The following is a 288,358-nucleotide window of genomic DNA, read 5'->3' on the forward strand; positions in this document are numbered from 1 at the left end:
GGGAAATTTAAAGGATGAAATACCCAAAGGATCGGAGAAGCATCTTAATATTCGGGAAGACGGAACCCGGTATAGGCCTGAAAGGATTTGGGTACCAAAATTTGGAGATATGAGAGAAATGGTACTTAGAGAAGCTCATAAAACCAGATACTCAATACATCCTAGAACGGGGAAGATGTACAAGGATCTCAAGAAACATTTTTGGTGGCCGGGTATGAAAGCCGATGTTGCTAAATACGTAGGAGATTGTTTGACGTGTTCTAAGGTCAAAGCTGAGCATCAAAAACCATCATGTCTACTTCAACAACCCGAAATCCCGGAATGGAAATGGGAAAACATTACCATGGATTTCATCACTAAATTGCCAAGGACTGCAAGTGGTTTTGATACTATTTGGGTAATAGTTGATCGTCTCACCAAATTAGCACACTTCCTGCCAATAAGAGAAGATGACAAGATGGAGAAGTTAACACGACTGTATTTGAAGGAAGTCGTCTCCAGAAATGGAATACCAATCTCTATTATCTCTGATAGGGATGGCAGATTTATTTCAAGATTCTGGCAGACATTAAAACAAGCATTAGGAACTCGTCTAGACATGAGTACTGCCTATCATCCACAAACTGATGGGCAGAGCGAAAGGACGATACAAATGCTTGAAGACATGCTACGAGCATGTGTTATTGATTTTGGAAACAGTTGGGATCGACATCTACCGTTAGCAGAATTTTCCTACAACAACAGCTACCATTCAAGCATTGAGATGGCGCCGTTTGAAGCACTTTATGGTAGAAAGTGCAGGTCTCCGATTTGTTGGAGTGAAGTGGGGGATAGACAGATTACGGGTCTGGAGATTATACAAGAAACTACCGAGAAGATCATCCAAATTCAACAACGATTGAAAACCGCCCAAAGTCGACAAAAGAGCTACGCTGACATTAAAAGAAAAGATATAGAATTTGAAATTGGAGAGATGGTCATGCTTAAAGTTGCACCTTGGAAAGGCGTTGTTCGATTTGGTAAACGAGGGAAATTAAATCCAAGGTATATTGGACCATTCAAGATTATTGATCGTGTCGGACCAGTAGCTTACCGACTTGAGTTACCTCAACAACTCGCGGCTGTACATAACACTTTTCACGTCTCGAATTTGAAGAAATGTTTTGCTAAAGAAGATCTCACTATTCCGTTAGATGAAATCCAAATCAATGAAAAACTTCAATTTATCGAAGAACCCGTCGAAATAATGGATCGTGAGGTTAAAAGACTTAAGCAAAACAAGATACCAATTGTTAAGGTTCGATGGAATGCTCGTAGAGGACCCGAGTTCACCTGGGAGCGTGAAGATCAGATGAAGAAGAAATACCCGCATCTATTTCCAGAAGATTCGTCAACACCTTCAACAGCTTAAAATTTCGGGACGAAATTTATTTAACGGGTAGGTACTGTAGTGACCCGAACTTTTCCATGTTTATATATATTAATTGAGATTGATATTTACATGATTAAATGTTTCCAACATGTTAAGCAATCAAACTTGTTAAGACTTGATTAATTGAAATATGTTTCATATAGACAATTGACCACCCAAGTTGACCGGTGATTCACGAACGTTAAAACTTGTAAAAACTATATAATGACATATATATGGATATATATATAGTTAACATGATACTATGATAAGTAAACATATCATTAAGTATATTAACAATGAACTACATATGTAAAAACAAGACTACTAACTTAATGATTTTTAAACGAGACATATATGTAACGATTATCGTTGTAAAGACATTAATGTATATATATCATATTAAGAGATATTTATACATGATAATATCATGATAATATAATAATTTAAAATCTCATTTGATATTATAAACATTGGGTTAACAACATTTAACAACACCGTTAACCTAAAGGTTTAAAAACAACACTTACATGTAACGACTAACGATGACTTAACGACTCAGTTAAAATGTATATACATGTAGTGTTTTAATATGTATTTATACACTTTTGAAAGACTTCAATACACTTATCAAAATACTTCTACTTAACAAAAATTCTTAAAATTACATCCTCGTTCAGTTTCATCAACAATTCTACTCGTATGCACCCGTATTCGTACTCGTACAATACACAGCTTTTAGATTTATGTACTATTGGTATATACACTCCAATGACCAGCTCTTAGCAGCCCATGTGAGTCACCTAACACATGTGGGAACCATCATTTGGCAACTAGCATGAAATATCTCATAAAATTACAAAAATATGAGTAATCATTCATGACTTATTTACATGAAAACAAAATTACATATCCTTTATATCTAATCCATACACCAACGACCAAAAACACCTACAAACACTTTCATTCTTCAATTTTATTCATCTAATTGATCTCTCTCAAGTTCTATCTTCAAGTTCTAAGTGTTCTTCATATATTCTACAAGTTCTAGTTACATAAAATCAAGAATACTTTCAAGTTTGCTAGCTCACTTCCAATCTTGTAAGGTGATCATCCAACCTCAAGAAATCTTTGTTTCTTACAGTAGGTTATCATTCTAATACAAGGTAATAATCATATTCAAACTTTGGTTCCATTTCTATAACGATAACAATCTTATTTCAAGTGATGATCTTACTTGAACTTGTTTTCGTGTCATGATTCTGCTTCAAGAACTTCGAGCCATCCAAGGATCCGTTGAAGCTAGATCCATTTTTCTCTTTTCCAGTAGGTTTATCCAAGGAACTTGACTCAACAAATTTGACTCAACAAATTTGGATTCGTCAGGAAGAATTGGAGTTTGAGAATTTGAAGAAAGTTTGAGTAGGAGATTCCAATCATAACTACATTTTTACATTTTTGAAATTGATTCGAAATTGATTTTTGGTCAAAAAGTTGAAGAACAGCAACGGCTCAATTCTATAGATTAATTCTGTTTTTTAAATTTATGGCATTTCAGTAGTAGTTATAGAATGTGAAGTTAAATTACTACTACAGCAACCAAGATTTGATCTAAATTGTTTCCTAGCTAAGATTTAGGCATTTGAGTCGACATGTTTGATTACCCAGTACACCAAGAAATATAAACAATTAAAAAGGAGAAAGAGATATGTAACTGAAATTGAAATCTAGTGATTAATGGGAATCCAAGTGTACTGCATTCAGACAAAAACATTTTTACATAAAGTTTGAAAACAATCGATGATATCTATATTGTATATATATATATATATATATTTTTGTTTTTATATGACTGTAAATATATATGTAATCTCTTTATATCATATATATCTGTACATCAATTTTATAAAGATAACAAAATAATGTTAATTATACATATATTAATTTTTAATATTAATCTTGTTAATAATAGTGAAACAAATAATAATAACAATAATAAGTAACAATGATAATAATGTAAATGATAATAATATATTTAATGATGATAATAATACTAATTATAATCATACAATATTGTTAATAATAATATTAGTAATAATAATACTACAATCATTCATATATAACAATTTCGTATCTATAGATTATATGTAATTCTAATAACATAACATTAGTATTAATATTAGTACTGAAAGTAATAACAATAGTATTATAATAGCTATTCTAATATGTTGTTAATTATATCATAATTTAATATTTATATATTTTATACATGTTACAATATATTAGTTATTAATAGAAATCTTTTATATATATATATATATATATTAATGTAGATTCATAATAATATTATATATCTATTTATATATATTCATGGTACTAATAACTTAATTATTGTGTTTGTTATTTTCTCATGTATACTTTATTAATTACAAACATTATATATGCATGCGTATTTGTTTACACACCACTGTTCGTGAATCATCGAAAATGGTCGAAGGTCAAATGAATATATGCAATTGGTTCAAAACCTTGAGATTCAATTAGATCGACTTTGCCTATCAGGGTGAAATCATATAAAGATTATGTTTAAATTTGGTCGGAAATTCTCGGGTCATCACAAACCCAATATTTTAAGAGACCTACCCGGAGACATGATTGATGAAATCTTGTCTAGAGTCGGTCAGAATTCTTTGGCACAACTATTTACGGCGAAATCAGATTGTAAGACATTCGAAAAACGTTCCAAGAATGTCTTGGTTTATAAGAGACTTTCATTTGAAAGATGGGGGATATCACAATGGGAAACCCATAAGTTACGATGTGTTTACTTTGACGCATATATTGCGGGGAACCCAAATGCTATTTTACGCAACGGGTTAAGAAATTATTTTGATTCAATGTATCCAAATATAGGACTTCATGATTTAGAAAAAGCGGCTAACATGCAACATAAAGAAGCATGCTATGCTTACGGGTTAGTAATGTTCGCTTCTCACCAAAGTGAGAAAAAGAACATCGGGCTACAACTATTAAACAAAACGTTCCCACAAGTGATGGAGTCGGTAATTGGGGTAAGAAATGAGGTTTTTAGGTTATTACGAGACTGTTGGTCATTATGTAACCCTCGTCCCTTTGACGACATTACAACACGCTGTCTTATCAAAGGCCATAACAGTTATGTTCCACAAGACCAAGGATGGGAAGTAGTCCTAGTAAAACTAGAATGCATGACTTGTTTCTGGACGTATGAATTACGTGTCTTTATTGCCTTTGCTGAACGACTTGTGTACTAGCTAGAATTATCTTCACAACTATCTTGTATCAAAGTTATTGTGTGCTATATTTCATGCTTTATGTAAAATAAGCGGTATTGTAAGTTTGTAAAATATTGTATAAAAGTTTGAACATGAAATATCATTATAATCAGTTTTTCATATAGAATTGTAGTAGTTGAATTGTATATTAGCTACTAAGTATGAACTTAACGCTAATATGAAGAAAAAGATTTTATAAATGAGTTCATATTATGCTACGAAATACTATTAACTACTCTTAATATTCTGTATGATTAACTTGTTCCATTTGACTATTTTGAAGGAAATGGCACCGACTACTCGACACACCGTGAATATGAATGAAGAGGAATTCCGTACTTTTCTAGCTTCAAACATAGCCGCAGTACAGGCTGCGCTGCATACCAACAATAACCTTGGATCTAGCAGTACAGGAAATCGTGTAGGATGCACCTACAAAGAATTCACTGCCTGCAAACCTTTGGAATTTGATGGAACCGAAGGACCGATCGGATTGAAATGGTGGACCGAGAAGGTCGAATCGGTGTTTTCCATAAGTAAGTGTACTGAAGAGGACAAAGTAAAGTATGCTATGCATACCTTCACAGGTTCTGCGTTAACATGGTGGAATACCTATCTAGAGCAAGTGGGACAAGATGATGCGTACGCACTACCGTGGTCAGCATTCAAGCATTTGATGAACGAGAAGTACCGTCCCAGAACCGAGGTCAGTAAGCTCAAGACAGAACTTAGAGGGTTACGAACCTAAGGATTTGATATTACCACGTACGAAAGACGATTAACAGAATTGTGCCTATTGTGTCCTGGAGATTTCGAAGATGAGGAAGAGAAGATCGACGCGTTTGTGAAAGGATTATCGGAAAGAATCCAAGAAGATATAAGTTCACACGAACCCGCCTCCATACAACAGGCATGTAGAATGGCTCACAAACTAGTGAACCAGATTGAGGAAAGAATTAAAGAACAGACGACTGAAGAGGCCAATGTGAAGCATGTCAAAAGAAAGTGGGAGGAAAACGGTGATAAGAATCACCAATACAACAACAACAGCAATTACAATAATAATCGCAACAATTATCCCAACAATCGCAACATCAATCGCAACTACAATAAACGGCCCAACAACAACAACAACAACAACAACAACAACAACAACAACAACAACAACATCAACAACAACAACAACAACAACAACAACAACAACAACAACAACAACAACAACAACAACTACAACAATCATCCCAACAACAATAACAACCGCAACAACAACAACAACAATCAGAAGCAGCTATGCCAAAGGTGTGAAAAGTATCACTCGGGGTTCTGCACCAAATTTTGAAACAAGTGTAAAAGAAATGGTCATAGCGCGGCGAAGTGTGAGGTCTACGGACCAGGGGTTAACAGAACGAAAGGAACAAATGGTGTCGGAACGAGTAATGGCGGAGCAAGTAGTGTCGGAGCAAGTTATGCCAATGTAGTTTGTTATAAATGTGGAAAACCGGGCCACATTATTAGAAATTGCCCGAACCAGGAGAACACAAATGGACAAGGCCGCGGAAGAGTTTTCAATATTAATGAGGAAGAGGCACAGGAAGACCCGGAGCTTGTTACGGGTACGTTTCTTATTGACAATAAATCTGCTTACATTTTATTTGATTCGGGTGCGGATAGAAGCTATATGAGTAGAGATTTTTGTTCTAAATTAAGTTGTCCATTGACGCCATTGGATAGTAAATTTTTACTCGAATTAGCAAACGGTAAATTAATTTCAGTAGATAATATATGCCGGAATCGAGAAATTAAACTGGATAGCGAAATATTTAAGATTGATTTGATACCAGTAGAGTTAGGGAGTTTTGATGTAATAGTTGGCATGGACTGGCTGAAGAAGGTGAAAGCAGAGATCGTATGTTATAAAAATGCAATTCGCATTGTACGAGAAGAAGGAGAACCCTTAATGGTGTACGGAGAAAAGGGCAACATGAAGCTACATCTTATTAGTAATTTGAAGGCATAAAAACTAATAAGAAAAGGTTGCTATGCTGTTCTAGCACACGTCGAGAAAGTATAAACTGAAGAAAAGAGCATCAATGATGTTCCCGTCGCAAAAGAATTTCCCGATGTATTTCCGAAATAATTACCGGGACTACCTCCACATCGATCTGTTGAATTTCAAATAGATCTTGTACCAGGAGCTGCACCAATAGCTCGTGCTCCTTATTGACTCGCACCCAGCGAGATGAAAGAACTGCAAAGCCAACTGCAAGAACTATTAGAATGTGGTTTCATTCGACCAAGCACATCACCATGGGGAGCTCCTGTTTTGTTTGTTAAGAAGAAGGATGGTACATTTAGGTTGTGTATTGACTACAGAGAGTTGAACAAACTTACCATCAAAAACCGTTATCCACTGCCGAGAATTGACGACTTATTTGATCAACTACAAGGCTCGTCAGTTTATTCGAAGATCGATTTACATTCTGGATATCATCAAATGCGAGTAAAGGAGGATGATATTCCAAAAACTGCTTTTAGGACGCGTTATGGTCATTACAAGTTTATGGTTATGCCGTTTGGATTGACTAACGCACCAGCTTTGTTCATGGACCTTATGAACCGAGTGTGTGGGCCATATCTTGACAAGTTTCTCATTGTTTTCATCGATGACATACTTATTTACTCAAAGAATGATCAAGAGCACGAAGAACATTTGAGAAAAGTGCTAGAAGTATTGAGGAAAGAAAAACTGTACGCTAAGTTTTCAAAGTGTGCATTTTGGTTGGAAGAAGTTCAATTCCTCGATCACATAGTGAACAAAGAAGGTATCCAGTGGACCCGGCAAAGATCAAAACCGTTGAAAAGTGGGAAACCCCAAAAACTCCGAAGCATATACGTCAATTTTTAGGATTGGCTGGTTACTACCGAAGATTCATCCAAGATTTCTCCAAAATAGCAAACCCCTTGACTGCATTAACGCATAAAGGGAAGAAATTTGAATGGAAGGATGAACAAGAAAAGGGGTTTCAATTATTGAAGAAAAAGCTAACTACGGCACCTATATTGTCATTGCCTGAAGGGAATGATGATTTTGTGATTTATTGTGACGCATCAAAGCAAGGTCTCGGTTGTGTATTAATGCAACGGACGAAGGTGATTGCTTATGCGTCTAGACAATTGAAGATTCACGAGCAAAATTATACGACGCATGATTTGGAATTAGGCGCGGTTCTTTTTGCATTATAGACTTGGAGGCACTACTTATATGGGGTCAAAAGTATTATATATACCGACCACAAAAGTCTTCAACACATATTTAATCAGAAACAACTGAATATGAGGCAGCGTAGGTGGATTGAATTGTTGAATGATTACGACTTTGAGATTCGTTACCACCAGGGGAAGGCAAATGTGGTAGCCGACGCCTTGAGCAGAAAGGACAGAGAACCCATTCGAGTAAAATCTATGAATATAATGATTCACACTAACCTTACTACTCAAATAAAGGAGGCGCAACAAGGAGTTTCAAAAGAGGGAAATTTAAAGGATGAAATACCCAAAGGATCGGAGAAGCATCTTAATATTCGGGAAGATGGAACCCGGTATAGGGCTGAAAGAATTTGGGTACCAAAATTTGGAGATATGAGAGAAATGGTACTTAGAGAAGCTCATAAAACCAGATACTCAATACATCCTGGAACGGGGAAGATGTACAAGCATCTTAAGAAACATTTTTGGTGGCCAGGTATGAAAGCCGATATTGCTAAATATGTAGGAGAATGTTTGACATGTTCTAAGGTCAAAGCTGAACATCAGAAACCATCAGGTCTACTACAACAACCTGAAATCCCGGAATGGAAATGGAAAAACATTACCATGGATTTCATTACTAAATTGCCAAGGACTGCAAGTGGTTATGATACTATTTGGGTAATAGTTGATCGTCTCACCAAGTCAGCACACTTCCTGCCAATAAGAGAAGATGACAAGATGGAGAAGTTAGCATGACTGTATTTGAAGGAAGTCATCTCCAGACATGGAATACCAATCTCTATTATCTCTGATAGGGATGGCAGATTTATTTCAAGATTCTGGCAGACATTACAGCAAGCATTGGGAACTCGTCTAGAAATGAGTACTGCCTATCATCCACAAACTGATGGGCAGAGCGAAAGGACGATACAAACGCTTGAAGACATGCTACGAGCTTGTGTTATTGATTTCGGAAACAGTTGGGATCGACATCTACCGTTAGCAGAATTTTCCTACAACAACAGCTACCATTAAAGCATTGAGATGGCGCCGTTTGAAGCACTTTATGGTAGAAAGTGCAGGTCTCTGATTTGTTGGAGTGAAGTGGGGGATAGACAGATTACGGGTCCGGAGATAATACAAGAAACTACCGAGAAAATCATCCAAATTCAACAAAGATTGAAAACCACCCAGAGTCGACAAAAGAGCTACGCGGACAGTAAAAGAAAAGATATAGAGTTTGAAATTGGAGAAATGGTCATGCTTAAGGTTTCACCTTGGAAAGGCGTTGTTCGATTTGGTAAACGGGGGAAACTAAATCCAAGGTACATTGGACCATTCAAGATTATAGATCGTGTCGGACCAGTAGCTTACCAACTGGAGCTACCTCAACAACTCGCGGCTGTACATAACACTTTTCACGTCTCAAATTTGAAGAAATGTTTGGCTAAAGAAGATCTCACTATTCCGTTGGACGAAATCCAAATCAATGAAAAACTTCAATTCATTGAAGAACCCGTCGAAATAATGGATCGTGAGGTTAAGAGACTTAAACAAAACAAGATACCGATTGTTAAGGTTAGATGGAATGCTCATAGAGGACCCGAGTTCACCTGGGAGCGTGAAGATCAGATGAAGAAGAAATACCCGCATTTATTTCCAGAAGATACGTCAACACCTTCAACTGCTTAAAATTTTGGGACGAAATTTATTTAACGGGTAGGTACTGTAGTGACCCGAACTTTTCCATGTTTATATATATATTAAATGAAATTGTTATTTACATGATTAAGTGTTTTCAACATGTTAAGCAATCAAACTTGTTAAGACTTGATTAATTGAAATAGGTTTCATATAGACAATTGACCACCCAAGTTGACCGGTGATTCACGAACGTTAAAACTTGTAAAAACTATACGATGACATATATATGGTTATATATATAGTTAACATGATTTTATTATAAGTATGTATCTCATTAGGTATTTTAACAATGAGTTATATACATAAAAATGAGACTATTAATTTAAGAAACTCGAAAACGATATATATAACGATTATCGTTATAACAACGTCTTACTAGGTACATATGAATCATATTAAGATATTGATACACTTGGTTAATTATGTTAAATGATAAGTAAATATATTATTAAGTGTATTAACAATGAAATACATATGTAAAAATAAGACTACTAACTTAATGATTTCAAAACGAGACATATATGTAACGATTATCGTTGTAACGGCATTTAACTGTATATATATCATACTAAGATATATTATATATCATAATATCATGATAATATAACAATTTAACATCTCATTTGTTATAATAAACAATGGGTTAACAACATTCAACAAGATCGTTAACCTAAAGGTTTCAAAACAACATTTACATGTAACGACTAACGATGACTTAACGACTCAGTTAAAATGTATATACATGTAGTGTTTTAATATGTATTCATACACTTTTTAAAGAATTCAAGACACTTATCAAAATACTTCTACTTAACAAAAACGCTTACAATTACATCCTCGTTCAGTTTCATCAATAATTCTACTCGTATGCACCCGTATTCGTACTCGTACAATACACAGCTTTTAGATGTATGTACTATTGGTATATACACTCCAATGATCAGCTCTTAGCAGCCCATGTGAGTCACCTAACATATGTGGGAACCATCATTTGGCAACTAGCATGAAATATCTCATAAAATTATAAAAATATGAGTAATCATTCATGACTTATTTACATGAAAACAAAATTACATATCCTTTATATCTAATCCATACACCAACGACCAAAAACACCTACAAACACTTTCATTCTTCAATTTTCTTCATCTAATTGATCTCTCTCAAGTTCTATCTTCAAGTTCTAAGTGTTCTTCATAAATTCCAAAAGTTCTAGTTTCATAAAATCAAGAATACTTCCAAGATTGCAAGTTTACTTCCAAGTTTTCTAAATCCATTCCAAGTAATCATCCAAGATCAAGAAACCTTTGTTACTTACAGTAGATTATCTTTCTAATACAAGGTAATAATCATATTCAAACTTTAATTCAATTTCTATAACTATAACAATCTTATTTCGAGTGGAAATCTTACTTGAAATTGTTTTCGTGTCATGATTCTGCTTCAAGAACTTTCAAGCCATTCAAGGATCCTTTGAAGCTAGATCTATTTTTCTCATTTCCAGTAGGTTTATCCAAGGGACTTGAGGTAGTAATGATGTTCATAACATCATTCGATTCATACATATAAAGCTATCTTATTCGAAGGTTTAAACTTGTAATCACTAGAACATAGTTTAGTTAATTCTAAACTTGTTCGCAAATAAAAGTTAATCCTTCTAACTTGACTTTTAAAATCAACTAAACACATATTCTATATCTATATGATATGCTAACTTAATGATTTAAAACCTGGAAACACGAAAAATACCGTAAAACCGGATTTACGCCGTCGTAGTAACACCGCGGGCTGTTTTGGGTTAGTTTATTAAAAACTATGATAAACTTTGATTTAAAAGTTGTTATTCTGGGAAAAATGATTTTTATTATGAACATGAAACTATATCCAAAAATTATGGTTAAACTCAAAGTGGAAGTATGTTTTCTAAAATGGTCATCTAGACGTCGTTCTTTCGACTGAAATGACTACCTTTACCAAAATTACTTGTAACTTATTTTTCCGACTATAAACCTATACTTTTTCTGTTTAGATTCATAAAATAGAGTTCAATATGAAACCATAACAATTTGATTCACTCAAAACAAATTTAAAATGAAGAAGTTATGGGTAAAACAAGATTGGATAATTTTTCTCATTTTAGCTACGTGAAAATTGGTAACAAATTTATTCCAACCATAACTTAATCAACTTGTATTGTATATTATGTAATCTTGAGATACCATATACACGTATACAATGTTTCGACCTATTATGTTGACACATCTATATATATTTCGGAACAACCATAGACACTCTATATGTGAATGTTGAAGTTAGCTATACAGGGTTGAGGTTGATTCCAAAATATATATAGTTTGAGTTGTGATCAATACTGAGATACGTATACACTGGGTCGTGGATTGATTCAAGATAATATTTATCGATTTATTTATGTACATCTAACTGTGGACAACTAGTTGTAGGTTACTAGCGAGGACAGCTGACTTAATAAACTTAAAACATCAAATTATATTAAAAGTGTTGTAAATATATTTTGAACATACTTTGATATATATGTATATATTGTTATAGGTTCGTGAATCAAACAGTGGCCAAGTCTTACTTCCCGACGAAGTAAAAATATGTGAAAGTGAGTTATAGTCCCACTTTTAAAATCTAATATTTTTGGGATGAGAATACATGCAGGTTTTATAAATGATTTACAAAATAGACACAAGTACGTGAAACTACATTCTATGGTTGAATTATCGAAATCGAATATGCCCCTTTTTATAAAGTCTGGTAATCTAAGAATTAGGGAACAGACACCCTAATTGACGCGAATCCTAAAGATAGATCTATTGGGCCTAACAAACCCCATCCAAAGTACCGGATGCTTTAGTACTTCGAAATTTATATCATATCCGAAGGGTGTCCCGGAATGATGGGGATATTCTTATATATATGAATCTTGTTAATGTCGTTCACCAGGTGTTCACCATATGAATGATTTTTATCTCTATGTATGGGATGTGTATTGAAATATGAAATCTTGTGGTCTATTGTTATGATTTGATATATATAGGTTAAACCTATAACTCACCAACATTTTTGTTGACGTTTAAAGCATGTTTATTCTCAGGTGAATACTAAGAGCTTCCGCTGTTGCATACTAAAATAAGGACAAAATTTGGAGTCCAAGTTTGTATGATATTGTGTAAAAACTGCATTCAAGAAACTGATTTCGATGTAACATATTTGTATTGTAAACCATTATGTAATGGTCGTGTGTAAACAAGATATTTTAGATTATCATTATTTGATAATCTACGTAAAGCTTTTTTAGACCTTTATTTATGAAATAAAGGTTATGGTTTGTTTTAAAAATGAATGCAGTCTTTGAAAAACGTCTCATATAGAGGTCAAAACCTCGCAACGAAATCAATTAATATGGAACGTTTTTAATCAATAAGAACAGGACATTTCAGTAATAATCATATTCAAACTTTGGTTCAATTTCTATAACTATAACAATCTTATTTCAAGTGATGATCTTACTTGAACTTGTTTTCGTGTCATGATTCTGCTTCAAGAACTTCGAGCCATCCAAGGATCCGTTGAAGCTAGATCCATTTTTCTCTTTTCCAGTAGGTTTATCCAAGGAACTTAAGGTAGTAATGATGTTCATAACATCATTCGATTCATACATAAAAAGCTATCATATTCGAAGTGGTAAACTAGTAATCACTAGAACATAGTTTAGTTAATTCTAAACTTGTTCGCAAATAAAGTTAATCCTTCTAACTACACTTTTAAAATTAACTATACACATGATCTATATCTATATGATATGCTAACTTAATAATTTAAAACCCGGAAACACGATAAACACCATAAAACCGGATTTACGCCGTCGTAGTTACAACCGGGGGCTGTTTTGGTTTGGATAAATAAAAACTATGAAAAACTTTGATTTAAAAGCTATACTTCTGGGAAAATGATTTTTCTTATGAGCATGAAACCATATCCAAAAATCATGGTTAAACTCAAAGTGAAAGTATGTTTTTCAAAACAGTCATCAAGATGTCGTTCTTTCGACGGAAATGACTACCTCTTTCAAAAACGACTTGTAACTTGTATTTTCTACTATAAACCTATACCTTTTCTGTTTAGTTTCATAAATTCAAGTTCAATACGAAATCGTGGCCACTTAAATCACTCAAAATGGATTAGAAACGAAGAAATGGCAAGCAAAACAAAATTGGTAAAAACTACTCATTTTAGCTACGTGAAAATTGGTAACAAATCTATTCCAACCATAACTTAATCAACTTGTATTGTATATTATGTAATCTTGAGATACCATAGACACGTATACTGTAATGATCCGGAATTTTCCGACCAAATTATACTTATGAGATTAATATTTACATAAATTAAACCATACCAACATGATAAGCAATCCAAATTGTTGAGACTTGTGTTTTTGAAAAGAGTTTTACACAACGTTTGACCGTCCAATATGACCGATGATATCACGAACTATATAACATACGATAATTATATGTTTGTGTATACATATGTATTTATATATATTTAACATGATCTAAGGATGGTTTAACATCTCATTGTGTACTAATGACAATGAGTTATAAGTATATTTTGAAACTATTAACTTAAGTTTTCAAAACGATAACTATACGTAACATTCTTTGATATATATACTTATAATCTATAATGCTTATACATGTATCGTATATATAATGTATTTAATCACTTTTTAAGGACTTAAATACATAAAACAATATAAGTATATTCACAAAAGATAGCTATATTTGAATTCTCGTTCCGTTTCCTCAAGATTTCTATACGTATATCTAGGGTATATGTACCCATATCATACCCAGCTTCTATACGTATTTACTATTGGTATATACACATCAAATTAACATCCTAATCAACATTATTACTGCCCTAGATATGAGGTAACTAGAATTTGTCAAGTAGTATGAATTATTAGTAAGAAAACAAAATTAGGAATCCTTTTCTTTCTTTATAAACTAAAAACGTTTTTATAAATGAACACCATTTCTTCACTCCATTTTCTCATACCTACACCCTCATTTCTCTCTCAAAATACTCCTAACTTCATACTTGATCATCTCCAAGCATTTTACCCATCATTTAGCTTCAATTACAAGCCTTAAACACCATAAGAAAACTCTTTCAAGAACATATCAAAATAACCACCCATTTGAAGAAGTTTACTTCCAACCTTTTGATCTAACTCCACCACTCTTTGATTCCAAGATTATTTCTTATCTTTTGCAGTAACTTTTTCCAAGTAACTTGAGGTAGTAACCTTGTTCATAATCTTATTCAATTCATATTCATATAGCTATCTTATTTTGTGGTATAAAATTTTAACAACAAGAACATAGTTTGAATGATTTCAAACTTGTTCACAAACTAAATAGATCCTTCTAACTTGACTTTTTAAATACTTCAAGACCTGTAATATATCATAATGATATGCTAACCTAACAAGATATAACTTGGTTTTACAAAGAACATCTTAAAAACTGAATCTACATCGTCGGAGTGCAACCGGGGGCTGTTTTGGGTTGGATAATTAAAAACCATCTTGAACTTTGAATTGGAAGTTCATGTTCTGGAAAAATGATATTTCTTATGAATATGTTAACACCTAAAAATTTCATGGTTTAACTCAAAGTGTAAGTATTTTTAGAAAAATGATCATTAAATGTTGTTTTTATGATTGAAAATGATCACTTTCATAAGTTTCACCAAAGTTTGACCTATAACCTATGATTTCGAATACAAACTAAGGTATTTTCAGTTCATATTCTTAAAATTTGACTCGATCCAAGGAAGTGTCAAGTTGAACCAACAAAAACGGAGTTGTAATAAAGAAACTACGACTAAAACAAGATTGGGTATCCGAAGCTAGTTTAGCTACGAAAATATTTGGAGAAAAAGTAAATTAATCATATCTTTTCTAATTAATATGATATTTTATATATAATTACTTATGATTTGATTTTATATATTTCAGGACCACCCGTAAACAACACGAGAAGATTAATCATAAGACCTCATGATTGTACGCAACACGTCATTTGACAACACAGTACTTTATGTACGCAACACGTCATTTGACAACATGGTACCATGGGTTGAGATTAACTCTGATCAATACGAATACGATGGGGTCTTTATTTATTTTATTTAAGCAACTAATTGTGGACCACTAACATCGGACTGCTAACTACGGACTAAGAAAATATTAAAAGTATTAAAAGTGTATATATATATATATATATATATATATATATATATATATATATATATAACGATTACTTAAAAAGAAAATATGTTGATATATTATATATATGGTTAGGTGTAGTGACCCGAACTTTTCCATGTTTATATATATTAATTGAGATTGATATTTACATGATTAAATGTTTCCAACATGTTAAGCAATCAAACTTGTTAAGACTTGATTAATTGAAATATGTTTCATATAGACAATTGACCACCCAAGTTGACCGGTGATTCACGAACGTTAAAACTTGTAAAAACTATATGATGACATATATATGGATATATATATAGTTAACATGATACTATGATAAGTAAACATATCATTAAGTATATTAATAATGAACTACATATGTAAAAACAAGACTACTAACTTAATGATTTTTAAACGAGACATATATGTAACGATTATCGTTGTAAAGACATTTAATGTATATATATCATATTAAGAGATATACATACATGATAATATCATGGTAAATTAATAATTTAAAATCTCATTTGATATTATAAACATTGGGTTAACAACATTTAACAAGATCGTTAACCTAAAGGTTTCAAAACAACACTTACATGTAACGACTAACGATGACTTAACGACTCAGTTAAAATGTATATACATGTAGTGTTTTAATATGTATTTATACACTTTTGAAACCCTTCAATACACTTATCAAAATACTTCTACTTAACAAAAATGCTTACAATTACATCCTCGTTCAGTTTCATCAACAATTCTACTCGTATGCACCCGTATTCGTACTCGTACAATACACAGCTTTTAGATGTATGTACTATTGGTATATACACTCCAATGATCAGCTCTTAGCAGCCCATGTGAGTCACCTAACACATTTGGGAACCATCATTTGGCAACTAGCATGAAATATCTCATAAAATTACAAAAATATGAGTAATCATTCATGACTTATTTACATGAAAACAAAATTACATATCCTTTATATCTAATCCATACACCAACGACCAAAAACACCTACAAACACTTTCATTCTTCAATTTTCTTCATCTAATTGATCTCTCTCAAGTTCTATCTTCAAGTTCTAAGTGTTCTTCATAAATTCTACAAGTTCTAGTTACATAAAATCAAGAATACTTTCAAGTTTGCTAGCTCACTTCCAATCTTGTAAGGTGATCATCCAACCTCAAGAAATCTTTGTTTCTTACAGTAGGTTATCATTCTAATACAAGGTAATAATCATATTCAAACTTTGGTTCAATTTCTATAACTATAACAATCTTATTTCAAGTGATGATCTTACTTGAACTTGTTTTCGTGTCATGATTCTGCTTCAAGAACTTCGAGCCATCCAAGGATCCGTTGAAGCTAGATCCATTTTTCTATTTTCCAGTAGGTTTATCCAAGGAACTTAAGGTAGTAATGATGTTCATAACATCATTCGATTCATACATATAAAGCTAACTTATTCGAAGGTTTAAACTTGTAATCACTAGAACATAGTTTAGTTAATTCTAAACTTGTTCGCAAATAAAAGTTAATCCTTCTAACTTGACTTTTAAAATCAACTAAACACATGTTCTATATCTATATGATATGCTAACTTAATGATTTAAAACCTGGAAACACGAAAAACACCGTAAAACCGGATTTACGCCGTCGTTGTAACACCGCGGGCTGTTTTGGGTTAGTTAATTAGAAACTATGATAAACTTTGATTTAAAAGTTGTTATTCTGAGAAAATGATTTTTATTATGAACATGAAACTATATCCAAAAATTATGGTTAAACTCAAAGTGGAAGTATGTTTTCTAAAATGGTCATCTAGACGTCGTTATTTCGACTGAAATGACTACCTTTACAAAAATGACTTGTAACTTATTTTTCCGACTATAAACCTATACTTTTTCTGTTTAGATTCATAAAATAGAGTTCAATATGAAACCATAGCAATTTTATTCACTCAAAACGGATTTAAAATGAAGAAGTTATGGGTAAAACAAGATTGGATAATTTTTCTCATTTTAGCTACGTGAAAATTGGTAACAAATCTATTCCAACCATAACTTAATCAACTTGTATTGTATATTATGTAATCTTGAGATACCATAGACACGTATACAATGTTTCGACCTATCATGTCGACACATCTATATATATTTCGAAACAACCATAGACACTCTATATGTGAATGTTGGAGTTAGCTATACAGGGTTGAGGTTGATTCCAAAATATATATAGTTTGAGTTGTGATCAATACTGAGATACGTATACACTGGGTCGTGGATTGATTCAAGATAATATTTATCGATTTATTTCTGTACATCTAACTGTGGACAACTAGTTGTAGGTTACTAACGAGGACAGCTGACTTAATAAACTTAAAACATTAAAATATATTAAAAGTGTTGTAAATATATTTTGAACATACTTTGATATATATGTATATATTGTTATAGGTTCGTGAATCAACCAGTGGCCAAGTCTTACTTCCCGACGAAGTAAAAATCTGTGAAAGTGAGTTATAGTCCCACTTTTAAAATCTAATATTTTTGGGATGAGAATACATGCAGGTTTTATAAATGATTTACAAAATAGACACAAGTACGTGAAACTACATTCTATGGTTGAATTATCAAAATCGAATATGCCCCTTTTTATTAAGTCTGGTAATCTAAGAATTAGGGAACAGACACCCTAATTGACGCGAATCCTAAAGATAGATCTATTGGGTCTAACAAACCCCATCCAAAGTACCGGATGCTTTAGTACTTCGAAATTTATATCATATCCGAAGGGTGTCCCGGAATGATGGGGATATTCTTATATATGAATCTTGTTAATGTCGGTTACCAGGTGTTCACCGTATGAATAATTTTTATCTCTATGTATGGGATGTGTATTGAAATATGAAATCTTGTGGTCTATTATTATGATTTGATATATATAGGTTAAACCTATAACTCACCAACATTTTTGTTGACGTTTTAAGCATGTTTATTCTCAGGTGATTATTAAGAGCTTCCGCTGTCGCATACTTAAATAAGGACGAGATTTGGAGTCCATGCTTGTATGATATTGTGTAAAAACTGCATTCAAGAAACTTATTTTGTTGTAACATATTTGTATTGTAAACCATTATGTAATGGTCGTGTGTAAACAGGATATTTTAGATTATCATTATTTGATAATCTACGTAAAGCTTTTTAAACTTTTATTGATGAAATAAAGGTTATGGTTTGTTTTAAAGATGAATGCAGTCTTTGAAAAACATCTCATATAGAGGTCAAAACCTCGCAACAAAATCAATTAATATGGAACGTTTTTAATCAATAAGAACGGGACATTTCAGTTGGTATCCGAGCGTTGGTGTTAGAGAACCAGAATTTTGCATTAGTGTGTCTTATCGAGTTTGTTAGGATGCATTAGTGAGTCTGGACTTCGACCGTGTTTACTTGAAAAATGATTGCTTAACAAATTTTGTTGGAAACTATATATTTTTAACATGTGAATATTATGTGATATATTAATCTCTTAACGCGTTTGATATTATGTGATAGATGTCTACCTCTAGAGCAAGTCCCATTGACTCACCTAATAATAATGAAGAGTCAAATGTAAATTGGAATGATTCGTGGACTGATTCACAAGTTCCCGAAGAGGAACCGGAAGAAGAGTCGGAACCGGAAGAAGAGTCGGAACCGGAAGAAGAATCGGAACCGGATGAAAAAATAGAACCGGTGGGGGAAATAATAAAACGGTTAAGTAAAAGAAAATCCTCAAACAACCGACCAAGGTTAATTATGGTCAATGGTGTTTCCGCCAAGGAAGCAAAATATTGGGAGGATTACCAATTCTCCGATGAATCGGATTCCGACGAGAATTCCGATGATGTTATAGAAATTACCCCAACTGAATTTAAAAAGGCAAAAGAAAATAATAAGGGAAAGGGCATAAAAATAGAGAAATCTAATTCCAACCCCGATGAACTTTATATGTATCGTCAACCCCCGAAGTCCTTAAGTTGTAACAATGACCCGGGAACCTCTAAACCACCAGGTTTTTCTAAACCAATGTGGAAAATTACGGCTCGTATTAGGGGAACATCATATATCCCTAGAAACTTGGCAAAACGAACCAAAACCGAAGAAGAAGAAACAAGCGATTCGGAATAAGATAGTTGTATTCGTGTGGTGTAATATATGTAATATAGTGTGCTTATGCTTTATGATATATGTAAAAATTGCTTGTATTAATAAGTATTTTTTTTATGAATCTAACTCTTGTCTATTTTACAGTATAAAAACACAAAATGGATAGACAACCCAATATTTTAAGAGACCTACCCGAAGACATGATTGATGAAATCTTGTCTAGAGTCGGTCAGAATTCTTCGGCACAACTATTTAAGGCGAGATCAGTTTGTAAGACATTCGAAGAACGTTCCAAGAATGCCTTGGTTTATAAAAGGCTTTCGTTCGAAAGATGGGGGATATCACATTGGGAAATCCATAAGTTACGATGTGTTTACTTTGACGCATATATTGCGGGGAACCCAAATGCTATTTTACGCAATGGGTTAAGAAATTATTTTGACTCAATATATCCGAATATTGGACTTCGTGATTTAGAAAAAGCGGCTAACATGCAACATAAAGAAGCATGTTATGCTTACGGATTAGTAATGTTCGCTTCTCACCAAAGTGAGAACAAGAACATCGGCCTACAACTATTAAACAAAACGTTCCCACAAGTGACGGAGTCAGTAATTGGGGTAAGAAATGAGGTTTTTAGATTGTTACGGGACTGTTGGACATTACGTAACCCTCGTCCCTTTGACGACGTTACAACACGCTGTCTTATCAACGGCCATAACGGTTATGTTCCACAAGACCAAGGATGGGAAGTAGTCCTAGTAAAACCAGAATGCATGACTTGTTCTGGACGTATGAATTACGTGTCTTTATTGCCTTTGCTGAACGACTTGTGTACTAGCTAGAATTATCTTCACAACTATCTTGTATCAAAGTTATTGTGTGCTATATTTCATGCTTTATGTAAAATAAGCGGTATTGTAAGTTTGTAAAATATTGTATAAAAGTTTGAACGCGAAATATTATTATAATCAGTTTTTCATATAGAATTGTAGTAGTTGAATTGTATATTAGCTACTAAGTATGAACTTAACGGGTAGGTACTACCTGAATTTAAACTTATAAAACACTAATATGAAGAAAAAGCTTTTATAAATGAGTTCATATTATGCTACGAAATACTATTAACTACTCTTAATATTCTGTATGATTAACTTGTTCCATTTAACTATTTTGAAGGAAATGGCACCGACTACTCGACACACCGTGAATATGAATGAAGAGGAATTCCGTACTTTTCAAGCTTCAAACATAGCCGCAGTACAGGCTGCGCTACATACCAACAATAACCTTGGATCTAGCAGTACAGGAAATCGTGTAGGATGCACCTACAAAGAATTCACTGCCTGCAAACCTTTGGAATTTGATGGAACCGAAGGACCAATCGGATTGAAACGGTGGACCGAGAAGGTCGAATCAGTGTTTGCCATAAGTAAGTGTACTGAAGAGGACAAAGTGAAGTATGCTACGCATACCTTCACAGGTTCTGCGTTAACATGGTGGAATACCTATCTAGAGCAAGTGGGACAAGACGATGCGTACGCACTACCGTGGTCAGCATTCAATCATTTGATGAACGAGAAGTACCGTCCCAGAACCGAGGTCAATAAGCTCAAGACAGAACTTAGAGGGTTACGAACCCAAGGATTTGATATTACCACGTACGAAAGACGATTCACAGAATTGTGCCTATTGTGTCCGGGAGCATTCGAAGATGAGGAAGAGAAGATCGACGCGTTTGTGAAAGGATTAGCGGAAAGAATCCAAGAAGATATAAGTTCACACGAGCCCGCCTCCATACAACAGGCATGTAGAATGGCTCACAAACTAGTGAACCAGATTGAAGAAAGAATTAAAGAACAAACTGCTGAAGAGGCCAATGTGAAGCAAGTCAAAAGAAAGTGGGAGGAAAACGGTGATAAGAATCACCAATACAACAACAACAGAAATTACAACAATAATCGCACCAATTATCCCAACAATCGCAACATCAATCGCAACTACAACAAACGGCCCAACAACAACAACAACAACAGCAACTACAACAATCATCCTAATAACAATAATAACCGCAACAACAACAACAATCAGACCCAGCTATGCCAAAGGTGTGAAAAGAATCACTCGGGGTTCTGCACCAAATTTTGCAACAAGTGTAAAAGAAATGGTCATAGCGCGGCGAAGTGTGAGGTCTACGGACCAGGGGTTAATAGAACGAAAGGAACAAATGGTGTCGGAACGAGTAATGGCGGAGCAAGTAGTGTCGGAGCCAGTTATGCCAATGTAGTTTGTTATAAATGTGGAAAACCGGGCCACATTATTAGAAATTGCCCGAACCAGGAGAACACGAATGGACAAGGCCGCGGAAGAGTTTTCAATATTAATGCGGCAGAGGCACAGGAAGACCCGGAGCTTGTTACGGGTACGTTTCTTATTAACAATAAATATGCTTACGTTTTATTTGATTCGGGTGCGGATAGAAGCTATATGAGTAGAGATTTTTGTGATAAATTAAGTTGTCCATTGACGCCTTTGGATAGTAAATTTTACTCGAATTAGCAAATGGTAAATTAATTTCAGCAGATAATATATGTCGGAATCGAGAAATTAAACTGGTTAGCGAAACATTTAAGATTGATTTGATACCAGTAGAGTTAGGGAGTTTTGATGTGATAATCGGTATTGACTGGTTGAAAGAAGTGAAAGCAGAGATCGTTTGTTACAAAAATGCAATTCGCATTATACGAGAAAAAGGAAAACCCTTAATGGTGTACGGAGAAAAGGGCAACACGAAGCTACATCTTATTAGTAATTTGAAGGCACAAAAACTAATAAGAAAAGGTTGCTATGCTGTTCTAGCACACGTCGAGAAAGTACAAACTGAAGAAAAGACCATCAATGATGTTCCCATTGCAAAAGAATTTCCCGATGTATTTCCGAAAGAATTACCGGGATTACCCCCACATCGATCCGTTGAATTTCAAATAGATCTTGTACCAGGAGCTGCACCAATAGCTCGTGCTCCTTATAGACTCGCACCCAGCGAGATGAAAGAACTGCAAAGCCAATTACAAGAATTTTTAGAGCGTGGTTTCATTCGACCAAGCACATCACCGTGGGGAGCTCCTGTTTTGTTTGTCAAGAAGAAAGATGGTACATTCAGGTTGTGTATCGACTACCGAGAGTTGAACAAACTTACCATCAAGAACCGCTACCCACTACCGAGAATCGACGACTTATTTGATCAACTACAAGGCTCGTCTGTTTATTCAAAGATTGACTTACGTTCCGGGTATCATCAAATGCGGGTGAAAGAAGATGATATTCCAAAGACTGCTTTCAGAACACGTTATGGTCATTACGAGTTTATGGTCATGCCATTTGGTTTAACTAATGCACCAGCTGTGTTCATGGACCTTATAAACCGAGTGTGTGGACCATACCTTGACAAGTTTGTCATTGTTTTCATTGATGACATACTTATTTACTCAAAGAATGACCAAGAACACGGTGAACATTTGAGAAAGGTGTTAGAAGTATTGAGGAAGGAAGAATTGTACGCTAAGTTTTCAAAGTGTGCATTTTGGTTGGAAGAAGTTCAATTCCTCGGTCACATAGTGAACAAAGAAGGTATTAAGGTGGATCCGGCAAAGATAGAAACTGTTGAAAAGTGGGAAACCCCGAAAACTCCGAAACACATACGCCAGTTTTTAGGACTAGCTGGTTACTACAGAAGGTTCATCCAAGACTTTTCCAGAATAGCAAAACCCTTGACTGCATTAACGCATAAAGGGAAGAAATTTGAATGGAATGATGAACAAGAGAAAGCGTTTCAGTTATTGAAGAAAAAGCTAACTACGGCACCTATATTGTCATTGCCTGAAGGGAATGATGATTTTGTGATTTATTGTGATGCATCAAAGCAAGGTCTCGGTTGTGTATTAATGCAACGAACGAAGGTGATTGCTTATGCGTCTAGATAATTGAAGATTCACGAACAAAATTATACGACGCATGATTTGGAATTAGGCGCGGTTGTTTTTGCATTAAAGACTTGGAGGCACTACTTATATGGGGTCAAAAGTATTATATATACCGACCACAAAAGTCTTCAACACATATTTAATCAGAAACAACTGAATATGAGGTAGCGTAGGTGGATTGAATTGTTGAATGATTACGACTTTGAGATTCGTTACCACCCGGGAAAGGCAAATGTGGTAGCCGATGCCTTGAGCAGGAAGGACAGAGAACCCATTCGAGTAAAATCTATGAATATAATGATTCATAATAACCTTACTACTCAAATAAAGGAGGCGCAACAAGGAGTTTTAAAAGAGGGAAATTTAAAGGATGAAATACCCAAAGGATCAGAGAAGCATCTTAATATTCGGGAAGACGGAACCCGGTATAGGGCTGAAAGGATTTGGGTACCAAAATTTGGAGATATGAGAGAAATGGTACTTAGAGAAACTCATAAAACCAGATACTCAATACATCCTGGAACGGGGAAGATGTACAAGGATCTCAAGAAACATTTTTGGTGGCCGGGTATGAAAGCCGATGTTGCTAAATATGTAGGAGAATGTTTGACGTGTTCTAAGGTCAAAGCTGAGCATCAGAAACCATCAGGTCTACTTCAACAACCCGAAATCCCGTAATGGAAATGGGAAAACATTACCATGGATTTCATCACTAAATTACCAAGGACTGCAAGTGGTTTTGATACTATTTGGGTAATAGTTGATCGTCTCACCAAATCAGCACACTTCCTGCCAATAAGAGAAGATGACAAGATGGAGAAGTTAGCACAACTGTATTTGAAGGAAGTCGTCTCCAGACATGGAATACCAATCTCTATTATCTCTGATAGGGATGGCAGATTTATTTCAAGATTCTGGCAGACATTACAGCAAGCATTAGGAACTCGTCTAGACATGAGTACTGCCTATCATCCACAAACTGATAGACAGAGCGAAAGGATGATACAAACGCTTGAAGACATGCTACGAGCATGTGTTATTGATTTCGGAAACAGTTGGGATCGACATCTACCGTTAGCAGAATTTTCCTACAACAACAGCTACCATTCAAGCATTGAGATGGCGCCGTTTGAAGCACTTTATGGTAGAAAGTGCAGGTCTCCGATTTGTTGGAGTGAAGTGGGGGATAGACAGATTACGGGTCCGGAGATTATACAAGAAACTACCGAGAAGATCATCCAAATTCAACAACGGTTGAAAACCGCCCAAAGTCGACAAAAGAGCTACGCTGACATTAAAAGAAAAGATATAGAATTTGAAATTGGAGAGATGGTCAGGCTTAAAGTTGCACCTTGGAAAGGCGTTGTTCGATTTGGTAAACGAGGGAAATTAAATCCAAGGTATATTGGACCATTCAAGATTATTGATCGTGTCGGACCAGTAGCTTACCGACTTGAGTTACCTCAACAACTCGCGGCTGTACATAACACTTTCCACTTCTCGAATTTGAAGAAATGTTTTGCTAAAGAAGATCTCACTATTCCGTTAGATGTAATCCAAATCAACGAAAAACTTCAATTCATCGAAGAACCCGTCGAAATAATGGATCGTGAGGTTAAAAGACTTAAGCAAAACAAGATACCAATTGTTAAGGTTCGATGGAATGCTCGTAGAGGACCCGAGTTCACCTGGGAGCATGAAGATCAGATGAACAAGAAATACTCGCATCTATTTCCAGAAGATTCGTCAACACCTTCAACAGCTTAAAATTTCGGGATGAAATTTATTTAACGGGTAGGTACTGTAGTGACCCGAACTTTTCCATGTTTATATATATTAATTGAGATTGATATTTACATGATTAAATGTTTCCAACATGTTAAGCAATCAAACTTGTTAAGACTTGATTAATTGAAATATGTTTCATATAGACAATTGACCACCCAAGTTGACCGGTGATTCACGAACGTTAAAACTTGTAAAAACTATATGATGACATATATATGGATATATATATATATAGTTAACATGATACTATGATAAGTAAACATATCATTAAGTATATTAACAATGAACTACATATGTAAAAACAAGACTACTAACTTAATGATTTTTAAACGAGACATATATGTAACGATTATCGTTGTAAAGACATTTAATGTATATATATATCATATTAAGAGATATTCATACATGATAATATCATGATAATATAATAATTTAAAATCTCATTTGATATTATAAACATTGGGTTAACAACATTTAACAAGATCGTTAACCTAAAGGTTTCAAAACAACACTTACATGTAACGACTAACGATGACTTAACGACTCAGTTAAAATGTATATACATGTAGTGTTTTAATATGTATTTATACACTTTTGAAACCCTTCAATACACTTATCAAAATACTTCTACTTAACAAAAATGCTTACAATTACATCCTCGTTCAGTTTCATCAACAATTCTACTCGTATGCACCCGTATTCGTACTCGTACAATACAAAGCTTTTAGATGTATGTACTATTGGTATATACACTCCAATGATCAGCTCTTAGCAGCCCATGTGAGTCACCTAACACATGTGGGAACCATCATTTGGCAACTAGCATGAAATATCTCATAAAATTACAAAAATATGAGTAATCATTCATGACTTATTTACATGAAAACAAAATTACATATCCTTTATATCTAATCCATACACCAACGACCAAAAACACATACAAACACTTTTATTCTTCAATTTTCTTCATCTAATTGATCTCTCTCAAGTTCTATCTTCAAGTTCTAAGTGTTCTTCATAAATTCTACAAGTTCTAGTTACATAAAATCAAGAATACTTTCAAGTTTGCTAGCTCACTTCCAATCTTGTAAGGTGATCATCCAACCTCAAGAAATCTTTGTTTCTTACAGTAGGTTATCATTCTAATACAAGGTAATAATAATATTCAAACTTTGGTTCAATTTCTATAACTATAACAATCTTATTTCAAGTGATGATCTTACTTGAACTTGTTTTCGTGTCATGATTCTGCTTCAAGAACTTCGAGCCATCCAAGGATCCGTTGAAGCTAGATCCATTTTTCTCTTTTCCAGTAGGTTTATCCAAGGAACTTAAGGTAGTAATGATGTTCATAACATCATTCGATTCATACATATAAAGCTATCTTATTCGAAGGTTTAAACTTGTAATTACTAGAACATAGTTTAGTTAATTCTAAACTTGTTCGCAAACAAAAGTTAATCCTTCTAACTTGACTTTTAAAATCAACTAAACACATGTTCTATATCTATATGATATGCTAACTTAATGATTTAAAACCTGGAAACACGAAAAACACCGTAAAACCGGATTTACGCCGTCGTTGTAACACCGCGGGCTGTTTTGGGTTAGTTAATTAAAAACTATGATAAACTTTGATTTAAAAGTTGTTATTCTGAGAAAATGATTTTTATTATGAACATGAAACTATATCCAAAAATTATGGTTAAACTCAATGTGGAAGTATGTTTTCTAAAATGGTCATCTAGACGTCGTTCTTTCGACTGAAATGACTACTTTTACAAAAACGACTTGTAACTTATTTTTCCGACTATAAACCTATACTTTTTCTGTTTAGATTCATAAAATAGAGTTCAATATGAAACCATAGCAATTTGATTCACTCAAAACGGATTTAAAATGAAGAAGTTATGGGTAAAACAAGATTGGATAATTTTTTCTCATTTTAGCTACGTGAAAATTGGTAACAAATCTATTCCAACCATAACTTAATCAACTTGTATTGTATATTATGTAATCTTGAGATACCATAGACACGTATACAATGTTTCGACCTATCATGTCGACACATCTATATATATTTCGGAACAACCATAGACACTCTATATGTGAATGTTGGAGTTAGCTATACAGGGTTGAGGTTGATTCCAAAATATATATAGTTTGAGTTGTGATCAATACTGAGATACGTATACACTGGGTCGTGGATTGATTCAAGATAATATTTATCGATTTATTTCTGTACATCTAACTGTGGACAACTAGTTGTAGGTTACTAACGAGGACAGCTGACTTAATAAACTTAAAACATCAAAATATATTAAAAGTGTTGTAAATATATTTTGAACATACTTTGATATATATGTATATATTGTTATAGGTTCGTGAATCAACCAGTGGCCAAGTCTTACTTCCCGACGAAGTAAAAATCTGTGAAAGTGAGTTATAGTCTCACTTTTAAAATCTAATATTTTTGGGATGAGAATACATGCAGGTTTTATAAATGATTTACAAAATAGACACAAGTACGTGAAACTACATTCTATGGTTGAATTATCGAAATCGAATATGCCCCTTTTTATTAAGTCTGGTAATCTAAAAATTAGGGAACAGACACCCTAATTGACGCGAATCCTAAAGATAGATCTATTGGGTCTAACAAACCCCAACCAAAGTACCGGATGCTTTAGTACTTCGAAATTTATATCATATCCGAAGGGTGTCCCGGAATGATGGGGATATTCTTATATATGCATCTTGTTAATGTCGGTTACCAGGTGTTCACCATATGAATGATTTTTATCTCTATGTATGGGATGTGTATTGAAATATGAAATCTTGTGGTCTATTATTATGATTTGATATATATAGGTTAAACCTATAACTCACCAACATTTTTGTTGACGTTTTAAGCATGTTTATTCTCAGGTGATTATTAAGAGCTTCCGCTGTCGTACACTTAAATAACGACGAGATTTGGAGTCCATGCTTGTATGATATTGTGTAAAAACTGCATTCAAGAAACTTATTTTGTTGTAACATATTTGTATTGTAAACCATTATGTAATGGTCGTGTGTAAACAGGATATTTTAGATTATCATTATTTGATAATCTACGTAAAGCTTTTTAAACTTTTATTGATGAAATAAAGGTTATGGTTTGTTTTAAAAATGAATGCAGTCTTTGAAAAACGTCTCATATAGAGGTCAAAACCTCGCAATGAAATCAATTAATATGGAACGTTTTTAATCAATAAGAACGGGACATTTCATTAGGTTCGTGATATCTATCGGAGATCAAGTCGAATTAAATACCTTCAAGGCAAAAGTGAGTTTCATTTGCTCCCTTTTTAATTGCTTTTGCAATATATATTTTTGGGCTGAGAATACATGCGCTGCTTTTATAAATGTTTACAAAATAGACACAAGTACTTAAAAATATATTCTACGTTGAGTTGTACCACTGGCATATTTCCCTGTAGCTTGGTAACTACTATTTACATGGGTATTGTAAACGCGAATCCTGTTGATAGATCTATCGGGCCTGACAACCCCAACCGGACTGGACGACCAGTATTCAACGGTTGCACAGTACTTCGTTTTGGTGACTACACTTGGTACGGTGTAGTGAGATTTCATAATAAAGGGAATATGCGACGTTGATTAAATGTTAAGTATGGTTACCAAGTGCTCAACCACTTAGAATGCTTTACATACACTTGCGAGTATATTATGTTTATGATTATGAAATCTTGTGGTCTGTTAACATATTGAAATGATTGTTAAGATAAACCTATGAACTCACCAACCTTTTGGTTGACACTTTAAAGTATGTTTATTCTCAGGTACGAATTAAGTCTTCCGCTGTGCATTTGCTCAATATAAGGACATTACTTGTAGCCGATCATCGCAATGGGACCAAATGTTGATGACTTCGTCCAGGTGGATTAGGACGGGTCCTTTCAGTTGGTATCAGAGCGGTGGTCGTAGCGAACCAGGTCTTGCGTTAGTGTGGCTAACTAGTAGTTGTTAGGATGCATTAATGAGTCTGGACTTCGACCGTGTCTACATGTCAAAAGTTTTGCTTATCATTTCTAGTCGGAAATCATCTGCTTATCATCCTTAGGAAATTACCTGCTTATCATTCATAAGTTTAGACACGTTTTACTGCATTTACTGCATTGATAGTGTATAGACGAATTCTTATCTTAGCATATCTGTTATTACGAACTTTGACTGATATCTTTTCAAAGATTCTCCGTAATTTACGGGATTTTGGTATTATATATACATATGTAAATTATGTATTGAAGAGTACCAAATCTAACTCCTATAATCTATTCCATATCAAAAATTCATTTCCCTATTATATAAGATGGATTCCGCATCTAGTTCGAATTCTTCAGATTCCGACAGTTATGCCGATATGGATTTCCATTCGGGCTACGAAAGCAACGTCACCGGAATGGATCAACGAATTTCCCATCATCTATTTTGGATGAATTGGGGATGGGTTCATAATATACTAAATCACTGGAGACAAGAAGAAGGTGATCCATTCCATCCACCAAATTGCCCTCTTGGCGATGAACCTGAAGCACTTACCGGCGAACCTATTCGAAACACCATTTTCTCTCTCATTTCTAGAGTATCTCGTCACGATTATATACTATCCCATATTACAAATCTTGTTCATTCGCTCGCTCCAACCGCCAATCATCCCGGTGTACTAGCAGAAGTTAACGAACTTCGTGCTCGCGTGACGGCTTTGGAGAACATGGTGCGAAGGTTGCAAACACCAGCAGCATAATCAGCACCACCATCAATAACATCAACAATACCATCATCACCACTAATAAACAACATCCGCATCACACGTCTCGACATCATAATCTGTCCCACAAACATCAACATCATACGCACCATAGATACCAAGGAGTACCAACAATAATGAACGATGAAGTATTGATCCATAACTTCATTGATATTCTGCGAAGAATATGTGGTTTCAAAAAGTTTTAGAGATTTCTTATTCTAGCTCAAACCGAAAAGCAAATGAGATTAATATCATATTAACTCATTAAATTCATGATTTCATCTGAAGAAAATATATATGTATATATGTTTTTATAAAGATTGTAATTAAAAGTTCTTTTGTACAAAATATTAATGGTGAAATTTTTTTTTAACGGGTAGGTAATACTCGAGGAATAATTAGATTTCATCTTAATAAGTTACATTGTACGTTCGTCGAAGCTGATTCAACAGTCATTTACTATCCTACTTACAACCACCAATATACGCATCCGTTCACCGCAGAATAACCATGTTCATTAAATTTCATATTTGGATTTTGACTTCCCAGAATCCAACAAGTGGCATATGAAGAAAACATATGACAAAATAAAATCTGTTAGAAACAAACAAATTAACTATGAAAAATTTTGTTAAGAATCCACGCTAACTATTCCAGCTAACTGTTCCTAGCTAACTGATTACATTTTATTTATCGCAATTTAATTATCGCACTTTTATTTATCGTCATTTAATTTCTGTAATTATTTTACGCACTTTAAATATCGGGACACGTATATAATGTTTTGACATATCATATTGACGCATCTATATATGTTATTTGGAATCACCATAGATGTAGTGACCCGTCCTAATCCATCTGGATGAAGTCTTCAACAGCTGGTCCCATTGCGAGGTTCTGACCTCTATATGCCATGAACGACTCCATGTAATATGAGCAAATGCACAGCGGAAGATTTCTTTCATACCTGAGAATAAACATGCTTTCAAGTGTCAACCAAAAGGTTGGTGAGTTCATAGATTTATCATAAAACAATAAAATTCATCATTTTGATAGACCACAAGATTTAAATACTGCATGGTACAAATGGGCCCGAATCCTATACCCACCTGTAATGTACATGCGATATCTTTTAAATATAGTACACCTTTCTCATGTACGAAATCATCTTTCATAAATCTTAGTAACCGTACACATATCTTGTGCACAAAAATAACATACACATAACCTGTGTATAAAATCATTCTCTGGATACATAACATTCACTTTTCATTGCTTTCATAGTTTGTCTTGATAACCGACCTTAACATATAATGCGCATAACAATATCCCCAAAACAGAACATCTCGTCTGTATAATAATCATATAAACTTTGAAGTACTAAACACCACGCCCACTAGCCTTTCCGTCTAGTGAACATTCTGGGTGGGGGTGTTAAACCCGGTAGCTACCTTTAGGATTCGCGTCAATTAGGCGTGCACTAATTCTAAAAAATAGTGATGTTCCCTAATTCTTAGGTTACCAAGCAATAATACTCAGGAGAAAAATATTCATATCAATTGTGGCAATTATCACGTCCACATAATTCAATGGTGGCAATTATCACGTCCACATAATTTATTCGAGGAATGTTTTGCTTGTGTCTATCTCGTCAAACATTTATAAAAGCATTTCATGCATTCGCAGTTCAAAAATATATTTCAAAAGCATTTAATAAAGCAGTTGTAAAAAGCAGCGCATGTATTCTCAGTCCCAAAAATGTAAAGAGTAAAAGGGAATCAAATGAACTCACTTATTGTATTTTCTAGTAAAAATACATATGACTATACTGAAAAATGCAGGGTTGGCCTCGGATTCACGAACCTATATCAATTATATATATTAACACATTGTAATCGAACATATTTATATATACTATTATTATTAATGATATATTTTTTATTTTAATGAATTATATCTTTCATTAATTAGTTAATTATATTTATTTTATAAATAATTAATATAAAATATCAATGTAGTTAGGTTATGTATTTTAACTATGTTTTTATAAAAATAGTATTTCCTCGATAAAATAATAATTATAGTAATACTACAATAATAATCATAATCATAATAATAATAACCATAGTAAAAATAAAAATAATTGAAAGACTACCTTTATGTAATAAGCCTAAAAAAATTAACGCCTTTGCCCGAGCTCGAACTCGCGACCTCCCGCTAACCCGATAACACACTCTCAAACCATTGAACCAACAGTCTATTCTTGTAACAATTCGCATAACTATTTACTTAACATATCTCAATCATAATCATCATCTAAGTTCATTATCCATCATCAACCTCAATAATCATTATCAACTATGTTCGTCTTCATCATTCGAAAGCACGTTACCAAGTTCATCATCGTTTATAGTCCAAGGAAATGGGTATCGGCCCAATCATAAAATATGAACAAATTCTTGGCCCAACGATTATATTAAGTCTCGACCCATATTCACTAATCTGACTTCTCGGCCCAACATAGCATGTATAAGCCCACGTAAAAATGTATACAAGTATTCGGCCCAAAGGATGATTATGTGAGGTGACCCAACAAAACTGCTGAATACGGCAGCCCAACAAAATACTGAATCAAGTCCACTTTAGTTTAACAGCCCAACAACAATTCCTAATATTAAATACTACGCCCGTAATGGTTTTTGGTTTGGTTATAAATTTGAAAACAGGTACTGAAAAAGTTGTTTGTGTTGGGTGAGGACCATGGTTTCGTCGGTCCCAAGATGAAACAGAATAAGGTGGCCAGCAAGTTGTTTATAAAAAAATAAATGTACATGGATGGCAATTTGTCAAATAAAGGTACGTAACAATTTGAGAAAAGGAAAAATATACAGTGTAGCAACTTTATTAAATTGGTCCACTAACAAGCCACTATCTTAAAGTATAAGCCTTTTGGTTTAATAATTGAGACAGGAAACGTACTAGTCGGCCAAAATAAAAATAAAAAATAAGGAAGGTTCAAATTATTGTCTTCTTCATTCGTTACATCACCATCAATTATCGCATGTACCTTCACCGTGTAACCTTCACTGTTGCGGGGTAACAGAAAAATATGGGGTGTTTGATTTCGGTTGGCAACAGTAACCGTAATAGAAGTGCATTAGCAGGTAAGTTGTGGATACAGTGGTAGATTACGATGGTTGAAGGTGGTTCACAGAGGCTACAACAGCAGGAGAAGGTGGCTGCAGTGATGGCATTTGAACAAGACGATGAACAGTAGCAATTGCAGGTTTTAAGTGAGGGTTTATCTTAAAGTGTTCGATGGTGAGGTTGTTTTTGGTTTCATGACTGTAAAAACAGAAAATCAGTAGTCGTAGGTGATCAAAGTGTGGTTATGGTAATTCATGATAGAGATTAGGAGTGAGAAAGGTGAGAGAGTGATATAGTGAGGGTGGCGATGTAATAATTGGTGGCGGATCATGGTGGTCGTGAAAGGTGGAGGATGGACGGTGAAGAGGGTTTCTTGATGGTGGTTCACTAGGGTAGCGTGGTGGTTTATGGTGGAAAAAAATGATGATGGTTAAGGTCTCGATGGTGGTGATTCTTCATGGTGGTGGCGGCTTTGATTGAAGAGGGTGATGATTTTTGTAGTGACCCGAACTTTTCCATGTTTATATATATTAATTGAGATTGATATTTACATGATTAAATGTTTCCAACATGTTAAGCAATCAAACTTGTTAAGACTTGATTAATTGAAATATGTTTCATATAGACAATTGACCACCCAAGTTGACCGGCGATTCACGAATGTTAAAACTTGTAAAAACGACATGACGATATATATATGGATATACATATGGTTAACATGAGATTATGATAAGAAAGTATCTCCGTAAGTATATTAACAATGAGTTATATACATATAAACAAGACTACTAACTTAAGGATTTCGAAACGAGACATATATGTAACGATTATCGTTGTAACGACATTTAAATGTATATATATCATATTAAGATATATTAATATATCATAATATCATGATAATATAATAATTTAACATCTCATTAGATATAATAAACAATGGGTTAACAACATTAATTGAGATCGTTAACTTAAAGGTTTCAAAACAACACTTACATGTAACGACTAACGATGACTTAACGACTTAGTTAAAATGTATATACATGTAGTGTATTTAGATGTATTAAAATACTTTTGGAAGACTTCACGACATATATCAAAACACTCATACTTAACGAAAATGGTTACAGTTACTTTTCCATTCTTTTCTTTCATCAAGAATTCTAGTCGTATTCTTACCCGTATTATACACAGCTTCAAAACGTACTTACTATGATTATATACCAATAGGAACTAGCATGGGATTCCACTCTTGATTATGTCATGTATGACTAATCAATTTTAACTTCTACCATGAGCTAGTCAACTAACTAGAACTCCTTTTAACCCCACTCACCACTCACCAATTACCACTCATCATTCACTCCATTTCACTTCCAATTCTCTTTCTAATTCTCTCTCAACACACACACACTATTATGAACGTATTTTTCCAGTAGTTAATCATCATCTTCATCAAAAATCACTTCAAGAATCAAGCTATAATCATCATAGGAAGAACACTTCAAGAACACTTCAAAAATCCCTTCAAGTTTACTAATTTACTTCCAAGATTTCTAATCCATTCCAAGTAATCATCTAAGATCAAGAAACCTTTGTTATATACAGTAGGTTATCTTTCTTATTCAAGGTAATATTCATATTCAAACTTTGATTCAATTTCTATAACTATAAACTATCTTAATTCGAGTAAAAATCTTACTTGAACTTGTTTTTGTGTCATGATCCTACTTCAAGAACTTTCAAGCCATCCAAGATCCTTTGAAGCTAGATCATTTCTTGTCACTTCCAGTAGGTTTACCTACTAAACTTGAGGTAGTAATGATGTTCATAACATCATTCGATTCATATATATAAAACTATCTTATTCGAAGGTTTAAACTTGTAATCACTAGAACATAGTTTAGTTAATTCTAAACTTGTTCGCAAATAAAAGTTAATCCTTCTAACTTGACTTTTAAAATCAACTAAACACATGTTCTATATCTATATGATATGCTAACTTAATGATTTAAAACCTGGAAACACGAAAAACACCGTAAAACCGAATTTACGCCGTCGTAGTAACACCGCGGGCTGTTTTGGGTTAGTTAATTAAAAACTATGATAAACTTTGATTTAAAAGTTGTTATTCTGGGAAAATTATTTTTATTATGAACATGAAACTATATCCAAAAATTATGGTTAAACTCAAAGTGGAAGTATGTTTTCTAAAATGGTCATCTAGACGTCGTTCATTCGACTGAAATGACTACCTTTACAAAAACGACTTGTAACTTATTTTTCCGACTATAAACCTATACTTTTCTGTTTAGATTCATAAAATAGAGTTCAATATGAAACCATAGCAATTTGATTCACTCAAAACGGATTTAAAATGAAGAAGTTATGGGTAAAACAAGATTGGATAATTTTTCTCATTTTAGCTACGTGAAAATTGGTAACAAATCTATTCCAACCATAACTTAATCAACTTGTATTGTATATTATGTAATCTTGAGATACCATAGACACGTATACAATGTTTCGACCTATCATGTTGACACATCTATATATATTTCGGAACAACCATAGACACTCTATATGTGAATGTTGGAGTTAGCTATACAGGGTTAAGGTTGATTCCAAAATATAAAAAGTTTGAGTTGTGATCAATACTGAGATACGTATACACTGGGTCGTGGATTGATTCAAGATAATATTTATCGATTTATTTCTGTACATCTAACTGTGGACAACTAGTTGTAGGTTACTAACGAGGACAGCTGACTTAATAAACTTAAAACATCAAAATATATTAAAAGTGTTGTAAATATATTTTAAACATACTTTGATATATATGTATATATTGTTATAGGTTCGTGAATCAACCAGTGGCCAAGTCTTAATTCCTGACGAAGTAAAAATCTGTGAAAGTGAGTTATAGTCCCACTTTTAATATCTAATATTTTTGGGATGAGAATACATGCAGGTTTTATAAATGATTTACAAAATAGACACAAGTACGTGAAACTACATTCTATGGTTGAATTATCGAAATCGAATATGCCCCTTTTTATTAAGTCTGGTAATCTAAGAATTAGGGAACAGACACCCTAATTGACGCGAATCCTAAAGATAGATCTATTGGGCCTAACAAACCCCATCCAAAGTACCGGATGCTTTAGTACTTCAAAATTTATATCATATCCGAAGGGTGTCCCGGAATGATGGGGATATTCTTATATATATGTATCTTGTTAATGTCGGTTACCAGGTGTTCACCATATGAATGATTTTTATCTCTATGTATGGGATGTGTATTGAAATATGAAATCTTGTGGTCTATTATTATGATTTGATATATATAGGTTAAACCTATAACTCACCAACATTTTTGTTGACGTTTTAAGCATGTTTATTCTCAGGTGATTATTAAGAGCTTCCGCTGTCGCATACTTAAATAAGGACGAGATTTGGAGTCCATGCTTGTATGATATTGTGTAAAAACTGCATTCAAGAAACTTATTTTGTTGTAACATATTTGTATTGTAAACCATTATGTAATGGTCGTGTGTAAACATGATATTTTAGATTATCATTATTTGATAATCTACGTAAAGCTTTTTAAACATTTATTGATGAAATAAAGGTTATGGTTTGTTTTAAAATGAATGCAGTCTTTGAAAAACGTCTCATATAGAGGTCAAAACCTCGCAACGAAATCAATTAATATGGAACGTTTTTAATCAATAAGAACGGGACATTTCAGTTGGTATCCTAGCGTTGGTCTTAGAGAACCAGAAAATTTGCATTAGTGTGTCTTATCGAGTTTGTTAGGATGCATTAGTGAGTCTGGACTTCGACCGTGTTTTCTTTAAAAATGATTTCTTAACATTTTTGTTGGAAACTATATATTTTTAACATATGAATATTATGTGATATATTAATCTCTTAACGTGTTTGATATTATGTGATAGATGTCTACCTCTAGAACAAGTCCCATTAACTCACCTAATAATAATGAAGAGTCAAATGTAAATTGGAATGATTCGTGGACTGATTCACAAGTTCCCGAAGAGGAACCGGAAGAAGAGTCGGAACCGGAAGAAGAATCGGAACCGGAAGAAGAATCGGAACCGGATGAAGAAATTGAACCGGTGGGGGAAATAATAAAACGGTTAAGTAAAAGAAAATCCTCAATCAACCGACCAAGGTTAATTATGGTCAATGGTGTTTCCGCCAAGGAAGCAAAATATTGGGAGGATTACCAATTCTCCGATAAATCGAATTCCGACGAGAATTCCGATGATGTTATAGAAATTACCCCAACTGAATTTAAAAAGGCAAAAGAAAATAATAAGGGAAAGGGCATAAAAAAGAGAAATCTAATTCCAACCCCGATGAACTTTATATGTATCGTCAACCCCCGAAGTCCTTAAGTTGTAACAATAACCCGGGAACCTCTAAACCACCAGGTTTTTCTAAACCAATGTGGACAACGACGGCTCGTATTAGGGGAACATCATATATCCCTAGAAACTTAGCAAAATGAACCAAAATCGAACAAGAAGAAACGAGCGAGTCGGAATAAGATAGTTGTATTCGTGTGGTGTAATATATGTAATATAGTGTGCTTATGCTTTATGATGTATGTAAAAATTGCTTGTATTAATAAGTATTTTTTTTTATGAATCTAACTCATGTCTATTTTACAGTATAAAAACACAAAATGGATAGACAACCCAATATTTTAAGAGACCTACCCGGAGACATGATTGATGAAATCTTGTCTAGAGTCGGTCCGAATTCCTCGGCACAACTATTTAAGGCGAGATCAGTTTGTAAGACATTCGAAGAACGTTCTAAGAATGCCTTGGTTTATAAAAGGCTTTCGTTCGAAAGATGGGGGATATCACATTGGGAAATCCATAAGTTACGATGTGTTTACTTTGACGCATATATTGCAGGGAACCCAAATGCTATTTTACGCAACGGGTTAAGAAATTATTTTGACTCAGTATATCCGAATATAGGACTTCGTGATTTAGAAAAAGCGGCTAACATGCAACATAAAGAAGCATGTTATGCTTACAGGTTAGTAATGTTCGCTTCTCACCAAAGTGAGAACAAGAACATCGGGCTACAACTATTAAACAAAACGTTCCCACAAGTGACGGAGTCGGTAATTGGGGTAAGAAATGAGGTTTTTAGGTTATTATGAGACTGTTGGTCATTACGTAACCCTCGTCCCTTTGACGACGTTACAACACGCTGTCTTATCAACGGCCATAATGGTTATGTTCCACAAGACCAAGGATGGGAAGTAGTCCTAGTAAAACCAGAATGCATGACTTGTTTCTGGACGTATGAATTACGTGTCTTTATTGCCTTTGCTGAACGACTTGTGTACTAGCTAGAATTATCTTCACAACTATCTTGTATCAAAGTTATTGTGTGCTATATTTCATGCTTTATGTAAAATAAGCGGTATTGTAAGTTTGTAAAATATTGTATAAAAGTTTGAACGCGAAATATTATTACAATCAGTTTTTCATATAGAATTTTAGTAGTTGAATTGTATATTAGCTACTAAGTATGAACTTAACGGGTAGGTACTACCCGAATTTAAACTTATAAAACGCTAATATGAAGAAAAAGCTTTTATAAATGAGTTCATATTATGCTACGAAATACTATTAACTACTCTTAATATTCTGTATGATTAACTTGTTCCATTTGACTATTTTGAAGGAAATGGCACCGACTACTCGACACACCGTGAATATGAATGAAGAGGAATTCCGTACTTTTCTAGCTTCAAACATAGCCGCAGTACAGGTTGCGCTACATACCAACAATAACCTTGGATCTGGCAGTACAGGAAATCGTGTAGGATGCACCTACAAAGAATTCACTGCCTGCAAACCTTTGGAATTTGATGGAACCGAAGGACCGATCGGATTGAAACGGTGGACCGAGAAGGTCGAATCAGTGTTTGCCATAAGTAAGTGTACTGGAGAGGACAAAGTGAAGTACGCTACACATACCTTCACAGGTTTTGCGTTAACATGGTGGAATACCTATCTAGAGCAAGTGGGACAAGATGATGCGTACGCACTACCGTGGTCAGCATTCAAGCACTTGATGAACGAGAAGTACCGTCCCAGAACCGAGGTCAATAAGCTCAAGACAGAACTTAGAGGGTTACGAACCCAAGGATTTGATATTACCACGTACGAAAGATGATTCACAGAATTGTACCTATTGTGTCCGGGAGCATTCGAAGATGAGGAAGAGAAGATCGACGTGTTTGTGAAAGGATTACCGGAAAGAATCCAAGAAGATATAAGTTCACACGAGCCCGCCTCCATACAACAGGCATGTAGAATGGCTCACAAACTAGTGAACCAGATTGAAGAAAGAATTAAAGAACAGACTGCTGAAGAGACCAATGTGAAGCAAGTCAAAAGAAAGTGGGAGGAAAACGGTGATAAGAATCACCAATACAACAACAACAGCAATTACAACAATAATCGCAACACTTATCCCAACAATCGCAACATCAATCGCAACTACAACAAACGGCCCAACAACAACAACAACAACAATAGCAACTACAACAATCATCCCAACAACAATAATAACCGCAACAAAAACAACAATCAGAAGCAGCTATGCCAAAGGTGTGAAAAGTATCACTCGGGGTTCTGCACCAAATTTTGCAACAAGTGTAAAAGAAATGGTCATAGCGCGGTGAAGTGTGAGGTCTACGGACCAGGGGTTAATAGAAAGAAAGGAACAAATGGTGTTAGAACGAGTAATGGCGGAGCAAGTAGTGTCGGAGCAAGTTATGCCAATGTAGTTTGTTATAAATGTGGAAAACCGGGCCACATTATTAGAAATTGCCCGAACCAGGAGAACACGAATGGACAAGGCCGCGGAAGAGTTTTCAATATTAATGCGGCAGAGGCACAGGAAGACCTGGAGCTTGTTACGGGTACGTTTCTTTTTGACAATAAATCTGCTTACCTTTTATTTGATTCGGGTGCGGATAGAAGCTATATGAGTAGAGATTTTTGTGCTAAATTAAGTTGTCCATTGACGCCTTTGGATAGTAAATGTTTACTCGAATTAGCAAATGGTAAATTAATTTCAGCAGATAATATATGTCGGAATCGAGAAATTAAACTGGTTAGCGAAACATTTAAGATTGATTTGATACCAGTAGAGTTAGGGAGTTTTGATGTGATAATCGGTATGGACTAGTTGAAAGAAGTGAAAGCAGAGATCGTTTGTTACAAAAATGCAATTCGCATTATACGAGAAAAAGGAAAACCCTTAATGGTGTACGGAGAAAAGGGCAACACGAAGCTACATATTATTAGTAATTTAAAGGCACAAAAACTAATAAGAAAAGGTTGCTATGCTGTTCTAGCACACGTCGAGAAAGTACAAACTGAAGAAAAGAGCATCAATGATGTTCCCATTGCAAAAGAATTTCCCGATGTATTTCCGAAATAATTACCGGGATTACCCCCACAGCTATCCGTTGAATTTCAAATAGATCTTGTACCAGGAGCTGCACCAATAGCTCATGCTCCTTACAGACTCGTGAAATGTCCCGTTATTATTGATTAAAAACGTTCCATATTAATTGATTTCGTTGCGAGGTTTTGACCTCTATATGAGACGTTTTTCAAAGACTGCATTCATTTTAAAACAAACCATAACCTTTATTTCATCAATAAAGGTTTAAAAAGCTTTACGTAGATTATCAAATAATGATAATCTAAAATATCCTGTTTACACACGACCATTACATAATGGTTTACAATACAAATATGTTACAACAAAATAAGTTTCTTGAATGCAGTTTTTACACAATATCATACAAGCATGGACTCCAAATCTCGTCCTTATTTAAGTATGCGACAGCGGAAGCTCTTAATAATCACCTGAAAATAAACATGCTTAAAACGTCAACAAAAATGTTGGTAAGTTATAGGTTTAACCTATATATATCAAATCATAATAATAGACCACAAGATTTCATATTTCAATACACATCCCATACATAGAGATAAAAATCATTCATATGGTGAACACCTGGTAACCGACATTAACAAGATGCATATATAAGAATATCCCCATCATTCCGGGACACCCTTCGGATATGATATAAATTTCGAAGTACTAAAGCATCCGGTACTTTGGATGGGGCTTGTTGGGCCCGATAGATCTATCTTTAGGATTCGCGTCAATTAGGGTGTCTGTTCCCTAATTCTTAGATTACCAGACTTAATAAAAAGGGGCATATTCGATTTCGATAATTCAACCATAGAATGTAGTTTCACGTACTTGTGTCTATTTTGTAAATCATTTATAAAACCTGCATGTATTCTCATCCCAAAAATATTAGATTTTAAAAGTGGGACTATAACTCACTTTCACGGATTTTTACTTCGTCGGGAAGTAAGACTTAGCCATTGGTTGATTCACGAACCTATAACAATATATACATATATATCAAAGTATGTTCAAAATATATTTACAACACTTTTAATATATTTTGATGTTTTAAGTTTATTAAGTCAGCTGTCCTCGTTAGTAACCTACAACTAGTTGTCCACAGTTAGATGTACAGAAATAAATCGATAAATATTATCTTGAATCAATCCACGACCCAGTGTATACGTATCTCAGTATTGATCACAACTCAAACTATATATATTTTCGAATCAACCTCAACCCTGTATAGCTAACTCCAACATTCACATATAGAGTGTCTATGGTTGTTCCGAAATATATATAGATGTGTCGACATGATAGGTCGAAACATTGTATACGTGTCTATGGTATCTCAAGATTACATAATATACAATACAAGTTGATTAAGTTATGGTTGGAATAGATTTGTTACCAATTTTCACGTAGCTAAAATGAGAAAAATTATCCAATCTTGTTTTACCCATAACTTCTTCATTTTAAATCCGTTTTGAGTGAATCAAATTGCTATGGTTTCATATTGAACTCTATTTTATGAGTCTAAACAGAAAAGTATAGGTTTATAGTCGGAAAAATAAGTTACAAGTCATTTTTTTAAAGGTAGTCATTTCAGTCGAAAGAACGACGTCTAGATGACCATTTTAGAAAACATACTTTCACTTTGAGTTTAACCATAATTTTTGGATATAGTTTCATGTTCATAATAAAAATCATTTTCTCAGAATAACAACTTTTAAATCAAAGTTTATCATAGTTTTTAATTAACTAACCCAAAACAGCCCGCGGTGTTACTACGACGGCGTAAATCCGGTTTTATGGTGTTTTTCGTGTTTCCAGGTTTTAAATCATTAAGTTAGCATATCATATAGATATAGAACATGTGTTTAGTTGATTTTAAAAGTCAAGTTAGAAGGATTAACTTTTGTTTGCGAACAAGTTTAGAATTAACTAAACTATGTTCTAGTGATTACAAGTTTAAACCTTCGAATAAGATAGCTTTATATGTATGAATCGAATGATGTTATGAACATCATTACTACCTTAAGTTCTTTGGATAAACCTACTGGAAAAGAGAAAAATGGATCTAGCTTCAATGGATCCTTGGATGGCTCGAACTTCTTGAAGCAAAATCATGACACGAAAACAAGTTCAAGTAAGATCATCCCTTGAAATAAGATTGTTATAGTTATAGAAATTGAAACAAAGTTTGAATATGATTATTACCTTGTATTAGAATGATAACCTACTGTAAGAAACAAAGATTTCTTGAGGTTGGATGATCACCTTACAAGATTGGAAGTGAGCTAGCAAACTTGAAAGTATTCTTGATTTTATGAAACTAGAACTTTTGGAATTTATGAAGAACACTTAGAACTTGAAGATAGAACTTGAGAGAGATCAATTAGATGAAGAAAATTCAAGAATGAAAGTGTTTGTAGGTGTTTTTGGTCGTTGGTGTATGGATTAGATATAAAGGATATGTAATTTTGTTTTCATGTAAATAAGTCATGAATGATTACTCATATTTTTGTAATTTTATGAGATATTTCATGCTAGTTGCCAAATGATGGTTCCCACATGTGTTAGGTGACTCACATGGGCTGCTAAGATCTGATCATTGGAGTGTATATACCAATAGTACATACATCTAAAAGCTGTGTATTGTACGAGTACGAATACGGGTGCATACGAGTAGAATTGTTGATGAAACTGAACGAGGATGTAATTGTAAGCATTTTTGTTAAGTAGAAGTATTTTGATAAGTGTATTGAAGTCTTTCAAAAGTGTATAAATACATATTAAAACACTACATGTATATACATTTTAACGGTGTCGTTAAGTCATCGTTAGTCGTTACATGTAAGTGTTGTTTTGAAACCTTTAGGTTAACGATCTTGTTAAATGTTGTTAACCCAATGTTTATAATATCAAATGAGATTTTAAATTATTATATTATCATGATATTATCATGTATGAATATCTCTTAATATGATATATATACATTAAATGTCTTTACAACGATAATCGTTACATATATGTCTCGTTTAAAAATCATTAAGTTAGTAGTCTTATTTTTACATATGTAGTTCATTGTTAATATACTTAATGATATGTTTACTTATCATAGTATCATGTTAACTATATATATCCATATATATGTCATCATATAGTTTTTACAAGTTTTAACGTTCGTGAAGCACCGGTCAACTTGGGTGGTCAATTGTCTATATGAAACCTATTTCAATTAATAAAGTCTTAACAAGTTTGATTGCTTAACATGTTGGAAACATTTAATCATGTAAATATCAATCTCAATTAATATATATAAACATGGAAAAGTTTGGGTCACTACAACTCGCACCCAGCGAGATGAAAGAACTGCAAAACCAATTACAAGAACTTTTAGAGCGTGGTTTCATTCGACCAAGCACATCACCGTGGGGAGCTCCTGTTTTGTTTGTCAAGAAGAAAGATGGTACATTCAGGTTGTGTATCGACTACCGAGAGTTGAACAAACTTACCATCAAGAACCGCTACCCACTACCGAGAATCGACGACTTATTTGATCAACTACAAGGCTCGTCTGTTTATTCAAAGATTGACTTACGTTCCGGTATCATCAAATGCGGGTGAAAGAAGATGATATTCCAAAGACTGCTTTCAGAACACGTTACGGTCATTATGAGTTTATGGTCATGCCGTTTGGTTTAACTAATGCACCAGCTGTGTTCATGGACCTTATGAACCGAGTGTGTGGACCATACCTTGACAAGTTTGTCATTGTTTTCATTGATGACTTACTTATTTACTCAAAGAATGACCAAGAACACGGTGAACATTTGAGAAAGGTGTTAGAAGTATTGAGGAAGGAAGAATTGTACGCTAAGTTTTCAAAGTGTGCATTTTGGTTGGAAGAAGTTCAATTTCTCGATCACATAGTGAACAAAGAAGGTATTAAGGTGGATCCGGCAAAGATAGAAACTGTTGAAAAGTGGGAAACCCCGAAAACTCCGAAACACATACGCCAGTTTTTAGGACTAGCTGGTTACTACAGAAGGTTCATCCAAGACTTTTCCAGAATAGCAAAACCCTTGACTGCATTAACGCATAAAGGGAAGAAATTTGAATGGAATGATGAACAAGAGAAAGCGTTTCAGTTATTGAAGAAAAAGCTAACTACGGCACCTATATTGTCATTGCCTGAAGGGAATGATGATTTTGTGATTTATTGTGACGCATCAAAGCAAGGTCTCGGTTGTGTATTAATGCAACGAACGAAGGTGATTGCTTATGCGTCTAGACAATTGAAGATTCACGAACAAAATTATACGACGCATGATTTGGAATTAGGCGCGGTTGTTTTTGCATTAAAGACTTGGAGGCACTACTTATATGGGGTCAAAAGTATTATATATACCGACCACAAAAGTCTTCAACACATATTTAATCAGAAACAACTGAATATGAGGCAGCGTAGGTGGATTGAATTATTGAATGATTACGACTTTGAGATTCGTTACCACCCAGGGAAGGCAAATGTGGTAGCCGATGCCTTGAGCAGGAAGGACAGAGAACCCATTCGAGTAAAATCTATGAATATAATGATTCATAATAACCTTACTACTCAAATAAAGGAGGCGCAACAAGGAGTTTTAAAAGAGGGAAATTTAAAGGATGAAATACCCAAAGGATCGGAGAAACATCTTAATATTCGGGAAGACGGAACCCGGTATAGGGCTGAAAGGATTTGGGTACCAAAATTTGGAGATATGAGAGAAATGGTACTTAGAGAAGCTCATAAAACCAGATACTCAATACATCCTGGAACGGGGAAGATGTACAAGGATCTCAGGAAATATTTTTGGTGGCCGGGTATGAAAGTCGATGTTGCTAAATACGTAGGAGAATGTTTGACGTGTTCTAAGGTCAAAGCTGAGCATCAGAAACCATCAGGTCTACTTCAACAACCCGAAATCCCGGAATGGAAATGGGAAAACATTACCATGGATTTCATCACTAAATTGCCAAGGACTGCAAGTGGTTTTGATGCTATTTGGGTAATAGTTGATCATCTCACCAAATCAGCACATTTCCTGCCAATAAGAGAAGATGACAAGATGGAGAAGTTAGCACGACTGTATTTGAAGGAAGTCATCTCCAGACATGGAACACCAATCTCTATTATCTCTGATAGGGATGGCAGATTTATTTCAAGATTCTGGCAGACATTACAGCAAGCATTAGGAACTCGTCTAGACATGAGTACTGCCTATCATCCACAAACTGATGGGCAGAGCGAAAGGACGATACAAACGCTTGAAGACATGCTACGAGCATGTGTTATTGATTTCGGAAACAGTTGGGATCGACATCTACCATTAGCAGAATTTTCCTACAACAACAGCTACCATTCAAGCATTGAGATGGCGCCGTTTGAAGCACTTTATGGTAGAAAGTGCAGGTCTTCGATTTGTTGGAGTGAAGTGGGGGATAGACAGATTACGGGTCCGGAGATTATACAAGAAACTACCGAGAAGATCATCCAAATTCAACAACGGTTGAAAACCGTCCAAAGTCGACAAAAGAGCTACGCTGACATTAAAAGAAAAGATATAGAATTTGAAATTGCAGAGATGGTCATGCTTAAAGTTGCACCTTGGAAAGGCGTTGTTCGATTTGGTAAACGAGGGAAATTAAATCCAAGGTATATTGGACCATTCAAGATTATTGATCATGTCGGACCAGTAGCTTACCGACTTGAGTTACCTCAACAACTCGCGGCTGTACATAACACTTTCCACGTCTCGAATTTGAAGAAATGTTTTGCTAAAGAAGATCTCTCTCTCTCTCTCTATATATATATATATATATATATATATATATATATATATATATATATATATATATATATATATATATACTATTCCGTTAGATGAAATCCAAATCAATGAAAAACTCCAATTCATCGAAGAACCCGTTGAAATAATGGATCGTGAGGTTAAAAGACTTAAGCAAAACAAGATACCAATTGTTAAGGTTCGATGGAATGCTCGTAGAGGACCCGAGTTCACCTGGGAGAGTGAAGATCAGATGAAGAAGAAATACCCGCATCTATTTCCAGAAGATTCATCAACACCTTCAACAGCTTAAAATTTCGGGACGAAATTTATTTAACGGGTAGGTACTGTAGTGACCCGAACTTTTCCATGTTTATATATATTAATTGAGATTGATATTTACATGATTAAATGTTTCCAACATGTTAAGCAATCAAACTTGTTAAGACTTGATTAATTGAAATATGTTTCATATAGACAATTGACCACCCAAGTTGACCGGCGATTCACGAACGTTAAAACTTGTAAAAACGACATGGCGATATATATATGGATATACATATGGTTAACATGAGATTATGATAAGTAATTATCTCCATAAGTATATTAACAATGAGTTATATACATATAAACAACACTACAAACTTAAGGATTTCGAAACGAGACATATATGTAACGATTATCGTTGTAATGACATTTAAATGTATATATATCATATTAAGATATATTAATATAACATAATATCATGATAATATAATATTTTAACATCTCATTAGATATAATAAACAATGGGTTAACAACATTAATTGAGATCGTTAACTTAAAGGTTTCAAAACAACACTTACATGTAACGACTAACAATGACTTAACGACTCAGTTAAAATGTATATACATGTAGTGTATTTAGATGTATTAAAATACTTTTGGAAGACTTCAAGACATATATCAAAACACTCATACTTAACGAAAATAGTTACAGTTACTTTTCCATTCTTTTCTTTCATCAAGAATTCTAGTCGTATTCTTACCCGTATTATACACAGCTTCAAAACGTACTTACTATGAGTATATACCAATAGGAACTAGCATGGGATTCCACTCTTGATTATGTCATGTATGACTAATCAATTTTAACTTCTACCATGAGCTAGTCAACTAACTAGAACTCCTTTTAACCCCACTCACCACTCGCCAATTACCACTCATCATTCACTCCATTTCACTTCCAAATCTCTTTCTAATTCTCTCTCAACACACACACACTATTATGAACGTATTTTTTCAGTAGTTAATCATCATCTTCATCAAAAATCACTTCAAGAATCAAGCTATAATCATCATAGGAAGAACACTTCAAGAACACTTCAAAAATCCCTTCAAGTTTACTAATTTACTTCCAAGCTTTCTAATCCATTCCAAGTAATCATCTAAGATCAAGAAACCTTTGTTATATACAGTAGGTTATCTTTCTTATTCAAGGTAATATTCATATTCAAACTTTGATTCAATTTCTATAACTATAAACTATCTTAATTCGAGTAAAAATCTTACTTGAACTTGTTTTTGTGTCATGATCCTACTTCAAGAACTTTCAAGCCATCCAAGATCCTTTGAAGCTAGATCATTTCTTGTCACTTCCAGTAGGTTTACCTACTAAACTTGAGGTAGTAATGATGTTCATAACATCATTCGATTCATATATATAAAACTATCTTATTCGAAGGTTTAAACTTGTAATCACTATAACATAGTTTAGTTAATTCTAAACTTGTTCGCAAATAAAAGTTAATTCTTCTAACTTGACTTTTAAAATCAACTAAACACATGTTCTATATCTATATGATATGCTAACTTAATTATTTAAAACTTGGAAACACGAAAACACCGTAAAACCGGATTTACGCCGTCGTAGTAACACCGCGGGCTGTTTTGGGTTAGTTAATTAAAAACTATGATAAACATTGATTTAAAAGTTGTTATTCTGGGAAAATTATTTTTATTATGATCATGAAACTATATCCAAAAATTATGGTTAAACTCAAAGTGGAAGTATGTTTTCCAAAATGGTCATCTAGACGTCGTTCTTTCGACTGAAATGACTACCTTTACAAAAACAACTTGTAACTTATTTTCCGACTATAAAATTATACTTTTCTGTTTAGATTCATAAAATAGAGTTCAATATGAAACCATAGCAATTTGATTCACTCAAAACGGATTTAAAATGAAGAAGTTATGTGTAAAACAAGATTGGATAATTTTTCTCATTTTAGCTACGTGAAAATTGGTAACAAATCTATTCCAACCATAACTTAATCAACTTGTATTGTATATTATGTAATCTTGAGATACCATAGACAGGTATACAATGTTTCGACCTATCATGTCGACACATCTATATATATTTCGGAACAACCATAGACACTCTATATGTGAATGTTGGAGTTAGCTATACAGGGTTGAGGTTGATTCCAAAATATATATAGTTTGAGTTGTGATCAATACTGAGATATGTATACACTGGGTCGTGGATTGATTCAAGATAATATTTATCAATTTATTTCTGTACATCTAACTGTGGACAACTAGTTGTAGGTTACTAACGAGGACAGCTGACTTAATAAACTTAAAACATCAAAATATATTAAAAGTGTTGTAAATATATTTTAAACATACTTTGATATATATGTATATATTGTTATAGGTTCGTGAATCAACCAGTGGCCAAGTCTTACTTCCCGACGAAGTAAAAATCTGTGAAAGTGAGTTATAGTCCCACTTTTAAAATCTAATATTTTTGGGATGAGAATACATGCAGGTTTTATAAATGATTTACAAAATAGACACAAGTACGTGAAACTACATTCTATGGTTGAATTATTGAAATCGAATATGCCCCTTTTTATTAAGTCTGGTAATCTAAGAATTAGGGAACAGACACCCTAATTGACGCGAATCCTAAAGATAGATCTATTGGGCCTAACAAACCCATCCAAAGTACCGGATGCTTTAGTACTTCGAAATTTATATCATATCCGAAGGGTGTCCCGGAATAATGGGGATATTCTTATATATATGCATCTTGTTAATGTCGGTTACCAGGTGTTCACCATATGAATGATTTTTATCTCTATGTATGGGATGTGTATTGAAATATGAAATCTTGTGGTCTATTATTATGATTTGATATATATAGGTTAAACCTATAACTCACCAACATTTTTGTTGACGTTTTAAGCATGTTTATTCTCAGGTGATTATTAATAGCTTCCGCTGTCGCATACTTAAATAAGAACGAGATTTGGAGTCCATGCTTGTATGATATTGTGTAAAAACTGCATTCAAGAAACTTATTTTGTTGTAACATATTTGTATTGCAAACCATTATGTAATGGTCGTGTGTAAACAGGATATTTTAGATTATCATTATTTGATAATCTACGTAAAGCTTTTTAAACCTTTATTGATGAAATAAAGGTTATGGTTTGTTTTAAAATGAATGCAGTCTTTGAAAAACGTCTCATATAGAGGTCAAAACCTCGCAACGAAATCAATTAATATGGAACGTTTTTAATCAATAAGAACGGGACATTTCAATTTTCATGAACCATTTGAACGGACACAAGCGATACAAATGAGTTCAAAGTGAAAAGGTTCTTAAAGTTAGGCGAGGGTAATATTTGCAGTGCAAATTCATTCCTCTTACAAGAGACATTTAAATACAATGTATCACCACCTAATATTGAATTAACAACCTATAATATAATATAATTAAGGAATATAGTAACATGCACTACAACAGTATTTTAGCGTCAACTCAAGTTTTCTTGCTTCATGACTAGATTCTAATTATATATGATTACATATGTGTAAAGTAGTAAAGTAGTACAAACACAGTAACTCACTTTCTTAATTTTAAATATCACGGGTGTATTAAACTATTACACCTGCCGACACTCTTGCTCGAACATTATCTCGTGTCCATTGCTAAACAGTTACGGATAAAAGTGTTCCAAAAAAATCCTAAATTTTTAGATTAAAAATATTTAATTATTTCACTCATTCACTATTTGATAGCTGATTAAAAAGTTTCGATAATTATTTATTTTCTGTTCCAATTTATATGTACGGAGTACTAATGTTTAAACTTAAAAAGGTAAAAATATTTTTAATAAATCTAGAATCTTCGTAATCAATTTACACTCTAACTTTTATTTTAACCCTTCATAAACTCATGTTAAATCTATATGAACGCTAATGAAATGTTAACCGAGTAATACAAACTTTGACAAATATTCTCGAAATTAATTATATTCAACATACTATACAAATACATTTTAAGATCAGGTTTATTATATAACTAAATATATTAAATATATATATAAATAGATCTAATATTTAATCTTATATATTTAAAATTTATATTCATGTATATATACATATAGATATCTATATATATTTGTATTTAATAAAATTTCTCATCACATCGTATTTTATTTCAAATTATGTTTCAAATTAAAATATAATTATATATATATATATATATATATATATATATATATATATATACATATTTAAATATATATGTATCTATTTACCAATAGTTGTTCGTGAATCGTCGGGAATAGTCGAAGGGTAATTGCATATATGAAAACAGTTCCAAAGTTTTCAAGACTCAACATTACACACTTTGCTTATCATGTCGAAATCATATGAAGATTAAGTTTAAATTTGGTTGAAAATTTCTGGGTCATCACAGTACCTACCCGTTAAAGAAATTTCGTCCCGAAATTTGAGTGAGGTCGTCATGGCTAACGATAAGAATGTTTTCATGACAAATATAAGTTGATAAATAGAGTTTTTCTCATCAATTAGTAATATGGATGAAATAATCCGTTTATGTGAAGAGTAGGAGTGAAGTTATCACAAAAGAGTGAAATGAGAAAGACAAGTTTCATCATAATTTTTAACTAGTCATGGTTGAATTTAGAAAATAAGGTGCGTCTTTAACTTTTGATGTTGTCTTGGTTGAATTCCGCAATTCAAGGGAAAAGATAGAATTTTCAGAAAAATATGTTCTTGATATGTTTGGAGATTAGATAGAATGTAAGAGTCGTGTAACATGGCACATGATGACGTTATAGTCTGTGAATCATCATGTTCCATTAGAAACTCAGCATGACTTACTGTAATATAATCACGTTGATCAAGTGTCGTTATATTATACTAACTCATGCATCAATTTCCAACATTACTTCAAAATCATTCATAATTTAAATTTAAAGGTTTGCAGAATATAGAACTAAACAATTTCCTTTATGGTGTAATACAGATAACGTGAAAAGATAACTGATTTCAGATGAGGATAGTTATGAAAATATCTTCAGAATTATTGAAGATATCTTCAGAATTATTGAAGATATTTATGACGATATTTTGGAATTTCTAAGATCGAAGGTTGATGAAGAAAATCCTTTCACAAGGATTTAGAATAACTAAGGAGCGAGATATTCGCTGAAGAGTTCATCAGATACAAAATCATCTAAATTCGTTAAGTACACGTTTAGCCCTTGTGATTTGTCCACAGTCTCCTTCATGGTTTGCTCAATTCATTTTTTTTAAGTATAAAAATCTTTGAGCTTTTCCAACACTCTATTCTTTATCATCAAACTTTTGACTGTTAAGGCAGTCTTCAGTTTTCACTACTTCATCAGCTTTTTCCCAAACTCAGGAATCTGATTCACAAGCTAAAGCGCTTTTCAAAAATTCAGAATTAAAATTCATAAATCCAGGAGATAGAAGTTATACTTATATATATATATATATATATATATATATATATATATATATATATATATATATATATATATATATATATATATATATATATATATATATATATATATATATATATATATATATATATATAATTATATATATAAAAATTGTTGTCGTAGAATCGCTGAGAATTTTGAGTTTATCGATTGATGCCTTCCAGTATTTGGTATGGTAATTATCGTTACGAGGTACCGATGAGTTCATGATAAGACTTCAATAGACAAATATATTGATTTGTCGTAGAGATTTTAAGCCAAGGAGCAACGAGGTTGTTGGTACGTCTGCTGGTAATTTAGTGGAATATAAAAGATTCCCCGATAACGATGATGAAAGGCAAACTTATATAGCAAGGTTATAATAAGGCTAATCCGAATGAAAGTCGAAATTGATTTGCTGGAGCTGTGACAAAATTGGCTACTTTGGAAAGGGATTGCATGATTATTTTTGGTAATAAATGCCAAAAGAATTTAACACAGATACGTGTTAAACGTTTACTCAGGTTCGGAGTGTTTTCAGGTGCATAACTATATGCATCAATCTTTTCTTTCGTAGATGAAGTGGGGTTGGTTCATCCTCTCGATTTGAGGTGTTTTCAAGAATTATGAAAGGTTTGAACGCAGATTGTAATCATCATGATACAAACGAGGTTTAAGATGAAATCAAGTGGCAAACTTGAAGAATTGTTTAGTTTCATATATTATAATCAATATTTTAATTCAATTTGATTGTACAATGTTCTTAGTCCACAGTCGATAGTCCACAGTAACAGTCCAATAATTCATATATAGTTTAATATATAATATTCGAATTAATTAATACGTATCGTGACCCGTGTACATGTCTCAGACTCGATCACAACTCAAAGTATATATATTATTGTAGAATCAACCTCAACCCTGTATAGAGAACTCGATCATTACTACATATAGAGTATCTATGGTTATTCTAAATAATATATATATTTGCGTCGATATGATATGTCAAAACCTTGTATACGTGTCCCGATATTTAAAGTGCGTAAAATAAATAGCAGGAATTAAATGATGATAAATAAAGTGCGTAAAGTAAATAACAGAAATTAAATCACAATAAATAAAATTGCGAGAATTAAATTGCGATAAAATAAATTGCGATAATTAATATGTAATAAGGAATTAGCAGTTAGCTAGGAACACTTAGCTAGAATTTTGTTAGCGTGGATTCTTAACAAAATTTCTCATAGTTAATTTGTTTGTTTCTAACAAATTTTATTTTGTCAAATGTTTTCTTCATTATGCCACTTGTTGGATTCTGAGTAGTCAAAATCCAAATATGAAATTGAATGAAAATGGTTATTTTGTGATGAACAGATTCGTATATCAGTGAATGTAAGTAGGATAGTAAATGACTGTTGTATCAGATTCGAAGAATGTATACAGATTCGTATATCAGTGAATGTAAGTAGGATAGTAAATGATTGTTGTATCAGATTCGAAGAATGTACAGTGTAACTTGTTAAAGTGAAATCTAAATATTCCTTAGGTATTACCTACCCGTTAAAATATTTTCACCGTTAACAGTTTGTACAAAAGAATTTTTAGTTACAATCTCTATGAAAACATATATACATATATATTTTCTTCAGATGTAATCATGGATTTAATGAGTCAATATAATATTAAACTCATTTGATTTACCGTTAGAACTAGAATACATAATCTCTAAAACATTAGAGATTACATAATCGCCATGTAGAACGAAGATTATGCTCGGGGTATAGATTGTGATGTTGAGGTATGTGATGTTGAGGCTACTGGTGTTGGTGGTACAGAATGAGATGTCAAAGCTGGTGATGTGGATGTTGTTGTTGGTGGTACTAGTCCTGCTGGTGATGTTACTGGTGTTGGTGATACTTCTGGTACTTGCAAATTGTGTACCGTGCTCTCTAAAGTTAACACTCGAGTTCGGAGTTCTTTAACTTCTTCTACTAACCCTGGTTGGTTATCAGTGTAAGGTAGAGGTCGGATATCTTCTCTAGTTCCGTTAATGGTAGTCTCAAGATGAAAAATTCTTGTAAAAAGGGTATAAACGATGTTGCGAACAGGTTCGCTGGTGAGCAGGTCGAGTACTCCAAGATTAGGTGGTAGATTCGGTTCATGATATGGAGTACCTTCTTCCCTTCTCCATAGGGTGAGTATGTCGCGAACCCACCCCCATTTTATCCAGTAATCATGGTAGTTGATTGGTTGGTGTGCTCCTGTCACGCTGTCTTCGGAGTCAGAGGAACGTGGTCGATTCGTAGAGGCCATCTTACGCGATCACATAAATATTTTTTTTTTGGTATGAAGAGTTTAGTGACAGCAATTGATAGTTGGATGTATTCTCAATGCATAATATGTATAGATATATATAGTACCAGGATCCCTTAAATTACGGAGAAATTTACGAGAGATATCAGGCAAGGTCTACAGTAACAGATACACTAAGATATGAATTGTCAGATACGCTAAGATATGAATTTTGTCTATACACTATTCATGCAATCAATGCAGTAAAACGTGTCTAGACTAAGAATTATGAGCAGGTAATTTCCTAAGAATGATAAGCAGATGATTTCCGACAAAAATGATAAGCAAAACTTTTGACATGCATACACGGTCGAAGTCCAGACTCACTAATGCATCCTAACGACTATCAGTTAGACGTACTAATGCAAGACCTGGTTCGCTAAGACCACCGCTCTGATACCACCTGTAGTGACCCGTCCTAATCCATCTGGACGAAGTCTTCAACAGCTGGTCCCATTGCGAGGTTCTGACCTCTATATGCCATGAACGACTCCATGTAATATGAGCAAATGCACAGCGGAAGATTTCTTTCATACCGGAGAATAAACATGCTTTCAAGTGTCAACCAAAAGGTTGGTGAGTTCATAGATTTATCATAAAACAATAAAATTCATCATTTTGATAGACCACAAGATTTAAATGCTGCATGGTACAAATGGGCCCGAATCCTATACCCACCTGTAATGTACATGCGATATCTTTTAAATATAGTACACCTTTCTCATGTATGAAATCATCTTTCATAAATCTTAGTAACCGTACACATATCTTGTGCACAAAAATAACATACACATAACCTGTGTATAAAATCATTCTCTCGATACATAACATTCACTTTTCATTGCTTTCATAGTTTGTCTTGGTAACCGACCTTAACATATAATGCGCATAATAATATCCCCAAAACAAAACATCTCGTCTGTATAATAATCATATAAACTTCAAAGTACTAAACACCACGCCCACTAGCCTTTCTGTCTAGTGAACATTCTGGGTGGGGGTGTTAAACCCGGTAGCTACCTTTAGGATTCGCGTCAATTAGGCGTGCACTAATTCTCAAAAATAGTGATGTTCCCTAATTCTTAGGTTACCAAGCAATAATACTCAGGGGAAAAATATTCATATCAATTGTGGCAATTATCACGTCCACATAATTCAATGGTGGCAATTATCACGTCCACATAATTTATTCGAGGAATATTTTGCTTGTGTCTATCTCGTCAAACATTTATAAAAGCATTTCATGCGTTCGCAGTTCAAAAATATATTTCAAAAGCATTTAATAAAGTAGTTGTAAAAGCAGCGCATGTATTCTCAGTCCCAAAAATGTAAAGAGTAAAAGGGAATCAAATGAACTCACTTATTGTATTTTGTAGTAAAAATACATATGACTATACTGAACAATGCAGGGTTGGCCTCGGATTCACGAACCTATATCAATTATATATATTAACACATTGTAATCGAACATATTTATATATACTATTATTATTAATGATATATTTTTTATTTTAATGAATTATATCTTTCATTAATTAGTTAATTATATTTATTTTATAAATAATTAATATAAAATATCAATGTAGTTAGGTTATGTATTTTAACTATGTTTTTATAAAAATAGTATTTCCTCGATAAAATAATAATTATAGTAATACTACAATAATAATCATAATCATAATAATAATAACCATAGTAAAAATAAAAATAATTGAAAGACTACCTTTATGTAATAAGCCTAAAAAAAATTAACGCCTTTGCCCGAGCTCGAACTCGCGACCTCCCGCTAACCCAATAACACACTCTCAAACCATTGAACCAATAGTCTATTCTTGTAACAATTCGCATAACTATTTACTTAACATATCTCAATCATAATCATCATCTAAGTTCATTATCCATCATCAACCTCAATAATCATTATCAACTATGTTCGTCTTCATCATTCGAAAGCACGTTACCAAGTTCATCATCGTTTACAGTCCAAGGAAATGGGTATCGGCCCAATCATAAAATATGAACAAATTCTTGGCCCAACGATTATATTAAGTCTCGACCCATATTCACTAATCTGACTTCTCGGCCCAACATAGCATGTATAAGCCCACGTAAAAATGTATACAAGTATTCGGCCCAAAGGATGTGAAATGTCCCGTTCTTATTGATTAAAAACGTTCCATATTAATTGATTTCGTTGCGAGGTTTTGACCTCTATATGAGACATTTTTCAAAGACTGCATTCATTTTTAAAACAAACCATAACCTTTATTTTATAAATGAAGGTTTAAAAAGCTTTACGTAGATTATCAAATAATGATAATCTAAAATATCCTGTTTACACACGACCATTACATAATGGTTTACAATACAAATATGTTACATCGAAATCAGTTTCTTGAATGCAGTTTTTACACAATATCATACAAACATGGACTCCAAATCTTGTCCTTATTTTAGTATGCAACAGCGGAAGCTCTTAATATTCACCTGAGAATAAACATGCTTTAAACGTCAACAAAAATGTTGGTGAGTTATAGGTTTAATCTATATATATCAAATCGTAACAATAGACCACAAGATTTCATATTTTGATACACATCCCATACATAGAGATAAAAATCATTCATATGGTGAACAACTGGTAACCGACATTAACAAGATGCATATATATAAGAATATCCCCATCATTCCGGGACACCCTTCGGATATGATATAAATTTCGAAGTACTAAAGCATCCGGTACTTTGGATGGGGTTTGTTAGGCCCAATAGATCTATCTTTAGGATTCGCGTCAATTAGGGTGTCTGTTCCCTAATTCTTAGATTACCAGACTTAATAAAAAGGGGCATATTCGATTTTGATAATTCAACCATAGAATGTAGTTTCACGTACTTGTGTCTATTTTGTAAATCATTTATAAAACCTGCATGTATTCTCATCCCAAAAATATTAGATTTTAAAAGTGGGACTATAACTCACTTTCACAGATTTTTACTTCGTCGGGAAGTAAGACTTGGCCACTGGTTGATTCACGAACCTATAACAATATATACATATATATCAAAGTATGTTTAAAATATATTTACAACACTTTTAATATATTTTGATGTTTTAAGTTTATTAAGTCAGCTGTCCTCGTTAGTAACCTACAACTAGTTGTCCACAGTTAGATGTACAGAAATAAATCGATAAATATTATCTTGAATCAATCCACGACCCAGTGTATACGTATCTCAGTATTGATCACAACTCAAACTATATATATTTTGGAATCAACCTCAGCCCTGTATAGCTAACTCCAACATTCACATATAGAGTGTCTATGGTTGTTCCGAAATATATATAGATGTGTCGACATGATAGGTCGAAACATTGTATGCGTGTCTATGGTATCTCAAGATTACATAATATACAATACAAGTTGATTAAGTTATGGTTGGAATAGATTTGTTACCAATTTTCACGTAGTTAAAATGAGAAAAATTATCCAATCTTGTTTTACCCATAACTTCTTCATTTTAAATCCGTTTTGAGTGAATCAATTTGCTATGATTTTATATTGAACTCTATTTTATGAATATAAACAGAAAAAGTATAGGTTTATAGTCGGAAAAATAAGTTACAAGTCATTTTTGTAAAGGTAGTCATTTAAGTCGAAAGAACGACGTCTAGATGACCATTTTAGAAAATATACTTCCACTTTGAGTTTAACCATAATTTTTGGATATAGTTTCATGTTCATAATAAAAATCATTTTCTCAGAATAACAACTTTTAAATCAAAATTTATCATAGTTTTTAATTAACTAACCTAAAACAGCCCGCGGTGTTACTACGACGGCGTAAATCCGGTTTTACGGTGTTTTTCGTGTTTCCAGGTTTTAAATCATTAAGTTAGCATATCATATAGATATAGAACATGTGTTTAGTTAATTTTAAATGTCAAGTTAGAAGGATTAACTTTTGTTTGCGAACAAGTTTAGAATTAACTAAACTCTTTCTAGTGATTACGAGTTTAAACCTTCGAATAAGATAGTTTTATATATATGAATCGAATGATGTTATGAATATCATTACTACCTCAAGTTTAGTAAGTAAACCTACTGGAAGTGACAAGAAATGATCTAGCTTCAAAGGATCTTGGATGGCTTGAAAGTTCTTGAAGTAGGATCATGACACAAAAACAAGTTCAAGTAAGATTTTTACTCGAATTAAGATAGTTTATAGTTATAGAAATTGAATCAAAGTTTGAATATGAATATTACCTTGAATAAGAAAGATAACCTACTGTATATAACAAAGGTTTCTTGATCTTAGATGATTACTTGGAATGGATTAGAAAGCTTGGAAGTAAATTAGTAAACTTGAAGGGATTTTTGAAGTGTTCTTGAAGTGTTCTTCCTATGATGATTATAGCTTGATTCTTGAAGTGATTTTTGATGAAGATAATGATTAACTACTGGAAAAATGCGTTCATAATAGTGTGTGTGTGTTGAGAGAGAATTAGAAAGAGAATTGGAAGTGAAATGGAGTGAATGATGAGTGGTAATTGGTGAGTGGTGAGTGGGGTTAAAAGGAGTTCTAGTTAGTTGACTAGCTCATGGTAGAAGTTAAAATTGATTAGTCATACATGACATAATCAAGAGTGGAATTCCATGCTAGTTCCTATTGGTATATATTCATAGTAAGTACGTTTTGAAGCTGTGTATAATACGGGTAAGAATACGACTAGAATTCTTGATGAAAGAAAAGAATGGAAAAGTAACTGTAACCATTTTTGTTAAGTATGAGTGTTTTGATATATGTCTTGAAGTCTTCCAAAAGTATTTTAATACATCTAAATACACTACTTGTATATACATTTTAACTGAGTCGTTAAGTCATCGTTAGTCGTTACATGTAAGTGTTGTTTTGAAACCTTTAAGTTAACGATCTCAATTAATGTTGTTAACCCATTGTTTATTATATCTAATGAGATGTTAAATTATTGTATTATAATGATATTATGGTATATTAATATATCTTAATATGATATATATACATTTAAATGTCGTTACAACGATAATCGTTACATATATGTCTCGTTTCGAAATCCTTAAGTTAGTAGTCTTGTTTATATGTATATAACTCATTGTTAATATACTTATGGAGATACTTACTTATCATAATCTCATGTTAACCATATGTATATCCATATATATATATCGTCATGTCGTTTTTACAAGTTTTAACGTTCGTGAATCGCCGGTCAACTTGGGTGGTCAATTGTCTATATGAAACATATTTCAATTAATCAAGTCTTAACAAGTTTGATTGCTTAACATGTTGGAAACATTTAATCATGTAAATATCAATCTCAATTAATATATATAAACATGGAAAAGTTCGGGTCACTACAGTACCTACCCGTTAAATAAATTTCGTCCCGAAATTTTAAGCTGTTGAAGGTGTTGACGAATCTTCTGGAAATAGATGCGGGTATTTCTTCTTCATCTGATCTTCACGCTCCCAGGTGAACTCGGGTCCTCTACGAGCATTCCATCGAACCTTAACAATTGGTATCTTGTTTTGCTTAAGTCTTTTAACCTCACGATCCATTATTTCGACGGGTTCTTCGATGAATTGAAGTTTTTCGTTGATTTGGATTTCATCTAACGGAATAGTGAGATCTTCTTTAGCAAAACATTTCTTCAAATTCGAGACGTGGGAAAGTGTTATGTACAGCCGCGAGTTGTTGAGTTAACTCAAGTCGGTAAGCTACTGGTCCGACACGATCAATAATCTTGAATGGTCCAATATACCTTGGATTTAATTTCCCTCGTTTACCAAATCGAACAACGCCTTTCCAAGGTGCAACTTTAAGCATGTCCATCTCTCCAATTTCAAATTCTATATCTTTTCTTTTAATGTCAGCGTAGCTCTTTTGTCGACTTTGGGCGGTTTTCAACCGTTGTTGAATTTGGATGATCTTCACGGTAGTTTCTTGTATAATCTCCGAATCCGTAATCTGTCTATCCCCCACTTCACTCCAACAAATCGGAGACCTGCACTTTCTACCATAAAGTGCTTCAAACGGCGCCATCTCAATGCTTGAATGGTAGCTGTTGTTGTAGGAAAATTCTGCTAACGGTAGATGTCGATCCCAACTATTTCCGAAATCAATAACACATGCTCGTAGCATGTCATCAAGCATTTGTATCGTCCTTTCGCTCTGCCCATCAGTTTGTGGATGATAAGCAGTACTCATGTCTAGACGAGTTCCTAATGCTTGCTGTAATGTCTACCAGAATCTTGAAATAAATCTGCCATCCCTATCAGAGATAATAGAGATTGGTATTCCATGTCTGGAGACGACTTCCTTCAAATACAGTCGTGCTAACTTCTCCATCTTGTCATCTTCTCTTATTGGCAGGAAGTGTGCTGATTTGGTGAGACGATCAACTATTACCCAAATAGTATCAAAACCACTTGCAGTCCTTGGCAATTTAGTGATGAAATCCATGGTAATGTTTTCCCATTTCCATTCTGGGATTTTGGGTTGTTGAAGTAGACCTGATGGTTTCTGATGCTCAGCTTTGACCTTAGAACACGTCAAACATTCTCCTACGTATTTAGCAACATCGGCTTTCATACCCGGCCACCAAAAATGTTTCTTGAGATCCTTGTACATCTTCCCCGTTCCAGGATGTATTGAGTATCTGGTTTTATGAGCTTCTCTAAGTACCATTTCTCTCATATCTCCAAATTTTGGTACCCAAATCCTTTCAGCCCTATACAGGGTTCCGTCTTCCCGAATATTAAGATGCTGCTCCGATCCTTTGGGTATTTCATCCTTTAAATTTCCCTCTTTTAAAACTCCTTGTTGCGCCTCCTTTATTTGAGTAGTAAGGTTATTATGAATCATTATATTCATAGATTTTACTCGAATGGGTTCTCTGTCCTTCCTGCTCAAGGCATCGGCTACCACATTTGCCTTCCCCGGGTGGTAACGAATCTCAAAGTTGTAATCATTCAATAATTCAATCCACCTACGCTGCCTCATATTCAGTTGTTTCTAATTAAATATGTGTTGAAGACTTTTGTGGTCGGTATATATAATACTTTTGACCCCATATAAGTAGTGCCTCCAAGTCTTTAATGCAAAAACAACCGCGCCTAATTCCAAATCATGCGTCGTATAATTTTGTTCGTGAATCTTCAATTGTCTAGACGCATAAGCAATCACATTCGTTCGTTGCATTAATACACAACCGAGACCTTGCTTTGATGCGTCACAATAAATCACAAAATCATCATTCCCTTCAGGCAATGACAATATAGGTGCCGTAGTTAGCTTTTTCTTCAATAACTGAAACGCTTTCTCTTGTTCATCATTCCATTCAAATTTCTTCCCTTTATGCGTTAATGCAGTCAAGGGTTTTGCTATTCTGGAAAAGTCTTGGATGAACCTTCTGTATTAACCAGCTAGTCCTAAAAACTGGCGTATATGCTTCGGAGTTTTTGGGGTTTCCCACTTTTCAACGGTTTCGATCTTTGCCGGGTCCACCTGGATACCTTCTTTGTTCACTATGTGACCGAGGAATTGAACTTCTTCCAACCAAAATACACACTTTGAAAACTTAGCGTACAATTCTTCCTTCCTCAATACTTCTAACACCTTTCTCAAATGTTCACCGTGTTCTTGGTCATTCTTTGAGTAAATAAGTATGTCATCAATGAAAACAATGACAAACTTGTCAAGGTATGGTCCACACACTTGGTTCATAAGGTCCATGAACACAGCTGGTGCATTAGTTAAACGAAACGGCATGACCATAAACTCGTAATGATCGTAACGTGTTCTGAAAGCAGTCTTTGGAATATCATCTTCTTTCACCAGCATTTGATGATACCCGGAACGTAAGTCAATCTTTGAATAAACAGACGAGCCTTGTAGTTGATCAAATAAGTCGTCGATTCTCGGTAGTGGGTAGCGGTTCTTGATGGTAAGTTTGTTCAACTCTCGGTAGTCGATACACAACCTTAATGTACCATCTTTCTTCTTGACAAACAAAACAGGAGCTCCCCACGGTGATGTGCTTGGTCGAATGAAACCACACTCTAAAAGTTCTTGTAATTGGCTTTGCAGTTCTTTCATCTCGCTGGGTGCGAGTCTGTAAGGAGCACGAGCTATTGGTGCGGCTCCTGGTACAAGATCTATTTGAAATTCAACGGATCGATGTGGGGGTAATCCCGATAATTCTTTCGGAAATACATCGGGAAATTCTTTTGCGACGGGAACATCATTGATGCTCTTTTCTTCAGTTTGTACTTCCTCGACGTGTGCTAGAACAGCATAGCAACCTTTTCTTATTAGTTTTTGTGCCTTCAAATTACTAATAAGATGTAGCTTCGTGTTGCCCTTTTCTCCATACACCATTAAGGGTTTTCCTTTTTCTAGTATAATGCGAATTGCATTTTTGTAACAAACGATCTCTGCTTTCACTTCTTTCAACCAGTCCATACCGATTATCACATCAAAACTCCCTAACTCTACTGGTATCAAATCAATCTTAAATGTTTCACTAACCAGTTTAATTTCTCGATTCCGACATATATTATCTGCTGAAATTAATTTACCATTTGCTAATTCGAGTAAAAATTTACTATCCAAAGGCATCAATGGACAACTTAATTTAGCACAAAAATCTCTACTCATATAGCTTCTATCCGCACCCGAATCAAATAAAACGTAAGCAGATTTATTGTCAATAAGAAACGTACTCGTAACAAGCTACGGGTCTTCCTGTACCTCTGCCGCCTTAATATTGAAAACTCTTCCGCGGCCTTGTCCATTCGTGTTCTCCTGGTTCGGGCAATTTCTAATAATGTGGCCCGGTTTTCCACATTTATAACAAACTACATTGGCATAACTTGCTCCGACACTACTTGCTCCGCCATTACTCGTTCCGACACCATTTATTCCTTTCGTTCTATTAACCCCTGGTCCGTAGACCTCACACTTCGCCGCGCTATGACCATTTCTTTTACACTTGTTGCAAAATTTGGTGCAGAACCCCGAGTGATACTTTTCACACCTTTGGCATAGCTGCTTCTGATTGTTGTTGTTGTTGCTGTTATTATTATTGTTGGGATGATTGTTGTAGTTGCTGTTGCTGTTGTTGTTGTTGTTGGGCCGTTTGTTGTAGTTGTGATTGATGTTGCGATTGTTGGGATAAGTGTTGCGATTATTGTTGTAATTGCTGTTGTTATTGTATTGGTGATTCTTATCACCGTTTTCCTCCCACTTTCTTTTGACTTGCTTCACATTGGCCTCTTCAGCAGTCTGTTCTTTAATTCTTTCTTCAATTTGGTTCACTAGTTTGTGAGCCATTCTACATGCCTGTTGTATGGAGGCAGGCTCGTGTGAACTTATATCTTCTTGGATTCTTTCCGGTAATCCTTTCACAAACGCGTCGATCTTCTCTTCCTCATCTTCGAATGCTCCCGGACACAATAGGCACAATTCTGTGAATCGTCTTTCGTACGTGGTAATATCAAATCCTTGGGTTCGTAACCCTCTAAGTTCTGTCTTGAGCTTATTGACCTCGGTTCTGGGACGGTACTTCTCGTTCATCAAGTGCTTGAATGCTGACCACGGTAGTGCGTACGCATCGTCTTGTCCCACTTGCTCTAGATAGGTATTCCACCATGTTAACGCAGAACCTGTGAAGGTATGCGTAGCGTACTTCACTTTGTCCTCTTCAGTACACTTACTTATGGAAAATACCGATTCGACCTTCTCGGTCCACCGTTTCAATCCGATCGGTCCTTCGGTTCCATCAAATTCCAAAGGTTTGCAAGCAGTGAATTCTTTGTAGGTACATCCTACACGATTTCCTGTACTGCTAGATCCAAGGTTATTGTTGGTATGTAGCGCAGCCTGTACTGCGGCTATGTTTGAAGCTAGAAAAGTACAAAATTCCTCTTCATTCATATTCACGGTGTGTCGAGTAGTCGGTGCCATTTCCTTCAAAATAGTCAAATGGAACAAGTTAATCATACAGAATATTAAGAGTAGTTAATAGTATTTCGTAGCATAATATGAACTCATTTATAAAAGCTTTTTCTTCATATTAGCGTTTTATAAGTTTAAATTCGGGTAGTACCTACCCGTTAAGTTCATACTTAGTAGCTAATATACAATTCAACTACTACAATTCTATATGAAAAACTGATTATAATAATATTTCGCGTTCAAACTTTTATACAATATTTTACAAACTTACAATACCGCTTATTTTACATAAAGCATGAAATATAGCACACAATAACTTTGATACAAGATAGTTGTGAAGATAATTCTAGCTAGTACACAAGTCGTTCAGCAAAGGCAATAAAGACACGTAATTCATACGTCCAGAAATAAGTCATGCATTCTGGTTTTACTAGGATTACTTCCCATCCTTGGTCTTGTGGAACATAACCGTTATGGCCGTTGATAAGACAGTGTGTTGTAACGTCGTCAAAGGGACGAGGGTTACGTAATGTCCAACAGTCCCGTAACAATCTAAAAACCTCATTTCTTACCCCAATTACCGACTCCGTCACTTGTGGGAACGTTTTGTTTAATAGTTGTAGCCCGATGTTCTTTTTCTCACTTTGGTGAGAAGCGAACATTACTAACCCGTAAGCATAGCATGCTTCTTTATGTTGCATGTTAGCCGCTTTTTCTAAATCATGAAGTCCTATATTCGGATATACTGAGTCAAAATAATTTCTTAACCCGTTGCGTAAAATAGCATTTGGGTTCCCCGCAATATATGCGTCAAAGTAAACACATCGTAACTTATGGATTTCACAATGTGATATCCCCCCTCTTTCGAACAAAAGCCTTTTATAAACCAAGGCATTCTTGGAACGTTCTTTGAATGTCTTACAAACTGATCTCGCCTTAAATAGTTGTGCCGAGGAATTCTGACCGACTCTAGACAAGATTTCATCAATCAAGTCTCCGGGTCGGTCTCTTAAAATATTGGGTTGTCTATCCATTTTGTGTTTTTATACTGTAAAATAGACAAGAGTTAGATTCATAAAAAAAATTACTTATTAATACAAGCAATTTTTACATATATCATAAAGCATAAGCACACTATATTACATATATTACACCACACGAATACAACTATCTTATTCCGACTCGCTCATTTCTTCTTGTTCGGTTTTGGTTCGTTTTGCCAAGTTTCTAGGGATATATGATGTTCCCCTATTACGAGCCATCGTTGTCCACATTGGTTTAGAAAAACCTGGTGGTTTAGAGGTTCCCGTGTCATTGTTACAACTTAAGGACTTCGGGGGTTGACGATACATATAAAGTTCATCGGGGTTGGAATTAGATTTCTCTATTTTTATGCCCTTTCCCTTATTATTTTCTTTTGCCTTTTTAAATTCAGTTGGGGTAATTTCTATAACATCATCGGAATTCTCGTCGGAATCCGATTCATCGGAGAATTGGTAATCCTCCTAATATTTTGCTTCCTTGGCGGAAACACCATTGACCATAATTAACTTTGGTCGGTTGGTTGAGGATTCTCTTTTACTTAACCGCTTTATTATTTCCCCCACCGGTTCTATTTCTTCTTCCAGTTCCGATTCTTCTTCCGGTTCTGACTCTTCTTCCGGTTCCTCTTCGGGAACTTGTGAATCAGTCCACGAATCATTCCAATTTACATTTGACTCTTCATTATTATTAGGTGAGTCAATGGGACTTGTTCTAGAGGTAGACATCTATCACATAATATCAAACACGTTAAGAGATTAATATATCACATAATATTCATATGTTAAAAATATATAGTTTCTAACAAAAATGTTAAGCAATCATTTTTATAGAAAACACGGTCGAAGTCCAGACTCACTAATGCATCCTAACAAACTCGATAAGACACACTAATGCAAATTTTCTGGTTCTCTAAGACCAACGCTCGGATACCAACTGAAATGTCCCGTTCTTATTGATTAAAAACGTTCCATATTAATTGATTTCGTTGCGAGGTTTTGACCTCTATATGAGACGTTTTTCAAAGACTGCATTCATTTTTAAAACAAACCATAACCTTTATTTTATAAATGAAGGTTTAAAAAGCTTTGCGTAGATTATCAAATAATGATAATCTAAAATATCCTGTTTACACACGACCATTACATAATGGTTTACAATACAAATATGTTACATCGAAATCAGTTTCTTGAATGCAGTTTTTACACAATATCTTACAAACATGGACTCCAAATCTTGTCCTTATTTTAGTATGCAACAGCGGAAGCTCTTAATATTCACCTGAGAATAAACATGCTTTAAACGTCAACAAAAATGTTGGTGAGTTATAGGTTTAACCTATATATATCAAATCGTAACAATAGACCACAAGATTTCATATTTCAATACACATCCCATACATAGAGATAAAAATCATTCATTTGGTGAACACCTGGTAACCGACATTAACAAGATGCATATATATAAGAATATCCCCATCATTCCGGGACACCCTTCGGATATGATATAAATTTCGAAGTACTAAAGCATCCGGTACTTTGGATAGGGTTTGTTAGGCCCATTAGATCTATCTTTAGGATTCGCATCAATTAGGGTGTCTGTTCCCTAATTCTTAGATTTCCAGACTTAATAAAAAGGGGCACATTCGATTTCGATAATTCAACCATAGAATGTAGTTTCACGTACTTGTGTCTATTTTGTAAATCATTTATAAAACCTGCATGTATTCTCATCCCAAAAATATTAGATTTTAAAAGTGGGACTATAACTCACTTTCACAGATTTTTACTTCGTCGGGAAGTAAGACTTGGCCACTGGTTGATTCACGAACCTATAACAATATATACATATATATCAAAGTATGTTTAAAATATATTTACAACACTTTTAATATATTTTGATGTTTTAAGTTTATTAAGTCAGCTGTCCTCGTTAGTAACCTACAACTAGTTGTCCACAGTTAGATGTACAGAAATAAATCGATAAATATTATCTTGAATCAATCCACGACCCAGTGTATACGTATCTCAGTATTGATCACAACTCAAACTATATATATTTTGGAATCAACCTCAACCCTGTATAGCTAACTCCAACATTCACATATAGAGTGTCTATGGTTGTTCCGAAATATATATAGATGTGTCGACATGATAGGTCGAAACATTGTATACGTGTCTATGGTATCTCAAGATTACATAATATATAATACAAGTTGATTAAGTTATGGTTGGAATAGATTTGTTACCAATTTTCACGTAGTTAAAATGAGAAAAATTATCCAATCTTGTTTTACCCATAACTTCTTCATTTTAAATCCGTTTTGAGTGAATCAAAATGATATGGTTTCATATTGAACTCTATTTTATGAATCTAAACAGAAAAAGTATAGGTTTATAGTCAGAAAAATAAGTTACAAGTCGTTTTTGTAAAGGTAGTCATTTCAGTCGAAAGAACGACGTCTAGATGACCATTTTAGAAAACATACTTCCACTTTGAGTTTAACCATAATTTTTGGATATAGTTTCATGTTCATAATAAAAATCATTTTCTCAGAATAATAACTTTTAAATCAAAGTTTATCATAGTTTTTAATTAACTAACCCAAAACAGCCCGCGGTGTTACTACGACGGCGTAAATCCGGTTTTACGGTGTTTTTCGTGTTTCCAGGTTTTAAATCATTAAGTTAGCATATCATATAGATATAGAACATGTGTTTAGTTAATTTTAAAAGTCAAGTTAGAAGGATTAACTTTTGTTTGCGAACAAGTTTAGAATTAACTAAACTATGTTCTAGTGATTACGAGTTTAAACCTTCGAATAAGATAGTTTTATATATATGAATCGAATGATGTTATGAACATCATTACTACCTCAAGTTTAGTAGGTAAACCTACTGGAAGTGACAAGAAATGATCTAGCTTCAAAGGTGAAATGTCCCGTTCTTATTGATTAAAAACGTTCCATATTAATTGATTTCGTTGCGAGGTTTTGACCTCTATATGAGACGTTTTTCAAAGACTGCATTCATTTTTAAAACAAACCATAACCTTTATTTCATAAATAAAGGTTTAAAAAGCTTAACGTAGATTATCAGATAATGATAATCTAAAATATCCTGTTTACACACGACCATTACATAATGGTTTACAATACAAATATGTTACATCGAAATCAGATTCTTGAATGCAGTTTTTACACAATATCATACAAACATGGACTCCAAATCTTGTCCTTATTTTAGTATGCAACAGCGGAAGCTCTTAATATTCACCTGAGAATAAACATGCTTTAAACGTCAACAAAAATGTTGGTGAGTTATAGGTTTAACCTATATATATCAAATCGTAACAATAGACCACAAGATTTCATATTTCAATACACATCCCATACATAGAGATAAAAATTCATTCATATGGTGAACACCTGGTAACCGACAATAACAAGATGCATATATAAGAATATCCCCATCATTCCGGGACACCCTTCGGATATGATATAAATTTCGAAGTACTAAAGCATCCGGTACTTTGGATGGGGTTTGTTAGGCCCAATAGATCTATCTTTAGGATTCGCGTCAATTAGGGTGTCTGTTCCCTAATTCTTAGATTACCAGACTTAATAAAAAGGGGCATATTTGAAAGGACCCGTTCATATACATTATAAACGATTCATAATAGTTGATTACATTGCGAGGTATTTGACCTATATATGATATATTTTACAAACATTGCATTCGTTTTTAAAAGACAATCTTTCTTTACATCAAAAATTGACAGGCATGCATACCATTTCATAATATCCACTATCCAACTATAAATTGATTTAATAATAATCTTTGATGAACTCAATGACTCGAATGCAACGTTCTTCGAAATATGCTATGAAAGACTCCAAGTAATATCTTTAAAATGAGCAAATGCACAGCGGAAGATTTCTTTAACACCTGAGAATAAACATGCTTTAAAGTGTCAACCAAAAGGTTGGTGAGTTCATTAGTTTATCATAATCATTTATTTCCATCATTTTAATAGACCACAAGAATTTCATTTCCAGTTCTCATAAATATACGTCCCATGCATAGAGACAAAAAATAATCATTCATATGGTGAACACCTGGTAACCGACATTAACTAGATACATATAAGAATATCCCCTATCATTCCGGGATCCTACTTCGGACATGATATAATTTCGAAGTACTAAAGCATCCGGTACTTTGGATGGGGTTTGTTAGGCCCAATAGATCTATCTTTAGGATTCGCGTCAATTAGGGTGTCTGTTCCCTAATTCTTAGATTACCAGACTTAATAAAAAGGGGCATATTCGATTTCGATAATTCAACCATATAATGTAGTTTCGATTACTTGTGTCTATTTCGAAAAAACATTTATAAAAATTGCGCATGTATTCTCAGCCCAAAAATATAAAGGGTAAAAAGGCAAATGAAACTCACCATACTGTATTTTGTAGTAAAAATACATATAACATCATTGAACAAGTGTAGGGTTGGCCTCAGATTCACGAACCTATATTAATTATATATATTTATATGTCGGTCAAAATTTGTCTAACAATTTAGGCCAAGTCATAGTGTACCACAATCCTAATGCTCGAGTCTGACTCAACAGTATAGTAACATGTTATATTACCCATGCTCAGTTAAAATTCTAGTAAAAGGTGACGTGTGAAACAACGTAACACAAATGGTTTCATAATCATAAAATAGTATTTTAGTATTTAGAGAAAGTCAACACGAAAAAATTAATTGAAAAGTTAACGGGAAAAGTCAAAGTTCAAGGTCAAAAGTCAAAGGTTAAAGTAAAAAGTCAAAGGTTAAAGTAAAAACGAGGTCGCATGCAAAAATACAATAACTTATACAACAAAATGATTTTTCGGTCAAACATGACTAAACGGCCACTTCAGCGATTTTTAGAAAAATTATCGGAACTCCGATTGATAAAAGGTCACAGCCTTCAAATTCTCGTTACCTCAAAGATATAACATGATTTTTGGCAAAAGTAAACACACATCAGGCCGACCATGACAACTGATACAAAACTGACATTTTTAATAAAAAAAAGTTTCAACTCTTTTTAGAATTTTAAAATGTGGCCAAACAGTCAACTTTGACGATTTTTAGAAAAATCGTCGAGACTCGAATTGACAAACGGCCAGAGTCGTTTGTTAGACCTTACAACAAAGAATTCAGTGGTATTTTTGTTTTAATCTGAAACAACGCAGATCAGCGAGAATTTCAGTTTCCGTATCGACGTTTCATCAAAATTTACAAAACTTCTTTTATCCATAACTTGACAACCGTTCAACGAAACGAGACGTGCTTTATATGAAAATTCATCTACTCGACGAGTAGAATCCAAATAACCACTTTTTATTACCCAGAAAATTAGTTTACTAATTATCATCAGCAATTTTAATTACGAAATTAATTATACAATTCGTTTATTTCATAACTTTCTAACCGTTCATCGAATCCATTTGATATCTAAATGAAAAGTTCTTAATTTTTCGCTAGCTTTCCAAGGACATGCATATTTTATACCTTATTTCATCCCTAGTATAACAACCTTTAAGATTCAACATAACTTATCTAAGGGCAATATCAAATATACAAGCATGCACAATCCTATATTCTCGAGCACTAGTCAGGGATACACTATTAGTATGTAAAAATTAAATTATGCGTACTCACGTATCAATATTGAGATTCAATATTGCAGGAAAGATACGTAGACGCAACAGAGACGATAATTACTAGATTGACCTCACGAGCATACCCATGAACCATACCCATCACCTCCATAACTATAACCCATAATTTCCTGAGCCCTATCCTACTCGCAAAAACTCATTTTTGAAATAATTCGCTCATGACCTCGTCGTAGTATTTTATGTATAAATACTAATAATAATATTTCTAATACTAATAATAATAATAATAACAATAATTAATATTAGTAATATTAATAATAATAATAATAATTAAAATTTATATATAGAGAGTGTAGTACGAGAGATAGGTAGATGAGAACTAAATCAAACGAAAATGAATTCAATCATTTTAAAGAGATTGAATCCAACCTACCCCACGTATGACCTTCCTTTTCATTTCCATTTTGTAGATAGTCCTTACCGACACTCATTCTCATTAGGTTATAAATAATATTAATTAATATATAATATATTTAATCTTTAGAATTAATTAAATATTATATTATATTTACGTGCGTAGTAAAAATATAATTTTTACAAAAATGACACGGTCGTGATCTCACGACTCATGTACCACTTTCAATTTTTCGTGCGCACTTTCGTACGTTTAGAAAACTAGCCTTTTATGTTACGTGACGTGTACCTTTTACAAAAATTTGACTTACATAACAATAAATTATCTTTATAAAAATATAACTTGTAAAGTTGAGCATTGTGGTCATTTCCTTCTATAAATTAAAGTCTCTTTGTTTTTCAAAATATTTTATTTTAAATTAAACATTTTGTGACACGTACCTTTATTAATAACTAGACTTAAATTAATTAAAAATAATAATCCACTCAAAGTGTAACTTAATCTTTTGAGTGTTTTGGTCATTTACTTTTATAATTCATAATCTTGTTATTTATCAAAGTATATTTATTAATATTAGTTTAATATCAAAACGTTTTATGACTAATTTAAATTAAAAGTTATAATCTTATACATATTTTTAAAATTTTTATCTAATAACATACTAGTTATCCTTTCAAGACTAATTATATAATTTAAGATCCTTTACAAAATCGAAAAATCCTATAACGTTTATGCTTTAAAACTTAATTTGATTTCATTCTTTTATGCGTAAATGTTTAGTTTAATTTCTTTAACTTTCTAAATAATATATCTTAATATAACATATCAAATGGGTTTATCTAGTCAACGAATCTTATCCCAATTATTCCTTCTATATGATAAATCGAGTATTATGAAATTCGATTCTCCATTAACTTTTGTCTAACTCCCAATAAGTGATACTTTGTTCTTACTTGTAAATCACTTTACCATTTATTCCGAATACCGTTAAAAAGTAAGGGTTTCCTAATTCAAAGTGGACCTCATAACAGAGACTCATAATCATAGTTCAATGTATCCGATAATTCAATCATTTGATATTATCTTTTAATCTCATCGATAAACTTACACCGAACAAATATGTTTATGTAACATATTATTCATTCAATACCTTGATAGCATTTCCAAGTTCAAAAAAAATAGATCTCATAGCTTATATTCATATTAACTAATCCGTTCAATGTTTTATTAATATATCTCAATTTAATAAGCACACATGTATATGCATATATATTTATTTACACATAATTGTTCGTGAATCGTTAGGCATGGTCAAAGGGTATTTGATTAAATGAATATAGTTTCAAAACTTTTGGGACTCAACATTACAGATTTTGCTTATCGTGTCGGATATATATAAAGATTAAAGTTTAAATTTGTTCGGAAATTTCCGGGTCATCACATTACCTACCCGTTAAAAGAAATTTCGTCCCGAAATTTGATAGAGATTGTCATGGCTAACAGTAAGAGTGTTTTCATGACGTATATGAACTGATAATTAGGGTTTTATCATCATTGATTAATATGGATAAAATGATTTGTTTTTGTGAAGAGCACGAATGAAGCTATCACTTAAGAGTGAAAATGAATAAAAGTAAGTTTGACTTAACCGGTGTCGTAGTCAAGATTGATTTCCGAAATTTAAGGAATTTAGAAGAAATCTTCATATTAAGATTTGATTATTCGGTAATTAAGGAGATTCAGATCTTCTTTGATTAAACGCGATAATCTGTTTCGATTGCTCTGTCGAAAATTTTCCTATAAATCCACCCTCTCCATTTCCTTACATCCCAAAAATATTAGATTTTAAAAGTGGGACTATAACTCACTTTCACAGATTTTTACTTCGTCGGGAAGTAAGACTTGACCACTGGTTGATTCACGAACCTATAACAATATATACATATATATCAAAGTATGTTCAAAATATATTTACAACACTTTTAATATATTTTGATGTTTTAAGTTTATTAAGTCAGCTGTCCTCGTTAGTAACCTACAACTAGTTGTCCACAGTTAGATGTACAGAAATAAATCGATAAATATTATCTTGAATTAATCCACGACCCAGTGTATACGTATCTCAGTATTGATCACAACTCAAACTATATATATTTTGGAATCAACCTCAACCCTGTATAGCTAACTCCAACATTCACATATAGAGTGTCTATGGTTGTTCCGAAATATATATAGATGTGTCGACATGATAGGTCGAAACATTGTATACGTGTCTATGGTATCTCAAGATTACATAATATACAATACAAGTTGATTAAGTTATGGTTGGAATAGATTTGTTACCAATTTTCACGTAGCTAAAATGAGAAAAATTATCCAATCTTGTTTTACCCATAACTTCTTCATTTTAAATCCGTTTTGAGTGAATCAAATTGCTATGGTTTCATATTGAACTCTATTTTATGAATCTAAACAGAAAAGTATAGGTTTATAGTCGGAAAAATAAGTTACAAGTCATTTTTGTAAAGATAGTCATTTCAGTCGAAAGAACGACGTCTAGATGACCATTTTAGATTACATACTTCCACTTTGAGTTTAACCATAATTTTTGGATATAGTTTCATGTTCATAATAAAAATCATTTTCTCAGAATAACAACTTTTAAATCAAAGTTTATCATAGTTTTTAATTAACTAATCCAAAACAGCCCGCGGTGTTACTACGACGGCGTAAATCCGGTTTTACGGTGTTTTTCGTGTTTCCAGGTTTTAAATCATTAAGTTAGCATATCATATAGATATAGAACATGTGTTTAGTTGATTTTAAAAGTCAAGTTAGAAGGATTAACTTTTGTTTGCGAACAAGTTTAGAATTAACTAAACTATGTTCTAGTGATTACAAGTTTAAACCTTCGAATAAGATAGCTTTATATGTATGAATCGAATGATGTTATGAACATCATTACTACCTTAAGTTCCTTGGATAAACCTACTGGAAAAGATAAAAATGGATCTAGCTTCAATGGATCCTTGGATGGCTCGAAGTTCTTGAAGCAAAATCATGACACGAAAACAAGTTCAAGTAAGATCATCACTTGAAATAAGATTGTTATAGTTATAGAAATTGAACCAAAGTTTGAATATGATTATTACCTTGTATTAGAATGATAACCTACTGTAAGAAACAAAGATTTCTTGAGGTTGGATGATCACCTTACAAGATTGGAAGTGAGCTAGCAAACTTGAAAGTATTCTTGATTTTATGTAACTAGAACTTGTAGAATATATGAAGAACACTTAGAACTTGAAGATAGAACTTGATAGAGATCAATTAGATGAAGAAAATTTAAGAATGAAAGTGTTTGTAGGTGTTTTTGGTCGTTGGTGTATGGATTAGATATAAAGGATATGTAATTTTGTTTTCATGTAAATAAGTCATGAATGATTACTCATATTTTTGTAATTTTATGAGATATTTCATGCTAGTTGCCAAATGATGGTTCCCACATGTGTTAGGTTACTCACATGGGCTGCTAAGAGCTGATCATTGGAGTGTATATACCAATAGTACATACATCTAAAAGCTGTGTATTGTACGAGTACGAATACGGGTGCATACGAGTAGAATTGTTGATGAAACTGAACGAGGATGTAATTGTAAGCATTTTTGTTAAGTAGAAGTATTTTGATAAGTGTATTGAAGTCTTTCAAAAGTGTATGAATACATATTAAAACACTACATGTATATACATTTTAACTGAGTCGTTAAGTCATCGTTAGTCGTTACATGTAAGTGTTGTTTTGAAACCTTTAGGTTAACGATCTTGTTGAATGTTGTTAACCCATTGTTTATTATAACAAATGAGATGTTAAATTGTTATATTATCATGATATTATGATATATAATATATCTCAGTATGATGTATATACAGTTAAATGTCGTTACAACGATAATCGTTACATATATGTCTCGTTTCGAAATCATTAAGTTAGTAGTCTTATTTTTACATATGTATTTCATTGTTAATACACTTAATAATATATTTACTTATCATTTAACATAATTAACCAAGTGTATCAATATCTTAATATGATTCATATGTACCTAGTAAGACGTTGTTATAACGATAATCGTTATATATATCGTTTTCGAGTTTCTTAAATTAATAGTCTCATTTTTATGTATATAACTCATTGTTAAAATACCTAATGAGTTACATACTTATAATAAAAACATGTTAACTATATATATAACCATATATATGTCATCGTATAGTTTTTACAAGTTTTAACGTTCGTGAATCACCGGTCAACTTGGGTGGTCAATTGTCTATATGAAACATATTTCAATTAATCAAGTCTTAACAAGTTTGATTGTTTAACATGTTGGAAACATTTAATCATATAAATATCAGTCTCAATTAATATATATAAACATGGAAAAGTTCAGGTCACTACAGTACCTACCCGTTAAATAAATTTCGTCCCGAAATTTTAAGCTGTTGAAGGTGTTGACGAATCTTCTGGAAATAGATGCGGGTATTTCTTCTTCATCTAATATTCACGCTCCCAGGTGAACTCGGGTCCTCTACGAGCATTCCATCGAACCTTAACAATTGGTATCTTGTTTTGCTTAAGTCTTTTAACCTCACGATCCATTATTTCGACGGGTTCTTCGATGAATTGAAGTTTTTCGTTGATTTGGATTTCATCTAATGGAATAGTGAGATCTTCTTTAGCAAAACATTTCTTCAAATTCGAGACGTGGAAAGTGTTATGTACAGCCGCGAGTTGTTGAGGTAACTCCAGTCGGTAAGCTACTGGTCCGACACGATCAATAATCTTGAATGGTCCAATATACCTTGGATTTAATTTCCCTCGTTTACCAAATCGAACAACGCCTTTCCAAGGTGCAACTTTAAGCATGACCATCTCTCCAATTTCAAATTCTATATCTTTTCTTTTAATGTCAGCGTAGCTCTTTTGTCGACTTTGGGAGGTTTTCAACTGTTGTTGAATTTGGATGATCTTCTCGGTAGTTTCTTGTATAATCTACGGACTCGTAATCTGTCTATCCCCCAATTCACTCCAACAAATCGGAGACCTGCACTTTCTACCATAAAGTGCTTCAAACGGCGCCATCTCAATGCTTGAATGGTAGCTGTTGTTGTAGTAAAATTCTGCTAACGGTAGATGTCGATCCCAACTGTTTCCGAAATCAATAACACATGCTCATAGCATGTATTCAAGCGTTTGTATCGTCCTTTCGCTCTGCCCATCAGTTTGTGGATGATAGGCAGTACTCATGTCTAGACGAGTTCCTAATGCTTGCTGTAATGTCTGCCAGAATCTTGAAATAAATCTGCCATCCCTATCAGAGATAATAGAGATTCGTATTCCATGTCTGGAGACGACTTCCTTCAAATACAGTCGTGCTAACTTCTCCATCTTGTCATCTTCTCTTATTGGCAGGAAGTGTGCTGATTTGGTAAGACGATCAACTATTACCCAAATAGTATCAAAACCACTTGCAGTCCTTGGCAATTTAGTGATGAAATCCATGGTAATGTTTTCCCATTTCCATTCTGGGATTTCGGGTTGTTGAAGTAGACCTGATGGTTTCTGATGCTCAGCTTTGACCTTAGAACAAGTCAAACCTTCTCCTACGTATTTAGCAACATCGGCTTTCATACCCGGCCACCAAAAATGTTTCTTGAGATCCTTGTACATCTTCCCCGTTCCAGGATGTATTGAGTATCTGGTTTTATGAGCTTCTCTAAGTACCATTTCTCTCATATCTCCAAATTTTGGTACCCAAATCCTTTCAGCCCTATACCGGGTTCCGTCTTCCCGAATATTAAGATGCTTTTCCGATCCTTTGGGTATTTCATCCTTTAAATTTCCCTCTTTTAAAACTCCTTGTTGTGCCTCCTTTATTTGAGTAGTAAGGTTATTATGAATCATTATATTCATAGATTTTACTCGAATGGGTTCTCTGTCCTTCCTGCTCAAGGCATCGGCTACCACATTTGCCTTCCCCGGGTGGTAACGAATCTCAAAGTCGTAATCATTCAACAATTCAATCCACCTACGCTGCCTCATATTCAGTTGTTTCTGATTAAATATGTGTTGAAGACTTTTGTAGTCGGTATATATAATACTTTTGACCCCATATAAGTAGTGCCTCCAAGTCTTTAATGCAAAAACAACCGCGCCTAATTCCAAATCATGCGTCGTATAATTTTGCTCGTGAATCTTCAATTGTCTAGAGGCATAAGAAATCACCTTCGTTCGTTGCATTAGTACACAACCGAGACCTTGCTTTGATGTGTCACAATAAATCACAAAATCATCATTCCCTTCAGGCAATGACAATATAGGTGTCGTAGTTAGCTTTTTCTTCAATAACTGAAACGCTTTCTCTTGTTCATCCTTCCATTCAAATTTCTTCCCTTTATGCGTTAATGCAGTCAAGGGTTTTGCTATTCTGGAAAAGTCTTGGATGAACCTTCTGTAGTAACCAGCTAGTCCTAAAAACTGGCGTATGTGTTTCGGAGTTTTCGGGGTTTCCCACTTTTCAACAGTTTCTATCTTTGCCGGATCCACCTTAATACCTTCTTTGTTCACTATGTGACCGAGGAATTGAACTTCTTCCAACCAAAATGCACACTTTGAAAACTTAGCGTACAATTCTTCCTTCCTCAATACTTCTAACACCTTTCTCAAATGTTCACCGTGTTCTTGGTCATTCTTTGAGTAAATAAGTATGTCATCAATGAAAACAATGACAAACTTGTCAAGGTATGGTCCACACACTCGGTTCATAAGGTCCATGAACACAGTTGGTGCATTAGTTAAACCAAACGGCATGACCATAAACTCGTAATGACCGTAACGTGTTCTGAAAGCAGTCTTTGGAATATCATCTTCTTTCACCCGCATTTGATGATACCCGGAACGTAAGTCAATCTTTGAATAAACAGACGAGCCTTGTAGTTGATCAAATAAGTCATCGATTCTCGGTAGTGGGTAGCAGTTCTTGATGGTAAGTTTGTTCAACTCTCGGTAGTTGATACACAACCTGAATGTACCATCTTTCTTCTTGACAAACAAAACAGGAGCTCCCCACGGTGATGTGCTTGGTCGAATGAAACCACGCTCTAAAAGTTCTTGTAATTGGCTTTGCAGTTCTTTCATCTCGCTGGGTGCGAGTCTGTAAGGAGCACGAGCTATTGGTGCAGCTCCTGGTACAAGATCTATTTGAAATTCAACGGATCGATGTGGGGGTAATCCTGGTAATTCTTTCGAAAATACATCGGGAAATTCTTTTGCAATGGGAACATCATTGATGCTCTTTTCTTCAGTTTGTACTTTCTCGACGTGTGCTAGAACAGCATAGCAACCTTTTCTTATTAGTTTTTGTGCCTTCAAATTACTAATAAGATGTAGCTTCGTGTTGCCCTTTTCTCCGTACACCATTAAGGGTTTTCCTTTTTCTCGTATAATGCGAATTGCATTTTTGTAACAAACGATCTCCGCTTTCACTTCTTTCAACCAGTCCATACCGATTATCACATCAAAACTCCCTAACTCTACTGGTATCAAATCAATCTTAAATGTTTCGCTAACCAGTTTAATTTCTCGATTCCGACATATATTATTTGCTGAAATTAATTTACCATTTGCTAATTCGAGTAAAAATTTACTATCCAAAGGCGTCAATGGACAACTTAATTTAGCACAAAAATCTCTACTCATATAGCTTCTATCCGCACCCGAATCAAATAAAACGTAAGCAGATTTATTGTCAATAAGAAACGTACCCGTAACAAGCTCTGGGTCTTCCTGTGCCTCTGCCGCATTAATATTGAAAACTCTTCCGCGGCCTTGTCCATTCGTGTTCTCCTGGTTCGGGCAATTTCTAATAATGTGGCCCAGTTTTCCACATTTATAACAAACTACATTGGCATAACTTGCTCCGACACTACTTGCTCCGCCATTACTCGTTCCGACACCATTTGTTCCTTTCGTTCTATTAACCCCTGGTCCGTAGACCTCACACTTCACCGCGCTATGACCATTTCTTTTACACTTGTTGCAAAATTTGGTGCAGAACCCCGAGTGATACTTTTCACACCTTTGGCATAGCTGCTTCTGATTGTTGTTGTTGTTGCGGTTATTATTGTTGTTGGGATGATTGTTGTAGTTGCTGTTGTTGTTGTTGTTGTTGTTGTTGTTGGGCCGTTTGTTGTAGTTGCGATTGATGTTGCGATTGTTGGGATAATTGTTGCGATTATTGTTGTAATTGCTGTTGTTGTTGTATTGGTGATTCTTATCACCGTTTTCCTCCCACTTTCTTTTGACTTGCTTCACATTGGCCTCTTCAGCAGTCTGTTCTTTAATTCTTTCTTCAATCTGGTTCACTAGTTTGTGAGCCATTCTACATGCCTGTTGTATGGAGGCGGGCTCGTGTGAACTTATATCTTCTTGGATTCTTTCCGGTAATCCTTTCACAAACGCGTCGATCTTCTCTTCCTCATCTTCGAATGCTCCCGGACACAATAGGCACAATTCTGTGAATCGTCTTTCGTACGTGGTAATATCAAATCCTTGGGTTCGTAACCCTCTAAGTTCTGTCTTGAGCTTATTGACCTCGGTTCTGGGACGGTACTTCTCGTTCATCAAGTGCTTGAATGCTGACCACGGTAGTGCGTACGCATCGTCTTGTCCCACTTGCTCTAGATAGGTATTCCACCATGTTAACGCAGAACCTGTGAAGGTATGCGTAGCGTACTTCACTTTGTCATCTTCAGTACACTTACTTATGGCAAACACCGATTCGACCTTCTCGATCCACCGTTTCAATCCGATCGGTCCTTCAGTTCCATCAAATTCCAAAGGTTTGCAGGCAGTGAATTCTTTGTAGGTGCATCCTACACGATTTCCTGTACTGCCAGATCCAAGGTTATTGTTGGTATGTAGCGCAGCCTGTACTGCGGCTATGTTTGAAGCTAGAAAAGTACGGAATTCCTCTTCATTCATATTCACGGTGTGTCGAGTAGTCGGTGCCATTTCCTTCAAAATAGTCAAATGGAACAAGTTAATCATACAGAATATTAAGAGTAGTTAATAGTATTTCGTAGCATAATATGAACTCATTTATAAAAGTTTTTTCTTCATATTAGCGTTTTATAAGTTTAAATTCGGGTAGTACCTACCCGTTAAGTTCATACTTAGTAGCTAATATACAATTCAACTACTACAATTCTATATGAAAAACTGATTATAATAATATTTCACGTTCAAACTTTTATACAATATTTTACAAACTTACAATACCGCTTATTTTTTACATAAAGCATGAAATATAGCACACAATAACTTTGATACAAGATAGTTGTGAAGATAATTCTAGCTAGTACACAAGTCGTTCAGCAAAGGCAATAAAGACACGTAATTCATACGTCCAGAAACAAGTCATGCATTCTGGTTTTACTAGAATTACTTCCCATCCTTGGTCTTGTGGAACATAACCGTTATGGCCGTTGATAAGACAGCGTGTTGTAACGTCGTCAAAAGGACGAGGGTTATGTAATGTCCAACAGTCCCGTAACAATCTAAAAACCTCATTTCTTACCCCAATTACCGACTCCGTCACTTGTGGAAACGTTTTGTTTAATAGTTGTAGCCCGATGTTCTTGTTCTCACTTTGGTGAGAAGCGAACATTACTAATCCGTAAGCATAACATGCTTCTTTATGTTGCATGTTAGCCGCTTTTTCTAAATCACGAACTCCAATATTCGGATATATTGAGTCAAAATAATTTCTTAACCCGTTGCGTAAAATAGCATTTGGGTTCCCCGCAATATATGCGTCAAAGTAAACACATCGTAACTTATGGGTTTCCCAATGTGATATCCCCCATCTTTCAAACGAAAGTCTCTTATAAACCAAGACATTCTTGGAACGTTCTTCGAATGTCTTACAAACTGATCTCGCCTTAAATAGTTGTGCAGAGGAATTCTGGCCGACTCTAGACAAGATTTCATCAATCATGTCTCCGGGTAGGTCTCTTAAAATATTGGGTTGTCTATCCATTTTGTGTTTTTAAACTGTAAAATAGACAAGAGTTAGATTCATAAAAAAAAATACTTATTAATACAAGCAATTTTTACATATATCATAAAGCATAAGAACACTATATTACATATATTACACCACACGAATACAACTATCTTATTCCGACTCGCTCGTTTCTTCTTCATCGGTTTTGGTTCGTTTTGACAAGTTTCTAGGGATATATGATGTTCCCCTAATACTAACTGTCGTTTTCCACAACGGTTTAGAAAAACCTGGTGGTTTAGAGGTTCCCGGGTCATTGTTACAACTTAAGGACTTCGGGGGTTGACGATACATATAAAGTTCATCGGGGTTGGAATTAGATTTCTCTATTTTTATGCCCTTTCCCTTATTATTTTCTTTTGCCTTTTTAAATTCAGTTGGGGTAATTTCTATAACATCATCGGAATTCTCGTCGGAATCCGATTCATCGGAGAATTGGTAATCCTCCCAATATTTTGCTTCCTTGGCGGAAACACCATTGACCATAATTAACCTTGGTCGGTTGGTTGAGGATTTTCTTTTACTTAACCATTTTATTATTTCCCCCACCGGTTCTACTTCTTCATCCGGTTCCGATTCTTTTTCCGGTTCCGATTCTTCTTCCGGTTCCGACTCTTCTTCCGGTTCCTCTTCGGGAACTTGTGAATCAGTCCATGAATCATTCCAATTTACATTTGACTCTTCATTATTATTAGGTGAGTCAATGGGACTTGTTCTAGAGGTAGACATCTATCACATAATATCAAACGCGTTAAGAGATTAATATATCACATAATATTCACATGTTAAAAATATATAGTTTCCAACAAAATTTGTTAAGCAATCATTTTTCAAGTAAACACGGTCGAAGTCTAGACTCACTAATGCATCCTAACAAACTCGATAAGACACACTAATGCAAAATTCTGGTTCTCTAAGACCAACGCTCGGATATCAACTGAAATGTCCCGTTCTTATTGATTAAAAACGTTCCATATTAATTGATTTCGTTGCGAGGTTTTGACCTCTATATGAGACGTTTTTCAAAGACTGCATTCATTTTTAAAACAAACCATAACCTTTATTTCATAAATAAAGGTTTAAAAAGCTTTACGTAGATTATCAGATAATGATAATCTAAAATATCCTGTTTACACACGACCATTACATAATGGTTTACAATACAAATATGTTACAATATATAACATAAGTTAGTAGTCTTGTTTATATGTATATAACTCATTGTTAATATACTTATGGAGATACTTGCTTATCATAATCTCATCTTAACCATATGTATATCCATATATATATCGTCATGTCGTTTTTACAAGTTTTAACGTTCGTGAATCGCCGGTCAACTTGGGTGGTCAATTGTCTATATGAAACATATTTCAATTAATCAAGTCTTAACAAGTTTGATTGCTTAACATGTTGGAAACATTTAATCATGTAAATATCAATCTCAATTAATATATATAAACATGGAAAAGTTCGGGTCACTACAGGATGATTATGTGAGGTGACCCAACAAAACTGCTGAATACGGCAGCCCAACAAAATACTGAATCAAGTCCACTTTAGTTTAACAGCCCAATAACAATTCCTAATATTAAATACTACGCCCGTAATGGTTTTTAGTTTGGTTATAAATTTGAAAACAGGTACTGAAAAAGTTGTTTGTGTTGGGTGAGGACCATGGTTTCGTCGGTCCCAAGATGAAACAGAATAAGGTGGCCAGCAAGTTGTTTATAAAAAAATAAATGTACATGGATGGCAATTTGTCAAATAAAGGTACGTAACAATTTGAGAAAAGGAAAAATATACAGTGTAGCAACTTTATTAAATTGGTCCACTAACAAGCCACTATCTTAAAGTATAAGCCTTTTGGTTTAATAATTGAGACAGGAAACGTACTAGTCGGCCAAAATAAAAATAAAAAATAAGGAAGGTTCAAATTATTGTCTTCTTCATTCATTACATCACCATCAATTATCGCATGTACCTTCACCGTGTAACCTTCACTGTTGCGGGGTAACAGAAAAATATGGGGTGTTTGATTTCGGTTAGCAACAGTAACCGTAATAGAAGTGCATTAGCAGGTAAGTTGTGGATACAGTGGTAGATTACGATGGTTGAAGGTGGTTCACGGAGGCTGCAACAGCAGGAGAAGGTGGCTGCAGTGATGGCGTTTGAACAAGACGATGAACAGTAGCAATTGCAGGTTTTAAATGAGGGTTTATCGTAAAGTGTTCGATGGTGAGGTTGTTTTTGGTTTCACGACTGTAAAAATAGAAAATCAGTAGTCGTAGGTGATCAAAGTGTGGTTATGGTAATTCATGATAGAGATTAGGAGTGAGAAAGGTGAGAGAGTGATATAGTGAGGGTGGCGATGTAATAATTGGTGGCGGATCATGGTGGTCGTGAAAGGTGGAGGATGGACGGTGAAGAGGGTTTCTTGATGGTGGTTCACTAGGGTAGCGTGGTGGTTTATGGTGGAAAAAAAATGATGATGGTTAAGGTCTCGGTGGTGGTGATTCTTCATGGTGGTGGCGGCTTTGATTGAAGAGGGTGATGATTTTCATGAACCATTTGAACGGACACAAGCGATACAAATGAGTTCAAAGTGAAAAGGTTCTTAAAGTTAGGCGAGGGTAATATTTGCAGTGCAAATTCATTCCTCTTACCAGAGACATTTAAATACAATGTATCACCACCTAATATTGAATTAACAACCTATAATATAATATAATTAAGGAATATAGTAACATGCACTACAACAGTATTTTAGCGTCAACTCAAGTTTTCTTGCTTCATGACTAGATTCTAATTATATATGATTACATATGTGTAAATTAGTAAAGTAGTACAAACACAGTAACTCACTTTCTTAATTTTAAATATCACGGGTGTATTAAACTATTACACCTGCCGACACTCTTGATCGGACATTATCTCGTGTCCATTGCTAAACAGTTACGGATAAAAGTGTTCCAAAAAAATCCCAAATTTTTAGATTAAAAATATTTAATTATTTCACTCATTCACTGTTTGATACCTGATTAAAAAGTTTCGATAATTATTTATTTTCTGTTCCAATTTATATGTACGGAGTACTAATGTTTAAACTTAAAAAGGTAAAAATATTTTTAATAAATCTAGAATCTTCGTAATCAATTTACACTCCAACTTTTATTTTAACCCTTCATAAACTCATGTTAAATCTATATGAACGCTAATGAAATGTTAACCGAGTAATACAAACTTTGACAAATTAATCTCAAAATTAATTATATTCAATATACTATACAAATACATTTTAAGATCAGGTTTATTATATAACTAAATATATTAAATATATATTTAAAATTTAATCTTATATATTATATATTAAATACATTCTAATATTTAATCTTATATATTTAAAATTTATATTCATGTATATATACATATAGATATCTATATATATTTGTATTTAATAAAATTTCTCATCACATCGTATTTTATTTCAAATTATGTTTCAAATTAAAATATATATTATATATATATATATATATATATATATATATATATATATATATATATATATATATATATATATATATATATATATATATATATATATATATATATATATATATATATATATTGTGACAACCCGGAAATTTCCAACCAAATTTAAACTTTATCTTTATATTATTCCAACACGATAAGCAAAGTTTATTAAGTTAAATCTCAAGAATTTTAAATTGTGTTCATGCATTCATTATAACCTCGACGAAATTCCAACGATTCACGAACCGTTATATATAAATAAATATGTATATATATGTATATATATTATAACTTGAGAATATTAATAAAGTATTAAACGTATAATACTTTACATGGACGTATTTGTTTCAATATGTTTATCGATGGAATTAGAAGATAATATCAAATGATTAATTTATCAGATACATTGTGATATGATTACGGGTCTATGTTATGAGGTCCACTGTGATTTAAGAAATCTATTCCTTTTTACAACATTCGGAAAATGGTAAAGTGATTTATAAGTAAGAACGTGAAGTGTAACTAACTTAGATGTTGGATATTGACAAGTAAGTAACTCGACATTTTTCATTAAGATGATTTCATACGTTTATTTAACCTTTGAACTTTATCCCATGCTTCACCAACAGACTGTAATTTAAAAACTTGAAACCTATTATGAATATATATGATTCTACTTTTCTAAAACGTTTTATGATATAACGATTTCCATTATTTTAACCTTTAAACAAAATGATTCTTAAAAATATATTTGGTTTTGGAAAAAAAAATTATTATATTTATTTGATTTAGTTTCAAACGTACAAAAACGTTTTCAGTTTAAAAAGAACTTTATTATTAAAACGTATATAACTTTTATAAATATCTAGAACCACTTTTGACAATTCATTACTTAACCAGTATGATAAAGATAACGATATTTATATTTTATTTTATTAAATATATATAACGATTTAAATTAATATTATATATATTTATACGCGTATTATACGTACATAGTTTTATACTTTTACTATACTTAAACTTTACCTTTACTTTATTTTTTACTTTACTTTGACTTTAATAATTCACTTTAATAATTCATACTTTAATAATTCACTTTAATAATTCATACTTTAATAATTCACTTTAATAATTCATACTTTAATAATTCACTTTAATAATTCATACTTTAATAATTCACTTTAATAATTCATACTTTAATAATTCACTTTAATAATTCAAAAATCTATTATAAATAGAATTCAATAGGTTTCATTATTTCATAGAAACTTGAAAATATTTTTCTCTAAACTCTCTCAATCGATTTACATATATATATTTACTCTGTATTATTTCAAGATATTATTAGTATACATAAAATATTACGTCGGAGTGCGGTCCGGGTGATTTCGAAATTGTTTTTCGAGTGGGATTGGATTAAGGAAATTATGGGTTATAGCTATGGAGGTGATTGGGTATGGTTCATGGGTATGCTCATGAGGTCAATATAGTGTTTATCATCTCCGTTGCGTCTACGTACCTTTCCTGCAATATTGAATCTCAATATTGATACATGAGTACTCATAATTTAACTTTTACATACTAATAGTGTATCACTGACTAGTGCTCGAGTATATAGGATTATGCATGTTTGTACTTTTGATATTGCCTTTAGTTAGATTATGTTGAATCTTGAATTAGTTATATATGCGACTGAGATAAGGTATAAGATATGCATGTCGTTGGAAAGCTAGCGAAAAATTAAGAACTTTTTATTTAGATATCAAATGATTTTGATGAACGGATTTGAAGTTATAGTCCATCAAATTTTTGTATTATTATTAAAAATGATTATTATTATCGTCGTTATTATCGTCGTTCTAGTTTTATCTTATTATTATTATTATTATTATTATTATCTTTATCAATAAAAGGATTTATCATTAAAAATTGTTTTTTTATTATTATTACTATCGTTATTATCATTAAAGTTATAATTAGTATTATTATTATTATTATTATCTAATTATTATTATTATTATCTAATTATTATTATTATTATTATTATTATCATTATTAATATATATATCATTATTTAAAAATGGTTATTGTTATTATTATTATTATTATATTATCATTATCGTTAATAATGTCATAGTAATTATCATTATTAGTATTATTGTAATTAAAACTAATATTAGTAACACCTAATTATTTTGATTACTATTATTATCATTATTATGAGCACGATATAAAAAACGATTAAAAGCTATTAAACGAAACGATTAGGAAATAATGAGTAAGAGTATCATGATGAAATTAAAATATTATAAGATATTGATTTAGATAAAATTATCGTTCTTATTATTTTTATCATTACTATTATTATTAAAAGTATCGTTAGTATCAAAACTATCATTTTAACAAAAATTATCATTTTAACAAAAATTATCATTTTAATAGAAATGTCATTGTTACTATAAAATATCATTTTTATTATCATTTTAAATAGAATTATTATTTTAAAGATAATATTAAAAATTATCGTAAATATTAAAGTTATCATAATTAGAATTATCGTTTTATCATAATATCACCTTAGTAATTATAAATATTGATATTTTTATAATAATAATTATTATTACAAAATAATACAACTTTTACTTACTAACATTATAGATATTATTTTATCAAATAAATATGTAATACAAACATATTTTACTACGTGTAATAAATTACTTTAATAATACCTATCATATTATCTTTATGATATTAAATGAACCCTATAAATTTTATTACTTAATATATATAAAAGTATATTTTATTATATAAATTTTAATATAAAATTTTATTTATTAATAAATGAATTATATTATTTACTCTAATAAATCTTTTAAAAATATTTAAAAATATAAAACGACAATATTTAAAATATATTATAATCATGTATAAATTTTGGAAATCATTTTGAGTCAAATTGACTTTTGTTGACTTTTGCATATTAGTCTCGAGCATTAGGATTGTGGTACACTATGACCTGACCTAATTGTTAGACAAATATTGACCAATATATAATTATATATAATTAATTTAGGTTCATGAATCCGAGGCCAACCTTGCACTAGTTCAATGACGTTATATGTATTTTCACCACGAAATACAGTATGGTGAGTTTCATTTGCCTTTTTACCCTTTATATTTTTGGGCTGAGAATACATGCGCAATTTTTATAAATGTTTTACGAAATAGACACAAGTAATCGAAACTACATTATATGGTTGAATTATCGAAATCGAATATGCCCCTTTTTATTAAGTCTGGTAATCTAAGAATTAGGGAACAGACACCCTAATTGACGCGAATTCTAAAGATAGATCTATTGGGCCCAACAAGCCCCATCCAATGTACCGGATGCTTTAGTAGTTCGAAATTTATATCATCTCCGAAGGAGGATCCCGGAATGATGGGGATATTCTTATATGCATATTGTAAATGTCGGTTACCAGGTGTTCAATCCATATGAATGATTTTTGTCTCTATGCATGGGACGTATATTTATGAGAACTAGAAATGAAATTCTTGTGGTCTATTAAAATGATGAAAATGAATGATTATGATAAACTAATGAACTCACCAACCTTTTGGTTGACACTTTAAAGCATGTTTATTCTCAGGTATTAAAGAAATCTTCCGCTGTGCATTTGCTAATTTTAAAGATATTAATTGGAGTCTTTCATGGCATATTTCGAAGAACGTTGCATTCAAGTCATTGAGTTCATTAAAGATTATTATTATTAAGTCAATTTATAGTTGAATAGTGGATATTATGAAATGGTATACATGCCTGTCAATTTTCGATGTAAAGAAAGTTTGTCTTTTAAAAACAAATGCAATGTTTGTAAAATGTATCATATAGAGGTCAAATACCTCGCGATGTAATCAACTATTGTGAATCGTTTATAATGTATATGAACGGGTCCTTTTAGTTGGTATCAGAGTGGTGGTCTTAGCGAACCAGGTCTGCATGAAACAACCCAACCCGTATTAAAACCGGCCCATAAAAATTTTTCCTTTTAATACGCGTTAAATAATACTTTAGGTCCCATTACACAATTTCCAAAACATATTTGTTACCAAAGTAAGTTCAACGAACTTAAAACATACATTAATAGTTTAAACTCCCTAATGCAATGGTTCATTAATTAAATCGTAAACCGGTTATAATCATTATGACCCGACTAGTTACGTTTACACTAAACCGAGCATGGTGATTTGGGACTACGCTACCCAAATCCTAATCTAGTCCAAAAGCAAGATCTTCTAAAGCAACCTAGCCAAGATCTCTAATTCCCAAGCTTACCCGAGCCGCCAAGCATGCAAACCTATAAAAAATATCAACAACGAGAGGGTAAGCTAATGCTTAGTGAGTGAGAATATACTACATACATATATATGCATAAAATGGACACGCCACACAAATAATCAAATACCGCATACCGGGGCATCCAAGTGTAAAGGCAAGCTAAGCTAGGCATACCATACGATCACTAAGCAACAAGTTAATAATATCAACAAATATAAGTTCACCCACGACAATGTGAACAACGCCAAGAAGCTACACCCGGAGGGTTAGCTACATCACGACAATACAACAATATATATATATATATATATATATATATATATATATATATATATATATATATATATATATATATATATATATATATATATATATATATATATATATATATATAACAATATATAAACGTCCAAGGTTAACCCCTTAACCCAATACCGAAACCCAATTTCCACAATGAAGATTGGCCGAACTACACGAGCCTTAGTAGATCCGCATACACACGAGACTACTATCTTCAACAACACAACATGGAGGTTGGCCGAACTACACGAGCCTTAGTAATCCGAAACCACACGAGATCACTACCTCAATAAGATGACCGGACTACACGCGTCATCGTAAATCCGAACTACACGAGATTCACTTTCATGATACAATAAGATGACCGAAACTACACGCGTCATCGTGAATCCGAAACCACACGCGACTCACTTCTTAACATCAAAACCCTTCGCCATTGGGGTTATATCATCCACATCACAATCACGTGTGATAATGTACACACAAAACGTGTACTTCGCCAAAGGTTGTCAACCAAAACGCACAACCGTGCCAATTGGACCTATACACAAGTCCATCAAATCCACCTACATGTGAAGTGAGCTCTATAGTCGAGAATCACTTCACCCGACCCGCACCCATCCTACACATACATATGCACATAGGATATTAACACTCACCTTAAACGCCTTGATGAATGCTTCCAAGTAATCCGCAACTCGTCAATGGAAAGTACCTATTCCATTAACACAAATACAACAACATAATTAGGGTGGATTTACAAATCGACCCAAATTGACAACTAGTGCAATTTCGACCCAAATTGCACTTCCAAGCTCAAACCGCGCCAAAACTAACCAACAATCACTAACACAAGTGAAAATGGTTCTAATATGCCAATTAAACCCAAGCATAAGCGATAAATACCACTCTTGCCCAATATGACACCTTAACCCTAATTTTGACCCATTTCAAAATTAGTTAACCAAAATACACCCAAAGTGGTTCCAACACTTCTATAATCACTAACACTAGTGATTACACACTACATTCAAGTCTTAAACATGGTTAAATCATTAACCAACCCAAAACCCACCAACATCAACAATAAAGTTACAATTACCCATTTCACCTCCTAAATGGGTTTTACAAAGCTCAAAACCCTAAACTTGAATATCAAATTACAAAGATGAAATTCGGAGTTGAGACTTACCAATACCGCCAAAATGATGCCGTTGACGAGTGGAACAACTTTAATACTTGAGGTTTGACCCGAAACAACTTTCTTCTTCTCCAAATGGAGCTCTCTCTCTCTCTCTAAATCTCTCCTCTCTCTAGGGTTTGAAGGTGAAAGTGTTTTTGAGTGAAAATGAGGATAATATGAGCCTTGAATCAGTCTTATAGCTCTAGAACCGGCCATAAGTGAATTTACCAAAACACCCTCAAAAGATTCCATTAAAATGGGTTAATAATGTCATTACAGCGACATTTGTCGCATTTCGCGACACCTTGTCGCGTTTCGTGACACCAATACGCGACACACAACACTCAAACGCGACAAAGTGGACAGAAATCACCATCAGAAGTTGTCTCGTTTCAAGCATGTTTGTCACGGAACGCGACGCACCAGAACGCGACAAACTGCACTCAAACTCGACAGTTTACCTGATGTACTCCAATTTCACTTTTAAAACATCCCAAAGTCAATCGTGGTCAATGCATTACATCCAAACTATTAAATAATCATTCTTGGACTACAAATGACGCCCCGAGCGTCATGTTTAGAAAAACGGGGTATTACAACTCTCCCCCACTTAGATTCGATCACGTCCTCGTGATCCTAATCACTTAATCAATCCAAACCGACACACTACGGTTCTCAACAAACGTTTCAATCTGACTTTCATCACATTACTCATTAACCCAAGGACTAATCCATTAACTAAGACACACAGTTGCACGCATTCTGAGCCGTGCAATACACGCAACAACCGAAGTTTACAACAATCACTTAGAATACAAGGAATCATCATGTATTCTTCTAACTCCTCTAGGTAATCCTTCTCAAAGAGTTACCCTTAACAACTAAATCGTCACCTGCGATTTATCAAGTCCACAATTCCGAGCACTAACACTAACTCAATCCTTCACATCGGGAAAAACTCAACCAATCTCGTACCGAGATATCAACTTCTAGCGTACTATGCCAAGTACATCGCTAGTAACAACCACAAGCCAAAATAAAGTCAACCATCAAACCGAAGAAGACCGAATAAAAGCGAATCCTTACGGATAACACTTACCACTTAACATCCCTTGTAGTGCGCAATACGACCAATACGCAACTACCGCACCATCATAAACAAACGGCTAGAACCGATAGCGCCCAAAACGACTATGGCAACGCTAATCCAAAGGTGAACAAGATCAACTATCGTCACACCCGTAACAACAAGTGAGCGAAACACGGCTATCGCATCACTAATCATACAACATGGTCCTCACGACCCCACCATCGGTGTATAAAACAACCGATAGTTCTCGCAACATGGTCCTTACGACCACACCATTGGTGTATAAAACAACCAATAGATCAAACGACATGGTCCTCACGACCCCACCATCGGTGTATAACACAACCGATAGATCACACAACATGAAGGCTGGACGAAAACCACACGCGCCTTAGTGAATCCGAACTACACGCGACTCACTACCTTCCTCGCAACAACAATCGGGATTGGCCGAACTACACGCACCTTAGTGAATCCGAACTACACGAGAGTCACTATCCCAAAAGAATGACCGCAACCACACGCGTCACTTGTGAATCCGAACTACACGAGACTCACTCCTCAATACAATGACCGAAACAACACGAGTCATTTGTGAATCCGAACTACACGCGACTCACTTACACAATACAATGACCGAACCCACACGAGTCATTTGTGAATCTGAACTACACGCGACTCACTTCCGCAATAAGATGACCGAAACCACACGCGTCATCGTGAATCCGCAAACACACGCGATCCACTTCCCAATCTCAACACCGGATGAAGTCAGCGGACCCCGAAGGTCATGCTTCACCGGTATTACACCACTCCCATGATGAAGTCAGCGGACCCCGAAGGTCATGCTTCACCAATCAATAATCCCATGATGAAGTCAGCGGACCCCGAAGGTCATGCTTCACCAATCACATACGCACTTTTGGCCTCAAACAACGAGTAGTGCAACATCGCGCTCTGCTACACTATAGTGAACCTTAACGGATACCACTAACCATCCACACAATCGAGCAAGAACCACCTATATCAAACATAGGCACAAAACAATAATTCTCTAAAAGAGAATCTACCACGCACATCCCTGAACTGAGGGATTTCACCTTGCTCGTCAACCACGTCCATTATCTCTCAACGAGATTACCACATTATCACCTCGGTGACAATTTACATCCAAAACCATAAGTACAATTTAACCGAAATTGTACTCTACCACAAATCGACCAAAACTAGGTCCCAATACAAGTTTCGGATCTACCATAAGCATTATCCGAATTCTCACCCTAAGGTCTCCTCGTGCGGGAGTGTAACTCCCCCACTTGGAACTACGCTCCATATCCACAACTCGTACAACCGTACAACGCTACCAAAGGCAGACTTTACCAATCAATTGGGCTCACACGACCCATCACCACATTTTGCTCCAACCTTGAGCACACGAAGGATTTTAACCAATACCTAAACACTTTAAACGAAGAGTTCATCACCACTACGCAAACTTTACTCTCGCAATCATCCAATTGCTAAAGTTTGTCAAATTCCACCCGTTCACTCATGTACCTAGGGGTTTCACTTCGGTACCCCAAGTACAATGTAACCGCAACACAATCGGAGTCGAACATCAAGCTAGTAGGTATAAAAGAGGCACTTAATGTCGCGTCACGTAGACTCCTTCACCAACATACATCGAGATCCAAAACACTCGATTTCAAGGGTTTCAATCCACCCGACGAACCTCATGGTTCATCAACTTTAACATGAGAGCGAACACGCTCTAACATCCTAACACCAAAGCCCACACACATGGTTTGGTAGAAACATTTCCCAATACTAAGGAATGCTTGGTTGCACCAAGTCTTACGCCCTTCGCCCATCAATCAAAACGTCACCTTAGGGTACTTCCATTAGGAACGTCACCCATATCAATAACACGCACAACACAATGCATTTAACCAAATCAAACTCAACGGCACATAATAAATAATCAAGGACATATTTATTAAAATGAAACGTACCTTAACATCTCCTTGCCGCACCCGTCCCCGCTAACTTGGGACATTCCGACTTACGATGTCCTTCTTCTTGGCAATTGAAGCACACCATGCCATCACCCTTTGGTACCGAACATTCCCAAGACTTGTGACCCCTCACGCCACAATTGTAACATCTAGCCGCACTAGAATCCGATACATTCGTCCGTGCACCACCCGTGCTCACACTCGGACCCTTAGTCCTCTTACTTGGAGCACCATACGAAACAACCCTTCTCTCACTTGAAGGTTCACCAACCTTCGATCGCGAATAAGACTCGAAACCTCTAGCCAAGGCGAATAACTCCGCAAATGATTTCGCTTGACCCCGACTAATTTTACTCTTCAAGTCATCATTCAAGGTCCGAAAGAAATCCCCCATCAACAAACGATCATTCCCCAAATACTCCGGGCAAAAACGAGCCTTCGCCATAAAGGTCGTCTTGAGAGTATTCAAATCCATAGATCCTTGTCGCAAATTTCGTAACTCATTACGCAACTCCCACAAATCGGCTGAAGTCCGGAACTCCTCGAAGAATTCCTCATTAAATTCGTCCCACGACAAAGCCATAAATGTTTCACCACCAACAAGGTCAATCTTACCATCCAACCAATCCCTCGCCCTACCCTGCAACAAACTAGTAGCGAGTCTCGTCTTTTTCTCGGGAGGGCATTCAATAGTACGAAAACACCTTTCGACATCCGAGATCCATGTGGTGCTTACCAAAGGATCCGGTTTCCCATCATACATCGGGGGTTTAGTCCTCATGAAGCTCTTAAGACAACGCTCCATTTCACTACTACCCCGAAATTCGGAATACTTCCTATCCATTTCTTCTCGAAACGCACTCATTTGCTCCGTAACGGCGGCCGCAACTCTAGAGTTAAACTCCTCGTCATTCGTCTCGATCTCGTTTCGCGTCATCATTCTAAAGAATGCAAAACGATTAGTCCACGAACGTATAAAGTAACACGCATAACACCGCCCCATCTTGCTCAACACTCGTCGTACATCACTTGTTAGACACTATTTGCACCCGTAATAAGGTTTGCAAGTCCTTATTACGCACACACGTCGTCTCAACTCGTTAGTACAACGACCGCCTCGCTCGATGATATAACCAACACAACGACAATTCCACGCGATATAAACACACGCAAGGGAATAGCATCACAACACAAGCCAAAAAAATCCTAGTTAGTCCACCTACAAACAAGGCACTAACTATAACACGTTCCGACCCGTTCACCTACAAGTCCCGCAACAAATAAGCACACACAAAAGTCTAAGTCTAGGCACCTATCTCAAGTCGCCTAAATCCCTTAGACCATGCTCTGATACCACTTGAAACAACCCAACCCGTATTAAAACCGGCCCATAAAAATTTTTCCTTTTAATACGCGTTAAATAATACTTTAGGTCCCATTACACAATTTCCAAAACATATTTGTTACCAAAGTAAGTTCAACGAACTTAAAACATACATTAATAGTTTAAACTCCCTAATGCAATGGTTCATTAATTAAATCGTAAACCGGTTATAATCATTATGACCCGACTAGTTACGTTTACACTAAACCGAGCATGGTGATTTGGGACTACGCTACCCAAATCCTAATCTAGTCCAAAAGCAAGATCTTCTAAAGCAACCTAGCCAAGATCTCTAATTCCCAAGCTTACCCGAGCCGCCAAGCATGCAAACCTATAAAAAATATCAACAACGAGAGGGTAAGCTAATGCTTAGTGAGTGAGAATATACTACATACATATATATGCATAAAATGGACACGCCACACAAATAATCAAATACCGCATACCGGAGCATCCAAGTGTAAAGGCAAGCTAAGCTAGGCATACCATACGATCACTAAGCAACAAGTTAATAATATCAACAAATATAAGTTCACCCACGACAATGTGAACAACGCCAAGAAGCTACACCCGGAGGGTTAGCTACATCACGACAATACAACAATATATATATATATATATATATATATATATATATATATATATATATATATATATATATATATATATATATATATATATATAACAATATATAAACGTCCAAGGTTAACCCCTTAACCCAATACCGAAACCCAATTTCCACAATGAAGATTGGCCGAACTACACGAGCCTTAGTAGATCCGCATACACACGAGACTACTATCTTCAACAACACAACATGGAGGTTGGCCGAACTACACGAGCCTTAGTAATCCGAAACCACACGAGATCACTACCTCAATAAGATGACCGGACTACACGCGTCATCGTAAATCCGAACTACACGAGATTCACTTTCATGATACAATAAGATGACCGAAACTACACGCGTCATCGTGAATCCGAAACCACACGCGACTCACTTCTTAACATCAAAACCCTTCGCCATTGGGGTTATATCATCCACATCACAATCACGTGTGATAATGTACACACAAAACGTGTACTTCGCCAAAGGTTGTCAACCAAAACGCACAACCGTGCCAATTGGACCTATACACAAGTCCATCAAATCCACCTACATGTGAAGTGAGCTGTATAGTCGAGAATCACTTCACCTGACCCGCACCCATCCTACACATACATATGCACATAGGATATTAACACTCACCTTAAACGCCTTGATGAATGCTTCCAAGTAATCTGCAACTCGTCAATGGAAAGTACCTATTCCATTAACACAAATACAACAACATAATTAGGGTGGATTTACAAATCGACCCAAATTGACAACTAGTGCAATTTCGACCCAAATTGCACTTCCAAGCTCAAACCGCGCCAAAACTAACCAACAATCACTAACACAAGTGAAAATGGTTCTAATATGCCAATTAAACCCAAGCATAAGCGATAAATACCACTCTTGCCCAATATGACACCTTAACCCTAATTTTGACCCATTTCAAAATTAGTTAACCAAAATACACCCAAAGTGGTTCCAACACTTCTATAATCACTAACACTAGTGATTACACACTACATTCAAGTCTTAAACATGGTTAAATCATTAACCAACCCAAAACCCACCAACATCAACAATAAAGTTACAATTACCCATTTCACCTCCTAAATGGGTTTTACAAAGCTCAAAACCCTAAACTTGAATATCAAATTACAAAGATGAAATTCGGAGTTGAGACTTACCAATACCGCCAAAATGATGCCGTTGACGAGTGGAACAACTTTAATACTTGAGGTTTGACCCGAAACAACTTTCTTCTTCTCCAAATGGAGCTCTCTCTCTCTCTCTAAATCTCTCCTCTCTCTAGGGTTTGAAGGTGAAAGTGTTTTTGAGTGAAAATGAGGATAATATGAGCCTTAAATCAGTCTTATAGCTCTAGAACCGGCCATAAGTGAATTTACCAAAACACCCTCAAAAGATTCCATTAAAATGGGTTAATAATGTCATTACAGCGACATTTGTCGCATTTCGCGACACCTTGTCGCGTTTCGTGACACCAATACGCGACACACAACACTCAAACGCGACAAAGTGGACAGAAATCACCATCAGAAGTTGTCTCGTTTCAAGCATGTTTGTCACGGAACGCGACGCACCAGAACGTGACAAACTGCACTCAAACTCGACAGTTTACCTGATGTACTCCAATTTCACTTTTAAAACATCCCAAAGTCAATCGTGGTCAATGCATTACATCCAAACTATTAAATAATCATTCTTGGACTACAAATGACGCCCCGAGCGTCATGTTTAGAAAAACGGGGTATTACACTGCATTAGTGTATCTAACTGATAAGTCGTTAGGATGCATTAGTGAGTCTGGACTTCGACCGTGTCTGCATGTCAAAAGTTTTGCTTATCATTTCTAGTCGGAAATCATATACTTATCATCCATATGAAATTACCTGCTTTTCATTATTAGTCTAGACACGTCTTGCTACATTAATTGCATGAGTAGTATATAGACAAAATTCATATCTTAACGTATCTGCTAAATCATATCTTATCGTATCTGTTACTTTAAACTTTGCCTGACATGTCCCGCAAATTCCTCTGTAATCTATGAAATCTTTTGATCTCTATATATAGATATCCTAGGTAAATAGAATACCACCCGATAGCCGAAAAATCATTTTATATCGAAAAATCCTTTATCCAATCGTACGAAATGGAATTTGTCATCAGTTCAAGTCACTCGGATTCCGAAATAGAATCTCACTCAAGCTCCAAAAGCATTGTGACCGGAATGGATCAACCAATCAGTCATCACCTATTCTGGATGAATCGGGGATGGGTTCGTAGCCTCCTCAATCATTGGAAACAAGAAGAAGGCGATCCTTTCAATCCACCACATTGCCCTCTTGGCGAAGAACCTGAAGCACTTACCGGAAAACCTGCTCGAGACACCAGTTTCTCTCTCATTTCCAGGGTATCTCGTCACGATTATATACTACATCAAATTCTAGATTTTATTTATCCGCTCGTTCCGACCGACAATCATCCTGGAATAATAGAAGAAGTCAACGAACTTCGCGCTCGGGTAGTGGCTTTGGAGAATATGGTTCAGAGATTACAAACACCAGCAGCAGCATCAGCAACATAACCAGTACCACCATCATCAACGCCAACAGTACCATTACCACCTCCAACCACAACCGCGTTGTAAACCTCAACTTCACAATATGTCCCACGAGTATCAACGTCATACGTACCATAGATACCAAGGAGTACCAACAACAATAACTGACGAAGTATTAATTCATAACTTCATTGGAGAAACATTCCGCGGCGATTATATAATCTCTAAAGTCTTAGAGATTATCTAATCTAGCCCTAACCATAAATCAGTTAAGCGAACCAAAATGATAGAAGGAAGAGTAGAAACCCTGACAAAAATGGCGTGTGATTAACAAGTTAAACTTGTCTTACCAATAGCATCAACAGTACCGTCAGTGTCACCAGCATCGTCAGTACAGTCAACATCAGAATCAACAACACCTATAACATCACAAACTCCGTCAGTTCAAGAATCACTGTTTACATCATTACGAATCAATAACGTGTATATTGTATCAACAAGTTATGAAGAATTAACTCATTCCCTCTGAAGAAATTATATATATACTATATATATATATATATATATTTTGAAATAAAAAAATAAATCTTTCCGTGTTAAAGCTATTGTGTGTGAATCTTAACTACTCGGTTAATTCATATTACAAATATGCAATAATGTACGTCCCTCACCTGCGACTTAACCATCGTTAACTACAATCTCTGTCTCAATTCAACAAATTGCAATTCCTAATAAATCAAGTATATATTTGATTTTACACTTCATCATTGATGTAACCGAAACTTTTCAGATAACATCATTTGTACTTTGCGAAGTTTACAAGAATTTAACAAAAACCAGCATCACATCTCAACAAATAACGAAGTATTGATTCATAATTTCAATATTATTGAAGAAATACTTATGTAACCTCTAAAGCCTTAAAGGAATTATTCAATTCTAGTTCCAACCGTAAATCGAATGAGTTTAATTTAGTATTAACTCATTAAAATCTATGTTACATCTGAGAAGAATATATACATATATATTTTCATAAAGACTGTAATAAAATTCTTATGTACAAAATATTAATTGTGAAATTATTTTTAACGGGTAGGTAATACCCGAGAGATATATATAATTTCACAATAATATACATTCTTTCATAGAAATCAAAACAACCATACTCATTCAAACCCAATTACATATTCTGATTTTAAAATCTCAGAATTCAATTTGAGATATAACCGGTACCATCACTTTTAGATTCCTACATCTTTCAAAGCTATACTTTGACTTCAAAAGTGTGTTAGAACATCAAATGTATACAAACGATTACAATCTGTGTTCAAACCCTTCGAAAATCTCTGAAGACACTTCAAATAATGAGCAATCGAGATGATGATCCAACCACATATTACCCACAGTTATATACTTAAAAAGCTCTCGAAACCAAAGTCATAATTCAACACATATCTGTGTCAGATCTTTTGGCATTTATTAGCAAAAATAACCTTGCAATTCCTTTGCAAAGTAGCAAATTATATCACAGCTCCAGCAAGACAACTTTGATTTTTTCATTCGGAGTAGCCTTATCATAATTTTGATATATGTGATTACCCTTTTGTTACCGGAGAACCTTTCATATTCCACCACATTAGCAATAAACTTACCAACAACTTCACTGATCTTGGGCATTCCGAAGAATCATTATATTTATCGAAACCTCATCATTTACTCATCTGCCTCTTGTAACGAGAATTGCCATATGAATCATTGGGAATTAGAAATCAGTATTTTGAAATCTCACAGCACGTTGACGCCAACAGTTATACATAACGTCTATTTCCAAGGCTTACATACTTCGAATGTGAAGTTTCTGAAAAACACTCTGAACCACGAACTAGTTCTCGAAATGCTGATGAAGTAACAAAAACTGTAAATGACCTTAGCAGTAAAAAGTTTGATGATAAAGATTAGTGTATTAGCAAAGCTCAGAAATAGAGAAGTTTTGGAACTGGAAAATGGATTGAGCAAATATGAAGGAGGCTGTGGACAAATCACAAAGACTGAACTTGCCTTCAAAGAATCCAAATGATTCAGTGTCTGTTGAAGTCATTAACGAATACCTTGCTCCTGACACTAAACCCTTACAGACAACATACTTCATCATCCTCTGATATTAGAAATTCTAAGATATCATCGTATCTTTCATTATAAATATCCTCCATATTTCTGAAGATATTTCCATAACTATTCTTATCTGGAATCATTTATCTCTTTGCGCTATCTATATTACATCAAAAAGGAAACTGTTTAGTTCCTATACTCTGTAAACCTTTGAGTTTAAAATATGAATATTTTTGAAGTAGTGTTGGAAACGGAAGCATGAGTTAGTATAATATAATGACACTTGATCAACGTGATTATATTACAGTAATTCATGCTGAGTTTCTAAATGGAACGTGATGATTCACAAATCATAACATCATCATTTGCCATGTTATACGACTCTTGTATTCTATTTAACCTCTAAAATATCAAGAAAATATTTCTTGATGATTCGGCTTTTTCTGAGGTATTCTGGTAATTTGACAAGTCAAGATCGTGCCATTACAATTTTCTTCTTAGAACATTAACAATGTTCATTCCAAAATTCACATCTGCAAATTCTGGACCATTACAAGCGGTGCTTAATCGCAAGAAGAAGAAACGAAAGGACAAAACTCCGAAATAGAAATTGGGGTATAAATTGCAGCAAATAAAAGAGAGCATTAACTGTGGATGACAATGATTATAGAAGATAGAAACAGAGACTTTGAAATATAAGGGAAGATATAAAGCCCAACAACAAACCAAAAGTTATAAACCATATATATCGATGCATATAGCAATATAAAGACACGGGAGAACTAGAAACACTATAAACCCAAGAGTATAGTAGAAGTAAATAGATTCTTCTGGCGGTAGATGAAAAAGAAGAATGACCGATATGAAAGTTAGAAGTATATCGAGAATCAGAACTGGATGGAGCATATTGATGAATACTTTAAAATATGACTTGAGGGGAAAAGAATAGAATGTGATGAAACATGACTAGGAACTTAGAAATCAACAGATTTAACTCACACAATGACGGAATAAGTGAATCAAACCCTCTAGTGAATAGGTTAAGCTTTTTGGGATTAATTTAGTCATACCACAACTAAATCAATTGTGATTAGATCAACACTTAGAGCTATTATTCACCACCTGGGTGATTTAGGTTGAGAGAGAATCGGAGGAGCTCACCAGATCTGAGTGTGTGTAACAAATGAGAGGCTTAACCTAAAATGAAGAACATAAGACTTTATATACCCCTGCTATTGACTCACCCGCACGATTCATCCATCACACATATGAGTTGGCTTCATCAGCCGTACGGGTGATCACTCACTCGTGTCTACTCATTTAGGTTGTAATTGTGACTTAGCTCAGCATCAACCGTGCGTATGAGCCTGTCAGCCGTATGAGTGAGGCTTCACTCGGACGTCTGACTAAGTCTAACATAGTCAAACATCCAAATCTCGTTCCTGCAGTTCCTGTAACCACATACAAACACGGATAGGATAATAACGAACGATCATGGTGGCCTGTAAACTGTTGTACCTGCAATGGACGTGGGGAGATGTCTAGGGACTTGCATAAAATGCATCAACAGAAGGTGTGAGTTGTAAGAAAACGAAGGAGGTGAATTTATAAGAAAATTTCTGACAGAACAATTAAAATGGACGATCGCATTTAAAGCGGATCCTAATTCCCTTTGTTACCGGAGAATCAAATCTTATTACAAAGATTTTCTTCAAATCCCATGAAATCTGGAAATCAATCATATCTACGTCAAATGATAAGATGAATCTACACTTACTCATTTCACTCTTCTATGTTAGCTTCATTCGTACTCTTCATATAAATGGATTGTTTATCCAAATTATTCGCTGATGATAAAACTCCAATTTTCAGCCTGTATGCATCATGAAAACATACTTATTATCATTCACGAACTTTCCACTCAAATTTCGGGACGAAATTTCTTTAACGGGTAGGTACTGTGACAACCCGAAAATTTCCAACCAAATTTAAACTTTATCTTTATATTATTCCAACACGATAAGCAAAGTTTGTTAAGTTAAATCTCAAGAATTTTAAATTATGTTCATGCATTCATTATAACCTCGACCAAATTCCAACGATTCACGAACCGTTATATATAAATAAATATGTATATATATGTATATATATTATAACTTGAGAATATTAATAAAGTATTAAACGTATAATACTTTACATGAACGTATTTGTTTCAATATGTTTATCGATGGAATTAGAAGATAATATCAAATGATTAATTTATCAGATACATTGTGATATGATTACGGGTCTATGTTATGAGGTCCACTGTGATTTAAGAAATCTATTCTTTTTTACAACATTCGGAAAATGGTAAAGTGATTTATAAGTAAGAACGTGAAGTGTAACTAACTTAGATGTTGGATATCGACAAGTAAGTAACTCGACATTTTTCATTAAGATGATTTCATACGTTTATTTAACCTTTGAACTTTATTCCATGCTTCACCAACAGACTGTAATTTAAAAACTTGAAACCTATTATGAATATATATGATTCTACTTTTCTAAAACGTTTTATGATATAACGATTTCCATTATTTTAACCTTTAAACAAAATGATTCTTAAAAATATATTTGGTCTTGGAAAACAAAATTATTATATTTATTTGATTTAGTTTCAAACGTACAAAAACGTTTTCAGTTTAAAAAGAACTTTATTATTAAAACGTATATAACTTTTATAAATATCTAGAACCACTTTTGACAACTCATTACTTAACCAGTATGATAAAGATAACGATATTTATATTTTATTTTATTAAATATATATAACGATTTAAATTAATATTATATATATTTATACGCGTATTATACGTACATAGTTTTATACTTTTACTATACTTAAGCTTTACCTTTACTTTATTTTTTACTTTACTTTGACTTTAATAATTCACTTTAATAATTCATACTTTAATAATTACCTTTAATAATTCATACTTTAATAATTCACTTTAATAATTCATACTTTAATAATTCACTTTAATAATTCATACTTTAATAATTCACTTTAATAATTCATACTTTAATAATTCACTTTAATAATTCAAAAATCTATTATAAATAGAATTCAATAGGTTTCATTATTTCATAGAAACTTGAAAATATTTTTCTCTAAACTCTCTCAATCGATTTACATATATATATTTACTCCGTATTATTTCAAGATATTATTAGTATACATAAAATATTACGTCGGGGTGCGGTCCGGGTGATTTCGAAATTGTTTTTCGAGTGGGATTGGATTAAGGAAATTATGGGTTATAGCTATGGAGGTGATTGGGTATGGTTCATGGGTATGCTCATGAGGTCAATATAGTGTTTATCATCTCCGTTGCGTCTACGTACCTTTCCTGCAATATTGAATCTCAATATTGATACGTGAGTACTCATAATTTAACTTTTACATACTAATAGTGTATCCCTGACTAGTGCTCGAGTATATAGGATTATGCATGTTTGTACTTTTGATATTGCCTTTAGTTAGATTATGTTGAATCCTGAATTAGTTATATATGCGACTGAGATAAGGTATAAGATATGCATGTCATTGGAAAGCTAGCGAAAAATTAAGAGCTTTTTATTTAGATATCGAATGATTTCGATGAACGGATTTGAAGTTATAGTCCATCGAATTTTTGTATTATTATTAAAAATGATTATTATTATCGTCGTTATTATCGTCGTTCTAGTTTTATCTTATTATTATTATTATTATTATTATTATTATTATTATCTTTATCAATAAAAGGATTTATCATTAAAAATTGTTTTTTTTTATTATTATTACTATCGTTATTATCATTAAAGTTATAATTAGTATTATTATTATTATCTAATTATTATTATTATTATCTAATTATTATTATTATTATTATTATTATTATTATTATTATTATTATTATTATTATTATTATTATTATTATCATTATTATTATTCTCATTATTAATATATATATCATTATTTAAAAATAGTTATTGTTATTATTATTATTATTATATTATCATTATCGTTAATAATGTCATAGTAATTATCATTATTAGTATTATTGTAATTAAAACTAATATTAGTAACACCTAATTATTTTGATTACTATTATTATCATTATTATGAGCACGATATAAAAGACGATTAAAAGCTATTAAACGAAACGATTAGGAAATAATGAGTAAGAGTATCATGATGAAATTAAAATATTATAAGATATTGATTTAGATAAAATTATCGTTCTTATTATTTTTATCATTACTATTATTATTAAAAGTATCGTTAGTATCAAAACTATCATTTTAACAAAAATTATCATTTTAACAAAAATTATCATTTTAATAGAAATGTCATTGTTACTATAAAATATCATTTTTATTATCATTTTAAATAGAAATATTATTTTAAAGATAATATTAAAAATTATCGTAAATATTAAAGTTATCATAATTAGAATTATCGTTTTATCATAATATCACCTTAGTAATTATAAATATTGATATTTTTATAATAATAATTATTATTACAAAATAATACAACTTTTACTTACTAACATTATAGATATTATTTTATCAAATAAATATGTAATACAAACATATTTTACTACGTGTAATAAATTACTTTAATAATACCTATCATATTATCTTTATGATATTAAATGAACCCTATAAATTTTATTACTTAATATATATAAAAGTATATTTTATTATATAAATTTTAATATAAAATTTTATTTATTAATAAATGAATTATATTATTTACTCTAATAAATCTTTTAAAAATATTTAAAAATATAAAACGACGATATTTAAAATATATTATAATCATGTATAAATTTTGGAAATCATTTTGAGTCAAATTGACTTTTGTTGACTTTTGTATATTAGTCTCGAGCATTAGGATTGTGGTACACTATGACCTGACCTAATTGTTAGACAAATATTGACCAACATATAATTATATATAATTAATTTAGGTTTGTGAATCTGAGGCCAACCTTGCACTAGTTCAATGATGTTATATGTATTTTCACCACGAAATACAGTATGGTGAGTTTCATTTGCCTTTTTACCCTTTATATTTTTGGGCTGAGTATACATGCGCAATTTTTATAATTGTTTTACGAAATAGACACAAGTAATCGAAACTACATTATATGGTTGAATTATCGAAATCGAATATGCCCCTTTTTATTAAGTCTGGTAATCTAAGAATTAGGGAACAGACACCCTAATTGACGCGAATCCTAAAGATAGATCTATTGGGCCCAACAAGCCCCATCCAAAGTACCGGATGCTTTAGTACTTCGAAATTTATATCATGTCCGAAGGAGGATCCCGGAATGATGGGGATATTCTTATATGCATATTGTGAATGTCGGTTACCAGGTGTTCAATCCATATGAATGATTTTTGTCTCTATGCATGGGACGTATATTTATGAGAACTGGAAATGAAATTCTTGTGGTCTATTAAAATGATGAAAATGAATGATTATGATAAACTAATGAACTCACCAACCTTTTGGTTGACACTTTAAAGCATGTTTATTCTCAGGTATTAAAGAAATCTTTCGCTGTGAATTTGCTCATTTTAAAGATATTAATTGGAGTCTTTCATGGCATATTTCGAAGAACGTTGCATTCAAGTCATTGAGTTCATTAAAGATTATTATTATTAAGTCAATTTATAGTTGAATAGTGGATATTATGAAATGGTATACATGCCTGTCAATTTTTGATGTAAAGAAAGTTTGTCTTTTAAAAACAAATGCAATGTTTGAAAAATGTATCATATAGAGGTCAAATACCTCGCGATGTAATCAACTATTGTGAATCGTTTATAATGTATATGAACGGGTCCTTTCATATATATATATATATATATATATATATATATATATATATATATATATATATATATATATATATATACATATTTAAATATATATGTATCTATTTACAAATAGTTGTTCGTGAATCGTCGGGAATAGTCGAAGGGTAATTGCATATATGAAAACAGTTCCAAAGTTTTCAAGACTCAACATTACACACTTTGCTTATCATGTCGAAATCATATGAAGATTAAGTTTAAATTTGGTTGAAAATTTTCGGGTCATCACAATAGACACTCTATATGCAGTAATGATCGAGTTCTCTATACAGGGTTGAGGTTGATTCTACAATAATATATATAGTTTGAGTTGTGATCGAGTCTGAGAGGTATACGGGTCACGACACGTATTAATTAATTCGTATATTATATATTAAACTATATATGAATTATTGGACTGTTACTGTGTACTATCGACTGTGGACTAATGACATTGGACAATTAAAATGAATTAAAATATTGATTATAACATATGAAACTAAACATTTCTTCAAGATTGCCACTTGATTTCATCTTAAACCTCATTGTATCACGACGATTACAATCAGCGTTCAAATCTATCATGATTCTTAAAAACACCTCAATCGAGAGGATAAACCAACCGCACTTCATCTATGGAAGAAAAGATTGATGCATATAGTTATGCACCTAAAAAACCCTCGAAAACTGAGTAAACGTTTGACACGTATCTGTTCTAGTTCCTTTGACATTGTTATTACCGAAGATCGTTTTGCAATCCCTTTCCAAAGTAGCTAATTTTGTCACAGCTCCAGCAAGTCAACTCCGACTTTTCATCCGAAACAACTTTATTATAACCGCGATATATATGCGTACTCTTTATTGTTACTGGGGAACCTTTTATATTCCACAATATTACCATCAGCGATTAATCATTCTAAAAACACAATTCTCCATAAACTACCTCGGTTTGATAACCGATGACCCAGATCAGTTAACTTTGAAAATGCTGACGAAGCAGCATGTTGTAGATGATCTTAATGGCCAAAAGTTTGATGATAAAGAAAGGAGTGTTAGGAAAGCTCGATAGAAAATTTAGTACCGAAAAGCGGATTATGTGAAACTATGAAGAAAGTCGTGGACAAATCACAAAGAAAAAGTTTGCCTTCAAAGAATCCAAATGATTATGTGCCTGCTGAAATCGTTAGCAAACATCTTATTTCTCATTCTAAACCTTCACAGACAAATCTTCTTCATCATCCATTGATATTAGAAATTCTAAGATATTCTCGTATGTTCTATTATAAATATCCTCCATATTTCTGGCGATATTTTCACAACTATTCTTATCTGAGATCATTTATCTCTCCGTAATATCCGCAACATAAAAGAAACTGTGTTAGTTTCTAAATTTTGAAACCTTCGAGTTTAAAATATGAATGTTTTGAAGTAGTGTTGGGAACTGAAGCATGGATTAGTATATTATAATGACACTTGATCAACGTCATTATATTACAGTAAGTCATGCTGAGTTTCTAATGAAGCATGATGATTCACAGTACCGTCATCATGTGCCATTTACACGACTCTTACATTCTATCTAATCTCTAAACATATCAAGAGAATATTTTTCTGGATGACTCGGTCTTCTCCAGGGTATTCTGGTAATTTAACAAATCAAAATCGTTCTATTACCATTTTCTTCTTAGAGCATTAGCTATGTTCATTCTGAATTTCATATCTACGAATTCCGGACCATTACTCGCTTGACTCGAAGTCGGGAAGAGAAAACGAAAGCATGAAGCTCCGAAAAATATTGAAGAATATAAACTTCGATAATAACCCCAAAATTAGAAACCGTGTATATCGATGTAGATAGCAATATAGAGACACGGGAGAATTAGAAACACTATAAACACAAGAGTATATTAGAAGTAAATAGATTCTTCTAGTGGTAAATGAAAAAGAAGAATGACAGATATAAAAGTTAGGAGTATATCAAGAATCAGGACTGGATGGAGCATATTGATGAATGCTTTAAAGTAAGAATCAAGGGAGAAAGAATAGAAGTGTGAGTCGTGGAAAATAAGGAAACGAAGGGGTGAATTTATAGTGAAATATCCGACAGAGCAATCGAAATAGATTATTGCATATAATCAAAGAAGATCCTGATTTCCTTAATCACCAAAGAACCAAATCTTATTACGTAAGATTCTCTTTAAATCCCTTAAATCCCGAAAATCAATCATAACTATGTCATCGGTTAAGACGAATATATTTTACTCATCTCACTCTTTTACGATAGTCTCATTTATATTCTTCGCATAATCGAATCGTTTTATCTACATTACTCAATGATGATAAAACTCCATTATCACCTTATATTTGTCATGAAAACCTTCTTATTATTATCCATAACAACCTCTATCAAATTTCGGGGATGAAATTTCTTTAACGGGTAGGTACTGTAATGACCCGGAATTTTCCGACCAAATTATACTTATGAGATTAATATTTACATAAATTAAACCATACCAACATGATAAGCAATCCAAATTGTTGAGACTTGTGTTTTTGAAAAGAGTTTTACACAACGTTTGACCGTCCAATATGACCGATGATATCACGAACTATATAACATACGATAATTATACGTTTGTGTATATATATGTATTTATATATATTTAACATGATCTAAGGATGGTTTAACATCTCATTGTGTACTAATGACAATGAGTTATAAGTATATTTTGAAACTACTAACTTAAGTTTCCAAAACGATAACTATACGTAACATTCTTTGATATATATACTTATAATCTATAATGCTTATACATGTATCGTATATATAATATATTTAATCACTTTTTAAGGACTTAAATACATAAAACAATATAAGTATATTCACAAAATATAGCTATATTTGAATTCTCGTTCCGTTTCCTCAAGATTTCTATACGTATATCTAGGGTATATGTACCCGTATCATACCCAGCTTCTATACGTATTTACTATTGGTATATACACATCAAATCAACATCCTAATCAACATTATTATTGCCCTAGATATGAGGTAACTAGAATTTGTCAAGTAGTATGAATTATTAGTAAGAAAACAAAATTAGGAATCCTTTTCTTTCTTTATAAACTAAAAACGTTTTTATAAATGAACACCATTTCTTCACTCCATTTTCTCATACCTACACCCTCATTTCTCTCTCAAAATACTCCTAACTTCATACTTGATCATCTCCAAGCATTTTACCCATCATTTAGATTCAATTACAAGCCTTAAACACCATAAGAAAACTCTTTCAAGAACATATCAAAATAACCACCCATTTGAAGAAGTTTACTTCCAACCTTTTGATCTAACTCCACCACTCTTTGATTCCAAGATTATTTCTTATCTTTTGCAGTAACTTTGTCCAAGTAACTTGAGGTAGTAACCTTGTTCATAATGTTATTCAATTCATATTCATATAGCTATCTTATTTTGTGGTATAAAATTTTAACAACAAGAACATAGTTTGAATGATTTCAAACTTGTTCGCAAACTAAATAGATCCTTCTAACTTGACTTTTAAAATACTTCAAGACCTGTAATATATCATAATGATAGGCTAACCTAACAAGATATAACTTGGTTTTACAAAGAACATCTTAAAAACTGAATCTACGTCGTTGGAGTGCAACCGGGGGCTGTTTTGGGTTGGATAATTAAAAACCATCTTGAACTTTGAATTGGAAGTTTATGTTATGGAAAAATGATATTTCTTATGAATATGTTAACACATAAAAATTTCATGGTTTAACTCAAAGTGTAAGTATTTTTAGAAAAATGATCATTAAATGTTGTTTTTATGATGGAAAATGATCACTTTCATAAGTTTCACCAAAGTTTGACCTATAACCTATGATTTTGAATACAAACTATGGTATTTTCAGTTCATATTCTTAAAATTTGACTCGATCCAAGGAAGTGGCAAGTTGAACCAACAAAAACGGAGTTGTAATGAAGAAACTACGACTAAAACAAGATTGGGTATCCGAAGCTAGTTTAGCTACGAAAATATTTGGAGAAAAAGTAAATTAATCATATCTTTTCTAATTAATATGATATTTTATATATAATTATTTATGATTTGATTTTATATATTTCAGGACCACCCGTAAACAACACGAGAAGATTAATCATAAGACCTCATGATTGTACGCAACACGTCATTTGACAACACGGTACTTTATGTACGCAACACGTCATTTGACAACATGGTACCATGGGTTGAGATTAATTCTGATCAATACGAATACGATGGGGTCTTTTTTTATTTTATTTAAGCAACTAATTGTGGACCACTAACATCGGACTGCTAACTACGGACTAAGAAAATATTAAAAGTATTAAATATATATATATATATATATATATATATATATATATATATATATATATATATATATATATATATATATGTAACGATTACTTAAAAAGAAAATATGTTGATATATTATATATATGGTTAGGTTCGTGATATCTATCGGAGACCAAGTCGAATTAAATACCTTCAAGACAAAAGTGAGTTTCATTTGCTCCCTTTTTAATTGCTTTTGCAATATATATTTTTGGGCTGAGAATACATGCGCTGCTTTTATAAATGTTTACAAAATAGACACAAGTACTTAAAAATATATTCTACATTGAGTTGTACCACTGGCATATTTTCCTGTAGCTTGGTAACTACTATTTACATGGGTATTGTAAACGCGAATCCTGTTGATAGATCTATCGGGCCTGACAACCCCAACCGGACTGGACGACCAGTATTCAACGGTTGCACAGTACTTCGTTTTGGTGACTACACTTGGTACGGTGTAGTGAGATTTTATAATAAAGGGAATATGCGACGTTGATTAAATGTTAAGTATGGTTACCAAGTGCTCAACCACTTAGAATGCTTTACATACACTTGCGAGTGTATTATGTTTATGATTATGAAATCTTGTGGTCTATTAACATATTGAAATGATTGTTATGATAAACCTATGAACTCACCAACCTTTTGGTTGACACTTTAAAGCATGTTTATTCTCAGGTACGAATTAAGTCTTCCGTTGTGCATTTGCTCAATATAAGGACATTACTTGGAGCCGATCATCGCAATGGGACCAAATGTTGATGACTTCGTCCAGGTGGATTAGGACGGGTCCTTTCATATACAATGTTTCGACCTATCATGTCGACACATCTATATATATTTCGGAACAACCATAGACACACTATATGTGAATGTTGGAGTTAGTTATACAGGGTTGAGGTTAATTCCAAAATATATATAGTTTGAGTTGTGATCAATACTGAGATATGTATACACTGGGTCGTGGATTGATTCAAGATAATATATATCGATTTATTTCTGTACATCTAACTGTGGACAACTAGTTGTAGGTTACTAACGAGGACAGCTGACTTAATAAACTTAAAACATCAAAATGTATTAAAATTGTTGTAAATATATTTTGAACATACTTTGATATATATGTACATATTTTTTATAGGTTCGTGAATCGACCAGTGGCCAAGTCTTACTTCCCAGCGAAGTAAAAAATCTGTGAAAGTGAGTTATAGTCCCACTTTTAAAATCTAATATTTTTGGGATGAGAATACATGCAGGTTTTATAAATGATTTACAAAATAGACACAAGTACGAGAAACTACATTCTATGGTTGAATTATCGAAAACGAATATGCCCCTTTTATTTAATTCTGGTAATCTAAGAATTAGGGAACAGACACCCTAATTGACGCGAATCCTAAAGATAGATCTATTGGGCCTAACAAACCCCATCCAAAGTACCGGATGCTTTAGTACTTCGAAATTTATATCATATCCGAAGGGTGTCCCGGAATGATGGGGATATTCTAATATATGCATCTTGTTAATGTCGGTTACCAGGTGTTCACTATATGAATGATTTTTATCTCTATGTATGGGATGTATATTGAAATATGAAATCTTGTGGTCTATTGTTACGATTTGATATATATAGGTTAAACCTATAACTCACCAACATTTTTTGTTGACGTTTTAAGCATGTTTATTGTCAGGTGATTATTAAGAGCTTCCGCTGTCGCATACTTAAATAAGGACAAGATTTTGAGTCCATGCTTGTATGATATTGTGTAAAAACTGCATTCAAGAAACTTATTTCGTTGTAACATATTTGTATTGTAAACCATTATGTAATGGTCGCGTGTAAACAGGATATTTTAGATTATCATTATTTGATAATCTACGTAAAGCTTTTTAAACCTTTATTGATGAAATAAAGGTTATGGTTTGTTTTAAAATAAATGCAGTCTTTGAAAAACGTCTCATATAGAGGTCAAAACCTCACAACGAAATCAATTAATATGGAACGTTTTTAATCAATAAGAATGGGACATTTCAGTTGGTATCCGAGCGTTGGTCTTAGAGAACCAGAATTTTGCATAGTGTGTCTTATCGAGTTTGTTAGGATGCATTAGTGAGTCTGGACTTCGACCGTGTTTACTTGAAAAATGATTGCTTAACAAATTTTGTTGGAAACTATATATTTTTAACATGTGAATATTATGTGATATATTAATCTCTTAACGTGTTTGATATTATGTGATAGATGTCTACCTCTAGAACAAGTTCCATTGACTCACCTAATAATAATGAAGAGTCAAATGTAAATTGGAATGATTCGTGGACTGATTCACAAGTTCCCGAAGAGAAACCGGAAGAAGAGTCGGAACCGGAACAAGAATCGGAACCGGAAGAAGAAATAGAACCAGTGGGGGAAATAATAAAACGGTTAAGTAGAAGAAAATCCTCAACTAACCGACCAAAGTTAATTATGGTCAATGGTGTTTACGCCAAGGAAGCAAAGTATTGGGAGGATTACCAATTCTCCGATGAATCGGATCCCGACAAGGATTCCGATGATATTATAGAAATTACCCCAACACAATTTAATAAGGAAAAAGAGAACAAAAAGAGAAAGGGCATAAAAATAGAGAAATTTGATTCCAAACCCGATGAGCTTTATATGTATCGTCAACACCCGTATTTCTTAAGTTGTGACAATAACCCGGGAACCTCTAAACCACCAGGTTTTTCTAAACCAATGTGGAAAACGACGGCTCGTATTAGGGGAACATCATATGTAATATATGTAATATAGTGTGCTTATGCTTTATGATATATGTAAAAATTGCTTGTATTAATAAGTATTTTTTTTATGAATCTAACTCTTGTCTATTTTACAGTATAAAAACACAAAATGGATAGACAACCCAATATTTTAAGAGACCTACTCGGAGACATGATTGATGAAATCTTGTCTAGAGTCGGTCAGAATTCCTCGGCACAACTATTTAAGGCGAGATCAGTTTATAAGACATTCGAAGAACGTTCCAAGAATGCCTTGGTTTATAAAAGGCTTTCGTTCGAAAGATGGGGGATATCACATTGGGAAATCCATAATTTACGATGTGTTTACTTTGACGCATATATTGCGGGGAACCCAAATGCTATTTTATGCAACGGGTTAAGAAAATATTTTGACTCAATATATCCGAATATAGGACTTCGTGATTTAGAAAAAGCGGCTAACATGCAACATAAAGAAGCATGTTATGCTTACGGGTTAGTAATGTTCGCTTCTCACCAAAGTGAGAACAAGAACATCGGGCTACAACTATTAAACAAAACGTTCCCACAAGTGACGGATTCGGTAATTGGGGTAAGAAATGAGGTTTTTAGATTGTTACAGGACTGTTGGACATTATGTAACCCTCGTCCCTTTGACGATGTTACAACACGTTGTCTTATCAACGGCCATAACGGTTATGTTCCACAAGACCAAGGATGGGAAGTAGTCCTAGTAAAACCAGAATGTATGACTTGTTTCTGGACGTATGAATTACGTGTCTTTATTGCCTTTGCTGAACGCCTTATTTATTAACTAGAATTATCTTCGAAACTACTTTGTATCAAAGTTGTATGTGCTATATTTCATGCTATATGTAAAAAAAAGTGATATTGTAAGTTTGCAAGTTATTGTATAAAGGTTTGAATATGATATATATATATATATATTTTTTTTTTTGTGATTAGTTTTTCATATAGAATTGTAGTAGTTGAAATGGTATATTAGCTACTAAGTATGAATTTAACGGGTAGGTACTACCCGAATTAAAGAGTATAGAACGCTAATATGAAGAAAGAGCTTTTATAAATAAGTTCATATTACGCTACGAAATACTATTGACTACTCTTGATATTCTATATGATTAACTCGTTTCATTTGACTATTTGGAAGGAAATGGCACCGACTACTCGTCACACCTTGAATATGAGCGAAGAGGAATTTCGTGCCTTTCTTGCTTCAAACATAGCCGCAGTACAGGCTGCGCTACATACCAACAATAACTCCGAATCAAGCAATGCAGCTAACGGCGCAAGAAATCGTGTAGGATGCACCTACAAAGAATTCACTGCCTGCAAACCTTTGGAATTTGATGGAACTGAAGGACCGATCGGATTGAAACGGTGGACCGAGAAGGTCGAATCGGTTTTTGCCATAAGTAAGTGCACTGAAGAGGACAAAGTGAAGTACGCTACGCATACCTTCACAGGTACTGCGTTAATATGGTGGAATACCTATCTAGAGCAAGTGGGACAAGATGATGCTTACGCACTACCGTGGTCAGCATTCAAGCACTTGATGAACGAGAAGTACCGTCCCAGAACCGAGGTCAATAAGCTCAAGACAGAACTTAGAGGGTTACGAACCCAAGGATTTGATATTACCACATACGAAAGACGATTCACAGAATTGTGCCTATTGTGTCCGAGAGCGTTCGAAGATGAGGAAGAGAAGATCGACGCGTTTGTGAAAGGATTACCGGAAAGAATCCAAGAAGATATAAGTTCACACGAGCCCGCCTCCATACAACAGGCATGTAGAATGGCTCACAAACTAGTGAACCAGATTGAGGAAAGAATTAAAGAACAGGCGGCTAAAGAGGCCAATGTGAAGCAAGTCAAAAGAAAGTGGGAGGAAAACGGTGATAAGAATCACCAATACAACAACAACAGCAATTACAACAATAATCGCAACAACTATCCCAACAATCGCAACATCAATCGTAACTACAACAAACGGCCCAACAAAAACAACAACAACAACAACAACAACAGCAACTACAACAATCATCCCAACAACAATAACAACAACAACAATAATCAGAAGCAGCTATGCCAAAGGTGTGAAAAGTATCACTCGGGGTTCTGCACCAAATTTTGCAACAAGTGTAAAAGAAATGGTCATAGCACGGCGAAGTGTGAGGTCTACGGACTAGGGGTTAACAGAATGAAAGGAACAAATGGTGTCGGAACGAGTAATGGTGGAGCAAGTAGTTGTGACGACCCGAAAATTTCTGACCAAATTAAAACTTAATCTTTATATGTTCCAACACAATAAGCAAAGCCTGTAATGTTGAGTCTCGAAATGTTTGAACTATTTATATAGATTCATTTAACCTGTGACTATTTCTGACGATTCACGAACAATTGTGTGTAAATAAATATGTAAATATATATACATATATAAATATAAGAGTGCATATTAAGTTGTATTAATAAAATACAAAATAATCATTTGAATTGAAAATGTAAAATAATGTACAAGATAATTAAGATTAAAATTTATTTATGATTTAAACGAATTCTTATTTTTATTTATTATCATTTTTATGATATTATTTAGTTATTTTATTAGAATTATTATTAATATTATTAGGGTATTTACTATTAATATTTATTAAAAATAAAAATAGGGAATCCCATTCTGTTAGAAGTAACTATCAATTTTTTTTTCTTTTTCTTCACATGAAAATAATTTACGTACTTCATGTCTCCAGTTTGTTACAAGTCTACTTCACAAATCAATTGGAAATCAATTTAACTGTTAAATCATGTACCTAATCACTCTATATAAGTTACAAACTGCAATTTGAGTTGAAAACAAAGAAAACCCAGAAAATAAGCTCGACACTCTGTACATTCATCTTTTTCACCATATTTTGATTTAGAACAAATTTTCAAAATGTAATAATGCAGTCATGTTAGGAATCGTCTATCTAAACTATCTGTAAGTTTTCAATCCTCAATTCTTTCTATTAATTTCTAATTTGAGAGTCAAAGTTTTGGTTTTCAAAGTCAACTAAGTGTTCTTGAATCAAATTCGAGTTTGTTTTGATATCTCCAGTTAATTTGATGATCCATAAAAATTATAGGAATGATTTGCAACACAATTCATGTTGTAATCATAACCTATAACACTCTTAATCTAAAAATCAATTTTTGAGTTCTTGAGTTCTTCACAGTGATATACACTAACGTGAATTCGAAACAAATTTCAAAAACTAAAAATGTAGAGTTGTTAGGAATCATTTACTTAAACTTCCTGCAAAATCTCAAGTTCCAATTCTTGATAACGAATTTGAATTTGCGAGTCAAAGTTAAATTGTCAAAAGTTAACTGTTTTATTCTTGGAGAAATTAGAGCTTGTTTTGATATTTTAAGTTCAATTGACGATTTCAATAGTTTTTAGGAATGATTTGAAACATGTTTCATGTTGTAAAGATTGTCCAAAACGAACTCAAAATTGAAAACAAAATTTTTTTTTTCTTGGCTACCAGCAAGCAGTAGGATTTTTTTTGTTTTTTTTTCTCATTTTTTTATATCATGAACACATTTTTATTTTTTGTTTCATGTTTGTTTAGAAGTCCTAAAACCATTTTGATGATTGACTATTAAGAATGAAGTTGTTTGATTGTTTAGATTTTGGTGAAGAAGATGAAGTGGGTTGAAACATGTAATAGATAAGTATTTGGGTTTGTATTATAAATCAGAAAAACTGAAATGGAGGAATGGTTAAGGGTGTTGATGAGTGAGCGAGAGGTCTCGGGTTCAAGCCCGGCTTGGTGCAATTTTTTTAAAACTGACTCCTAAGGTAGTTTTATACTTTTAAAAATTATTATTATTATTAATATTATTATTATTATCCTTAGGTATTTCTACAATTATTAATTTTACAAAACAAAAGATATATATGTAAATATATTATTACATAAAATATACTAATATTACATAAAATTATGTTTCAACTAATATTATTGATATAACATTAATTAAATATCAAATAAGTATCATAATATATTATAAGAATAATTAATACATAACAAATATATAAACTTAATTGATTTATACTATAATGTGTTAATACTTGATATAGGTTCGTGAATCCGAGGCTAACCCTGCATTATTCAATGTCGTCATATGTATTTTTACTACAAAATACAGTATTGTGAGTTTCATTTACCTTTTTACCCTTTATATTTTTGGGCTGAGAATACATGCGCAACTTTTATAACTGTTTTACGAAATAGACACAAGTAATCGAAATTACGTTCTATGGTTGAATGATCGAAACAGAATATGCCCCTTTTTATTAAGTCTGGTAATCTAAGAATTAGGGAACAGACACCCTAATTGACGCGAACTCTAAAGATAGATCTATCGGGCCCAACAAGCCCCATCCAAAGTATCGGATGCTTTAGTACTTCGAAATTTATATCATGTCCGAAGGAGGATCCCGAAATGATGGGGATATTCTTATATGCATATTGTGAATGTCGGTTACCAGGTGTTCAATCCATATGAATGATATTTTTGTCTCTATGCATGGGACGTATGATTATGAGAAATGGAAGTATGAAATCTTGTGGTCTATTAAAATTATGAAATGATTCTTTATGATAAACTAATGAACTCACCAACCTTTTGGTTGACACTTTAAAGCATGTTTATTCTCAGGTACGAAAGAAATCTTCCGCTGTGTATTTGCTCATATTAGAGATATTACTTGGAGTCATTCATGACATATTTCAAAAGATGTTGCATTCGAGTCGTTGAGTTCATCATGATTATTATTAAGTCAATTATATTTGGATATATTATGAAATGCTTTACATGCCTGTCAACTATCGATGTAACGAAAGTTTGTCTTTTAAAAACGAATGCAATGTTTGTAAAATTTATCATATAGAGGTCAATTACCTCGCGATGTAATCAACTATTGTGAATCGTTTGTAATCGATATGGACTTCGTCCAGATGGATTAGGACGGGTCTCTACAGTTGGTATCAGAGCGGTGGTCTTAGCGAACTAGGTCTTGCATTAGCGTGCCTAACTGATAGTCGTTAGGATGCATTAGTGAGTCTGGACTTCGACCGTATCTGCATGTCAAAAGTTTTGTTTATCATTTTTATCGGAAAACATCTGCTTATCATCCTTAGGAAATTACCTACTCATTATTCTTAGTCTAGACACATTTTACTGCATTGACTGCATGAATAGTGTATAGACAAAATTCATATCTTAGCGTATCTGACAATTCATATCTTAGTGTATCCGTTACTGTAGACCTTGCCTGATATCTCATAAATTTCTCTTTAATTTAAGGGATCCTGGTACTATATATATCTATGCAAATTATGCATTGAGAATACCATCTAACTATCAATTGATGCCACTAAACTCTTCATACCAAAAATCTTTCCTAAGATCGTTTAAGATGGCCTCTACGAATCGACCAAGTTCCTCTGACTCCGAAGACAGCGTGACAGGAGCACACCAACCAATCAACTACCGTGATTACTGGAGAAAATGGGGATGGGTTCGCGACATACTCACCCTATGGAGAAAGGAAGAAGGTACTCCATATCATGAATCAAATCTACCACCTAACCTTGGAGTACTTGACCCGCTCACCGGCGAACCCGTTCGCAATACCGTTTATACCCTATTTGCAAGAATTTTTTGTCTTGAAACTACCATTAATGGAACTAGAGAAGATATCCGACCTCTACCTCACATTGATAAACAACTCGGGTTAGTAGAAGAAGTTAGAGAACTCCGAGCTCGAGTATTAACTTTAGAGAGCACGGTATACAATTTGCAATCATCAACAGTATCACCAACACCAGTAACATCACCAGCCTTAGCACCAATGGCACCAGTACCACCAACAACCCAAGTTTCAACAATCTATGCCTCAACATCTCATTCTGTACCTCGAGTATAATTATCGTTCCACAAATCATTCTACATCATTTATATTCGTTCGACATGACGATTATGTAAACTCTAATGTTTTAGAGATTATGTATCATAGTTCTAATAGTAAATCTGATGAGTTTAATATCACATTGACTCATTAAATCCATAATTACATCTGAAGAAAATATATATGTAAATATATTTTCATAAAGATTGTGATTAAAAATTCTTTCGTACAAACTGTTAATGGTAAAAATATTTTAACGGGTAGGTAATACCCGAGAAATATTTAAGATTTCACATTAATAAGTTACATTGTACAGTCTTCGAATCTGATTCAACGGTCGATTACCATCCTACCTACATCTATCGATATACGAATCCGTTCACCACAGAATAACCATTTTCATTCAAATTCAATTTCATATTTGGATTTTTACTTACCAGAATCCAAAAAGTGGCATAATGAAGAAATAATGGACACAATAAAAATTGATTAGAAATAGACTAATTAACAATATGGAATTTTGTTAAGAAACCATGCTAACTGTTCCAGCTAACTGTTCCTAGCTAACTGATTACATTCTATTTATTGCATTTTATTTATTGCAATTTAATTATCGCAATTTACATTCCCACAATTTTATTTATTGTCATCTAATTTCTGTTATTTACTTTACGCACTTTAGTTATCGTTATTTAATTCCTGTTATTTATTTTATGCACTTTAAATATCGGGACACGTATACAAGGTTTTGACATATCATATTGATGCATCTATATATATTATTTGGAATCACCATAGACACTCTATATGCAGTAATGATCGAGTTCTCTATACAGGGTTGAGGTTGATTCTATAATAATATATATACTTTGAGTTGTGATCGAGTCTGAGACATGTACACGGGTCCCGATACGTATTAATTAATTCAGATATTATATATTAAGCTATATATGTATTATCGGACTGTTAATTGTGGACTATCAAATATGGACTGTCGACATTGGATAATTAAAATGAATTAAAATATTGATTATAACATATGAAACTAAACATATCTTCAAGTTTGCCACTTGATCTCATCTTAAACCTCATCTGTATCTTGACGATTACAATCTGCGTTCAAACCTTTCATGATTCTTGAAAACACCTCAATCAATAGGATGAATCAACCGCACTTCATCTACGGAAGGAAAGGTTTATGCATATAGTTATGCACCTGAGAAACTCTCGGCAACTGAGTAAAAGTTTAACACGTAGCCGCATCAGATCCTTTGGCATTTATTAGCAAAAATAACTTTGCGATCCCTTTTTAAAGTAGCCAATTTTGTCACAGCTCCAGCAAGTCAACTTCGACTTTTCATTCGAAGTAGCCTTACTATAATCCTGATATATACAATTACCCTTTTTATAACGGAGAATTCTTTTATATTCCACCATATTACCAGAAGACGTACCAGCAGCCTCGTTGTTTTTTTGGCTTAAATCTCTCTGACAAATCATTATATTTATTCATTGAAACCCTATCATATACTCATCCGCATCTTGTAACGAGAACTGCCATACCAATTACCGGGAATCAGCAAATTTGTATTTTGAGTCTCGCAACGTTTCCACATCAACAGTTATATGTATCCATATAACATTTATCTCTTAGAACTATGATCTTCCATTCTAAAATTCAGAAAAGCACCCAGTCTGTGAATTAATGCTCTAAATTTTGAAAAGTTGAATGAAGCAACAAAAACTATGGATGATTTTAACAGTCAAAAGTTTGATAAAAAAAAAAGATACGTTGGAAAAGCTCAAAAGGAAGTTTGGTACTGAAAAACGAATTGAGCAAACCATGAAGGAGACTCTGAGCAAATCACAAGGACTAAACTTGTACATAAAGAACCCTGATGATTCTGTTTCTGATGAAGTCTTTAGTGAATATCTTGCTCCTTATTTATTCTAAATCCTTGCGAAAGGATTTTCTTCATCAACATTCGATCTCAGAAATTCTGAAAATATCATCATAAATATCTTTGATATTTCCGAGAATATTTTCATAACAATTCTTATCTGAAATCATTAATCTCTTCGTGCTATCAGTGTTACATCATATAGAAACTGTTAGTTTCTATATTCTGTAAACTTTCGAGCTTGAAATATGAATGTTATTGAAGTAATGTTGGGAACTGTTGCATGAGTTAGTATAATATAATGACACTTGATCAACGTGATTATATTACAATAAGTCATGCTGAGTTTCTAATGGAACGTGATGATTCACAGATCATAACGTCATCATGTGCCATGTTACACGACTCTTACATTCTACCCAATCTCCAAGTATATCAAGAACATATATTCTTAATAGTTCTATCTTTTCAGATATTCTAGTAATTTGAAAAATCAAGATCGTGCCATTACGATTTCCTTCTAGAACATTAACTATGTTCATTTCAAAATCCATATCTACGAATTTCAGACCATTATTCGCTTGACTTGAAGTCGGGAAGAGGAGACGAAAGTATGGAACTCTTGAATATAAAGAAAATATAAAGCTCGACAACAACACATAAATTACAAACCGTGCATATCAATACGTATTGCCACGTAAAGGCACGAGAAAATTAAAAACACTATAACCCATGGATAATAGTAGAAGTAAATATAATCCTCCGGTGGTAGATGAAAGAGAAGAATGACAGATATGAAAGTTAAAAGTATATCAAGGATTAGAACTGGATGGAGCATATTAATGAATGCTTTAAAAATATGAATCAGGGGAGAAAGAATGGAAGGTGTGAGCTGTGAAAATAAGGAAACGAAGGGAGTGGATTTATAGTAAAATATCTGACAGAGCAATCAAAACAGATTATTGCATTTAATCAAAGAAGATCTGATTTCCTATATCGCCGAAGAACCAAATCTTATTACGAAGATTTTCTTTAAATCCCATGAATTCCGGAAATCAATCATAACTACGTCATCAGTTCCCTCTCTTGCGATAGCTTCGATTATACTCTTCGCGTAATCAAATTTTTTTTACCTATATTACTCACTGATTATAAAACTCTAATTTCTAGCTCGGATACGTCATGAAAACATACTTATTGTCAGCCATGACCATTCCACTCAAATTTCGGGACGAAATTTCTTTAACGGGTAGGTACTGTGACGACCCGGAAATTTCTGACCAAATTAAAACTAAATCTTTATATGTTCCAACACAATAAGCAAAGCCTGTAATGTTGAGTCTCGAAATGTTTGAACTATTTATATAGATTCATTTAACCTGTGACTATTTCCGACGATTCACGAACAATTGTGTGTAAATAAATATGTAAATATATATACATATATAAATATAAGAGTGCATATTAAGTTATATTAATAAAATACAAAATAATCATTTGAATTGAAAATGTAAAATAATGTACAAGATAATTAAGATTAAAATTTATTTATGATTTAAACGAATTCTTATTTTTATTTATTATCATTTTTATGATATTATTTAGTTATTTTATAGAATTATTATTAATATTATTAGGGTATTTACTATTAATATTTATTAAAAATAAAAATAGGGAATTCCATTCTGTTAGAAGTAACTATCAATTTTTTTTATTTTTCTTCACATGAAAATAATTTACGTACTTCATGTCTCCAGTTTGTTACAAGTCTACTTCACAAATCAATTGAAAATCAATTTAACTGTTAAATCATGTACCTAATCACTCTATATAAGTTACAAACTGCAATTTGAGTTAAAAATAAAGAAAACCCAGAAAATAAGCTCGACACTCTGTAAATTCATCTTTTTCACCATATTTTGATTTAGAATAAATTTTCAAAATGTAATAATGCAGTCATGTTAGGAATCGTCTCTCTAAACTATCTGTAAGTTTTCAATCCTCAATTCTTTCTATTAATTTCTAATTTGAGAGTCAAAGTTTTGGTTTTCAAAGTCAACTAAGTGTTCTTGAATCAAATTCGAGTTTGTTTTGATATCTCCAGTTAATTTGATGATCCATAAAGATTATAGGAATGATTTGCAACACAATTCATGTTGTAATCATAACCTATAACACTCTTAATCTAAAAATCAATTTTTGAGTTCTTGAGTTCTTCACAGTGATATACACTAACGTGAATTCGAAACAAATTTCAAAAACTAAAAATGTAGAGTTGTTAGGAATCATTTACTTAAACTTCCTGCAAAATCTCAAGTTCCAATTCTTGATAACGAATTCGAATTTGCGAGTCAAAGTTAAATTGTCAAAAGTCAACTGTTTTGTTCTTGGAGAAATTAGAGCTTGTTTTGATGTTTTAAGTTCAATTGACGATTTCAATAGTTTTTAGGAATGATTTGAAACATGTTTCATGTTGTAATGATTGTCCAAAACGAACTCAAAATTGAAAACAAAATTTTTTTTTCTTGGCTACCAGCAAGCAGTAGGATTTTTTTGTTTCTTTTTCTCATTTTTTTTATATCATGAACACATTTTTATTTTTTGTTTCATGTTTGTTTAGAAGTCCTAAAACCATTTTGATGATTGACTATTAAGAATGAAGTTGTTTGATTGTTTAGATTTTGGTGAAGAAGATGAAGTGGGTTGAAACATGTAATAGATAAGTATTTGGGTTTGTATTATAAATCAGAAAAACTAAAATGGAGGAATGGTTAATGAAATGTCCCGTTCTTATTGATTAAAAATGGTCCATATTAATTGATTTCGTTGCGAGGTTTTGACCTCTATATGAGACGTTTTTCAAAGACTGCATTCATTTTTAAAACAAACCATAACCTTTATTTCATAGATAAAGGTTTTAAAAAGCTTTACGTAGATTATCAAATAATGATAATCTAAAATATCATGTTTACACACGACCATTACATAATGGTTTACAATACAAATATGTTACAACAAAATAAGTTTCTTGAATGCAGTTTTTACACAATATCATACAAGCATGGACTCCAAATCTCATCCTTATTTAAGTATGCGACAGCGGAAGCTCTAAATAATCACCTGAGAATAAACATGCTTAAAACGTCAACAAAAATGTTGGTGAGTTATAGGTTTAACCTATATATATCAAATCATAATAATAGACCACAAGATTTCATATTTCAATACACATCCCATACATAGAGATAAAAATCATTCATATGGTGAACACCTGGCAACCAACATTAACAAGATGCATATATAAGAATATCCCCATCATTCCGGGACACCCTTCAGATATGATATAAATTTCGAAGTACTAAAGCATCCGGTACTTTGGATGGGGTTTGTTAGGCCCAATAGATCTATCTTTAGGATTCGCGTCAATTAGGGTGTCTGTTCCCTAATTCTTAGATTACCAGACTTAATAAAAAGGGGCATATTCGATTTCGATAATTCAACCATAGAATTTAGTTTCACGTACTTGTGTCTATTTTGTAAATCATTTATAAAACCTGCATGTATTCTCATCTCAAAAATATTAGATTTTAAAAGTGGGACTATAACTCACTTTCACAGATTTTTACTTCGTCGGGAAGTAAGACTTGGCCACTGGTTGATTCACGAACCTATAACAATATATACATATATATCAAAGTATGTTTAAAATATATTTACAACACTTTTAATATATTTTGATGTTTTAAGTTTATTAAGTCAGCTGTCCTCGTTAGTAACCTACAACTAGTTGTCCACAGTTAGATGTACAGAAATAAATCGATAAATATTATCTTGAATCAATCCACGACCCAGTGTATACGTATCTCAGTATTGATCACAACTCAAACTATATATATTTTGGAATCAACCTTTACCCTGTATAGCTAACTCCAACATTCACATATAGAGTGTCTATGGTTGTTCCGAAATATATATAGATGTGTCGACATGATAGGTCGAAATATTGTATACGTGTCTATGGTATCTCAAGATTACATAATATACAATACAAGTTGATTAAGTTATGGTTGGAATAGATTTGTTACCAATTTTCACGTAGCTAAAATGAGAAAAATTATCCAATCTTGTTTTACCCATAACTTCTTCATTTTAAATCCGTTTTGAGTGAATCAAATTGCTCTGGTTTCATATTGAACTCTATTTTATGAATCTAAACAGAAAAGTATAGGTTTATAGTTGGAAAAATAAGTTATAAGTCGTTTTTGTAAAGGTAGTCATTTCAGTCGAAATAACGACGTCTAGATGACCATTTTAGAAAACATACTTCCACTTAGAGTTTAACCATAATTTTTGGATATAGTTTCATGTTCATAATAAAAATCATTTTCTCAGAATAACAACTTTTAAATCAAAGTTTATAATAGTTTTTAATTAACTAACCCAAAACAGCCCGCGGTGTTACTACGACGGCGTAAATCCGGTTTTACGGTGTTTTTCGTGTTTCCAGGTTTTAAATCATTAAGTTAGCATATCATATAGATATAGAACATGTGTTTAGTTGATTTTAAAAGTCAAGTTAGAAGGATTAACTTTTGTTTGCGAACAAGTTTAGAATTAACTAAACTATGTTCTAGTGATTACAAGTTTAAACCTTCGAATAAGATAGTTTTATATATATGAATCGAATGATGTTATGAACATCATTACTATCTCAAGTTTAGTAGGCAAACCTACTGGAAGTGACAAGAAATGATCTAGCTTCAAAGGATCTTGGATGGCTTGAAAGTTCTTGAAGTAGGATCATGACACAAAAACAAGTTCAAGTAAGATTTTTACTCGAATTAAGATAGTTTATAGTTATAGAAATTGAATCAAAGTTTGAATATGAATATTACCTTGAATAAGAAAGATAACCTACTGTATATAACAAAGGTTTCTTGATCTTAGATGATTACTTGGAATGGATTAGAAAGCTTGGAAGTAAATTAGTAAACTTGAAGGGATTTTTGAAGTGTTCTTGAAGTGTTCTTGAAGTGTTCTTCCTATGATGATTATAGCTTGATTCTTGAAGTAATTTTTGATGAAGATGATGATTAACTACTGGAAAAATACATTCATAATAGTGTGTGTGTGTTGAGAGAATTAGAAAGAGAATTGGAAGTGAAATGGAGTGAATGATGAGTGGTAATTGGTGAGTGGTGAGTGGGGTTAAAAGGATTTCTAGTTAGTTGACTAGCTCATGGTAGAAGTTAAAATTGATTAGTCATACATGACATAATCAAGAGTGGAATCCCATGCTAGTTCCTATTGGTATATACCTATAGTAAGTACGTTTTGAAGCTGTGTATAATACGGGTAAGAATACGACTAGAATTCTTGATGAAAGAAAAGAATGGGAAAGTAACTGTAACCATTTTCGTTAAGTATGAGTGTTTGGATATATGTCTTGAAGTCTTCCAAAAGTATTTTAATACATCTAAATACACTACATGTATATACATTTTAACTGAGTCGTTAAGTCATCGTTAGTCGTTACATGTAAGTGTTGTTTTGAAACCTTTAAGTTAACGATCTCAATTAATGTTGTTAACCCATTCTTTATTATATCTAATGAGATGTTAAATTATTATATTATCATGATATTATGATATATTAATATATCTTAATATGATATATATACATTTAAATGTCGTTACAACGATAATCGTTACATATATGTCTCGTTTCGAAATGCTTAAGTTAGTAGTCTTGTTTATATGTATATAACTCATTGTTAATACACTTATGGAGATACTTACTTATCATAATCTCATGTTAACCATATGTATATCCATATATATATCGTCATGTCATTTTTACAAGTTTTAACGTTCGTGAATCGCCGGTCAACTTGGGTGGTCAATTGTCTATATGAAACATATTTCAATTAATCAAGTCTTAACAAGTTTGATTGCTTAACATGTTGGAAACATTTAATTATGTAAATATCAATCTCAATTAATATATATATAAATATGGAAAAGTTCGGGTCCCTACTGAAATGTCCCGTTCTTATTGATTAAAAACGTTCCATATTAATTGATTTCGTTGCGAGGTTTTGACCTCTATATGAGACGTTTTTCAAAGACTGCATTCATTTTTAAAACAAACCATAACCTTTATTTCATAAATAAAGGTTTAAAAAGCTTTACGTAGATTATCAAATAATGATAATCTAAAATATCCTGTTTACACACGACTATTACATAATGGTTTACAATACAAATATGTTACATCGAAATCAGTTTCTTGAATGCAGTTTTTACACAATATCATACAAACATGGACTCCAAATCTTTTCCTTATTTTAGTATGCAACAGCGGAAGCTCTTAATATTCACCTGAGAATAAACATGCTTTAAACGTCAACAAAAATGTTGGTGAGTTATAGGTTTAACCTATATATATCAAATCGTAACAATAGACCACAAGATTTCATATTTCAATACACATCCCATACATAGAGATAAAAATCATTCATATGGTGAACACCTGGTAACCGACAATAACAAGATGCATATATAAGAATATCCCCATCATTCCGGGACACCCTTCGGATATGATATAAATTTCGAAGTACTAAAGCATCCGGTACTTTGGATGGGGTTTGTTAGGCCCAATAGATCTATCTTTAGGATTCGCGTCAATTAGGGTGTCTGTTCCCTAATTCTTAGATTACCAGACTTAATAAAAAGGGACATATTCAATTTCGATAATTCAACCATAGAATGTAGTTTCACGTACTTGTGTCTATTTTGTAAATCATTTATAAAACCTGCATGTATTCTCATCCCAAAAATATTAGATTTTAAAAGTGGGACTATAACTCACTTTCACAGATTTTTACTTCGTCGGGAAGTAAGACTTGGCCACTGTTGATTCACGAACCTATAACAATATATACATATATATTAAAGTATGTTAATATATTTTGATGTTTTAAGTTTATTAAGTCAGCTGTCCTCGTTAGTAACCTATAACTAGTTGTCCACAGTTAGATGTACAGAAATAAATCGATAAATATTATCTTGAATCAATCCACGACCCAGTGTATACGTATCTCAGTATTGATCACAACTCAAACTATATATATTTTGGAATCAACCTCAACCCTGTATAGCTAACTCCAACATTCACATATAGAGTGTCTATGGTTGTTCCGAAATATATATAGATGTGTCGACATGATAGGTCGAAACATTGTATACGTGTCTATGGTATCTCAAGATTACATAATATACAATACAAGTTGATTAAGTTATGGTTGGAATAGATTTGTTACCAATTTTCACGTAGCTAAAATGAGAAAAATTATCCAATCTTGTTTTACCCATAACTTCTTCATTTTAAATCCGTTTTGAGTGAATCAAATTGCTATGGTTTCATATTGAACTCTATTTTATGAATCTAAACAGAAAAAGTATAGGTTTATAGTCGGAAAAATAAGTTACAAGTCGTTTTTGTAAAGGTAGTCATTTCAGTCGAAATAACGACGTCTAGATGACCATTTTAGAAAACATACTTCCACTTTGAGTTTAACCATAATTTTTGTATATAGTTTCATGTTCATAATAAAAATCATTTTCTCAGAATAACAACTTTTAAATCAAAGTTTATCATAGTTTTTAATTAACTAACCCAAAACAGCCCGCGGTGTTACTACGACGGCGTAAATCCGGTTTTACGGTGTTTTTCGTGTTTCCATGTTTTAAATCATTAAGTTAGCATATCATATAGATATAGAACATGTGTTTAGTTGATTTTAAAAGTCAAGTTAGAAGGATTAACTTTTGTTTGCGAACAAGTTTAGAATTAACTAAACTATGTTCTAGTGATTACAAGTTTAAACCTTCGAATAAGATAGCTTTATATGTATGAATCGAATGATGTTATGAACATCATTACTACCTTAATTTCCTTGGATAAACCTACTAGAAAAGAGAAAAATGGATCTAGCTTCAATGGATCCTTGGATGGCTCGAAGTTCTTGAAGCAGAATCATGACACGAAAACAAGTTCAAGTAAGATCATCACTTGAAATAAGATTGTTATAGTTATAGAAATTGAACAAAAGTTTGAATATGATTATTACCTTGTATTAGAATGATAACCTACTGTAAGAAACAAAGATTTCTTGAGGTTGGATGATCACCTTACAAGATTGGAAGTGAGCTAGCAAACTTGAAAGTATTCTTGATTTTATGAAACTAGAACTTTTGGAATTTATGAAGAACACTTAGAACTTGAAGATAGAACTTGAGAGAGATCAATTAGATGAAGAAAATTCAAGAATGAAAGTGTTTGTAGGTGTTTTTGGTCGTTGGTGTATGGATTAGATATAAAGGATATGTAATTTTGTTTTCATGTAAATAAGTCATGAATGATTACTCATATTTTTGTAATTTTATGAGATATTTCATGCTAGTTGCCAAATGATGGTTCCCACATGTGTTAGGTGACTCACATGGGCTGCTAAGAGCTGATCATTGGAGTGTATATACCAATAGTACATACATCTAAAAGCTGTGTATTGTACGAGTACGAATACGGGTGCATACGAGTAGAATTGTTGATGAAACTGAACGAGGATGTAATTGTAAGCATTTTTGTTAAGTAGAAGTATTTTGATAAGTGTATTGAAGTCTTTCAAAAGTGTATAAATACATATTAAAACACTACATGTATATACATTTTAACTGAGTCGTTAAGTCATCGTTAGTCGTTACATGTAAGTGTTGTTTTGAAACCTTTAGGTTAACGATCTTGTTAAATGTTGTTAACCCAATGTTTATAATATCAAATGAGATTTTAAATTATTATATTATCATGATATTATCATGTATGAATATCTCTTAATATGATATATATACATTAAATGTCTTTACAACGATAATCGTTACATATATGTCTCGTTTAAAAATCATTAAGTTAGTAGTCTTGTTTTTACATATGTAGTTCATTGTTAATATACTTTATGATATGTTTTCTTATCATAGTATCATGTTAACTATATATATATATATCCATATATATGTCATCATATAGTTTTTACAAGTTTTAACGTTCGTGAATCACCGATCAACTTGGGTGGTCAATTGTCTATATGAAACATATTTCAATTAATCAAGTCTTAACAAGTTTGATTGCTTAACATGTTGGAAACATTTAATCATGTAAATATCAATCTCAATTAATATATATAAACATGGAAAAGTTCGGGTCACTACAGTACCTACCCGTTAAATAAATTTCGTCCCGAAATTTTAAGCTGTTGAAGGTGTTGATGAATCTTCTGGAAATAGATGCGGGTATTTCTTCTTCATCTGATCTTCACGCTCCCAGGTGAACTCGGGTCCTCTACGAGCATTCCATCGAACCTTAACAATTGGTATCTTGTTTTGCTTAAGTCTTTTAACCTCACGATCCATTATTTCGACGGGTTCTTCGATGAATTGAAGTTTTTCGTTGATTTGGATTTCATCTAACGGAATAGTGAGATCTTCTTTAGCAAAACATTTCTTTAAATTCGAGACGTGGAAAGTGTTATGTACAGCCGCGAGTTGTTGAGGTAACTCTAGTCGGTAAGCTACTGGTCCGACACGATCAATAATCTTGAATGGTCCAATATACCTTGGATTTAATTTCCCTCGTTTACCAAATCGAACAACGCCTTTCCAAGGTGCAACTTTAAGCATGACCATCTCTCCAATTTCAAATTCTATATATTTTCTTTTAATGTCAGCGTAGCTCTTTTGTCGACTTTGGGCGGTTTTCAACCGTTGTTGAATTTGGATGATCTTCTCGGTAGTTTCTTGTATAATCTCCGGACCCGTAATCTGTCTATCCCCCACTTCACTCCAACAAATCGGAGACCTGCACTTTCTACCATAAAGTGCTTCAAACGGCGCCATCTCAATGCTTGAATGGTAGCTGTTGTTGTAGGAAAATTCTGCTAACGGTAGATGTCGATCCCAACTGTTTCCGAAATCAATAACACATGCTCGTAGCATGTCTTCAAGCGTTTGTATCGTCCTTTCGCTCTGCCCATCAGTTTGTGGATGATAGGCAGTACTCATGTCTAGACGAGTTCCTAATGCTTGCTGTAATGTCTGCCAGAATCTTGAAATAAATCTGCCATCCCTATCAGAGATAATAGAGATTGGTATTCCATGTCTGGAGACGACTTCCTTCAAATACAGTCGTGCTAACTTCTCCATCTTGTCATCTTCTCTTATTGGTAGGAAGTGTGCTGATTTGGTGAGACGATCAACTATTACCCAAATAGTATCAAAACCACTTGCAGTCCTTGGCAATTTAGTGATGAAATCCATGGTAATGTTTTCCCATTTCCATTCCGGGATTTCGGGTTGTTGAAGTAGACCTGATGGTTTCTGATGCTCAGCTTTGACCTTAGAACACGTCAAACATTCTCCTACGTATTTAGCAACATCGGCTTTCATACCCGGCCACCAAAAATGTTTCTTGAGATCCTTGTACATCTTCCCCGTTCCAGGATGTATTGAGTATCTGGTTTTATGAGCTTCTCTAAGTACCATTTCTCTCATATCTCCAAATTTTGGTACCCAAATCCTTTCAGCCCTATACCGGGTTCCGTCTTCCCGAATATTAAAATGCTTCTCCGATCCTTTGAGTATTTCATCCTTTAAATTTACCTCTTTAAAACTCCTTGTTGCGCCTCCTTTATTTGAGTAGTAATGTTATTATGAATCATTATATTCATAGATTTTACTCGAATGGGTTCTCTGTCCTTCCTGCTCAAGGCATCGGCTACCACATTTGCCTTCCCCGGGTGGTAACGAATCTCAAAGTCGTAATCATTCAATAATTCAATCCACCTACGCTGCCTCGTATTCAGTTATTTCTGATTAAATATGTGTTGAAGACTTTTGTGGTCGGTATATATAATACTTTTGACCCCATATAAGTAGTGCCTCCAAGTCTTTAATGCAAAAACAACCGCGCCTAATTCCAAATCATGCGTCGTATAATTTTGTTCGTGAATCTTCAATTGTCTAGACGCATAAGCAATCACCTTCGTTCGTTGCATTAATACACAACCGAGACCTTGCTTTGATGCATCACAATTGTAACGACCCGCACTTTTTCGATCATTCTATACTTATAAGATTAATATTTACATAGATTAAACCTTACCAACATGATAAGCAATCCAAATTGATGAGATTTATATTTCCGAAAAGAGTTCTACACAATGTTTGACCGTCTAGTTTGACCGACGATATCACGAACTATACAATATATGATAATTATACGTTTGTGTATATATATATGTATATATACATATTTAACATGATTAATGAATGTTTTAATACCTCATTTTATATTAATAACAATAAGTTACAAGTATATTTTGAAACTACTAACTTAAGTTTTCAAAACGATAACTATACGTAACGTTATTTGACATAAATACTTAAGACATATAATGTTTATACATATATTGTATAAGTAATGTATTTAATCACTTTTAAAGACTTAAATACATAAAACCATATAAGTGTATTCACAAAAGATAGCTATATTTGAATCCTCATTCCATTTTTCACAAAATTTCTATACGTATACCTAGAGTATTTATACTTGTATCATACCTAGCTTCTATACGTATTTACTAATAGTAAATACACATCAAATCACCACCAAACCTACTCTTGTTACTGCCCTTAGAGCTAGGTAATTGAACTTGGATGCAAATAAGGCTAGATACATGAAATCATAACTTGAAATTTTGTCCTTAACCCTTACATGGCCACGTTTTTTTTAGCTCTATATGTATCATCACTTTGTTTCACTTTTACTTCAATTATCTTAGCAAAAACACACACTCTTTCAAGAACTCTAAACTCCATAACACTACAGCAACTTATCAAGAAGATCTAGCTTCAAAAACCATACTAAAACACTATAAGAAAACCATACAAAAACACTTCAAGAAAACCTTCCAAGAACACCAACTTACTTCCAATCTTTCATCCACTTCCATCACCCTTTTGATTCTAGCTTCTTACTTCTCTTTTACAGCAACTTTATCCAAGGAACTTGAGGTAGAATCTATGTTCATAACCTTATTCAATTCATATATATATAGCTATCTTATTTTGTGGTACAAAAGTTTAACAACAAGAACATAGTTTGAATGTTTTCAAACTTGTTTGCAAACTAAGTAGATCCTTCTAACTTAACTTTTAAAATACTTCAAGACATGTAATATAACTTATTTATATGTTAATTTAACAAGGTAAAACTTGGTTTTTCAAAGTATAAGTATTTTTGGAAAAATGGTCATTAAATGATTTTGTTGTAACAAAATGTTTAACTTCATATGTTTCACTAAACTTTCACTTATGCCGTATGATTTTGAATACAAACCAAGGTATTTACAGTTCATAGTCTTAAAGAAGAACTCGATCCAAGAAGATGGCAATTTGAATCAACGAAAACGGACTTGTAACGAAGAAACTATGACCGAAACAAAATTGGCTATCCTAGACATTTTCAACTTCGGGATTCATTGGAAAAATTTACATAAAATCACATACTTCTAAGATAACATGATATTTTATATATATGTACTTATAATTCAATTTTATATGGTTCAGGATCACCCGTAAACAACACGAGAAGATTAATCATAAGATCCCATGATTGTACGCAACACGTCATTTGACAACACCGGTACTTTATGTACGCAACACGTCATTTGACAACACCGGTACCATGGGTCAAGATTAATCTCGACCAATACATATACGATGGGGTTTTATTTATTTCGTTGGGGGTTTTATTTATTTCATTGCGGGTATATTAAACATCTAAAAATGAACCATTAAAATTGAATTACTAACAACGAACTGCTAACTACGGACTAAGGAATTATTCAAAGTATTAAAAGTATAACAAGTATATATATGCGACGTTTGTTTAAAAAGAAAAGGTATTGATATATTATATATGGATAGGATCGTGATATCAACCGGAAGACCGAGTCAAAATATATATATCATCAAGACAAGAGTGAGTATATAGTCCCACTTTTAAACTCTAAATATTTCGGGATGAGAATACATGTATTTTATGTTTTACGATATGGACACAAGTAACTGAAAAATATGTTCTACGTTGAGTTGTACCACTGGCATACTTCCCTGTAGCTTGGTAACTAATATTTACAGCGGTATTGTAAACGCGAATCCTGTTGATAGATCTATCGGGCCTGACAACCCCAACCGGACTGGACGACCAGTATTCAACGGTTGCACAGTACTTCGTTTTGTGACTACACTTGGTACGGTGTAGTAAGATTTCATATTAAAGGGAATATGCGACGTGAAAATGTTAAGTATGGTTACCAAGTGCTCAACCACTTAGAATATTTTTATTAAACTGTTTATATACGAAATCTTGTGGTCTATATATATATTGCTGCCGGCATTAAACCTATATCTCACCAACTTTATGTTGACCTTTTTAAAACATGTCTATTCTCAGGTGATTTCTAAAGCTTCCGCTGCATCATGTTGGATCTAACCAGGATCTTGCGTACGCATGTTTGTGTCAAAAATAAAACTGCATATCCGAGATGTTGTATTGTAAAATATGCTAGAAACCGTGTTGTTGTCATCATTTGTAAAGTTTGTAAGTCGAAGATTATCGCTAAATGTTAATCTTCTTTTTATTGTCTTAAGCTTGTAACAAAAATAATGGTTATGGTTTGTAATGTATAATATATGCAGTTTTCTTTCAAAAATGTCTCATATAGAGGTCAATACCTCGCAATGAAATCATACGTTATCTAACGCGTTCTTATGGTTAAGGACGGGTTATGACATGTGGTATCAGAGCGTTGGTCTTAGCGAACCAGGTTTGCATTAGTGTGTCTAACTGAGAAGTCGTTAGGATACATTAGTAAAGTCTGGACTTTGACCGGGTCTGATTTTAAAAACCATTGCTTATCACTGTTGGTTAAAATTTATGTGTAAATATTATGTAAGTACTAATGGGTTAGTTGTTATGTGTTAGATGTCGGGCTCGAAACTTATTATCACATTCAGCGACTCCGAATCAGAACCTTCAGATTGTGTTTCAGTCATTAACATATCCGATGACGAAAGTGGTATTTTTGGGGAAGACTCACAATTTCCGGATGAACCAACTATTGAAATATCGGAAAGTGAACCCGAGGAGGAAAGTGAACCCGAAGAGGAAAGTGAACCCGAGGAGGAAAGTGAACCCGAGGAAGAAATACAGGAAATTACAAAAGAAGAGTTCGAACTAGGAAAGAAACGAAAGGCTAATGAATTAGAAAATCCAAATCCCGAGTTTAATGAGAATGATGTGGCACCAATTCCACTCAACACTACCACCCCTATCCCCGCTATTCCTATTAGTGCTATCCCCGCATCTAGTTCTTCGGCACCTCAGCCAAAACGTAGGGAGACAGCTAGGATTCGCGTTGGGGGATTCCTTGGACATAAATGTTTTGGAAAATAGACCAAATGATGCGCTACCGTATTAAACCATGGAATCACATAATGTTTTGTATAATATTATTAGTGTGGTTTGTTTAAAGTTTGATGTAAGCATATGTAAAATAGCGAAGTATGAAATGCAATAATTTTCCATGGTTAAGTATTATTTAGATTGTAGTAATTGATTCTGTACTAAGCTATTAAGTATGAACATTAACGGGTAGGTACTACCCAAGATATAATTATAAAACGCTAATAAGAAGAAAAGGCTTTTATAATAATACCTGGTTCATATTATTAACAAGCTATAAATGTACTATAAATACACACTACATCTATAATATTCCATGTGAATAATTATTTTCTTTCATTAGGAAATGGCGCGATTGAATCGAATGACGGAACAAGAACTCGAGGAACTCATCAACCAGCGAGTGAACGACAGAATGTTATGGGTTGAGGCTGCAAGAGCTGCTGCAGTTAATCCAAATCCTCGTGTAGGATGCTCCTACAAGACGTTCCAAGCTTGCAAGCCATCATCATTCAGTGGAACGGAAGGACCGATCGGTTTAACCCGATGGATAGAAAAGATGGAGACGGTGTTTAAAATCAGTGGTTGTGATGAAAAAGACATGACCAAGTTTGCATCGTGCACTTTACAAGATAGTGCACTCACATGGTGGAAGAATTATGTGAAGGCGGTAGGAGGAGATGTAGCTTATGATACTCCATGGGAAGAATTCAAAGCAATGATAATCACCGAGTATTGTCCAAGGAATGAGGTTATTAAGTTAGAAGATGAGTTACGAAGTTTGAAGGTGGTTGGTACTGAAATCACCAACTACAATCAGCGATTCATGGAATTGGTTTTACTATGTCCTGAATTGGTTCCAACCGAAGCACGGAAGATTGAAATGTACAAAGGTGGTTTGCCCAAAAAGGTCAAGGCAAACGTTACGGCATCGAAACCTAAAACAATTCATGAAGCTATAACCATGGCGAACGAGCTAATGGATCAGGTCATTTTGGACAAGAAAGCATTCAATACTGAGGTGAAGGTATTGGGGAACAAGAAAAAGTGGAATGGAGGTTATGATCGAGGTAACCAACAACAACCTTATAAGAAACAAGAAACCACGAAAGGTGCGGGTAGTGGTTCAGGCTTTGGTTACAAAGGACAAAGTCCTTTATGCAACCGTTGTCACAAACATCATTTTGGTTACTGTAGTGTGTTGTGCACTAAATGCAATAGACAGGGACATCTTGCTGAAGATTGTAAGGCTCTCGTTACAAATGCAAACGGTAACAAGACTCCTGCCACCAACGCAAATAGAACTGCTTTGGCTAACATTACTTGTTTTGGGTGTGGAAAACAAGGTCACTATAAGAGCCAGTGCCCGAATCAGAATAGCGGACCTGCACGTGGAAGAGCGTTTGTTATTAATGCTAGAGAGGCACGAGAAGACCCGGAACTTGTTACGGGTACGTTTACCATTAATAACTTATCAGCATCTATTTTATTTGATACTGGCGCTGATAGAAGTTACGTGTGTATAAATTTTTACACTAAATTGAATTGTTCATCAGTACCTCTAGATGCTAAGTACTTGATTGAGTTAGCTAATGGTAAACTAATTAAAGCTGATAAAATTTGTCGTGATTGTGAAATAAATCTAGCCGGAGAAATGTTTAAAATCGACTTAATACCCGTAGAATTAGGAGGTTTTGATGTAATAGTCGGCATGGACTGGATGTCCAAAATAGGAGCGGAAGTTGTTTGTGCCAAGAAGGCAATTCGTATTCCTGGTAAGGATAAAATACCGGTGATGATTTATGGAGAAAAGGGTAATTCAAAGCTAAAACTCATTAGCTGTTTGAAAGCCAAGAAGTGTTTAGAAAAGGGATGTTACGCTATTTTAGCACATGTTAATAAAGTCGAAAAGAAAGAAAAGTGCATCAACGACGTGCCTGTGGCAAGAGATTTTCCTGAAGTTTTTCCGGAAGAATTGCCGGGATTACCTCCATTTAGATCGGTAGAATTTCAAATAGATTTAGTACCAGGAGCTGCACCAGTGGCTCGTGCTCCATATAGACTTGCACCGTCCGAGTTAAAAGAACTACAAAGTCAGTTAAAAGAATTACTGGACCGTGGATTCATACGACCGAGTACTTCACCGTGGGGAGCTCCAATTTTGTTTGTTAAGAAGAAAGATGGATCTTTTAGGATGTGTATAGACTATCGTGAATTAAATAAGTTAACTATCAAGAATCGGTATCCACTACCGAGAATTGATGACTTATTTGATCAATTGCAAGGATCATGTGTTTATTCAAAAATCGACTTAAGATCGGGCTATCATCAACTACGCGTCAAAGAAGAGGACATTCCGAAAACTGCTTTTCGGACACGTTATGGTCATTACGAATTTTTGGTTATGCCGTTTGGATTGACGAATGCGCCAGCTGTATTCATGGACCTCATGAATCGAGTTTGTAGTCCGTATTTAGATAAGTTTTTTATCGTTTTCATTGATGATATTCTTATCTATTCCAAGAGTGAGCAAGAGCATGAAGAGCATTTAAGGTTGATACTGGAGTTGTTGAGAAAAGAACAACTTTATGCTAAATTTTCTAAGTGTGCTTTCTGGATGAAAGAAGTGCAATTTCTTGGTCACGTTGTTAATAGCGAAGGAATTCAGGTTGATCCAGCAAAAACTGAAGCTATTGAAAAATGGGAGACTCCTAAGACACCAACACAGATACGCCAATTTTTGGGTTTAGCCGGTTATTATAGAAGGTTTATTCAAGATTTTTCCCGAATAGCTAAGCCGTTGACAGCGTTAACGCAAAAAGGGAAGAAATATGAATGGACCTCGGAGCAGGAGAACGCATTTCAAATACTGAAGAAGAAGTTAACTACGGCGCCTATTTTATCGTTACCAGAAGGGAACGATGATTTTGAAATATATTGTGACGCTTCGCGACAAGGTTTTGGTTGTGTTCTTATGCAACGGAAGAAAGTTATTGCATTCGCATCCCGACAATTGAAGATTCACGAGCGAAATTATACGACGCATGATCTAGAATTGGGAGCAGTCGTGTTTGCATTGAAGATGTGGAGACACTACTTGTATGGGGTTAAATTCACTGTGTTTACTGATCATAAAAGCCTTCAACATATTTTTGATCAGAAACAATTGAACATGAGGCAACGTTGGTGGGTCGAGTTAATAAACGACTATGATTGTGAAATTCGTTATCATCCCGGGAAGGCAAACGTGGTGGCTGATGCTTTAAGCAGAAAAGAACGAGAACCAATTCGAGTTCGAGCAATGAACATAAAAATTCGTATGAATCTCAACTCACAAATCAAAGAAGTTCAACGAGAAGCACTCAATGAAGAAAACATAAAGAATGAAATAATGAAAAAGTACGAGAAACAACTTGTTGTACGGGAAGATGGAATTCGGTATTTTGCAAATCGTATTTGGGTACCGAAGTTGGGTGGATTAAGGAAGTTAATATTGAACGAGGCACATAAGACAAGATACTCGATACATCCTGGAGTTGGAAAGATGTATCAAGATCTTAAGACACGTTATTGGTGGCCTAATTTAAAAACAGACGTTGCAACATATGTTGGGGAGTGTTTAACTTGTTCCAAGGTTAAAGCAGAACACCAAAAGCCGTCAGGGTTACTTCAACAACCAGAAATCCCAGAATGGAAATGGGATGGTATTACCATGGATTTCATCACGAAGTTACCAAAGACTGCCTGGGGATACGACACCATTTGGGTGATTGTTGATCGTCTCACCAAGTCTGCACATTTCTTGCCTATAAAGGAAACGGATAGAATGGAGAAACTATTACGATAGTATATAAAGGAAGTTGTTTCAAGGCATGGGATACCTATTTCCATTATATCCGATCGTGATAGTAGATTTACCTCAAAGTTTTGGCAATCACTACAGGAGGCACTAGGAACTCATTTGGATATGAGTACCGCATATCATCCACAAACCGATGGACAGAGTGAGAGAACGATTCAGACTCTCGAAGACATGCTCAGGGCATGTGTGATCGATTTTGGAAACGGATGGGATAAATATCTACCGTTAGCAGAATTCTCGTATAATAATAGTTATCATGCGAGCATTGGAGCTGCGCCATTCGAAGCATTATACGGAAGGAAGTGTAGATCTCCTATCTGTTGGAATGAAGTAGGAGATCGACATTTAACTGGTCCCGAGATCATACACGAAACGACCGAGAAGATAGTACAAATCAAGGAGAGATGGAAAACAGCCCGTAGTCGCCAAAAGAGCTACGCCGATGTCCGAAGGAAACCATTAGAGTTTCAGGTCGGGGACATGGTTATGCTAAAGGTGTCACCTTGGAAAGGTGTGATACGTTTCGGCAAAAGGGGTAAACTAAACCCAAGGTACGTAGGCCCGTTCAAGATCATCGAACGCATTGGACCGGTAGCTTATCGACTCGAGTTACCGCAACAACTCGCCGGAGTACATAATACCTTTCACGTCTCAAACCTTAAGAAGTGTCTTGCAAAGGAAGACCTCACCATTCCTCTTGAAGAAATCCATGTCGACGAGAAACTACAATTCGTCGAAGAACCAATTGAAATCATGGACCGTGAAGTTAAACAGCTCAAACAGAGCAATATACCGATTGTTAAGGTTCGTTGGAATGCTAGAAGAGGTCCCGAGTTTACTTGGGAACGAGAGGATCAGATGAAACGAAAGTATCCGCATTTGTTCTCGATGACGCAAAATAGGTACAATTTTAAAATTTCGGGACGAAATTTATTTAACGGGGAGGTAATGTAACGACCCGCACTTTTTCGATCATTCTATACTTATAAGATTAATATTTACATAGATTAAACCTTACCAACATGATAAGCAATCCAAATTGATGAGATTTATATTTCCGAAAAGAGTTCTACACAATGTTTGACCGTCTAGTTTGACCGACGATATCACGAACTATACAATATATGATAATTATACGTTTGTGTATATATATATGTATATATACATATTTAACATGATTAATGAATGTTTTAATACCTCATTTTATATTAATAACAATAAGTTACAAGTATATTTTGAAACTACTAACTTAAGTTTTCAAAACGATAACTATACGTAACGTTATTTGACATAAATACTTAAGACATATAATGTTTATACATATATTGTATAAGTAATGTATTTAATCACTTTTAAAGACTTAAATACATAAAACCATATAAGTGTATTCACAAAAGATAGCTATATTTGAATCCTCATTCCATTTTTCACAAAATTTCTATACGTATACCTAGAGTATTTATACTTGTATCATACCTAGCTTCTATACGTATTTACTAATAGTAAATACACATCAAATCACCACCAAACCTACTCTTGTTACTGCCCTTAGAGCTAGGTAATTGAACTTGGATGCAAATAAGGCTAGATACATGAAATCATAACTTGAAATTTTGTCCTTAACCCTTACATGGCCACGTTTTTTTTAGCTCTATATGTATCATCACTTTGTTTCACTTTTACTTCAATTATCTTAGCAAAAACACACACTCTTTCAAGAACTCTAAACTCCATAACACTACAGCAACTTATCAAGAAGATCTAGCTTCAAAAACCATACTAAAACACTATAAGAAAACCATACAAAAACACTTCAAGAAAACCTTCCAAGAACACCAACTTACTTCCAATCTTTCATCCACTTCCATCACCCTTTTGATTCTAGCTTCTTACTTCTCTTTTACAGCAACTTTATCCAAGGAACTTGAGGTAGAATCTATGTTCATAACCTTATTCAATTCATATATATATAGCTATCTTATTTTGTGGTACAAAAGTTTAACAACAAGAACATAGTTTGAATGTTTTCAAACTTGTTTGCAAACTAAGTAGATCCTTCTAACTTAACTTTTAAAATACTTCAAGACATGTAATATAACTTATTTATATGTTAATTTAACAAGGTAAAACTTGGTTTTTCAAAGTATAAGTATTTTTGGAAAAATGGTCATTAAATGATTTTGTTGTAACAAAATGTTTAACTTCATATGTTTCACTAAACTTTCACTTATGCCGTATGATTTTGAATACAAACCAAGGTATTTACAGTTCATAGTCTTAAAGAAGAACTCGATCCAAGAAGATGGCAATTTGAATCAACGAAAACGGACTTGTAACGAAGAAACTATGACCGAAACAAAATTGGCTATCCTAGACATTTTCAACTTCGGGATTCATTGGAAAAATTTACATAAAATCACATACTTCTAAGATAACATGATATTTTATATATATGTACTTATAATTCAATTTTATATGGTTCAGGATCACCCGTAAACAACACGAGAAGATTAATCATAAGATCCCATGATTGTACGCAACACGTCATTTGACAATACCGGTACTTTATGTACGCAACACGTCATTTGACAACACCGGTACCATGGGTCAAGATTAATCTCGACCAATACATATACGATGGGGTTTTATTTATTTCGTTGGGGGTTTTATTTATTTCATTGCGGGTATATTAAACATCTAAAAATGAACCATTAAAATTGAATTACTAACAACGAACTGCTAACTACGGACTAAGGAATTATTCAAAGTATTAAAAGTATAACAAGTATATATATGCGACGTTTGTTTAAAAAGAAAAGGTATTGATATATTATATATGGATAGGATCGTGATATCAACCGGAAGACCGAGTCAAAATATATATATCATCAAGACAAGAGTGAGTATATAGTCCCACTTTTAAACTCTAACTATTTCGGGATGAGAATACATGTATTTTATGTTTTACGATATGGACACAAGTAACTAAAAAAAATATGTTCTACGTTGAGTTGTACCACTGGCATACTTCCCTGTAGCTTGGTAACTAATATTTACAGCGGTATTGTAAACGCGAATCCTGTTGATAGATCTATCGGGCCTGACAACCCCAACCGGACTGGACGACCAGTATTCAACGGTTGCACAGTACTTCGTTTTGTGACTACACTTGGTACGGTGTAGTAAGATTTCATATTAAAGGGAATATGCGACGTGAAAATGTTAAGTATGGTTACCAAGTGCTCAACCACTTAGAATATTTTTATTAAACTGTTTATATACGAAATCTTGTGGTCTATATATATATTGCTGCCGGCATTAAACCTATATCTCACCAACTTTATGTTGACCTTTTTAAAACATGTCTATTCTCAGGTGATTTCTAAAGCTTCCGCTGCATCATGTTGGATCTAACCAGGATCTTGCGTACGCATGTTTGTGTCAAAAATAAAACTGCATATCCGAGATGTTGTATTGTAAAATATGCTAGAAACCGTGTTGTTGTCATCATTTGTAAAGTTTGTAAGTCGAAGATTATCGCTAAACGTTAATCTTCTTTTTATTGTCTTAAGCTTGTAACAAAAATAATGGTTATGGTTTGTAATGTATAATATATGCAGTTTTCTTTCAAAAATGTCTCATATAGAGGTCAATACCTCGCAATGAAATCATACGTTATCTAACGCGTTCTTATGGTTAAGGACGGGTTATGACAACAATAAATCACAAAATCATCATTCCCTTCAGGCAATGACAATATAGGTGCCGTAGTTAGCTTTTTCTTCAATAACTGAAACGCTTTCTCTTGTTCATCATTCCATTCAAATTTCTTCCCTTTATGCGTTAATGCAGTCAAGGGTTTTGCTATTCTGGAAAAGTCTTGGATGAACCTTCTGTAGTAACCAGCTAGTCCTAAAAACTGGCGTATGTGTTTCGGAGTTTTCGGGGTTTCCCACTTTTCAACAGTTTCTATCTTTGCCGGATCCACCTTAATACCTTCTTTGTTCACTATGTGACCGAGGAATTGAACTTCTTCCAACAAAAATGCACACTTTGAAAACTTAACGTACAATTCTTCCTTCCTCAATACTTCTAACACCTTTCTCAAATGTTCACCGTGTTCTTGGTCATTCTTTGAGTAAATAAGTATGTCATCAATGAAAACAATGACAAACTTGTCAAGGTATAGTCCACACACACGGTTCATAAGGTCCATGAACACAGCTGGTGCATTAGTTAAACCAAACAGCATGACCATAAACTCGTAATGACCGTAACGTGTTCTGAAAGCAGTCTTTGGAATATCATCTTCTTTCACCCGCATTTGATGATACCCGGAACGTAAGTCAATCTTCGAATAAACAGACGAGCCTTGTAGTTGATCAAATAAGTCGTCGATTCTCGGTAGTGGGTAGCGGTTCTTGATGGTAAGTTTGTTCAACTCTCGGTAGTCGATACACAACCTGAATGTACCATCTTTCTTCTTGACAAACAAAACAGGAGCTCCCCACGGTGATGTGCTTGGTCGAATGAAACCACGCTCTAAAAGTTCTTGTAATTGGCTTTGCAGTTCTTTCATCTCGCTGGGTGCGAGTCTGTAAGGAGCACGAGCTATTGGTGCAGCTCCTGGTACAAGATCTATTTGAAATTCAACGGATCGATGTGGGGGTAATCCCGGTAATTCTTTCGGAAATACATCGGGAAATTCTTTTGCAATGGGAACATCATTGATGCTCTTTTCTTCAGTTTGTACTTTCTCGACGTGTGCTAGAACAGCATAGCAACCTTTTCTTATTAGTTTTTGTGCCTTCAAATTACTAATAAGATGTAGCTTCGTGTTGCCCTTTTCTCCGTACACCATTAAGGGTTTTCCTTTTTCTCGTATAATGCGAATTGCATTTTTGTAACAAACTATCTCCGCTTTCACTTCTTTCAACCAGTCCATACCGATTATCACATCAAAACTCCCTAACTCTACTGGTATCAAATCAATCTTAAATGTTTCGCTAACCAGTTTAATTTCTCGATTCCGACATATATTATCTGCTGAAATTAATTTACCATTTGCTAATTCGAGTAAAAATTTACTATCCAAAGGCGTCAATGGACAACTTAATTTAGCACAAAAATCTCTACTCATATAGCTTCTATCCGCACCCGAATCAAATAAAACGTAAGCAGATTTATTGTCAATAAGAAACGTACCCGTAACAAGCTCCGGGTCTTCCTGTGCCTCTACCGCATTAATACTGAAAACTCTTCCACGGCCTTGTCCATTCGTGTTCTCCTGGTTCGGGAAATTTCTAATAATGTGGCCTGGTTTTCCACATTTATAACAAACTACATTGGCATAACTTGCTCCGACACTACTTGCTCCGCCATTACTCGTTCCGACACCATTTGTTCCTTTCGTTCTATTAACCCCTGGTCCGTAGACCTCACACTTCGCCGCGCTATGACCATTTATTTTACACTTGTTGCAAAATTTGGTGCAGAACCCCGAGTGATTCTTTTCACACCTTTGGCATAGCTGCTTCTGATTGTTGTTGTTGTTGCGGTTATTATTGTTGTTGGGATGATTGTTGTAGTTGTTGTTGTTGTTGTTGTTGTTGTTGTTGGGCCGTTTGTTGTAGTTACGATTGATGTTGTGATTGTTGGGATAATTGTTGCGATTATTGTTGTAATTGCTGTTGTTGTTGTATTGGTGATTCTTATCACCGTTTTCCTCCCACTTTCTTTTGACTTGCTTCACATTGGCCTCTTCAGCAGTCTGTTCTTTAATTCTTTCTTCAATCTGGTTCACTAGTTTGTGAGCCATTCTACATGCCTGTTGTATGGAGGCGGGCTCGTGTGAACTTATATCTTCTTGGATTCTTTCCGGTAATCCTTTCACAAACGCGTCGATCTTCTCTTCCTCATCTTCGAATGCTCCCGGACACAATAGGCACAATTCTGTGAATCGTCTTTCGTACGTGGTAATATCAAATCCTTGGGTTCGTAACCCTCTAAGTTCTGTCTTGAGCTTATTGACCTCGGTTCTGGGACGGTACTTCTCGTTCATCAAGTGCTTGAATGCTGACCACGGTAGTGCGTACGCATCATCTTGTCCCACTTGCTCTAGATAGGTATTCCACCATGTTAACGCAGAACCTGTGAAGGTATGCGTAGCGTACTTCACTTTGTCCTCTTCAGTACACTTACTTATGGCAAACACCGATTCAACCTTCTCTGTCCACCGTTTCAATCCGATCGGTCCTTCGGTTCCATCAAATTCCAAAGGTTTGCAGGCAGTGAATTCTTTGTAGGTGCATCCTACACGATTTCCTGTACTGCTAGATCCAAGGTTATTGTTGGTATGTAGCGCAGCCTGTACTGCGGCTATGTTTGAAGCTAGAAAAGTACGGAATTCCTCTTCATTCATATTCACGGTGTGTCGAGTAGTCGGTGCCATTTCCTTCAAAATAGTTAAATGGAACAAGTTAATCATACAGAATATTAAGAGTAGTTAATAGTATTTCGTAGCATAATATGAACTCATTTATAAAAGCTTTTTCTTCATATTAGCGTTTTATAAGTTTAAATTCGGGTAGTACCTACCCGTTAAGTTCATACTTAGTAGCTAATATACAATTCAACTACTACAATTCTATATGAAAAACTGATTATAATAATATTTCGCGTTCAAACTTTTATACAATATTTTACAAACTTACAATACCGCTTATTTTACATAAAGCATGAAATATAGCACACAATAACTTTGATACAAGATAGTTGTGAAGACAATTCTAGCTAGTACACAAGTCGTTCAGCAAAGGCAATAAAGACACGTAATTCATACGTCCAGAAACAAGTCATGCATTCTGGTTTTACTAGGACTACTTCCCATCCTTGGTCTTGTGCAACATAACCGTTATGGCCGTTGATAAGACAGCGTGTTGTAACGTCATCAAAGGGACGAGGGTTACGTAATGTCCAACAGTCCCGTAATAATCTAAAAACCTCATTTCTTACCCCAATTACCGACTCCGTCACTTGTGGAAACGTTTTGTTTAATAGTTGTAGCCCGATGTTCTTGTTCTCACTTTGGTGAGAAGCGAACATTACTAATCCGTAAGCATAACATGCTTCTTTATGTTGCATGTTAGCCGCTTTTTCTAAATCACGAAGTCCAATATTCGGATATATTGAGTCAAAATAATTTCTTAACCCGTTGCGTAAAATAGCATTTGGGTTCCCCGCAATATATGCGTCAAAGTAAACACATCGTAACTTATGGGTTTCCTAATGTGATATCCCCCATCTTTCAAACGAAAGTCTCTTATAAACCAAGACATTCTTGGAACGTTCTTCGAATGTCTTACAAACTGATCTCGCCTTAAATAGTTGTGCCGAAGAATTCTGGCCGACTCTAGACAAGATTTCATCAATCATGTCTCCGGGTAGGTCTCTTAAAATATTGGGTTGTCTATCCATTTTGTGTTTTTAAACTGTAAAATAGACAAGAGTTAGATTCATAAAAAAATACTTATTAATACAAGCAATTTTTACATATATCATAAAGCATAAGAACACTATATTACATATATTACACCACACGAATACAACTATCTTATTCCGACTCGCTCGTTTCTTCTTCTTCAGTTTTGGTTCGTTTTGCCAAGTTTCTAGGGATATATGATGTTCCCCTAATACGAGCCGTCATTGTCCACATTGGTTTAGAAAAACCTGGTGGTTTAGAGGTTCCCGGGTCATTGTTACAACTTAAGGACTTCGGGGGTTGACGATACATATAAAGTTCATCGGGGTTGGAATTAGATTTCTCTATTTTTATGCCCTTTCCCTTATTATTTTCTTTTGCCTTTTTAAATTCAGTTGGGGTAATTTCTATAACATCATCGGAATTCTCGTCGGAATCCGATTCATCGGAGAATTGGTAATCCTCCCAATATTTTGCTTCCTTGGCGGAAACACCATTGACCATAATTAACTTTGGTCGGTTGGTTGAGGATTTTCTTTTACTTAACTGTTTTATTATTTCCCCCACCGGTTCTATTTCTTCATCCGGTTCCGATTCTTCTTCCGGTTCCGATTCTTCTTCCGGTTCCGACTCTTCTTCCGGTTCCTCTTCGGGAACTTGTGAATCAGTCCACAAATCATTCCAATTTACATTTGACTCTTCATTATTATTAGGTGAGTCAATGGGACTTGTTCTAGAGGTAGACATCTATCACATAATATCAAACACGTTAAGAGATTAATATATCACATAATATTCATATGTTAAAAATATATAGTTTCCAACAAAAATGTTAAGCAATCATTTTTAAAGAAAACACGGTCAAAGTCGTGACTCACTAATGCATCCTAACAAACTCGATAAGACACACTAATGCAAATTTTATGGTTCTCTAAGACCAACGCTCGGATACCAACTGAAATGTCCCGTTCTTATTGATTAAAAACGTTCCATATTAATTGATTTCGTTGCGAGGTTTTGACCTCTATATGAGACGTTTTTCAAAGACTGCATTCATTTTTAAAACAAACCATAACCTTTATTTCATAAATAAAGGTTTAAAAAGCTTTACGTAGATTATCAAATAATGATAATCTAAAATATCCTGTTTACACACGACCATTACATAATGGTTTACATTACAAATATGTTACATCGAAATCAGTTTCTTGAATGCAGTTTTTACACAATATCATACAAACATGGACTCCAAATCTTGTCCTTATTTTAGTATGCAACAGCGGAAGCTCTTAATATTCACCTGAGAATAAACATGCTTTAAACGTCAACAAAAATGTTGGTGAGTTATAGGTTTAACCTATATATATCAAATCGTAACAATAGACCACAAGATTTCATATTTCAATACACATCCCATACATAGAGATAAAAATCATTCATATGGTGAACACCTGGTAACCGACAATAACAAGATGCATATATAAGAATATCCCCATCATTCCGGGACACCCTTCGGATATGATATAAATTTCGAAGTACTAAAGCATCCGGTACTTTGGATGGGGTTTGTTAGGCCCAATAGATCTATCTTTAGGATTCGCGTCAATTAGGGTGTCTGTTCCCTAATTCTTAGATTACCAGACTTAATAAAAAGGGACATATTCGATTTCGATAATTCAACCATAGAATGTAGTTTCAAGTACTTGTGTCTATTTTGTAAATCATTTATAAAACCTGCATGTATTCTCATCCCAAAAATATTAGATTTTAAAAGTGGGACTATAACTCACTTTCACAGATTTTTACTTCGTCGGGAAGTAAGACTTGGCCACTGTTGATTCACGAACCTATAACAATATATACATATATATTTAAGTATGTTCAAAATATATTTACAACACTTTTAATATATTTTGATGTTTTAAGTTTATTAAGTCAGCTGTCCTCGTTAGTAACCTATAACTAGTTGTCCACAGTTAGATGTACAGAAATAAATCGATAAATATTATCTTGAATCAATCCACGACCCAGTGTATACGTATCTCAGTATTGATCACAACTCAAACTATATATATTTTGGAATCAACCTCAACCCTGTATAGCTAACTCCAACATTCACATATAGAGTGTCTATGGTTGTTCCGAAATATATATAGATGTGTCGACATGATAGGTCGAAACATTGTATACGTGTCTATGGTATCTCAAGATTACATAATATACAATACAAGTTGATTAAGTTATGGTTGGAATAGATTTGTTACCAATTTTCACGTAGCTAAAATGAGAAAAATTATCCAATCTTGTTTTACCCATAACTTCTTCATTTTAAATCCGTTTTGAGTGAATCAAATTGCTATGGTTTCATATTGAACTCTATTTTATGAATCTAAACAGAAAAAGTATAGGTTTATAGTCGGAAAAATAAGTTACAAGTCGTTTTTGTAAAGGTAGTCATTTCAGTCGAAAGAACGACGTCTAGATGACCATTTTAGAAAACATACTTCCACTTTGAGTTTAACCATAATTTTTGGATATAGTTTCATGTTCATAATAAAAATCATTTTCTCTGAATAACAACTTTTAAATCAAAGTTTATCATAGTTTTTAATTAACTAACCCAAAACAGCCCGCGGTGTTACTACGACGGCGTAAATCCGGTTTTACGGTGTTTTTCATGTTTCCAGGTTTTAAATCATTAAGTTAGCATATCATATAGATATAGAACATGTGTTTAGTTGATTTCAAAAGTCAAGTTAGAAGGATTAACTTTTGTTTGCGAACAAGTTTAGAATTAACTAAACTATGTTCTAGTGATTACAAGTTTAAACCTTCGAATAAGATAGCTTTATATGTATGAATCGAATGATGTTATGAACATCATTACTACCTTAATTTCCTTGGATAAACCTACTGGAAAAGAAAAAAATGGATCTAGCTTCAATGGATCCTTGGATGGCTCGAAGTTCTTGAAGCAGAATCATGACACGAAAACAAGTTCAAGTAAGATCATCACTTGAAATAAGATTGTTATAGTTATAGAAATTGAACCAAAGTTTGAATATGATTATTACCTTGTATTAGAATGATAACCTACTGTAATAAACAAAGATTTCTTGAGGTTGGATGATCACCTTACAAGATTGGAAGTGAGCTAGCAAACTTGAAAGTATTCTTGATTTTATGAAACTAGAACTTTTGGAATTTATGAAGAACACTTAGAACTTGAAGATAGAACTTGAGAGAGATCAATTAGATGAAGAAAATTGAAGAATGAAAGTGTTTGTAGGTGTTTTTGGTCGTTGGTGTATGGATTAGATATAAAGGATATGTAATTTTGTTTTCATGTAAATAAGTCATGAATGATTACTCATATTTTTGTAATTTTATGAGATATTTCATGCTAGTTGCCAAATGATGGTTCCCACATGTGTTAGGTGACTCACATGGGCTGCTAATAGCTGATCATTGGAGTGTATATACCAATAGTACATACATCTAAAAGCTGTGTATTGTACGAGTACGAATACGGGTGCATACGAGTAGAATTGTTGATGAAACTGAACGAGGATGTAATTGTAAGCATTTTTGTTAAGTAGAAGTATTTTGATAAGTGTATTGAAGTCTTTCAAAAGTGTATAAATACATATTAAAACACTACATGTATATACATTTTAACTGAGTCGTTAAGTCATCGTTAGTCGTTACATGTAAGTGTTGTTTTGAAACCTTTAGGTTAACGATCTTGTTAAATGTTGTTAACCCAATGTTTATAATATCAAATGAGATTTTAAATTATTATATTATCATGATATTATCATGTATGAATATCTCTTAATATGATATATATACATTAAATATCTTTACAACGATAATCGTTACATATATGTCTCGTTTAAAAATCATTAAGTTAGTAGTCTTGTTTTTACATATGTAGTTCATTGTTAATATACTTTATGATATGTTTTCTTATCATAGTATCATGTTAACTATATATATATATCCATATATATGTCATCATATAGTTTTTACAAGTTTTAACGTTCGTGAATCACCGATCAACTTGGGTGGTCAATTGTCTATATGAAACATATTTCAATTAATCAAGTCTTAACAAGTTTGATTGCTTAACATGTTGAAAACATTTAATCATGTAAATATCAATCTCAATTAATATATATAAACATGGAAAAGTTCGGGTCATTACAACTACAGTACCTACCCGTTAAATAAATTTCGTCCCGAAATTTTAAGCTGTTGAAGGTGTTGACGAATCTTCTGGAAATAGATGCGGGTATTTCTTCTTCATCTGATCTTCACGCTCCCAGGTGAACTCGGGTCCTTTACGAGCATTCCATCGAACCTTAACAATTGGTATCTTGTTTTGCTTAAGTCTTTTAACCTCACGATCCATTATTTCGACGGGTTCTTCGATGAATTGGAGTTTTTCGTTGATTTGGATTTCATCTAACGGAATAGTGAGATCTTCTTTAGAAAAACATTTCTTCAAATTCGAGACGTGGAAAGTGTTATGTACAGCCGCGAGTTGTTGAGGTAACTCAAGTCGGTAAGCTACTGGTCCGACACGATCAATAATCTTGAATGGTCCAATATACCTTGGATTTAATTTCCCTCGTTTACCAAATCGAATAACGCCTTTCCAAGGTGCAACTTTAAGCATGACCATCTCTCCAATTTCAAATTCTATATCTTTTCTTTTAATGTCAGCGTAGCTCTTTTGTAGACTTTGGGCGGTTTTCAACCGTTGTTGAATTTGGATGATCTTCTCGGTAGTTTCTTGTATAATCTCCGGACCCGTAATCTGTCTATCCCACACTTCACTCCAACAAATCGGACACCTGTACTTTCTACCATAAAGTGCTTCAAACGGCGCCATCTCAATGCTTGAATGGTAGCTGTTGTTGTAGGAAAATTCTGCTAACGGTAGATGTCGATCCCAACTGTTTCCGAAATCAATAACACATGCACGTAGCATGTCTTCAAACGTTTGTATCGTCCTTTCGCTCTGCCCATCAGTTTGTGGATGATAGGCAGTACTCATGTCTAGACGAGTTCCTAATGCTTGCTGTAATGTCTGCCAGAATTTTGAAATAAATCTGCCATCCCTATCAGAGATAATAGAGATTGGTATTCCATGTCTTCTGGAGACGACTTCCTTCAAATATAGTCGTGCTAACTTCTCCATCTTTTCATCTTCTCTTATTGGTAGGAAGTGTGCTGATTTGGTGAGACGATCAACTATTACCCAAATAGTATCAAAACCACTTGCAGTCCTTGGCAATTTAGTGATGAAATCCATGGTAATGTTTTCCCATTTCCATTCCGAGATTTCGGGTTGTTGAAGTAGACCTTATGGTTTCTGATGCTCAGCTTTGACCTTAGAACACGTCTGAAATGTCCCGTTCTTATTGATTAAAAACGTTCCATATTAATTGATTTCGTTGCGAGGTTTTGACCTCTATATGAGACGTTTTTCAAAGACTGCATTCATTTTTAAAACAAACCATAACCTTTATTTCATCAATAAAAGTTTAAAAAGCTTTACGTAGATTATCAAATAATGATAATCTAAAATATCCTGTTTACACACGACCATTACATAATGGTTTACAATACAAATATGTTACAACAAAATAAGTTTCTTGAATGCAGTTTTTACACAATATCATACAAGCATGGACTCCAAATCTCGTCCTTATTTAAGTATGCGACAGCGGAAGCTCTTAATAATCACCTGAGAATAAACATGCTTAAAACGTCAACAAAAATGTTGGTGAGTTATAGGTTTAACCTATATATATCAAATCATAATAATAGACCACAAGATTTCATATTTCAATACACATCCCATACATAGAGATAAAAATCATTTATATGGTGAACACCTGGTAACCGACATTAACAAGATGCATATATAAGAATATCCCCATCATTCCGGGACAACCTTCGGATATGATATAAATTTCGAAGTAGTAAAGCATCCGGTACTTTGGATGGGGTTTGTTAGAACCAATAGATCTATCTTTAGGATTCGCGTCAATTAGGGTGTCTGTTCCCTAATTCTTAGATTACCAGACTTAATAAAAAGGGGCATATTCGATTTCGATAATTCAACCATAGAATGTAGTTTCACGTACTTGTGTCTATTTTGTAAATCATTTATAAAACCTGCATGTATTCTCATCCCAAAAATATTAGATTTTAAAAGTTGGACTATAACTCACTTTCACAGATTTTTACTTCGTCGGGAAGTAAGACTTGGCCACTGGTTGATTCACGAACCTATAACAATATATACATATATATCAAAGTATGTTCAAAATATATTTACAACACTTTTAATATATTTTGATGTTTTAAGTTTATTAAGTCAGCTGTCCTCGTTAGTAACCTACAACTAGTTGTCCACAGTTAGATGTACAGAAATAAATCGATAAATATTATCTTGAATCAATCCACGACCCAGTGTATACGTATCTCAGTATTGATCACAACTCAAACTATATATATTTTGGAATCAACCTCAACCCTGTATAGCTAACTCCAACATTCACATATAGAGTGTCTATGGTTGTTCCGAAATATATATAGATGTGTCGACATGATAGGTCGAAACATTGTATACGTGTCTATGGTATCTCAAGATTACATAATATACAATACAAGTTGATTAAGTTATGGTTGGAATATATTTGTTACCAATTTTCACGTAGCTAAAATGAGAAAAATTATCCAATCTTGTTTTACCCATAACTTCTTCATTTTCAATCCGTTTTGAGTGAATCAAATTGCTATGGTTTCATATTGAACTCTATTTTATGAATCTAAACAGAAAAAGTATAGGTTTATAGTCAGAAAAATAAGTTACAAGTCGTTTTTGTAAAGGTAGTCATTTCAGTCGAAAGAACGACGTCTAGATGACCATTTTAGAAAACATACTTCCACTTTGAGTTTAACCATAATTTTTGGATATAGTTTCATGTTCATAATAAAAATCATTTTCTCAGAATAACAACTTTTAAATCAAAGTTTATCATAGTTTTTAATTAACTAACCCAAAACAGCCCGCGGTGTTACAACGACGGCGTAAATCCGGTTTTACGGTGTTTTTTGTGTTTCCAGGTTTTAAATCATTAAGTTAGCATATCATATAGATATAGAACATGTGTTTAGTTGATTTTAAAAGTCAAGTTAGAAGGATTAACTTTTGTTTGCGAACAAGTTTAGAATTAACTAAACTATGTTCTAGTGATTACAAGTTTAAACCTTCGAATAAGATAGCTTTATATGTATGAATCGAATGATGTTATGAACATCATTACTACCTTAAGTTCCTTGGATAAACCTACTGGAAAAGAAAAAAATGGATCTAGCTTCAATGGATCCTTGGATGGCTCGAAGTTCTTGAAGCAGAATCATGACACGAAAACAAGTTCAAGTAAGATCATCACTTGAAATAAGATTGTTATAGTTATAGAAATTGAACCAAAGTTTGAATATGATTATTACCTTGTATTAAAATGATAACCTACTGTAAGAAACAAAGATTTCTTGAGGTTGGATGATCACCTTACAAGATTGGAAGTGAGCTAGCAAACTTGAAAGTATTCTTGATTTTATGTAACTAGAACTTGTAGAATTTATGAAGAACACTTAGAACTTGAAGATAGAACTTGAGAGAGATCAATTAGATGAAGAAAATTGAAGAATGAAAGTGTTTATAGGTGTTTTTGGTCGTTGGTGTATGGATTAGATATAAAGGATATGTAATTTTGTTTTCATGTAAATAAGTCATGAATGATTACTCATATTTTTGTAATTTTATGAGATATTTCATGCTAGTTGCCAAATGATGGTTCCCACATGTGTTAGGTGACTCACATGGGCTGCTATGATCTGATCATTGGAGTGTATATACCAATAGTACATACATCTAAAAGCTGTGTATTGTACGAGTACGAATACGGGTGCATACGAGTAGAATTGTTGATGAAACTGAACGAGGATGTAATTGTAAGCATTTTTGTTAAGTAAAAGTATTTTGATAAGTGTATTTAAGGGTTTCAAAAGTGTATAAATACATATTAAAACACTACATGTATATACATTTTAACTGAGTCGTTAAGTCATCGTTAGTCGTTACATGTAAGTGTTGTTTTGAAACCTTTAGGTTAACGATCTTGTTAAATGTTGTTAACCCAATGTTTATAATATCAAATGAGATTTTAAATTATTAATTTACCATGATATTATCATGTATGTATATCTCTTAATATGATATATATACATTAAATGTCTTTACAACGATAATCGTTACATATATGTCTCGTTTAAAAATCATTAAGTTAGTAGTCTTGTTTTTACATATGTAGTTCATTGTTAATATACTTAATGATATGTTTACTTATCATAGTATCATGTTAACTATATATATATATCCATATATATGTCATCATATAGTTTTTACAAGTTTTAACGTTCGTGAATCACCGGTCAACTTGGGTGGTCAATTGTCTATATGAAACATATTTCAATTAATCAAGTCTTAACAAGTTTGATTGCTTAACATGTTGGAAACATTTAATCATGTAAATATCAATCTCAATTAATATATATAAACATGGAAAAGTTCGGGTCACTACAGTACCTACCCGTTAAATAAATTTCGTCCCGAAATTTTAAGCTGTTGAAGGTGTTGACGTATCTTCTGGAAATAGATGCGGGTATTTCTTATTCATCTGATCTTCACGCTCCCAGGTGAACTCGGGTCCTCTACGAGCATTCCATCGAACCTTAACAATTGGTATCTTGTTTTGCTTAAGTCTTTTATTTCGACGGGTTCTTCGATGAATTGGAGTTTTTCGTTGATTTGGATTTCATCTAACGGAATAGTGAGATCTTCTTTAGTAAAACATTTCTTCAAATTCGAGACGTAGAAAGTGTTATGTACAGCCGCGAGTTGTTGAGGTAACTCAAGTCGGTAAGCTACTGGTCCGACACGATCAATAATCTTGAATGGTCCAATATACCTTGGATTTAATTTCCCTCGTTTACCAAATCGAACAACGCCTTTCCAAGGTGCAACTTTAAGCATGACCATCTCTCCAATTTCAAATTCTATATCTTTTCTTTTAATGTCAGCGTAGCTCTTTTGTCGACTTTGGGCGGTTTTCAACCGTTGTTGAATTTGGATGATCTTCTCGGTAGTTTCTTGTATAATCTCCGAACCCGTAATCTGTCTATCCCCCACTTCACTCCAACAAATCGGAGACCTGCACTTTCTACCATAAAGTGCTTCAAACGGCGCCATCTCAATGCTTGAATGGTAGCTGTTGTTGTAGGAAAATTCTGCTAACGGTAGATGTCGATCCCAACTGTATCCGAAATCAATAACACATGCTCGTAGCATGTCTTCAAGCGTTTGTATCGTCCTTTCGCTCTGTCCATCAGTTTGTGGATGATAGGCAGTACTCATGTCTAGACGAGTTCCTAATGCTTGCTGTAATGTCTGCCAGAATCTTGAAATAAATCTGCCATCCCTATCAGAGATAATAGAGATTGGTATTCTATGTCTGGAGATGACTTCCTTCAAATACAGTCGTGCTAACTACTCCATCTTGTCATCTTCTCTTATTGGCAGGAAGTGTGCTGATTTGGTGAGACGATCAACTATTACCCAAATAGTATCAAAACCACTTGCAGTCCTTGGCAATTTAGTGATGAAATCCATGGTAATGTTTTCCCATTTCCATTCCAGGATTTCGGGTTGTTGAAGTAGACCTGATGGTTTCTGATGCTCAGCTTTGACCTTAGAACACATCAAACATTCTCCTACATATTTAGCAACATCGGCTTTCATACCCGGCCACCAAAAATGTTTCTTGAGATCCTTGTACATCTTCCCCGTTCCAGGATGTATTGAGTATCTGGTTTTATGAGTTTCTCTAAGTACCATTTCTCTCATATCTCCAAATTTTGGTACCCAAATCCTTTCAGCCCTATACCGGGTTCCGTCTTCACGAATATTAAGATGCTTCTCCGATCCTTTGGGTATTTCATCCTTTAAATTTCCCTCTTTTAAAACTCCTTGTTGCGCCTCCTTTATTTGAGTAGTAAGGTTATTATGAATCATTATATTCATAGATTTTACTCGAATGGGTTCTCTGTCCTTCCTGCTCAAGGCATCGGCTACCACATTTGCCTTTCCCGGGTGGTAACGAATCTCAAAGTCGTAATCATTCAACAATTCAATCCACCTACGCTGCCTCATATTCAGTTGTTTCTGATTAAATATGTGTTGAAGACTTTTGTGGTCGGTATATATAATACTTTTGACCCCATATAAGTAGTGCCTCCAAGTCTTTAATGCAAAAACAACCGCGCCTAATTCCAAATCATGCGTCGTATAATTTTGTTCATGAATCTTCAATTGTCTAGACGCATAAGCAATCACCTTCGTTCGTTGCATTAATACACAACCGAGACCTTACTTTGATGCGTCACAATAAATCACAAAATCATCATTCCCTTCAGGCAATGACAATATAGGTGCCGTAGTTAGCTTTTTCTTCAATAACTGAAACGCTTTCTCTTGTTCATCATTCCATTCAAATTTCTTCCCTTTATGCGTTAATGCAGTCAAGGGTTTTGCTATTCTGGAAAAGTCTTGGATGAACCTTCTGTAGTAACCAGCTAGTCCTAAAAACTGGCGTATGTGTTTCGGAGTTTTCGGGGTTTCCCACTTTTCAACAGTTTCTATCTTTGCCGGATCCACCTTAATACCTTCTTTGTTCACTATGTGACCGAGGAATTGAACTTCTTCCAACCAAAATGCACACTTTGAAAACTTAGCGTACAATTCTTCCTTCCTCAATACTTCTAACACCTTTCTCAAATGTTCACCGTGTTCTTGGTCATTCTTTGAGTAAATAAGTATGTCATCAATGAAAACAATGACAAACTTGTCAAGGTATGGTCCACACACTCGGTTCATAAGGTCCATGAACACAGCTGGTGCATTAGTTAAACCAAATGGCATGACCATAAACTCGTAATGACCATAACGTGTTCTAAAAGCAGTCTTTGGAATATCATCTTCTTTCACCCGCATTTGATGATACCCGGAACGTAAGTCAATCTTTGAATAAACAGACGAGCCTTGTAGTTGATCAAATAAGTCGTCGATTCTCGGTAGTGGGTAGCGGTTCTTGATGGTAAGTTTGTTCAACTCTCGGTAGTCGATACACAACCTGAATGTACCATCTTTCTTCTTGACAAACAAAACAGGAGCTCCCCACGGTGATGTGCTTGGTCGAATGAAACCACGCTCTAAAAGTTCTTGTAATTGGCTTTGCAGTTCTTTCATCTCGCTGGGTGCGAGTCTGTAAGGAGCACGAGCTATTGGTGCAGCTCCTGGTACAAGATCTATTTGAAATTCAACGGATCGATGTGGGGGTAATCCCGGTAATTCTTTCGGAAATACATCGGGAAATTCTTTTGCAATGGGAACATCATTGATGGTCTTTTCTTCAGTTTGTACTTTCTCGACGTGTGCTAGAACAGCATAGCAACCTTTTCTTATTAGTTTTTGTGCCTTCAAATTACTAATAAGATGTAGCTTCGTGTTGCCCTTTTCTCCGTACACCATTAAGGGTTTTCCTTTTTCTCGTATAATGCGAATTGCATTTTTGTAACAACCGATCTCTGCTTTCACTTCTTTCAACCAGTCCATACAGATTATCACATCAAAACTCCCTAACTCTACTGGTATCAAATCAATCTTAAATGTTTCGCTAACCAGTTTAATTTCTCGATTCCGACATATATTATCTGCTGAAATTAATTTACCATTTGCTAATTCGAGTAAAAATTTACTATCCAAAGGCGTCAATGGACAACTTAATTTATCACAAAAATCTCTACTCATATAGCTTCTATTCGAACCCGAATCAAATAAAACGTAAGCAGATTTATTGTCAATAAGAAACGTACCCGTAACAAGCTCCGGGTCTTCCTGTGCCTCTGCCGCATTAATATTGAAAACTCTTCCGCGGCCTTGTCCATTCGTGTTCTCCTGGTTCGGGCAATTTCTAATAATGTGGCCCGGTTTTCCACATTTATAACAAACTACATTGGCATAACTGGCTCCGACACTACTTGCTCCGTCATTACTCGTTCCGACACCATTTGTTCCTTTCGTTCTATTAACCCCTGGTCCGTAGACCTCACACTTCGCCGCGCTATGACCATTTCTTTTACACTTGTTGCAAAATTTGGTGCAGAACCCCGAGTGATTCTTTTCACACCTTTGGCATAGCTGCTTCTGATTGTTGTTGTTGTTGTTGTTGCGGTTATTATTGTTATTAGGATGATTGTTGTAGTTGCTGTTGTTGTTGTTGTTGTTGTTGTTGTTGTTGGGCCGTTTGTTGTAGATGCGATTGATGTTGCGATTGTTGGGATAATTGTTGCGATTATTGTTGTAATTGCTGTTGTTGTTGTATTGGTGATTCTTATCACTGTTTTCCTCCCACTTTCTTTTGACTTGCTTCACATTGGCCTCTTCAGCAGTCTGTTCTTTAATTCTTTCTTCAATCTGGTTCACTAGTTTGTGAGCCATTCTACATGCCTGTTGTATGGAGGCGGGCTCGTGTGAACTTATATCTTCTTGGATTCTTTCCGGTAATCCTTTCACAAACGCGTCGATCTTCTCTTCCTCATCTTCGAATGCTCCCGGACACAATAGGCACAATTCTGTGAATCGTCTTTCGTACGTGGTAATATCAAATCCTTGGGTTCGTAACCCTCTAAGTTCTGCCTTGAGCTTATTGACCTCGGTTCTGGGACGGTACTTCTCGTTCATCAAGTGCTTGAATGCTGACCACGGTAGTGCGTACGCATCGTCTTGTCCCACTTGCTCTAGATAGGTATTCCACCATGTTAACGCAGAACCTGTGAAGGTATGCATAGCGTACTTCACTTTTTCCTCTTCAGTACACTTACTTATGGCAAACACCGATTCGACCTTCTCGGTCCACCGTTTCAATCCGATCGGTCCTTCGGTTCCATCAAATTCCAAAGGTTTGCAGGCAGTGAATTCTTTGTAGGTGCATCCTACACGATTTCCTGTACTGCTAGATCCAAGGTTATTGGTGGTATGTAGCACAGCCTGTACTGCGGCTATGTTTGAAGCTAGAAAAGTACGGAATTCCTCTTCATTCATATTCACAGTGTGTCGAGTAGTCGGTGCCATTTCCTTCAAAATAGTCAAATGGAACAAGTTAACCATACAGAATATTAAGAGTAGTTAATAGTATTTCGTAGCATAATATGAACTCATTTATAAAAGCTTTTTCTTCATATTAGCGTTTTATAAGTTTAAATTCGGGTAGTACCTACCCGTTAAGTTCATACTTAGTAGCTAATATACAATTCAACTACTACAATTCTATATGAAAAACTGATTATAATAATATTTCGCGTTCAAACTTTTATACAATATTTTACAAACTTACAATACCGCTTATTTTACATAAAGCATGAAATATAGCACACAATAACTTTGATACAAGATAGTTGTGAAGATAATTCTAGCTAGTACACAAGTCGTTCAGCAAAGGCAATAAAGACACGTAATTCATACGTCCAGAAACAAGTCATGCATTCTGGTTTTACTAGGACTACTTCCCATCCTTGGTCTTGTGGAACATAACTGTTATGGCGGTTGATAAGACAGCGTGTTGTAACGTCGTCAAAGGGACGAGGGTTACGTAATGTCCAACAGTCCCGTAACAATCTAAAAACCTCATTTCTTACCCCAATTACTGACTCCGTCACTTGTGGGAACGTTTTGTTTAATAGTTGTAGGCCGATGTTCTTGTTCTCACTTTGGTGAGAAGCGAACATTACTAATCCGTAAGCATAACATGCTTCTTTATGTTGCATGTTAGCCGCTTTTTCTAAATCACGAAGTCCAATATTCGGATATATTGAGTCAAAATAATTTCTTACCCCATTGCGTAAAATAGCATTTGGGTTCCCCGCAATATATGCGTCAAAGTAAACACATCGTAACTTATGGATTTCCCAATGTGATATCCCCCATCTTTCGAACGAAAGCCTTTTATAAACCAAGGCATTCTTGGAACGTTCTTCGAATGTCTTACAAACTGATCTCGCCTTAAATAGTTGTGCCGAAGAATTCTGACCGACTCTAGACAAGATTTCATCAATCATGTCTTCGGGTAGGTCTCTTAAAATATTGGGTTGTCTATCCATTTTGTGTTTTTATACTGTAAAATAGACAAGAGTTAGATTCATAAAAAAAATACTTATTAATACAAGCAATTTTTACATATATCATAAAGCATAAGCACACTATATTACATATATTACACCACACGAATACAACTATCTTATTCCGACTCGCTTGTTTCTTCTTCTTCGCTTTTGGTTCGTTTTTCCAAGTTTCTAGGGATATATGATGTTCCCCTAATACGAGCCGTAATTTTCCACATTGGTTTAGAAAAACCTGGTGTAGTGACCCGAACTTTTCCATTTTTATATATATTAATTGAGATTGATATTTACATGATTAAATGTTTCCAACATGTTAAGCAATCAAACTTGTTAAGACTTGATTAATTGAAATATGTTTCATATAGACAATTGACCACCCAAGTTGATCGGTGATTCACGAACGTTAAAACTTGTAAAAACTATATGATGACATATATATGGATATATATATATAGTTAACATGATACTATGATAAGAAAACATATCATAAAGTATATTAACAATGAACTACATATGTAAAAACAAGACTACTAACTTAATGATTTTTAAACGAGACATATATGTAACGATTATCGTTGTAAAGACATTTAATGTATATATATCATATTAAGAGATATTCATACATGATAATATCATGATAATATAATAATTTAAAATCTCATTTGATATTATAAACATTGGGTTAACAACATTTAACAAGATCGTTAACCTAAAGGTTTCAAAACAACACTTACATGTAACGACTAACGATGACTTAACGACTCAGTTAAAATGTATATACATGTAGTGTTTTAATATGTATTTATACACTTTTGAAAGACTTCAATACACTTATCAAAATACTTCTACTTAACAAAAATGCTTACAATTACATCCTCGTTCAGTTTCATCAACAATTCTACTCGTATGCACCCGTATTCGTACTCGTACAATACACAGCTTTTAGATGTATGTACTATTTGTATATACACTCCAATGATCAGCTCTTAGCAGCCCATGTGAGTCACCTAACACATGTGGGAACCATCATTTGGCAACTAGCATGAAATATCTCATAAAATTACAAAAATATGAGTAATCATTCATGACTTATTTACATGAAAACAAAATTACATATCCTTTATATCTAATCCATACACCAACGACCAAAAACACCTACAAACACTTTCATTCTTCAATTTTCTTCATCTAATTGATCTCTCTCAAGTTCTATCTTCAAGTTCTAAGTGTTCTTCATAAATTCCAAAAGTTCTAGTTTCATAAAATCAAGAATACTTTCAAGTTTGCTAGCTCACTTCCAATCTTGTAAGGTGATCATCCAACCTCAAGAAATCTTTGTTTCTTACAGTAGGTTATCATTCTAATACAAGGTAATAATCATATTCAAACTTTGGTTCAATTTCTATAACTATAACAATCTTATTTCAAGTGATGATCTTACTTGAACTTGTTTTCGTGTCATGATTCTGCTTCAAGAACTTCGAGCCATCCAAGGATCCATTGAAGCTAGATCCATTTTTCTCTTTTCCAGTAGGTTTATCCAAGGAAATTAAGGTAGTAATGATGTTCATAACATCATTCGATTCATACATATAAAGCTATCTTATTCGAAGGTTTAAACTTGTAATCACTAGAACATAGTTTAGTTAATTCTAAACTTGTTCGCAAACAAAAGTTAATCCTTCTAACTTGACTTTTAAAATCAACTAAACACATGTTCTATATCTATATGATATGCTAACTTAATGATTTAAAACCTGGAAACACGAAAAACACCGTAAAACCGGATTTACGCCGTCGTAGTAACACCGCGGGCTGTTTTGGGTTAGTTAATTAAAAACTATGATAAACTTTGATTTAAAAGTTGTTATTCTGAGAAAATGATTTTTATTATGAACATGAAACTATATCCAAAAATTATGGTTAAACTCAAAGTGGAAGTATGTTTTCTAAAATGGTCATCTAGACGTCGTTCTTTCGACTGAAATGACTACCTTTACAAAAACGACTTGTAACTTATTTTTCCGACTATAAACATATACTTTTTCTGTTTAGATTCATAAAATAGAGTTCAATATGAAATCATAGCAATTTGATTCACTCAAAACGGATTTAAAATGAAGAAGTTATGGGTAAAACAAGATTGGATAATTTTTCTCATTTTAGCTACGTGAAAATTGCTAACAAATCTATTCCAACCATAACTTAATCAACTTGTATTGTATATTATGTAATCTTGAGATACCATAGACACGTATACAATGTTTCGACCTATCATGTCGACACATCTATATATATTTCGGAACAACCATAGACACTCTATATGTGAATGTTGGAGTTAGCTATACAGGGTTGAGGTTGATTCCAAAATATATATAGTTTGAGTTGTGATCAATACTGAGATACGTATACACTGGGTCGTGGATTGATTCAAGATAATATTTATCGATTTATTTCTGTACATCTAACTGTGGACAACTAGTTATAGGTTACTAACGAGGACAGCTGACTTAATAAACTTAAAACATCAAAATATATTAAAAGTGTTGTAAATATACTTTGAACATACTTTAATATATATGTATATATTGTTATAGGTTCGTGAATCAACAGTGGCCAAGTCTTACTTCCTGACGAAGTAAAAATCTGTGAAAGTGAGTTATAGTCCCACTTTTAAAATCTAATATTTTTGGGATGAGAATACATGCACGTTTTATAAATGATTTACAAAATAGACACAAGTACGTGAAACTACATTCTATGGTTGAATTATCGAAATCGAATATGCCCTTTTTATTAAGTCTGGTAATCTAAGAATTAGGGAACAGACACCCTAATTGACGCGAATCCTAAAGATAGATCTATTGGGCCTAACAAACCCCATCCAAAGTACCGGATGCTTTAGTACTTCGAAATTTATATCATATCCGAAGGGTGTCCCGGAATGATGGGGATATTCTTATATATGCATCTTGTTATTGTCGGTTACCAGGTGTTCACCATATGAATGATTTTTATCTCTATGTATGGGATGTGTATTGAAATATGAAATCTTGTGGTCTATTGTTACGATTTGATATATATAGGTTAAACCTATAACTCACCAACATTTTTGTTGACGTTTTAAGCATGTTTATTCTCAGGTGATTATTAAGAGCTTCCGCTGTCGCATACTTAAATAAGGACAAGATTTGGAGTCCATGCTTGTATGATATTGTTTAAAAACTGCATTCAAGAAACTTATTTTGTTGTAACATATTTGTATTGTAAACCATTATGTAATGGTCGTGTGTAAACAGGATATTTTAGATTATCATTATTTGATAATCTACGTAAAGCTTTTTAAACCTTTATTGATGAAATAAAGGTTATGGTTTGTTTAAAAATGAATGCAGTCTTTGAAAAACGTCTCATATAGAGGTCAAAACCTCGCAACGAAATCAATTAATATGGAACGTTTTTAATCAATAAGAACGGGACATTTCAGTTGGTATCCGAGCGTTGGTCTTAGAGAACCAGAAAATTTGCATTAGTGTGTCTTATCGAGTTTGTTAAGATGCATTAGTGAGTCTGGAATTCGACCGTGTTTTCTTTAAAAATGATTGCTTAACATTTTTTTTGGAAACTATATATTTTTAACATATGAATATTATGTGATATATTAATCTCTTAACGTGTTTGATATTATGTGATAGATGTCTACCTCTAGAACAAGTCCCATTGACTCACCTAATAATAATGAAGAGTCAAATGTAAATTGGAATGATTTGTGGACTGATTCACAAGTTCCCGAAGAGGAACCGGAAGAAGAGTCAGAACCGGAAGAAGAATCGGAACCGGAAGAAGAATCGGAACCGGATGAAGAAATAGAACCGGTGGGGGAAATAATAAAACGGTTAAGTAAAAGAAAATCCTCAACCAACCGACCAAAGTTAATTATGGTCAATGGTGTTTCCGCCAAGGAAGCAAAATATTGGGAGGATTACCAATTCTCCGATGAATCGGATTTCGACGAGAATTCCGATGATGTTATAGAAATTACCCCAACTGAATTTAAAAAGGCAAAAGAAAATAATAAGGGAAAGGGCATAAAAATAGAGAAATCTAATTCCAACCCCGATGAACTTTATATGTATCGTCAACCCCCGAAGTCCTTAAGTTGTAACAATGACCCGGGAACCTCTAAACCACCAGGTTTTTCTAAACCAATGTGGACAACGACGGCTCGTATTAGGGGAACATCATATATCCCTAGAAACTTGGCAAAACGAACCAAAACCGAAGAAGAAGAAACGAGCGAGTCGGAATAAGATAGTTGTATTCGTGTGGTGTAATATATGGAATATAGTGTTCTTATGCTTTATGATATATGTAAAAATTGCTTGTATTAATAAGTATTTTTTTTATGAATCTAACTCTTGTCTATTTTACAGTTTAAAAACACAAAATGGATAGACAACCCAATATTTTAAGAGACCTACCCGGAGACATGATTGATGAAATCTTGTCTAGAGTCGGCCAGAATTCTTCGGCACAACTATTTAAGGCGAGATCAGTTTGTAAGACATTCGAAGAACGTTCCAAGAATGTCTTGGTTTATAAGAGACTTTCGTTTGAAAGATGGGGGATATCACATTGGGAAACCCATAAGTTACGATGTGTTTACTTTGACGCATATATTGCGGGGAACCCAAATGCTATTTTACGCAACGGGTTAAGAAATTATTTTGACTCAATATATCCGAATATTGGACTTCGTGATTTAGAAAAAGCGGCTAACATGCAACATAAAGAAGCATGTTATGCTTACGGATTAGTAATGTTCGCTTCTCACCAAAGTGAGAACAAGAACATCGGGCTACAACTATTAAACAAAACGTTTCCACAAGTGACGGAGTCGGTAATTGGGGTAAGAAATGAGGTTTTTAGATTATTACGGGACTGTTGGACATTACGTAACCCTCGTCCCTTTGATGACGTTACAACACGCTGTCTTATCAACGGCCATAACGGTTATGTTGCACAAGACCAAGGATGGGAAGTAGTCCTAGTAAAACCAGAATGCATGACTTGTTTCTGGACGTATGAATTACGTGTCTTTATTGCCTTTGCTGAACGACTTGTGTACTAGCTAGAATTGTCTTCACAACTATCTTGTATCAAAGTTATTGTGTGCTATATTTCATGCTTTATGTAAAATAAGCGGTATTGTAAGTTTGTAAAATATTGTATAAAAGTTTGAACGCGAAATAGTATTACAATCAGTTTTTCATATAGAATTGTAGTAGTTGAATTGTATATTAGCTACTAAGTATGAACTTAACGGGTAGGTACTACCCGAATTTAAACTTATAAAACGCTAATATGAAGAAAAAGCTTTTATAAATGAGTTCATATTATGCTACGAAATACTATTAACTACTCTTAATATTCTGTATGATTAACTTGTTCCATTTAACTATTTTGAAGGAAATGGCACCGACTACTCGACACACCGTGAATATGAATGAAGAGGAATTCCGTACTTTTCTAGCTTCAAACATAGCCGCAGTACAGGCTGCGCTACATACCAACAATAACCTTGGATCTAGCAGTACAGGAAATCGTGTAGGATGCACCTACAAAGAATTCACTGCCTGCAAACCTTTGGAATTTGATGGAACCGAAGGACCGATCGGATTGAAACGGTGGACCGAGAAGGTTGAATCGGTGTTTGCCATAAGTAAGTGTACTGAAGAGGACAAAGTGAAGTACGCTACGCATACCTTCACAGGTTCTGCGTTAACATGGTGGAATACCTATCTAGAGCAAGTGGGACAAGATGATGCGTACGCACTACCGTGGTCAGCATTCAAGCACTTGATGAACGAGAAGTACCGTCCCAGAACCGAGGTCAATAAGCTCAAGACAGAACTTAGAGGGTTACGAACCCAAGGATTTGATATTACCACGTACGAAAGACGATTCACAGAATTGTGCCTATTGTGTCCGGGAGCATTCGAAGATGAGGAAGAGAAGATCGACGCGTTTGTGAAAGGATTACCGGAAAGAATCCAAGAAGATATAAGTTCACACGAGCCCGCCTCCATACAACAGGCATGTAGAATGGCTCACAAACTAGTGAACCAGATTGAAGAAAGAATTAAAGAACAGACTGCTGAAGAGGCCAATGTGAAGCAAGTCAAAAGAAAGTGGGAGGAAAACGGTGATAAGAATCACCAATACAACAACAACAGCAATTACAACAATAATCGCAACAATTATCCCAACAATCGCAACATCAATCGCAACTACAACAAACGGCCCAACAACAACAACAACAACAACAACAACAACAACAACAGCAACTACAACAATCATCCCAACAACAATAATAACCGCAACAACAACAACAATCAGAAGCAACTATGCCAAAGGTGTGAAAAGAATCACTCGGGGTTCTGCACCAAATTTTGCAACAAGTGTAAAAGAAATGGTCATAGCGCGGCGAAGTGTGAGGTCTACGGACCAGGGGTTAATAGAACGAAAGGAACAAATGGTGTCGGAACGAGTAATGGCGGAGAAAGTAGTGTCGGAGCAAGTTATGCCAATGTAGTTTGTTATAAATGTGGAAAACCAGGCCACATTATTAGAAATTGCCCGAACCAGGAGAACACGAATGGACAAGGCCGTGGAAGAGTTTTCAATATTAATGCGGTAGAGGCACAAGAAGACCCGGAGCTTGTTACGGGTACGTTTCTTATTGACAATAAATCTGCTTACGTTTTATTTGATTCGGGTGCGGATAGAAGCTATATGAGTAGAGATTTTTGTGCTAAATTAAGTTGTCCATTGACGCCTTTGGATAGTAAATTTTTACTCGAATTAGCAAATGGTAAATTAATTTCAGCAGATAATATATGTCGGAATCGAGAAATTAAACTGGTTAGCGAAACATTTAAGATTGATTTGATACCAGTAGAGTTAGGGAGTTTTGATGTGATAATCGGTATGGACTGGTTGAAAGAAGTGAAAGCGGAGATCGTTTGTTACAAAAATGCAATTCGCATTATACGAGAAAAAGGAAAACCCTTAATGGTGTACGGAGAAAAGGGCAACACGAAGCTACATCTTATTAGTAATTTGAAGGCACAAAAACTAATAAGAAAAGGTTGCTATGCTGTTCTAGCACACGTCGAGAAAGTACAAACTGAAGAAAAGAGCATCAATGATGTTCCCATTGCAAAAGAATTTCCCGATGTATTTCCGAAAGAATTACCGGGATTACCCCCACATCGATCCGTTGAATTTCAAATAGATCTTGTACCAGGAGCTGCACCAATAGCTCGTGCTCCTTACAGACTCGCACCCAGCGAGATGAAAGAACTGCAAAGCCAATTACAAGAACTTTTAGAGCGTGGTTTCATTCGACCAAGCACATCACCGTGGGGAGCTCCTGTTTTGTTTGTCAAGAAGAAAGATGGTACATTCAGGTTGTGTATCGACTACCGAGAGTTGAACAAACTTACCATCAAGAACCGCTACCCACTACTGAGAATCGACGACTTATTTGATCAACTACAAGGCTCGTCTGTTTATTCAAAGATTGACTTACGTTCCGGGTATCATCAAATGCGGGTGAAAGAAGATGATATCCCAAAGACTGCTTTCAGAACACGTTACGGTCATTACGAGTTTATGGTCATGCCGTTTGGTTTAACTAATGCACCAGCTGTGTTCATGGACCTTATGAACCGAGTGTGTGGACCATACCTTGACAAGTTTGTCATTGTTTTCATTGATGACATACTTATTTACTCAAAGAATGACCAAGAACACGGTGAACATTTGAGAAAGGTGTTAGAAGTATTGAGGAAGGAAGAATTGTACGCTAAGTTTTCAAAGTGTGCATTTTGGTTGGAAGAAGTTCAATTCCTCGGTCACATAGTGAACAAAGAAGGTATTAAGGTGGATCCGGCAAAGATAGAAACTGTTGAAAAGTGGGAAACCCCGAAAACTCCGAAACACATACGCCAGTTTTTAGGACTAGCTGGTTACTACAGAAGGTTCATCCAAGACTTTTCCAGAATAGCAAAACCCTTGACTGCATTGACGCATAAAGGGAAGAAATTTGAATGGAATGATGAACAAGAGAAAGCGTTTCAGTTATTGAAGAAAAAGCTAACTACGGCACCTATATTGTCATTGCCTGAAGGGAATGATGATTTTGTGATTTATTGTGACGCATCAAAGCAAGGTCTCGGTTGTGTATTAATGCAACGAACGAAGGTGATTGCTTATGCGTCTAGACAATTGAAGATTCACGAACAAAATTATACGACGCATGATTTGGAATTAGGCGCGGTTGTTTTTGCATTAAAGACTTGGAGGCACTACTTATATGGGGTCAAAAGTATTATATATACCGACCACAAAAGTCTTCAACACATATTTAATCAGAAACAACTGAATATGAGGCAGCGTAGGTGGATTGAATTATTGAATGATTACGATTTTGAGATTCGTTACCACCCGGGGAAGGCAAATGTGGTAGCCGATGCCTTGAGCAGGAAGGATAGAGAACCCATTCGAGTAAAATCTATGAATATAATGATTCATAATAACATTACTACTCAAATAAAGGAGGCGCAACAAGGAGTTTTAAAAGAGGGAAATTTAAAGGATGAAATACCCAAAGGATCGGAGAAGCATCTTAATATTCGGGAAGACGGAACCCGGTATAGGGCTGAAAGGATTTGGGTACCAAAATTTGGAGATATGAGAGAAATGGTACTTAGAGAAGCTCATAAAACCAGATACTCAATACATCCTGGAACGGGGAAGATGTACAAGGATCTCAAGAAACATTTTTGGTGGCCGGGTATGAAAGCCGATGTTGCTAAATACGTAGGAGAATGTTTGACGTGTTCTAAGGTTAAAGCTGAGCATCAGAAACCATCAGGTCTACTTCAACAACCCGAAATCCCGGAATGGAAATGGGAAAACATTACCATGGATTTCATTACTAAATTGCCAAGGACTGCAAGTGGTTTTGATACTATTTGGGTAATAGTTGATCGTCTCACCAAATCAGCACACTTCCTACCAATAAGAGAAGATGGCAAGATGGAGAAGTTAGCACGACTTTATTTGAAGGAAGTCGTCTCCAGACATGGAATACCAATCTCTATTATCTCTGATAGGGATGGCAGATTTATTTCAAGATTCTGGCAGACATTACAGCAAGCATTAGGAACTCGTCTAGACATGAGTACTGCCTATCATCCACAAACTGATGGGCAGAGCGAAAGGACGATACAACCGCTTGAAGACATGCTACGAGCATGTGTTATTGATTTCGGAAACAGTTGGGATCGACATCTACCGTTAGCAGAATTTTCCTACAACAACAGCTACCATTCAAGCATTGAGATGGCGCCGTTTGAAGCACTTTATGGTAGAAAGTGCAGGTCTCCGATTTGTTGGAGTGAAGTGGGGGATAGACAGATTACGGGTCCGGAGATTATACAAGAAACTACCGAGAAGATCATCCAAATTCAACAACGGTTGAAAACTGCCCAAAGTCGACAAAAGAGCTACGCTGACATTAAAAGAAAAGATATAGAATTTGAAATTGGAGAGATGGTCATGCTTAAAGTTGCACCTTGGAAAGGCGTTGTTCGATTTGGTAAACGAGGGAAATTAAATCCAAGGTATATTGGACCATTCAAGATTATTGATCGTGTCGGACCAGTAGCTTACCGACTAGAGTTACCTCAACAACTCGCGGCTGTACATAACACTTTCCACGTCTCGAATTTAAAGAAATGTTTTGCTAAAGAAGATCTCACTATTCCGTTAGATGAAATCCAAATCAATGAAAAACTTCAATTCATCGAAGAACCCGTCGAAATAATGGATCGTGAGGTTAAAAGACTTAAGCAAAACAAGATACCAATTGTTAAGGTTCGATGGAATGCTCGTAGAGGACCCGAGTTCACCTGGGAGCGTGAAGATCAGATGAAGAAGAAATACCCACATCTATTTCCAGAAGATTCGTCAACACCTTCAACAGCTTAAAATTTCGGGACAAAATTTATTTAACGGGTAGGTACTGTAGTGACCCGAACTTTTCCATTTTTATATATATTAATTGAGATTGATATTTACATGATTAAATGTTTCCAACATGTTAAGCAATCAAACTTGTTAAGACTTGATTAATTGAAATATGTTTCATATAGACAATTGACCACCCAAGTTGATCGGTGATTCACGAACGTTAAAACTTGTAAAAACTATATGATGACATATATATGGATATATATATATAGTTAACATGATACTATGATAAGAAAACATATCATAAAGTATATTAACAATGAACTACATATGTAAAAACAAGACTACTAACTTAATGATTTTTAAACGAGACATATATGTAACGATTATCGTTGTAAAGACATTTAATGTATATATATCATATTAAGAGATATTCATACATGATAATATCATGATAATATAATAATTTAAAATCTCATTTGATATTATAAACATTGGGTTAACAACATTTAACAAGATCGTTAACCTAAAGGTTTCAAAACAACACTTACATGTAACGACTAACGATGACTTAACGACTCAGTTAAAATGTATATACATGTAGTGTTTTAATATGTATTTATACACTTTTGAAAGACTTCAATACACTTATCAAAATACTTCTACTTAACAAAAATGCTTACAATTACATCCTCGTTCAGTTTCATCAACAATTCTACTCGTATGCACCCGTATTCGTACTCGTACAATACACAGCTTTTAGATGTATGTACTATTGGTATATACACTCCAATGATCAGCTCTTAGCAGCCCATGTGAGTCACCTAACACATGTGGGAACCATCATTTGGCAACTAGCATGAAATATCTCATAAAATTACAAAAATATGAGTAATCATTCATGACTTATTTACATGAAAACAAAATTACATATCCTTTATATCTAATCCATACACCAACGACCAAAAACACCTACAAACACTTTCATTCTTCAATTTTCTTCATCTAATTGATCTCTCTCAAGTTCTATCTTCAAGTTCTAAGTGTTCTTCATAAATTCCAAAAGTTCTAGTTTCATAAAATCAAGAATACTTTCAAGTTTGCTAGCTCACTTCCAATCTTGTAAGGTGATCATCCAACCTCAAGAAATCTTTGTTTCTTACAGTAGGTTATCATTCTAATACAAGGTAATAATCATATTCAAACTTTGGTTCAATTTCTATAACTATAACAATCTTATTTCAAGTGATGATCTTACTTGAACTTGTTTTCGTGTCATGATTCTGCTTCAAGAACTTCGAGCCATCCAAGGATCCATTGAAGCTAGATCCATTTTTCTCTTTTCCAGTAGGTTTATCCAAGGAAATTAAGGTAGTAATGATGTTCATAACATCATTCGATTCATACATATAAAGCTATCTTATTCGAAGGTTTAAACTTGTAATCACTAGAACATAGTTTAGTTAATTCTAAACTTGTTCGCAAACAAAAGTTAATCCTTCTAACTTGACTTTTAAAATCAACTAAACACATGTTCTATATCTATATGATATGCTAACTTAATGATTTAAAACCTGGAAACACGAAAAACACCGTAAAACCGGATTTACGCCGTCGTAGTAACACCGCGGGCTGTTTTGGGTTAGTTAATTAAAAACTATGATAAACTTTGATTTAAAAGTTGTTATTCTGAGAAAATGATTTTTATTATGAACATGAAACTATATCCAAAAATTATGGTTAAACTCAAAGTGGAAGTATGTTTTCTAAAATGGTCATCTAGACGTCGTTCTTTCGACTGAAATGACTACCTTTACAAAAACGACTTGTAACTTATTTTTCCGACTATAAACATATACTTTTTCTGTTTAGATTCATAAAATAGAGTTCAATATGAAATCATAGCAATTTGATTCACTCAAAACGGATTTAAAATGAAGAAGTTATGGGTAAAACAAGATTGGATAATTTTTCTCATTTTAGCTACGTGAAAATTGCTAACAAATCTATTCCAACCATAACTTAATCAACTTGTATTGTATATTATGTAATCTTGAGATACCATAGACACGTATACAATGTTTCGACCTATCATGTCGACACATCTATATATATTTCGGAACAACCATAGACACTCTATATGTGAATGTTGGAGTTAGCTATACAGGGTTGAGGTTGATTCCAAAATATATATAGTTTGAGTTGTGATCAATACTGAGATACGTATACACTGGGTCGTGGATTGATTCAAGATAATATTTATCGATTTATTTCTGTACATCTAACTGTGGACAACTAGTTATAGGTTACTAACGAGGACAGCTGACTTAATAAACTTAAAACATCAAAATATATTAAAAGTGTTGTAAATATACTTTGAACATACTTTAATATATATGTATATATTGTTATAGGTTCGTGAATCAACAGTGGCCAAGTCTTACTTCCTGACGAAGTAAAAATCTGTGAAAGTGAGTTATAGTCCCACTTTTAAAATCTAATATTTTTGGGATGAGAATACATGCACGTTTTATAAATGATTTACAAAATAGACACAAGTACGTGAAACTACATTCTATGGTTGAATTATCGAAATCGAATATGCCCTTTTTATTAAGTCTGGTAATCTAAGAATTAGGGAACAGACACCCTAATTGACGCGAATCCTAAAGATAGATCTATTGGGCCTAACAAACCCCATCCAAAGTACCGGATGCTTTAGTACTTCGAAATTTATATCATATCCGAAGGGTGTCCCGGAATGATGGGGATATTCTTATATATGCATCTTGTTATTGTCGGTTACCAGGTGTTCACCATATGAATGATTTTTATCTCTATGTATGGGATGTGTATTGAAATATGAAATCTTGTGGTCTATTGTTACGATTTGATATATATAGGTTAAACCTATAACTCACCAACATTTTTGTTGACGTTTTAAGCATGTTTATTCTCAGGTGATTATTAAGAGCTTCCGCTGTCGCATACTTAAATAAGGACAAGATTTGGAGTCCATGCTTGTATGATATTGTTTAAAAACTGCATTCAAGAAACTTATTTTGTTGTAACATATTTGTATTGTAAACCATTATGTAATGGTCGTGTGTAAACAGGATATTTTAGATTATCATTATTTGATAATCTACGTAAAGCTTTTTAAACCTTTATTGATGAAATAAAGGTTATGGTTTGTTTAAAAATGAATGCAGTCTTTGAAAAACGTCTCATATAGAGGTCAAAACCTCGCAACGAAATCAATTAATATGGAACGTTTTTAATCAATAAGAACGGGACATTTCACCTGGTGGTTTAGAGGTTCCCGGGTCATTGTTACAACTTAAGGACTTCGGGGGTTGACGATACATATAAAGTTCATCGGGGTTGGAATTAGATTTCTCTATTTTTATGCCCTTTCCCTTATTATTTTCTTTTGCCTTTTTAAATTCAGTTGGGGTAATTTCTATAACATCATCGGAATTCTCGTCGGAATCCGATTCATCGGAGAATTGGTAATCCTCCCAATATTTTGCTTCCTTGGCGGAAACACCATTGACCATAATTAACCTTGGTCGGTTGGTTGAGGATTTTCTTTTACTTAACCGTTTTTTTATTTCCCCCACCGGTTCTATTTCTTCATCCGGTTCCGATTCTTCTTCCGGTTCCGATTCTTCTTCCGGTTCCGACTCTTCTTCCGGTTCCTCTTCGGGAACTTGTGAATCAGTCCCCGAATCATTCCAATTTACATTTGACTCTTCATTATTATTAGGTGAGTCAATGGGACTTGCTCTAGAGGTAGACATCTATCACATAATATCAAACGCGTTAAGAGATTAATATATCACATAATATTCACATGTTAAAAATATATAGTTTCCAACAAAATTTGTTAAGCAATCATTTTTCAAGTAAACACGGTCGAAGTCCAGACTCACTAATGCATCCTAACAAACTCGATAAGACACACTAATGCAAAATTCTGGTTTTCTATGACCAACGCTCGGATACCAACTGAAATGTCCCGTTCTTATTGATTAAAAACGTTCCATATTAATTGATTTCGTCGCGAGGTTTTGACCTCTATATGAGACGTTTTTCAAAGACTGCATTCATTTTTAAAACAAACCATAACCTTTATTTCATCAATAAAAGTTTAAAAAGCTTTACGTAGATTATCAAATAATGATAATCTAAAATATCCTGTTTACACACGACCATTACATAATGGTTTACAATACAAATATGTTACAACAAAATAAGTTTCTTGAATGCAGTTTTTACACAATATCATACAAGCATGGACTCCAAATCTCGTCCTTATTTAAGTATGCGACAGCGGAAGCTCTTAATAATCACCTGAGAATAAACATGCTTAAAACGTCAACAAAAATGTTGGTGAGTTATAGGTTTAACCTATATATATCAAATCATAATAATAGACCACAAGATTTCATATTTCAATACACATCCCATACATAGAGATAAAAATCATTCATATGGTGAACACCTGGTAACCGACATTAACAAGATGCATATATAAGAATATCCCCATCATTCCGGGACACCCTTCGGATATGATATAAATTTCGAAGTACTAAAGCATCCGGTACTTTGGATGGGGTTTGTTAGACCCAATAGATCTATCTTTAGGATTCGCGTCAATTAGGGTGTCTGTTCCCTAATTCTTAGATTACCAGACTTAATAAAAAGGGGCATATTCGATTTCGATAATTCAACCATAGAATGTAGTTTCACGTACTTGTGTCTATTTTGTAAATCATTTATAAAACCTGCATGTATTCTCATCCCAAAAATATTAGATTTTAAAAGTGGGACTATAACTCACTTTCACAGATTTTTACTTCGTCGGGAAGTAAGACTTGGCCACTGGTTGATTCACGAACCTATAACAATATATACATATATATCAAAGTATGTTCAAAATATATTTACAACACTTTTAATATATTTTGATGTTTTAAGTTTATTAAGTCAGCTGTCCTCGTTAGTAACCTACAACTAGTTGTCCACAGTTAGATGTACAGAAATAAATCGATAAATATTATCTTGAATCAATCCACGACCCAGTGTATACGTATCTCAGTATTGATCACAACTCAAACTATATATATTTTGGAATCAACCTCAACCCTGTATAGCTAACTCCAACATTCACATATAGAGTGTCTATGGTTGTTCCGAAATATATATAGATGTGTCGACATGATAGGTCGAAACATTGTATACGTGTCTATGGTATCTCAAGATTACATAATATACAATACAAGTTGATTAAGTTATGGTTGGAATAGATTTGTTACCAATTTTCACGTAGCTAAAATGAGAAAAATTATCCAATCTTGTTTTACCCATAACTTCTTCATTTTAAATCCGTTTTGAGTGAATCAAATTGCTATGGTTTCATATTGAACTCTATTTTATGAATCTAAACAGAAAAAGTATAGGTTTATAGTCAGAAAAATAAGTTACCAGTCGTTTTTGTAAAGGTAGTCATTTCAGTCGAAAGAACGACGTCTAGATGACCATTTTAGAAAACATACTTCCACTTTGAGTTTAACCATAATTTTTGGATATAGTTTCATGTTCATAATAAAAATCATTTTCTCAGAATATCAACTTTTAAATCAAATTTTATCATAGTTTTTAATTAACTAACCCAAAACAGCCCGCGGTGTTACAACGACGGCGTAAATCCGGTTTTACGGCGTAAATCCGGTTTTACGGTGTTTTTCATATAGATATAGAACATGTGTTTAGTTGATTTTAAAAGTCAAGTTAGAAGGATTAACTTTTGTTTGCGAACAAGTTTAGAATTAACTAAACTATGTTCTAGTGATTACAAGTTTAAACCTTCGAATAAGATAGCTTTATATGTATGAATCGAATGATGTTATGAACATCATTACTACCTTAAGTTCCTTGGATAAACCTACTGGAAAAGAGAAAAATGGATCTAGCTTCAACGGATCCTTGGATGGCTCGAAGTTCTTGAAGCAGAATCATGACACGAAAACAAGTTCAAGTAAGATCATCACTTGAAATAAGATTGTTATAGTTATAGAAATTGAACCAAAGTTTGAATATGATTATTACCTTGTATTAGAATGATAACCTACTGTAAATAACAAAGATTTCTTGAGGTTGGATGATCACCTTACAAGATTGGAAGTGAGCTAGCAAACTTGAAAGTATTCTTGATTTTATGTAACTAGAACTTGTAGAATTTATGAAGAACACTTAGAACTTGAAGATAGAACTTGAGAGAGATCAATTAGATGAAGAAAATTGAAGAATGAAAGTGTTTGTAGGTGTTTTTGGTCGTTGGTGTATGGATTAGATATAAAGGATATGTAATTTTGTTTTCATGTAAATAAGTCATGAATGATTACTCATATTTTTGTAATTTTATGAGATATTTCATGCTAGTTGCCAAATGATGGTTCCCACATGTGTTAGGTGACTCACATGGGCTGCTAAGAGCTGATCATTGGAGTGTATATACCAATAGTACATACATCTAAAAGCTGTGTATTGTACGAGTACGAATACGGGTGCATACGAGTAGAATTGTTGATGAAACTGAACGAGGATGTAATTGTAAGCATTTTTGTTAAGTAGAAGTATTTTGATAAGTGTATTGAAGGGTTTCAAAAGTGTATAAATACATATTAAAACACTACATGTATATACATTTTAACTGAGTCGTTAAGTCATCGTTAGTCGTTACATGTAAGTGTTGTTTTGAAACCTTTAGGTTAACGATCTTGTTAAATGTTGTTAACCCAATGTTTATAATATCAAATGAGATTTTAAATTATTAATTTACCATGATATTATCATGTATGTATATCTCTTAATATGATATATATACATTAAATGTCTTTACAACGATAATCGTTACATATATGTCTCGTTTAAAAATCATTAAGTTAGTAGTCTTGTTTTTACATATGTAGTTCATTGTTAATATACTTAATGATATGTTTACTTATCATAGTATCATGTTAACTATATATATATCCATATATATGTCATCATATAGTTTTTACAAGTTTTAACGTTCGTGAATCACCGGTCAACTTGGGTGGTCAATTGTCTATATGAAACATATTTCAATTAATCAAGTCTTAACAAGTTTGATTGCTTAACATGTTGGAAACATTTAATCATGTAAATATCAATCTCAATTAATATATATAAACATGGAAAAGTTCGGGTCACTACAACGTCAATCATTCTCCTACGTATTTAGCAACATCGGCTTTCATACCCGGCCACCAAAAATGTTTCTTGAGATCCTTGTACATCTTCCCCGTTCCAGGATGTATTGAGTATCTGGTTTTATGAGCTTCTCTAAGTACCATTTCTCTCATATCTCCAAATTTTGGTACCCAAATCCATTCAGCCCTATACCGGGTTCCGTCTTCCCGAATATTAAGATGCTTCTCCGATCCTTTGGGTATTTCATCCTTTAAATTTCCCTCTTTTAAAACTCCTTGTTGTGCCTCCTTTATTTGAGTAGTAATGTTATTATGAATCATTATATTCATAGCTTTTACTCGAATGGGTTCTCTGTCCTTCCTGCTCAAGGCATCGGCTACCACATTTGCATTTCCCGGGTGGTAACGAATCTCAAAGTCGTAATCATTCAACAATTCAATCCACCTACGCTGCCTCATATTCAGTTGTTTCTGATTAAATATGTGTTGAAGACTTTTGTGGTCGGTATATATAATACTTTTGACCCCATATAAGTAGTGCCTCCAAGTCTTTAATGCAAAAACAACCGCGCCTAATTCCAAATCATGCGTCGTATAATTTTGTTCGTGAATCTTCAATTGTCTAGATGCATAAGCAATCACCTTCGTTCGTTGCATTAATACACAACCGAGACCTTGCTTTGATGCATCACAATAAATTACAAAATCATCATTCCCTTCAGGCAATGACAATATAGGTGCCGTAGTTAGCTTTTTTTTCAATAACTGAAACGCTTTCTCTTGTTCATCATTCCATTCAAATTTCTTCCCTTTATGCGTTAATGCAGTCAAGGGTTTGGCTATTCTGGAAAAGTCTTGGATGAACCTTCTGTAGTAACCAGCTAGTCCTAAAAACTGGCGTATGTGTTTTGGAGTTTTCGGGGTTTCCCACTTTTCAACAGTTTCTATCTTTGCCGGATCCACCTTAATACCTTCTTTGTTCACTATGTGACCGAGGAATTGAACTTCTTCCAACCAAAATGCACACTTTGAAAACTTAGCGTACAATTCTTCCTTCCTCAATACTTCTAACACCTTTCTCAAATGTTCGCCGTGTTCTTGGTCATTCTTTGAGTAAATAAGTATGTCATCAATGAAAACAATGACAAACTTGTCAAGGTATGGTCCACACACTCGGTTCATAAGGTCCATGAACACAGCTGGTGCATTAGTTAAACCAAACGGCATGACCATAAACTCATAATGACCGTAACGTGTTCTGAAAGCAGTCTTTGGAATATCATCTTCTTTCACCCGCATTTGATGATACCCGGAACGTAAGTCAATCTTTGAATAAACAGACGAGCCTTGTAGTTGATCAAATAAGTCGTCGATTCTCGGTAGTGGGTAGCGGTTCTTGATGGTAAGTTTGTTCAACTCTCGGTAGTCGATACACAACCTGAATGTACCATCTTTCTTCTTGACAAACAAAACAGGAGCTCCCCACGGTGATGTGCTTGGTCGAATGAAACCACGCTCTAAAAGTTCTTGTAATTGGCTTTACAGTTCTTTCATCTCGCTGGGTGCGAGTCTGTAAGGAGCACGAGCTATTGGTGCAGCTCCTGGTACAAGATCTATTTGAAATTCAACTGATCGCTGTGGGGGTAATCCCGGTAATTCTTTCGGAAATACATCGGGAAATTCTTTTGCAATGGGAACATCATTGATGCTCTTTTCTTCAGTTTGGGTACTTTCTCGACGTGTGCTAGAACAGTATAGCAACCTTTTCTTATTAGTTTTTGTGCCTTCAAATTACTAATAATATGTAGCTTCGTGTTTCCCTTTTCTCCGTACACCATTAAGGGTTTTCCTTTTTCTCGTATAATGCGAATTGCATTTTTGTAACAAACGATCTCTGCTTTCACTTCTTTCAACCAGTCCATACCGATTATCACATCAAAACTCCCTAACTCTACTGGTATCAAATCAATCTTAAATGTTTCGCTAACCAGTTTAATTTCTCGATTTCGACATATATTATCTACTGAAATTAATTTACCATTTGCTAATTCGAGTAAAAATTTACTATCCAAAGGCGTCAATGGATAACTTAATTTAGCACAAAAATCTCTACTCATATAGCTTCTATCCGCACCCGAATCAAATAAAACGTAAGCAGATTTATTGTCAAAAAGAAACGTACCCGTAACAAGCTCTGGGTCTTCCTGTGCCTCTGCCGCATTAATATTGAAAACTCTTTCGCGGCCTTGTCCATTCGTGTTCTCCTGGTTCGGGCAATTTCTAATAATGTGGCCCGGTTTTCCACATTTATAACAAACTACATTGGCATAACTTGCTCCGACACTACTTGCTCCGCCATTACTCGTTCCGACACCATTTGTTCCTTTCATTCTATTAACCCCTGGTCCGTAGACCTCACACTTCGCCGCGCTATGACCATTTCTTTTACACTTGTTGCAAAATTTGGTGCAGAACCCCGAGTGATACTTTTCACACCTTTGGCATAGCTGCTTCTGATTGTTGTTGTTGTTGCGGTTATTATTGTTGTTGGGATGATTGTTGTAATTGCTGTTGTTGTTGTTGTTGTTGTTGTTGTTGTTGTTGTTGTTGGGCCGTTTGTTGTAGTTGCGATTGATGTTGCGATTGTTGGGATAATTGTTGCGATTATTGTTGTAATTGCTGCTGTTGTTGTATTGGTGATTCTTATCACCGTTTTCCTCCCACTTTCTTTTGACTTGCTTCACATTGGCCTCTTCAGCAGTCTGTTCTTTAATTCTTTCTTCAATCTGGTTCACTAGTTTATGAGCCATTCTACATGCCTGTTGTATGGAGGCGGGCTCGTGTGAACTTATATCTTCTTGGATTCTTTCCGGTAATCCTTTCACAAACGCGTCGATCTTCTCTTTCTCATCTTCGAATGCTCCCGGACACAATAGGCACAATTCTGTGAATCGTCTTTCGTACGTGGTAATATCAAATCCTTGGGTTCGTAACCCTCTAAGTTCTGTCTTGAGCTTATTGACCTCGGTTCTGGGACGGTACTTCTCGTTCATCAAGTGCTTGAATGCTGACCACGGTAGTGCGTACGCATCATCTTGTCCCACTTGCTCTAGATAGGTATTCCACCATGTTAACGCAGAACCTGTGAAGGTATGCGTAGCGTACTTCACTTTGTCCTCTTCAGTACACTTACTTATGGCAAACACCGATTTGACCTTCTCGGTCCACCATTTCAATCCGATCGGTCCTTCAGTTCCATTAAATTTCAAAGGTTTGCAGGCAGTGAATTCTTTGTAGGTGCATCCTACACGATTTCCTGTACTGCCAGATCCAAGGTTATTGTTGGTATGTCGCGCAGCCTGTACTGCGGCTATGTTTGAAGCTAGAAAAGTACGGAATTCCTCTTCATTTATACTGTAAAATAGACAAGAGTTAGATTCATAAAAAAAATACTTATTAATACAAGCAATTTTTACATATATCATAAAGCATAAGCACACTATATTACATATATTACACCACACGAATACAACTATCTTATTCCGACTCGCTCGTTTCTTCTTCTTCGGTTTTGGTTCGTTTTGCCAAGTTTCTAGGGATATATGATGTCCCCCTAATACTAACTGTCGTTTTCCACAACGGTTTAGAAAAACCTGGTGGTTTAGAGGTTCCCGGGTCATTGTTACAACTTAAGGACTTCGGGGGTTGACGATACATATAAAGTTCATCGGGGTTGGAATTAGATTTCTCTATTTTTATGCCCTTTCCCTTATTATTTTCTTTTGCCTTTTTAAATTCAGTTGGGGTAATTTCTATAACATCATCGGAATTCTCGTCGGAATCCGAATCATCGGAGAATTGGTAATCCTCCCAATATTTTGCTTCCTTGGCGGAAACACCATTGACCATAATTAACCTTGGTCGTTTGGTTGAGGATTTTCATTTACTTAACCGTTTTATTATTTCCCCCACCGGTTCTATTTCTTCATCCGGTTCCGATTCTTCTTCCGGTTCCGATTCTTCTTCCGGTTCCGACTCTTCTTCCGGTTCCTCTTCGGGAACTTGTGAATCAGTCCACGAATCATTCCAATTTACATTTGACTCTTCATTATTATTAGGTGAGTCAATGGGACTTGTTCTAGAGGTAGACATCTATCACATAATATCAAACACGTTAAGAGATTAATATATCACATAATATTCATATGTTAAAAATATATAGTTTCCAACAAAAATTTGTTAAGCAATCATTTTTCAAGTAAACACGGTCGAAGTCCAGACTCACTAATGCATCCTAACAAACTCGATAAGACACACTAATGCAAAATTCTGGTTCTCTAAGACCAACGCTCGGATACCAACTGAAATGTCCCGTTCTTATTGATTAAAAACGTTCCATATTAATTGATTTCGTTGCGAGGTTTTGACCTCTATATGAGACGTTTTTCAAAGACTGCATTCATTTTTAAAACAAACCATAACCTTTATTTCATAGATAAAGGTTTTAAAAAGCTTTACGTAGATTATCAAATAATGATAATCTAAAATATCCTGTTTACACACGACCATTACATAATGGTTTACAATACAAATATGTTACAACAAAATAAGTTTCTTGAATGCAGTTTTTACACAATATCATACAAGCATGGACTCCAAATCTCATCCTTATTTAAGTATACGACAGCGGAAGCTCTTAATAATCACCTGAGAATAAACATGCTTAAAACGTCAACAAAAATGTTGGAGAGTTATAGGTTTAACCTATATATATCAAATCATAATAATAGACCACAAGATTTCATATTTCAATACACATCCCATACATAGAGATAAAAATCATTCATATGGTGAACACCTGGCAACCGACATTAACAAGATGAATATATAAGAATATCCCCATCATTTCGGGACACCTTTCAGATATGATATAAATTTCGAAGTACTAAAGCATCAGGTACTTTGGATGGGGTTTGTTAGGCCCAATAGATCTATCTTTAGGATTCGCGTCAATTAGAGTGTCTGTTCCCTAATTCTTAGATTACCAGACTTGATAAAAAGGGACATATTCGATTTCGATAATTCAACCATAGAATGTAGTTTCACGTACTTGTGTCTATTATAAATCATTTATAAAACCTGCATGTATTCTCATCTCAAAAATATTAGATTTTAAAAGTGGGACTATAACTCACTTTCACAGATTTTTACTTCGTCGGGAAGTAAGACTTGGCCACTGGTTGATTCACGAACCTATAACAATATATACATATATATCAAAGTATGTTTAAAATATATTTACAACACTTTTAATATATTTTGATGTTTTAAGTTTATTAAGTCAGATGTCCTCGTTAGTAACCTACAACTAGTTGTCCACAGTTAGATGTACAGAAATAAATCGATAAATATTATCTTGAATCAATCCACGACCCAGTGTATACGTATCTCAGTATTGATCACAACTCAAACTATATATATTTTGGAATCAACCTCAACCCTGTATAGCTAACTACAACATTCACATATAGAGTGCCTATGGTTGTTCCGAAATATATATAGATGTGTCGACATGATTGGTCGAAACATTGTATACGTGTCTATGGTATCTCAAGATTACATAATATACAATACAAGTTGATTAAGTTATGGTTGGAATAGATTTGTTACCAATTTTCACGTAGCTAAAATGAGAAAAATTATCCAATCTTGTTTTACCCATAACTTCTTCATTTTAAATCCGTTTTGAGTGAATCAAATTGCTATGGTTTCATATTGAACTATATTTTATGAATCTAAACAGAAAAGTATAGTTTTATAGTCGGAAAAATAAGTTATAAGTCGTTTTTGTAAAGGTAGTCATTTCAGTCGAAAGAACGATGTCTAGATGACCATTTTAGAAAACATACTTCCACTTTGAGTTTAACCATAATTTTTGGATATAGTTTCATGTTCATAATAAAAATCATTTTCTCAGAATAACAACTTTTAAATCAAAGTTTATAATAGTTTTTAATTAACTAACCCAAAACAGCCCGCGGTGTTACTACGACGGCGTAAATCCGGTTTTACGGTGTTTTTCGTGTTTCCAGGTTTTAAATCATTAAGTTAGCATATCATATAGATATAGAACATGTGTTTAGTTGATTTTAAAAGTCAAGTTAGAAGGATTAACTTTTGTTTGCGAACAAGTTTAGAATTAACTAAACTATGTTCTAGTAATTACAAGTTTAAACCTTCGGATAAGATAGTTTTATATATATGAATCGAATGATGTTATGAACATCATTACTACCTCAAGTTTAGTAGTTAAACCTACTGGAAGTGACAAGAAATGATCTAGCTTCAAAGGATCTTGGATGGCTTGAAAGTTCTTGAAGTAGGATCATGACACAAAAACAAGTTCAAGTAAGATTTTTACTCGAATTAAGATAGTTTATAGTTATAGAAATTGAATCAAAGTTTGAATATGAATATTACCTTGAATAAGAAAGATAACCTACTGTATATAACAAAGGTTTCTTGATCTTAGATGATTACTTGGAATGGATTAGAAAGCTTGGAAGTAAATTAGTAAACTTGAAGGGATTTTTGAAGTGTTCTTGAAGTGTTCTTCCTATGATGATTATAGCTTGATTCTTGAAGTGATTTTTGATGAAGATGATGATTAACTACTGGAAAAATACGTTCATAATAGTGTGTGTGTGTTGAGAGAATTAGAAAGAGAATTGGAAGTGAAATGGAGTGAATGATGAGTGGTAATTGGTGAGTGGTGAGTGTGGTTAAAAGGAGTTCTAGTTAGTTGACTAGCTCATGGTAGAAGTTAAAATTGATTAGTCATACATGACATAATCAAGAGTGGAATCCCATGCTAGTTCCTATTGGTATATACCCATAGTAAGTACGTTTTGAAGCTGTGTATAATATGGGTAAGAATACGACTAGAATTCTTGATGAAAGAAAAGAATGGGAAAGTAACTGTAACCATTTTCGTTAAGTATGAGTGTTTTGATATATGTCTTGAAGTCTTCCAAAAGTATTTTAATACATCTAAATACACTACATGTATATACATTTTAACTGAGTCGTTAAGTCATCGTTAGTCGTTACATGTAAGTGTTGTTTTGAAACCTTTAAGTTAACGATCTCAATTAATGTTGTTAACCCATTGTTTATTATATCTAATGAGATGTTAAATTATTATATTATCATGATATTATGATATATTAATATATCTTAATATGATATATATATACATTTAAATGTCGTTACAACGATAATCGTTACATATATGTCTCGTTTCGAAATCCTTAAGTTAGTAGTCTTGTTTATATGTATATAACTCATTGTTAATACACTTATGGAGATACTTACTTATCATAATCTCATGTTAACCATATGTATATCCATATATATATCGTCATGTCATTTTTACAAGTTTTAACGTTCGTGAATCGCCGATCAACTTGGGTGGTCAATTGTCTATATGAAACATATTTCAATTAATCAAGTCTTAACAAGTTTGATTGCTTAACATGTTGGAAACATTTAATCATGTAAATATCAATCTCAATTAATATATATAAATATGGAAAAGTTCGGGTCACTACAGTTAAGGGTGTTGATGAGTGAGCGAGAGGTCTCGGGTTCGAGCCCGGCTTGGTGCAATTTTTTTAAAACTGACTCCTAAGCTAGTTTTATACTTTTAAAAATTATTATTATTATTAATATTATTATTATTATCCTTAGGTATTTCTACAATTATTAATTTTACAAAACAAAAGATATATATGTAAATATATTATTACATAAAATATACTAATATTACATAAAATTATGTTTCAACTAATATTATTGATATAACATTAATTAAATATCAAATAAGTATCATAATATATTATAAGAATAATTAATACATAACAAATATATAAACTTAATTGATTTATACTATAATGTGTTAATACTTGATATAGGTTCGTGAATTCGAGGCCAACCCTGCATTGTTCAATGTCGTCATATGTATTTTTACTACAAAATACAGTATTGTGAGTTTCATTTACCTTTTTACCCTTTATATTTTTGGGCTGAGAATACATGCGCAACTTTTATAACTATTTTACGAAATAGACACAAGTAATCGAAATTACGTTCTATGGTTGAATGATCGAAACTGAATATGCCCCTTTTTATTAAGTCTGGTAATCTAAGAATTAGAGAATAGACACCCTAATTGACGCGAACTCTAAAGATAGATCTATCGGGCCCAACAAGCCCCATCCAAAGTACCGGATGCTTTAGTACTTCGAAATTTATATCATGTCCGAAGGAGGATCCCGGAATGATGGGGGATATTCTTATATGCATATTGTGAATGTCGGTTACCAGGTGTTCAATCCATATGAATGATATTTTTGTCTCTATGCATGGGACGTATGATTATGAGAAATGGAAGTATGAAATCTTGTGGTCTTTTAAAATTATGAAATGATTCTTTATGATAAACTAATGAACTCACCAACCTTTTAGTTGACACTTTAAAGCATGTTTATTCTCAGATACGAAAGAAATCTTCCGCTGTGCATTTGCTCATATTAGAGATATTACTTGGAGTCATTCAAGACATATTTCAAAAGATGTTGCATTCGAGTCGTTGAGTTCATCAAGATTATTATTAAGTCAATTATATTTGGATATATTATGAAATGCTTTACATGCCTATCAACTGTCGATGTAACGAAAGTTTGTCTTTTAAAAACGAATGCAATGTTTGTAAAATTTATCATATAGAGGTCAATTACCTCACGATATAATCAACTGTTGTGAATCGTTTGTAATCGATATAGACTTCGTCCGGATGGATTAGGACGGGTCTCTACAGTAGTGTCAGAGCAAGTTATGCCAATGTAGTTTGTTATAAATGTGGAAAACCGGGCCACATTATTAGAAATTTCCCGAACCAGGAGAACACGAATGGACAAGGCCGCGGAATAGTTTTCAATATTAATGCGGCAGAGGCACAGGAAGACCCGGAGCTTGTTACGGGTACGTTTCTTATTGACAATAAATCTGCTTACGTTTTATTTAATTCGGGTGCGGATAGAAGCTATATGAGTAGAGATTTTTGTGCTAAATTAAGTTGTCCATTGACGCCGTTGGATAGTAAATTTTTACTCGAATTAGAAAACGGTAAATTAATTTCAGCAGATTATATATGCCGGAATCGAGAAATTAAACTGGGTAGCGAAATATTTAAGATTAATTTGATACCAGTAGAGTTAGGGAGTTTTGATGTAATAGTTGGCATGGACTGGCTGAAGAAGGTGAAAGCAGAGATCGTATGTTATAAAAATATAATTCGCATTGTACGAGAAGAAGGAGAACCCTTAATGGTGTACGGAGAAAAGGGCAACACGAAGCTACATCTTATTAGTAATTTGAAGGCACAAAAACTAATAAGAAAAGGTTGCTATGCTGTTCTAGCACATGTCGAGAAAGTACAAACTGAAGAAAAGAGCATCAATGATATTTTTGTCGCAAAAGAATTTCCCGATGTATTTCCGAAAGAATTACCGGGACTACCTCCACATCGATCTGTTGAATTTCAAATAGATCTTGTACCAGGAGCTGCACCAATAGCTCGTGCTCCTTACAGACTCGCACCCAGCGAGATGAAAGAACTGCAAAGCCAACTGCAAGAACTATTAGAATGTGGTTTCATTCGACCAAGCACATCACCATGGGGAGCTCCTGTTTTGTTTGTCAAGAAGAAAGATGGTACATTTAGGTTGTGTATTGACTACAGAGAGTTGAACAAACTTACCATCAAAAACCGTTATCCACTGCCGAGAATTGACAACTTATTTTATCAACTACAAGGCTCGTCAGTTTATTCGAAGATCGATTTATGTTTTGGATATCATCAAATGCGAGTAAAGGAGGATGATATTCCAAAAACTGCTTTTAGGACGCATTATGGTCATTACGAGTTTATGGTTATGCCGTTTGGATTGACTAACGCACCAGCTGTGTTCATGGACCTTATGAACCGAGTGTGTGGGCCATATCTTGACAAGTTTGTCATTTTTTTCATTGATGACATACTTATTTACTCAAAGAATGATCAAGAGCACGAAGAACATTTGAGAAAAGTGCTAGAAGTATTGAGGAAAGAAAAACTGTACGCTAAGTTTTCAAAGTGTGCATTTTGGTTGGAACAAGTTCAATTCCTCGGTCACATAGTGAACAAAGAAGGTATCCAGGTGGACCCGGCAAAGATCGAAACCGTTGAAAAGTGGGAAACCCCAAAAACTCTTAAGCATATACGTCAATTTTTAGGATTGGCTGGTTACTACAGAAGATTCATCCAAGATTTCTCCAAAATAGCAAAACCCTTGACTGCATTAACGCATAAAGGGAAGAAATTTGAATGGAAGGATGAACAAGAGAAGGCGTTTCAGTTATTGAAAAAAAGCTAACTACGGCACCTATATTGTCATTGCCTAAAGGGAATGATGATTTTGTGATATATTGTGACGCCTCAACGCAAGGTCTCGGTTGTGTATTAATGCAACGAACAAAGGTAATTGCTTATGCGTCTAGACAATTGAAGATTCACGAGCAAAATTATACGACGCATGATTTCGAATTAGGCGCGGTTGTTTTTGCATTAAAGACTTGGAGACACTACTTATATGGTGTCAAAAGTATTATATATACCGACCACAAAAGTCTTCAACACATATTTAATCAGAAACAACTGAACATGAGGCAGCGTAGGTGGATTGAATTGTTGAATGATTTCGACTTTGAGATTCGTTAACACCCGGGGAAGGCAAATGTGGTAGCCGATGCCTTGAGTAGAATGGACAGAGAACCCATTTGTTAACACCTATTTCCTTATGAGGTAAGACTTAGTATGTCAACAAGAGACTAGAAGTGATCTAGCTTTTAGGAGGGCGGAGTGTTGCCGATTGATTTTTACCCTCGGGAAATAATCCCTGCAGACCCGGTACACAAGTGTAGAAACTTGTGGGGTGGCTTAATCAATCTGTCGTCCGTAGAGCGTAAGTGTGCTAGCCGGATGACTTCTAGTGAGAGAAAGTAGAGAGAGAAAGAGAGAAGTGAAGTCTCAGCTCTCAAAGTTGTCAGAATATCTGAACCTGTGTAAAATGACGACCCAAGGGGTCTATTTATAGTGTCAGATCTACCAGATTTGTTTGGGGACACGTGTCAAATGATGATACGTTCTTTTACATGTGCTCCGAAATTTATGCTAAATGCGGCGCTCTCCGGCCAGGGCTTATGCGCTAGGCGGCCTTCAGGGCTTACGCATGACGGAGCAGCCTGTACAGCGGAGAACGCTGGACGGACAATCTCCACAAAACTGTTGTTTCCAGCCTTCCTGATGCTACTTTTATGCAACCATTATGCCTTTTATGTGTGTATACGATAGGATACACCATTAAGTCCCCCCAGTTTAAGGACTTAAGCATTTGAAAAATGATTAAGTTGTTAAACTTTTGATAACGCATGCCAAACTAGCCTGTTCATTGCCCACTTGCATCGGGGAAAACATTTTAGGCATTAAATGCAGACGAATTTTACTGATACTGTTATGATTAATTTTTTACGGCTAAGATCATCCACGCGCCTCCAGCTGTAAAAAGTGTTATCTTGCACCCTTCGTTTAAACTCACCCATACACGTGTCTCAATCATGACCATAAAAATTGCACCGATGAACCCTTATAAAAACCGTCATAACCCTGTTACCATCACTTTTTTACCTTTGCCAAGATCCAAAAAGCATATTTCTCCCAAATCTTCATCGCCTTCTTCAATCTTCAACTTTTTAAGGTTTACCGTCTTCCAAGGTCAGTACACTTCATCTTACTGCTATTTTCTTCTTGTTGATATCTGTTACTATATTATCATGGCTTCTTCACGGAGTACTGGCCAAGAACACGCCAAGCCTTCTTCATCAAATACTGCTGACATTCCAGAAGTTAGCACGATGGCTTCATCATTGACTAGTGAATATTTAGATGGATTAAAGATTGCCTTTTGCCATCTCAATCAATAAAACCCTGTTCTTCCCACCATCGGACAAACTGCTGACAACCCTCCTGAGGGGAAAATTACTTTATACGCTTTACAAATTACCCACGGCAACCTCCGTCTTCCCCTTACTAACTTTCTTCTTCACCTTCTTAGATATTACGGGCCTGTCTTAGTTAGATACATCCCCATGGTCTTCAAAAAATCATCCTTTTTGAAATGTACTGCAATGCTATTAATATAAAAGCCTCGCATTAATGTTTTTATCTCTTTGTTTAGAATCCGCACGATTAGCGATTGCTGGCTTACTATTGATAGTAAGAAAAATAATCATTTTGTTGGTCTAAATAGAGTTTCAAACTTGAAGGACTGGAAAAGTCCATTTTTCTTTGCTGATGAAACTGTTATTCCGGAAGAATACTCCGTTGTCCGGGAGTGGGGTGCTATTGATGCTGGCATAGGAAAGGGTGTTAAAATTTCTCCCGCAGAACAGCGGATAGTAAATAGCTTGAAAGGACTCCGTATTCCACCCAGATCATACGAAAGGTATGAAGGAATCCTTGTGATGTGCAAAGTGAGCCAAGAATGGCCAAGCAATTCTGTGCCAGTACTTCGTGAGAAAAAACAGGGTAGGATGTGATATGATCATCCTATTATATATATAGATTTTTGTCTACTGTTTGTCATGTGTACTTATATTGCTATTAATATGTAATCTTTGCAGGCAACTCCGTGATGCAGGTCCGCTCTGCTCTTTTATCCCCTGATCTTGATGATGATGTGGAGGTCACTGCTCGTGAAAAAACTGTTGAAGAGCTTGAGGCGGAGAGAGTTGCAGCTGAAGCTAAAGCTGCTGCTGATGCTGAAAAGGGGAAAGAAATTGCTGTGAGCAGCTCAGACAGCGAATCTGGGTCTGATCATACAGACACTGAGCGGACAACGGATGACACCACCACCGCCGATCAGCAAACATCGGCATCAATTGACATCACGGGTGAAACCAACCCTACTCCTCCTCCAACCCAAATGACAAGAAAGAAGAGCATAGGCTCTAAAAGGGTGAAGAGTACTGAGGAGGGCAAAAAGCAAAAACGCAGGAGAAGTATGTCCATTCTGCTCTCTTTTGAAAATGCACATGTTTTTGCTTATAACTGTTATGTTTGTTCATAATACTAATTTGTTTTTGTTAGTAATTTTAGTAGAGTCGGATGATAGCCAAGGGAAGGCTACGGAGGGCGGTGACCGGAGGCCGGAGAGGAATCTTGAAAGTGAAGGAGAGAAGGGCCTGAAAATGCCTGACCCAAACTTTGACCCCTTCGATGAATCTGAATTTCATGAAGATAGGCCTGAAGGCAACTCTACTTATGATTCTCCTCTTCCTAATATCACTAATCCTGCTGTCACCTCCTCCAATGTTCAAGAGCCAACTCTTCCTGCTCATGTGAGGGCTTTGCAAGCCATCATTGCAAACCCCGCCACTAAAGATAAAGAATTTGCAACTCTTATTCAGGTATGAACGATAAGACCCTCTGCATATATATATGCTTGTAATTTATTGATGTGAGGTGTTTGAAATAACTCATAAAATTTTATTGCTGTACAGGGTTGTGTTATCCCTGAGCTGAAACCCCAATTCTCTGCTCTTCATTCTCATCAACTCAGGGAATCAACTATGGCAGCTCATGTACTGCTAACCAACCACCTGGACTCTGTGCTGCAACTGCAGGAACATCAAGAGTCTATTCTTGCCTTTGCTCGTAAAGACATAGCTGAAAGTGCAAATGCTCGTAAAAGAGCTGCTGATGCTGAACGTGCCTTAAATGATGCGCAGAAAATAATAAAGGCTAAAGAAGTTGAGTTATAAAGTGCTCAAGATGTTGCTACTGTTCTGCAAGGGGAAAAGGATGCTGAGCAGGTGAAAGTGGGTGAGCTGGAGAAACAGCTGAGTGCAGAGAGAGAGAAGTCTGCTGAGCTACTCCGGAGGGTGGAGAAAGGCGAGGGCAATTTTGCTGAGCTTAAGAAAGGTGTGCCAGGTCTGATAGCTAAAGTGCTTGGATCCAGTCTTGTAGGGAATCCCTACAATGATTATGTTGATGCTGCCTGCGCCCATGCTATTGCTGATGTGACCGGCAAGCTGTTCAAACGTCTTGCTCCCAACCAAACTCCTTCTGCTACCATTGCCAAACTTATACCTCCTGGTACTCAAGAAAAAGTTGATGAGGTCAAGAACAAATTGATAAACCTGAAGATAAATGTTTATGACGAAGTATGCAGCAAAGAAGACTCTTCTGCTCAAGATGTGCCAGTTTAATTGATCTTTGTAAAAATTTCAAACAATGTTTTGTAATAAATTTCTTACTGACTTTAACATTATATATATATACTGACTTTATTGTGATGACTATGTGTGCTTATATGCTTGTTGCAAATATTTTTATGCTTAACGCTTTAAAACCAATCAATTATGCACCTGAGCATAAAATTTCTATACACAATTGTACAATGTATAATTTGAACAAATCATTTTGAAAAGTGCATAAGGTAACTTATATGTAGATGCCTTGCAGTATCAAGAATACGATGTCTGATTACGCCTTCCGTCATAAAATTAATGAGGAAGAGTTATGAAGTGTTTTAGAAGAATGACTATAAATCAATAAACTCTCCGTCATACGCCTTCCATCATAAAGTATATGAGAAAGAATTGCTAATTATTTTTCCTTCGTAAAATATATAACTTCGTTCTGTGAAGTAATTTTTTATAATGTTTGTCATGACAAGTATCTGAGTTTTGTATCATGCCTCGGTGCGTTCTAGTAAAACTTAAACGTTTTCTAGCCGATCCCTTGTGCCTTTACTGGCCGGCACAAAAGCTTCCGCCATCGGAGGTATTTAAAAATACGATCCTTCTGTAGGCAGGTTATAAATGTAATGTTTTACATTTGTCACGGGCAGCACTTTGTTTAAGAAAAATATAAAATTATTGTTCAGTACTGTGTAGTACATAAACGATTGATGACGACTTTTAGGTGGATCAAGCCTAATTAGTACGTCATGAATGTTTAATGTATGCAATTGCTAATGTATGCACTGCAAAATAACCACAATGGTTCACAGTAAGTTTGATAAACGCTGCTTCATCATATAATTCGAAATGTGTTCTTCAAATGCCAAACAGGCATGAGTACAACGATTGTAAAAGACTGCTTTTATTGAAATGCTAAATGAAACTGCTCTTTATTGAAAAGATAAACACTGTTCTTGATAACTTGTTGACAAATTGCTTCTTCATATGCCGAGCGCCCAGCACTGTCCGGCCTTCACACTTGCTTACGGAATGAAAAACTCCTGAACTTCTTCCTCGCTGAATAACCTATCACGCCTTCTCTGATTCATTCTGCCTTCTGGCCCATTTGCAAACGTTGATCTTTCCCTTGTTGGCTGCACATACTGTGAATGTATGGCTGCGACTCCATTTGGAGTGGGGAATCTGACCTCTGCATGGGCCGTCGATGTTATTGCTCCAAACTTAGCCAAAGCTGTTCTTCCAAAAAGGACATTAAAACGAGAATTGCCATCTATGATTGTGAAATCAATTGTTTCCGTTCTCAACAATGGGAATGTGCCCATAACAACTTCCAAACGAATCTGCCCCATGGCATTTATCAGTGCTCCTGTTAGTCCAGAAACTTTCAACCTCGTTTGCCTAGCTCTGCTCTGCACATGCCTTGGAAAAGTTCTCAAACAATGCCAGTAGATGATGTCAGCTTCACTTCCTGTATCTGTGTAGATACAATTGACAAACTTATTTGCTATCTCTGCTGAAATGATGACTGGTTGGACGGACAACCCCCAATTCTGAATTGGCTGAAAGATAATTGGGGCATATCTCCAGATGTCCAAATTGCTGTTTGATGATTCACCTTCTTCATAATGACCATCATTAATACAAACCATCCTGATTACAACTTCTGGAGTTGTCTCACGCTCTGTGATCCATTCTCCGTACTGTGGTTGGCTCCGATTATCTCTTCCGCCATGCTGCTCTCTTCTGTTCTCTCTACGGCGTCCTCTGCTACCATCATTCCTTTGCCACGCAAATTTCCTGCGAGGATCATTCCTCCTGTACTGTTTGCCAGGCAACAAATGATTCAGTTCTCCTGCCTTGATTTTCGCTATAATTTCTCTCATCAAAGATTTACAATTGTCCGTATCATGGCCCCAAGCCTCATGGAAATCACACCACAACTCACTCTTTGGACCCTCCCTCTCTTCCATAGGTGCTGGAGCATTGAAAGTGGTCCGAATTGGTTCAGTGAAAAGGATCTCTTTCGGCGTTTTAGTAAGCGCCATTATCAACGGGTGCCTTTCGATTGGCTTTCTGTTGTGGTGGAAATCATTAGGGTGATTGTTTCCTCTCCATCCTCCATTTGAATTATTATTCCGTCTCTGATTTCTGTCAAAATACCGTGCTCCGTTGTGTGGCTTGCTACTGCCGCCAGTTTCAAACTTGTTTAACCCACGCTCACCAGCTCGAACATGCCTCTGTGCTACCTCCAATGCCTGATGCAATGTTTTTGGCAAGTCATACCGTAACGCATGAACAAGTGCACTAAACCGTCACTGGTCCAGACAAAAAATGAAGCCAGATACAAGCTGTGATTCTGGACAATCAGGGATCTTCTGTGCTTTAAGTGTATAACGTTTCATAAAATTGCTCAAAGATTCATTATGATGCATTGTGATCTCGTGTGCATCAAGATGAGTCAGAGTACAGCTCCGAAGATTTTGGTATTGCATCACAAATTTTGCTCTCAAATCGAGAAAACTAGTAATACTCCTTGGCGGCAAACTAGCAAACCATTCGCGTGCCATTTTCTGCAGTACCATAGGAAACATATGGCACGCAGTTTCATCTTCCCAATGCTGCAACCTCATAACGCCTTCAAACATTGTCAAAAAGTCCTCCGGATCCGTTGTGCCATCATAAACTCCAATTGTTGGTATAGCAAGATTTCTGGGCAATGGATAATTTGCAATTCGATCAATGAAACACTGCGTAGATTCTGCCATGGCTGGTGGCTTGGTGGCTTGTTCTCCAGTAATGAGGGCAAAGAAATTGTCCACAGCCACATCGTGGACGGCGGGCGGCGCTAAGCGTTGCTTGTACTTTGCCGGAGCTGACTGCTTAAGAATGTCATTTAAAAGCAACACTGCCTGCTTCTCTGACATGAACTCATCTTTGTCAATTTCATCATCAGAGTCATTATAATCACAGCTCAAGTCGTTATCATCCCCAGAGTCATCAATAAGACTGCCCAGCTTGTCAAGTAGCCTGGATAACTTGTACTTTGATATAGATTGCCTTTTCATTATCTGCTTGTCTTTGCCATCCGCCATCCGCCAAAAAGGTATAAATGACGGACATCGCCGTGGTTGCATCAATGGTCGTTGCTCTGGATTAGTAACAAAATTTGGAAGTCTTTCTGCACTTTTAGCTGTCGCTTCTTCGATTACTGGCCTTTTCTCCGAATTAATTGCCAAATGTTTAAGCCTCTCTGTAGTTTCAGCAACTGTTTCTTCAATCGTACCATCTAGTGGTGAAAAAGGTACATCTTCAACAGTGACCATGTCGTCAGTTGATGGATGATTGACTGCTTCAAGTACAAATGGAGCTTCAGCTGCTTTCGTTCCTTTTCCGTTTCGTGTGTTCTTTGCATTAGTAGATGGCGCCATTGTTAACACCTATTTCCTTATGAGGTAAGGCTTAGTATGTCAACAAGAGACTAGAAGTGATCTAGCTTTTAGGAGGGCGGAGTGTTGCCGATTGATTTTTACCCTCGGGAAATAATCCCTGCAGACCCGGTACACAAGTGTAGAAACTTGTGGGGTGGCTTAATCAATCTGTCGTTCGTAGAGCATAAGAGTGCTAGCCGAATGACTTCTAGTGAGAGAAAGTAGAGAGAGAAAGAGAGAAGTGAAGTCTCAGCTCTCAAAGTTGTCAGAATATCTGAACCTGTGTAAAATGACGACCCAAGGGGTCTATTTATAGTGTCAGATCTACCAGATTTGTTTGGGGACACGTGTCAAATGATGATACATTCTTTTACATGTGCTCCGAAATTTATGCTAAATGCGGCGCTCTCCGGCCAGGGCTTATGCGCTAGGCAGCCTTCAGGGCTTACGCATGACGGAGCAGCCTGTACAGCGGAGAACGCTGGACGGACAATCTCCACAAAACTGTTGTTTCCAGCCTTCCTGATGCTACTTTTATGCAACCATTATGCCTTTTATGTGTGTATACGATAGGATACACCATTACCATTCGAGTAAAATCTATGAATATAATGATTCACAATAACCTTACTACTCAAATAAAGGAGGCGCAACAAAGAGTTTTAAAAGAGGGAAATTTAAAGAATGAAATACCCAAAGGATCGGAGAAGCATCTTAATATTCGGGAAGATGGAACCCGGTATAGGGCTGAAAGGATTTGGGTACCAAAATTTGGAGATATGAGAGAAATGGTACTTAGAGAAGCTCATAAAACCAGATACTCAATACATCCTGGAACGGGGAAGATGTACAAGGATCTCAAGAAACATTTTTGGTGGCCAGGTATGAAAGACGATGTGGCTAAATACGTAGGGGAATGTTTGACGTGTTCTAAGTTTAAAGCGGAGCTTCAGAAACCATCAGGTCTACTTCAACAACCCGAAATCCCGGAATGGAAATGGGAAAACATTACCATGGATTTCATCACTAAATTGCCAAGGACTGCAAGTGGTTTTGATACTATTTGGGTAATAGTTGATCGTCTCACCAAATCAGCACACTTCCTGCCAATATGAGAAGATGACAAGATGGAGAAGTTAGCACGACTGTATTTGAAGGAAGTCGTCTCCAGACATGGAATACCAATCTCTATTATCTCTGATAAGGATGGCAGATTTATTTCAAGATTCTGGCAGACATTACAGCAAGCATTAGAAACTCATCTAGACATGAGTACTGCCTATCATCCACAAACTGATGGGCAGAGTGAAAGGACGATACAAACGCTTGAAGACATGCTACGAGCATGTGTTATTGATTTCGGAAACAGTTGAGATCGACAATCTATCGTTAGCAGAATTTTCCTACAACAATAGCTACCATTCAAGCATTGAGATGGCTCCGTTTGAAGCACTTTATGGTAGAATGTGCAGGTCTCCGATTTGTTGGAGTGAAGTGGGGGATAGACAGATTACGGGTCCGGAGATAATACAAGAAACTACTGAGAAGATCATCCAAATTCATCAACGGTTGAAAACCGCCCAAAGTCGACAAAAGAGCTACGCCGACATTAAAAGAAAAGATATAGAATTTGAAATTGGAGAGATGGTCATGCTTAAGGTTGCACCTTGGAAAGGTGTTGTTCGATTTGGTAAACGAGGGAAATTAAATCCAAGGTATATTGGACCATTCAAGATTATTGATCGTGTCGGACCAGTAGCTTACCGACTTGAGTTACCTCAATAACTCGCGGCTGTACATAACACTTTCCATGTCTCGAATTTGAAGAAATGTTTTGCTAAAGAAGATCTCACTATTTCGTTGGACGAAATCCAAATCAATGAAAAACTTCAATTCATTGAAGAACCCGTTGAAATAATGGATCGTGAGGTTAAGAGACTTAAACAAAACAAGATACCGATTGTTAAGGTTCGATGGAATGCTCGTAGAGGACACGAGTTCACCTGGGAACGAGAAGATCAGATGAAGAAGAAGTACCCGCACTTATTTCCAGAAGATGAGCCAACACCTCCAATCGCTTAAAATTTCGGGACGAAATTTATTTAACGGGTAGGTACTGTAGTGACCCGAACTTTTCCAAACCTTTCTATGATTATATGTTTAATGAAAACTATATTTACATGATTAAATGTTTCCAACATGTTAAGCAATCAAACTTGTTAAGACTTGGTTAATTGAAACAGAAATTTTGTAAACGTCTGATTACCCAGTTTGACCAATGATTCACGAACGCTATAAGTTGTATATGACATGATGATACATAAATGAATAAATATATATGTTTAACATGATATAATGATCATCAAGTATCTCATTAAAAATAGTAACAATAAGTTATATACTTAAAAAGGAGACTATTGACGTATGAAACTCGAAACGATACATATAACGATTATCGTTATAACCACGTCTTACTAAATATATATATGAAGCATATTAATACATTGTTATATTATATATAACATGATAATATGATAATTAAATATATCATTAAGTGTATTAACAATGAACTACATAAGTAAAAACAAGACTACTAACTTAAGGATTTCGAAACGAGACATATATGTAACGATTATCGTTGTAACGACATTTAAATGTATATATCATATTAAGATATATTAATATATCATAATATCATGATAATATAATAAATTAAAATCTCATTTGATATTATAAACTTTGGGTTCACAAGATCGTTAACCTAAAGGTCTCAAAACAACACTTACATGTAACGACTAACGATGAATTAACGACTCAGTTAAAATGCATATACATGTAGTGTTTTAATATGTATTCATACACTTTTGAAAGACTTCAAGACACTTATCAAAATACTTCTACTTAACAAAAATGCTTACAATTACATCCTCGTTCAGTTTCATCAACAATTCTACTCGTATGCACCCGTATTCGTACTCGTACAATACACAGCTTTTAGATGTATGTACTATTGGTATATACACTACAATTATCAGCTCTTAGCAGCCCATGTGAGCCACCTAACACATGTGGGAACCATCATTTGGCAACTAGCATGAAATATCTCATAAAATTACAAAAATATGAGTAATCATTCATGACTTATTTACATGAAAACAAAATTACATATCCTTTATATCCAATCCATACACCAACGACCAAAAACACCTACAAACACTTTCATTCTTCAATTTTTTTCATCTAATTGATCTCTCTCAAGTTCTAACTTCAAGTTCTAAGTGTTCTTCATAAATTCTACAAGTTCTAGTTACATAAAATCAAGAATACTTTCAAGTTTGCTAGTTCACTTCTAATCTTGTAAGGTGATCATCCAACATCAAGAAATCTTTGTTTCTTACAGTAGGTTATCATTCTAATACAAGGTAATAATCATATTCAAACTTTGGTTCAATTTCTATAACTATAACAATCTTATTTCAAGTGATGATCTTACTTGAACTTGTTTTCGTGTCATGATTCTGCTTCAAGAACTTTGAGCCATCCAAGGATCCGTTGAAGCTAGATCCATTTTTCTCTTTTCCAGTAGGTTTATCCAAGGAACTTAAGGTAGTAATGATGTTCATAACATCATTCGATTCATACATAAAAAGCTATCATATTCGAAGTGGTAAACTAGTAATAACTAGAACATAGTTTAGTTAATTCTAAACTTGTTCGCAAATAAAGTTATTCCTTCTAACTACACTTTTAAAATCAACTATACACATGATCTATATCTATATGATATGCTAACTTAATGATTTAAAACCCGAAAACACGATAAACACCATAAAACCTGATTTACGCCGTCGTAGTTACAACCGGTGGCTGTTTTGGTTTGGATAATTAAAAACTATGAAAAACTTTGATTTAAAAGCTATACTTCTGGGAAAATGATTTTTCTTATGAACATGAAACCATATCCAAAAATCATGGTTAAACTCAAAGTGAAAGTATGTTTTTCAAAACAGTCATCAAGATGTCGTTCTTTCGACGAAAATGACTACCTCTTTTAAAAACGACTTGTAACTTGTATTTCCGACTATAAACCTATACCTTTTCTGTTTAGTTTCAAAAATTCAAGTTCAATACGAAACCGTGGCCACTTAAATCACTCAAAACGGATTAGAAACGAAGAAATGGCGAGCAAAACAAAATTGGTAAAAGAGACTAGAAGTGGCGAGCAAAACAAAACCGTGGCCACTTTTTAATCAATTAAACGTCTCATATAGATTCGGAAGTGTTAACACCTATTTGCTTATGAGGTAAGGCTTAGTATTTCAACAAGAGACTAGAAGTGATCTAGCTTTTAGGAGGGCGGAGTGTTGCCGATTGATTTTTACCCTCGGGAAATATTCCCTGCAGACCCGGTACACAAGTGTAGAAACTTGTGGGGTGGCTTAATCAATCTGTCATCCGCAGAGCGTAAGAGTGCTAGCCGGATGACTTCTAGTGAGAGAAGATAGAGAGAGAAAGAGAAGTGAAGTCTCAGCTCTCAAAGTTGTTAGAATATCTGAACTTGTGTAAAATGAGGACCCAAGGGGTCTATTTATAGTGTCAGATCTACCAGATTTGTTTGGGGACACGTGTCGAATGATGATACGTTCTGTTACATGTGCTCCGAAATTTATGCTAAATGCGGCGCTCTCCGGCCAGGGCTTATGAACTGTCCCGTTCTTATTGATTAAAAACGTTCCATATTAATTGATTTCGTTGCGAGGTTTGACCTCTATATGAGAAGTTTTTCAAAGATTGCATTCATTTTAAAACAAACCATAACCTTTATTTCATCAATAAAGTTTTAAAAAGCTTTATGTAGATTATCAAATAATGATAATCTAAAATATCTTGTTTACACACGACCATTACATAATGGTTTACAATACAAATATGTTACAACAAAATAAGTTTCTTGAATGCAGTTTTTACACAATATCATACAAGCATGGACTCCAAATCTCGTCCTTATTTAAGTATGCGACAGCGGAAGCTCTTAATAATCACCTGAGAATAAACATGCTTAAAACGTCAACAAAAATGTTGGTGAGTTATAGGTTTAACCTATATATATCAAATCATAATAATAGACCACAATATTTCATATTTCAATACACATCCCATACATAGAGATAAAAATCATTCATATGGTGAACACCTGGTAACCGACATTAACAAGATGCATATATAAGAATATCCCCATCATTCCGGGACACCCTTCGGATATGATATAAATTTTGAAGTATTAAAGCATCCGGTACTTTGGATGGGGTTTGTTAGGCCCAATAGATCTATCTTTAGGATTCGCGTCAATTAGGGTGTCTGTTCCCTAATTCTTAGATTACCAGACTTAATAAAAAGGGGCATATTCAATTTCGATAATTCAACCATAGAATGTAGTTTCACGTACTTGTGTCTATTTTGTAAATCATTTATAAAACCTGCATGTATTCTCATCCCAGAAATATTAGATTTTAAAAGTGGGACTATAACTCACTTTCACAGATTTTTACTTCGTCGGGAAGTAAGACTTGGCCACTGGTTGATTCACGAACCTATAACAATATATACATATATATCAAAGTATGTTCAAATTATATTTACAACACTTTTAATATATTTTGATGTTTTAAGTTTATTAAGTCAGCTGTCCTCGTTAGTAACCTACAACTAGTTGTCCACAGTTAGATGTACAGAAATAAATCGATAAATATTATCTTGAATCAATCCACGACCCAGTGTATACGTATCTCAGTATTGATCACAACTCAAACTATATATATTTTGGAATCAACCTCAACCCTGTATAGCTAACTCCAACATTCACATATAGAGTGTCTATGGTTGTTCCGAAATATATATAGATATGTCGACATGATAGGTCGAAACATTGTATACGTGTCTATGGTATCTCAAGATTACATAATATACAATACAAGTTGATTAAGTTATGGTTGGAATAGATTTGTTACCAATTTTCACGTAGCTAAAATGAGAAAAATTATCCAATCTTGTTTTACCCATAACTTCTTCATTTTAAATCCGTTTTGAGTGAATCAAATTGCTATGGTTTCATATTGAACTCTATTTTATGAATCTAAACAGAAAAAGTATAGGTTTATAGTCGGAAAAATAAGTTACAAGTCATTTTTGTAAAGGTAGTCATTTCAGTCGAAAGAACGACGTCTAGATGACCATTTTAGAAAACATACTTCCACTTTGAGTTTAACCATAAATTTTGGATATAGTTTCATGTTCATAATAAAAATCATTTTCTCAGAATAACAACTTTTAAATTAAAGTTTATCATAGTTTTTAATTAACTAACCCAAAACAGCCCGCGGTGTTACTACGACGGCGTAAATCCGGTTTTACGATGTTTTTCGTGTTTCCAGGTTTTAAATCATTAAGTTAGCATATCATATAGATATAGAACATGTGTTTAGTTGATTTTAAAAGTCAAGTTAGAAGGATTAACTTTTGTTTGCGAACAAGTTTAGAATTAACTAAACTATGTTCTAGTGATTACAAGTTTAAACCTTCGAATAAGATAGCTTTATATGTATGAATTGAATGATGTTATGAACATCATTACTACCTTAAGTTCCTTGGATAAACCTACTGGAAAAGAGAAAAATGGATCTAGCTTCAACGGATCCTTGGATGGCTCGAAGTTCTTGAAGCAGAATCATGACACGAAAACAAGTTCAAGTAAGATTATCACTTGAAATAAGATTATTATAGTTATAGAAATTGAACCAAAGTTTGAATATGATTATTACCTAGTATTATAATGATAACCTACTGTAAGAAACAAAGATTTCTTGAGGTTGGATGATCACCTTACAAGATTGGAAGTGAGCTAGCAAACTTGAAAGTATTCTTGATTTTATGTAACTAGAACTTGTAGAATATATGAAGAACACTTAGAACTTGAATATAGAACTTGAGAGAGATCAATTAGATGAAGAAAATTGAAGAATTAAAGTGTTTGTAGGTGTTTTTAGTCGTTGGTGTATGGATTAGATATGAAGGATATGTAATTTTGTTTTCATGTAAATAAGTCATGAATGATTACTCATATTTTTGTAATTTTATGAGATATTTCATGCTAGTTGCCAAATGATGGTTCCCACATGTGTTATGTGACTCACATGGGCTGCTAAGAGCTGATAATTGGAGTGTATATACCAATAGTACATACATCTAAAAGCTGTGTATTGTACGAGTACGAATACGGGTGCATACGAGTAGAATTGTTGATGAAACTGAACGAGGATGTAATTGTACGCATTTTTGTTAAGTAGAAGTATTTTGATAAGTGTATTGAAGTCTTTCAAAAGTGTATAAATACATATTAAAACACTACATGTATATACATTTTAACGGAGTCGTTAAGTCATCGTTAGTCGTTACATGTAAGTGTTGTTTTGAAACCTTTAGGTTAACGATCTTGTTAAATGTTGTTAACCCAATGTTTATAATATCAAATGAGATTTTAAATTATTATATTATCATGATATTATCATGTATGAATATCTCTTAATATGATATATATACATTAAATGTCTTTACAACGATAATCGTTACATATATGTCTCGTTTAAAAATCATTAAGTTAGTAGTCTTGTTTTTACATATGTAGTTCATTGTTAATATAATTAATGATATGTTTACTTATCATAGTATCATGTTAACTATATATATATCCATATATATGTCATCATATAGTTTTTAAAAGTTTTAACGTTCGTGAATCACCGGTCAACTTGGGTGGTCAATTGTCTATATGAAACATATTTCAATTAATCAAGTCTTAACAAGTTTGATTGCTTAACATGTTGGAAACATTTAATCATGTAAATATCAATCTCAATTAATATATATAAACTTGGAAAAGTTCGGGTCACTACAGTACCTACCCGTTAAATAAATTTCGTCCCGAAATTTTAAGCTGTTGAAGGTGTTGACGAATCTTTTGGAAATAGATGCGGGTATTTCTTCTTCATCTGATCTTCACACTCCCAGGTGAACTCGGGTCCTCTACGAGCATTCCATCGAACCTTAACAATTGGTATCTTGTTTTGCTTAAGTCTTTTAACCTCACGATCCATTATTTCGACGGGTTCTTCGATGAATTGAAGTTTTTCGTTGATTTGGATTTCATCTAACGGAATAGTGAGATCTTCTTTAGCAAAACATTTCTTCAAATTCGAGACGTGGAAAGTGTTATGTACAGTCGCGAGTTGTTGAGGTAACTCAAGTCGGTAAGCTACTGGTCCGACACGATCAATAATCTTGAATGGTCCAATATAACTTGGATTTAATTTCCCTCGGATTTAATTTCCCTCGTTTACCAAATCGAACAACGCCTTTCCAAGGTGCAACTTTAAGCATGACCATCTCTCCAATTTCAAATTCTATATCTTTTCTTTTAATGTCAGCGTAGCTCTTTTGTCGACTTTGGGCGGTTTTCAACCGTTGTTGAATTTGGATGATCTTCTCGGTAGTTTCTTGTATAATCTCCGGACCTGTAATCTATCTATCCCCCACTTCACTCCAACAAATCGGAGACCTGCACTTTCTACCATAAAGTGCTTCAAACGGCGCCATCTCATTGCTTGAATGGTAGCTGTTGTTGTAGGAAAATTCTGCTAACGGTAGATGTCAATCCCAACTGTTTCCGAAATCAATAACACATGCTCGTAGCATGTCTTCAAGCGTTTGTATCGTCCTTTCGCTCTGCCCATCAGTTTGTGGATGATAGGCAGTACTCATGTCTAGACGAGTTCCTAATGCTTGCTGTAATGTCTGCCAGAATCTTGAAATAAATCTGTCATCCCTATCAGAGATAATAGAGATTGGTATTCCATGTCTGGACACAACTTCCTTCAAATACAGTCGTGCTAACTTCTCCATCTTGTCATCTTCTCTTATTGGCAGGAAGTGTGCTGATTTGGTGAGACGATCAACTATTACCTAAATAGTATCAAAACCACTTGCAGTCCTTGGCAATTTAGTGATGAAATCCATGGTAATGTTTTCCCATTTCCATTCCAGGATTTCGGGTTGTTGAAGTAGACCTGATGGTTTCTGATGCTCAGCTTTGACCTTAGAACACGTCAAACATTCTCCTACGTATTTAGCAACATCGGCTTTCATACCCGGCCACCAAAAATGTTTCTTGAGATCCTTGTACATCTTCCCCGTTCCCGGATGTATTGAGTATCTGGTTTTATGAGCTTCTCTAAGTACCATTTCTCTCATATCTCTAAATTTTGGTACCCAAATCCTTTCAGCCCTATACCGGGTTCCGTCTTCCCGAATATTAAGATGCTTCTCCGATCCTTTGGGTATTTCATCTTTTAAATTTCCCTCTTTTAAAACTCCTTGTTGCGCCTCCTTTATTTGAGTAGTAAGGTTATTATGAATCATTGTATTCATAGATTTTACTCGAATGGGTTCTCTGTCCTTCCTGCTCAAGGTATCAGCTACCACATTTGCCTTCCCCGGGTAGTAACGAATCTCAAAGTCGTAATCATTCAATAATTCAATCCACCTACGCTGCCTCATATTCAGTTGTTTCTGATTAAATATGTGTTGAAGACTTTTGTGGTCGGTATATATAATACTTTTGACCCCATATAAGTAGTGCCTCCAAGTCTTTAATGCAAAAACAACCGCACCTAATTCCAAATCATGCGTCGTATAATTTTGTTCGTGAATCTTCAATTGTCTAGACGCATAAGCAATCACCTTCGTTCGTTGCATTAATACACAACCGAGACCTTGCTTTGATGCGTCACAATAAATTACAAAATCATCATTCCCTTCAGGCAATGACAATATAGGTGCGGTAGTTAGCTTTTTCTTCAATAACTGAAACGCTTTCTCTTGTTCATCATTCCATACAAATTTCTTCCCTTTATGCGTTAATGCAGTCAAGGGTTTTGCTATTCTGGAAAAGTCTTGGATGAACCTTCTGTAGTAACCAGCTAGTCCTAAAAACTGGCGTATGTGTTTCGGAGTTTTCGGGGTTTCCCACTTTTCAACAGTTTCTATCTTTGCCGGATCCACCTTAATACCTTCTTTGTTCACTATGTGACCGAAGAATTGAACTTCTTCCAACCAAAATGCACACTTTGAAAACTTAGCATACAATTCTTCCTTCCTCAATACTTTTTACACCTTTCTCAAATGTTCACCGTGTTCTTGGTCATTCTTTGAGTAAATAAGTTTGTCATCAATGAAAACAATGACAAACTTGTCAAGGTATGGTCCACACACTTGGTTCATAAGGTCCATGAACACAGCTGGTGCATTAGTTAAACCAAACGGCATGACCATAAACTCGTAATGACCGTAATGTGTTTTGAAAGCAGTCTTTGGAATATCATCTTCTTTCACCCGCATTTGATGATACCCGAAACGTAAGTCAATCTTTGAATAAACAGACGAGCCTTGTAGTTGATCAAATAAGTCGTCGATTCTCGGAAGTGGGTAGCGGTTCTTGATGGTAAGTTTGTTCAACTCTCGGTAGTCGATACACAACCTGAATATCCCATCTTTCTTCTTGACAAACAAAACAGGAGCTCCCCAAGGTGATGTGCTTGGTCGAATGAAACCACGCTCTAAAAGTTCTTGTAATTGGCGTTGCAGTTCTTTCATCTCGCTGGGTGCGAGTCTGTAAGGAGCACGAGCTATTGGTGCAGCTCCTGGTACAAGATCTATTTGAAATTCAACGGATCGATGTAGGGGTAATCCCGGTAATTCTTTCGAAAATACATCGGGAAATTCTTTTGCAATGGGAACATCATTGATGCTCTTTTCTTCAGTTTGTACTTTCTCGACGTGTGCTAGAATAGCATAGCAACCTTTTCTTATTAGTTTTTGTGCCTTCAAATTACTAATAAAATGTAGCTTCGTGTTGCCCTTTTCTCCGTACACCATTAAGGGTTTTCCTTTTTCTCGTATAATGCAAATTGCATTTTTGTAACAAACGATCTCTGCTTTCACTTCTTTCAACCTGTAGTGACCCGGGAATTTTTGATCAAATTTAAACTTTAATCTTTATATACTTCCGACACGATAAGTAAAGTCTGTAATATTGAGTCTTAAAATCTTTGAACTGTTTACATAGAATCATTTGACCTTTGACCATTCTCGATGATTCACGAACAACTATATATAAATAGATACATATACATTAACTTGAAAATATTACTTGCAATAATATATGATTTAATTGTTGAAAATAAATATGAAAAATAATATGCGATGTAATCAACTGTTATGAATCGTTTATAATCGATATAGACTTCGTCCGGATGGATTAGGACGGGTCTTCACAGTTGGTATCAGAGCGGTGGTCTTAGCGAACCAGGTCTTGCATTAGTGTGTCTAACTGATAGTCATTAGGATGCATTATTGGGTCTGGACTTCGACCGTGTCTACATACCAAAAGTTTTGCTTATCATTTTGTGTCGAAAATTACCTGCTTATCATTCTTAGGGAATCATTTGCTTATCATCTTAAAGTCTAGACATGTCTTACTTCCTCTAATGCATAGACAATGTATAGATAAATTCATATCTTAGCGTATCTATTATTGTTACCTTTGCCTGACAGTTTCCGTAGATTCCTCTGTAAATTATGGAATTTTAGTATTATATATGCATATGTAAATTATGTATTGCAGGGTACTAATCTACATCCTATAATCTATTTCTTATCTAAAATCCTTCATCTGATCGTACGAGATGAATCCCTCAACTAGATCGAGTCCCTCGGATTCCGACAACTATTCCGATAGTTATCCCGACAGTTATTCAGAATGGATAGTCATCTAAGCTCCGAAAGCAACGTCACTAGAATGAAACAACCAATCATCCATCCCCAATTCATCTGATGGATTCATAGTCGACTTAATTAATGGAAACACGCAGAAGGCAATCCCTTCCACCAACCGAATTCACCTCTTGACAATGAACCTGAAGCGTTTACCCGCGAACCTGTTCGAGACACCATTTTCAGTCTCATTTCCAGGGTAACTCGATAAGATTATATTCTGTCCACAATTCTGAATCTTATTCATCTGCTCGTTCCGACCGACAATCATCCTGGAGTAATAAGTCAACGAACTTCGTGCTCGAATAATCAATTCGGAGAACATGGTGCAAAATGTACCAGCTTCAGCAACATCACCGGCACCAACAGTACAATCAATAACAGCACCAGTACCATCAACAATCCATGCTTCAATATCATCATCTGTACTTTGAGTATGATCTTCGTTCTAAGTATCGTTCTACCTCACTTATCTTCGTTCGACATGGCGAATATGTAATCTCTCAAGTTTTAGAGATTATTTATTCTAGTTCCAACCGAAAAGCAAATGAGTTTAATATCATATTAACTCATTAAATCCATGAATACATTTGAAGAAAATATATATGTATATATGTTTTCATAGAAATTGTAATTAAAAATTCTCTTGTACAAACTGTTAATGGTGAAAATATTTTAACGGGTAGGTAATACCCGAGGACTATTTAAATTTCACATTAATAAGTTACATTGTACGTTCTTCGAATCTGTTTCAACAGTCATATACTATCCTACTTACATCCACCGATATACAAATCCGTTCACCACAGAGTAACCATATTCATCCAATTACATATTTGGATTTTGACCTATCAGAATCCAACAAGTGACATAACGAAGAAATAATGGACACAATAAAAATTGATTAGAAACAGATTAATTAACAATATAAAATTCTATTAAGAATCCACGCTAACAAAATCCTAGCTAACTGTTCCAAGCTAACTGTTATTTCCGTATTACCATTTAATTATCGCAATTTATTTATCGTAATTTATTTTATCGCAATTTAATTATTGCAATTTTAATTATCGTCATTTAAATTCTGTTATTTACTTTATGCATTTTATTTATCGTCATTTAATTCCTGTATTTATTTTACGCACTTTAAATATCGGGACACGTATACAAGGTTTTGACATATCATATCGACGCATCTATATATATTATTTAGAATCACCATAGACACTCTATATGCAGTAATGATCGAGTTCTCTATACAGGGTTGAGGTTGATTCTCAAATAATATATATACTTTGAGTTGTGATCGAGTCTGAGACGTATACGGGTCACGATACGTATTAATTAATTCGAATATTATATAGTAACTTATATATGAATTATTATTTGTACACTGCTAACTGTGGGCTATCAACATTGGACAATTAAAATGAATTAAAATATTAATTATAACATATGAAACTAAATAATTCTTCAAGTTTGCCACTTGATTTTGTGACGACTCGGAAATTTTCGACCAAATTTAAACTTAATCTTTATATGTTTGTTACACGATAAGCAGAGTCTGTAATGTTGAAATCTTAAAAACTTTGAACCGTGTTTAATATATTCATTTGACATTCGACTGCTCTCGACGATTCATGAACAATTAATCGTAAATAGATATGTGTGTATGTATAAATAAATAAATGTAATTAAATGTAAAAATTTAGAATTTTTAGGAACACTTTTATATTTTAATTGATTAGCAAAGGAACATGAAATAATACCTGAATAATTTGATGTCAATAATAATAATCCAAAAAGATGGCGGCTATCTAAATATACTTACAATACATCACTATGCTTGATTGTTTAATTGTTGAATCATGACTTTAGTATTATTATTGATTATAAATTAAAGTTAAATATTAATTGTTATATGCACTTGAAAACACTCGGAACCTGAGTAAACGTTTAACACGTATCTGTACTATTTCCTTTGGCGTTGTTATTTTCGAAAATAACTTTACAATCCCTCTTCAAAGTAGCTAATTTTGTCACAGATTTAGCAAATCAACTTCGAATTTCATTCGGATTAGCCTATTTTGTCACCGCTCCAACAAGTCAACTTCGATTTTTCGTTCGAAACCACCTTATTATAACTTGATACATACGTTTGCTCTTCATCATCGTTACCGGAGAACCGTTTATGTTCCATCACATTAGCAGTGACCTTACCAGCAACTTCACTAATCTTTGGCTTCCTGAAAAATTATTATATTCACTGAAACTCTATCATCTACTCATTTGCATCTAACAACGAAAATTGCCGTACCAAATACTGAGAAATCAGCAATTAGTATTTTGAAATCGCGCAGCATGCCTAAGTCAACAATTATATGTATATATATAACATCTATCTCCTAGAATTACGATCTTCAATTCTAAAATTTTGAAAAGCACCCAGCCTACGAATCAATACAGTGAACTTTGAAAAAGCTGAATGAAGCAGCAGAAACTGTAGGTAACCGTAAACGACCTTAATCGCCGGAAGTTGATGATAAAGAATAGTATGTTGGAAAAGCTTAGAAAAGTTGGAACTGAAAAACGGATTGAGCTAACCACGAAGGAGACCAAGGACAAATACGAGGACCATACCCTATATTCAAAGAATCCAGGTAATTCTGGATCCGTTGAAATATTTAGAGAATATCTTGCTCCGAAGTCATGTTAAACTCTTGCGAAAAATTTTTCTTGAACAACCTTCGAACTTAGAAATTCCAAAATATCTTCATAAATATCTTCGATATTTTTGAGGATATTTTCATAAATATTCTTTTCCGAAATTAACTATCTCTTCGTGTTTTCTGTACTCCATTATATTGGAAAATCCTGTAAAATTTAAGTATAAATTATGAATGAATTGTGGAGAAGTGTTGGGAACTGAAGCATGGGTTAGTATAATATAATTACGCTTGGCCAACGTGATTATATTACAGTAAGTCATGATGAGTTTCTAATGGAATGTGATAATGATTCACAGTAGATCATACCACTATCATGTGCCATGTTACATAACTCTTTCATTCTACTTAACTCCTGAACATATCAAGAAAATGTATTCTTGATGGTTCTATCTTCCATGATGTTGATAAATTTAAAAATCAAATCGTGTTATCACGTTCCTTCCTACTTAGAACATTATAATTATTCGAAACTCCATACTTATGAATTCTGGACCATAACTCGCTTTATTAGAGGTCGAGAAGAAATTAAAAAGACAAAGAGCTCCGAAACAAAAGGGAAGATATAAAACTCGACAACAACACAGGAATTATAAACCATGAATATTAATACGAATAGCGATATAAAGACACGATATAATTAAGAATAGTATCACCCAAGGTAATAGTAGAAGTAAATAGATTTTTCCGGTGGAAGAGAAGGATGACAGAATTGATAATTAGAAAAATATCAAGAATTAGAACGGGATTAAGCATTTTCGCAATCTTTTGGATGTATGAATTAAGAAAGAAAGTATAGGAATGGTGAAAATAATGGAACGGAGGAGTTTAAATTTATAATGAAAATATCAGACGTAGCAATCGAAGCAGATTATCTCATTTAATTAAAGAGACCCTAATTTCCTTAAATCTCGAAGGATCAGATCTTATACAGACTACGAAGATTTTCTTCAAATCCCTTGAATTCCGGAATTCAACTCTGACTACGTCAAAAGTCAAGAAGAATCTTATTTTCCTCAGTTCACTATTTAGTGATAGCTTCACTCGTACATTTCGAGTAATCGAATTATTTTATCCGTATTACTCAGTAGTAATAAGACTCTATTTATCAGCTCATATGCATCAGGAAAACATTCTTATTGTTAGCCATGATGATCCCACTCAAATTTCGGGACGAAATTTCTTTAACGGGTGAAATGTCCCGTTCTTATTGATTAAAAACGTTCCATATTAATTGATTTCGTTGCGAGGTTTTGACCTCTATATGAGACGTTTTTCAAAGACTGCATTCCTTTTTAAAACAAACCATAACCTTTATTTCATAAATAAAGGTTTAAAAAGCTTTACGTAGATTATCAAATAATGATAATCTAAAATATCCTGTTTACACACGACCATAACATAATGGTTTACAATACAAATATGTTACATCGAAATCAGTTTCTTGAATGCAGTTTTTACACAATATCGTACAAACATGGACTCCAAATCTTGTCCTTATTTTAGTATGCAACAGCGGAAGCTCTTAATAATCACCTGAGAATAAACATGCTTAAAACGTCAACAAAAATGTTGGTGAGTTATAGGTTTAACCTATATATATCAAATCATAATAATAGACCACAAGATTTCATATTTCAATACACATCCCATACATAGAGATAAAAATCATTCATATGGTGAACACCTGGTAACCAACATTAACAAGATGCATATTTAAGAATATCCCCATCATTCCGGGACACCCTTCGGATATGATATAAATTTCGAAGTACTAAAGCATCCGGTACTTTGGATGGGGTTTGTTAGGCCCAATAGATCTATCTTTAGGATTCGCGTCAATTAGGGTGTCTGTTCCCTAATTCTTAGATTACCAGACTTAATAAAAAGGGGCATATTCGATTTCGATAATTCAACCATAGAATGTAGTTTCACGTACTTGTGTCTATTTTGTAAATCATTTATAAAACCTGCATATATTCTCATCCCAAAAATATTAGATTTTAAAAGTGGGACTATAACTCACTTTCACAGATTTTTACTTCGTCGGGAAGTAAGACTTGGCCACTGGTTGATTCACGAACCTATAACAATATATACATATATATCAAGGTATGTTCAAAATATATTTACAACACTTTTAATATATTTTGATGTTTTAAGTTTATTAAGTCAGCTGTCATCGTTAGTAACCTACAACTAGTTGTCCACAGTTAGATGTATAGAAATAAATCGATAAATATTATCTTGAATCAATCCACGACCCAGTGTATACGTATCTCAGTATTGATCACAACTCAAATTATATATATTTTGGAATCAACCTCAACCCTGTATAGCTAACTCCAACATTCACATATAGAGAGTCTATGGTTGTTCCGAAATATATATAGATGTGTCGACATGATAGGTCGAAACATTGTATACGTGTCTATGGTATCTCAAGATTACATAATATACAATACAAGTTGATTAAGTTTTGGTTGGAATAGATTTGTTACCAATTTTCACGTAGCTAAAATGAGAAAAATTATCCAATCTTGTTTTACCCATAACTCCTTCATTTTAAATCCGTTTTGAGTGAATCAAATTGCTATGGTTTCATATTGAACTCTATTTTATGAATCTAAACAGAAAAAGTATAGGTTTATAGTCAGAAAAATAAGTTACAAGTCGTTTTTGTAAAGGTAGTCATTTCAGTCGAAAGAACGACGTCTAGATGACCATTTTAGAAAACATACTTCCACTTTGAGTTTAACCATAATTTTTGGATATAGTTTCATGTTCATAATAAAAATCATTTTCTCAGAATAGCAACTTTTAAATCAAAGTTTATCATAGTTTTTAATTAACTAACCCAAAACAGCCCGCGGTGTTACTACGACGGCGTAAATCCGGTTTTACGGTGTTTTTCGTGTTTCCAGGTTTTAAATCATTAAGTTAGCATATCATATAGATATAGAACATGTGTGTAGTTAATTTTAAAAGTCAAGTTAGAAGGATTAACTTTTGTTTGCGAACAAGTTTAGAATTAACTAAACTATGTTCTAGTGATTACGAGTTTAAACCTTCGAATAAGATAGCTTTATATGTATGAATCGAATGATGTTATGAACATCATTACTAACTTAAGTTCCTTGGATAAACCTACTGGAAAAGAGAAAAATGGATCTAGCTTCAATGGATCCTTGGATGGCTCGAAGTTCTTGAAGCAGAATCATGACACGAAAACAAGTTCAAGTAAGATCATCACTTGAAATAAGATTGTTATAGTTATAGAAATTGAACCAAAGTTTGAATATGATTATTACCTTGTATTAGAATGATAACCTACTGTAAGAAATAAAGATTTCTTGAGGTTGGATGATCACCTTACAAGATTGGAAGTGAGCTAGCAAACTTGAAAGTATTCTTGATTTTATGAAACTAGAACTTTTGGAATTTATGAAGAACACTTAGAACTTGAAGATAGAACTTGAGAGAGATCAATTAGATGAAGAAAATTGAAGAATGAAAGTGTTTGTAGGTGTTTTTGGTCGTTGGTGTATGGATTAGATATAAAGGATATGTAATTTTGTTTTCATGTAAATAAGTCATGAATGATTACTCATATTTTTGTAATTTTATGAGATATTTCATGCTAGTTGCCAAATGATGGTTCCCAAATGTGTTAGGTGACTCACATGGGCTGCTAAGAGCTGATCATTGGAGTGTATATACCAATAGTACATACATCTAAAAGCTGTGTATTGTACGAGTACGAATACGGGTGCATACGAGTAGAATTGTTGATGAAACTGAACGAGGATGTAATTGTAAGCATTTTTGTTAAGTAAAAGTATTTTGATAAGTGTATTGAAGTCTTTCAAAAGTGTATAAATACATATTAAAACACTACATGTATATACATTTTAACTGAGTCGTTAAGTCATCGTTAGTCGTTACATGTAAGTGTTGTTTTGAAACCTTTAGGTTAACGATCTTGTTAAATGTTGTTAACCCAATGTTTATAATATCAAATGAGATTTTAAATTATTATATTATCATGATATTATCATGTATGAATATCTCTTAATATGATATATATACATTAAATGTCTTTACAACGATAATCGTTACATATGTGTCTCGTTTAAAAATCATTAAGTTAGTAGTCTTGTTTTTACATATGTAGTTCATTGTTAATATACTTAATGATATATTTAATTATCATAGTATCATGTTAACTATATATATATCCATATATATGTCATCATATAGTTTTTACAAGTTTTAACGTTCGTGAATCACCGGTCAACTTGGGTGGTCAATTGTCTATATGAAACATATTTCAATTAATCAAGTCTTAACAAGTTTGATTTCTTAACATGTTGGAAACATTTAATCATGTAAATATCAATCTCAATTAATATATAATAACATGGAAAAGTTCGGGTCACTACAGTACCTACCCGTTAAATAAATTTCGTCCCGAAATTTTAAGCTGTTGAAGGTGTTGACGAATCTTCTGGAAATAGATGCGGGTATTTCTTCTTCATCTGATCTTCACGCTCCCAGGTGAACTCGGGTCCTCTACGAGCATTCCATCGAACCTTAACAATTGGTATCTTGTTTTGCTTAAGTCTTTTAACCTCACGATCCATTATTTCGACGGGTTCTTCGATGAATTGAAGTTTTTCGTTGATTTGGATTTCATCTAACGGAATAGTGAGATCTTCTTTAGCAAAACATTTCTTCAAATTCGAGACGTGGAAAGTGTTATGTACAGCCGCGAGTTGTTGAGGTAACTCAAGTCGGTAAGCTACTGGTCCGACACGATCAATAATCTTGAATGGTCCAATATACCTTGGATTTAATTTCCCTCGTTTACCAAATCGAACAACGCCTTTCCAAGGTGCAACTTTAAGCATGTCCATCTCTCCAATTTCAAATTCTATATCTTTTCTTTTAATGTCAGCGTAGCTCTTTTGTCGACTTTGGGCGGTTTTCAACCGTTGTTGAATTTGGATGATCTTCTCGGTAGTTTCTTGTATAATCTCCGGACCCGTAATCTGTCTATCCCCCACTTCACTCCAACAAATCGGAGACCTGCACTTTCTACCATAAAGTGCTTCAAACGGCGCCATCTCAATGCTTGAATGGTAGCTATTGTTGTAGGAAAATTCTGCTAACGGTAGATGTCGATCCCAACTGTTTCCGAAATCAATAACACATGCTCGTAGCATGTCTTCAAGCATTTGTATCGTCCTTTCGCTCTGCCCATCAGTTTGTGGATGATAGGCAGTACTCATGTCTAGACGAGTTCCTAATGCTTGCTGTAATGTCTGCCAGAATCTTGAAATAAATCTACCATCCCTATCAGAGATAATAGAGATTGGTATTCCATGTCTGGAGATGACTTCCTTCAAATACAGTCGTGCTAACTTCTCCATCTTGTCATCTTCTCTTATTGGCAGGAAGTGTGCTGATTTGGTGAGACGATCAACTATTACCCAAATAGTATCAAAACCACTTGCAGTCCTTGGCAATTTAGTGATGAAATCCATGGTAATGTTTTCCCATTTCCATTCCAGGATTTCGGGTTGTTGAAGTAGACCTGATGGTTTCTGATGCTCAGCTTTGACCTTAGAACACGTCAAACATTCTTCTACGTATTTAGCAACATCGGCTTTCATACCCGGCCACCAAAAATGTTTCTTGAGATCCTTGTACATCTTCCCCGTTCCCGGATGTATTGAGTATCTGGTTTTATGAGCTTCTCTGAGTACCATTTCTCTCATATCTCCAAATTTTGGTACCCAAATCCTTTCAGCCCTGTACCGGGTTCCGTCTTCCCGAATATTAAGATGCTTCTCCGATCCTTTGGGTATTTCATCCTTTAAATTTCCCTCTTTTAAAACTCCTTGTTGCGCCTCCTTTATTTGAGTAGTAAGGTTATTATGAATCATTATATTCATAGATTTTACTCGAATGGGTTCTCTGTCCTTCCTGCTCAAGGCATCGGCTACCACATTTGCCTTCCCCGAGTGGTAACGAATCTCAAAGTCGTAATCATTCAATAATTCAATCCACCTACGCTGCCTCATATTCAGTTGTTTCTGATTAAATATGTGTTGAAGACTTTTGTGGTCGGTATATATAATACTTTTGACCCCATATAAGTAGTGCCTCCAAGTCTTTAATGCAAAAACAACCGCGCATAATTCCAAATCATGCGTCGTATAATTTTGTTCGTGAATCTTCAATTGTCTAGACGCATAAGCAATCACCTTCGTTCGTTGCATTAATACACAACCGAGACCTTGCTTTGATGCGTCACAATAAATCACAAAATCATCATTCCCTTCAGGCAATGACAATATAGGTGCCGTAGTTAGCTTTTTCTTCAATAACTGAAACGCTTTCTCTTGTTCATCATTCCATTCAAATTTCATCCCTTTATGCGTTAATGCAGTCAAGGGTTTTGCTATTCTGGAAAAGTCTTGGATGAACCTTCTGTACTAACCAGCTAGTCCTAAAAACTGGCGTATGTGTTTCGGAGTTTTCGGGGTTTCCCACTTTTCAACAGTTTCTATCTTTGCCGGATCCACCTTAATACCTTCTTTGTTCACTATGTGACCGAGGAATTGAACTTCTTCCAACTAAAATGCACACTTTGAAAACTTAGCGTACAATTCTTCCTTCCTCAATACTTCTAACACCTTTCTCAAATGTTCACCGTGTTCTTGGTCATTCTTTGAGTAAATAAGTATGTCATCAATGAAAACAATGACAAACTTGTCAAGGTATGGTCCACACACTCGGTTCATAAGGTCCATGAACACAGCTGGTGCATTAGTTAAACCAAACGGCATGACCATAAACTCGTAATGACCGTAACGTGTTCTGAAAGCAGTCTTTGGAATATCATCTTCTTTCACCCGCATTTGATGATACCCGGAACGTAAGTCAATCTTTGAATAAACAGACGAGCCTTGTAGTTGATCAAATAAGTCATCGATTCTCGGTAGTGGGTAGCGGTTCTTGATGGTAAGTTTGTTCAACTCTCGGTAGTCGATACACAACCTGAATGTACCATCTTTCTTCTTGACAAACAAAACAGGAGCTCCCCACGGTGATGTGCTTGGTCGAATGAAACCACGCTCTAAAAGTTCTTGTAATTGGCTTTGCAGTTCTTTCATCTCACTGGGTGCGAGTCTGTAAGGAGCACGAGTTATTGGTGCAGCTCCTGGTACAAGATCTATTTGAAATTCAACGGATCGATGTGGGGGTAATCCCGGTAATTCTTTCGGAAATACATCGGGAAATTCTTTTGCAATGGGAACATCATTGATGCTCTTTTCTTCAGTTTGTACTTTCTCGACGTGTGCTAGAACAGCATAGCAACCTTTTCTTATTAGTTTTTGTGCCTTCAAATTACTAATAAGATGTAGCTTCGTGTTGCCCTTTTCTCCGTACACCATTAAGGGTTTTCCTTTTTCTCGTATAATGCGAATTGCATTTTTGTAACAAACGATCTCTGCTTTCACTTCTTTCAACCAGTCCATACCGATTATCACATCAAAACTCCCTAACTCTACTGGTATCAAATCAATCTTAAATGTTTCGCTAACCAGTTTAATTTCTCGATTTCGACATATATTATCTGCTGAAATTAATTTACCATTTGCTAATTCAAGTAAAAATTTACTATCCAAAGGCGTCAATGGACAACTTAATTTAGCACAAAAATCTCTACTCATATAGCTTCTATCCGCACCCGAATCAAATAAAACGTAAGCAGATTTATTGTCAATAAGAAACGTACCCGTAACAAGCTCCGGGTCTTCCTGTGCCTCTGCCGCATTAATATTGAAAACTCTTCCGCGGCCTTGTCCATTCGTGTTCTCCTGGTTCGGGCAATTTCTAATAATGTGGCCCGGTTTTCCACATTTATAACAAACTACATTGGCATAACTTGCTCCGACACTACTTGCTCCGCCATTACTCGTTCCGACACCATTTTTTCCTTTCGTTCTATTAACCCCTGGTCCGTAGACCTCACACTTTGCCGCGCTATGACCATTTCTTTTACACTTGTTGCAAAATTTGGTGCAGAACCCCGAGTGATACTTTTCACACCTTTGGCATAGCTGCTTCTGATTGTTGTTGTTGTTGCGGTTATTATTGTTGTTGGGATGATTGTTGTAGTTGCTGTTGTTGTTGTTGTTGTTGTTGTTGTTGTTGTTGTTGTTGTTGTTGTTGTTGGGCCGTTTGTTGAAGTTGCGATTGATGTTGCGATTGTTGGGATAATTGTTGCGATTATTGTTGTTGTTGTTGTATTGGTGATTCTTATCACCGTTTTCCTCCCACTTTCTTTTGACTTGCTTCACATTGGCCTCTTCAGCAGTCTGTTCTTTAATTCTTTCTTCAATCTGGTTCACTAGTTTGTGAGCCATTCTACATGCCTGTTGTATGGAGACGGGCTCGTGTGAACTTATATCTTCTTGGATTCTTTCCGGTAATCCTTTCACAAACGCGTCGATCTTCTCTTCCTCATCTTCGAACACTCCCGGACACAATAGGCACAATTCTGTGAATCGTCTTTCGTACGTGGTAATATCAAATCCTTGGGTTCGTAACCCTCTAAGTTCTGTCTTGAGCTTATTGACCTCGGTTCTGGGACGGTACTTCTCGTTCATCAAGTGCTTGAATGCTGACCACGGTAGTGCGTACGCATCGTCTTGTCCCACTTGCTCTAGATAGGTATTCCACCATGTTAACGCAGAACCTGTGAAGGTATGCGTAGCGTACTTCACTTTGTCCCCTTCAGTACACTTACTTATGGCAAACACCGATTCGACCTTCTCGGTCCACCGTTTCAATCCGATCGGTCCTTCGGTTCCATAAAATTCCAAAGGTTTGCAGGCAGTGAATTCTTTGTAGGTGCATCCTACACGATTTCCTGTACTGCTAGATCCAAGGTTATTGTTGGTATGTAACGCAGCCTGTACTACGGCTATGTTTGAAGCTAGAAAAGTACGGAATTCCTCTTCATTCATATTCACGGTGTGTCGAGTAGTCGGTGCCATTTCCTTCAAAATAGTCAAATGGAACAAGTTAATCATACAGAATATTAAGAGTAGTTAATAGTATTTCGTAGCATAATATGAACTCATTTATAAAAGCTTTTTCTTCATATTAGCGTTTTATAAGTTTAAATTCGGGTAGTACCTACCCGTTAAGTTCATACTTAGTAGCTAATATACAATTCAACTACTACAATTCTAAATGAAAAACTGATTGTAATAATATTTCGCGTTCAAACTTTTATACAATATTTTACAAACTTACAATACCGCTTATTTTACATAAAGCATGAAATATAGCACACAATAACTTTGATACAAGATAGGTGTGAAGATAATTCTAGCTAGTACACAAGTCGTTCAGCAAAGGCAATAAAGACACGTAATTCATACGTCCAGAAACAAGTCATACATTCTGGTTTTACTAGGACTACTTCCCATCCTTGGTCTTGTGGAACATAACCATTATGGCCGTTGATAAGACAGCGTGTTGTAACGTCGTCAAAGGGACGAGGGTTACGTAATGTCCAACAGTCCCGTAACAATCTAAAAACCTCATTTCTTACCCCAATTACCGACTCCGTCACTTGTGGAAATGTTTTGTTTAATAGTTGTAGCCCGATGTTCTTGTTCTCACTTTGGTGAGAAGCGAACATTACTAATCCATAAGCATAACATGCTTCTTTATGTTGCATGTTAGCCGCTTTTTCTAAATCACGAAGTCCAATATTCGGATATATTGAGTCAAAATAATTTCTTAACCCGTTGCGTAAAATAGCATTTGGGTTCCCTGCAATATATGCGTCAAAGTAAACACATCGTAACTTATGGGTTTCCCAATGTGATATCCCCCATCTTTCAAACGAAAGTCTCTTATAAACCAAGACATTCTTGGAACGTTCTTCGAATGTCTTACAAACTGATCTCGCCTTAAATAGTTGTGCCGAAGAATTCTGACCGACTCTAGACAAGATTTCATCAATCATGTCTCCGGGTAGGTCTCTTAAAATATTGGGTTGTCTATCCATTTTGTGTTTTTATACTGTAAAATAGACAAGAGTTAGATTCATAAAAAAATACTTATTAATACAAGCAATTTTTACATATATCATAAAGCATAAGCACACTATATTACATATATTACACCACATGAATACAACTATCTTATTCCGACTCGCTTGTTTCTTCTTCTTCGGTTTTGGTTCGTTTTGCCAAGTTTCTAGGGATATATGATGTTCCCCTAATACGAGCCGTAATTTTCCACATTGGTTTAGAAAAACCTGGTGGTTTAGAGGTTCCCGGGTCATTGTTACAACTTAAGGACTTCGGGGGTTGACGATACATATAAAGTTCATCGGGGTTGGAATTAGATTTCTCTGTTTTTATGCCCTTTCCCTTATTATTTTCTTTTGCCTTTTTAAATTCAGTTGGGGTAATTTCTATAACATCATCGGAATTCTCGTCGGAATCCGATTCATCGGAGAATTGGTAATCCTCCCAATATTTTGCTTCCTTGGCGGAAACACCATTGACCATAATTAACCTTGGTCGGTTGGTTGAGGATTTTCTTTTACTTAACCGTTTTATTATTTCCCCCACCGGTTCTATTTCTTCATCCGGTTCCGATTCTTCTTCCGGTTCCGACTCTTCTTCCGATTCCTCTTCGGGAACTTGTGAATCAGTCCACGAATCATTCCAATTTACATTTGACTCTTCATTATTATTAGGTGAGTCAATGGGACTTGTTCTAGAGGTAGACATCTATCACATAATATCAAACGCGTTAAGAGATTAATATATCACATAATATTCACATGTTAAAAATATATAGTTTCCAACAAAATTTGTTAAGCAATCATTTTTCAAGTAAACACGGTCGAAGTCCAGACTTACTAATGCATCCTAACAAACTCGATAAGACACACTAATGCAAAATTCTGGTTCTCTAAGACCAACGCTCTGATACCAACTGAAATGTCCCGTTCTTATTGATTAAAAACGTTCCATATTAATTGATTTCGTTGCGAGGTTTTGACCTCTATATGAGACGTTTTTCAAAGACTGCATTCCTTTTTAAAACAAACCATAACCTTTATTTCATAAATAAAGGTTTAAAAAGCTTTACATAGATTATCAAATAATGATAATCTAAAATATCCTGTTTACACACGACCATTACATAATGGTTTACAATACAAATATGTTACATCGAAATCAGTTTCTTGAATGCAGTTTTTACATAATATCGTACAAACATGGACTCCAAATCTTGTCCTTATTTTAGTATGCAACAGCGGAAGCTCTTAATAATCACCTGAGAATAAACATGCTTAAAACGTCAACAAAAATGTTGGTGAGTTATAGGTTTAACCTATATATATCAAATCATAATAATAGACCACAAGATTTCATATTTCAATACACATCCCATACATAGAGATAAAAATCATTCATATGGTGAACACCTGGTAACCAACATTAACAAGATGCATATTTAAGAATATCCCCATCATTCCGGGACACCCTTCGGATATGATATAAATTTCGAAGTACTAAAGCATCCGGTACTTTGGATGGGGTTTGTTAGGCCCAATAGATCTATCTTTAGGATTCGCGTCAATTAGGGTGTCTGTTCCCTAATTCTTAGATTACCAGACTTAATAAAAAGGGGCATATTCAATTTCGATAATTCAACCATAGAATGTAGTTTCACGTACTTGTGTCTATTTTGTAAATCATTTATAAAACCTGCATGTATTCTCATCCCAAAAATATTAGATTTTAAAAGTGGGACTATAACTCACTTTCACAGATTTTTACTTCGTCGGGAAGTAAGACTTGGCCACTGGTTGATTCACGAACCTATAACAATATATACATATATATCAAGGTATGTTCAAAATATATTTACAACACTTTTAATATATTTTGATGTTTTAAGTTTATTAAGTCAGCTGTCATCGTTAGTAACCTACAACTAGTTGTCCACAGTTAGATGTACAGAAATAAATCGATAAATATTATCTTGAATCAATCCACGACCCAGTGTATACGTATCTCAGTATTGATCACAACTCAAATTATATATATTTTGGAATCTACCTCAACCCTGTATAGCTAACTCCAACATTCACATATAGAGTGTCTATGGTTGTTCCGAAATATATATAGATGTGTCGACATGATAGGTCGAAACATTGTATACGTGTCTATGGTATCTCAAGATTACATAATATACAATACAAGTTGATTAAGTTTTGGTTGGAATAGATTTGTTACCAATTTTCACGTAGCTAAAATGAGAAAAATTATCCAATCTTGTTTTACCCATAACTCCTTCATTTTAAATCCGTTTTGAGTGAATCAAATTGATATGGTTTCATATTGAACTCTATTTAATGAATCTAAACAGAAAAAGTATAGGTTTATAGTCAGAAAAATAAGTTACAAGTCGTTTTTGTAAAGGTAGTCATTTCAGTCGAAAGAACGACGTCTAGATGACCATTTTAGAAAACATACTTCCACTTTGAGTTTAACCATAATTTTTGGATATAGTTTCATGTTCATAATAAAAATCATTTTCTCAGAATAGCAACTTTTAAATCAAAGTTTATCATAGTTTTTAATTAACTAACCCAAAACAGCCCGCGGTGTTACTACGACGGCGTAAATCCGGTTTTACGGTGTTTTTCGTGTTTCCAGGTTTTAAATCATTAAGTTAGCATATCATATAGATATAGAACATGTGTGTAGTTAATTTTAAAAGTCAAGTTAGAAGGATTTGATGGAATTCAACATAACAACATGTTTATAATGTCAACATAATCACAAATCCATTTTATGATAGTAAAGTAAGCGGAAGCATGATGATTAATAAAACAAGTTTATGTGTTAAACCATTTTAATTGAATTCCATATAGTAATCAAGTTATGAAATAATGCTTACATATAACAAAGAAGGAAGAAGATTATACCTCCTCCAAGATGAGTTAGGAGCTGAATTTGGACAGCAATATGGATGATAAAGATGATGGAATAAAGCCTCTAACTTGAAGCCTCAAGCAAGTAATACCCCAAGCTTTCAATCACCAACACCTTCCTTTATGTGGTTAGGATTTTTGGACACTTAATTAGCAAGATACCAAGCAAGAAACCCTCTCTATTTGCTCTCTAAATTTCGGCCAGAATCTGTCCCAAATGAATGCAAGAGTGTTTTGAACTTGTAAGTCTTGAGAATGAGTCAAATGCTTGGTATATGAACTCACATGCAACCTATGGAAGTGTGTTATTAAAAGTAACAAGATTCTAGCATGGAATGGACTTCTTGGAGCCCTCAAAAACGTCCTCCCATGTTTAGTATATAATAAGTTTTGTATTTTATAAAACTTGTTATATAATTCCATGTATTTGTTAAGTTACTTGCATTTTATAAACCATTTTATAAAATATAACACAACATAATTATTTAAATCTATAAATAATTAAATCCATATCATATATAAATTATCCAAATAATTTATCTCAAGTGATTATAATTTAGAAAACCCATTTTCTAAAATCTAAGTGTCACGTACTTATTTAACGATCCATTCGTTAAGTTTAAATACATATAAGGTGTCGGTAAGCTTGTTATTGGGTATGACCCGACTTGGATCACAACACATTAGCCACATTAATTTAATATGTCTCTCGGGCATAAGAAAACCTTCAATCTCCCACTTGCACGAGAAACATAAGAAATTAATGCAAGTGACGGATACCACCTAACGACCGTCCATCACCCCCAATATGTTATGACTTTGTGCCATTCAATAACATCATCCTTTTCGAGTTCCCATCTCGAATATGATTAGGTGAATCTTTCATTTTATCCTTTCATCCTAGATGTCATGTTAAATCCAAGAGATACAGAGTGATCACTCTCTTTTAGATTTAACTTTATCAGGCCTTAGACATCTGACTCTCAACGAATAAGAGGGACAAATTCCATCTTGACTACATACGTCCTAGATACACACTTTTGTATTATACCTGAGCTCTTCCTTATGTACTACCATATTTCAAAATAGCGAAGGAAAGAATCAAGGCATAATACTCGGTGAATATTAGGACCCAATATGTATCTCAGGTCAGAGGATACGATGATATTCGCCTTTACTCAAGATTACATGTGATCAACCACAAAGGCTCCATACAGTAAGTCTTGAGAGCGGGTCTTCCAATATTTGTATCCCACAAATATCTATGAACCTTGATAGCAACCTTGCCCCACATTCAGTCCGTGAATGTTTACCAATCCAAGTTCATAATAGTCTAAACCTCATACTTGTTCCCACAAATATGATCAACTACGGGATTTAGAATAAATATTTATTCATGGATTAAATATGCAAAATAGGAACATAACTCAAAATTGAATTAATACCATAATTATATTAATGAGTTTGAACTAATTCGTTCCGTTACCATACAGAAAATAGATCATTTCCAATCACTAGAATATCGAAGCCCTAATGCACAAACATGTCCCTCATGTTTTGGCCCATGTAAAAGCTTCGTGAGTGGATCCGCAACATTATGATCTGTGTGAACTTTGTGAATACATATCTTTCCCTTTTCAACCTCATCCCTGATGTAGTTGAATCTCCGCTCAATGTGACGAGTCTTTTGATGAGCACGAGGTTCCTTGATTTGAGCAATCGCACCCTCGTTGTCACAAAAGATCTCAAGAGGGTCCTGAATGGAAGGGACCACTCCTAAGTCGTCGATGAATTTCTTCATCCATGCAGCTTCCTGAGCTGCCAGTGAGGCGGCAATGTACTCCGACTCTGTAGTGGATAACGCAACAACTTCCTGTTTTGAGCTCTTCCAAGAGACTGCACCACCATTTAACATGAATACATAACCGGATTGTGATCGAGAGTCATCTCGATCAGTTTGGAAACTCGCGTCCACGTAACCTTTTACAGCGAGTTCCTCCTCACCAGACCCATATATTAGAAACATATCCTTAGTTCTCCTAAGGTATTTCAATATACTTTTAACAGCAATCCAATGACTGTTTCCTGGGTTGTTCTGGTATCTACTTGTCAAGCTTAGAGCGCATGACACATCCGGTCTAGTACATATCATTGCATACATGATAGACCCAATAGCAGATGCGTATGGGACTTTCATCATTCTCTCTTGTTCATCTTTCGTGGTAGGACACTGAGATGAACTGAGAACAGTTCCTCTTTGAATAGGTACCAAACCTTTCTTAGAGTTTTCCATCTTGAACCTTTTCAAGATTTTATCAATGTATGTACTTTGACTTAAACCTATAAATCTCTTGGATCTATTCCTATAGATCCCTATCCCCAATATGTATTGTGCTTCTCCAAGATCCTTAATGGAGAAGCAACTCTTTAGCCAAGTTTTGACTTCTTGCATTGTGGTAATATCATTCCCAAATAATAATATATCATCCACATACAGCACAAGGAACATTATAGAGCTCCCACTAGCCTTCTTGTATACACAAGCTTCATCACCATTTTTAATGAAGCCAAATTTCTTTGCCTCTTCATTAAAACGATGATTCCACATTCTAGATGCTTGTTTCAATCCGTAGATTGATTTCTTTAACTTGCATACCTTTTTAGGATTTTTCGGATCAACAAAACCTTCGGGCTGTACCATATAGACATCTTCCTCAAGATATCCATTTAGGAAAGCGGTTTTGACATCCATTTGCCATATTTGATAGTCATAATGAGCAGCTATGGCAAATAATATCCTAATAGACTTTAGCATTGCCACTGGTGAGAAGGTTTCATCATAATCAACCCCTTGAGTTTGAGTGAAACCTTTTGCTACAAGTCTAGCTTTATATGTATCCAAGTTTCCATGTATGTCGGTTTTCATCTTGAAAAGCCATTTACAATCAACTAGCCTTGAGCCAGTAGGTTGTTCAACAAGTTCCCAAACTTGGTTGTCATACATAGATTGCATCTCAGCGTTCATGGCTTCCTGCCATTTATCCTTATCAATCCTTGATAAAGCATCTTGGTAGTTTGTTGGTTCATCCAAATCAACCACATAGCAACCATCCATGAGAAACCCATATCTCTCAGGAGGATTACTAATCCTACCAGATCTGCGAACGTCTTGTGTATTTTGATCATCCATTTGATCACTCTCAACATTTTCATGTTGAGTGCTAGTGTCAACCAATTGTGTATCATCTACTTGATCTTGAACCTCTTCAAGATCTATCTTCCTTTCACTATTTCCTTCCATTAGGAACTTAGTTTCAAGGAATTCAGCCTTTCGAGCAACAAATACATTTTGCTCGGATGGATCATAGAAATAATATCCCATATCATCCTTGGGATATCCTATGAAGATACACTTCGTGGATCGAGCATTCAACTTATTAGGGACGTAACGCTTAGGATAAGCTTCACATCCCCATACCTTTAAGTATGATAGAGATGGAGGTTTTCCAAACCACATCTCATGAGGAGTTCGTTCCACTTTCTTGGTTGGGGCCATATTTAAAATACGGGCCGCGGAGCATAGACAATAACCCCAAAATGATAGAGGTAACGTGCTTCTAGCCATCATAGATCGAACCATATCCATTAGGGTTCGGTTCCTCCTTTCGGAAACTCCATTAAGTTGGGGTGTTCCAGGTGGAGTAAGTTGTGAGATAATCCCACAACTCCTAAGATGATCTTGGAAAGCATCGCTTAGGTATTCACCTCCTCTATCGGTACGAAGTACCTTGATTGTCTTATTGAGTTGATTTTGTACTTCGCTTTGATATTCTTTGAATGCTTCAAAAGTTTCGTCCTTATGTCTTAACAAGTAGACATATCCAAAACGACTGAAGTCATCAATGAAAGTAACGAAGTATCTTTCACCATTCCTAGCTATGGGCTTAAAGGGTCCACATACATCCGAATGTATTAATCCCAATAAGTCCTTAGCCCTTTCATAGGTCCCTTTGAAAGGTGCTTTAGTCATTTTGCCTTGTAAACAAGATTCACACACATCAAACGAGTCCATCTCATTTGATTTCAAGAGTCCATTCTTTTGAAGTGTATGCATTCGGTTCTTGTTTATGTGACCAAGGCGACAATGCCATAAGTAGGAATCACTCAAATCCCTTTTGAGTTTCTTGGTGCTAGTATGGTATATAGAGCTCGATGATGTGTCATCATGAACCAATTCATAAATTCCATTTGAAGACGAAGCCTTGAAATAGAATACATTATCTTTAGAAACATGAATATCATCATCAATAAAATTAACAACGTAACCACATTGTCTTAAGCAAGAAATAGAAATAATGTTTCTACACAAATCCGGAGCATACAAAACATTTTCTAAAATAAGTTCCAATCCGCTTGGAAGCTTCAAAATAAAATCTCCTTGAGCTTTAACATGCACCTTTGCACCATTGCCCATATAGAGACTTGATGTTCCCGCCTTATGATCACTTCTTTTGAACCCCTGCAAAGAATTGCAAATATGAGTTCCACATCCCGTGTCTAATACCCATGTATTAGAAGAAGTAATACTAAGCTCTATATATACCATATATATATTACCTGAGGTTTGCCCTGCATCCCTCTTGTCCTTCAACTCCTTAAGATAGACCGGACAGTTTCGTTTCCAATGACCCATCTCACCGCAACCGAAACATGGGTCTTCTTTGGGGTTTGCCTTCTCGGCTACCTTTTGCTTCTTAGCCTTGTTGATGGTTGGGGTAACCATCTTCCCTTTCCCTTTGCCTTGATGGGCGGGTCCTTTTCTCTTGGCCACCTTTGGCTTAGAGGTGTTACCTTTTGACCCACCTTGATCGATTGCTAACACGGGTAAAGCCCTTTTACCCATGCTAGTTTCCGCCGTTCTAAGCATACCGTGAAGCTCACCTATGCTCTTATCCATCCCATTCATATTGTAATTAATTACAAATTGATCAAACCTTTTTGATAGGGAGTTAAGGATAAGATCGGTGGCTAACTCATTTGATATGTTTAGGTTAAGACGGTTAGCACGATCAATAAGGCTTTTCATCTTAAGGACATAAGATGAAACCGATTGGGTATCGTCCATACGACAAGCATGTAGCGCCCGAACGGTCTCGAAGCGCTCGACACGCGCTTGTTGAAGGAACATCTCCTTCAATTGCGTTATCATGTCGTATGCACTATGATGCTCGAAATCCTTTTGGAGTTCGGGAATCATAGTCCCAAGCATTAGGCATGAGACTTGAAGGGAGTCGTGGCAATACTTGTCGTAAAAGGCCATTGCCTCCTCATCATCCTCATCCGGTTGATCGGGAATGGGGTCCTCAAGTACATACGCTTTATCCTCTTGTTTGAGGACAATCCGAAGATTGCGGAACCAATCCATAAAGTTGGTATGGTTGAGTTTATCTTTCTCTAAGAGAGACCTTAATGATAGGTTGTTAAGGTTAAGTGGTGCGTTTTGCATGTTGTTGTTGTTATTGGCGGCCATCTACAAAATTTAACAAAGTTCATTTAAGTATTGAATTTAAATTTAATAAACAATACCCTTTTAATTTGTTTTATTAAATATTAGAATCCAACGGTAAATCAAATTTCGGTTAGGTGACCTTTATCCCGTCATTTGATTTAGCTAGGTAGTCATAATGACAATTGCAATCCTTTTGCAACTTCTAATTTATGGGATCATGCAATCCTTTTGCATGGCATATTAATCCCATCAACGCTTATTTGTTCATCATGCTTCGGTGACCCTAAGTTCATGATTTCCAAATCAAGTCATCCTACTTGTATAGACATGTAAACTTAGCATACAAGTGGTTAGGTGACCTTTATCCCACAAGTGTGCGAAATTTACCTTAATCATATTAGTTTGCTCATAACGGTTAGGTGACCTTTATCCCATTATAAGTTCCCTAATATTTTTAAGTGTCATACAATAGGATGGCGTTTAAACTTGTTGACCTAGTGTAAAGGGTTTTAAGTTTTCTTTAATTCTAGTTTGAGAAAACATTTATGCCATACACCAACATGCATTTAGTGTATGGTTTAATTGAAATCCATTTTCAAGTCTAGTAATTTTAACCAATTACTTGATATAAACCATTTTATATATATGATCCTTATCATGTTCTTAATAACCGTTTATTAATGTCCTTTTAGCCATTTCAATTTAACCATTTAAATTGTCGTTTTGCATGTCGTTAATAACGTCTAATTTAACCAATTAAATTTCATTTTAGCTTGTTGTTAACTTGTGTGATTAATTTTTAGCAACCAAACATACAAACCATAATCAAACAACACAACTATGCATGCAAAACAATTTTGTTCACAATCAAGCCTTTTGGTAAGCATTTTGTTTAGCCGAAAACAAAATGCCACCGGGTAATGGGTCATAACACAAAATAGGAGATTTTACCACTCCCACTTATTCTTGCATCCAAGTAGATTCTTCTTGTGTTCTTCCTTTGACTCCATCCTTTCATCTTCATTTTTACAAAAAATATATCCTAATACATTTTTTCTAAAAAATGAAAATACAACCTAATCTATTTTACATACCAAATATAAAATAAATTACATAACTAAAATTAATATTACATACCAAAGGAATAATTAATTTTACAAACCAAATGAATGAATATTACAACCATATCAATTGAATAATAAATCAACCAAACAAGCATTCATTCAAACACATGGTCATGGCTATGATTGTGAACAATAATTTATCAACAAATATGAACCAAAAGGCAAGTCCAAAACCACCTTTGGAGCCCTCTAAATTCGGCCAAAAACATGAACCCACCCAAAACCATCAATTTTGCATTCTACTTTCATGCATGTTAATAAAATGCAAAGTTGGTGGGTTTTAAAGACCATATATAAGAAGCATATTTCATAGACTTCGGCTCTGATACCATTGATGGAATTCAACATAACAACATGTTTATAATGTCAACATAATCACAAATCCATTTTATGATAGTAAAGTAAGCGGAAGCATGATGATTAATAAAACAAGTTTATGTGTTAAACCATTTTAATTGAATTCCATATAGTAATCAAGTTATGAAATAATGCTTACATATAATAAAGAAGGAAGAAGATTATACCTCCTCCAAGATGAGTTAGGAGCTAAATTTGGACAGCAATATGGATGATAAAGATGATGGAATAAAGACTCTAACTTGAAGCCTCAAGCAAGTAATACCCCAAGCTTTCAATCACCAACACCTTCCTTTATGTGGTTAGGATTTTTGGACACTTAATTAGCAAGATACCAAGCAAGAAACCCTCTCTATTTGCTCTCTAAATTTCGGCCAGAATCTGTCCCAAATGAATGCAAGAGTGTTTTGAACTTGTAAGTCTTGAGAATGAGTCAAATGCTTGGTATATGAACTCACATGCAACCTATGGAAGTGTGTTATTAAAAGTAACAAGATTCTAGCATGGAATGGACTTCTTGGAGCCCTCAAAAACGTCCTCCCATGTTTAGTATATAATAAGTTTTGTATTTTATAAAACTTGTTATATAATTCCATGTATTTGTTAAGTTACTTGCATTTTATAAACCATTTTATAAAATATAACACAACATAATTATTTAAATCTATAAATAATTAAATCCATATCATATATAAATTATCCAAATAATTTATCTCAAGTGATTATAATTTAGAAAACCCATTTTCTAAAATCTAAGTGTCGCGTACTTATTTAACGATCCATTCGTTAAGTTTAAATACATATAAGGTGTCGGTAAGCTTGTTATTGGGTATGACCCGACTTGGATCACAACACATTAGCCACATTAATTTAATATGTCTCTCGGGCATAAGAAAACCTTCAGGATTAACTTTTGTTTGCGAACAAGTTTAGAATTAACTAAACTATGTTCTAGTGATTACGAGTTTAAACCTTCGAATAAGATAGCTTTATATGTATGAATCGAATGATGTTATGAACATCATTACTACCTTAAGTTCCTTGGATAAACCTACTGGAAAAGAGAAAAATGGATCTAGCTTCAATGGATCCTTGGATGGCTCGAAGTTCTTGAAGCAGAATCATGACACGAAAACAAGTTCAAGTAAGATCATCACTTGAAATAAGATTGTTATAGTTATAGAAATTGAACCAAAGTTTGAATATGATTATTACCTTGTATTAGAATGATAACCTACTGTAAGAAACAAAGATTTCTTGAGGTTGGATGATCACCTTACAAGATTGGAAGTGAGCTAGCAAACTTGAAAGTATTCTTGATTTTATGAAACTAGAACTTTTGGAATTTATGAAGAACACTTAGAACTTGAAGATAGAACTTGAGAGAGATCAATTAGATGAAGAAAATTGAAGAATGAAAGTGTTTGTAGGTGTTTTTGGTCGTTGGTGTAAGGATTAGATATAAAGGATATGTAATTTTGTTTTCATGTAAATAAATCATGAATGATTACTCATATTTTTGTAATTTTATGAGATATTTCATGCTAGTTGCCAAATGATGGTTCCCACATGTGTTAGGTGACTCACATGGGCTGCTAAGAGCTGATCATTGGAGTGTATATACCAATAGTACATACATCTAAAAGCTGTGTATTGTACGAGTACGAATACGGGTGCATACGAGTAGAATTGTTGATGAAACTGAACGAGGATGTAATTGTAAGCATTTTTGTTAAGTAAAAGTATTTTGATAAGTGTATTGAAGTCTTTAAAAAGTGTATAAATACATATTAAAACACTACATGTATATACATTTTAACTGAGTCGTTAAGTCATCGTTAGTCGTTACATGTAAGTGTTGTTTTGAAACCTTTAGGTTAACGATCTTGTTAAATGTTGTTAACCCAATGTTTATAATATCAAATGAGATTTTAAATTATTATATTATCATGATATTATCATGTATGAATATCTCTTAATATGATATATATACATTAAATGTCTTTACAACGATAATCGTTACATATGTGTCTCGTTTAAAAATCATTAAGTTAGTAGTCTTGTTTTTACATATGTAGTTCATTGTTAATATACTTAATGATATATTTACTTATCATAGTATCATGTTAACTATATATATATCCATATATATGTCATCATATAGTTTTTACCAGTTTTAACGTTCGTGAATCACCGGTCAACTTGGGTGGTCAATTGTCTATATGAAACATATTTCAATTAATCAAGTCTTAACAAGTTTGATTGCTTAACATGTTGGAAACATTTAATCATGTAAATATCAATCTCAATTAATATATAATAACATGGAAAAGTTCGGGTCACTACAACGGGTAGGTACTGTGACGACCCGGAAATTTTCGACCAAATTTAAACTTAATCTTTATATGTTTGTTACACGATAAGCAGAGTCTGTAATGTTGAAATCTTAAAAACTTTGAACCGTGTTTAATATATTCATTTGACATTCGACTGCTCTCGACGATTCACGAACAATTAATCGTAAATAGATATGTGTGTATGTATAAATAAATAAATGTAATTAAATGTAAAAATTTAGAATTTTTAGGAACACTTTTATATTTTAATTGATTAGCAAAGGAACATGAAATAATACCTGAATAATTTGATGTCAATAATAATAATCCAAAAAGATGGCGGATATCTAAATATACTTACTATACATCACTATGCTTGATTGTTTAATTGTTGAATCATGACTTTAGTATTATTATTGATTATAAATTAAAGTTAAATATTAGTTATATATATATATATATATATGTATATATATGAGGTACACTTATATGATCATATGAATTCAATTCTACACCACTTGATTACAAATTCCGTTTCATGTCTAAATCACCATACAATTATTTAGTCCATAAATTAAAAAGAATCAATGACATTAGCATACAGACAACTAGTAGTGGTTTCATTAATACAAATTGATAATCAATTATTTTACTATTGACTTTTCCAATCATGCACAAGAATATCTATTATTGAACTTTATACATACCCATACATCACACATAACTTTTACACATACAATAACAAACATAAGTTTCATGGATTATAATAGGATTACTGTAATTAATTGATTAGGTATTGGAATATTACTGTGTTTGATTTTTTATTCAACATATGAGAATCCAATTCATTCGACTAGTGACATGTTCCCTTTCTGTTTTTCTTTCATTTCATCACTACACTTGATATTTTAAAATATATATATATATATATATATATATATATATATATATATATATATATATGTATATATATATATATATATATATATATATATATATATATAAGTTTTACATATACTTATCATATGGAGGTTAACACTAACACAGACACAAGACCCATCACCATTCTTAATTCTTGTATATATATATATATATAAATCGTTACATGTACATACATATTGAAAACAAGAACCCCACCTCCACCACTATTCTATTGGTTCCTTCTAATCCATTTACACACACAAAAAAAAAATCTAATTATGATACTGTACATCCGTGTAGTTAATTATTAAAGTAACTCAACTATTCTTGTTTTCTACCTATATGTGAATCTAAATATTATATTAATGAATTACACTTTTGTTTGCTACTATAATAAAATAAGCTAATATTATTTGCTTTCTGTGTTTGATGGAACATCACCACCTTATACAAATCATCAAACTTGCATATTTTTTCTTCTCATTCAATCAATATCCACAACACAACTCATCCTTCTACTTTTGGTTCTATGTCCAGAAACTAAGTAACAAACCCACCATCAACCACGAGAGCCACCTTCAACTTTAATCAAACCACCATCTTGATTCCCCAACACCACCATGATCATCTCCACCGCAACACCTTCTTTTCACTTTTACTCTCGTACAGGAAACCACCACGATCAAACATAACCAATGTAAACGAATAACTGCCATTGCAATTGATTTCTGTTTGAGACTACAACTGGGTCACAGCTGCCACTGTTACACGTTTTCTATTAACAAGCTCGAAGTTATCATCATCAATAACCATAAGACCTGCAAACTCTATAGAACTAATACTAGTTCTATGTCTCCTGTTCCTACTACTGCACATCGAAGAGCAACTACCACTCTATCTCTGTTTTGGTTCACAATCAACACCACAACCCACTTGTTATCCACCCCTGTCATCTTGATACTACACGTGTTGTAACCCAAACTAAACACCCTTATTGGCGTGAGCTGTTTCTGGCTGAGCACTACTGTAAATCCACAACAAATCAATTCATGATCACTACTACACAGGTACTTCAACACAACCCTATTATCATCAAGCCACAACCATAAAAAACCATCTTCAACTATTAGCAAATTATCTAAACACCCCAACATCATCATACTGTGTTACTAAGTAATCATTGCTCCTGCTACCCTATTTACTGTTTCTGTTTCTTTTCTTGATCAAACAACCATCAAATAAATAAATAAATAAATAAATAAAAGAAAAGAAATCGAACCTGGTTACTAATCCCTCCTGTATCCAATTATTTGTTGCTATTGTTGTACTCTTGAATTCTGTTGGAATCAAGAACCACAACGAACACCACTTCTGCTAATTAATGAAGATCATCGAGTTACCTGAATGATTACTTAATGAATTCTGTTTCTGGTTTCTACATCTGACTTGTTCCGATTATCAATAACCATCACCAAACCTGCAATTGATTCTTATTTCATTCGTGAACCATCAAGAACACCATAAATGGTTGCTTTAATTCGATCAAGTAAAGGTACATGATATATAAAAGATTTAAGAAATTAGTAGAGTATAGAGGAATCGATTACTTACTTGATCTAGTGATGAACCGATGACTTACTTGATCGATTGGTGTATTGACCTATTCGATCAATTGATGGTTACTGCATCTATCCACTTATCGATTTCAAATGTTAATCAAATCCTGATTCCTGCTACTGTCGACGATTAGAACCCCAAAAACTGAAACCATGATTGATTCTTGCTGTGAATTATTGATAAACACACCACTAGTGTTACGATTGAAAACCAGTGGATGCTATGGAATTGTGATTGTTCAATCTGTTTTTTTTTATTTAGGGTAATAACATACACCGTACGGGATTGCTCTGTAAACGGACCAAATTTGATTTTGGACTACATCACTTGAATGGGCCTTATTGATATGGCAATTTGGACTAGTCCACCATCATGGTATATCATTACTCTTATTATTATTATTATTAGTATTAGTATTAGTATTAGTATTATTATTATTATTATTATTATTATTATTATTATTATTATTATTATTATTATTATTAAAATTATGATATAAAAAAAATAATAATGATTAATATTATGGAATATAATATAATGAATGTAAATATGATTATGAGGTAATTTAAAAATAATTATTATCATTACAACTATTAATATTATTATCATAATAACAATTATTATTGTTATTGTAAAATAAAACAACTTTTTATTTATTATCATTATCAATATTATTTTATCAAATAACTATTTGTTATATAAAACTATACTTAATACATATTACATAACTATATTAATAGTACATATAACAATTATTGATTTTTTTTTGATATAATAATAATTACAAATATATATATATATATATATATATATATATATATATATATATATATATATATATATATATATATATATATATATATATATATATATATATATATATATATATATATATATATATATATATAAATATAACTATATGTATAAATATTAATTAGTTTACAAAATAAATATATATATAGCATATAACTGAAAATAAAATATATAAATTTATTCGATTCCAATTATATGTGTTAATATACATATAAATGATATAGGTTCGTGAATCTGAGGCCAATCCTACTTTTGATCAATGTCGTTATATGTATTTTTACTACAAAATACATTAGGTGAGCTTCATTACTCCCCTTTTAAATGCTTTTGCAATATATATTTTTGGGACTGAGAATACATGCGCTGTTTTTATAACTGTTTTACGAAATAGACACAAGTAATTGAAACTACATTATATGGTTGAATGATCGAAATCGAATATGCCCCTTTTTATTAAGTCTGGTAATCTAGGAATTAGGGAACAGACACCCTAATTGACGCGAACTCTAAAGATAGATCTATCGGGCCCAACAAGCCCCATCCAAAGTACCGAATGCTTTAGTACTTCGAAATTTATATCATGTCTGAAGGAGGATCCCGGAATGATGGGGATATTCTTATATGCATATTGTGAATGTCGGTTACCAGGTGTTCAATCCATATGAATGATATTTTTGTCTCTATGCATGGGACATTTATTTATGAGAAATGAAAATCTTGTGGCCTATTAAAATGATGAAAATGATTATTTATGTTAAACTAATGAACTCACCAACCTTTTGGTTGACACTTTAAAGCATGTTTATTCTCAGGTATGAAAGAAATCTTCCGCTGTGCATTAGCTCATTCTAGAGATATTACTTGAAGTCATTCATGGCATATTTCAAAAGACGTTGCATTCGAGTCGTTGAGTTCATCAAGATTATTAATAAGTCAATTATAGTTGGATATATTATGAAATGGTATGTCTGTCGTCAACTTCCGATGTAATAAAAGATTGTCTTTTTAAAAACGAATGCAATGTTTGTAAAATGTATCATATAGAGGTCAAGTACCTCGCGATGTAATCAATTGTTGTGATCCGTTTATAATCGAGATGGACTTCGTCCGGATGGATTAGGATGGGGCATTTCAGTTGGTATCAGAGCGGTGGTCGTAGCGAACCAGGTCTTGCATTAGTGTGTCTAACTAGTAGTTGTTAGGATGCATTAGTGAGTCTGGACTTCGACCTAGTAGTTGTTAGGTTATATTAATGAGTCTGGACTTGAACCTGGTCCGCATGTCAAAAGTTTTGCTTATCATTCGTGTCAAAAATTATCTGCTTATCATCTTTAGTCTAGACACATCTTACTGCATTGATTGCATGAATAGTGTATAGACAAAACTCATATCTTAGCGTATCTGCTAATTCATATCTTGGCGTATCTGTTACTGTAAACTTTGCCTTACATCTTCCGTAGATTCCTCAGTAACTTATGGGATTTTAGTATTATATATGCATATGTAAATTATGTATTGCAGGGTGCTAATCTACATCCTATAATCTATTCCTTATCGAAAATCCTTCATCCGATCGTACGAGATGAATATCTCAACTAGTTCGAGTCCCTCAGATTCCGATAGTTATTCCGACAGCTATTCCGACATGGATATTTATCTAAGCTCCGAAAGCAGTGTAAACAAAATGGATCAACCAACTAGTCATCTTCAATTCATTTGATGGGTTCGTAGTTTACTTAATCATTGGAGACAAGAAGAAGCGATCCCTTCCATCCGCCATATTGTCCGCTGGGCGGAGAACCTGAAACATTCACCGGCGAACCAATCTGAAACACCATTTTCACTCTCATTTCACGAACATCTCGCCACGATTATATTCTATTCAGAATTCTAAACCTTATTCATCCGCTCGTTCTAATCGACAATCATCCCGGAATAATAGAAGAAGTCAACTAATTTCGCACTCGAGTAATCAATTTGGAGAATATGGTGCAAAACTTACCAGCTTCAGCAACATCACCGGCATCAGCAGTACCATCAGTAACAGCACCAGTACCAACAACAACATCATCACACGTCTCAACCTCACAATCTATACCTCAAGCATAATCATCGTTCTACGAATCGTACTACATAAACTATCTTCGTTCTTCATGGCGATTATATAATCTCTAATGTTTTAGGGATTATGTACTCTAGTTCTAGCCGAAAATCTGATGAGTTTAATATCACATTGACTCATTAAATCCATGATTATATCTGAAGAAAATATATATGTAAATATATTTTCATAAAGATTGTAATTAAAAAATTCTTTTGGTACAAACTGTTAATGGTGAAAATATTTTAACGGGTAGGTAATACCCGAGGAATATTTAGATTTCAGATTAATAAGTTACACTGTACATTCTTCCCATCTGAGTCAACAGTCATTTACTATTCTACCTACATCTACAGATATACGAATCCGTTCACCACGGAATAACTATTTTCATCCAATTTCATATTTGGATTTTTATTTATCAGAATCCAACAAGTGGCATAATCAAGAAAACATTGGACAAAAAAAAAAAATTTGTTGGAAACAAACAACTTAATTATGAGAAATTTTGTTAAGAATCCACGCTAACTGTTCCTAGCTAACTGTTAATTCCGTATTACATTTTATTTATCACAAATTAATTATCACAATTTATTCATCGCAATTTAAATTCTCGCAATTTTATTTATCGTCATTTAATTTCTGTTATTTATTTTACGCACTTTAAATATCGGGACACGTATACAAGGTTTTGACATATCATATCGACGCATCTATATATATTATTTGGAATAACCATAGACACTCTATTTGCTGTAATGATCGAGTTCGCTATACAGGGTTGAGGTTAATTCTACAATAATACATATACTTTGAGTTGTGATCGAGTCTGAGACATGTACACGGGTCACGATACATATTAATTAATTCGAATATTATATATTAAATTATATATGAATTATTGAATTGCTAATTGTGGACTATCAACTGTGGACTATCAATAATGGACGATTAAAATGAATTAAAATATTGATTATAACATATGAAACTAAACAATTCTTCAAGTTTGCCACTTAATTTCATCTTAAACCTCATTTGTATCTTGACGATTACAATCTGCGTTCAAACCTTTCATAATTCTTGAAAACACCTCAATCGAGAGGATGAACCAACCGCACTTCATCTACGGAAGAAAAGATTGATGCATATAGTTATACACTTGAAAACACTCGGAACCTGAGTAAACGTTTAACACGTATCTGTACTATTTCCTTTGGCGTTGTTATTTCCGAAAATAACTTTACAATCCCTCTTCAAAGTAGCTAATTTTGTCACAGATTTAGCAAATCAACTTCGAATTTCATTCGGATTAGCCTATTTTGTCACCGCTCCAACAAGTCAACTTCGATTTTTCGTTCGAAACCACCTTATTATAACTTGATACATACGTTTGCTCTTCATCATCGTTACCGGAGAACCGTTTATGTTCCATCACATTAGCAGTGACCTTACCAGCAACTTCACTAATCTTTGGCTTCCTGAAAAATTATTATATTCACTGAAATGCTATCATCTACTCATTTGCATCTAACAACGAAAATTGCCGTACCAAATACCGAGAAATCAGCAATTAGTATTTTGAAATCGCGCAGCATGCCTAAGTCAACAATTATATGTATATATATAACATCTATCTCCTAGAATTACGATCTTCAATTCTAAAATTTTGAAAAGCACCCAGCCTACGAATCAATACAGTGAACTTTGAAAAAGCTGAATGAAGCAGCAGAAACTGTAGGTAACCGTAAACGACCTTAATCGCCGGAAGTTGATGATAAAGAATAGTATGTTGGAAAAGCTTAGAAAAGTTAGAACTGAAAAACGGATTGAGCTAACCACGAAGGAGACCAAGGAAAATACGAGGACCATACCCTATATTCAAAGAATCCAGGTAATTCTGGATCCGTTGAAATATTTAGAGAATATCTTGCTCCGAAGTCATGTTAAACTCTTGCGGAAAATTTTTCTTGAACAACCTTCGAACTTAGAAATTCCAAAATATCTTCATAAATATCTTCGATATTTTTGAGGATATTTTCATAAATATTCTTTTCCGAAATTAACTATCTCTTCGTGTTTTCTGTACTCCATTATATTGGAAAATCCTGTAAAATTTAAGTATAAATTATGAATGAATTGTGGAGAAGTGTTGGGAACTGAAGCATGTGTTAGTATAATATAATTACGCTTGGCCAACGTGATTATATTACAGTAAGTCATGATGAGTTTCTAATGGAACGTGATAATGATTCACAGTAGATCATACCACTATCATGTGCCATGTTACATAACTCTTTCATTCTACTTAACTCCTGAACATATCAAGAAAATGTATTCTTGATGGTTCTATCTTCCGTGATGTTGATAAATTTAAAAATCAAATCGTGTTATCACGTTCCTTCCTACTTACAACATTATAATCATTCGAAACTCCATACTTATGAATTCTGGACCATAACTCGCTTTATTAGAGGTCGAGAAGAAATTAAAAAGACAAAGAGCTCCGAAACAAAAGGGAAGATATAAAACTCGACAACAACACAGGAATTATAAACCATGAATATTAATACGAATAGCGATATAAAGACACGGTATAATTAAGAATAGTATCACCCAAGGTAATAGTAGAAGTAAATAGATTTTTCCAGTGGAAGAGAAGGATGACAGAATTGATAATTAGAAAAATATCAAGAATTAGAACGGGATTAAGCATTTTCGCAATCTTTTGGATGTATGAACTAAGAAAGAAAGTATAGGAATGGTGAAAATAATGGAACGGAGGAGTTTAAATTTATAATGAAAATATCAGACGTAGCAATCGAAGCAGATTATCTCATTTAATTAAAGAGACCCTAATTTCCTTAAATCTCGAAGGATCAGATCTTATACAGACTACGAAGATTTTCTTCAAATCCCTTGAATTCCGGAATTCAACTCTGACTACGTCAAAAGTCAAGAAGAATCTTATTTTTCTCAGTTCACTATTTAGTGATAGCTTCACTCGTACATTTCGAGTAATCAAATTATTTTATCCGTATTACTCAGTAGTAATAAGACTCTATTTATCAGCTCATATGCGTCAGGAAAACATTCTTATTGTTAGCCATGATGATCCCACTTAAATTTCGGGACAAAATTTCTTTAACGGGTAGGTACTGTGACGACCCGGAAATTTTCGACCAAATTTAAACTTAATCTTTATATGTTTGTTACACGATAAGCAGAGTCTGTAATGTTGAAATCTTAAAAACTTTGAACCGTGTTTAATATATTCATTTGACATTCGACTGCTCTCGACGATTCACGAATAATTAATCGTAAATAGATATGTGTGTATGTATAAATAAATAAATGTAATTAAATGTAAAAATTTAGAATTTTTAGGAACACTTTTATATTTTAATTGATTAGCAAAGGAACATGAAATAATACCTGAATAATTTGATGTCAATAATAATAATCCAAAAAGATGGCGGCTATCTAAATATACTTACTATACATCACTATGCTTGATTGTTTAATTGTTGAATCATGACTTTAGTATTATTATTGATTATAAATTAAAGTTAAATATTAGTTTTATATATATATATATATATATATATATATATATATATATATATATATATATATATATATATGTATGTATATATATATATATGAGGTACACTTATATGATCATATGAATTCAATTCTACACCACTTGATTACAAATTCCGTTTCATGTCTAAATCACCATACAATTATGTAGTCCATAAATTAAAAAGAATCAATGACATTAGCATACAGACAACTAGTAGTGGTTTCATTAATACAAATTGATAATCAATTATTTTACTATTGACTTTTCCAATCATGCACAAGAATATCTATTATTGAACTTTATACATACCCATACATCACACATAACTTTTACACAAACAACAACAAACATAAGTTTCATGGATTATAATAGGATTACTGTAATTAATTGATTAGGTATTGGAATATTACTGTGTTTGATTTTTTATTCAACATATGAGAATCCAATTCATTCGACTAGTGACATGTTCCCTTTCTGTTTTTCTTTCATTTCATCACTACACTTGATATTTTAAAATATATATATATATATATATATATATATATATATATATATATATATATATATATATATATATATATATATATATATATATATATAAGTTTTACATGTACTTATCATATGGAGGTTAACACTAACACAGACACAAGACCCATCACCATTCTTAATTCTTGTATATATATATATATATATATATATATATATATATATATATATATATATATATATATATATATATATAAGTTTTACATGTACTTATCATATGGAGGTTAACACTAACACAGACACAAGACCCATCACCATTCTTAATTCTTGTATATATATATATAAATCGTTACATGTACATACATATTGAAAACAAGAACCCCACTGATGTGTGCAGCGGGGTGTACGAAATAGTATTAATTTTTACTACAAAATGCGACGAAATATTACACAAGTTTTATTTATTTATTTATCGAGTGGATATACCTAAACCTTGCTACAACACTTATAGGCAGTGTACCTAATCGTAGAGTAGTGTAGTTTTTAGTAAGTCCGATTCGTTCCACAGGGAGCTGGTGAAGTTAACGCTATATTATTAAGTTTATTTGTAAAAATATATATATAAATAAGTAGTAGTATTATTATAAAATGGGGGTTTTACCGTTTAATGACCGGTTTGTCGATTTTAAGCGTAAAAATAAATGACAAAAATTAAAGTGCGTAAAATAAATTGCGATAAATAAAATGACAGAAAATAAAATGACAGAAAATAAAAGTGCGATGAAAAATACAATAAAACAATTATGCTTATTTAAACTTCCGTAATCATGATGTTTAACGTTTTGATTTTAATTAATTGTTACTCGGGTTAATTGTCCTTTGTCATGGTTTATTTGATACCTATCTGGTTTTTATCCATAATAGTCCATCGGTCATAAATATAAAGTGCGAGTGTCCTCGTCAAATTACCCTTATACCCGAAGTCAAATATTCCAACTAATTAAGGATTTAAACTGTGACGCAGTTATCACTTCTGTCAACAATTACACCAGTTATCACTGTATGTAATCTACCCCTGTTTTGATTAGATATGAATATTAATTTACTCACTTGATCAGTTTGAATAATCAATTACCCAACCCGAATAATTAATTAAATGATTATAATAGATTCCATATGAACGACACTAAATAGGACAACCATAATCATTATTAATTATTAGGATAATTAATTTGAAGATAGGTTCGACAGACTCCAATGAGTTGTCACTCAATTAGACAATACCCCCCATCTATTAATAGTCAATAGTCCAATTTCCACAAGTGTCGGTCTTTTGCCCAAACCTTAATTATGGTACAAAATCCAATAACCCCGTCTTAATATTTAGTCAAACATCACGATTACTTCGGCTTAAATAAGCATAATAATAACTTAGTTACGAGAAATTAATTTAAAAAAAAAAAAGAACATAACTTACAGTGATTATTAATCGCGTAGCGTTACACGGACAGAGTTCCTACTTTAAAACCCGTAAAACATTTCTCACAATAACCCAATTATTATTAATCTTAAATTAAACTTAATATTATAAATATAAATATAAATTACATAAGAAAGAAAGAAGATTGGAAAAAGGTGTATCTAAATCATCGATTTAGATGGCCTTTTATAGGCAAATGATAAATTGAAATTTTCACTTATGACCCCTGAACTATGCTCAATTAACAACTTTTTATTATTTAATATTATTCTTATTATGAATTATTTAAATATTATATTATATTCTTGTGCATAGTTGACTTGTACTTTCAGCTCCGTTACGTCGAGCTTTGAAAGTTGGTTCATGCCTCGGGCGTTGATAGTTGACTCATGTCCCGGTTCCGATTTTCGAACGTCCTTGCGTACAATTTAATATCTTGTACTTTGCATTTTGTAACTTGTACTCTTGTCATTTTGAGACGTTTCTCATCAATAAATTGAACCTTTTGAATTGTATTTTGTACATTTGAGCTTTTAGGACATTTGTGTCTTCAAATCTTCATTTTCGCCTTTTGTCTTCGCACTTATTTATTTAAACAATTACAATGAAAATATAATACAATTACATATGAAAACCTATTATTTAGGAGGGATATTGCTATAAAATATATGTTCCTTTTTAGCCTTATCAAATATCCCCACACTTGAGCGTTGCTTGTCCTCAAGCAATACAGAACTTGAAATAAAAACATACATGAATCACTTTTTTATTCATCACACTTTGTACATTAGTGATTTTGATATAGTGGTATAAACAATGATAGTAACGATAGAACCATGGTTAAAGGTGGGTGTGTCATCCACAGTTGCCTTGGGTTTAGGTCAACGACACTTGCAATCAAATAGCCGATTTACTTTCGGTTTCCAAAGCAAAGTGCACATTTGAAAGGCGGTTTACAGTCCCACATGACTATGAAAATTTAGATCCTTTAGGAAATTGGATCTTTATGAAAACATTTGATCTTTTGAAAATTCAATCTTGCTTTTACCCTAGACAAGTTTTCCGGAATAACCCTTCACCGGTGTTTGCAAAATATTTTTGTGGGTTGTGTGGGTTTCAGATTTGAAAATTTTAGCTCAACACTTGTGGTTTTGTGTTACCCACTTGCTAACCTTGTATTAGGAAAGCAACACGTCCAGTTTACTTGTCCCGTATATTACCTTTCGGCAAACTACCGTCCGGTTGTAAAGGAAAGCGATGAACAAGAAACTGTTAAGGCAATGTCCCGTGACATGCTTTTAATTATGGTCCAAAAACGTGTCGGATGCTTTTACTATCCTTTGTAGGAGCAATAGTAAAGCTCACCCTTATAATTTTTCGGTCTGGCACAAGGTCCTGTCTCCGACCATGCTATGCAACCACCGTTCTTACGGTTGACACCCGATTTGGTTCAGGTGACCTAATGAATTCTGATGAATTCTCAGGATTTTACGTTCAATGGTAATGAACGCATTGAAAATGGATTTTCAGAAAACAAATCGGTTTTAATTTTGATCAAAATATTTTCTCGTTCAAGCTCGAGTTTAGATATCATTGAATTCCATGAGTTTGAATTCTCAATCTTTAAGGTCAATCTCTAGGATTGAGTAATATCAGTCTTAAAAGCTGATTTTTAATCTTTAAGGAGATTATCCTTTCTGGGGATCTGATTCATTAGTCTTATCAAGCTAATTTGCACGGTGCCCCCCCATTGTACGAGATAAATCCTTCTCATGGTTAGGATAAATCTGACCACATGGCGACCCTGTTTGATGCTGAGGTCCGTGGATTTCCAGCCGATTTTAGTGATGACTTTTCTAGATTTTTCGTCAACCTACAGCTGGTCTGGACGACACTTCTTGACCTAAATCAAGAAGCGTGTGTCTTTTTCGGAAGACTTTACTTCCTTCAAATGATGGAATTGATTCATCGTGTAGATCCATCTTTCTTTCAAAAGTATTATAGTAAATCGGGTAAAACTGATTAGTATTATCCAAAACAAAAGTACCTGCAATAATCTTGTACAAAAATATGTGATAGATAGTTTTTAATTGAATAACTTGGTACATTCTCCCCACACTTAGTTTCTTTCTTTGCCTTTTTATTCTCCTTTATTCCATTTTAAATGAATTCAAGCGTTTTAAGTTGTTTCTCAATTTATGTCCTTTTCGAGGTAACGATAATTTCGGTATTAACACCTAGTTTTCATCGTTCATAAATATGTATAAACATGATTTTGAGTTCATTTAGTTGAAAATTTTTCAAATTTTCACAAAATTTGGCAAATAAACCAAGTATAATCCTGAGAGAATTTATAACCCTTCCCCACACTTAAGATCATGCAATGCCCTCATTTGCATGAAATCAGACTATAATTTAAATTCATGAGGGTGATTAGCGTAGAAAAGTGATTAAAAATACCGAGTTTGCAAACATATTGTTATTTCACATTTGATTTTTTGCGTCTTGTCAAAATCAGTAGCTTTTGCTGAACTTCATGACAGTCTTTGAAAGTGCGCTGTTTTACCCTATTGCGTACATAACATAAAATACAAACATATATATATACATATTTTTGAAGTTTGGTACATAACCCCACGTTCAAAAATTTATAATATATAATATTTTTGGCATGCTTTAGATCAATAAAATTAAAAATAATGATAACAAAATTTGTCGCCCCGCCCTCGGGTAAAGCAATTTCGGTTCAATGACCTAGTGTTCAACTTACGACGAATTTTAAAAATCATATTTTTAACTTAAAGAAATAAAGTAAATTTTGTTTTTTAAAATCACAATAAAACATAAATTAAAATGCATATTAATTTCAAATAAAACCTAAAAAAAATAAAAATTCAGAATGGAGGGAGAAAACTAGTTCTTTAGTGTCTGCTAGCGGAAAAGACCAATCGAATTCCATTCTCGGAACTACACGAGAACAGAACAACTAACTCCAAACAGCATTTTCTTTTTAGAATATTTGAATCTCCTCACACTTAGGTAGATGTGGTGTCAAAATTGTGATTAACTTCATCGTCAATTTCTCTTGGACCATAATCAACTTGCATATCTGTGACTTTTGCTTTAAGCCAGTGACCAGCTTTTTCCGTAATATCCACAAATTCAACTAGCTTCGCCTTTTTTTAGGCGACAGATTGGATACTAACCGGTTACATAACTTAAAGTTCCCCTTACTTTTAGCATCAATAACCCGTTTAAAAAGTTTCTTCATTGAACTGTTAATAACGGGGTTATTTAATTTCGTATCAACTATGGGGTTCTTTATTATCAAGTCATCATTAGGTGTTACTTCATTTTTCCCACACTTAGGCGTTTCATTATTGCTAAGCACTGCCGTTGGAGTTGGTAAAACAACATGGTTCTTACCAATCGTTTTTATTGGTTCAACGGTTTTGGTTGGTGGAGGTTTAGATTTTCGAATCATAAAGGTGATCGATTTGTCACCACTTTTAAGTGTCATTCTTCCATTTCCTACATCAAATAACGCCTTGGTGGACGCTAAGAATGGTCGACCTAAAATTAGAGGAATGTTTGGGTCCTCTTCTATGTCAATGACAATGAATTCGACTAGAAAGGTTAAATTACCTACTTGAATGGGTAGGTTGTCAGCAATTCCAACTGGGTGCTTAATGGTTTGATCAAAGAGTCGAACACTCATATCCGTTGGACTTAACTTACCTACACCTAATCTCTTATATAAGGAAATAGGCATAACACTTACACTTGCACCTAAATCTGCTAGTGCATCATACATGACACAATCACTAAGTAGACAAGGAACAATAAATTCACCCGGATCACCTACCCTAGGTGGAGGTTTTGGTGGAACTGTATTCACCGGGTTTACTTCTACGGCTTTTGTTTCTTGTACTTTCTTATTCTTTTTCTTATTCTTCTTTCCAGAAGTATCACAATCTTTATTACTTATTACTTGCTCATACTCAACTCCTTTTCTTGGAAACGGGATGGGTGGTTTGTATGGTGCCACCACTGGCTTTACATACTCTGGTGGTGGTGGTGTAACTTCTTCATTTTTATTCTCATCTAAAACCTTCCCATCTTCCGGAGCTGGTTTTTCAGAATTTGTTGAAACCATGTTAACATTCTCATTCCAAGGATTTGCTTCAGTATTACTCGGTAGCTTTCCTTGTTCCCTCTCACTCATTAAGCTAGCAAGAGTACCTACGTGTTTTTCTAGATTCAAAATGGAAGCTTGTTGAGTTCTTAATGACTGATCAAACCTCTCATTTGTTTGGGTTTGAGTTTCAATAAATTGTGTTTGAGATTCAACTAGCTTGAATACCACGTCTTCCATATTTGACTTTTTCTCTTCGGTTTGTTGTGGTGGTTTATACAAGCCAGGTCTTTGTTGATTGAAAGTGTTGTTTTGAGTTGGTTGGTTATTCGGACCTTGTTGGTTATACCAGTTATTTTCGGGTCCTTTTGGATTGTAAAGAATGTTTTGATTTCGATTGAAGTTTAGCTTTGGCGGTTGATAATTATTTTGATAATTATTTCCCGGCCTTTGGTTCATATAGAAAACATTCTCTCGTTGTTCCATGGTTGGTTCAATGTGACAATCTTTCAATAAGTGTGGTCCACCGCATAGCTCACAACTGATTCGTATTGCGTGAATATCTTTATTCATCTTTTCCATTCGTCTTTCGAAAGCATCTATTTTTGCGGAAACGGAATCAAAGTCATGGCTAGAATCGGCTCTAGCCGCTTTAGATGATCGAAAGATATCTTTTTCTCCGTGCCACTCATGAGAGTGGGAGGCTGTATTATCAATAATTTTGTAAGCTTCAGTTGCGGTTTTCTTCATGATGGAACCACCGGCTGTTATGTCGATGTCTTTTCGTGTAGCAACGTTGACACCTTGGTAGAATATTTGTACTATTTGGTAAGTGTCTAAACCGTGTTGAGGACATCCTCTCAACATCCTTCCGAATCTTGTCCACGCCTCATATAATGTTTCATTTGGCTTTTGCGCGAACGTAACAATTTCTCCTTGAAGTCTCACGGCTTTGGATGCCGGAAAGAATCTTTTAAGAAATTTCTCAACTAAAACATCCCATGTGTCAATCGCCCCTTCAGGTAACGATTCTAACCAATCTTTGGCTTCTCCCTTTAAAGTCCAGGGAAACAACATGAGATAGATCTGTTCATCCTCAACTTCTCGGATTTTGAATAGTGTACAGATCCTATTAAACGTACGAAGATGTTCGTTTGGATCTTCCTTCGGCGCACCACTATATTGGCACTGATTAGTTACCATGTGTAGGATTTGTCCTTTGATTTCATAATCTGGCGCATTAATGTCTAGCTTAATAATGGCGTGACCTTGGCCCGTGCGTGTGGCTCTCATTCGGTCTTCCATACTTAGAGGTTCTAGATTTTCCATGATTGGAAGTGTTGTATCCGGATCACTAGAGGTTTCTAATTTAATGGTTTCTTCCTCAACAATCTCTGTTTGAATGATTGGTGGTTCTGGAGGAATAATTAGTGGATCAGGGTCTCGGAATTGTCCCTGAGTATTCTCCGGATTCTCAATTGTGAGGTTTGTTTCAAAAACTGGGTTATCGGAAATTTGAACTGAAGTACTTGGTCGACTGGATGACGATTCTAAAGAAAAATCAACGGCGGTTATATTTGCTAAATGTCTTGATCTAGTTACAGGTGATGAACGTACAAAAGGTGGTGAACGTCTTGCTCGGTGCATTCACTGAATATCCTATTAGTTTTTAAAAGGAAAGAAAAATTATAATAAGTTATCCAATCAATAGACTTTTCTGATTTTGCCCACGTTTCGAATAGCCAAAAGATGCAGCAGAGGGGCAGGATTCGTTTGGTCTCAATATAATTGAGTACTGTTTGGCTCCAATAACCCGGTCCACGTACAAATCCAACTATTACTACGAACCAGAAAATTTTGATGTCTATCAATTTAACCACTTAAAATAAATTTTCGTAATTTTAAGAAATTTAGAGAAGAAGTAGAAAAAATTCTAAGTCCTAAAAACTAGAATGGCGAGAAATAAGAGAGAAAAAGATTGCGCGTCGAAAAATGTCGAAAAATAAAAGGTCGAAAAATAGGCGTCGAAAAATAAAAATAAGAAAGTAGCGCGAAAAACGGCGTCGCAAAATTCTAAAGCACATAAATCTTAGTCTAAGGAATAAGCACTTAAGGGATTTTACGGCAAACCTAAAAATTCTAGAAATAAAAATAACTATGGCAAAACTAAACTTAATACTAAAAATTGTAACTAGAGTCTAAAAATCTAAAGGTAATAAAAAAAAAAAAACTTTTTTTTTTAATTTTTAATTTTTTTTTATTTCGTTTTTTAAGGATTTTAAAAAAAATTTTTTTTAAAATTTTTTTTTTTATATAATTTTTTTTTTTAAACTTTTTTTTTAAGATTTTTTTAAAAAAAAAACGATTTTTTTTACAATTTTTTTTTTAACGATTTTTTTTTACACAAATTTTTTTTTTTTTTTTTAAAAAAACGAAATTTTTTTTTCTTAAAAAAAACGATTTTTTTTTTACACAAATTTTTTTTTTTTTTAATTTTTTTTTTTAAAACGAATTTTTTTTTTTTTAAAAACGTTTTTTTTTTTTTTTTTTAAAACGAATATTTTTTTTATTATAATATTATTTTTTTTCAAAACTTTTTTTTTAATTCATTTACTATTCATGAATAGTAAATGAAAATAAATTAATTAATTTACTATTCACATGAAAGCGACATGATAGAAATTATTAATTATAAGTTACATAATATACCCCTGAAGTATTTAATAAATACGACTTTTTAAAACTTTTACGTATCAAATTTGATTCTAAAATATTATTATATTATTATATTTTATTTCAATATTATTATATTATTATATTCTATTTCAATATTATTATATTATTATATTTTATTTCAATATTATTATAATTAAAAATATAGCGTTTTAGCGTCCCCGGCAGCGGCGCCAAAAACTTGATGTGTGCAGCGGGGTGTACGAAATAGTATTAATTTTTACTACAAAATGCGACGAAATATTACACAAGTTTTATTTATTTATTTATCGAGTGGATATACCTAAACCTTGCTACAACACTTATAGGCAGTGTACCTAATCGTAGAGTAGTGTAGTTTTTAGTAAGTCCGATTCGTTCCACAGGGAGCTGGTGAAGTTAACGCTATATTATTAAGTTTATTTGTAAAAATATATATATAAATAAGTAGTAGTATTATTATAAAATGGGGGTTTTACCGTTTAATGACCGGTTTGTCGATTTTAAGCGTAAAAATAAATGACAAAAATTAAAGTGCGTAAAATAAATTGCGATAAATAAAATGACAGAAAATAAAATGACAGAAAATAAAAGTGCGATGAAAAATACAATAAAACAATTATGCTTATTTAAACTTCCGTAATCATGATGTTTAACGTTTTGATTTTAATTAATTGTTACTCGGGTTAATTGTCCTTTGTCATGGTTTATTTGATACCTATCTGGTTTTTATCCATAATAGTCCATCGGTCATAAATATAAAGTGCGAGTGTCCTCGTCAAATTACCCTTATACCCAAAGTCAAATATTCCAACTAATTAAGGATTTAAACTGTGACGCAGTTATCACTTCTGTCAACAATTACACCAGTTATCACTGTATGTAATCTACCCCTATTTTGATTAGATATGAATATTAATTTACTCACTTGATCAGTTTGAATAATCAATTACCCAACCCGAATAATTAATTAAATGATTATAATAGATTCCATATGAACGTCACTAAATAGGACAACCATAATCATTATTAATTATTAGGATAATTAATTTGAAGATAGGTTCGACAGACTCCAATGAGTTGTCACTCAATTAGACAATACCCCCCATCTATTAATAGTCAATAGTCCAATTTCCACAAGTGTCGGTCTTTTGCCCAAACCTTAATTATGGTACAAAATCCAATAACCCCGTCTTAATATTTAGTCAAACATCACGATTACTTCGGCTTAAATAAGCATAATAATAACTTAGTTACGAGACATTAATTTAAAAAAAAAAGAACATAACTTACAGTGATTATTAATCGCGTAGCGTTACACGGACAGAGTTCCTACTTTAAAACCCGTAAAACATTTCTTACAATAACCCAATTATTATTAATCTTAAATTAAACTTAATATTATAAATATAAATATAAATTACATAAGAAAGAAAGAAGATTGGAAAAAGGTGTATCTAAATCATCGATTTAGATGGCCTTTTATAGGCAAATGATAAATTGAAATTTTCACTTATGACCCCTGAACTATGCTCAATTAACAACTTTTTATTATTTAATATTATTCTTATTATGAATTATTTAAATATTATATTATATTCTTGTGCATAGTTGACTTGTACTTTCAGCTCCGTTACGTCGAGCTTTGAAAGTTGGTTCATGCCTCGGGCGTTGATAGTTGACTCATGTCCCGGTTCCGGATTTTCGAACGTCCTTGCGTACAATTTAATATCTTGTACTTTGCATTTTGTAACTTGTACTCTTGTCATTTTGAGACGTTTCTCATCAATAAATTGAACCTTTTGAATTGTATTTTGTACATTTGAGCTTTTTGGACATTTGTGTCTTCAAATCTTCATTTTCGCCTTTTGTCTTCGCACTTATTTATTTAAACAATTACAATGAAAATATAATACAATTACATATGAAAACCTATTATTTAGGAGGGATATTGCTATAAAATATATGTTCCTTTTTAGCCTTATCACCCACATCCACCACTATTCTATTGGTTCCTTCTAATCCATTTACACAAAAAAAAAAAATCTAATTATGATACTGCACATCCGTGTAGTTAATTATTAAAGTAACTCAACTATTCTTGTTTTCTACCTATATGTGAATCTAAATATTATATTAATGAATTACACTTTTGTTTGCTACTATAATAAAATAAGCTAATATTATTTGCTTTCTGTGTTTGATGGAACATCACCACCTTATACAAATCATCACACTTGCATTTTTTTTCTTCTCATTCAATCAATATCCACAACACAACTCATCCTTCTACTTTTGGTTCTATGTCCAGAAACTAAGTAACAAACCCACCATCAACCACGAGAGCCACCTGCAACTTTAATCAAACCACCATCTTGATTCCCCAACACCACCATGATCATCTCCACCGCAACACCTTCTTTTCACTTTTACCCTCGTACAGGAAACCACCACGATCAAACATAACCAATGTAAACGAATAACTGCCATTGCAATTGATTTCTGTTTGAGACTACAACTGGGTCACAGCTGCCACTGTTACACATTTTCTATTAACAAGCTCGAAGTTATCATCATCAATAACCATAAGACCTGCAAACTCTATAGAACTAATACTAGTTCTATGTCTCATGTTCCTACTACTGCACATCGAAGAGCAACTACCACTCTATCTCTGTTTTGGTTCACAATCAACACCACAACCCACTTGTTATCCACCCCTGTCATCTTGATACTACACATGTTGTAACCCAAACTAAACACCCTTATTGGCGTGAGCTGTTTCTGGCTGAGCACTACTGTAAATCCACAACAAATCAATTCATGATCACTACTACACAGGTACTTCAACACAACCCTATTATCATCAAGCCACAACCATAAGAAACCATCTTCAACTATTAGCAAATTATCTAAACACCCCAACATCATCATACTGTGTTACTAAGTAATCATTGCTCCTGCTACCCTATTTACTATTTCTGTTTCTTTTCTTGATCAAACAACCATCAAATAAATAAATAAATAAATGAATAAAAGAAAAGAAATCGAACCTGGTTACTAATCCCTCCTGTATCTGACTATTTGTTGCTATTGTTGTACTCTTGAATTCTGTTGGAATCAAGAACCACAACGAACACCACTTCTGCTAATTAATGAAGATCATCGAGTTACCTGAATGATTACTTAATGAATTCTGTTTCTGGTTTCTACATCTGACTTGTTCCGATTATCAATAACCATCACTAAACCTGCAATTGATTCTTATTTCATTCGTGAACCATCAAGAACACCATAAATGGTTGCTTTAATTCGATCAAGTAAAGGTACATGATATATAAAAGATTTAAGAAATTAGTAGAGTATAGAGGAATCGATTACTTACTTGATCTAGTGATGAACCGATGACTTACTTGATCGATTGGTGTATTGACCTATTCGATCAATTGATGGTTACTGCATCTATCCACTTATCGATTTCAAATGTTAATCAAATCCTGATTCCTGCTACTGTCGACGATTAGAACCCCAAAAACTGAAACCATGGTTGATTCTTGCTGTGAATTATTGATAAACACACCACTAGTGTTACGATTGAAAATCGGTGGATGCTATGGAACTGTGATTGTTCAATCCGTTTTTTTTTTATTTAGGGTAATAACATATACCGTACGGGATTGCTCTGTAAACGGACCAAATTTGATTTTGGACTACATCACTTGAATGGGCCTTATTGATATGGCAATTTGGACTAGTCCACCATCATGGTATATCATTACTTTTATTATTATTATTATTATTATTATTAGTATTAGTATTATTATTATTATTATTATTATTATTATTATTATTATTATTAAAATTATGATATAAAAAAAATAATAATGATTAATATTATGGAATATAATATAATGAATGTAAATATGATTATGAGGTAATTTAAAAATAATTATTATCATTACAACTATTAATATTATTATCATAATAACAATTATTATTGTTATTGTAAAATAAAACAACTTTTTATTTATTATCATTATCAATATTATTTTATCAAATAACTATTTGTTATATAAAACTATACTTAATACATATTACATAACTATATTAATATTACATATAACAATTATTGATTTTTTTTTGATATAATACCAATTACAAATATATATATATATATATATATATATATATATATATATATATATATATATATATATATATATATATATATATATATATATATATATATATATATATATATATATATAAATATTAATTAGTTTACAAAATAAATATATATATAGCATATAACTGAAAATAAAATATATAAATTTATTCGATTCCAATTATATGTGTTAATATACATATAAATGATATAGGTTCGTGAATCTGAGGCCAATCCTACTTTTGATCAATGTCGTTATATGTATTTTTACTACAAAATACATTAGGTGAGCTTCATTACTCCCCTTTTAAATGCTTTTGCAATATAGATTTTTGGGACTGAGAATACATGCGCTGTTTTTATAACTGTTTTACGAAATAGACACAAGTAATTGAAACTACATTATATGGTTGAATGATCGAAATCGAATATGCCCCTTTTTATTAAGTCTGGTAATCTAGGAATTAGGGAACAGACACCTTAATTGACGCGAACTCTAAAGATAGATCTATCGGGCCCAACAAGCCCCATCCAAAGTACCGGATGCTTTAGTACTTCGAAATTTATATCATGTCCGAAGGAGGATCCCGGAATGATGTGGATATTCTTATATGCATATTGTGAATGTCGGTTACCAGGTGTTCAATCCATATGAATGATATTTTTGTCTCTATGAATGGGACGTTTATTTATGAGAAATGAAAATCTTGTGGTCTATTAAAATGATAAAAATGATTATTTATGTTAAACTAATGAGCTCACCTACCTTTTGGTTGACACTTTAAAGCATGTTTATTCTCAAGTATGAAAGAAATCTTCCGCTGTGCATTAGCTCATTCTAGAGATATTACTTGAAGTCATTCATGGCATATTTCAAAAGACGTTGCATTCGAGTCGTTGAGTTCATCAAGATTATTAATAAGTCAATTATAGTTGGATATATTATGAAATGGTATGCCTGTCGTCAACTTCCGATGTAATGAAAGATTGTCTTTTTAAAAACGAATGCAATGTTTGTAAAATGTATCATATAGAGGTCAAGTACCTCGCGATGTAATCAATTGTTGTGATCCGTTTATAATCGAGATGGACTTCGTCCGGATGGATTAGGACGGGGCATTTCAGATTTCATCTTAAACCTCATTTGTATCTTAACAATTCTAATCTGGGTTCAAACCTTTCATGATTCTTGAAAACACCTCAATCGATAGGATGAATCAACCGCACTTCATCTACAGAAGGAAAGAGTGATGCATATAGTTATACACCTGAAAACACTCGGAACCTGAGTAAACGTTTAACTCGTAGCTATGCTAATTCCTTTAGCGTTATTATTACCGAAAATAACTTTGCATCTGCTGTTCGAGATAGCCAGTTTTGTCACAGCTCCAGCAAGACAACTTTGACTTTTCGTACGAAACAACCTTATTATAACGTTGATATATACGCGTGCTCTTTTATTGTTACCAGGGAACTTTTCATATTCCGCCATATTAACATCAGCGTTTAATCATCTAAAAACACAATTTTCCTGAAACCACCTCGGATTAATAACCGATGATCCAGATAAACAGAAAAATGGTAGATGGTCTAAACGACCAAAAGTTTGATGATAAATAAAGGAGTGTTAGGAACGCTCGATAGAAAATTGGGTATTGAAAAATAGATTGAGCTACCCATGAAGGAGACCAAGGACAAATACAAGGACCAAACCCTATATTCAAAGGATTCAGGTAATTCTGGATCCGTTGAAATCTTTAGAGAATATCTTGCTCTGAAGTCATGTTAAAATCTTACGGAAAATCTTTAGAGAATATCTTGCTCTGAAGTCATGTTAAAATCTTACGGAAAATATCATCATCAATATCTTCGATATTTCAGAGGATATTTTCATAAATATTCTCGTCCGAAATTATATACTTCCTCGTGCTTCCTGTGTATCATTATATTGGAAACATTCAATAGAAAAATTTAGTACCAAAAAGCGGATTATGCTAAACTATGAAGGAAGCCGTGGACAAATCACAAAGAATAAGTTTGACTTCAAAGAATCCAAATGATTCTGTTTCTGATGAAATCTTTAGTAAATACCTTGCTTCCGAATCTAAACCCTTACGGATAAATCTTCTTCATCACCCATCGATATTAGAAATTCCAAGATATCATCGTATCTTTCATTATAAATATCCTCCATATTTCTGGAGATATTTTTATAACTATTCTTATCTGAAATCATTAATCTCTTCGTGCTATAAGTATTACATCATATAGAAACTGTTAGTTTCTATATTCTGTAAACTTTCGAGCTTAAAATATGAATGTTATTGAAGTAATGTTGGGAATTAATGCATGAGTTAGTATAATATAATGACACTTGATCAACGTGATTATATTACAGTAAGTCATGCTGAGTTTCTAATGGGACGTGATGATTCACAGATCATAACGTCATCATGCACCATGTTACATAACTCTGTCATTCTGCTTAACTTCTGAACATATCAAGAAAGTATATTCTTGATAGTTCTATTCTCAGTGAATCTGGTAATTTTACAAATCAAATTGTGCTATTACGTTCCTTCTTATTTAGAACATTAAAAATGTTCATTCTGAAACTTATATCTGTGAATTCTGGACCATTACAAGAGATGCCAAATTACCAGAAGAAGAAACGAAGGGACAAAGCTCTGAAATAGAAATTGGAGTATAAATTGCAGCAAATAGGAGGGAGTATTAACTGTGGATGACAATGATTATAGGAAACAGAAAGGGAGACATTGAAATATAAGGAGAGATATAAAGCCCGATAACAACGCATAAATTACAAACTGTGTATATCAATGTTTATAGCAATATAAAGACATGGGAGGATTAAAAATACAATAATCCCTAGAGCATAATAGAAATAAACAGATTCCTCGGGTGGAAGTTGGAAAAAGAGAATGATTGTTACGATAGAAAGGATAAGGACAAGGATTAGAACTGGATTAAACATTTCCACAATCTTTTGGATGTATGAACTAAGGAAGAGAGTATGGGAATGGTAAGAATAATGGAACGGAAGAGCTTAATTTATAATGGAAATATCAGACAGAGAAATCGAGACAGATCACCGTATTTAATTATAGATATCTTAAATTCCTAATTCGCCGAAGAATCAAATCTTTTAGATTTCGAAGATTTTCTTTAAATCCCTTGGATTTTGAAATTCAACCAAGACAATTTCAAAAGTTAAGGCGAACCTTATTTTCTAAATTCAACCCCGACTCTGTCAAAAGTTAAGACAAATCTTTATCCTGTCATTTCACTATTTGTGATAGCTTCATTCGTACTCCTCGAATAATCGAATAGTTTTATCCACATTACTCAATGATGATAAAACTTTATTTATCAACTCATATTCGTCATGAAAACATTTTTATTATTAACCATGACGACCTCACTCAAATTTCGGGACGAAATTTCTTTAACGGGTAGGTACTGTAGTGACCCGGGAATTTTTGATCAAATTTAAACTTTAATCTTTATATATTTCCGACACGATAAGCAAAGTCTGTAATATTGAGTCTTAAAATCTTTGAACTGTTTACATAGAATCATTTGACCTTTGACCATTCTCGACGATTCACGAACAACTATATATAAATAGATACATATACATTAACTTGAAAATATTACTTGCAATAATATATGATTTAATTGTTGAAAATAAATATGAAAAATAATATGCGATGTAATCAACTATTATGAATCATTTATAATCGATATAGACTTCGTACGGATGGATTAGGACGGGTCTTCACACAACCAGTCCATACCGATTATCACATCAAAACTCCCTAACTCTACTGGTATCAAATCAATCTTAAATGTTTCGCTAACCAGTTTAATTTCTCGATTCCGACATATATTATCTGCTGAAATTAATTTACCATTTGCTAATTCGAGTAAAAATTTACTATCCAAAGGCGTCAATGGACAACTTAATTTAGCACAAAAATCTCTACTCATATAGCTTCTATCCTTACCCGAATCAAATAAAACGTAAGCAAATTTATTGTCAATAGGAAACGTACCCATAACAAGCTCCGAGTCTTCCTGTGCCTCTGCCGCATTAATATTGAAAACTCTTCCACGGCCTTGTCCATTCGTGTTCTCCTGGTTCGGGCAATTTCTAATAATGTGGCCCGGTTTTCCACATTTATAACAAATTACATTGGCATAACTTGCTCCGACACTACTTGCTCCGCCATTACTCATTCCGACACCATTTGTTCCTTTCGTTCTATTAACCCCTGGTCCGTAGACCTCACACTTCGCCGCGCTATGACCATTTCTTTTACACTTGTTGCAAAATTTGGTGCAGAACCCCGAGTGATACTTTTCACACCTTTGGCATAGCTGCTTCTGATTGTTGTTGTTGTTGTTGTTGTTGCGGTTATTATTGTTGTTGGGATGATTGTTGTAGTTGCTGTTGTTGTTGTTGTTGTTGTTGTTGGGCCATTTGTTGTAGTTGCGATTGATGTTGCGATTGTTGGGATAATTGTTGCGATTATTGTTGTAATTGCTGTTGTTGTTGTATTGGTGATTCTTATCACCGTTTTCCTCCCACTTTCTTTTGACTTGCTTTACATTGGCCTCTTCAGCAGTCTGTTCTTTAATTCTTTCTTCAATCTGGTTCACTAGTTTGTGAGCCATTCTACATGCCTGTTGTATGGAGGCGGGCTCGTGTGAACTTATATCTTCTTGGATTCTTTTCGGTAATCCTTTCACAAACGCGTCGATCTTCTCTTCCTTATCTTAGAATGCTCCCGGACACAATAGGCACAATTCTGTTAATCGTCTTTTGTACGTGGTAATATCAAATCCTTGGGTTCGTAACCCTCTAAGTTCTGTCTTGAGCTTATTGACCTCGGTTCTGGGACGGTACTTCTCGTTCATCAAGTGCTTGAATGCTGACCATGGTAGTGCGTACGCATCATCTTGTCCCACTTGCTCTAGATAGGTATTCCACCATGTTAACGCAGAACCTGTGAAGGTATGTGTAGCGTAATTCACTTTGTCCTCTTCAGTACACATACTTATGGCAAACACCGATTCGACCTTCTCGGTCCACCATTTCAATCCGATCGGTCCTTCGGTTCCATCAAATTCCAAAGGTTTGCAGGCAGTGAATTCTTTGTAGGTGCATCCTACATGATTTCTTGTACTGCTAGATCTAAGGTTATTGTTGGTATGTAGCGCAGCCTGTATTGCGGCTATGTTTGAAGCTAGAAAAGTACAGAATTCCTCTTCATTCATATTCACGGTGTGTCGAGTAGTCGGTGCCATTTCCTTCAAAATAGTCAAATGGAACAAGTTAATCATACAGAATATTAAGAGTAGTTAATAGTATTTCGTAGCATAATATGAACTCATTTATAAAAGCTTTTTCTTCATATTAGCGTTTTATAAGTTTAAATTCGGGTAGTACCTACCCGTTAAGTTCATACTTAGTAGCTAATATACAATTCAACTACTACAATTCTATATGAAAAACTAATTATAATAATATTTCGCATTCAAACTTTTACACAATATTTTACAAACTTACAATACCGCTTATTTTACATATAGCATGAAATATAGCACACAATAAATTTGATACAAGATGGTTGTGAAGATAATTCTAGCTAGTACACAAGTTGTTCAGCAAAGGCAATAAAGACACGTAATTCATACGTCCAGAAACAAGTCATGCATTCTGGTTTTACTAGGATTACTTCCCATCCTTGGTCTTGTGGAACATAACCGTTATGGCCGTTGATAAGACAGCGTGTTGTAACGTCGTCAAAGGGACGAGGGTTACGTAATGTCCAACAGTCCCGTAACAATCTAAAAACCTCATTTCTTACCCCAATTACCGACTCCGTCACTTGTGGGAACGTTTTGTTTAATAGTTGTAGCCCAATGTTCTTGTTCTCACTTTGGTGAGAAGCGAACATTACTAATCCGTAAGCATAACATGCTTCTTTATGTTGCATGTTAGCCGCTTTTTCTAAATCACGAAGTCCAATATTCGGATATATTGAGTCAAAATAATTTCTTAACCCATTGCGTAAAATAGCATTTGGGTTCCCCGCAATATATGCGTCAAAGTAAACACATCGTAACTTATGGATTTCCCAATGTGATATCCCCCATCTTTCGAACGAAAGTCTTTTATAAACCAAGGCATTCTTGGAACGTTCTTCGAATGTCTTACAAACTGATCTCTCCTTAAATAGTTGTGCCGAAGAATTCTGACTGACTCTAGACAAGATTTCATCAATCATGTCTCCGGGTAGGTCTCTTAAAATATTGGGTTGTCTATCCATTTTGTGTTTTTATACTGTAAAATAGACAAGAGTTAGATTCATAAAAAAAAAATACTTATTAATACAAGCAATTTTTACATATATCATAAAGCATAAGCACACTATATTACATATATTACACCACACGAATACAACTATCTTATTCCGACTCGCTTGTTTCTTCTTCTTCGGTTTTGGTTCGTTTTGCCAAGTTTCTAGGGATATATGATGTTCCCCTAATACGAGCCGTCGTTTTCCACATTGGTGTAGAAAAACCTGGTGGTTTAGAGATTCCCGGGTCGTTGTTACAACTTAAGGACTTCGGGGGTTGACGATACATATAAAGTTCATCGGGGTTGGAATTAGATTTCTCTATTTTTATGCCCTTTCCCTTATTATTTTCTTTTGCCTTTTTAAATTCAGTTGGGGTAATTTCTATAACATCATCGGAATTCTCGTCGGAATCCGATTCATCAGAGAATTGGTAATCCTCCCAATATTTTGCTTCCTTGGCGAAAACACCATTGACCATAATTAACCTTGGTCGGTTGGTTGAGGATTTTCTTTTATTTAACCGTTTTATTATTTCCCCCACCGGTTCTATTTCTTCATCCGGTTCCGATTCTTCTTCCGGTTTCGACTCTTCTTCCGTTTCCTCTTCGGGAACTTGTGAATCAGTCCACGAATCATTCCAATTTACATTTGACTCTTTATTATTATTAGGTGAGTCAATGGGACTTGTTCTAGAGGTAGACATCTATCACATAATATCAAACGCGTTAAGAGATTAATATATCACATAATATTCACATGTTAAAAATATATAGTTTCCAACAAAATTTGTTAAGCAATCATTTTTCAAGTAAACACGGTCGAAGTCCAGACTCACTAATGCATCCTAACAAACTCGATAAGAGACACTAATGCAAAATTCTGGTTCTCTAAGACCAACGCTCGGATACCAACTGAAATGTCCCGTTCTTATTGATTAAAAACGTTCCATATTAATTGATTTCGTTGTGAGGTTTTGACCTCTATATGAGACGTTTTTCAAAGACTGCATTCATTTTAAAACAAACCATAACCTTTATTTCATCAATAAAGGTTTAAAAAGCTTTATGTAGATTATCAAATAATGATAATCTAAAATATCCTGTTTACACGCGACCATTACATAATGGTTTACAATACAAATATGTTACAACGAAATAAGTTTCTTGAATGCAGTTTTTACACAATATCATACAAGCATGGACTCTAAATCTTGTTCTTATTTAAGTATGCGACAGCGGAAGCTCTTAATAATCACCTGAGAATAAACATGCTTAAAACGTCAACAAAAATGTTGGTGAGTTATAGGTTTAACCTACATATATCAAATCATAATAATAGACCACAAGATTTCATATTTCAATACACATCCCATACATAGAGATAAAAATCATTCATATGGTGAACACCTGGTAACCAACATTAACAAGATGCATATATAACAATATCCCCATCATTCCGGGACACCCTTCGGATATGATATAAATTTCGAAGTACTTAAGCATCCGGTACTTTGGATGGGGTTTGTTAGGCCCAATAGATCTATCTTTAGGATTCGCATCAATTAGGGTGTCTGTTCCCTAATTCTTAGATTACCAGACTTAATAAAAAGGGGCATATTCGATTTCGATAATTCAACCATAGAATGTAGTTTCACGTACTTGTGTCTATTTTGTAAATCATTTATAAAACATGCATGTATTCTCATCCCAGAAATATTAGATTTTAAAAGTGGGACTATAACTCACTTTCACAGATTTTTACTTCGTCGGGAAGTAAGACTTGGCCACTGGTTGATTCACGAACCTATAACAATATATACATATATATCAAAGTATGTTCAAATTATATTTACAACACTTTTAATATATTTTGATGTTTTAAGTTTATTAAGTCAGCTGTCCTCGTTATTAACCTACAACTAGTTGTCCACAGTTAGATGTACAGAAATAAATCGATAAATATTATCTTGAATCAATCCACGACCCAGTGTATACGTATCTCAGTATTGATCACAACTCAAACTATATATATTTTGGAATCAACCTCAACCCTGTATAGCTAACTCCAACATTCACATATAGAGTGTCTATGATTATTCCGAAATATATATATATGTGTCGACATGATAGGTCGAAACATTTTATACGTGTCTATGGTATCTTAAGATTACATAATATACAATACAAGTTGATTAAGTTATGGTTGGAATAGATTTGTTACCAATTTTCACGTAGCTAAAATGAGAAAAATTATCCAATCTTGTTTTACCCATAACTTCTTCATTTTAAATCCGTTTTGAGTGAATCAAATTGCTATGGTTTCATATTGAACTCTATTTTATGAATCTAAACAGAAAAAGTATAGGTTTATAGTCGGAAAAATAAGTTACAAGTCGTTTTTGTAAAGGTAGTCATTTCAGTCGAAAGAAGGACGTCTAGATGACCATTTTAGAAAACATACTTCCACTTTGAGTTTAACCATAATTTTTGGATATAGTTTCATGTTCATAATAAAAATCATTTTTTCAGAATAACAACTTTTAAATCAAAGTTTATCATAGTTTTTAATTAACTAACCCAAAACAGCCCGCGGTGTTACTACGACGGCGTAAATCCGGTTTTACGGTGTTTTTCGTGTTTCCAGGTTTTAAATCATTAAGTTAGCATATCATATAGATATAGAACATGTGTTTAGTTGATTTTAAAATTCAAGTTAGAAGGATTAACTTTTGTTTGCGAACAAGTTTAGAATTAACTAAACTATGTTCTAGTGATTACAAGTTTAAACCTTCGAATAAGATAGCTTTATATGTATGAATCGAATGATGTTATGAACATCATTACTACCTTAAGTTCCTTGGATAAACCTACTGGAAAAGAGAAAAATGGATCTAGCTTCAACGGATCCTTGGATGGCTCGAAGTTCTTGAAGCAGAATCATGACATGAAAACAAGTTCAAGTAAGATCATCACTTGAAATAAGATTATTATAGTTATAGAAATTGAACCAAAGTTTGAATATGATTATTACCTTGTATTATAATGATAACCTACTGTAAGAAACAAAGATTTCTTGAGGTTGGATGATCACCTTACAAAGTTGGAAGTGAGCTAGCAACCTTGAAAGTATTCTTGATTTTATGTAACTAGAACTTGTAGAATATATGAAGAACACTTAGAACTTGAAGATAGAACTTGAGAGAGATCAATTAGATGAAGAAAATTGAAGAATGAAAGTGTTTATAGGTGTTTTTGGTCGTTGGTGTATGGATTAGATATAAAGGATATGTAATTTTGTTTTCATGTAAATAAGTCATGAATGATTACTCATATTTTTGTAATTTTATGAGATATTTCATGCTAGTTGACAAATGATGGTTCCCACATGTGTTAGGTGACTCACATGGGCTGCTAAGAGCTGATCGTTGGAGTGTATATACCAATAGTACATACATCTAAAAGCTGTGTATTGTACGAGTACGAATACGGGTGCATACGAGTAGAATTGTTGATGAAACTGAACGAGGATGTAATTGTAAGCATTTTTGTTAAGTTGAAGTATTTTGATAAGTGTATTGAAGTCTTTAAAAAGTGTATAAATACATATTAAAACACTACATGTATATACATTTTAACTGAGTCGTTAAGTCATCGTTAGTCGTTACATGTAAGTGTTGTTTTGAAACCTTTAGGTTAACGATCTTGTTAAATGTTGTTAACCCAATGTTTATAATATCAAATGAGATTTTAAATTATTATATTATCATGTATGAATATCTCTTAATATGGTATATATACATTAAATGTATTTACAAAGATAATCGTTACATATATGTCTCGTTTAAAAATCATTAAGTTAGTAGTCTTGTTTTTACATATGTAGTTCATTGTTAATATACTTAATGATATGTTTACTTATCATAGTATCATGTTAACTATATATATGTCCATATATATGTCATCATATAGTTTTTACAAGTTTTAACGTTCGTGAATCTCCGGTCAACTTGGGTGGTCTATTGTCTATATGAAACATATTTCAATTAATCAAGTCTTAACAAGTTTGATTGCTTAACATGTTGGAAACATTTAATCATGTAAATATCAATCTCAATTAATATATATAAACTTGGAAAAGTTCGGGTCACTACAGCTTATGCGCTAGGCGACCTTCAGGGCTTACGCATGACGGAGCAGCCTGTACAGCGGAGAACGCTGGACGGAAAACTTCACAGAACTGTTGTTTCCAGCCTTCCTGATGCTACTTTTATGTAACCATCATGCCTTTTATGCGTGTATACGATAGGATACACCATTAAGTCCCCCCAGTTTAATGACTTAAGCATTTGAAGAATGATTAAGTCGTTAAACTTTTGAAAACGCATGCCAAACCAGCCTGTTCATTGCCCACTTGCATCGGGGAAAACATTTTAGGCATTAAATGCAGACGAATTTTACTGACACTGTTATGATTAATTTTTTACGGCTAAGATCATCCACGCGCCTCCAGCTGTAAAAAGTGTTATCTTGCACCCTTCGTTTAAACTCACCCATACACGTGTCTCAATCATGACCATAAAAATTGCACCGATGAACCCTTATAAAAACCGTCATAACCCTGTTACCATCACTTTTTTACCTTTGCCAAGATCTAAAAAGCATATTTCTTCCAAATCTTCATCGCCTTCTTCAATCTTCAACTTTTTAAGGTTCACCGTCTTCCAAGGTCAATACACTTCATCTTACTGCTATTTTCTTGTTGTTGATATCTGTTACTGTATTATCATGGCTTCTTCACGGAGTACTGGCCAAGAATACGCCAAGCCTTCTTCATCAAATACTGCTAACATTCCAGAAGTTAGCACGATGGCTTCATCATTGACTAGTGAATACTTAGATGGATTAAAGATTGCCTTTCGCCATCTCAATCAATACAACCCTGTTCTTCCCACTATCGAACAAACTGCTGACAATCCTCCTGAGGGAAAAATTACTTTATACGCTTTACAAATTACCCACGGCAACCTCCGTGTTCCCCTTACTAACTTTCTTCTTCGCCTTCTTAGATATTACGGGGCCTGTCTTAGTCAAATACATCCCCATGGTCTTCAAAAAATCATCCTTTTTGAAATGTACTGCAATGCTATTAATATAAAGCCTCGCATTAATGTTTTTATCTCTTTGTTTAGAATCCGCACAATTAACGATTGCTGGCTTACTATTGATAGTAAGAAAAATAATCATTTTGTTGGTCTAAATAGAGTTTCAAACTTGAAGGACTGGAAAAGTCCATTTTTCTTTGTTGATGAAACTGTTATTCCGGAAGAATACTCCGTTTTTCGGGAGTGGGGTGCTATTGATGCTGGCATAGGAAAGGGTGTTAAAATTTCTCCCGCAGAACAGCGGATAGTAAATAGCTTGAAAGGACTCCGTATTCCACCCAGATCATACGAAAAGTATGAGGGAATCCTTGTGCTGTGCAAAGTGAGCCAAGAATGGCCAAGCAATTCTGTGCCAGTTCTTCGTGATAAAAAACATGGTAGGATGTGATATGAGCATCCTATTATATATATATATAGATTTTTGTCCACTGTTTGTCATGTGTACTTATATTGCTACTAATGTGTAATCTTTGCAGGCAACTCCGTGATTCAGTTCCGCTCTGCTCTTTTATCCCCTGATCTTGATGATGATGTGGACGTCACTGCTCGTGACAAAACTGTTGAAGAGCTTGAGGCGGAGAGAGTTGCAGCTGAAGCTAAAGCTGCTGCTGATGCTGAAAAGGGGAAAGAAATTGTTGTGAGCAGCTCAGACAGCGAATCCGGGTCTGATCATACAGACACTGAGCGGACAACGGATGACACCACCACCGCCGATCAGCAAACATCGGCATCAATTGACATCACGGGTGAAACCAACCCTACTCCACCTCCAACCCAAAAGACAAGAAAGAAGAGCATAGGCTCTAAAAGGGTGAAGAGTACTGAGGAGGGCAAAAAGCAAAAACGTAGGAGAAGTATGTCCATTCTGCTCTCTTTTGAAAATGCACATGTTTTTGCTTATAACTGTTATGTTTGTTCATAATACTAATTTGTTTTTGTTAGTTATTTTAGCAGAGTCGGATGATAGCCAAGGGAAGGCTACGGAGGGCGGTGACCGGAGGCCAGAGTGGAATCCTGAAAGTGAAAGAGAGAAGGGCCTAAAAATGCCTGACCCAAACTTTGCCTCCTTCGATGAATCTGAATTTCATGAAGATAGGCCTGAAGGCAACTCTGCTTATGATTCTCCTCTTCCTAATATCACTAATCCTGCTGTCACCTCCTCCAATGTTCAAGAGCCAACTCTTCCTGCTCATGTGAGGGCTTTGCAAGCCATCATTGCAAACCCCGCCACTAAAGATAAAGAATTTGCAACCCTTATTCAGGTATGAACGATAAGTCCCTCTGCATATATATGCTTTTAATTTATTGATGTGAGCTGTTTGAAATAACTTATAAAATTTTATTGATGTACAGGGTTGTGTTATCCCCGAGCTGAAACCCCAATTCTCTGCCCTCCGTTCTCATCAACTCAGGGTATCAACTATGGCAGCTCATGTACTACTAACCAACCACCTGGACTCTGTGCTGCAAATGCAGGAATATCAAGAGTCTATTCTTGCCTTTACTCGTAAAGACATAGCTGAAAGTGCAAATGCTCGTAAAAGAGCTGCTGATGCTGAGCGTGCCTTAAATGATGTGCACAAAATAATAAAGGCTAAAGAAGTTGAGTTAAAAAGTGCTCAAGATGTTGCTGCTGTTCTGCAAGGGGAAAAGGATGCTGAGCAGGTGAAAGTGGGTGAGTTGGAGAAACAGCTGAGTGAAGAAAGAGATAAGTCTCCTGAGCTACTCCGGAGGGCGGAGAAAGGCGAGGGCAATTTTGCTGAGCTTAAGAAAGGTGTGCCAGGTTTGATAGCTAAGGTGCTTGGATCGAGTCTTGTAGGGAATCCCTACAATGATTATGTTGATGCTGCCTGCGCCCATGCTATTGCTGATGTGACCGGCAAGCTGTTCAAACGCCTTGCTCCCAACCAAACGCCTTCTGCTGCCATTGCCAAACTTATGCCTCCTGGTACTCAAGAAAAAGTTGATGAGGCCAAGAACAAATTGATAAATCTGAAGATAAATTTTTATGATGAAGTATGCAGCAAAGAAGACTCTTCTGCTCAAGATATACTTGGCGTGCAGTTTAATTGATCTTTGTAAAAATTTCAAACAACGTTTTGTAATAAACTTCTTACTGACTTTAACATTATATATATATATATATATATATATATATATATATATATATATATATATATATATATATATATATATATATATATATATATATATATATATATATATATATATATATATACTGACTTTATTTTGATGACTATGTGTGCTTATATGCTTGTTGCAAATATTTTTATGCTTAATGCTTTAAAACCAATCAATTATGCACCTGAGCATAAAATTTCTATACACAATTGTACAGTGTATAATTTGAGCAAATCATTTTGAAAAGTGCATAAGGTAACTCATATGTAAATGCCTTGCAGTATCAAGAATACGATGTCTGATTACGCCTTCCATCATAAAATTAATGAGGAAGAATTATGAAGTGTTTTAGAAGAATGACTATAAATCAATAAACTCTCTGTCTTACGTCTTCCGTCATAAAGTATATGAGGAAGAATTGCTAATTATTTTGCCTTCATACATAAAATATATAACTTCGTTCTGTGAAGTAATTTTTTATAATGTTTGTCATGACAAGTATCTGAGTTTTGTATCATGCCTCGGTGCGTTCTAGTAAAACTTAAACGTTTTCTAGCCGACCCCTTGTGCCTTTCCTGGCCGGCGCAAAAGCTTCCGCCATCGGAGGTATTTAAAAATACGATCCTTCTGTGGGCAGGTTATAAATGTAATGTTTTACATTTGTCACGGGCAGCACTTTGTTTAAGAAAAAATATAAAATTATTGCTCAGTACTGTGCAGTACATAAACGATTGATGACGACTTTTAGGTGGATCAAGCCTAATTAGTACGTCATGAATGTTTAATGTATGCAATTACTAATGTATGCACTGCAAAATAACCACAATGGTTCACAGTAAGTTTGATAAATGTTGCTTCATCTTATAATTCGAAATGTGTTCTTCAAAGACCAAACATTCATGAGTACAACGATTGTAAAAGACTGCTTTTATTAAAATGCTAAATGAAACTGCTCTTTATTGAAAAGGTAAACACTGTTCTTGATAACTTGTTGACAAATTGCTTTTTCATATGCCGAGCGCCCAGCGCTATCCGGCCTTCACACTTGCTTACGGAATGAAAAACTCCTGAACTTCTTCCTCGCTGAATAACCTATCACGCCTTCTCTGATTCATTCTGCCTTCTGGCCCATTTGCAAACGTTGATCTTTCCTTTGTTGGCTGCACATACTGTGAATGTATGGCTGCGACTCCATTTGGAGTGGGGAATCTGACCTCTGCATGGGCCGTCGATGTTATTGCCCCAAACTTAGCCAAAGCTGTTCTTCCAAAAAGGACATTAAAACGAGAATTGCCATCTATGATTGTGAAATCAATTGTTTTCGTTCTCAAAAATGGGAATGTGCCCATAACAACTTCCAAACGAATCTGCCCCATGGCATTTATCGGTGCTCCTGTTAGTCCAGAAACTTTCAACCTCGTTTGCCTAGCTCTGCTCTGCACATGCCTTGGAAAAGTTCTCAAACAATGCCAATAGATGATGTCAGCTTCACTTCCTGTATCTGTGTAGATACAATTGACAAACTTATTTGCTATCTCTGCTGAAATGATCACTGGTTGGACGGACAACGCCCAATTCTGAATTGGCTGAAAGATAATTGGGGCATATCTCCAGCTGTCCAAATTGCTGTTTGATGATTCACCTTCTTCATAATGACCATCGTTAATCTAAACCATCCTGATTACAACTTCTGGAGTTGTCTCACGCTCTGTGATCCGTTCTCCGTACTGCGGTTGATTCCGATTATCTCTTCCGCCATGCTGCTCTCTTCTGTTCTCTCCACGGCGTCCTCTGCTACCATCATTCCTTTGCCACGCAAATTTCCTGCGAGGATCATTCCTCCTGTACTGTTTGCCAGGCAACAAATGATTCAGTTCTCCTGCCTTGATTTTCGCTATAATTTCTCTCATCAAAGATTTACAATTGTCCGTATCATGGCCCCAAGCCTCATGGAAATCACACCACAACTCACTCTTTGGGCCCTCCCTTTCTTCCATAGGTGCTGGAGCATTGAAAGTGGTCCGAATTAGTTCAGTGAAGAGGATCTCTTTCGGAGTTTTGGTAAGCGCCATAATCAACGGGTGCCTTTCTATTGGCTTTCTGTTGTGGTGAAAATCATTAGGGTGATTGTTTCCTCTCCATCCTCCATTTGAATTGTCATTCCTTCTCTGATTTCGGTGAAAATACCGTCCTCCGTTGTGCGACTTGCTACTACTGCCAGTATCAAACTTGTTCAACCCACGCTCACCAGCTCGAACATGCCTCTGTGCAACCTCCAAAGCTTGATGCAATGTTTTTGTAAAGTCATACCGTAATGCATGAACAAGTGCACTAAACCGTCGCTGGTCCAAACAGAAAATGAAACCAGATACAAGCTGTGATTCTGGACAATCAATAATCTTTTGTGCTTCAAGTGTATAACGCTTCATAAAATTGCTCAAAGATTCGTTATGATGCATTGTGATCTCGTGTGCATCAAGATGTGTCAGAGTACAGCTCCATAGATTTTGGTATTGCATCACAAATTTTGCTCTCAAATCAAGAAAACTGGTAATACTCCTTGGCGGCAAACTAGCAAACCATTCGCATGCCATTTTCTGCAATACCATAGGAAACATATGGCACGTAGTTTCATCCTCCCAATGCTGCAACCTCATAACACCTTCAAACATAGTCAGAAAATCTTCCGGATCCGTTGTGCCATCATAAACTCTAATTGCTGGTATAGCAAGATTTCCGGGCAATGGATAATTAGCAATTCGATCAATGAAACACTACGTTGATTCTGCCATCGCTGGTGGCTTGGTGGCTTGTTCTCCAGTAATGAGGGCAAAAAAGTTGTCCACAGCCACAGCACGGACGGCGGGCTGCGCTAAGCGTTGCTTGTATTTTGCTGGAGCTGTCTGCTTAAGAATGTCATTTAAAAGCAACACTGCCTGCTTTTCTGACATGAACTCATCTTTGTCAATTTCATCATCAGAGTCATTATTATCACAACTCAGGTCATTATCATCCCCAGAATCATCAATAAGACTGCCCAGCTTGTCAAGTAGCCTGGATAACTTGTACTTTGATATAGATTGCCTTTTCATTATCTGCTTGTCTTTGCCATCCGCCATCCGCCGAAAAGGTATAAATGACGGACATCGCCGTGGTTGCATCAATGGTCGTCGCTCTGGATTAGTAACAAAATTTGGAAGTCTTTCTGCACTTTTAGCTGTCACTTCTTCGATTACTGGCCTTTTCTCCGAATTAGTTGCCAAATGTTTAAGCCTCTCTGTAGTTTCAGCAACTGTTTCTTCAATCGTACCATCTAGTGGTGAAATAGGTACATCTTCAACCGTGACCATGTCATCAGTTGATGGATGATTGACTGCTTCAAGTACAAATGGAACTTCAGCTGCTTTCGTTCCTTTTCCGTTTCGTGTGTTCTTTGCATTAGTGGATGGCGCCATTGTTAACACCTATTTCCTTATGCGGTAAGGCTTAGTATGTCAACAAGAGACTAGAAGTGATCTAGCTTTTAGGAGGGCGAAGTGTTGCCGATTGATTTTTACCTTCGGGAAATAATCCCTGCAGACCGGGTACACAAGTGTAGAAACTTGTGGGGTGGCTTAATCAATCTGTCGTCCGCAGAGCGTAAGAGTGCTAGCCGGATGACTTCTAGTGAGAGAAGGTGGAGAGAGAAAGAGAAGTGAAGTCTCAGCTCTCAAAGTTATCAGAATATCTGAACTTGTGTAAAATGACGACCCAAGGGGTCTATTTATAGTGTCAGATCTACCAGATTTGTTTGGGGACACATGTCGAATGATGATACGTTCTGTTACATGTGCTCCGAAATTTATGCTAAATGCGGCGCTCTCTGGCCAGGGTTTATGCGCTAGGCGGCCTTCATGAAAGGACCCGTTCATATACATTATAAACGATTCACAATAGTTGATTACATTGCGAGGTATTTGATCTCTATATGATACATTTTACAAACATTGCATTCGTTTTTAAAAGACAAACTTTCTTTACATTGAAAATTGACAGGCATGCATACCATTTCATAATATCCACTATCCAACTATAAATTGATTTAATAATAATCTTTGATGAACTCAATGACTCGAATGCAACGTTCTTCAAAATATGCTATGAAAGACTCCAAGTAATATCTTTAGAATGAGCAAATGCACAGCGGAAGATTTCTTTAACACCTGAGAATAAACATGCTTTAAAGTGTCAACCAAAAGGTTGGTGAGTTCATTAGTTTATCATAATCATTTATTTTCATAATTTTAATAGACCACAAGAATTTCATTCCCAGTTCTCATAAATATACGTCCCATGCATAGAGACAAAAATAATCATTCATATGGTGAACACCTGGTAACCGACATTAACTAGATACATATAAGAATATCCCCTATCATTCCGGGATCCTCCTTCGGACATGATATAAATTTCGAAGTACTAAAGCATCCGGTACTTTGGATGGGGTTTGTTAGGCCCAATAGATTTATCTTTAGGATTCGCGTCAATTAGGGTGTCTGTTCCCTAATTCTTAGATTACCAGACTTTAATAAAAAGGGGCATATTCGATTTTTATAATTCAACCATAGAATGTAGTTTCAATTACTTGTGTCTATTTCGTCAAACATTTATAAAAGCGCATGTATTCTCAGTCCCAAAAATATAAAGGGTAAAAAGGCAAATGAAACTCACCATACTGTATTTCGTAGTAAAAATACATATAACGTCATTGAACAAGTGCAAGGTTGGCCTCGGATTCACGAACCCAAATTAATTATATATAATTATGTGTTGGTCAATATTTGTCTAACAAATTAGGTCAAGTCATAGTGTACCACAATCCTAATGCTCGAGACTAATATGCAAAAGTCAACAAAAGTAAATTTGACTCAAAATAATTTCCAAAAATCTATACATGATTAATATATAGTTTAAATATCGTCATTTTATATTTTTAAATATTTTTAAAAGATTTATTAGAGTAATAATATAATTTATTTATTAATAAATAAAATTTTATATTAAATTTATGTAATAAAATATACTTTTATATATATTAAGTAATAAAATTTATAGGGTTCATTTAGTATCATAAAGATAATATGATAGGTATTATTAAAGTAAGTTATTACACGTAGTAAAATATGTTTGTATCACATATTTATTTGATAAAATAATATCTATAATGATAGTAAGTAAAAGTTGTATTATTTTGTAATAATAATTATTATTATAAAAAATATATTATTATAAAAATATCAATATTTATAATTACTAAGATGACATTATGATAAAATGATAATTCTAATTATGATAACTTTAATATTTACGATAATTTTTAATATTATCTTTAAAATAATAATTCTATTTAAAATAATAATAATAATAATGATATTTTATAGTAACAATGACATTTCTATTAAAATGATAATTTTTGTTAAAATGATAGTTTTAATACTAACGATACTTTTAATAATAATAGTAATGATAAAAATAATAAGAACGATAATTTTACCTAAATCAATATCTTATAATATTTTAATTTCATCATGATACTCTTACTCATTATTTCCTAATCGTTTCATTTAATAGCTTTTAATCGTCTTTTATATCGTGTTTATAATAATGATAATAATAGTAATCAAAATAATTAGGTGTTACCAATATTTGTTTTAATTACACTTATATTAATAATGATAGTTACTATAACATTATTAACGATAATACTAATAATTATCTTAATGATAATATAGTAATAATAATAATAATAACAATAACAATAACCATTTTTAAATAATGTATTATATATTAATAATGATAATAATAATAATAATACTAATAATAATAATAATAATAATAATTGGATAATAATAATAATACTAATTATAACTTTAACGATAATAACGATAGTAATAATAATAAAAAAATAACAATTTTTAATGATAAATCCCTTTTATTGATAAAGATAATAATAATGATAATAATAAGATAAAACTAGAACGACGATAAAAAACGACGATAATAATAATCATTTTTAATAAAAATATCGAAAATTCAATTGATTATAACTTCTAATCTGTTCATCGAAACCATTCGATATCTAAAGGAAAAGTTCTTAATTTTTCGCTAGCTTTCCAAGGACATGCATATCTTATACCTTATCTCAACCGCAAGTGTAACTAATTCAATATTCAACCTAACCTGTCTAAGGGCAATATCAAAAATACAAGCATGCATAATCCTAAATACTCGAGCACTAGTCAGGGATACACTATTAGTATGTAAAAGTTAAATTATGAGTACTCACGTATCAATATTAAGATTCAATATTGTAGGAAAGGTACGTAGACGCAACGGAAATAATAAACACTATATTGACCTCACGAGCATACCCATGAACCATACTCAATCACCTCCATAGCTATAACCCATAATTTCCTTAATCCTATTATACTCAAAAAACAATTTCGAATTCACTCGGACAGCACTCCGTCGTAATATTTTATGTATACTAATAATATCTTGAAATAATACGGAGTAAATATATATGTACATCGATTGAGAGAGTTTAGAGAAAAATATTTTCAAGTTTCTATGAAATAATAAAACCTATTGAATTCTATTTATAATAGATTTTTGAATTATTAAAGTGAATTATTAAAGTATGAATTATTAAAGTGAATTATTAAAGTATGAATTATTAAAGTGAATTATTAAAGTATGAATTATTAAAGTGAATTATTAAAGTTAAAGTAAAGTAAAAATAAAGTAAAGTTATAGTTTAAGTATAGTAAAAGTATAAAATTATGTACGTATAATACGCGTATAAATATATATAATATTAATTTAAATTGTTATATATATTTAATAAAATAAAATATAAATATCGTTATCTTTATCATACTAGTTAAGTAATGAGTTGTAAAAAGTGATTCTAGATATTTATAAAAGTTATATACGTTTTAATAATAAAGTTCTTTTTAAATTGAAAACGTTTTTGTACGTTTGAAACTAAATAGATCAATCGAGTCTTTATGAGATTCAATCTTCCACTATCCTTTGTCTAGTTCTCAATGATTGACAATTTATTCTTATTTATAAATCACTTTACCATTTTTCGAATATTGTTAAAATGGAAAGATTTCTCAAATCAACGTGGGCCTTTCAACAGAGACTTGTAATCATAATTCAATATATCTGATAATTCAATCATTTGATCTTATCTTCTAATTCCATTGATAAACATTTTGAAATAGATACAATCATATAAAGTATTTAATCTAATATTTTGTTTACGTTTCAAGTTATAATATATATACACATATACATATATAATCATATTCGTTTAACGGTTCGTGAATCGTTGGAACTTGGTCGAGGTTGAATGAATGTATGAACATAGTTTAATATTCTTGCAATTTAACTTAACAAATATTGCTTATCGTGTCGGAAACATATAAAGATTAAAGTTTAAATTTGGTTGGAAATTTCCGGGTTGTCACAGTACCTACCCGTTAAAGAAATTTCGTCCCGAAATTTGAGTGGAAAGTCGTGAATGATAATAAGTATGTTTTCATGATGCATACGGGCTGAAAATTAGAGTTTTCTCATCAGCGAATAATTTGGATAAACAATCCATTTATATGAAGAGTACGAATGAAGCTAAAATAGAAGAGTGAAATGAGTAAGTGTAGATTCATCTTAACATTTGACGTAGATATGATTGATTCCCAGATTTCAAGGGATTTGAAGAAAATCTTCTTAATAAGATTTGACTCTCCGGTAATCAAGGAAATTAGGATCCGCTTTAAATGCGATCGTCCATTTTAATTGTTCTGTCGGAGATTTTCTTATAAATTCACCTCCTTCGTTTCCTTACAACTCACACCTTCTGTTGATGCATTTTATACAACTCCCTAGACATCTACCCACGTCCATTGCAGGTACAACAGTTTACAGGCCACCATGATTGCTCGTTATTATCCTATCCGTGTTTGTATGTGGTTACAAGAACTGCAGGAACGAGATTTAGATGTTTGACTATGTTAGACTTAGTCAGACGTACGAGTGAAGCCTCACTAGTACGACTGACAGGCTCATACGCACGATTGATGCTGAGCTAAGTCACAATTACAACCTAAATGAGAAGACACGAGTGAGTGATCACCCGTACGGCTTATGAAGCTAACTCGTACGTGTGATGAATGAATCGTATGGGTGAGTCAACAGCAGGGGTATATAAAGTCTTATGTTCTTCATTTTAGGTTAAGCCTCTCATTTGTTACACACACTCAGATCTAGTGAGCTCCTCCGATTCTCTCTCAGTCCAAATCACCCAGGTGGTGAATAATAGCTCTAGGTGTTGATCTAATCACACTTGATTTAGTTGTGGTTTGACTAAATTAATCAAAAAAAAAAAAAACTTAACCTATTCACTAGAGGGTTTGATTCACTTATTCCGCCATTGTGTGAGTTAAATCTGTTGATTTCTAAGTTCCTAGTCATGTTTCATCACCTTCTATTCTTTCCCCCTCAACTCATATTTTAAAGTATTCATCAATATGCTCCATCCAGTTCTGATTCTCGATATACTTCTAACTTTCATATCGGTCATTCTTCTTTTTCATCTACCGCCGGAAGAATCATTTACTTCTACTATACTCTTGGGTTTATAGTGTTTCTAGTTCTCCCATGTCTTTATATTGCTATATGCATCGATATATATGATTTATAATTTCTGGTTTGTCGTTGGGATTTATATGTTCCCTTATATTTCAAAGTCTCTGCTTCTGTCTTCTATAATCATTATCATTCACAGTTAATGCTCTCTTTTATTTGCTGCAATTTATACCCCAATTTCTATTTCAAAGTTTTGTCCTTTCGTTTCTTCTTCTTGCGATTAAGCACCGCTTGTAATGGTCCAGAATTCACAGATATGAATTTCGGAATGAATATTGTTAATGTTCTAGGAAGGAAATTGTGATGGCACGATTTTGACTTGTCAAATTACTAGAATACCTTGGAAAAGGCCGAATCATCAAAAAATATTTTCTTGATATTTTAGAGGTTAAATAGAATACAAGAGTCGTATAACATGGCACATGATGATGTTATGATCTGTGAATCATCACGTTCCATTTAGAAACTCAGCATGACTTACTGTAATATAATCACATTGATCAAGTGTCATTATATTATACTAATTCATGCTTCAGTTCCCAACATTACTTCAAAATATTTCTATTTTAAACTTGAATGTTTCAGAATTTAGAAACTAAAATAGTTTCTTTTATGATGTAATACAGATAGCGCGAAGAGGTAAATGATTTCAAATAAGAAAAATTAAGAAAATATCTTCAGAAATATGGAGGATATTTATAATGAAAGATATGATGATATTTTAGAATTTCTAATATCAGAGGATGATGAAGAATATTGTCCGCAGGGGTTTAGAGTCAGGAGCAAGGTATTCGTTAATGACTTCAGCAGGTGATATTGCTCTAAACATACATATTATTCAACGCAATATCACTTATATTTCATAGGTTTTTATCATCTACAAAGACATTCAATGCGCATTTCACGAGAAAAACGACAAAAGAGTGAAGTTAGAAGAAACGACGATAAAACGATAGTTTTAACTAGATTTATATCAAGAAACGTTTATCCGAATGAAAGTACAAGATGAAAGAAGAAAAGAGTTCAAATGAGAAGTGCCAAATCAGTACACGTCAACACGGAATCAACAAAGAACAACTGAAGAAGAAAAATGAAGAAAACTGTTATTTGATCTTACACGAATCGTGTATTTCTACACGAATAGTGTAGAATATTTTTACACGAATAGTGTAGGTCTACACGAATCGTGTAGAATATTTGTTCTTACACGAATAGTGTAGCCATACACGAATCGTGTAATGTTAGGCCGAATTTAATCATTCATCAGATAAGGGGCGGCTACTTTTGAGTTTTAAAACCTTTCTTTTTGATAGTGCTGTAGCAAATGGAAGCTTTTGAACCTACCTACTACTTCATGTCAAGCATAAATACGGAGTACGTTCAGAAGTTGACACACAGAGAATATATCATATTTCACATATCATTTACTATACATAATTACTATTGTCAATTTTATTACTTGTATCAGTTTCAATAAATTTCAAGGTTCAATATTAGAATTAGTTTCAAATATTAAAGGGGTATTGTTCGTGATAAAGGGTGTTATTGTACGCGTGAAAGGGGTGTTATTATTGTAATTTTTCTACCGTTTGAAGTTAATGCAAGTGAAGATATTTTAGTAAGTTTACTCTGTTAAAATTAGCGTTGTTATTATGTTTGCATATCTATATTTTTATGTCTACCTTAGTGTAATGAATAGCTAAATTTCCCTAGTGTTTGCTTAAATGTAGAGCCCATAGTGAAATGGATTGTTACCATTAGTAAAAGTTAAAATGTAACTTTAGTATTTTTAATATTGAGCCTAGTTAAAAGAACCATTTTTATGTAATTAGGTATTTAACCCTTGCCACTTAATTTATTAAATTCAAATAACGAAAGTTATTTTTATTTACATAAATTAAGCTTCAACATTAAAAATGATCTAGACGAATTTATGGATAAGTTATTGACACCAATTTAGAAATAAACTTCGGTGGATTGGGTGATATCAATATATTATATGAAGGTGAAATTATAAAAAGCGAAACCGTTATAATTTGGGTATTGGCGAAGGTCAAAACTAGGCTAGGTCTCAATTTAAATACTTAGGGAATAGTAGCTTTCTAAAAAGAATCCAATGAAAATTAGATTTTATTTAGTTAAGTTGTAACTTTATATTTATTCGAGAGAAAAATGTAAAGTTTGATACTAGAACATTTTAAATAGGGCGTAAAACTTAAAACAATCCATGGACCTAGGGGTGACACAATTAAGTAAACACTCTCATTTATCTCATTTATATTTCCTATAAAAGTATTAAGTTTATTATTTACGAAGTATTATTTTAAAATATAAAAAAATACATAAAAACAATTATTTTTCGTAACAGTAATCTGTCACATACTTTTACACGTACAAGAATCGTGTATCATCACACGAATCGTGTAAGGCTAAAACGCGGCTACAGTACAGCTAGGTTAAAATTAGGTTTTTTGTTATTTAATTATATATATTTAGGTTATTAGTTATTTTAGTTATTTTAATTAAGTTAATTAGTTAAAGTTATTTAAAATACTTAAAATACATGTTTTAATCCTAAAATTAGTGTTAATTATTATCACTTTATAAATTGTAACTAGTTTATAATTAGTAAATTAATTAATTTCCCTTTTAATTTGTATTAGTTTTATTAAAAATGTCATTTAGTTAATTTAATTAAGTTTATATTATAATTGCTTAAAACAAAATTCTAAATATATAGTTTCATTAAAAATTACTATTTTACTAATTACCATTTAGTAACATAATTAATGCATCATAATTAGTTTATTTTCATTTAGTTCCTTTTTAAGTTAATTTTTGTAATCTTGTAATTTTATTTAGTAAATTAGTTATGTTATTTTCTTTTACTGTTACTATAAATTGCCTAATCCAAAACCCTCTTTAATTAAGTTTGACATCAAAGACTATTAAAAACCATTAAACACTCCATCTCCCTGTGGAACGAATCGGATTTACCAACAAACTAAACTACACGGATAGGACTAGTTGCCTATATATATATGTGTGAAATCAACCTGAAATCAATAAAATACCACATATACAATAAATCAATTCGTGTAACAAAACAACTCAAATCCGTTCATAAATAAAGGTCTCGATCGCACACATCAACTTTTTGGCGCCGCTGCCGGGGACTTGGCAGTTAAATAAATAGATAATTTTTCTGGTTCGTAGTAATAGTTGGATTTGTACGTGGAACGGGTTGTTGGATCACCAATTTTATTGGTCTTTGAAGGATCCTGCCCCTCTGCTGCATCTTTTGGCTATTCGAAACGTGGGCAAAAATCAGAAGGAAAATCTGTTTGTTTAAGGGTTTTTATCATTGTTTTTATGTTATTCGATCCTCTCGAGGAAATTCATTTCCAAGAAAGTTCAAAGTTTTTGAATAAATCCTTTAATTCTTTGTACAATTTCCCAAATTGTATGATCCGTTCAATCCTAAACTCGTTAAACTTAATCCGGAACCTCAAAGAATTAATAAAGGACAAAAACAACAAAAAGAAATAGGAAGTACTAGTAATTTTAAAACACCGAAAAACACTAAAAAAGAGAAACAAGTAGGTAACCCTAGATAAACCTTTAGTGAAGTGATCTCATAATAGAAATTAATGTATGAACTTACGTTCCTCCAACGCTGAATTAACTCCCTCACATCCTGAACCCGAAAGAAAATTCCACAAACGCTTAAGAGCTCAAGAAGTAGAATCTCTTGCTAAAAATTTAGAGTCACTTTTCTTAGAATCCGACTCTGAACCAATAATTCAACCAATCATAGAGCCGATTATTAAAGAAGAAGAAGAAATGGCTGATACAAATCAAACGATGGAAGCATTAATGAAGGCCACAAGAAAAGGTCAAGGCCACGCAATCATCCAACCCACGATGAGTGATGGCTTTGAAATAAAAGGGCAATTTTTACACATGGTAACTAATACATGTCAATTCGGTGGAGCCCCAAATGAGGATGCTAACGAGCATCTTCGTAAGTTTGTAAGCATTTGCAAGCTTTTCAAAATCAAAGATGTCACCGATGAAGTTGCATGTTTAAAAATCTTTCCATGGTCCTTAAAAGATGATGCAAGAGATTGGCTAGACTCATTACCAGAAGGTTATATTGAAAACTGGAATGATATGATGGACAAATTTTTGTCAGAATTCTTTCCTGCTTCAAAAGCAGCAAAATTACAAAGTGATATAAATCACTTTAAACAAAAGCCTAATGAAACTCTTTATGAAGCTTGGACCCGATTCAATAAAATGCTTCGAATATGTCCTCAACACGGGTTGAATACATTCCAAAAGGTCCAAATATTCTATAAAGGAGTCAATGTGGCAACTAGAAAAGATATAGATGTTGCAGCCGGAGGTTCGATCATGAAGAAAACACCTGAAGACGCTCACACAATCATTGCTGATTTAGCTTCCCATTCTCATAATTGGCATCAAGAAATAGAATTTTCTAGAACATCAAATGTTGCTAGTATTGAAAGCAATGATGAAATTGCTTCTTTAAAAGTTCAAATAGCAAATCAAGCAAGGCAAATCGAGAAAGTAACCAAGGAAATGCATGCTATCAGAGTAGGATGTGAACTGTGCCAAGGTCCCCATCTTACTAGAGATTGTGATCAAAGTACAATGGAAGAACAAGCAAATTTCTTAGGATACTTACAAAAAGGTGAAATGAACTTCAGTGATTTTCCACCTATAGAAGCAAACAACCGAAAATATCCTCCTATAAACAGCTATCAAGTAGGAGGACCTTCAGGATCAAATAATAATAACTATCAAGGAGGAAATCCAGGTTACCAAAATAACCGGAATTTCCCAAAACAAAATCAAAGAAATCCGCCACCAGGTTATAATAACCGAAATCAACCTCAACGAAATTATCAAAATAATTTCCAACACACACAACCACTAGCATTCAATCAACCACAACCATTAGTAATTATGCAACCTCAACCTGAGAGGAAATCTGGTTTAGAAGATCTCTTAAGAGATTTTATGGTTAAGCACGAGCAAAATGCAGAGCTCCAAACTCAGCAAATCCGAAATCAACAAGCTACAATACAAAACTTAGAAAGAGATGTTGGAAGGATCTCACAGTTACTATCAGAGAGACCACCAGGTACTCTCCCCTCAAATACTCAAGTAAATCCCAACAACCCCCAAACAAGGAACGAGCATGTAAATGCTATAACTACTAGAAGTGGTTTAACTACTAAACCGGAGACTACAAAATCCCCGGAAGTTCCTTTATCTCCTTCTATTTTACAAATACCGGTTGATAAAAATGAGCAAGATGACAAAGAACAAGAGAAAGATGATCCACCTGAGGTCATGCCAAAGAAAAGTGAAGAACCACCAGTAAAGGCGCATAAGGAACCTATTCCTTACCCGAAAGCATTAAAGAAAGACAGACTCGCAAGGCGGTATGAGAAATTTGCGAACATGATTAAGCAAATTAGCATTAACATGCCACTCGCGGAGGTTCTTAGGGATATGCCCAATTACGGGAAGTTTTTAAAGGATCTCATATCCTCGAAGGGTAAATACCACGACGTTTCTGCCACATTCCTCCATGAGGAATGTTCGGCCATCTTAAAGAAACAAAATGTACCTCCAAAATTAGGAGACCCTGGTAGTTTTATCATACCATGTATGATGGGTGATTCGGTAGTATACGATGCACTAGCCGACCTAGGTGCAAGTGTTAACTTAATGCCTTACTCGTTATATTTAAAACTTGACTTAGGAGACTTAAAACCAACCCGAATGGGTATTCGATTAGAAAACCAATCATTTGATACTCCAATAGGTATAGCCGAGGATATACTTGTAAAAGTTGGCTCACTCATCTTTCCCGTCGACTTTGTTATTCTAGAAATGCAAGAGGACACAAAAGTTCCTATCATTTTAGGACGTCCTTTCCTAAATACTGCAGATGCTATCATCAATGTCCAAAAAGAACAATTAAGTCTAGGTGTGGGAAACGAGAGAATAATTTGTCACATTGACAAAGCCATGAAAAGACCCACTTCTACCGATGACTCTTGTTTTCAAATTGATGTTATAGATCTTTGTGTCGAGAATGAATTGAAGGATCTACTTGAAATTGATATCCCGGGGTTAGCCCCGATAAGTGAGAATGAATACTTCAATATTGATAAAGATTTTGATGAGTTGATGAAGGTGGTCACGGATGACGAGACCATAATAGAAGAAATTCCCATGGAAGAGGAATCGTTTGAGGAAATCAAAAATGAAGATAGATTTCGTACAAAAAATTCCTTAGAAGAACCACCCGTACTAGAGCTTAAAGAGCTACCCAAACACTTGGAGTATGCTTATCTCGAAAGTACATCTAAATTACCAGTAATTATTGCTTCACATCTTTCAGATAATGAGAAGGATAAGCTAATTTCTGTATTAAAAACCCATAAAAAGGTTATAGCCTGGAAAACAACCGACATTCCGGGAATAAACCCGTCTTATTGTACACATAAAATTCTCCTTGAGAATGACTACAAACCCGTAGTACAAAGACAACGCAGGCTAAATCCCAACATGAAAGAGGTTGTTAAAAAGGAGGTCGTCAAGCTTCTTGACGCTGGGTTAATCTACCCCATCTCCGATAGTCCATGGGTTAGTCCAGTACAAGTAGTACCCAAAAAGGGGGGTACAACCGTTATATTAAATGAAAAGGACGAACTCGTCCCAACTAGAACAGTTACCGGCTGGAGAGTCTGTATTGATTACAGACGTCTAAATGATGCCACTAGAAAGGATCATTTCCCGTTACCTTTTATTGATCAAATGCTTGAACGATTAGCGGGAAAAGAATATTATTGCTTTTTAGACGGTTTCTCCGGTTACTTCCAAATTCCAATTGATCCCAACGACCAAGAAAAGACCACATTCACTTGTCCTTTCGGTACCTTTGCCTATCGCCGCATGCCGTTTGGTTTATGCAATGCACCCGGAACCTTTCAAAGGTGCATGATGGCAATCTTTGATGATATGGTAGAGGATTGTATGGAAGTCTTCATGGATGACTTTTCCGTGTTTGGAGACTCCTTTGAATCGTGTCTTTTCAATCTAGAACGTATGCTTATCCGATGTGAGAAAGCAAACTTGGTCCTAAATTGGGAAAAATGCCACTTCATGGTGAAGGAGGGCATTGTACTTGGTCACAAAATATCTCGTGCGGGAATAGAGGTAGATAAAGCTAAAATTGAAGTTATCTCTAAGCTACCTAAACCATCAAATGTTAAAGCAATTAGAAGCTTTCTTGGTCACGCAGGATTCTATAGGCGATTTATTAAAGATTTTTCTAAAATCGCCCGCCCATTGACCAAGCTTCTTGAAAAGGATGCTCCATTTGACTTTGACACTAATTGCGAGAATGCATTCTCGATTCTTAAGTCAAAACTCACACAAGCTCCCATTATGGTATCTCCAGATTGGAGTATGCCATTTGAGCTAATGTGCGACACAAGCGACAATGCTTTAGGTGCTGTTTTAGGACAACGTCCCGATAATCATTTTCTTCCGATTTATTATGCAAGTAAAACTCTAATGGGATCCCAAATTAATTATACCACCACGGAAAAAGAACTCCTAGCGGTTGTTTATGCATTTGATAAATTTCGGTCATATTTGGTGTTGTCCAAGACCATTGTTTACACGGACCATTCGGCACTTAGGTATTTATTCTCGAAACTAGATGCAAAACATCGTCTCATACGTTGGGTTCTTTTACTTCAAGAATTTGACATTGAGATACGTGACAAGAAAGGAGCTGAGAATCTAGCTGCCGATCATTTATCCCGACTTGAAAACCCCGAATTAGATAAACTTGATGATACAATCATCAAAGATACATTTCCTGACGAATCTCTAATGAGGGTTGAAAAAGAATCTGAAATCCCATGGTTTGCCCATTTTGCAAACTATCTTGCTTCAGGCATTCTACAAGAAGGACTTACTTATCAGCAAAAGAAGAAATTCTTTGCGGATTTAAAGTCTTATTTCTGGGAATACCCAGACCTATTTCGTGTTGGTGCGGATCAAATAATTCGCCGTTGTGTGTACGGACAAGAAGCTCAACAAATTCTTGAGCATTGCCATCAAGGGCCAACCGGCGGTCATTTCGGACCAAACCACACTGCAAGAAAAATCCTTGAATCGGGCTTTTATTGGCCCACGATCTTTAAAGATGCCCATGATTTCGTTCGGACTTGTAACGCATGCCAACGAACGAGTAACATCACGAAAAAGGATGAGATGCCTCAGACCGGCATCCAAGTTTGTGAAATCTTTGACATTTGGGGAATCGATTTCATGGGACCCTTTCCAAGTTCACATAAGTGCAAGTACATACTAGTAGCCGTTGACTATGTATCCAAGTGAGCTGAAGCAAAATCTTTGCCTACAAATAATGCTAGGGTGGTGGTAAACTTCTTGAAAAATCTCTTCTCACGCTTTGGGATCCCAAAAGCACTCATATCCGACCGAGGAACACATTTTACCAACAACCTTCTTGAAAAGGTGTTGAAGAAGTATGGCGTAACTCATCGTTTCTCTACTTCGTACCACCCGTAAACAAGTGGTCCAGTGGAGAACACGAATCGTGCTTTAAAACGCATACTTGAGAAGACGGTTAATAACAACCCTAAAATCTGGCAACGCAAGTTAGATGACGCGTTGTGGGCTTTTAGGACTGCGTATAAAACACCAATAGGTACCACACCATTTAGACTTGTATACGGTAAAGCGTGTCATCTACCTGTTGAAGTTGAACACAAGGCGTACTGGGCTATGAGAGAATGTAATACCGACCTTGTACAAGCCGGAGAAAATAGGTTATCACAACTTAACGAACTAGATGAATTAAGATTACAAGCCTACGAAAATTCTAAAACATATAAAGAAAA

This window comes from Rutidosis leptorrhynchoides, chromosome 7, assembly GCF_046630445.1.
Source record: "Rutidosis leptorrhynchoides isolate AG116_Rl617_1_P2 chromosome 7, CSIRO_AGI_Rlap_v1, whole genome shotgun sequence".
NCBI classification, from domain to species: Eukaryota; Viridiplantae; Streptophyta; class Magnoliopsida; order Asterales; family Asteraceae; genus Rutidosis; species Rutidosis leptorrhynchoides.